This window comes from Pteronotus mesoamericanus, unplaced genomic scaffold, assembly GCF_021234165.1.
Source record: "Pteronotus mesoamericanus isolate MK-2021 breed Mesoamerican mustached bat unplaced genomic scaffold, CSHL_Meso_final contig_73, whole genome shotgun sequence".
Taxonomy (NCBI): Eukaryota; Metazoa; Chordata; class Mammalia; order Chiroptera; family Mormoopidae; genus Pteronotus; species Pteronotus mesoamericanus.
In genome coordinates, this window is record NW_026555245.1 from 13,334,978 (window position 1) to 13,623,335 (window position 288,358).

At 37.7% G+C, this 288,358-nt stretch overlaps 1 protein-coding gene across 1 annotated transcript; it reads right to left on the minus strand.

Moving 5' to 3' along the window:
- Positions 1-14,102: 14,102 nt before the first annotated feature.
- On the minus strand, positions 14,103-114,971 carry TMC1 (transmembrane channel like 1). The gene is made up of 19 exons (XM_054583307.1): positions 114,926-114,971; positions 111,563-111,734; positions 103,550-103,678; positions 85,216-85,306; positions 82,904-82,985; positions 69,264-69,370; positions 66,575-66,673; positions 58,696-58,838; positions 54,592-54,736; positions 53,624-53,818; positions 50,873-51,052; positions 50,586-50,747; positions 43,999-44,127; positions 35,066-35,133; positions 29,320-29,559; positions 24,854-24,979; positions 21,206-21,284; positions 21,054-21,105; positions 14,103-14,128 (listed from the first exon to the last, which is right to left on the minus strand). Exons 2-19 carry the CDS (start codon positions 111,685-111,687, stop codon positions 14,103-14,105), a joined length of 2,178 nt encoding a protein of 725 aa, XP_054439282.1. The 5' UTR covers positions 111,688-111,734; positions 114,926-114,971.
- Positions 114,972-288,358: the final 173,387 nt, after the last annotated feature.

Consider the following 288,358-nt stretch of genomic DNA (forward strand, 5'->3'; position numbering starts at 1 on the left):
AAGCACATCCCCCCTCACTGTTTGGACAGCCTGGAGCTGGCATGGTGACAACTGCCGGTCTCAGGCCTTCAAGACCTCAAACTCTGCTGGGTAAATAGGCACATGCATAAGTAGCTGTGAGATGATGATGAGCAGGAGGAGGAAGAGGAAAAAAAAGAGAAAGAAAAGGAGAAGGGGAAGGGAGAGTTAATAATGCTAAGATAAGGCCATGAAGCCTCTGCTGTACCATCTGGCCTAACCTAGCAGATGAAACTACCCAGCACTAGTGTTATTATCCTCATAGGTACAGGCTCTCTGTCTTCATGACATTAACTGCAAGGCAGGAGGCCCCTCACACCGCATCAAAGGATGGTGCAAGGACAGCAGAAGTGAATCCATGCGAGGTACTTAGAGCCCTCAGTTTGTACATTTACAATGAGGGGTGAGTTGGTTAGTAAAGCAGACAGATTTGGGAAGTTTTCTTGGATAGCTGTAGGTTCCAGCTGAGCCTTGAATGACAAAAACAAACAACTAAAGTCTAGATGCAGCCAACAAAGCACCTTTTAGACAGAAGAAGCAACTAGGAAATAAAACAACAAACAGATCATGTCCCAGCTCAGGGCATGTTGTGTGGACTAAGGTATTAAGACAGAGGTTCACAGAGATTCCAAGAAAGGTAGAGGAAATATAGTTGGAAACCTAAACATGACCTAGGTCCTTAGCTGGAGAGGCATCTTCAGGTACTTCAGATCATAGGGGCTAGCCACGGGTTTTCCATAACCTAAGTGAAAAGTTATTTCTTGTCTTAGATAACCTGTTTTTCTGTCTCTTTTAAATTTAAAATTTGAATTCTAAGCCTATAGGACCCCAGTGGTTCCAAACCCTATGTTCCTCTTTCTTCTTTACCTCTTTCTGGAACATATATCATGGTAAAAAAAAAAATCAACTTTAATTAAATGCATTACATAAAAACAATAAAATTTAATATACATAAAAATTATACTGATAGACTGTTATGCTGGATTTTAAGACATTTGCTGTCTGTTTTTACAGTTAGTGAAACAAGTCTTGAAAAAAATCAAGCCACGTAGGCCATCTCAGCAGGAAGAGATAAGCTAAAATGTCATTGGATAATGGTTTCAATTGTTCCATGGATTCATAGTAACTTTATATGAAACTTTAGAAAAAAAAAGTTTGAGCTCCCCCTAGAGGAAGTACATTTTGAGATCAGAACATAAACTCAAATTCTTTGTGCAGGAAAAGCATGAATATGTCTTAGTGACTCAGGAGAAAATTTTCTTTTTTTTTAAACAAAAAGAGAATGGAAGCCCTAAAAATATGGTTTCAGAATGTGCAAAAGAGGGCTGTTAATTGAAGGACTTTTAATATCAAATATCAGAGTGTACAATGATGGCCCTTGGACAGCATCCTGCCAACAAATGGAGTATGTTTTGTGTATGTGTGTGTGTGTGTGTGTGTGTGTTAATATGTACTGATTTCTAACATTTAAAATATTTTATATCATAATGTAAAAACCCAGGTTTCCAGCTTCTCTTTAAAAAATTAGAAGACCTGGGAGCCCCGGGTCTACAATAATTAGCCAGATCTGAGTATATCACGCTCCCTAAAGACAGGACAGCTGCCATTTCAACATAGTCCCACCAGACAACTTCACTTATTGCGCTATTTTCTTGGCTGCATTTGGTCTCAGTGTCTGTGTTAAAGCAGGAAGCACATAGCAAAAAAGCCTTCAATGTTGTTGCAAGAGCATAAACCATGGAAAAAGGACTCTTCTAGGTCCCAGCTTTGTCACCTCCTGACTGAGTCCCTTTGGACAAAAACAGCCTGTCTATTTAAGCTTCTGCATTCCTGACTTCTCATCATTTTTTAAATTTTAAATTATTTCTTATTGATTATGCTATTACAGTTGTCCCAAATTTGTCCCCTTTGCCCTCCTCCACACAACACCCCCTCCCCACAGGCCATCACCACGCCATTGTTCACGTCCATGAATCGTGTGTGTAAGTTCTGTGGCTACTCCATTTCCTTTACTGTACTCTACATCCCCGTGGCTATTCTGTAATGACCTATTTGTACTTCTTAATCCCCTCACCTCTTTACCCATTCCCCGACACCCCCTCCCATATGGCAATTATCAAAATGCTCTTTGTATCCATGATTCTTTCTTTGTTCTTCTTGTTTTCTTACTTTGTTTTTTTAGATTCAATTGCTGATAGATATGTATGTATTGCCATTTTATTATTCATAATTATGGTCTTCTTTTTCTTAAATAAATCCCTTTAACATTTCATATACAATGGTTTGGTGATGATGACCTTCTTTAGTTTTTTCTTGTCTGGGAAGCACTTTTTCTGCCCTTCCATTCTAAATGATAGCTTTGCTGGGTAGAGCAATCTTAGCTGTAGGTTCCTGCTTCTCATGACTTTGAATATTTCTTGCCAGTTCCCTCTAGCCTGCAAAGTTTCTTTGGAGAAAGCAGCTTGCAGTCTTACGGGGATTCCCCTGTAGGTAACCAACTGCTTTTCATTTGCTGCATTTAAGATTCTCTCTTTCTTTTTAACCTTTGGCATTTTCATCATAATGTGACCTGAATTGGTCCTCTGTGCATCCACCTTGTTTAGAACTCTCAGTGCTTCCTGGATGTGCATTTCTATTTCCTTCACCAAATTTGGGAAATTTTCTTTCATTATTTCTTCAAATAGATTTCCAACTTCTTGTTCTTTCTCTTCTCCTCTCACCTGTATTATGCGAATGTTGGAATACTTGAAGTTGTCCAAAGGATGCTTATATTATCCTCATTTTTTTAATTCCTTTTTCTTCTTGTTCTGATTGGTTGTTTTGATTCCTTATGTTCCAAATCATTGATTTGATTCTCAGCTTCATCCACTCTATTGTTGTTTCCCTGTAAATTGTTCTTCATTTCAATTAGTGTATCTCCTGTGTTTCTGCCTGCAACTTTTTTATGTTGTTGAAGTCCTCACTAAGTTGCTTGAGCATCCTCATAACCAGTGTTTTGAACTCTGCATTTGAGGGATTGTTTATCTCCATTTCGTTTAGTTCTTTTTCTGGAGTTTTGATCTGTTCTTTCATTTGGGCCATGTTTCTTGGTCTCCTTGTTTTGGCAGCCTCCCTGTGTTTGTTTCTATGTATTAAGCAAAGCTGCCTTGACTCCATGTGTTGGTAGTGTAGGACCTAGTATAGTAGGTGTCCTATAGGGTCCAGTAGCATAGCCTCCACTATCACTCAAGCTGGGTACTTGAGGTGTGCCTTCGTGTGGGCTTAGTTCACCCTCCTCTCATAGTTGAGCTTTGATTGATGTTGGCAGATCAATGGGAGGAATTTACCCAGGCCAGTCAGCTGAAAGGACTGGCTGTGACCACTGACCACCAACCTGTGCCCTCTGTGGAGGATCAGCTGTGCAGGGGCAGGGTGGTGGTGCTCTGATGTGGTCTGTAGCTGTCCATGGGGTATGTAGGCTCTGGGATTTCCTAGTGGTGCTGGCTAAGTTCAACCATACCTGGGCTCTGCCTGGGGCCACCCTGCATGAGTTATAAAGCAGTCTGAGATGTCTGCTATTTGTGCTGGGCTTGGAGATTCCCAGGCAAAGCCAAAGTGTGTATCTAAGCTGGCTGCTGCTGGTGCTGGGCCTGGAGCCACTCAGCAAGATATATGGAGGCTGGGGGCTCACTAAGACTGGCTATTATTTGTTTGATAAGATTTAGGAAGTTGTAAAGCATGAGCCAAGTCCAGCCATTCTTATGGAAAAGCAGCTTGGGTGGACCTATAAGTTAGGTGGGACAAATTTTTATCCACCACAGGTGGAAGTGAGATCAGCCTGCTCCATGTCTTCACCCCTCCTACCACTCTGCATGGATGTGGTTTCTTTAATTCTGTAGTTGTCAGACATCTATTCAACTCAGTTTCTGACAATTGTGAGTGATGGTTGTTTTGTATTGTAGGTGTAATTTTGATGTTGTGTGAGAAGGCAAGCCGTGTTTACCTATGCCACCATCTTGATCGTCATCATTTCTTATATTTATCCAATACTTCTATTTTGTTTGTTTGTTTGCTTGTTTTTTTATTTTTTGTTTTGTTTTGTTTTTTGTTTTTTACTAAGAGCATGTAGAGCGGTTATGGATTTTACTCAACAACACTTTCTTTTTAAAAAGTGATGTTTATTTCTCTAAATCAAGGAAATTATTATTGAGCCTCCAGCTGCCTAGTTCATAGTAATTTAAACAGTTTTTCTTAAAGTCCCTCCCACTCCCCGTGAGGTCTTAATTAATCAAAACCATTCAAAGAAGTGCCCTCTGTTTGTTCCTTTCTTTTTTTTTAAAAAAATTTAATTTATTTATTTTAGAGAGAGAGGGAAAGGGAGAGGGAAAGAGAAACGTCATGTGTGGTTGCCTCTTGCATGTCCCCTACTGGACCTGGCCCACAACCCAGGCATGTACCCTGACTGGGAATTGGACCAGCGACCCTTTGTTTTGCAGGCAGTGCTCAATCCACGGAGCCACTTCGGCCATGCCTGGTTGTCCATTTCTTATCAGTTATGTTTCAATTCCAGTGTTACTTTCCCAGACAAGCTTCCCTGATCACCTTGCTAAAGCAGCCCTCCAGCTCCTCTAACACACTTAACTCATTTTACCTTTTCTTTAGCCACTATCAGTAGCAAAAGTTGCTTTAAAAAAAAAGTTACTCATGCGTTTATTCTGTTTATTTGTTTTTGTAATGGTGTATTGTCTGTATCTTCTTTATTAAAAAAAAAATCTGTTTTGTTCAATGCTGGGTTCCAGAGTTTAGGACAGTGACTGGCACTAAATGCCCCACAAATATTTATGCACCTTGTAGGGTAGCGTTTCCCAACCTATGCTAAAGACTAGTTAGTTCTCTATAATCTTACTTGGTATCTCCAGGGAGAGTAGAAGTACAAGAACAAGTGAGATGAACAACCATTCACCATGAAGCTTGCTCTGTACTCTCATTTAGTTCCCTCAGTCCTTCAGATCAACACCTGAGGAGTGTCTGTCATTGATGTCTGTCATGAGGACACCACCATTTTTTCCAGTGGCCATCTGCCATGCTCTCCAAACTACCACTTGATGGTAGTGCTCCAGTGGTGTCATGTTCCATCTACAGGTGAACAGATGTCTCTATTCCCTTCTAAGTGTCAGGCCTTACTCCCTAACCACCAACAGAACTTCACATGTACCCCAATGTCTCAGCTCCTCTCTCCACCAGCTTGCCTCAACAGATTCCATCTATAGTCTCTATGCATCTCCACTGAACTCTAATATAGCCCATTCCATTTCCCCCACTTCCTCAGAGCAGCATCTTGGCCCTTTCCCATGCAAATCAACTGATTCCATCAGTTGGGTGGAAGCCACCAGTTCTATGAGCTTATCAGAAATTTCCTAGCAGATCTGAAACCCAGCTCTGTATATGATTTAATTGAAACCTTTATTCAAATTTATTTCATAAGTTCAGAGGGTTTTTAGAACAGCACTGTCCAATAGAAATGGAATGCAGTCACATGCAAACTACATATTATTTAAATTTTTCTAGCAAACACTTAAAAGGGGGGAAGTGAAAGTAATTTTACTGATTTATTTAATTTAACCAAATATGCAGGAAATAATGTTTTTATAATACTGAGTCAAAATAAAAAAATTATTGAGATATTTTGTGTTAGCTTTTGCGTATAAACTATTTGCAATCCAGTGTATATTTTGCATTAAAGTGAATCTCAATTTCTAGCCATGTTGTGAGTACTCAATGGTCACATGTGGCCCGTGGTTACCATACTGGGCAGCTCAGGTTTAGCTCATAGGAAAGAATTTTAGAAATCACATTTGGCAACCCCCTTATCTTGCAAATGAGACTTAGGAAGGTTACATGATTTCCAAGTAGTCAAACTGCTAATCAGTAGGAGAAATAGGAATAGAGCACTGAGACCCTAATGCTAACATGCATTAAAGGCTGCTTTTCTTAAGATTATCAAGCCATTCTGCTACTGAAATATTCCCATTTGAAAAATAACTAAGAATATGTCAGAATAATCTGGACAGTTATTTTTATAGGATCTATAAAGGATTAGGTTTTTCCAATTGAGTAAAACCTTCCTTGGAATTGATTTTTGATTATTATCCCTCTGAATCAGATCAATTAAAATCATTATAAATTTTTAACTGAAACATAACTAAATTTTTCAAATAAAAATATTTGATTAACAAAAAGGGAGAATCAAGGGTCATATTTATCTAGCTTTTAACTATGTGCCTGGTGCTCTGTGGTTTTCAGCACCATCCTATAATTTCTGCAGCAACTTGAGTGGAGAGAATTATAATCCTTTTTAGAGATAAGGTAATTGAACTTAGTGAGAGTAAATAATTAGCTCCCACCAAAAAAACAAATAATGATATAACAACAACAACAACTAACATGGCCAGTGGGTAACACCTTCAGTCAGGAACAACACTTGAACTCAAATTTTGACCCTGACTCCCAGGCCAATGCTCTCTCCCTCTACCACTCATCTCTCACTATTATCTAGTAGTCTGCTGAATTGAGATAAGTGGGGGCTTTTCTCTGATATAGGTCCCTGCAGCTATATCCACTGGGACTTACCTGTAGTTCCACTAAGGGCAATCATTCCCATAGAAGCAACTCACTCCATATTCAGTTACAACCATCTGGAATTCCAGCCCTGGCTCCTTTTGCAACAGACTGATTTTCATCTGCTGATGGGCTATTCTGGAGTCATTTATGCAATTCTGAATTCTATCTCAAATATATATTCTTTTGACTTGGAGGTCAATAACCCAAACACCTTCCACTTCAGACCTATCTCAATGATATTTTTCAGGGTTATTTTCATACCACGCATAACAATATGACATTTGCATACAATTTTTCTTAATGTCTCAGTTTGACCTGCCTTAACACATACATTCATTTGTAAAAATTTGTACTGAATTCATTCCCCCCATTTACTTCTATTATCAAATCTGAGTTATATTCATATGGGAGAAAAGTTTGCACCCCCAAAACAAAAGCATTTTATAATTTTAGCATTCATTCCAGTCACACTCTCTGCTCCTATTGATTCAGTCTTTATCACTTGGCCCTTTTATATAATTCCTGCAAGAGACTAGCCTTATACTCTCATAAATAGGCATATCAACATTTCATGACAGAACAAGTAAGCAGGCATTTAGAGAACCAACAAAGCAAGATATTTTTTCCAGACAGAAGCTTCTGACTTTAGCGTGCATGTAAGTTTAGTGTTTTAAAATTAATATTGTTTTTATTTAAAATTAGATATTGAAGATCGCCATATGCTCAGTGTTATATTCTTGTAAAAATCATTATCAGGTCAGGTTCTGGCTAATTCTCATTTCAAAGGCGTTCAGTTCAAAGAGTTTATATGTATGGTCAAGCAAAAAATTAATTATAGCATGAGTGTAAATATTTTCAACTGCATTAAAACAAGAATGACAACCATGATTATTGCTGATTACTAAGTACATCTTAGACCTGCATAGAACATAGCACTATGCAGGTTTTATCTCTTTCAATCCCAAATAGAGAAATTCCATGGAGGAAAACTTATTCTCCCCATTTTTAGAAATAAGAAACATGAGGTTTTGAGAAGTTGAACAATTTCCTTAAAGTCATGTGACATATATTCATTTTTGTTTGTTTTAAATGAGCATGAACATTCCTATGAAATTTTTGATTAACTAACAAAAAAAATCAAGGCATACCAGCTGAATAAAAGAACAAATGAATATCAAAATGAATAACATTTTGGTGCCTCCTAACCTGCAGGATTGAAGAAAAGCAAAAGATATCTTCTGTGGCTCCATTTGGACACATTCTTACTAACATTCCAAGCCACCACTGAGCCCGGAACCCAGATACGTAAGTATGGACCAGTGCAAGGTTTAGCAGACTATGTTTATACTGCACTACCTTATAGTTTTGTAAAAGTATCAGCAGTTTTATTAGCCAATTTTCTTTTTTAGTTGCAAATATTGTATTCTTGTTTTCAGTCAAAACAATACAGCCCAGAGAATAAAGCTGAGTTCTTTCTTTCTTTTGGTCAGGTGGTCTGTTGAGCACAGTCTCATCCTCCCCTCTAGAATCAGAGCTGCAAATTCTGACCCGTGGGGTTTCTACCTACAGCAATGGGTAGATCACCTAATTTGTGCTTGTCTTCATTTTTTCCTGTATAGAAGGAGCACGGTTATACTCTGTCTCAATGAAAATCATAAAGATAGAATTTTGCTTTTTCTTTGAAGATCAAGGCATCCAAATTAGCTACTACTAATTAGCAGGCATATTGGTGAATGTGTTTTCCTATCCAAAGTACTAAATGATCTTTAATTACTCTTTCCAGTTCTTTCCCAATACTAACTTAGCATAATGTGTTGGCTGATGCACAATATGTTTGTTTAAACGGAAAGCCAGTTCAGAAAATGAACTATAATAATGGAGTCTTATTAAAAAGGTCTATTTAGATAACAGGTAAAAAAGTCTGCTCCAAAAAATGGCTTTGGTGATAAGGAAGTAATTAATGAAATCCATTATTCTCAGGTGACTTATGGAAAGTTACAGTTTTACAGGGAGTGTAAGTTTTTTATCTACTTTTCAGGTGGTATTTTCCCCCTAAAGTTCTTGTTGAAGCATTCAGATGATCAGTTAGGACATTTCCAATGTAAATCATCCTCCAAATGCAAGCTGGATACATTTGGATATGTTATGATCCACTTGATATGGCCATTTATTAATTTTCTACATTATGGATTATTTTCTGACTGCTTTTGGTTTAGAGAGTTTCTATATATTTTGCAGAGTGATCCAGAAGGAATTTGACTGATATCCTGCCAGGAATGGATAAGGTCCCAAGACCACTCCTCCAGGCTCTTCTTTTGAATAGTGATGGAAACCTGAGAAACATGACTTTCATCAACATCAGCAACATAAAAACTAAACTTATAATGAAATATCAGAAATTCTTTAATGAACAAAATAGGAACAGAGGCATGGATGCATGGAACAGACTGACAGCTATCGGTGGGTGGGGGGGAAGGAAGGGACTGGATGAAAGAATGTGAAGGGATGAGCCAAAGAACATACGAGTATATGAGGATGACCCAAAGACACAGACAATGGTGCAGTGATGACGGACTGGGGGGGGGGTGGGCGTGAGGGCTGGGTGGAGGGCAAAGGGGGTGAAAATGGGAACATCTGTAATAGTGTAAACAATAAATGTTAAAAAAGAAAACAAACTAGGGATTCTACTTTTCTTCTTTGATTTGGAGAAATAATTTTGGACCAATTTTCATACTACAATCAAAATGTAAATTCAATAACTATGACCAAGGTTTTAGTAAATCAAATAAAACAGGAAAAACATGCTAACATTCTAAGGGGAACTTTAGATTATTATATGTATATCGTACTTAATTTAATATAGCATGTGCTATTTGGCTTCCAAAATAAGTTATTTTAAGAGTTTTCCTCAACCTTAAAATTCCTAAAAAAAAAAATGAGGTAGTTCCTGAAAAGAGCTTTTATATAGCCACAAGTAAAACAATATCAGGAGATAAATTTAGCGACATTTAAAGCTAATTATTTTAAATTAGGAAACACATTCTTGAGTATAAAAAATAATATGAGTTTACCTATAAGATGACCAAAACTGTCTTCAAATATACGTGTATATATATAATCAAGTTAATGCTTTTGTACAAGTATGTGTTCTAAAAGGATGCAAATTTAAAGTTAGCATTTAATCTTTAAATATTCAATCTACAACAGTAAAATAGTTCAACTAATTATACTGCATTAATATTAAGGAATATTTTATAGCCTTTAAAAATGTCCTGAGGTAATTTTTATAAGGTGAAAAAAATTAAATAAGAAAGGATAAAAAATAAATATATCTTATGATCCAAAATAGTTCATTGAATCTGTGTGTATGTGTGAATCTGGAAAAAATAAAACACCAAAATGCTAACAGAAGTTATTATGGGTGATAGAGTTATTTACTTTTTTATTCTATTAGTATTTTCTAAATTTGCTGTGAACATGTACTACTGTTATAAGTTCTTAAAATAACCTTTAGGATTTGTATGGGCACATCTAGATATGTATGAAGAAGGTGTGTTATGTAATACCTAAGATGTGTCACATAATATCTAAGCTCCCAGAAAAGGTAAAATATTTTATGTATACGTTTTTCTATTATTCATAATTATTGAATTATGACTCATAATTCACCAAGAGTCATTCTGGAAAAAGCAGCTGGATCATCCAAGGCCAAGTATCCAAGAGGATCCATTACAAGAGAACTTTCAGTAAAAGAATTCTCATACCAGGGCTTGAGAATACCTGTCACCATCATACAGTGGAATATCCTTCTTGCAGAAAGAATATGAAAATAAAGGCTATGATGATGGTTTATTTTTTGCTTTTAATTGTGCTTGGGTCTCAATGTCTCTTCCAAAAAATCAAGTGCCTATCTTCATTGAAATTGGGAGACAACTTGCCAACTTCATTAAGTCTGTTGTTTCTGAAGCCTGCGTACATATTCTTTTGGTATATGTTTCCTTACAAATAAATTTTACAGACATTCCTACCTTTGTAAACCAAACAAGGCAAAGAAAGTTATGACTGGAAATTATCCAGGTCAATATTTTTTGACTCAAGGGAGGCAATAAAAGTCATCAGATTACCAGCTCATCCTCCTCTCATCAGTTTCCCATCAGAAATACTCCCTAGGTTTTCCCTACAAGAACGTGGTTTGCAACCCATTCCCTAACCATGAGATGCCAATTCTGAGGTTCAGGATTATTTATCCATCAACAAGTCTCAACTTCAGAAGAGAGCTGGAAAAGGTGAAGATAATATCTGAATGTTGCTTGACACAGCCCTTGATAAATAGTAAGGGAGAGCAAATCTTTTTTCCAATTTCTATGTGATAGTGTACTGTAATATCTCTGCCTTTTTAAAGAAAGGAGCAGTTTTGCCCTTAATGGAAGGTATTAATGATTTTGCTCAATTTTAAAATAGCTGTGCAAGTTCTAATATCATTCTGGATGATGCTGGAAACCAAGGTGGTCAATATGGCAGGTGGGGTAAAACAGTGGGAGAAAATCTAGAGAGCATAGTACTTGTGATATATAATGTTTGATAAATGTTTGACATATAGTATTTGATAAATCTTTATCAAATGTATGAAGGTGCACTGGCCTCATCGGAGTTCCTATAGTCTGTACACCCACTATGATCGTAGTGTTTATTACCAGCCCACTCCCCCACAGTCTATACCTACCTTTTGGAAGGGGCTGGTAAAACAAAATGAAATAATCCAAGTTTCATCCAACTCATTGATTTAAAGGCAGAGCTCCAGTTCACAAAGGGCATTGGAAGGCTAGGCAGGAAAGCTGATGCAAAAATCTCTTCTTGTCAACTCACCTACTGAGGAATGAAGATAGCAAAGGCTGTACCTTTAAGGCAACTAGGGGAACCATATGACAAGACCTGAGTCACTGATAACATTTCCAGACCTGGTCAGTATGAACTCTGGCTCTGGTATTTGTAGGGATCCACCAGGATAAGTAAACAGGTCAAAGTTTACTTAATATAACCCCTTCAACCCTGGCTGGTGTGGCTGAGTGGATTGAGTGCTGGCCTGAAAACCAAAGAGTTGCTGGTTTGATTCCCAGTCAGGGTACATGCCTGGGTTGCAGGCAGATTCCTGGTAGGGGACACCAGAGAGGCAACCGCACATTGATGTTTCTCTCCCTTTCACCCTCCCTTTCCCTCTCTTTAAAAGTCATAAAATCTTTAAAAAAATAAATAAACCCTTCAAAATGTTTAAAATTGTGTGTTCTCAGAAGTCAAAGGAATAATTCAAAGAATGTGTTAAACTACAGTTTTTCAAATGAATGGTAAAGCTTTCCAGATAAGTAAATTTGGTATTTGCATATATTTGTCAGATTTTGTTTTTTATTCCTCTCAAAGAGTAAAAGGCGCAGTCTGGTTTGTTTGCCCTTTAAATTTTTCCTATAACTTTGATCATTAGATGTGGAAATAACGATATTGGAATAAACCATAGTAATCAGAGCCCTTTCAGTACAAGGCTGTTTTCTGAATAGTCAGTTGTAAAACTGCTTTGGAAGTAGCGTTCACTGTTTCAAATACATGTTCATACAGTAATGTAGAAATATTTTCAACAGCTGTCTGAAAACTGAAGGGGTAAACATTTTTAAAAATACTTAAATCAGATGGGTATTTAAGTGCAATAAAAATCAAATTTATCTTTTAATTTATAGAAAGATTGAAACTTATACCATAAAGATTTGTTCAAAAAAATACATTGCCTTTAGAAGATGAAGTCCTTGGGGGATACTTTGTCAACTCTCATCATCTTCCTTATAGAGTAGATCAAGATCAAGATCAAGGGAGTATAATTTACCTTGTAAACTTGGCAGCACATATAAACCAATTCTCTAATCTTATTATTACACAGTGCAAAAATGATCCAAGTAGAAATAAGCGCTAGCTTTATTTAATCATCTTCATTAATCAAATGAGACAATAAAGTCAGCATATCAACAGATAATTCCATTTCTTACATCATAGTAATATCTTCATGCAGATAACAGAAGTTTTTGTTTCACAATGCAACTGCTGTAAGTTAAATTGATTCAATTTAATTAACAAGCATTTATTCAGTGCCTACCTGTGCACAGCACTATACTAGGCATACAAAAGAGTTAGAAGATAAGATCCCTGCTCATAGGAAGCTTACAATCTGGATAGGAAAGATAATTCATGCATACAAGAAACAATGAAGAACCATTACAATTCACAGTAAAGCCAATAAATTAATAAGCTCTGAATTAAAGATACAAGAGTCCAAATGAAGACCATTAAGGAAGTGATACAATTGGGAATAAAGACTAGTCTGGATAATTTGTCCAGAAGAAGTAATCCTTGAATTTGGTATGATGGAAGTGATGAACACATGATAGGTAGAAAAACAGGGCAATCATTCTATAGCCAGTAGGAGATAGAAAAGAAGGAGAAATTCAAAGATAAAGTAATAAAAATCAACAAGTCAATTGCAGGGAATGGGAGGCAAATTGTATTACCTCTGGAAAAGGACAAGAGTTAGGAGATTAATTGAAGTCACAAAACAAGGCTGGCCAAGAGCATTGATGGGTACTATTCAAAGTCATTTTAAGCTTTAAATGAATAATAATGCTTAAACACAGCTAGAAACTGAAGTCCCTCCACAAAAGTGTGTTGTTTTCCTAACCTTAACAAAAGCAAAGAAAAATTTTACAGTATGAGAATCTACAGTCAGGAAATATGATCATTGGAGGTCAAATGATCAGACTGTAATGAAATAGCAATCACTTATGGTGTCATTTTTTTTTAACTCATAAAGAGATGGGTTGTCTAAGACCCATGTACATCCTCAATGCTGTGCCGATCTGGTCCCTAATTCACTTAGGATATTTATTCTAACACAACTATTTTATTTCATATTAAATCCAGCAGCAGATAAAAAGGCCTTAGGACATATTTGTGGAGGTCATAGATGGAGAGACAGGTAGAAAAAGAAGAGAAAACAAGGTGTTGGTTTCATAAAGTCAGTTAATGGATGCTTATTATGAGTACTTTAGGAACATAGAAATGGAAAAAGAGGGTTAAGTAGTCCTCTTCTCAGGCCAAGAAAACTAAGATAGAAGAAATGGATAAAATGAAAGTCTATAATGAACAACAGTTTTCTAAATTAACCTGTATTAAGGAATCACGCCTTCTTTTAAACGTGTCAAGAAGATAGGTCAGAGGAGAAAATGGTGGTGCAGGAACAAATCCTTATTTTGGATCAAGGTGGAGATCCTTCTTGTTGCATTAGGACTGGTGATGCCTTATTGACCAGTCTGATCTTGATTATCCATCAGGGTTAAAGCAGGAGAATAGCAATTCCATAATGCTTGTTCTCTGGGCCTTCACATAAAGCATTGCTTTTAAACAGCAAGGGGAGGCATACTTCTGGGTCTCCAAAATATCTTTGGAAGTTACTGGCCACCACCAGCAGCTGCAGCTGTTTAAAATAAATAAATTAATTAATAATAAGAGAGAATGAAGATAAAGAGAAAGCAAATAGAAATTTTGCTTTCACTGCGTTTAATGATTCTGAGCAAGATATCCTAAAATCCGTATCTTCAAAATGTGGCTGTACATTGAGTTTTTATATTCAAATATTTCTTTATTTCTTATTTTATAAAATCCTCACAAATTCTAAAGACAGGAGAGTGAAAGTTTTCTATTTGTAACATTTATTCATTATTGCTTATGTAATTAATATAAAAATTTATTCTTTTCAAATTTTCCCAATAAAATAATCTTCATTAAAAAAAGAATTTTTCATTGTTCAGTAGATATTAAGTAGACATATACTGAGTGACTGTTATGTATAAAGTTCTGTATTATCTCTTGAGTTAACAACTAATAATAAGATATAGTTCCTGCCTTCACAAAGATTATACCTAATTTTAAGGACAAATTATAGAAAAATGTCACACCATAACATTATATTATTTAAAATAATAAAGATAGCAATAAGCTCTAATTAGAAATCATATCAAGAATCCAGAACTTTTACTCACCACTCTAAACACTAATTGGATAATGTTTTGTTTTGTCTTTGGGCTGGATGGCAAGAGTGTAATTTATTTTTTATTTTTTATTTTTTAATTACAGTTTAGATTCAGTATTATTTTGTATTAGCTTCAGGTGTACAGCATAGTGGTTAGGGAACTCCATGCTTTATAAAATGTTCCCCACTATTTATGTAGAATATACCTAGCACCATACATAGTTATTACAATATTAATAGCTATATTCCTTATGCTATATATACTTCATATCCCTGTGACTATCTTGTAACTACCAATTTGTACTTTCTAATCCCTTAACCATTTTTTTAACCTAGTCTCCAAGCCTCCTCCACTCTGGTAGCCATCAGTCTGCTTTCTGTGTCTATGAGTCTGAATTTTGTTTGTTCATTTATTTTATTCTTTAGATTCCACATAAAACTGAAATCATATGGTATTTGTCTTTCCTACTGTTAGAGTAAAAATCTAGAGCCAATACAAAAGCATTGAATATCTGTGTGACATACCTGTCCCTAACTATTTGATACCTACAGGAGACTCAATTCAGCTTTAGAAACACACATAGACTAAAAGGTAAGGTATGGTAAAGGATATTCTATGCAAATGAAACCAAGAGCAGGAATAGCTTTATTTATATCAGACAAAATATATTTTAAGTGAAAACCTGTAACTCATATGTGGAATCTAATGAACAACCTGAACTAACAAGGAAAATGGGGACAGATTTATAGATGAGAGTAGGATGACAGCTCGTGGGGAAATGAAGGGGTGGAGGGATTGAGCAAAAAGGATAAAGGACTCATGGACATGGACAACAGTGTGGTAACTGCTGGGGCGTGCGTATAAGGGTACTAAATGGTAATAGAAAAAAATACAATAAAGATTGAATTTTAGAAAAGATAAAAAGCCCTGGCTGATGTAGCTCCGTGGATTGAGCGCCAGCCTGCGAACCAAAAGGTTGCAGGCCTGGTTCCCAGTCAGAGCACAGGCCTGGGTTGCAGGCCAGGTCCCCAGTGGGGGGCACACGAGAGGCAACCACACACTGATGTTTCCCTCCCTCTCTTTCTCCTCCCTTCCCCTCTGTCTAAAAATAAATAAATAAAATCTTTAAAAAAATAAAATATATTCTTAAAAAAAAATTAAAAGAACCTGTAACAAGAAACAGAGAAGGTCATTATATAATGATAAAGGAGACAATTCATCAAGAGGATATAGTAACTATAAATGTTTATATACCTGACATTAGAATATTTAAATATTTATATGAATATATAAAGCAAATATTAACATTTGAAGGGAGAAATAGACAGTAATACAATAAAAACAGGGGATTTCAATACTCCACTTTCGACAATGGATAGATCATCCAGAGAGAAAATCAATATGGAAACACTGAAGTTAACTCCACATTAAAGCAGATTGACTTTCAGACATACACAGAACATTCCTTCCAAGAGCAGAATATACATATTTCTCAAACATACATGAAACATTCTCCAAGATAGATTACATGTTAGGCCACAAAATAAATCCTTATAAATTTAAGAAGACTGAAATCATATTGAACATCTTTTCCAAACACAATAGTATAAAACTAGAAATCAATTACAAGAGGAAAAGTGGAAAATTCACAAATATGTAGAGAATAAACAACATGCTCCTGAACAACCAATGGGTAAAAGAAGACATGCAAAGGAAAATAAAAACTACCTTGAGACAAATGAGAATGGAAACACAACATATTAAAACTTATGGAATATAGCAAAAGCAGTTTTAAGAGGAAATTTATAATGATAAACACCCATATTATGAAAAAGGAAAAATCTCAAATAAACAACCTAACTTTATACCTCAGGAAAGTAGGAAGAAAAAAAAAAAGAACACTCTAAGCCCAAAGTTAGCAGAAGGAAGGGAAGGAAAAAGAGCAAATTGAAAATAAATAAAAACTAAAAATGCCTCCTCATAAAAAATAAATAAAATAACAGTAAAGAGAGCTGTGAAATGCCAAACACACGCGCGCGCGCACACACACACACACACACACACACACACACAGAGTAAAACAAAAACAGAACAAAACAAAAATCCAAAACCTAAAATGATAATAGAAAGGTCAATAAAACTGTGTTTTTGAAAATATAAACAAAATTGACAAAACTTTAGCTACACTAAGAAAAAAAGAGAAGCCTCTAATAAATCACATTTAAAAGATGAAGAAGAGACATTACAATTGATAATACAGACATTTTAATGATCATAATAAACTACTATGAACTACAAGCCAACAAAAAGGATAAGCTAGAAAAAATGAATAAATTCCTAGAATTATACAACCTAAGACTGAGTCATAACAAAACAGAAAATCTAAATAGATCAATTACTAATAAGGAGATTCAATCAACAATTAAAAACCTCCCAAAAAAGAAAAGTTCCAGACCAGATGGCTTTACTAGTGAATTCCACAAAATAAAGAAGAATTAACACCAGTCCTTCTTAAACTCTTCCAAAAAATTCAAGAGAAGACTAACTCTTCCTACACTCATTTGACAAGACAAGCATTACCCTGATACCAAAGCTAGACAAGGGCTCTACAAAGAAAGGAGATGACAGATCAGTATCCCTGATGAACACAGATGTAAGAATCCTCTACAAAATGTTAGCAAACTAAATTCAACAGTACATTGAAAGGGTCATCTACCATGATCAAAAGGGATTTATTCCTATGATGCATGGATGGCTCAACAAATGAATAAATGTTGCAAATCAATATGTGCTACATCACATTAACAACATGGTGAACAGAAATCATATAATCATCTCAATAAATGCAGAAAAAGCATTCAACATCCTTTCATGATAAAAACACTCAACAAATTGGGAATAGAAGGAACATACCTCAATATAATAAAAGTCACACAGGACAAGTCCACTGCTAACACCATACTCAATAGTAAAAGGTTGAAATCTTTCCCTGTAGATCAGGAATGAGATAAAGATCCCCACTCTTGCCACTTTTAGTCAACATAGTACTAGAAGTTCTAGCCAGAGCAATTTTTTAAAAATTTTTTATTCTATTTTTTCCATTACTATTTAGTTCCCTTATCCCCTTATCCTGCCAGCAATCACCACACCGTTGTTCATGTCCATGAGTCCTTTTCCCTTTTTGCTCAATCCCTCCACTGCCCTCCCAATATCTGTCATCCTGCTAGCTAGAGCAATTAAAACAGAAAAATAAATAAAAAGCATGGAGTACATAAAGAAAGAAAATTGTCCCTTTTTGCAGATGACATGATATTATATCTAGAAAACCCTAAAGACTCCACCAAAACACTGTTGGAACTAGTAAATAAGTTCAGTAAAGTTGCAGGATACAAAATCAGTATGCAATAATCACTTGCACTTTATACATTACCACAAACTATCATAAATAGAGAAATTAAGAAAACAATCCCATTTATAATAGCATCAAAACTAATAAAATGCTTAGGAATAAATTTAACCAAGGAGGTGAAATATCTGTACATTGTAAACTGTAAGACATTGATTAAAGCAATTTAGAAAGACACAAAAATAAATAAAAATATATTCCATGTTAATGAACAATTATATTGTGAAAATGTCTATACTACCCAAAGTTACCTACAAATTCAGTGCAGTCCCTATCAAAATTCCAAAGGCATTTTTTTTTACCAAAAATAAGACAACCCTAAAGTTTGCATGGTACCACAAAAGATTCCAAATAGCCAAAGCAATCTTGAGAAAGAACAAAGCTTGAGGCATCATACTTCCCAACTTGAAACAATATTACAATGCCATAGTAATCAAAACAGTATGGCATTGACATAAAAATGGACACAAAGATTAATGGGGCAGAATAGAGAGCCCAGAAATAAACACACACAGGTATGGTTAATTAATTTTTGACAAAATGCCAAGAATATAAAATAAGGAATGGGTAATCTCTTCAATAAATGGTGTTAGGAAAGCTGGATATACACATGCAAATTAATAACACTAAGCCAGTATATTACACTATACAAAAAATAAACTCAAAATGATTAAAGATTTGAATATAACATTTTAAACTGTAAAAATCTCAGAACAAAACATAGAGAGAAAGCTACTTGACATTGGTCTTGGAAATGATTTTTTGATTTGACACCAAAAGCCAAGTAAGCAAGAGAAAAAATTAAAATGTAGAACTACATTAAACTAAAAAGTTTCTGCACAGTAAAAGGCAACTTACAGAATGAAAAAACATACTTGCTAGCCCTATATCTGATAAGGGGTTAAACTTAAAATATACAAAGAACTCATATAAATCAATAGAAAAAACCAAATAACCCAACTTAAAAATGGCAAAAGACCTGAATAGACATTTTTTCCAAAGAGGACATAAATATGGTCAAAAGGTACATGAAAAGGTGTTCAACATCATTGATCAACATGGAAATGAAAATCAAAACCACAATGAGATACTACTTAGAATGTCTGTTATCAAAAAAGCAAGAGATAAATGCTGGTGAAGATGCTGAGAAAAGGGAAACCTTCTGCACTGTTGGTGGGAATATAAACTGAGGCAGCCGGAATGGAAAATAGTACTGAGGTTCCTCAAGAAAGTAAATATAGAACTACCATATGTCCAGCAATCTCACTTCTGGGTACATATCCAAAGGAAATGACATCATTAATCTGTATTCCCATATCCACTGTAGTATTATTCATTATTGCCAAGGTATGGAAACAACCTAAGTATCTATTTATGGATGAATTAATAAAATGCAATATATATATATACATGTATGTATATATACAGTTGTAATACAAATAATACAATGATTAATAAATAATAATACAAGATGTGTTTCATGCCCTCATACTGCGAACCTACTTTTCCTACCCTTTTGTATGGGTAACACACACACACACACACACACACACACACACATACACACACACAGTGGAATGGTATTCAGGCTTATAAAAGAAGGAAATTCTTCCATTTGTGACAATATAGACAATATAAAATTTTGGGGACATCGTGCTAAGTGAAGTAAGCCAGACAGAGAAAGACAAACACTGCATTGTATCCCTCATAAGTGGACTCTAACAACAACAAACTTGAACTCAGAGAAACACAGAGTAGAATGGTGGCTGTCAGCTGCAAGGGGGTGGGGGAATCAGGGAAAAAGTGGTAAAAGGGTGTGAATCTTCAGTTACAGTAAATAGGGTCTAAGGCTGTAATGTATAACATGGTAGCTATATATAACAATGCTGTATTGTATAATTATAATTTGCTAAGAGAGTAGAACTTAAGTGCTCTCATGAAAAAAATAAAAAGGTAAATATGCGAGGGATAGATGCTTTAATTCATTCGATGGTGGGAAACCCTTTCTCATGTATGTGCTTATCAAATCGTTACATGAATACTTTAAATGTATTACAATTTTACTTGTAAATTATACCTCAATAAAGCGGAAAAAATTAAATGCAGGTAATAAACAAGTGGCATAATAACAGAAAACAATAATCTGAGGATACAGCGGCCTTCATTCCTGGGCCCGCAAGGGTCAGCCACCATAAAAGGAGAGCAATGTTGAAAGAACCACAGGAAAATGCAGCTCAACCCTGATCACTTCTAATCTTAGGGTACAGCCTGGCCTGAAGCCATATATACATATCACTTTCTTGTTCATCAGTGTGAACTAATAAATTTCTTTTTTTTTTTCTGCTTAAAGCAATTTAGGAGTTAGGTAGGAGAGGAAAGGAGTTAGGAGTTAGGAATTAAGAGGGAAAGGTTAAAAAAAATTTCACAGAACTTCTTAGGCATCACTTTTCCACGTGGAAAGCCCAGTATATCAGTCATTTTGACACATAGATATATGCATGATTCTAATATTTTAAAAATTAATGAGATTAAAAAGACAGGTTAATGAATCAGAAAAAGCTTTGACAATCAATGGTGGTGAGCTCAGAGGACCCTCATGGGATCTTCCCAGTATATCCTTCTAGTTATAAAAATGGTACAAATGGGCAGGACAGAGCCTGCTTTTCTATCTACTATTTGTATATGACTATATAGTTTTTTTTCTATCTTCTCTCATTTTACAAAATCACTTTTCTATCAGCACTGCTAAGTTTACATTCCTGAATTTTTCTCTTTTCTTTTTCCCACTGGGAAAACAACCAAACCCCCTGGATGCCTGAGAAGGGCTGAAAAGGGGGATCGTGGTCATGTAGAATGGTTTGCTTAGGGTAATAATGCCACTCTGCATCAGATGCCCCGTTTGGAGAAAAGGAAGTGCATACTGTCTGCAGGGGGAAAAATTGCCAAATAAACATATCGCGAACCTGCTCGTGCAGCTGCCATTTTCTTGTTTCGCAATTTGTTCTCCAAAGCTTGCTACACAATGAAAAAAGAAGAAAAGATGAACATGAGATCTCCTGGTGTTTTCTACTACTTTAATAAAGGCAATTTCTCTATGAACTACATTGCATCCTACCTGTTTCATCTTCTTTTGTAGATCCAGGTTTGCGGCCTTCTGGCCCTTTGCAGTGGCATTAAGATAATAGATGGTCAAACTAAATGTAAAAAATAATAAAATTTATGGTATTTTTCAGTTCCTCAATATTCCTCTTAAACTTACATTAACGAAATCATAGACTGTTGGCAATGGAGTAGACTTTAAGATTAATTTTCTACTCTCACCTCTCATTTTATAGATAAAAGATGGGCTGAGGTACAGAGGGAAAAAATGCACTCAGTTATGCAGTGGCTGGGGATGGGCTCGGCGGGGGGGCGGGGGACCCCAAGTCCTTTCCTCCACTGCTGGTGGCTCTGTTCACTGTGCTTACTGCCTAATTTTAGACTCTTCTCAGAAATGTATTAACATCAGTTTAAATTATAATTAAAAGTAACATTTTAAATTGATGTCAATGGCCTTCAAGAGAATGGACTATCTACTGACGCTTCGGGAATGTGTTGAGTAAAAAGGAAACTGACTTTCTGCCTTAAATTCCTTCTTTTGGCTTTTACAACTAAGAATATAATCCTTCTTAGTCATAGTTAATTAGCACACTTTTTTCCCCCATAGGAAATATTGTTTGCATTTCTCTCTCGTTCAGAAAGAAAATGCTTTATGAAAGAATATTCTTGGCTTTTAAGTAATACATTTACATTTCTAGAAAGAGCAAATTCCAGCCAAACATTGCTGCAAAATGCAACATGCTCATCTTTACTTAAAGCAAAACAAATAAATAAAGAAAACAGTGCAGTAAAAAAAAAGGTAACTGATATTGCTCTTCGTTGCAAATAACTGATACTGAACACATTTCCTCTACTCACCAACATGCTGAATTATATCCTTTATGAGCCATCTGGTGCTAGCAACACAATTATTGACATGGTTTAGCAGGGTTTGTTTATCTCTTATGTGAGTGGCAGGAGTTTGAATGAAATTGCATACATGAAAGCATCAGGTTCAATATCTGTGATGAAGTAGGTGCTCAATGAATGTGTGTGTGTGTGAGTGTGTGTGTGTGTGTGTTATAGTCATATAAAGATTTTCTTAGAAAAGTGCCCAGAATTGGAAGGGGCACTCAAAGACCTCACACATCATTTACAATTCTGGAATTCTCTGTTTATTCCTCACTTTTTTCTGTTTTGTGATATACCTTAAATGTGTATTCCTTATAAATCATATTTAGTCTGCAAAGGAATAAAACTGGCTGCAGAGAACTAACCTAAACCCTACTCAGTTACTAAAGCACCTCTAAGCTGATATAACACAACCCTCAAAGAAATTCAAAATGCTTGTAACATGTAACATTCTCCAATTAAAGGTGGTAAAAAGACAAGCCAATTGTTTGGGCCCTGTAAAGTGGAACATGAGACCTCAGGATCTGAAAATTCAAATCAGCAATAAACTGAAGTTTGTGTTTTAGATTAGAACCTCAGAACTAAGGTTGGCCTTGCAGGACCTCTATCTGACCTTCTATCCTGCCAGCTTTACTCTAGACCTCACCACTGTTTGGTAAATAATGGTCTCCAGGGCTAATCCAGCTTCTGGCCTGTGTTGTATGGTCCATAAGCAAAGAATGGTTTTTATATTTTTAAGTGGTTATGTAAGAATTTACATAACATCCTCAATTTTACCTCTTGGTCCACAAACCCTAAATTATCTCTCTGGCTCTTAAGAAAAATTGTGCCCACCCTGGCTGCAGACCATCCCTGATAAGCGGTTTCCAGCCCTTCCGAACGTGCCCACTCACCCAAACTCAGTGCTTGGTGCTGTAAATGAGTGGAGGGAATAAGCTGTGGGAAATAAGACATGGGTTCAAATTCACTTATTAACCATTAGATTTGGGGAAGATCTTCCTGTGCAGCCAATAATACAATCAGTGAGGTCTACTTCTTAAGATTGTTGTGCAGAGTGAGCGAGTCAGTATATGGATAGTGCCTGGAGCCAAGGAAGTGTTAGCCCCCCTTCCACAACTTTTAAATATTTAATTAGTGATATTGGAACAATGTTGCTTCTTTGCTTAAAAATAAATCTGTCTCTCAACTAGTTAAGAATATAAAAATCTGACGTTAAGTTTAACATGTGTCTTTTTTACACACGATCTCATTTATAGCAGTAAAGGATTTTGTAAAAGCCACAGGATATTTAACATGCTCTCAGAAGCCTCCATATCATAAAAACGTGGAGAAGGAGAAACTACTTCAAGGGCCATCTGGTGAAACATACTGCATCCAGCTTGCCATTTTCTAACATGAGAGATTTAGTATCAGATTCTAAATGCCACCTCTTGATCAAGGTTCTAATATATAATAGTAATCTGTCCAATAAGAATAAAAAATATCTAAGCTATAGAAATTTATTAGCTTAAAAATTAGAATGGAATTTTGCAGGAAAATTTCATGTGTCAAAATGAAACAAGTTGAGCCCATTTTCATCTAATTGAAAAACATTAGTCTTCAAAAAAAAAAATAGCAATGTTTTACTGTTTAATTAGCCCCACAGGCTAGTTAGTAACTCTCCCCCAAAGAAGGTACCATGGTGTAAAGAGAAGAATGTTGGATTTACTGTCAAAGTCCTACTTTATTATTTTGCTATATTCTCACCTAGGGAAAATCACTTCACCCCTCCAAGTCAGTTTCTTAATGTATTCAATTGAGGAATATAATGCCTGCCTTCGCTAATGTGACTCATGACCACGACCATCGCAAAGATGGTGGTCACAACTTGGCCCAGACCCAGCGCACTTTTTTTTCAAACTATTGTGAGTTCTCTCACTAAGATTTCCTCATTTTCCTTTTATTTAAATAAATCCAACCCTGTGTCAGCTTTGTTTCTATAGTGGTGCTGAGGATGGATTCATACTTGTCCTCCTTGACTCAGAGCAGTGGCACTTCCAGACTTTCTACTCAGGAGGGACTTGGGGAATGGAAAGGGATGTCTAGGGCGCTGTTCTTAGCCCTTTCCTAGCAGCATATATTTTTACTTGGAATGTAAGTTTATCTGCAGTGGCCAAGAGTCAGAAGCCAGTGGAAGGAGTATGGGAACAAAAGCCCCCTCTCTTTATATATCACCCATGACATTGAAGGGTCAAACTGAGTGACCTTTCCTAGATTCTTCTGGCCTTCCAATTCTATTACCGCAGACCCACAGTTATTGATGGCCTCCTAGATACCAGGACAGGGTGCATTTTCAAAGACCCCTTAAGCCTGATCTCTAAAATATGCCACATAAAGACTCCCAACAGGAATATTAACTTAGAGGCTCATCATTTCTGTGTGTTCACAGCCATCTGCTTTATGGAACAAGAGATGGAGGCCAGGAGATAGAGCTCAATGTGCTGATTAGATTTAGCATTTAACATTTATGTTTCCCTTGCTTTAGCTGTTTACCAATAATTATTTTGGTTACTTGGGAACAAATCTTGTAATCCTAGGCAGGCAGAGCAGACGCAGATGGCTGTGAATTATGTCCAACAGGATCAGAATATGGCTCATAAATTTTAGCCTCTCACCACCATATAAGTCAGCACTGAACCCTTGGACGGACTGAGAGAGCAGAGAGAGCTGAAACTGCAAAGGAGCCAGGAAGAACATGACAAAGGCTCTTTCTATGAGGAGGGGAAGCACATACACCATAACCAAAACCACAGCAATGACCAGCCCGGGGTTAGAAAGCTGTCTCAAGATCTTTGCCATCCAGCTTGGGAAATCATGTTCCAGTGTCTCTCCAATGACTTCAAACATCCTATTTTTGCCACTGGGAGGAAAAAAAGAGAGAAGTTTATTTAAAACATATGGAAAACCATGGTTACAGAAAAAAAAGAAAAAACAACAACAACTACAGGTAATCTTTTGCAAACAATGCCTAAATACCCTTTCAGATTAGGGATCTGATGTTTTGCTCTAACTCCTGATACTTAGACCTCATATTATCAACATATGATTAAGACGTGATAGATTTTATCCCAACATAATACAATCAAAGCACATAGAAAATTCATGACAGTATTGGGAGACACACTTTAAAAGCTGTATTTCTAAGATTTTGTTTGAAATATGTTTTATAAATAGCTCGTCAGTCTACCCCTCGGCCAGTTCTTTTTGTAGGAGAATGCTCTTTGGGCTGAATAAACAGTGCACTCAATTTTTCAATTAGCCTTGAAATGAGCACCAGGAATAGCATAACAGAATCAAATCCATAAATAATCCAATACACCCTTCCATGCAAAATGCTTCTATCTCATTTTCTACCAAGCCTCTTTCATGAGAGCTACTAATAAGTATCAACTCTGAATGATGAGCTCTATCTCTCACAGTGTCTTTTCTGGACAGGTTTTAAAAGTACCAACTCAGTTCCACTGTTAAGAACATGAAATAAGAAGAAAAGGATAAACAAGGCTTAAAAGCAAAGGTTCTAAATGGGCTTGTTCTCAGGCTATTAAAATAAGACCCAAACCCTATAAACCAGAAAAATGAGAGTAATAGTATCTTAGTACTTAATATTTAGTTATAAAGTAATATCCATCCTACTAAGTTATTTATGGTATGCATATTGATTTTACTCTTAAAATATGTTATTTTCAGGAAAGATGCTAGGTTGTTTATCACCAAATTTTATGTATCATCAGAATAAAGCTTGGCATAACATTTAATGTAATATTTTGGTTTTACTTTTTTTTTATCTTTAAACATTCTCAGTTACTAAAGGAACATGATCCACAAAATCCAGATCAATTTTTTTCTCATGAACTAATAATATCTTTCAATAGACTAAGAATGACTCCAAGTATCTTCTCAGGAGAAGCTGGAATACAGGAGTATAAATTTTGCTTCACAAATTATAGATGTACACACTAATTAAAAAAACATATGTAAAGGAGAATGAAGTTTGTAGACAATTTAAGGTTATATCAACTTATTCCTCTTCGTTTATTCTAATTTACCATCCTCTCAGCCATATGAATACACCCAGTGTTAAAAGTTAAGCAAGGAAAAGAGAAGGTCAGACAATCTACCTTCTCTTCTACAACCTGTCCAGTTATGCTAATGAATGTGGTTAGAGTAGGGGGCTAGAATTTTACAAAATAATCTTTACCTACAAAAAGTCTTCTTTGCATCATAGCATGTCCCAAATGCAAAGTTATTAGCAACTCTTGGGATTCTCAGATAACTTTTCCAGATCAGGTCTCTAACCAAGAATCAAGATCTCTTAATTTTACACAAATTGTAGAAGCATCTATAAATCTTTGGCAATCCCTTTTGCTGACTGGTTAGCCAACACATGCCAGTTCACAATATTCCCAGACAGACTTTCTAGTCTACTGTAATGATACAGGCCTTACCTTGTAGTTTTCCTATGGCTATAGCTCCATCTACCCTAGATTAGAAGAGTCTATGAGCAGGCCTGTCTATCCAGCCTGACTGAAAGCTCCACAGGACCAAGATCTATGCCTAAATTAACCCCACATCTCACCAAGTGCTTAGTGTACAATAAGAAGTCATTATGCACTCATTAATTCATGTTATTTGCTAACACTCTACTCAGAGAAAGGAAAATACTTCCAACCTCTGGAAGTCAGCTACGCTATTAAGGAAAATAGACACATAGAGTAGAAGTGAAAATGAGTAATGTAATAACAGTGTCACAATGTAATATAAACCTAAACATATTATATGATCTCAGTTATTGTTTAAATCTGTATACAAAGAAAACCAGAATACAAAATGTCAAAACGTTGAGAGTTGTTATTTCAGGGCATTGCGGATTATGAGTAGTGTTTGTTTTCATGTGAAAATGTTTCTACAATTTCCAGGTTTTCTAGTACAAACACATATCACCTTTGCAGTAAGATGAAAATACATAAAAATATAATTACTATAATGCTAGAAGGGTGGGGTGTGAGAACCTAAAAACTAGAAATTGTTCAGATTATTAGTGAGGGGGCTGGGGAAGAAATATCAAGTGTCAGGAAATAAAGTGGAGCAATTAGAAGGATTTCCTTCATCTGAACACCAAGGAAATAGTTTTTAAATTACTGAACTGTTTAAGGTAAATTCACTTAATAGTGTATTGGAATAATGTGGGGGGAAATTCATTCTCCTTAACCAGCTCTTATGAAAACAGAGCAAGCTAAACTATCTTATCAAATTGCTTTGCAGAATGGCTCTTCTCAGGTATCGTAGCCACCGTGCCTGAAAACATACCTACACCTAGGATCAACTGGCCATCACCGTGGTGTCTCCATTAGCCTACTTCAAATGCGTGTTTGCCAGTTGGCTGCCCATGCAGTTGCCAGGAAGAGTCAGACACCTTTCACTCGGCAGGCTGGGCAAACTACCTCAAACTCAGGGTCCCTAGGATGGCTAGTCATGAAGCTTCTTCTAATACATGACTTTTCATTTAATTTTTAGGGCTGAATAACCCTTTTAAAATTCTAAGTCCAAATAAATAAAAAAGTACACATTCCTTTACCCCCAAAATGAGAAAACTGACAAGAAAAATAGAATAGAATAGAGATAACTCCTTCCCTAATACTCTATTGAAAATATTTAAATTTTCTTGATCTCAAAAGAGTGATATATAGTTAGTAATTTTGCCCAAGTTTGCCAATTAGAAAATACTTGGTCAAAATCATATATTATGCCTTAGACACAGACAAGTTTTTTCATTGCAGTCATAGTAACCATGATATAAAGAGAGGCAGAAGAGTTAGAGCTCAAAAATCTAAAATTGTGCAGTCACTGTACATGTGTAGTTCAATGATATTTTTAATGTGAATGTACTTGTATAAGTCCCTTTAATATGTTTTTCTGAAAAGGATCAATTTCCAATTAAAATGTTAAAAAGTACACCTAAATTTTATCCTGGATATTTAGTTGTTGATAATCAGAAGTTAACTGAAACTTTGCATGACTTATCTCTTGAACTTTTTGTACTCTGAATTTTATCTAGGATTTATTAAGATCAATTGCTCCTTCAAGACTGCAATTTCATATTTGGTCTCCAGATGTCAGTCTCTGCATTGTTTATTTCAGCCCCCTGGGGTGGGGGCGGGAGGAGAATGAACATCAGCTTCCTGAATTGGCAGAACTCCGGCTCTTCTTGCCCTCCCTGCTGGCTTAAGATTTTTTTTCTTGTCCAGTAAAGCAATAATAACTCAGACTATTATTAGAGTGAAAGTACCTCTTTTATACTTAAGTCAGTGGGCAACAAACCTTTTGACTTGAACTTAGTAACTTGGGTCTAACAGCATGACAGGTAAATTATATGTGGCCAATTTACACCATGGTTGTCATTCACATGGCTTTTCACATTTACATTTTCTCCACTGAAAAAAATAACTCAGATGTATGCTACCCAGTGACTCAACATGCAGAGATTTTGGAGGAGACTTGTGGTGTATTCACCCCTTTATGGAATGAAATCTCAATCTTACAGGTCCTGGGGACTCTGCCTTCTCACTAAGTGTCAGAGAGCACTGTAGAAAGCGCATTTCGAACTTGGATCAAAGAGGCTTCTTGACTCTTTATCACTGTGTGAGTGATTTATCCTTGTTATTTAGGGAGAATATACATGAGAAACAGCTTTAATATTTTACTGGCAGGTAGCATTTTGGATTATAAACTGTGAGATCCTCTTTATATTACTATCTAATAATGATTCCATGTCCTCGGTAGCATAGGAGTAGTCTACTATATTTATTTATTTTTATATTTTATTTTTTCAATTGGGTAGTCCACATGAAACACAGCAATGGCTTCAAATGACTGGATGTGAAGGCCTAGCATCAGGAAAACGTTCACATCTAGTCTAGCTCTTTGCTGTCTCCTTGTATGGAAATAGCTCAGATTAATTGTCCACATTTTCCCCAAGCAGAGCCTGGACCACTTAAATTATTTCCCCTTTTATGATTCCTAAATGAGAAAATAGATGGAATCTCCATGACATAGACTGAACTGAATACCCAAAGGAGCTCATTCCTACATACTAAAATGCCGCTGTTTGAAAAAACAGAAATAAGTCATGCACTGATTGACTATTCTTATTTCTGTGCCTGAAAGAAATCAATGCCCAAATGGAATTTCAAAGACAAAAACCTGAAAGGGCCACAGTCAAAAGATGGCGGGAGGGATACGATCATGTACAGGACGGGCATGGTGGACAGGAAGAGGATGAGCAAGAGCATGCCCAAGTAGAAATTATTCGATCTGGAAGCCTTGAAGACTCTGGCCTCGGGAACGTTGCAACACATCACCGCCCAGCCCTGGAAATACATAGATGTGTGGAGTCGAAGGATATTGATGCCTGGGAGGCTGGGAGCAAAGAAAGAGCCCATCCTAGAAAGGAAAACAGAACTCTGATCAATTCAAATCTTCACTCCCGAACAAGATCACAGAGTACCTGTTTATTTCACATCATGCTTATTTGCCAAATACAGACAATGTATCACCACTTTCAACCATACAAGCCCTTTTTATAAATAAATTTGTCTAATCTGTTTCCATTTGCTATACACACTTTATCACCTCCCCTTTTAGTATAGGTATTACATACATAATTCCTTCATAGAAATTATGTGGATCATGAATCATATCTACTATTATTAGTAAACTTAAATTACAACAAAGTAATCTATATTTGTATTACATTTGTGTTCCTTCTGTTTCCAACTTCTAAAATAAACAATTTTCCCTAACACTCATATTATTAATATAGCTCCAAAATTAACTTTTTAATAACTGACTCTTAAAACCATTAATTCTGTTCAAATGAACTGTACATTTGGATTAATTATTTTTGTTGTAGCTAATTAATTTTTATGTAATAAAAGAGAAAACATTAAGTTTTTCTTTTTTTGATGCTATTTTCCATTTGTGGCTGCTTTGGTGTTTTAGAGCTGATGGGAATGATATATTTGTGTCTAATATACTATGTTTTGTTGATATCCGATAGCAAGCTTTGTGTTTTTAAGATGAAAATTCAACACATTCACTTAACGTAGTTTACCTGTTCACATTTTTACTTTAGCTTGTCCTAGAAATCCACTGATTTGTACATCAGATTTAGGAAAAGTATTTTTAAATGCTATATTTAAACAAGAGCCACTTTGATGAAGTCTTTCTTACTTGAAGGCTTCACTGGTTTTTAGCAACAAAATAATTTTAAATTTTCTTTGATGAGAAAATCCATTAGCACCATAAAACCATATAAACAGCAATTAATTAGTCCAAACCAAAAAGAGGTTTCAGATATTACTTACTTTTGAAGTTTAAGCAGAGTCCTATTTTTAAAATGGTCCCAACTATAATAAAGCCCTCAACATTTCTAGTTAGGATTAGCATTTTAACCAATGCAATATAAATTTGATATATTATCTGAGCAAAGGGAGTTCAGTTAGATGAAGAAATTAGCTTTTGCTATAACTGAATTTTTGCAGCCCAACATTAAACCATTTCATTGAAAAGTGGAATCTTGTCACAGTTCAGATTGTCTTATTGATAAGATTCCACACAACAGATTGGAATGATATTTTAACATGCTGAATTGACCAGAGACTTCTTAGGAAGTTAAACTATTTTAAAATGGTATGGATTTTGGACGATAATGATATGTCCATGAAGGTTTACCAGTTGTTTGAGTTGTCAATAATGGGAGAGGCTGCGCATGCGTAACAGTAAAGAGCATGTAAGGACTTTGCACTTTCTGCTCAATTTTGCTGTGAATCTAAAACTTCTCTAAGGCATAAACTTTATTAATTTAAAAAAAGATGAGAGGATAAACTTTGTAACAACGCAGTATATCTTGGTTACAGAACAGCAAGAGAGAACCTGGAAGCCCCCAAAATGTGAGCAAGGGAGTGAAAGACAGTCCTAACTGAGGGATCAGAATTACAAACTCTAGATTATATCCTGAAACGCTAATATTCATAATGTAATGTGCTTTCGGGTGATGATGCTCTAGCCTTTCTAAAAGTCAGGGTTGGCCGTGCAATTTTCTTTTCTGGCAAATAAAATAGAAAAAAATGAGATATCTCACTGCTGGGTGGGAACTTTAAGAGCCCTGTATGTTTTTTGTTCTCTTTTGTCTCTGTTGCTCTGACCAGCAATATTCCAGGTGGATCCATTCTGCCTGTCTAGGACTCCAAGGTAATGGTAGCTTACAAGAGCAAAGCCTCTATCAACCCTTATTAGACTTGTAAACAAGAAGTAAACATTTCCTTTCGTATGATTTTAGGGCTGTGTTTCATTGCTGCATAACCCAGTCTATCCTAGGACACAATTTTGTACATAATTCAAGATCAAGACTTGCCTAAAGTCACCTATATTTGCACCTGTACATATCCATGCATCATTTGTATGCATATATATGTATACACATATGTATGTGCATCTAGAGATAAATTTAAAATTTTCAGAACAAATATTACATAGGCACACAGGACACAAAAGCTATAACCTAGAAAAACAGGTCCTGGCACAGTGACATCTGAACCTTAAAGCTCACCCTATCTTTGTCCATGACTCACTAATCAGCTTGGTTCGCTAAGTCTCCTACCCAGACTTGATCCTGTCATCTGTCAGGCAAAGATCATTGTAATACCCCAGCGTGATAAAATGCTTTTCTTCCAAGAAGATCAAAGCAAATGAAAGCTTCTTTTACTTAGCTCTTCTTACTCCAGTGACATGGCACATGTCAGATAAATTATTCACCTATGATCAACGGAGAAAAATGAGGTAGCAAAAGGTGACAAGATTGGCTGGATGGTATACAACGGGACAGTGTCGGAGCCATGCCCAAACCCATCTTCTATCTCACTGTGTGTGCTCTGCTGCCTCCACATCCTGCTATGACAATTTGTGCTTTCATCAATTAAAAATATGATTACCAAAGTCCTTGTTGTCTGTTTTAAAAATGAATGTGTAATATAAAGATTTGCTGATTATTTCAGCCAATTCATAACAAAATGGATTTTTACCTATAAGCGTTTGACTTTAATAACATCATTGTAAGTAACCTCCACTACTTAGACAGAAATAATTCTGATGGGCAAATGGCCCTGTGACGCAAGTTCCTGAAGCAGCAATGTCTCTGGTCACAAACTAATGGAAATGGATACAAATCTCCATACTCTTTTGATTGTTTCTGTAACAAATGGCCAAACTCAGTTATCAGATCCTCATGACCCCCAAAACAGCAGGTCGCCATGTGTGAGTATCCTTGTGCAAGAGAGCTTACTGAGGTTAGATTATACACTCCACACACCTCCCTCACCAACTTCCTGAGAGTTAGGAAAAGAGAATTTGTACAAAGTGTAGACCTGAAGGTGAATTATAGTTCTTTTGCTTTTGGAGCTCTGGTGAGTGTCTATCTTTGTACACTCAAAAAGCACAATCACTTTCTAAAGTCTTCTTCAGACTGATCAGAAGCCAGACTTGATCAATAGCACAAGGACAAATACATAGAATGTGATAGTGTAGTGATACTGCAGGGATTTTGCTAATGGATCTACCTAGGAGAGAACTGGAGGTTTTTAGGCATTTAAAAAAGTTAATATGAACAATAACAATATATAGAAACAGTTGGAAAATTGCAAGTGAAACCAATCAGGACAGCCATTGTAACAGCTTTTCTGATCATGAAAATGAATTTCTAGGCAAATCTGTGGTCTGAATTCTGAAAGAACAAAAAAGAGACATGTAACATATGGCCACGCAAATGGCACCCTCCAGGCCTGAGGGATTTATGGGACTCTGTAAGAGCCAGGGATTTTTAATGCTGAGATAACACAGTGGTTTCTCATTATCCCAGGAGCAATGCTAGCCATTTTTTTTTTTTTTGCCATGACAGCAGAATCCTCTCCAGGAAGTAAAAGATCCAGAACCCATAGAAGCTGCTCCTTTGACTTTCTGTTAGTGGTTATGTGTTGGGCCACTTTGACTTTCCTCCCTGTTTGGAGAGTTAAGGAAGCATTTCACTCCTGCATGACTCTCTGGACACATGACCCATAACTTGCAAATGTAGCCAAGAAGTACATTTTAAAATACATCTGACAATGGAGAAGTTAATCTGTTTATAGTGTTTTCTTCACGTTGATTGATCTAATGAGGCCCAGGAGTTTGACAAGCCCCATGTCAGGACGATGGGGCCTTTGACTATGGTCTTTATGTTCCTGAAGCAAATAATTTTAACATTTTCAGAGAGGTCCAGTCCCACAGAGGTTTAATAATTCAGGCCAGCTGTGATTGAAAGATTTGAGTAACATATGATGCTTTGTGCAAAAAACTGAACCTAGTAACTAGTACTCGTACTTAGGACAATGCTGGGGTCATATGTTAGACATACATCAACAGGATAAAGAAGCTCACTGTAACTGCTCGTGGGTTGAGCTGCTTTTCGTTAAGAGTGACAGATTTCCAAGACACATGGTCCCCAGATGAATTGCATGCTATGATTCAATTTTTTAACTCAAAAATGGTTTCTACTGTACTAATTCATTTTAACCTGTCAAGGTTCACAGGGAGAATGTTTTCATTTAATGAAAGATATGATCATTCTTTAAACATCAAAAGAAATAATTCTGATGGGCAAATGGCCCTGTGACGCAAGTTTCAAAATAAAAATCATATTTTTTACTTGACCTTTCTAAAACATGTGTTTCATCTCTATAAACTACCAGGTTTGGTAAGATACTATTTTTTTCTTTATTTTTAAATTAAATTTATTGGGGTGACATTGGTTAAGAAGATCATATAGGTTTCAAGTGTACATTTCTATGATACATGATCTGTATACTGCATGTGTGCTCACCACCCACAGTCAAATCATCTTCTGTCACCATATATTTGGGCCCTTTTAACCTTTACTACCCCACCCTACTCCCTTCCCTCTGGTAACCACCATACTGTTGTCTGTGTCTATGAGTTTCAATTTTATAGCCCACAACTGAGTAAGATCATATGGTTTACATCTTTTTCTAACTGACTTCTTTTGCTTAGCATGATATTCTCAAGGTCCGTCCATGTTGTCACAAATAGTATATTTCATTTTTTCTTATGGCTGAGTAGTATTCCCATAGTATATATGTACCACATCTTTACGCAATCCTCTATCGATGGACACATTGGCTGTCTCCATGTTTTGGCCACTGTGAATAATATTGCAATGGACACAGGGCTGCATATATCTTTGCAAATAAATGTTTTTGAGTTTTTTTGGGTAGATACCCAGAAGAGGGATTGCTGGGTCATATGGTAACTTTTTTTTTTTTATTGTTCAAATACATTTGTCTCCATTTTCTCACCACCACTTTCCCCTGCCCCACCCACCCCCACCTCCCACCCTAAATCCTTCCCCACTTTGGCTTTGTCCATCGGTCCTTTATACATGTTTCTTGATAAGATACTATTTTTAAAAGTATCTATAAGTTGTATTTTAAATACATTCAATGTTAATAACAAGATAAAATCAGTTTCTCAGAAAGACATTACATGAATTTATTTCATATTTAACATGTAGTAATGCAACCATTAATGTTTCACTGTAAGATTTCAGTGTCAGAGGATATAAAGTATAAAACGCCTTCAAATAACCTACCAGCCAGAACATAAATGTCCATCACTTGATGAAGAAGTGATGTACAAAACAGGCAGATGACTTTGAGAATCAAGATTGAAGATTTGAAAAAGAAAAAAATTAAACTACTTAGAGTCACCCATTCCGCAAAGGCGGATGTTGACTTGGACAGAGAGTGCAGTATCCTCTGACATTGGGCCACAGTGCTTTATGCAATAATTATCTTGGAGGCTTTTCAGAAAGTGGCAGACTATCCAATTGTGGGCCTACCAGATCATGCCTTGGTTGAAGATCAGAGCGAGGACATTGCCACTAATGTCAAATTCGGTGTATGAAGGCTAGAAGAGACACAGATGTTCATTGGATTAGTATTTCAAATGGTGAATATTGAAAGGCAAATGTTCCATATTTCTGCATAGGTATGGCTATGTTCTCAACCACTTTCCTACAGCAACAATAGCAGAATAATCAATGTAACAAATGACCGCAATGGATAAAATAATAAAGCACTCTTTTAACATAGGACGACTCATTTCAAAATCCTGTCAATTCTGTGCAAGTGTGATTAGGCAGGCCCTCATACATTGCTGGTGAAAGTAAATATCAGGACAGCCTTTCAGAAAAACAATTTGATGATACATATTAAAAGCTTTAAAAGCCTCATTCTTGTTGACCCTGTTAAGTCTACTTCTCAGAATTTGTTTTAACAAAGTAAGCTTAAATGCTGAAAATTTAAACAGAGATGAAACCATATAAATGTCTACCATTGGTTAAGTAAATACAGTATATACATTGATTAAGTATATACAGCCAGGGATGGAATTAGTATATACTCCTTCACTATGACATATTGCAGCTAATTACATTACTGTTGGAAGAATATTTACATACATAAGACAAAACTAAATATATTTATATATATTTTTTAATTTATCGATTTGAGAGAGAAAGAAACTTCAGTTTTTTCCTTCCACTTATTTATGCATTCATTGGTTGATTTTTGTATGTGCCCTGACCAGGAATTGAACCCACAACCTTGGCATACTGGGACAACACTGTAACCAACTGTGCTACCTGGCCAGGGCCAAAAAAATTATATTTTAACATTAAACAAAAAATACATAAATTATACATTCATTAATTTTATCAACTTATTGTGAAACTATGCATAAAGAAAACATTGAAAATACTCACCAAAATTAAGTTATTTTATGTCAGTGATAGGTTATGGCTTTTATTTTATTCAAGTTTTACATATTGTAAAATATTTTCAACAAAAATATGTAAATTTTTACAATAAAATATAGAGAAATACAACAAAAGTTAAAGAAGTTTTTTTTTTTACTGAATGCTCAGTGTATGTCTCCTACATACTACCATCCTGTTTATGGTACCAGGACCAGGATGTTCTTTGTGCAGAGGGGCCATCAGTAGGAACTGAGGTAGGTGTCTGTCCTAGGGTGGCCTATCCAAAGGCTTCCTGATCACATATTAGGCATTTTAGAAGGAAAGCATCTATTAATGGGATTAATGCTAATTAGCAAAGGCAATAAAGTTTGCTTCCACTTAATATAAAATAGAGAATAGTCAGGTAAGAGACTGAGTACATGGTACTAAGAGAAAAAGAGAACAGCAAGAAAATAGGAAGTGAAAATATCAAGAGACCAAGATAGTGGCAGGTCCTATCACTCTCCCAAATCCTGACATATGCGTGTGTGACTTCAGACCACACGTATCCTCACAATAACTCCCTCCCCAACACATACATGCACCACATACATACACACACACAGCCCAAAAGTGTCTCTGTTCTTCCCAAACCCAAGAACCCCAGCATATATTTGTAAGAAGAAAGAACCAGTCTTTGATTTGGAACTCCAACAAAACTATCACAACATTCAAATGCTTTGCTCAGGCATTCTTGAATCCAGGTCAACTTCATCACTTTCACAAAAGATGGTGTACTCTCCTAGTCAACTGAAAGATATGGGCAATGTGTGTTATTAACAGATTCAGGGAAGAAATTAGCAAGAATGGTTAAATAACATGATAAAATTATATACAATGAAATAATATGTGTCCTTATTATATTAGGTAGGACAAAGGCGATTTAGATTATTTCACTCAAGATATGGCCAAAATATACACAAAGTGTTTCATTCACTCGTCAGTTATTTAAAACCAAAACATTTATAAGAGACAAAAAAAAAGATTTTATTGATAGCTTTTATCCTAAAATCAACAATGAAAAAAAATGTAGCCCTCATGGAGAAAAATAAATGACTTCTAATCACGAGTAACATGAATTCAGAGTCTTTCTCCTTTCCTGGGACCACTTTGCTCTGGATCAACTATTCTCTCTGAAGCCCTGTGAGATCACAGAACACACTTGACAAATGCTCAGCTGGGTGGCCTGCCACGTCTGTGGACTTCGAACAGCCCTGCTCTCTGTCAGTTCCAAAATGAAACCTTCCACCTTGGCCTAAGAATAGTGTCATGATTCAGCCCTCCAAACTACAAGAAATGAAAAAAATCCAACCTTTTAGAAGTGCAGTCCCTTTATTCTTATGAGCACACAAACCTCTTAAAGGTCATTTGAGATATTTTTATTGCCAGGTGACTAAAAATGCTCAAAGGAAAGCCAGGGAACCCCTGCTTCTGTCTGCAGCAGGGCCATCTGGAGGGATGAAAGCTTTGAGGCATAAATCGAGCCGATGCAGATAAAGGGTGTAGGGCAGCCCTGCTGTATCAGGTGATTTTGTGACACAGATACTTGACAGGGATGCAGACCTGAGGATAAGACTGCCCTACCATTTCCTAGCTGGGTGAATTGGGCCAGTCCCTAATCTCTTCAGGCCTCGGTTTCCTCCCAGATAAGTTTATGAAACAAATTACATTAGGGGTTGGCAAGCTATGGCCCATGAGCTAAATCTGGACTGCCATCTGTTTTTGCAAATAAAGTTTTATTAGAATACAGCTATATTCATTCATTTATGTATTGACTATGTCTGTTTGGGACTAAAGCAAGATAGTTCAGCAGTTACAATAGAGACCATATGGCCTGCAGAAGGAAACAAAATAAAACCTACTTTTCTCTACTACTACATTCTATTGCAATACTTCTGACACAGATCTGTGGGTTCCCCCCATTCCCCACACCAAGTAATTCTCCAATTCTCTGTAGATATCAACTGGATGTCTGCAATTTAACTCAATTATGATACAAAGTGTCTAGATTTATGGCACAATCCACAGGTTCAGGTCTCAGTCCCATAAGACTGCCCCACTTCAGGTGCCAATCACAAGTTCAGCTTATCACCTACACTGACTGACTGGCTATAAACTGAAGATTCCCACAACTGCCTCCTAAGGTTTGCTAATTTGCTAGGATGGCTTAACGGAATTCAGGAAAAATCTAGGTCATTTACTAGATTTTTGGTATACTATATTAGGAGACAACTCAAGAATAGCCCAATGGAAGAGATGCACAGAGCAAGGCATGTGAAAGGAGGCACAGAGGTTCCATGCCTTCTCCTGGGGCACCTCCCTTCCAGCACCTCAATGTTTTCAGCAACCCGAAGCTCTCCAAACCTCACAGTTCCAGGCATTGTATGCAGGCTTCATCAGTAGGCACCATCAACTGTTAGCTCATTCTCCAGCCCCTCTGCCCTACTTGAAGGATGGGGGAGGAAACTTGAGAATTTCAAGCTTCTAATCATGGCTTGGACTTCCTGGTGACCAGGCCCTATCCTGAGGCTACCCAAGTCCATCAAGAGTTGCTTCATTACAACCAAAAACAACCTATCGCCCAAGTAATTCCAAGGAATTTAGGAGCTCTCTGTCAGGAACAAGTGTCAAAGAACAAATATTGTAACACAAGCTGTTATTGCTTAGGAAACTACAGAGGTGTTAAGAGCTCTGGCCAGGAGCTGGGAAAGAACACCAAAATAGATACTTCTCATTATATCACAGTAGCACACCTGCTAAAGCAAAAGCACAAGGCAGCCCCTCATAGAGAAAGCTTGCCAACTCTAAACTGAATAATTTCTAAAATTCCCTTCTAATCTAAAATATGTAATTGGTTGAAACTTAGACCCAGGTGTTAAAGAATTGCTTTTCTGTAAACATCTTAGAAATGGAATTTAACACTACAGACATGAACCTCAGAAACTCTCACTATAAAAATAAAATAAATGTAAGAAGTCAACCTCCCCCCTACCCCCGCAACACACACAGGATAAAATTCAATACTGATTCTTTTCGAGGTGGAGTTTTTTTAAACATGTGATTATATTATAGTTTAAAAATTTAAAACAATATTTTAATAACTGTGTAAATCAACTTACAATGTATTTGTTTAATTGCTTCTAAAATCTAAAAAGCTTAAAGGTAACTGATGCTTAGGAAAATAAGGTTTTCTTGAAATCTGAGGCAATAAAATGATTCAAATGGGATAAAATGTATAAACTTACTAATAAGATTTTTAAGGGTCAGCAATCGAGGAGCCCATTTGGTTTTGGGCTGAGGTCCACAATAGTCAAGGGATTGGAAATCATCTTGTTTTCTAGTTAGACCTTTGTTTGCAGTGGGCTAGAGTCAGTCATCTACCCAGAGGGAAGACATATGGTATTGTTGGACTAAAGAGCCTGGGAAAACCCATTCTCTCTCTGCAAGTTTGGCTATTTGAGGAAGATCATTAACCTATGAATATTGTGAAATGCAGTTCAGGATCTCAGAGAGAATTTTGTTATTGCAATGACCTGCCTGACTTTCCTCAAACAAATCTCATTTCCTGCAGTTGGAACCACTCTAGCCTGTGGGCTGGCGTGCCTGTGGCTCTAAGGCAGTGGTTCTCAAGTGTGGTCCCCAGACTGGAAGCAGCAGCTTTTCCTGGCAACTTGAGGGTAAATTCTCAGGCACAACCTAGGTCTCCTGAATCAGAGATCTTATGTTTTCACTTTCCTTCAGGGGGTTCTTGTGTATGCTCACATTTGAGAACCACGGATGTTGGATAAATCCTAGCTTCATCTACTAGGGTGATTTCAACACCTTCAGGCTTTGCACTTCAATCTTAGTTGCCTGTAGACAGATTCTGTCCAATATTCAAGTGGAACTTCAAATCCAGTGTGTGCTATCCCTTTTCCCTGTTCTCATCCCTTCATGGGATACCCATGGCTTCTTACTGATTCTTTATCATGCCATCTTCCTGGACTGCTAAATAATATCTCCTTCCTAGCTAGAGAACATCAGTTTATCTTCTCATTCGATATGCCAACCTCTTTGGCTAACTCCATTCTACTGCAAGTGACCTGGCTAAGCCTGGGAGCACCTTAAGTTACAAAAGCCATAGATTGGCTCATGAATTAGTATAATGTGGCAGAGCTCTTTAAATGTCTAGGGTTAAGTATTCCAGTGAAAATCAACATGATGGAAATCTATTTGATGGCTTTGAATTTGATCAGACATGGGTTTGAGTCTTAGATCCAAAACTAACCAGCTATGTGTATAATTATAGTATATTCATGTATAGAATATCACACAACCATTTAAAAATTATGTCATAAAAGAAGTATTGACAGCATAGGGAATTGGTCACTGTTAGGTGGCAAAGTCAGGCAACTGGTCATTAACTATATATTTTTTATAAAAAGGTATTTTTATATATTTAAGAATATATACATATAAAATATACATTTATAATAGGTACATTTTAAATATATGTTTATAAAAATCTATAATGAATCTACAGTACTTGTTTATCTACATACAAATAAATGCTACTACTACGTGATTCAAATAATGCAAATAAGTAATTTTGTGAGTAGTGGGATTACCTGCGATTTTTCTCTTCATATTTGACTCATACTGAATTTTCTAAATGTTCTGTTCTCTGCCTGCACTGCCCAAATTTTCCAGCTGCTGGGCCCTGTCTTAAACCTGTCCCTCCACTGACAATGCTTTTCTTCCATCTCAGTCTTCTGAATTTTCCGATCATCTTTCAAGGGTTGGCTCAAGGGACTCTTCTTCCATTATATCTGCAATTCTGTTGACCTCTCCCCTTCCCTTCCCAAAGTCTCATAGCAGTTGGTTTCTCCTGTGGCATTCACATTTTTTTGCTCTGCATTGACAGCAGGAGCTTGCAAGATTAAAGTGTAGTAAAGAGTGTGAGAAACTGCTGAATGAATAAAACTGAAGAGGGTAGTGGTTTTCCAGCTCCAGCCAATTTCTCCCAAGTGGGAATATGGGTCTAATATTTCCAGGCCTTCTAATATATTAAGGAAAGCAATAAATCCATATTTTTAAATGGAAACTTATCAGTTTTAAAATATTAGCTTATTAAAAACAAACAAAGAAACCACTCCATGGACCAAAGGAAGAAATATCTGTAAGTTGAATCTAGGTTGCAGGCCCAAGTGTGCAACCTCTCCTCAGGCTTACATGTACTTTCTCATCTCTGTAACCCCTTAACACCAACACAGAGGTTTGCTCATAATGTTTCTCACCTAGCAGGCACTCAATTGCATAGGCTGTTCACTTGGTGGGCCAGTGATTATCCAATCCATATCAAAGATTCATCATCCAACCTTGGAGTTTTAAAACTTGTAAAGCTGAACTCCTCTCTGAAGAGCTTTGGAAAGGTAGCATGGAAGAAAATTCTTTCTCTATGACCTAAAGCAGGAACTCGTCTTTTTTGCTGTACCTTGTACTAACTCCTGAGCACTGTCAGCACTCAATGAATAATAAATTAGCCATTTAATTACAGCTTTTATGCACCCAGCTCATGTTGTACTGACTTCATATTTGAAGCAAAATGTTCTAGCACTTAAGGAGAAAGTGGCAAGGGATAATAGGGTAAGCGTAAGCCAAGTGATATTCTAACAAAAAAAATGGCCATTTTTATGTCTGCTTCGGAAAAGCTGAATCAGACAAGCAAAACAGAAATGAAACCACGCCAACTGAATACCTCATAGCAGGGAATGGGGAAGCAACGTAACAGCCTCTTGGATCTATAGCATTACCTCACTGTTTCTACCAAAGAGCATTATCTAACTGCTCTTGGCTCATCCAAGAGCCATTTACACTGAGAATGATAGAGATGACCTCAGAAAAGGTATGATCTCAAAGTCAGATAGCTAGGCAGAGGATCTAGCCTGGAGTTTTCTGAATGTTGGACTTGTCCTGAGACTTAGGGCATCAGACAGGAAGGAGATCAGCAGTCAAGGATAAGCCTCCACTAGTGAGAAAAGAAAAACATCATTGGTTCAAGAAGACTAAGCCAGAGCTCACTCCATGGGCACATACCTGGAAGCAAGCAGAGTTCTGTCAATGGATGGTGGTGCCCTGATGGTGCTAGAATGCGGAAGTTCAACACTGAACTAGCCAGTCAACACCTATTGCTTGCCATGTGAGAAGCATAGTTCTAAGCACAGAGGTAAGACTTCTGTTTCATAGAGCTTTCATTCTAACAGAGGGAGTCAGCTAACAAGCACTTTTTTAAAAAAGGAAATAGCAATGAGTTATACACCATATGAAGAAGATAAAACAGTGTGTTAAGAGTGTCTGGTAGGCTACGTTAGAATGGACAGTCATAGAAGAGTCCTAAGAACGTGGTATATTGCCTGAGTCCTTAATGACAAGAAGGAGCGAGCCATGCCAAATTCTGGGAATCTGTACCCTTGGAGGGAGGAAGAGCTAGCAACAATGCAGAGACCACCTCGTGTTTGAGCATAAGAAAGGATCCCAATGCTGTGGACTTTATAAAGAAAGAGCAAAAGTAGTTAAGAGATGAGCTCAGAGGGAAAGAAAAGAAGCAGATCACATAGGGTATTGGAGGCCCAATATTGGAGGTATTGGAGGGATTTGGAATTCTTTGTAAGTAAGCAACTGGAGGATTTTAAGCAAATGAGTATGACCACCCTCCCCCAAACCAGGTCGTATTTCTCAAGATGACTGATTCACTTGCAAAAGGGGAGCAGTGGGCACCTGGCAGTGTGTTAGACCACTGAGTACTGATATGTGCTCCACTGCCACCTTCAGACTTTGTGGGGTGACCTGGGGTTGAGCGTAAAGGGTGCACTGGTGATAACGTCAACAGCAGTGGGGCTCAGAGAAACCTATGCTGTTGTCATGGGAAAGGCAGTCTACTTGCTGGAATTCCACTGCACCTCTTGCCAGAGCCCTGTCAGCACCCTGAGCCTTCCTCAGAACTTCCTCAAAAGCCCTGCTGGTGTCTCTGCTGAGTTTTTATTAGACTGTGAGCTTTATGAAGTAAACATCATATTTTTTAAATCCTTCTATCTCCCAATGTATTGCACAGCAACTAGCCAGGGTAAGTGTCTAGATTTTATTTAGTAGCATTCAAAGGAATTAATAGAATACACAGTTGACAGTACCCATCCTGCCCTGTTTCTAGAAATGCCAGCAAACTTCATGGGGAAGGAGGTAACTCTGGGTCTAAGGTTGACTGAGCTCACCACCACTTGTTTTAGCCATCCTGTGCTAATTTATGAGACTACCGTAAGCCGTGCTACTCAAGGCTGACCCGCTCTGAATCCAAACCATTCTCATTGGTTTTCATTTACAGTAGCCCCCCTTATCCACAGTTTTGCTTTCCACAGTTTCAGTTATCTAGGGTCAACTGTAGTTCAAAAATACGAAGAAAAGTTCCAGATATGAACAATTCATGTGTTTTAAATGGCCCGCTGTCTAAGTGGTGCGATGAAACTTTGCACCACCCGGCTCCGTCCTGCTCAGGGCATGAACCATCATGCTGCCCAGTGTGCTGCAGAGACTCCCTGCTCTTTAGTCCTTTAGCAGCTATCTTGGTTATCACATCGCTTGCGGTACTGCAGTGCTCGTGTTCAAATAACATTTTTACTTAATAATGGTCCCAAAACACAAGAGTAGTAATGCTCGCGATTCAGATGTGCCAAAAAGCAGCTGTAAACTGTTTCCATTAAGTAAAAAGGTATGTATGTAGAGGAAAAATAAGAGTACATATAGGGTTATGTATTATCCGTGGTTTCAGGCATCCAACAGGGGCCTTGGAATGTATTCTCTGAGGAGAAGGGGGGACGGCCGTATTGACATCTAAAAGGGAGATCCCACCCTCTAAATTCTGAGATTTTTTTCCTTGCATAATATGTATAAACAATAAGCCACAAAAAATAATCTGATAAGAGAAAAATGGTTATCATACTTACATATCCATATTCTAAATCCCAGCACCAGCAGTAATTGCAAAATCTTACAAAACATGCTCGAAGGAAGTCCCCAACAAGGATTGTGACATAGGTTGTCAAAACATCAGAAACGGTCAGCCGCACAAATTCCTGTTGAGATATTATCTGCATTAAAAATTACGTTTCTCTCTTTAAATGGCCCTAGTGTTGACCTCAAATCTGACGTGTTTCTAAATAGTAAGAGCATGGAAATGGCAAATAATGGTAAAGAAACTAATGCAACACATCTAGCAAATTAGGGATGTTTCATTATTTTATTTGTCTAAAAATAATTATATTCTGTTCTAAAATCACTGCATCAGAAGTCGTCTTACTGAGAAACTTTAATAGCCATGACATAAGAACCCAAAGTAGAGAAATGTTGGCCACACCGAAGTTTGAGATGTAACCTGGCAAACAGCAATATTTATAAAGTTAGAAGACAAACTTGGAAAAAGTACTTGCAGCCTAGACAATAGTACATTAGTTTTTCTAACACATTAAACACTTTTACAAGTCAGTATGACAATGGATGGGTGATCCAATTAGGGAAAAAATGGCAAATGTTGCAAATGAGAAATCCTCAGAAGAAACTACACAATTAAAACATTCAAAAAATGCTTAGACCCTATAATAATATAAATTAAAACAATGAGTTGTTGCCTCACAGAGTGATAAATATTTTAAAACAGTGTGGTGAAATAGGCACTGTCATAAACTGATGAGGAAGTTAGACTCGCACAATGTTTGGGGGAAATTTGCGAAGATCCATCACACTTTATAGTGTGTCAAATTTGATCAAGGAAATTCACTTTTATAAATGCATCCTATGATAATATTAACAGAATGCACAAATCTACATGTATAATTATGAAAGTATTACTTCTTCCAGTTCAAAATTAGAAACAAGTCAAGTATGCTCAGTAAGAGATTAATTAAAGCTGGGTGTGTATATAACAGAATACTGTGAGCTCTTAAAAGAAACTGTTATTGTGGTTATGAATGCACAACAATGTGAATATATGCTAGAATTCATTGAATTATGTACTTTAAGTTTGTGAAGTTTATGGTATATGAATTGTATCTCAATAAAGTTGTTTAAAGTGCTAAAAATGCTATGCTCTAATAAGAAGCAGGTTTTTAAAAAATTTACAAAACAAGGTGCATGGTGTGAACTCATTTGTTAACAAAAATCCTATGTATGTGTATGAATATATATATGTATATAAAGTATATATGTATGCATAGAAAAGGTATGGAAAATTAGAAACTGGTTAACTCAGTCATGTGAATTTGAATTTATGTGTGTTAAGGGTTAGAGAGTCAGTTCACTACTTCTTCATGAAACTCATATAACACTAGCAATAAATATAAGAGTATATATATAATTATATATTTTTATCTTTATCATTTACTTCTGCTCTTCTTTTTCTTTTCAGTCCTAATAATTTATGCCCTAAAAATGAAAACACTAAATATCTAATAAGACATAATGTTGCCAGAAATACTAGTGTTCTTCTATAATGTAAAAAGTTGTTTTTTATTAATAGCTACCTCTAAAATAACTAGTAAGAAAAAAATTTCTGATAGGGCAAACGGCCACTTGACTAGCAATCATTAGGTTAATTTCCAGCCTCACACTTCTGAGCAGTGGTTTCGAAACCCCTGGTGGTTGTGGGCCACTTTCGCAATTCTTGCCATATCCAAGTACCATCTGAAAATATTGTTTACCTAATATTTTAATATACTTTATTTTTAAAATAACTGCTTATACTATAAACAGATGCATATCACTGCCATAAATAGAATTTAACTGTAATATAAATACAATAAAAGTCAAAAATATCACATGGAAAACTTAAAAATATAAAGAAATTACCTTGGCATTAGTTTCTACCACAAATAGTGCCTACGACAAGGACAGATAAGCAGGTAGTATATTTTGGGAGGTGCTGTCAAAAAAACAGGAGTAAGGACTGAAAAAAAATGAAACATAAGAGGAAAGAAAGACTACTCAAGAGTGTGTTAACACTGTTACTACTGGGACAAGCGCCTCTTTCTGGGGACCCACTCTGTAGCCATATAGCATAAGCTTCAGAACTGTCCACTCAAGAGACAATCCACCAGCTCCCATTCCCATTAGTTTAGTATGGCCCTGTGCAGTATTATTACTCCACTTAGTGATGCAGAGAATCTCTGGGATAAAGGTAAGAATATGAGTGCAGTTCAGTTGAGATGCTGTCAGGTAACAGCTGTATGCAGTTGTTTGCTGCAGCAATGGCTGGAGCTAAAAGGTTGTTTGCTGCAGCACCAGCTGGAGTAAAAAGATGGGCCAGGACAGTATAAGACTACTTCATAACCCAAAAAGCTTCTGTATAAACTGGCTCCCGTCTAGTTCTCCCTATTTTTCTTGTATTGCTCTTCCCTCTATCTATTCTCCACTCCAGCTTTCTTTCATACCTAAAATTCCATACTTCTTCAGACTACACGACCTTTGCATGTGGTCTTGAATCAATTCTTCTTACCTCATCTCATGACTCAGTCTGTGCCAACAAATAGGCATCACTGCGTCATCACTAATTTAGGGAAGTATCTCTCATTTTGCTGACAAGGCAGGGCTTCCCTGTAAGAAGTTCTGGGATTCCGTGCATTTCATTCTTAGAGTGCTTTGTTGCCATTATAAATTTGCAACTTTTGCATAATTATTTAAATAGTGGCTTTATTTCCCCCAAGAGATTGTACTTTTCACAAGGGCAGAGACCTGGTCCACCGTTGTTCCCCACTGTACCTTTAGTATCCAGCAAAATACCTCGCACTTAGCATGCACTCAATATACATAGAATGAGTGACTGAATGATAGTAAATTTCTGCAGTTATTTCTGGCCATAACTTTTTTCTTCCCTATTTTTATTCTCTTTTCCATACTCCAGGCAATTTGAATTCATATTCTACTAACCAGCACCAATTTGAGGTAGACTATTTGGGATATTTTTAGGTTTCCATTGCCAGGTTGGGAAGAGTTCCTTAGGCAAGAGAAAAGTTCAGAATGTTTTTGACATCCTCCTAAGAATCTACAGTCCAATGGTTGAAACTCTTTTTTTTTCCTAAGCAGTTTCCCAACTTGGAATTAAATAGCATAAGAGGATTCAAACATTATATTAAAAGGTAAAAATATTTATTCATATGCCATAGAAGGAGTACACTGCTTTATAAGAAAGGGAATCTCAAAAATGGCGGCCCAGCACATTTCTGGGCAATTGTCCAGTCCTGGATCCAGCAGCCTGGGGAGGATGGAAGCATGGCCTCTTCACAGGCTTCCTGCTGAGCCCTGAGCTCCACAGCTAACAGCTTCACACTCACAACGTTGTTAAAATGTCTGGGCAGCTTTGATTGGTAAACCTTAAAGGATCATTAGCAGGTAAAGGGATGGTATTAGGCAAGGGACATCACAAAGGGCCTCAAACTGTAGAAATCCATGGCAGGAGTTTGGAGAGGATGTGTTGATGCTAATCATGTTTCTGGGGGACCGTTCAGCACTATGGACAAGGACACAAACTAATTCTACTCTGCAGGGCTCCAGTCATTGACTTATTTTGAGGTGTTGAGCAAATTACTTTACCTTTCTAAGTCACACCCTCCTCATCGATAAAATATCTAACTTATCTCAGAGGGTGATTTAATATTCAAAAAAGTAGTGCTTCACACACAAGAGGTATTCAATAAATTGTTGTTATCTTCACCTGTTGGCTGCTTTCTCTCCTGGCCTAAAATGCAGACCTCAATCCATAACTTCAAATAGCTGTTGCCCAAGAATGGTTCTGTGGCCTACCTATCACATGCCATTGGAGATGAGACTGATTTTACCTTGAGATTCCTTGGACTGATAAAAGAACCACCAAATTATCTTATATTCAAATTCAAAGGAAGCTTTGAGTCTCTCAGTATCCTTCAGGGGAAAAAAAGAGAAAAAAAGCAGAGGACATACAGGGAGGAAAGAGAGAACACCTGGAATGTTCTCTATAGGACAATGAACGAGTCCTTCGGAGTGCATCCTCAAAATTACATTTAAAACAGCTGCCTTTACTAATTCTCCTCAGAGTACTTTTTCTTTAAGTAGCTAAAAGAAATGTTTCATGGAACATGGATGTAGACGTTGCTGTCTTAAAGGCCAGAACTTGCCAGCACTCAGGGTTTCTATGTCCTCTGCGTTCTCTTTGTCCCTGTGGACTCCACCTCATCAACATTCCATTCAGAACCACAACCCCTCGCTTCCTGGTGGCACCTGCAGACTTTCTCAGGAATGTGGAAGGCTCCTTCAGAAAAATAAAAAGGGGAAGCCCAACTATTAATGGCAGTAAGGAAAGATGATGAAGCAAGGAAGAGAACTGAAAACAGGATATTTTTATAAAGGACAAGACAATGAGCTTGGTTTAAGGGCTCAAAAGAAAAATTAAATAAGTAACTTTTCCTTTATTTTAACTTAGTACATATAGGGATATCAAAGGTACCGCTGCATTCTCAGAGACATAAGTAATCTCCGAGACTGCATCTCTGATTCGTGTCTAATTAATCACTGCCTTCTCCCCAGAAGTGAGCAGCTCCACTCTTACTAATGCTGTTTAATAAGTGTTTCCTGGTAAAGGGTAGGTTTCTCAGCTCTCACAGCAGTCAGTATTCTGGGGTGTACATAACATCTCACACTCTTTGAGTTTGTGAAAACTATTTTTGCTTTCTTTTTTCATTTCTCTCAACTTCAGCTGAAGATTTGGGGAGCAGCCTAAATCTGATGAAACAGATGGGTGTTAACCACCATCATCAGACTTTGAAGAACCTTGATACACAGAAACCCATGTCTTTCTGTGTATTCATTTCCTATTGCTATTGTAACAAATTACCACAATCTTAGTGGCTTAAAGCAACACATTTATTTTCTTCCATTTCTGGAAGGCCAGAAGTCTAAAACCAAAGTGCAGGCAACAGGGAAGAATCTGAGTCCTGGTCTTTTCCAGCTTCTAGAGGCCTCCTGCGCTCCTTGGTCAATGTCTCCTTCCTCCACCTTCAGGCACATCTCTCCAACCTCTAGTTCCACTGTCAAATCTAGTCTTTCTGACTCTGGTTCTTTTGTCTCCCTTGTAATTTCATTCGGCTCACCCACATAACCCAAGATGATTTTCCTATCTCAAGACCTTTAACTTAATTACATCAGCAAACTTCTTTATAATATGTAAGGTAACCCATGAACAGGTTCCAGGGATTAGAATATGGACATGTTCAAGGGGCCATTAATCTGTCTAACACAGTGTGGATCTCAAGCACCTGTCTATTAAGTGCAAGCAGCTTTCATTTCACTTTTTTTCATTTATTATTTCATACATAACATGTTCCTATAAATATGTATCAAATGTGCACATCTGAAAATTAAGAATTTAATAATGTAAATAAAAAGAAAGGCGTCTGTCAGGTCCCTGGAAGCTGAAAAGAATAAAATAAAATAAAATCCCTATTGTACCATACTTATTGACTCAATCGTCAATGTTATGTTCTAGTGTTATATACATTTCCATATTTTTTCCACAATTGAAATCGCAGTTGATTGGCTTAAGTCTGATGAGCATCTGATTTAAGCTGAAGGCACCTGATAATATCTATATTTGTTTAAATTATTTTAGTTTTATGACTAATGATAACTTTCAACTTTCCTTTTATATTACAAAAAATAAATACACAGTAAAAATTATTCAAATAATTTTACAAAGACCACATTATTGTAGAAACTAAACTGTCATTTACCAGAGCACTATGACATATTTTGAAATATCTCTTCATCAATGATGAACCAAAGTCCAAAGTCATTTTTTAAAATGTACATTAGAAATGTCAATTCTAATAGGATAAAATTAAAGGCTTTTCAAAATATATATTGGAATTGGATCTATATAGAAATTAGATACCCAATGCAGATCCTTTTTTTTTGTTTGTTTGTTTTTCTTAGGTTTGGTTTCCCTAACTGGGCAGAAAGCCATCCGAAATATTATTTATTTTGTCTGGGAAAATATCACTAGTTTCAGGCTGGGGCCATATATATAATCATCATGAAAACAACTAACCTAAAATTGTATTTCCTTTAATGCTTGAGAGACAATTATTTGACAAAAATTAACATTACTGAAATTAGTGTGTACTTTCAAAGAACTTACTTTTTTATGGCAAACAGGTGACACTAAATAAAATTCTATTTAAATATTCTCTGTATCTAAATCTAGGTGCTTTTTAAGAATACAAATAGATAGTAAACATCTCACTTCATCTGAAAATAATTTTTCTTTTATACACTGGGGTTTAAGTGAGGTGTAAAAGTAAAACTTACCTCGATGGTTGGATGTGCAGAGTGCATGGTGCATGAGATACTATATATGAAATTCACTGCTTGCACATGGTAAGCATTTGATAAATTTTAGCTATTTTTTATGAGTAAGCAATAAAAAACTAGGCCACACTTATGGAAGAAATATTGACTCTGATCTTCTTTCAATCCATTAATTGTTGCACATTTCTGTTTGTGATATTACCTGTCCCACCATTGTTTCCCAGCAGGGCCCTCGAGGTACATCTGCAGGGTGCACAAAAAAGGGTGCCCCAGTGCTGTTTCCAGTGAGGGATGCATTGTAGGCCTTGATCATGTTGGCTTCCCAGATGGTAATATTGACCCTTACTAGCTTTTCCTCTTCAATCTAGAAACCAAAGGGATGTAGATGAAAATGAATATAACATAAATTTCAAAGTCATTTCTGGCAATCTTGAGACTGGGATTGTAACAATGTGCTAAGGGCAAGGACAATCCAGACACAAGATTTACCTTGTTGTTAATCTCATCCATCAAGGCAAGAATAAATACATACAAGTTGCCTAAAAGAAGAGCAAAAATGCGAAGCAGTAGCCATTTCAGAGCAATGAGGGGATGGTAGTCTTCCAATTCAGCAAACAAGTCAAACAATGTTGGACAGAACATCCCCAGAAGGGACATGACCATGTTCATCTATAAGGAGACACAAAGGATAAACTAGGTTAATGGTGTTTAGAAATTACCATTCCTTTCCTCCAGAATTTTGCAAAAAATGTAGCTAGATTCTTCTGATCTTTTATTAGATTAAAGAAGATTATCTGGTGCATTTAAAAAATTAAATCTTAATAAAACATCAAAGAAAATATCAACTCACGTTCTCAAGATATGATTGTATATGAGCTTGTGTATATGCCAGTAATGATAGCATTTCCTAGTATAAAGAAGGATGCAATTTACATCGCTCCTTATCCAAAGAACATGTATCATTCTACATGGTTACTCATTCTGGCATGGTGATACATTTCACAACAATATTTCTAAACGAAATGAAAAATGATCTGCTTGAAAAATGAGGTCCAAACTGGGAATATTAACTTGAAAATCAGCAGCATACAGGCTAGTTTAATAAGTTAGAATGGATGAATTACATGACAGATGCTCAGGACTAAATATTGAATTTAGGGAAATGCAAATTGTTAGGAGAAAAAAAAAGAATATGTTTTACCTAAGAAAACAGAGGGCATTCAGAGAAATAAAAGGAGAACGCATAGCACGATAGCATGATATTATTGAAGCCACTGAAGCCAAGGCAAGACAGTTTCAAAAAGATGAATTGTCTTATAATGCCAAAGGCAAGAGAATGATATGAGAGAGGGGGTAGAGAGAGAAAGAGAAACAGAGAGAGAGAGAGAGAAAGAAATCGGACAAGGAGGAAATGTATGGTCCTTCTCTCTTGATTGGCACTGTTATGATTATATTATTTGACTAAATTAAGTAAAAAAAAAAAATCCAGAGCAGGTACTACTTTTATGATGGGTAAAAACCCCTCCTTAAATTAAAAAAAAAAAAGATTTTCGGTAACTTTAGTAACTGTCTTTTCTAAATACCTGGCTCAAACTGTCACCACTAAACATTTTCTATTTCCCCCAGTGGACTCCATGTTTTGAATGATTAGAAGTATGAGACTAGAAAATAATTGTCAATACATTTTTCCACTTTTATTAAGAGCATTATATAAGCATAATCAGCAGGAGCTAAAAATCAGCATAACATAAAATCAGCATGATATAATTTCAATCTAAAGGAAAAACTTGGCAGATCCTGTTCAATCTTACATAAGGCAAATTTAATTCTGTTCACCAAATTTTATAAAGCTATGCATAAATCCCCATTATTAACTTTTTTGGTTCCTAGGACTCAGCGATCCCCTAAAATGGGTATTAAACAAGTTCTTACAAAGAGAAACTCTTAATGATACAACTACTCATCCTTTACTGTGGTTCAATTATACAAAAATTTGGTCTATATGAACCATGGACCAAAGGAGCATGATAATTTTGCCCATAAAGACTATCACAACTATAAGAAAGAATTCCAACAGTAAATTTAGTAAAGGCTTTGAAGTTTGTTTTAAGTAAATAAAGTCTCTCTACCAAATGACTCTATTTTATAGGTTTCTATGAAATGTCTATGTTGATTTAATCTCTTAAATGGGTGGTCTTCATCTCCAGTGTTACCACTTCGGAAATATCTAGAATGTTTTTGTTTGAAAGTTTTGTTGTAAGTAGTTATACCATTTTCTGCCCAAAATTTTTAAAGAAAATTCTATATTTATGAATAATTAATCTTTTTTGGTCTAAAGGCTTTACATAAATTTCAGTGTGGGAAGTCTATGCTTCCCACAGGCTAAATCTACCCAAACTTTGAAAAGGCCCAAGTTCAGAATGGTGCCGCATTGTACACTGGAACATTTTATTAAAGGGAACAGACCTTAACAACAATATATGATCAATGATTTCCTGATTCTAAATATCTCTCTCTAACCTCCCTTCTCTGACCTGCTCAATGGGCAGATACTCTGAAGGAAAATCACCATCGTAATATTTAATTTCTGGCAAAGAGCTAGCCTTCCTCATTTCAATAGCATTCAGAGAAAGAGGAAATAGGGCAAAGGAGGAGAAAACGGATATAGAGTTAGGCCACCAGGGAAAATGGAGAGAAGCCCAGACTTGCCCAAAGCAAGGGAAGCAATCGGAATGTGCCCATGACATAAAACAGCAACCACGCATTTCATCGGTGCTGCTTCAGAGACTTCAGGCAGCATTTTCATCTTTCATTGACAGAGGCAGGGTCAACAGAGAGATCAACATAAAGTCATGAAAAGAGCATGGGGCTTGAAATGAGGACTCCTGTTTTAATTCTCACTTTTTTCCATGGCTCTGTGACCCTGAACATATCACCTAATCTCCTGAGATTCATTATCCCATTTGTAAAATGTACTGGTTGGAATAAATGTGTGTTAATATCTCTTCCAACTACAACTTTCCAGAATGTCCCAAAATTGAAAACAGACAGATGGTACACAGATTTGCAAACAAGGCTGGAATGGAGTAAAAAAAATGTGAGACAGGGTTGGTTAACTCACAGGGCAGGGTGGAAGAGATAGGTAAAGAGTGGCCTTATTTAATGTTCCACCATAGAAGCATAACCCACAAAATCTCAAATGTCAGGTTCTAAGCACATAGAAAGCATGCAGAGACGAACTTCATTTTTTTCCCACCACCCAAGGGTGTCAGGATCTTGCTGTGCAAATTCCTGGGATCGCTTCACAGCCCAAAAGATGAGGTATCCACTCCCGGCAAGTGTTAAAAACACGAAGAAGTTAGCGAGGAACCTCAGGAATCTGATCAAGTGGATGTTTTCTTCTACTTGGGCCGCTCTTTCTTCTATGATAGCCTCCTGTAACCAGGAAAACCGGAAAAAAGAGAAATATCTGAGCTATAAAAGTATCATAAACTCAGGAATTAATTTTGCAAACATCAGAATATGAACAATAAAAATAAGCTAAATCTGGGATTCCACAAACCAGTGAATAATGCTGGCAAGTGAGAACAAGTGAGAGAAAGGAGGAATTCTTACAAAGTCTGATTGATCTTACAAATAGTTTCCAGCCTTCATTCTAAATTCTCTTCCAGTACACTTTTTTTTTAATCCTCACCCAAGAATATGTTTATTGATTTTAGAGAGAGGAGTAGAGAGACAGAGATAGAGGAACTTTGGCTGGTTGCCTCCTCCACATGCCCTGGCTGCAGATTGAACCTACAACCTTTTGGTGAATGAATGACAGTTCAACCAACTGAGTCACCTGGCCAAGGCCCGGTATAGTTTTTTTCTTTTTTTAAAACTTCAAAATAATATTTTAAAGTCATTTTAAATAGTGAGCATTGTTCTAGTATGTAAAATATCTGATCCTGATTACTAGCAGCTACCTATTTTAAGCCAATGCTATTATTTTATTAGCAAATTTAGAGAAGAAATAGTGCCGCCATGCGTCATCAGATATTTTCTAGTCACAATTAGAACGTTGCCCAGGTTTTGGTAGGCAAAAATGATAAATTGATCTTCTTTTTTTTTTGTAATTGTCAAGATACTTTGCTATCTAGAACATATGGAATTGCTCCAATTTTATTCTTAGAAATGCAAAGAAAGCCTCTTGAAGTTGATGTATTTACCCTAAAGTTCATTGTGATAGAATTGAATTTGTTGTCTGCTGTCTCAGGATTGCCAATCAAGTAGTCCCAGCTGCAGAACACCTTCCAGCTGAAGTTGAAAGTGTTGTCATCACCACCTCCATCGTCACCAATATTTTTGGTCATCCTATTAAAAACAAGGAGTTTAATTCAGCAAGCAAAATATGAAAAGAGAGAAAGGGAGAGGGTGGGGTGTCAAAACATCATACCTATAGGTAAATTGGAGAAACAATACTTAAAAGATATATTTCTAAACAAGTTTTTTTAATAACCAGGAAAGAGAAGTTTATTTTTAAATTTTGTTTCTGTTTAATTTTTAAACTGTGCATTTATAAAGCCTTCAAGATTAAAGGACTAGTAAGCATTAATGACTTTAACAATTAAGCAGGTCATATAAAAATACATATTTTTAAAATTTATTTTCCTAATCTGTTTTCTTGACCTCATATTCTTGGTTCTTAATCTTTTGTGGGTTAAGACTCTCTTTAGAAATCTGAAGAAAGTTATTGGGCCCCTCCCCAGGAAAAATTTCCTAGTAGACTCTGAAACTATTGTACACAAGTTTACTTGGTTACCAGATGCTCCAGGTCAGGTCAGGAAAGAACTGCATATGTTTCAATTCACCCTAGAATCTCCTCCCAAAGAGCAATTACACTGAATGCATGGAACTTCTCTATACTCTACAACTTTTGATCAAAATCAAGATTTTTATGCAATCTTAATGCCAAGTGATTATGTATATTCTAATTAGTGATTTAAAATTTTTGATTGAGTAGTTTAAAATGTGTTCACTCAAATTTTATTCCATTGGTCAGAGAACTATATTCTACTTACTCTACCTCAATTTTCCCTTATCACTATAAATAGCAAAACTGAAATTTCATGTGACACATATTATAAAATGGTCCCATAAAGATTTGGTTTTAAAAATATTACAGTTACATGAAACAGAAAAAGAAAGAAAGGAGCACAATAACATAAAGCTGACAAAAGGCTGGCAGACATGTCTAAGGTCATCTAAATTCCCCTAGTGTCCCCACCCCTTATGAAAGATTATGCATTTTAAATGGGCTAATGTGTTATAAAAAATAACCAAATATAATGATTTCTTCTATCAATCTATCACTTTACCTTTTGCAAATGGAGTTTATGAGTATTATCATTTATGTGTATTTGCTTTTAATGTGTATGTAACTTTTGACTATGAAGATCTCTAAGCTTCTTAGATGTTGTTACTAATGTACACTGCCCTGGAAGGAAGGAAGGAAGGAAGGAAGGAAGGAAGGAAGGAAGGAAGGAAGGAAGGAAGGAAGGAAAGAAAGGGAAAAAAAAAGGAGGGGACCTAAAAACATGGTCACCAGCCATCTTGGTTTGCCAGGAACTGAGTGGGTTTTCAAGACACAAGACTTTCAGTTCTAAAATGAGGAAAGTCCTGGGTCAACAAAGTTAATCACTCTGTCTTTAAACCTCAAAGTACTCTCTTGGGTGTCTATATCATATTACCTTCCAATTTCTGTATTAGGTAATTGAAAATAGATATTGGCCACCATTTTGTAGATGAGGCTGCTGAGACAAAGAATATGGGCAAGATGTCAAAGTCCATCTGTATCTAATTGATTTTAGAACCCAGATGTCTTTCTCCTTGTGGAGTCATCTATCCCATAAAGCCACTCATGTTTACTCCAAAAAGATAGTCTATTAGGGTGGGGAGGAAAGCAGGCAGATGGCAAATGATTCTGAGTAATCATTTATAGCTCATCAATTCTTTTCTACCAAGCTTTGTTCCCATGGCTAGGAGTGGGTGGGACTCATGAATTGTTTTGTAACTGTCTTGCTTACACGTCAGTGAGTTTAAACCACTGCCTAATCAGGTAACAAACGACCAAAGGTCCATACCGGAGGGAGGGATCAAAGTCAGGTGTGTTTAATTGGCATAACACACATGACTTTGAGGGAAAATGTGGATTTAGTGGCCTGCTGTTATCCTAAATGGCATCTCTAAGCTAGTTGGAAAAATTTGCCATTTTCCTGTAGGTCAGCATTATCCAAGAAAGTTATCACCAGCAACATGTGGTCACTGAGCACTTGAAATGTGAATGTATAAAATACACACAAGATTTCAAAGACTTAGTACCAAAATAATTTTTCAATAAAAATTTTATTTTAGTTATTTGTTAAAATAATTAGATATATTGAGTTAAGTAAAGTATACTACTAAAATTAATTTTACCTATATACTTATTTAATATGGCTACTAGAAAGTTTTAAGTGAAGTGTGTGGTTCATCTTTTATTTCCTTGCACAATGCTGCTCTATAACCTTTAAATTCACTTGCCAGAAAATTATTTTAATGAATACCAAATTCATTAATGTACTATTGCATAACCACATGTGACAGCCCTCCCACTGGGGCTCTCGGGTGACCTCAACTCCTACCATGTTGGCTTTGTTTGATTCTTTAATAATCCTATGGATTGTAATCCTAACAAAATCATTAACATTTATCAATTACTTCCTACCAGCCAAGCATGTTCTCAGTGCTTATAGGTATTAACTCATTTAGTCCTCATGGTCATCCTAAGACCAAGGTGTTATTACAACTCCATTAAGATGAGAAACAGAACACTTAAGAGAACAGAACACTTGTGCAATTTGTCAAAAGTCTTTTAGTACATGGGAGAACTGGGATTTGAATCCATGTAGACCAGCTGGGAAGCCCACCAGGCCACAAGGCTTCTGCAGAGTCACTGAAAGAGGTTGAATAACTGAACATACACAAACATGCTTCCCCAGTGACTGAAGGATCAACACAAAAATGATACTCATGAGAACTCTGTAATGTAAATGGCAATGTTGACTTTAGTCTTGACAAATCAAAATGGTTAAAGGCTAGAATAGCTTTATTTTGGAATGCGGTAGGACTATATCAGGTAGCTAGATACCTAATATTTAGGATCTCTGATTATACTTGGACAATAGATACATGTGGGACCTCCATGAAAACTTTTTTCATGATCTGAAAGGGCTTAAAATCTAAATATGACAGTGGTTCTTTGGTGGAACCAGTTAAGTGTGATAAGGACAAGACACAAAACATGTCACAGACTGGTCCAGAGAGCTCTACTCAGTGTGACTTGGACCCTCAGGCAGAGATTCTTCCCTGAAATGAAGCAAATGGCCCATTCAGCCTGGGCAGACTCAAATAAAGGTGTTGAAAGGAGTTGGGGCATTAACTGAGGTGTCTCAACTCTCCTCCTACGATAATTCAGAGAATTGGCTAAAGGATAGGTTATTCACAGCCCCACACAACTGGACTAGGTCTCTGCAGTGTCTTCAGGCAGAGTATTATGAATACAGCGTGGGGGAAAAAAAGTAGACTTACAGTTGTGTGTACCTAAAACAGAGCTTATTCCTGTATTGTTACTTATCAATTATTGTGTTATTTTCCATACAAACAACTGTAAACCTACTTTTTCCCACCCTGTATATTTCAGGCAGGGAGAAAAATGAACTACCATTTCATCAGTTCCCCAATAAAATTCTCCCTCATGCTGTTGTAAATCCTTTCCAAGACAAACCATGATTATACACTTGATCATGACAATCTCATAGGGGGCCATTTGTTTTTGCTGTCTTATGCAGCTGAAATTTTTTGGATGAGTGATTATTCTGGCTTTAAAACAAAAAGTGAACAGAGAACAACAGATTCTGCCTATTGAACTGGTTCTCTAAGTCACAGACTTCTCTGTACACAAAATGAGGGGTCAGCAGCTGTTTCCCTGTCTTGTTTGCAACACTGATTCACACTTTGAAGTACAAAAAGGCACATTTAAAAAATACGCTTGAACCCAGGATGGGCATGCAGCCATCGGTGCAGCGCAGTGAGATGAACCAAAGGCCTGTCCTTGCGTTCAACCCTTTTGTTTGGAGGATGTAATAGTCTAACATTAGTGCTGGTGTTAAAATGACGTCTTATCTCACAGACTCTGCAACCTCTAAATGTAAAACGACAAAAAAAATTATATCCATTCTCCTGTTTGATTCCAGAAATCATTGCTTGCTTCACAAGAGATGAATGAAACTTACGCTTTAAGGACAACCAGAAAGCTGTATCCAATGCACATGATCCCCACCAGAAAATAGGAGAGCGGCAACCTGAAATTCAGCCATCCAATTGTTCGCTTATTGTCGTAATAGCCATAAAAGAGAACGGAATATTGCGCCAAGCCCTAAAATCCAACAACAAAGCCACTTAGCAGATGTTATAGAGAGCAATTCAAAAAAAAAAATCGACTTTTAACAGGAATGACATTAATTTTCAAACTTGGGAGATGGCTCTGACAGGGGCCCTATTGTTTTGCTTCACAGGGTGAATGTTTCAGCTGCCACATTGATTGGCAGTCTCATAGTTTACTCAAAATTCAGGGACTTCTAAATAGACCCAATTTTTCATCAAATATAGGTTTGCTCAGCTGTGGAGCTATTACCATGATTGAAACATCAAAACAATAGAAATAGACTCATGGGTAGGGAACAGACTGACAGCTGTCAAAGGGGAGGGATTGGGGGTTGGATGAAAAGATGAAGGTTAAGCAAAAAAGAAAAAAGAAGAAAAGAAACAATTCATAGACTCAGACAACAGCCTGGTGGTAACCAGAGGGGAAGTGGAATGGAGGAGGTAGAAAAGGGTAAAAGTAGGGATAAACAGTGGTGGAAGGAGACTTGACTTTGGGGTGGTGAATGCAGAATAAAACATATAGATGCTATGTTATAGAATTGCACATCTGAAACCTATATGATTTTACTAACTAATGTTACCACGACAAATTCAGTTAAAAAAAAAACCCATATACTTCATAGTGTCATTAGATTTATAATTTTAAAAGCTTGCTTAACATGGGCGGAATATCTGAAACATGCTTCCTCCAATTGTTATGGCAAGTTTCCCCTTCCAGTCACAGCCACAGTTGGGTTGGTTCTCTTAAAACACAGAAGCTCTGTCTTCGTTCAGATGAGGAACAGGTGAGATGACATCGGAAACAATCTACGCAGACTTCTATTCATCAAGACTATTATAGCATTCTCCCATAACAAGCATGTTTATTCATGTAATCACATGCTTTTTCCTAAAAATCACCCACCACGATTGGAATCACCATTTCCCAAAGCTGCCTGAGTGGAACATACACACATTGGCATATTCCGATACAGCTTCCTTTATAGCATTTTCACCTTGCTTGCCTTCTCTTGCCCACTATGTTTTTCACTCTTGACGTAGAAGCATTGTTTCTGTATTACTATAAATCTGCTTCCAGAGCCTCTTTCTGATTTCATCTCTTTGCAATAACTTAAAATTGCTATGCTTTGTAAAGTGAGGAGACAATACCTGGCTAACGTGGGGTTTCCTCTTGAGGCCATGAATCTTAGAAAATCCAATTGTCTGATTTCAACATCATTCATACCAAGCCAGGGACTTTGAAGCCTACTGTTAAAGAAAGGAGGAGAGGAAGTGGGAGGAGGAAGGGTGGGAGAGAAGGAGGAAGAGTAAGAAGTGCTCTGGATGCTAATTTCCAGAGGAAGAATTAAGAGAGGTAACTTAGAAAATTGTCTTAAACACAGATTATGCCTAGTGAAAATCAGAGGTCCACAGAGATCTAGGAAAACTATTGCTTTCCAGATGTGCGGCAAATTTATTTTATAATACTCTGTAAGAATTAGCAAGGGAAACAAATCTCCAGAAAAATCTCAGAAGAGCTCATGGGCTTCAGTAGAGTCATGGTGGGATAGGAGGGTTATATATAAAAACCAAAGTGGTTCTTTGCAACTTATCTGCCTGTATCTTCAATTTCAGCTCAAGAAAAAATAAATCCAACTCTAAAAGACAATTTGTGGGTAAATAACTAGTAGAAACCTCAAATAGGAGAATTAAGTGGGTTAATCTTCTGTCCAAGATAGGAAACCAAATAGACCCGAACTGGCCAACAAGCTGAGACCCAGCAGTCATCCCAGGAGAATAATCACTGGCAGGATTTCCCTGCACTTGGTTCCATGACATCTTCTTTTTTCACATTTATCTAGGTAAGGTCTCTGCTTCTTCCCAGCTATTTTAAACCCAATTTCCTCCCATACTGTCTAGAACTTAAACTGACCTTCTTGTCCCCAGGGAACAATAACTAACAGAATCTGGAAAGTGTAGGGACTTGGCCCCTTGTCTAGTTTAGAGATATCCTGATCTATTTAATTTTTTCCCATAACTGTAAGGCATTCATTTTACACTCCTCTGTTCCCTGTAACTGACCCTTGCCTCCTTTCTTTGCTACTGCCTTGACACTTGGTGATAATGGTTGCAGTAATAAAATCAGTCAATAAATTTGGCTGAGCATTTAGCATTTGCTGAAAACCTGACTTCATCTCACAGAATCCTCACAAGAACTCAATGAAATTGCTACTGTCAGGAGAAACAGTTTTCCCCAACTCTTGATGTGTTCCTTCATATGCAGAAGGCCCATTAATGTGCCCCTCCCAGTTTCTCTCCATTGCCTCCTGCCCGCCTCAGGAAGGAGAAACCATCTAAGAGCAGAGCAGGGTGAACAAATGGGCACGATATGGGCCACCACTCTGCCTCTTTCTGAGAGAGGATGTGCTGTGCTCTGCCCTGCAGGGCAAGACCCGCCCCAGTCTAGAGCTGCTGGGTAGAAATGCCTGGCTGTGAGGCCCATTTGCCCATAAAGAGATACCACATTCTTTAATATCTGCTTTAACAATAATAAAGGTGACATGATGACCTCCATCTTTGCCTTATTTCTGGTTAGCACACAAGCTGTTTGGACAAGGAGGTGGTGTTATTTACCTTGTCTTCCCACGCACACACCTCTCCACTCAACTCAGATGGAGAAAATGAGCCTTAGAGACATGAAGTAACTTGTCCAAGTTCACATAGCTACTAAATGAACTGGGTCTGTCCAATTCAACTCCCATATACTTAACCATTGTGCTATATTGCTTCTTCTGTGTTTTCTTTGCCTATCAGGCCTTGTGTCATGCTAGTGCCATATCTTCCCAGTAAAACAAAGAGACAAGGAAACACCAACAACTCAGCAGGGACTTTTGACCTATATCCCTGGATCAGTCCCTGGTGCTCTTGGAAAAGACCCAGATACTCCTTTGAAAAGATCTCAGAGGACCTCATTTCCACATTTATAAACATTACAACCTGACATTTTTTCTAATTCATAGTGACTGCATTAGGATTAAAAGATACCTCCAAAATAACATGAAAGGATAAGTATAACACACATCTGGTGAACTTGTTAAGTCAGCACAATAGCTACTGGGTAGCTTCCTCATCTGGCGTATGTACCATTCAACATATGTTCAGTGGCTGGCACTTTATAAATGTTAGATCATATCCAAAGTGATAAGGGTCCTGCTTTTTTGGAATCCTGATTATTTAAGAGATGTTTCTTCAGTTTGCCTGTTAAGCATGTAAATGAAAGAGGCACTATTGAAGAGCACAATTTTAAAAAGCTTTATCCAATCCACCTTGAGGAGTGGTTTTAAACACTAGTTGAAAGGCTTAACAGAGGAACACCCCTCCCCCTCCACTCAGCTGGCCCACCACACTCCACACGTTTTTCTTCTTTCCTTAAAACTCCAACAGCAGAGATCTGGAAGTGACTAAAATAGCCATGAATCCCAGCCCAGCCAAGGTTCTATTTGGTTTCCATGTCAGCATGCATGACTTTCCACGTGGGAGCTCTCTCCCACCCCAAAATCTGTATCAGAGAAACCACAGTTGAGCCAAGTTTCAAATGAACACAGTAAAGTCCTGTCCAAGTCTGAGTTCCATGCTTCCACATCATCTGAAGACTCCCCCAACCTATTCTGATCGTTTCCCCCTTTCTCACTTATAGTCATCCCCCCCACCCCATTTCTTCTGGAACTAATTTTGTTTTAGTATCTGTTCCGAAGGATTCCTTGAAAATAAAAATGCATTTGAATGATGAACTATCCCTAAGAGCTGCATTATTTCATATATGAATCATAAAAATCTCTCTTCTAAATGTGGTCAGGACAATAGAGATGAAGGAATTTAAGATAACAAATATATCTGAGAGGAGATGCTCTAATTTGGGGAGATTGTTACTTTTAAAAAAATTGTTGATGCTGGTAAAATAAAGAACTAAACTGCTCTTGGATAACATTCGGAATGTCTGTGACAGTCTCCCTAGAGAACAGGCCTCAGGGAAGACACATGGCAAAAGTAGGCAGGGCAGAGGAATAGGCTTTGAATGACATGCTAGAGTAAAACAATTTGACATTAAAGTCAGCCACATTTTGGCTTGAATTTCAGTGTCTCCTCTAACTGTAAGTACTGTCTTTGGCATACTAACTTCTCTGAGTGCCAATTCTCTCAACTATACAATGATTATTGATCTTCATCTTGAAGGGTTGTTATAAAATGTAGCATATGGACTTGATTAACACATAATAGGTGTCAATTTTCCCCTCTTGCCCAAAAGAGCTTCCCCCACCTCCCACATCTATGAAGACAAGAAAAACAGGAGAAAAGGTGATATACCATTTACCCATATGCAATGTACAAGATGCCCTCAAGCTGGAAAGCTAAATGCATTTTCCTTTATTCACAACTCAAATCTTTACCTATATGATCTCACTATCTGATATCAGCTCAAGCTCCTTCCAAATTCCACCTCAGTTCCTTTCTCTCTCTCCCTGACAAGAATATCAAAACTATACAATCATATCCTCTGTATCATTTCTACATTGTCCTTGTGTCTCCAAGTATGTGGCTAACTCATGCATCTTCTTATTGACTTAAACACCCTCTTCTAATTCTACAGCTTCAAATGATACCATTTCTGCTAATTGGATTCATAACATACATGTTAGATAATCTCCCTATTTCATACTATTTTAATAAAATATATTTCCCCTTCATCAGTAAGATTAATCACTAGGTACTCAATAAAATGATTAAAAATATGGTGCTTTTTTTTAATGTAAATGGTGACTTTGAGAAGCCATAAGACTAACTGACTTGGCATATATCAAATAGTACTTGTCTACCATAAATTAAAGGGAATTTGGATGGGTTGTGATATGTGCTTATCAGTGACAGAACACTGAGCTTCCAAGGAGTTACTCCATGGAAGGAGGATTTCAGGAGGACGTTTCAGGCTTCCAAAATGAAGATCGACAGAGAAGCAGCTCTTTACAACCTCCGACACCTCCATCCTCCATCCTAAAGGTATTTCTGTCCCTTCCCATTTCATAGCCTCCTCTACCACAAGGGGTATCTTTAACTGTGTTCTATCATCCTTTCTGCTTCTCCTGCATTTATATGGCATTGCTTAGCTAAGGTGGCACATTAATCTTAGATGAAACAAATGAGTCTGTGGACTAATTAGACTGTTCAGGTACCAGTCACCTCTGTCCCGAGCCTGAAACATATCTTCCCCCCTGGCATCTCTGCAAATGCAGCAATCTGAGTTTTCAGGGCTCTCAAGGACATTTGGTCAATGGTTTCCTCCATGGTGTCATGATGGATGGAATCCTGGGCTGTCCACTTAGATCATCTTATAATAGCAGAACAGTCTCCTTTATGAGGTAACTGTTCAGATGATCAAGTAAAGAACTCAGACAGGAGTAAAAATCAAACAGGTCATTTTATTTGGGATGCTAATTTGGAAATTGCATATTTATTATAAAAGGTAAAAATGGGGTCCAACTGCTTTCACTCCTTCTCTTTTTGTTAGGAGGATATAGCATTACATGAAGTTAGTCTCTATGCCAGGAACATTCAGTGAGAAGATAATTGGAAATTCATGCAGAAAAAATACTCATAGGAACAGGACACAGAACACTAGATTAAGAGCCCCTCATTAGCCATGAAATCCTGAACATGCTTCTGCGACTCAGTTTCCCTAAGTTTATAATGTGGGACATGGGATGAAAGATCTCTAAGGATACTTCTATCTCTAAAACTCTCTTATTTTGTGACACATTGCCAACGATTGAGTGGTTAATTGAGTGTGCAGAAAAATTAAGAAAGCCTGTAAGTGAATAATATCACTTTTATTTTTTCTTGATCTTTTGACATTCCCTCATTGCCTTATAATCATTTTCAGGCAGGCTTAGAATTATAAAGGAATATTAATATCATAGAAGCCCTTCTTCCTCATCTTTCTCAGCTGATTAATATCTTTCAAATCTCAAATGGGCATTTTTTCCCAGACTTTTAATTTCACTCATTTGACAAATATACATGTGCTGAAACTTCAGAAACATGTTTAAAAATCAAAAAGCCTTCTACACATATTTTTAGTCCTTCCTTTCTCTGATATGTCAATGATATTACTAGTTCTTATTCCTATTAACCAGACTTGAAGTTTATTATCTTGCTAATCAGAGGAAGTGAATGAGAAATCGAAATAGTTTCAGGGGGAATAATTTGGGTTTTTTTGGAAATTTAAGTAAGGGAGGGCAGGCATGGAAGAAGAAGTAATAAGGGGAAATAAATGTTAAGAAGTAAAAGCTAACTCAGAAGCTGCCTACTCTAAAAACAAACAAACAAACAAACAAACCCAGATATTCCCAAGCAAAATATCAGCCACTTTCTCAGGGCTCTGCAGCATCGTTTTCTTCATTTTGCTAACCTAGTACATAATATATTGCATACTGGTTGCCTATGTATCTTTCTTCTGCTCTCATGAGTACCTTGAGGTCAAGAATCATTTCACACTTATCTTTGTAAAACCAGTGCATATTTATATTTTATAAATAAATGGTGAATTGAAACAAAAATTCCAACTGACAGGTGAGTTCAGATTCCAAATGCCACAGAGTGGGGGCTGCCACTCTGCTTATTCTGTATTTTGCCTTATTTATTCACAGACTGGGAACTTTCTTAAAGTTTACAATTTCTGGTACTGCTCACATAAATTAATTTCTATGAGTCTTACCTCGAGGCTGTACAAATCCTTCCCCTTACTCAGATTGCCACTCAGCAGGACTCAGTAAACCTCTAGTGGCTGAAGATATAAGGGTGTCAGAGGAGATAGAGCAGATGCGTCCCCTCTTTAGGAAGCTCACAATTTAGGGGGTTTAATAGAATTCAAAACATGTGAAAGAGATGTATTAACATTACAAACATGAAGACTGCTTATTGTTTTTCTCTTTTCTTCATTCCCCAGTCTACATAAAATTTTTTTCTCATTTGCTACTTTTCAAAAATTTCTTGAATCATTAATTCCCTGACCTCTACTTTGCTACTTTTTCATCCTCTATACTTTCAACCATCCCCAATCTTGACACTGTTTTAAAAAGATCATGTATCACAGGCCTGAATCACACTCCAAAATGATTTTTCAATGGGCAGGAATGAGTTTCTATCATAACAATAAAACCCACCCAGAGGAGTTCAAAGAGTAATACTCATTTTAGTACTACAGTGGAGTAAGCCTCATTTGGGTGCCACAATAGAGTGATCTTCATTTTAGTGTTCTTTAGAAGTTACAATTTAGTATTGTTTGGTATTTAATGTTTAGCTTTATTTGATAATGACTATTCAGTAATACTAAATAGATTTGTTTAGGAAGTGAAGAGGTTAATATGGGATGTAAAAGCTCTAACTTCCTCCAACCGAGATTTCCAAAAAGTACTTTTGCAAACTCTTCCTTTGTTCTTTTTCAAAGCTAGAGATAAGAATATTTGCTTGAAGTCTTTGAACTCTGAGCTCACCTTCATTCAGTAATCTCTATGTTCCCATTAATCATATTATCATATTACCAAACCCTATTCACTTTTTTGCTTTCTTTTTTTTTTAACAGGGCTGAAAACATCTCTCATAAGACCTTCACCCAGCTCAGCAGAGAAGGCCACGGGGTTTGAGAATAAGGAAAAATTCACTCTTCTATCAACACAGCCGTGTGGAGACACTTACGTTGAAGTCATACAATACACCGAAGTTCGCTGCAGACGCCTCTTCAGCTCTGGGAACTGTTTTTCTAGGTAAGCTGCCATATGGCAAACCCCAGAGGTACTATATGGAAAAGCAAAGAAAGCAGTTAACAATTGGAAACAAAGTCTGAACCACACATGTGATCACAAATTGTTTTGTTTAAAAGTAGTTCTGAAGCCTTTTCATGAGAATTGTGGATCTCCATGTGAGGTCGCATTTTCTGGGAATCTACTATTAAATTCAGAATTAAGAACAAAGGGAGTGCTAAGGACCCTGCATTTTGAGTTCAGTGGACCACCAGCAGCTGGGCCAACCACAGTGCCCAGAAGGCTACCCACCACCACCTTCAAACTGGTCTCATTTAGGAGAGGTCTGGAAAGAACAGAGTAGCCTTTGCAGGACTTCACTGTTCTAGAAAGTCATACTACCCACATCTTCATATGGGGTGGGAATAGTAGAAGAATCTCTCCTTCATGTCAAGGAAGAGAGATCTCAAAAGAATCACTCATAGAATTTGTGGGTGACAAGAGGAAGACTGACTGCACCCTGATTATGATACCTACCTCACCACTAATTCAGGTTTACTGCCCTGATCTTGTGCTATCAGACTAGAAGAGAAGTTACTAGGGGTGGAGCCAGCCAGTAAGGGGGCAAGAATAGTATCCTATCAGGAGCCTTGGGGAGAACTGGGCAAAGCACCCTTCTATCCTCAGGATATGCACATGGCTTGCCAAGCAGGTGCTGCTTCTTTTATGAGACGAAAACTTCCCTTCCCTGGACCTGGAGGTAGAGGATGAATGTGGCTGGAAATCCGGGTACAAAACCTGACTGGACAAGGCTAGAAATCAGCCCCTAATCCCTCCTTCCAGACATGCTCTGTTTTAATGGCAGCCCTGCAGCCCCTCTGTCTTCCTGACACTGAATGGAACGGAGGCTACTCTGGCTCACCCCAAAGCCAGGAGCCGCAGAGGACCAAGAGCATTAGGGTTTGCCCAGGGATACATGAACTTTGGGCAAAAAAGCATATGCATCACAGGAACACTGAGTGGGGCTACTGGGTGGAGGGATCTGAAAACATGGAGTCTTGTTAGCAGGAGTTGACCAGCTGTGGCCTCTGTGGTTCTGTCAGGTTAGCACAAAGGGTGCCCATCCCCTTTTGTTCTTTTGCCAAAGTTAGTAATTACTGCTCAGAAAACAGCGTCTTCCTCAGCATCTAAGAGCACCTATAAAAAATCATCCAAAGCCAATATGCTTCCTAGCTCTAGTAATATATTCAATCAAACACATATTAGTGCCCTCCACTACATGCTATTAGGAATTCTGCAATTTCATAGAATTGGAACGAATCAGCTACAACCTTTCATTTCCTCCACATGGAGGCAGCATGGGACGGGGGAAACAGTAAATGCTGCTGATACATCTCCATGGATATAGACCCTGAGTCTGACACTAAGGAGTGTCATAGTAGCCAGTGTTGAAGTTTCAAGTTTCCTTAGAGAGATGAGCAAAAATAAAGCTGGGGTTAATTTGAAATAGATAAAATACATACATTCTGCTGTATCACCTGAGAGTTTTTGCTTTGGAGTTGAACAATACAGGACTTCTAATCTATGTCCACTGTCTTCTATGAGCCAGATAGACATAAAATCCCCAGAGTTGTCGCAGGATTTATAAAACTAGTGAACTAGGGTGCAAAATCCAAAATAAAATTCGCGCTGGGATGCTGGCTAAATCCAATAAGCATTATGGACTCAATTTTCACATTTTTTTAATGGGGGAACAAAAACTCTATTATAGTCTACCTTGTTAATTTGTTGTGAGGCTCATTAAGTAAAAGAAATGAAAGTGTTTTGCACTTATAAAAAGCAAAAGTCTCTTTATGAGTGCAAGGCACTGTCGGTATTATTATGCTAATGGTAGGATGGATACAGAAACAGGCCCTGATTTGAAACCATGGAAATAAAAACTTATAATACCAACTTTGGCTGTATTCAGTGTTGTACTGATCAAACTGGCTTTGAAATACTATTAACTAAAAAGACCCTTTCCAGGTTAAATAAAGCCTAACTCAACTTTTGTGTGGTAAATATCCAAAGAGTTCTGAGTCATTTAATTTCACGTGGGTGAAGATCCCAACCTCTTGCTTCTTGGCCTTAGCTGATTCTTCCTACATCAGACACCCCATTGTATGTGTGCATGTCTGCATTATCTAACTTAATATCTGGGAAAAAATGTTCACTTTGTATTTTTTTAGTATACAAAATTTGGATGTCTTGAGTTGCATCAAGAAGCATTTCTTTCATAGAAAACTTGGCAAAACAAATACAACTCACAACATTTCAAAGCCTTCCTCTTGGGCAACTAACATTTAGGAAGAGGGACCACCTTAGGAATCTGACAGCAACCATGAACCTTTCCACATAATAATGTGCACATAAATAGATACATGAATTTTACATTTTGTATGATTTCAGGAAGTTCATGCACTCTTTGAAGCAAGGATTAGGACTTTTGGCCAATGCGCATGATTTTGAAGATTATTTTTCCACAAATACTATGACTCTAAGGGTGGATATAACCAGTTATTTATTATATTCTTAAAGGATAAAGAGCTTTGCTAAGAGAGTGACCATATAAGACATGTTTTATAAACTGGAAATCAGAGTCTTACCTCTGGCAACATGATGAGGCTAAATGTCAGGATGAAGAGAACCATATTTACTCCATACATCCATCTCATGAAAATGAAGTATGAAGCCACTGATGAGCCAAACTGACCTGATAAAAAGAAAATTAAGAAGTTGAGGACTTCTGGTCATGATGACAGCATAGGTAAATGTAGTACTCGAATCGTCCTATAACCACAATAAAATTACAACTAACCTACAGAAAACCATCATTCAGATCCACCTGAAATCTAGCTGAATGAAAGTCCTACAACTAGGGATTTATAGAAGAAGCCACATTGATACTGGTAGGAGGGGTGGAGCTGCAGAGTGAGCTAGTCCTACACCTGTGTGGTAGACAAAAATTGGCTGCAGAGGCTACCTCCCAAAGAGAGAGGGGACATAGCCCCATACCAAGCTTCCCAGCCCAGAGTTCCAGTGCCAAGAAGAAAAATCCCCATAACTTTTGGCTGTAAAAACCAGCAGGGATTGTGGCTGAGAGACACAGAAGATTTCTAGAATCCCAGGCAGTTCTACTTAAATGGCCCAAGTGAACTTACTCAGACTCACTACCTCTGAATTCCAGTGCTGGAAGAGAAGCTTGAAAGGAACCAGGGACATACACGGAGGAACATAATGGTCTGGCATCAGGGCCAGAGCTGGTAGTGTGGCAACTTTCTGCCAGATAAAAGTGCTAGCAGAGGCCATTGTTCTTTTTCTTAGACTCCACCTCAAAGAGCTGGCATGTTGATATATCAGTCTCTATCAACCTGGCTCATATTGTTCGTCTTGCCCTGGTGATTCCCTGAGGCCCCACCCCACCCAACTTGGGGGCCCACCCAAGCTGTCTCCAGTGGCTTTTGCATACTAATTGCTTGTCTTGGCTCGTGCTTCACAATTCTCTAAAATTTCTCAAACAAGCAGCACCTGGTCTTAGTGTTCCCCATGCCACTCACTAAGTGGCCTGAGACCTGACACTAGCAGCAGCTGGCCTTGGCTTGCAGGTTGGCCTCACCTCAGTACCTCCAAGCCCAGCACAAGTAGAAGCCATTGGCACATCACTTTGTAGCTCATGCCCAGTGTCCCTGGGCAGAACACGGTTGGCAGATGACCTTGGCCTGTACCTCCTGGGAGGCCTCAGAGCCAGTGCACCCAGTGGACAGCATCAGATCATATCAAAGCACTACCCAATCACCTCCACATGTGAAATGCTCAAGGGGCTGACTCAGTGGGTACCAAAGCCCTGCTGAGGTAAATTCTGCTCTGTGGAGTGGGCCCCTGCACAGCTGATCCTTCTCAGTGGTTGGAGGTCCATAGTCAGTGGTCATAGCCAGTCCTTACAGGTGATCTACCTGGGTAAATCCCTACCATTGATGTGTTAACAACAATCCAGGCTCAACTACAAGAGGAGGGTGTACACAGCCCACACTGTGGGTGCACCTTGAGTATCCAACTTGGGCTGTGCCACTGGACCCGACAGGATACCTACTTCATTAGGCCATGCTATGCAGACAGGGAAACAGAACAAAACTACAGAAAAAGAACAAACAAAATGAAGGCAAACAATCTACTAGATGCAGAGTTCAAAACACTGATTATAAGGATGCTGAATGAACTTAGGAGAAAAGTAGATAAACTTAGAACTTTGACAGCATAATAAAAGTCATGGAAATCATAAAAAAGGACAAGTCAGAAATAAAGGATACAGTAACTGAAATAAAGAATAATTTACAGAGTATCAAGAGTAGAGTAGATGAAGCTGAGAATCAAAACAGCTATTTGGGATGTAGGGAAGCAAAATATACCCAATTAGAACAGCAAATAGAAAAATAATCTTAAAAAAATGAGAATAGTGTATGAAGCCTCTAGGAAAACTTCAAGCATACCAACATTCATATCAGAAGAGAAAGAGAGCAAGAAATTGAAAACATATCTGAAAAACAGAAAATTCCCCTAACTTGGTTAGGGAAATAGACATACAAGTCCAGAAAGTGCAGAGAGTTCCAAACAAGATGAATCCAAAGAGGCCCACATCAAGACACATAATAATTAAAATGCCAAAGGTTAAAGACAAAGAGAGAATCTTAAAAGCCACACAAGAAAGACAGTTATCTACAAGGGAATTCCCATAAGACTGTCACCTGATTGCTCAACAGAAACCTTGCAATCCAGAAGGGAATAGCAAGAAAAATTTAAAGTGATGAAAAACAAGAATCTACAACCAAGATTACTGTACCCAGCAAAGCTATCACTTAGAATCAAAGGACAGCTAAAGAGCTTCCCAGACAAGAAAAAAACTAAAGAAGTTCATCACCACCAAGCCAGCATTACAAGAAATGTTAAAGCTTCTTCGTTAAGAAAAGGAAGAAGAAAAAAAGATTTCTAAAAAATAGGAGAATTAAATGGCAATAAATACATATCTATCGACAACTAAATCTGAAAGTCAAGAAGGTGAATAGGCAGAACAGAAGCTGACTAGTGAATGCGAAGAACACTTTGTCAGTTGCCAGATTCAGGGGCAGGAGGCTGGTTAGGGGGATGGGTGAAAAAGATGAAGGGATTGAGAAGTGCAGATTGGTTGTTGCAGAATGGTCATAGAGATGTGGAGTGCAGCATGGGGCGTATGGCTCACAGTGTTCTACTGGCTGAGTGTGGTGTCGGACGGGTGCGGGATGTGTTGAGATTATCACTTGGTAAATTATATAATGTTTGGTCACTGGGGTGTACACCTGAAGCTAGTATGGTATTGTGTTTTTTAAGAAAAAATGAAAATTAAACAGTTGAAAGGACAAAACAAAAGCTATGTCTTGATGACTTCCAAAACAAATATGCTCACTGTAATACATTTGTTCCTTTCACATTACAGTCTCTAGCATTCCTTTTCTATATAGTAAGAGGAAATGTTAATCATGATGGAAGTGTTCTCTATTATATAGCTGTAGTTGTATAAAATGATTATGACTTACACCTTAGAGTCCATCCAAGGAAAAACAGCCTTTTGCTTAGCAGCTAAGATTGCCATCCGAAAAGTCCATTTTATTCTTTGAGTTAATACAGGTAAGTGAGCAAATATATGTAAAGTGGTTGTGACAGTGCCCAGCTAGGAGTTAGCTATCATTATAATTATACATATTTATTGCATTTCTTCCTCCTTTTTCACAGGCAAACAATCCGCTTCTCAAAAAGTTAAACACATCCCTTATAAATGGTTGTCCTACAGGCCATCCTGTACTGTTTCCTCACATTACTAGCATTTTACTAGTATAGTGTAGAAGCTGATGCTCATTCACCCACTTCACACATTTTTACTAAGTATATTGTCAGGAATTATATTAGCTGTGAACCACAATGTCACACAAGGGTGACTGTCTTAATACAACATACATTTTAGTGAGGTGTAACAAAAACAAATATGTGGGAATTTAAATTTTAAAAAATAAAGAAATATATTTCTTATTATATATTATATATCATATATTTCATTTTACATCATGTATAATACATGTATGATATATAATATATACTGTATATTATATATTACATATTATATGCATGTATATGCTGATGAATGATACATATGAATGTATCATATATATCTCATCTATATTATGTAATATATAATATGACACAATTATATCACTATAAAATTATATATAATATGACATGATTTTATATATATATATATATATATTCATACACACACACACACATAATTATAGTTGTAGCTATAGCCAGATAGGTTCTACAAAGAGGAGAATAAGGTATTGGGAGTGGTTGCATTAGACAGGTTGGTCAGGAAGGTAAATCAGAGAAAGTAACATACGAGCAGAGATCTGAAGTTGGAGGAAGAGGAAGAAATACCCCCAGCTGAGTAAGAGGAGCTCAAGCAGAGGAAAAAATGGGAACAAATATGAAGATGCCAAGAGCTCATGACAATTGAGGAACAAACCCTAAGGCCTGTGATAGGACCACTATGACAAGCCAAACCACATTGTGTAGGGCATCCGAAGTCGCAGAAAAAAAGTGAGGATTTTCTTTTAAATGTGATGAGAAATCATCGACAGGTGTTAAGCAATGGTTTGGGGGTGAGACAATTATGACCTTTAAGAAATGACTTCAGTCCTTGGGAATAAATTGGGAGAGAATAGGCAAAAATGTTCTGTGAACTTGCACCTGCCCCAAACGGGAAAAAATGAAGTGATCTGTTCAATGCTTTTTGAGCGAGGAAACAAAATAAAAGCATTCTCTTAAATCAGAGAATGTCAAAGGAAGAACAAAAAGGAATTTGAAGTCTCAGGCTGAGATTCCATAGATTTATTAAAGCCAAAGCTTCTTTGATTATCACTTAAAGTTCAACATCCAGTTGCTAGTGTTCCCAGTCTTTCCAATTCTCATTTTCAGTTGCCCAAGGAGAACAATGAATAGCTTCAGCCAACTGCTGCATTAAACCCTTTGTTCTGGCTCATTGAGCTAAACACCTGTGGTAATCAGCGGTTTCCTTGGGCCCACTGCTTTGACACATTACAGGAGGAGGACGGTTCATGGGGAGCAAATTGCGGCCTCTGCTTACTAAGATGAGGCCACACTCACATGACAGTCATACCTCTATTTCTGGAACTCAGTCTGTTCTTTAGGTACCATCTTACTTATTCCCTTAACACAGAGGCAGTTTTTATAGAAACCTAAAAGTCAGTCAATGTCTAAATATACATTTCAAAAGAAATCAGTTATTTTGAAGTCTAATATTTAGATCCATTTCACTTTGTAGGGCAGTGCAGAGTTCTACAAGGTTTCTAAAAGCACGTGGTTTTATAAACACACTCCCCCCTCCCCATGTCCTGTAACCAGATGCACTGGCCCATGTGCAGAAAGACTAAAGCAGATCCGCCTCTCTCAGGACATCTGATCATTTGCCTGGCTCCCAGTGATTTCATATCATTTCATGGCTGTTATCTATGTTCTCTGGTAACGACTACCTGAGGACTGCCTCAGCTGGTTTCACTCATCATGTTTTATTGAAAGCAGTGGACTTCCAGCTTGTTAACTGTTACAGTTACTCATCAACTGGGGAAGAACCTTGCCTCTAGGTATGTAGGATAAGCTTGTCTGTGGAATCACACTGGAGATCCTCTGGTGTAGAGTCCCAAACCCAGGATACAGGCCCAGCCTTCCTCTCTCCCTCCCTTCTTTCCTTCTTTCCCTCCTTTCTTCCTTCCTTTTACAGTTTTGCTCTCCTAATTAGCATCACAGCCCACTCTCTCTCAGCCCCCAGTGTACAACTCTTGGAAAATGAGTTTCGTGAGTTGCATATAGAATATAAATATCCATAAAGAAAAAAAAAGAGCAAATCAAAATGTTTCAGAAAGTACCCTTTTCCCCTTTGTAATCCAAATATATTATAGTTTAAATATGCTTTGGACTCCAAAGATTCCAAAATTCAGTTTGAAATATTGCAAATGGCTTCACTACAATTTTATTTGGAAATACAGAAGTCACATCTATCGGTTTTCTTTACTGAACCCTACGTGTAGAGAAAATGAGTTGCAGAGAAATAGATTTCATTAAAACCAGAGTGACTGAAGGAAAGACCAAGACACAGGTCAAAAAGACAGAGGAATCCAGAAAACAAGGTTCCTTCCACATGGTACCTGTCAGTGGCAAAGGAACAAGAGCAATAATAGAACAAAGAGCTTAAAGGAGAAAAACAATCAACTGCTTGACATTAAGTATCCATAGGACCTTTCCCTGTCTCAACATAAAAATGAAAAAGAAAATCTTCCATCTCATGCCCATTTATCCTAGCCATTCTCTCCTACTGGAGGTCATTGAGTAAAACTGGCATTCACTATAACCAGAAATCTTAATATAGTATGGCTACAAGAGCATGATTAAAATAAAGAGTCATTTCCATGAACTTAGTCTCTCAGGTAAAATTTATTTATTCTTGTAATAAGAGTGAGTAATAATAATAAAAATAACAATTAAGGGCAAAAGAAGGTTTACAGTTGTGAGTATGCAAAACAGAATTTATTCTTACATTATTATTTATCAATTATTGTGTTATTTGCCCTATGAACAACTGTAAATCTACTTTTGCCCTACCCTGTATATTGATACTCAATTATGTATACTAAGAACTTTATCAGCATCAACTCATTTTACTGCCTCTGGAACCTGGTGAGGTTAAGTATTATTAGTCCCACTGTATGGATTAAAAAGAAACACAGACATCACTGAACCAAGACTTCATTAGTAATAATAATAGCTATCATTTAATGAATCTTTGTTTCAGATACCTATTGGATCTCTGCATATCATTCATTTAACCATCATTAAACTCCTACAAGAAAAGAATTATTATACACCCACTTTACAAAGACTTAAGCTCATAGGTTACTCAGCTAATAAGTGATGGATCCAGGGTTATATAGGTAGTTACATAGGTAGTAAATGATGGAGCCAAGTAGTCTTGATCTACATGTGCTTGATGCAAAATCAAGATCCCCCTTAACCATAGTGTTATATTTCACCTCAAATAGAATCATAGTTCAGTTTAAAAAACTATGCTATATTGAATAAATATGCAATGAAAGTGTGTCTGGAAGGATATGGATAATATCCATCAATCAGCTAAGGCCAGTCAAATTTACCCATTTGGATGGTACCCATAAATCACCAATTCTTTTCTTATTTAATCCTACTGAAATTCTGTTTCTATAGTGTTTTATTAAGACAATAAAACAGGGACTTTGGTATATATTAATGTGATGCCTTAAGCTTATGCAGTATTCTTGTTCCAGAATATTCTTGTGTTCTGTTTAAGTTAAGGTTAAAGTTTCACCTCTCCCTCTGGCTATTTATTATTAAGGCAAAGTAATTTGTAGTCTGTCATCATGTATAATTTCCTCTTGAACAGGTGGATAACAAGACAAGCAGATAAATGTGTTTCTAAATGAGAAAAGACCAATTAAATCACCTGCCGTATGAGTACAATATAAATGCCATCTTGTTAGGCTAGGACACAAAGCACTTTCTTTCAAACTGGTCTAGGAATAAAGAATTAAATGTGGCAAATTTGGTTTGTATTTTCTGGAACCCTTAAGCTAACACAAGAACATGAGGTTTAAACTCTGTACTTAGGGTTGCCTACCTGAAGATCCGAAAAACAGGTCAATGGCACCTTAATTTTGATGTTGTATTCTATTAGGAAGATGTACATGGAGATTGTAATATCCAGCTTGAAAGACATTCAGTGATTTTATCCATGGCTTTGACAATAATGTTAGGGTCATAATGGATATAAACTATATTTCCCAGGAGTACAAATATCCCACTTCTTCAGTAAAATAAACAATGCAATGTAGTTAGTGATGTGAATTACTTCGGGTAACCCTGGGATGTGGATGTGGTCTCTTTACAAGGATGGCATGACAGTGAAACACCATGGCATCCCCATGAGATATAGAATCTCATAGCATCCCTTTGTGGTAGGAATTATCAAATCTATTTTTTATGTGAAAAAAAAATTGGGAGTCATCAGGTGAGTACCTGGTCCACACTGGTAAAGGGGATCCAGGTTTCATGGGAATCAAGATGGAAACAGCATGAGTTTTAGAATTAATTTGAGTTCCCATCTAATTCTGTCAATTATTGTGCAGATCTTTATGGAAACTCAGTGAAGGCTGGTAATTGGGGACTCTCTTAAAACCACATTTAAAAAATATTTGTTCAGTATTTATGTAGCGATTGAGCAGAGTGAGAGTGAGTTGGATTCGAAAGACTGCTGGGAGTGGAGCTCAAAATCTCCTCTTTTGAACATGCTACATACCAAAAGTAATAATCATATTCATTATTTAATTGCTTATATTTTATGATCTGTCTACACACACACACACAAACACACACACATTAACTTATTTGCATGTAAAAATCAATGAGAACATAGTCTTTACTTGTGTTTATCAGAACAGCATCCCCTGTGCCTAGAAACATGCTTGATAATGGTAAACACTGAATGAGTATTTGCTCAATTAACCAATCAAGTCAAGCTTATTTTGAAGATTAAATGAGGTATTATACGTTAGATAATTTTGATTTCAATGGAAATTATTAATATGCCTCAATCTTTTGTAAGATTAAATGGTCATTTCTTTAAGGAAGAACTAATTTGTGTTAGTTTTATAGTATAACATATATGTTTCATAAATAGGGTGCTCATTTAACCTACATTTTTCTGAAAAGAATTTGCAGAAAACATAAATTATGCAGGCCTTTCTTAATATAAATGTTTTGCATTTAACAGTTTCAGTAATTCATACTCAAGAGTATAAAGATCATATGCTTACATATGCATCTTTCTTAAATTATAATTTATTGATTATGCTATTACAGTTGTCTTACTTTTGCCCCTTTACTCTCCTCCACTCAGCGCTCCCCATTCTCTCAGCAAGCCCCACACCATTGTTCATGTCCATGGGCCATGCGTGTAAGTTCTTTGGCTACTCCATTTCCTATACTGTACTTTATATCCCCATGGCTATTCTGTACTACCAATTTTTACTTCTTAATACTCTCACCTCTTTACCCATTCTCCTATACCTCTCTCCCATCTGGCAACCATTCAAGTACTCTCTGTGTCCATGATTCTGTCTCTGTTCTTCTTGTTTGTTTAGTTTTTTCTTTAGATTCAATTGTTGACAGATTTGTAGTTTTGCCATTTTATTGTTCATAGTTTTGATGTTCTTTTTCTTAAATAAGTCCCTTTAATATTTCATATAATAATAGTTTGGTAATGATGAAATCCTTTATTTTTTCCCTGTCTGGGAAGCACTTATTTGCCCTATGATTCTAAATGATAGCTTTGCTGGGTAGAGCAATCTTGGATGTAGGTCCCTGTTTTTCATGGCTTTGAATATTTCTTGCCAGTCCCTTCTATCCTGCAAAGTATCTTTTGAGAAATCAGCTGACAGTCTTATGGGAACTCCTTTGTAGTTAATTGTCTGCTTTTCTCTTGCTGCTTTTAAGATTCTCTCTTTATCTTTAACCTTTGGCAGTTTAATTATGTGTCTTGGAGTGGGCCTCTTTGCATCCATCTTGATTGGGACTGTGTGTGCTTCTTGGGCTTACGTGTCTATTTCCTTCATCAAATAAGGGATGTCTTCTTTCATTATTTTTTCAAATAAATTTCCAATTTCTTGTTCTTTCTCTTCTCCTTCTGGCACCTGTATGATGCGAATATTGGATCTCCTGAAGTTTTCCCAGAGGCTGCTTATACTACCCTCATTTTTTTTTTTTTTGATCCTTTTTTCTTCTTCTTCTTCTTTGTGGTTGTTTTTTGCTTCCTTATGTTCCAAATCACTGATTTGGTTCTTGGCTTCATCCATTCTACTGTAATTTCCTTCTAAATTGTTCAATTAGTGTATCCTCCATTTCTGACTGGGTCTTTTTATGCTGTTGAGGTTCTCACTAAGTTCCTTAGGCATCCTTATAAATAGTGCTTTGACCTCTGCATCTGATGGATTGCTTATCTCCATTTCATTTAGCTCTTTTTCTGGAGTTTTGATCTGTTCTTTCATTTGGGCCATGTTTCTTTGTCTCCTCATTTGGGCAACCTGCCTGTGTTTGTTTCTATGTATAAGGTAGAGCTGCTATGACTCTGTGTCTTGGTAGTGTGGCTTAATGTAATAGGTGTTCTATAGGATCTAGTGGCACAGCCTCTCCTATCACCCAAAGTAGGTACTTGAGGTGCACCATTCATGTGGGCTGAGTATACACTCCTCTTGTAATTGAGCCTTGGTTTCTGTTGTCAGATCAATGGGAGGGATTTACCCAGGCCAGTCAGCTGCAAGGATTGGCAGTGATCGCTGACCACCAATCTCTGTCCTCCATAGAGGATCAGCTGTGCAGGGGCAGGGTGGTAGTACTCCAATGTGGTCTGTAGCTGTCCACAGGGCACACTGGCCCTAGGTTTCCCAGGTGGTATAGGCCAAGGTCTTCCCCCACCTGTGTTTTGCCCAGGGCCACCCTGCCTAAGCTATAAGCAATCTGAGATGGCTGCTAACTGCTGGGCTTAGAGATTTCCAGGTGAAGACAAGCTGTGAATCCAGGTTGGCTGCTGCTAGTGCTGGGCCTGGGGCCACTTATCAAGAGGTACAGGGGTTAGGGGCTCACTGAGGCCAGCTGTTGCTTGTTTGATAGGATTTAGGAAGTTGTGAAGCATAAGCCAAAACAAGCCATTCAAAAGGAAAAGCCACTGTTAACAGTTCGGGTGGACCAGTAAGTTGGGTGGGACAGAGTCTCTGAGGATCTCCAAGGTGGGTCAAACAGTGTTAGCCAAGTTGACAAAGTCTCAGATATGGCACACCAGCTTGTGGACTTTGTCAGGGGAGGGTTTAGAAAAGGGACAATGGCCTCTGTTCACTTTTATCCCAGACACTTCAGTTTCGCCCTTTATGCCACTGCTGCCTTTCAAGTTGCTACCCCATTGCTACTGTAGGAGCTCAGAAGGAGTGAGTATGAGTAAATCCATGTGTGGGTTCTTTAAGGGAAACTGCTTGGAACTTCAGAAGTTTCCTCCACTGACTCAATCCTCATTGTTTTTTTCAGCCAGAAGTTATAGGAACTTCTCTTCCTGGCACTGGAACCCTGGGCTAGGGTGCCTGATGTGGGGCTGGGACTCCTCACTCCCAAGTTATCCCTCCTGAATTTTTACCCACCACACATGGGTGATGGACCAGCCTGATCCATGTCTGCACTCCTCCTAACAGTCTGGATGGATGTGGTTTCTATAATTCCGTAGTTGTTAAAGTTCCATTCAACTAGATTTCTGATAGTTTTTAGTGATGGTTGTCCTTTATTTTAGTTGTATTTTTGATGTGGTTGCATGAAGAGATGAGCCATGACTGCCTATGCTGCCATCTATGCTGCCTTTAGACCCCATAGACTTCTAAAACTGATGGTAACATAAATTACAGAACATTGGGTTGAAAATGGCCTTGTGTAGTAACTAGTTAAACTCTGAATTTTGTGCAAACTCCAGATGGCAAAACAGAGGGCCAGATATATAAAAGGAATACCCAAACTACAGAGTCAATAGGGGCAAAAAGACTTTAACTTTTAGAAAACCAGTTCCATGTCCCACTTTTTCCATATAGTACACCTTCAAAAACCATCACAGACACATGTTTTCCCTACCTTTTGTAGGCTATTTCTGATGAGATGATTAGTCCAACCCAATGACTATGCTAACATACTCCTAGAAAAGTTTCAACTGGGAGTATAGTTGAAAGACTTTTCAACTATTACAATAGCCTCAAAGCATATGGTCTACTTATGACTATCATTAAAATCATAGTACTTTAAGAATCTTATAAAATGTGAAGTGTATAAGTAAACAACTCACTTAAAAATAGATACATGATAATATTTATTATGGAAAATAATGCCCCAAATAGGATAATTATTTAAAACGAAAATTTGCAACTCTTCATCTTGCTATTGACTTGGTAGAATCCTCCTTAGGACCCGATTCAAAAGAAAAAAAAAATTTATCTTCCTCAGAGTAAAAATCAGCATGCCACATTGGGAAAAGCACAAACTTTGGGCCCAGGCTTCAACTTATATTTTAGCCCCTCTACTAACAAATTCTGGGACAGTTATTAAACCCCAACTCTAAAATAGAAAGGTTAACATGCACATTGCAGGCACATTAAAGATTCAATGAAATAATATTTGTGGAGTGTCTTGTGGTAATTGTGATAGAATAGAAATAGGGGTCAATACTCCACAGTTGGGCAAAGCACTATTAAAGGTGAAGAACAACCTAATCAAGTAATAAATTACATATAGAAAGGGGAGATAATTTACATTTGCTTGAATTGTCTAGTTTGACTGTTCCAAATTTTCTGGGGGAAGAGGGGATATGGAAAGGTAACTGAAAGTATTATTGAATAGCATTCAATTTGATCTTCCCACTTCAACACACATGATAGATGGGGGTCATAGGTGTAACTCATTTTTGAGTGCAATTTCTGGCAATAAAAATAATTCCATCAGTTTCTACCCCACTTTAGGCAGGCTACTGCCACACAAGCGAGCATGACATTATTATTTAGATAGGCTGGATCCTGCTGTAGTTTACCTTAAACATAAGTAATTTGCAAATGTACATTTTTAAATATCATTAATTATACACTTATTGGGATTAAGCTCATAATTCATCAAGAGTCAAATCTATCATTTTCAGAAATGAGTAGACTCTGGCCCAGAGAGATTCAATGACTGGCTCAGTTAGAGTCAACATCTAATCTATGGCAAAGCAAGAACAAAATTGTATCAGGATCTTAATGTTCCAAATGGCCTTTCATTCCTCAGTGCTTCTTAAGATACCATATTTCAGCAGCACATTGAAAACTTAAGGATTCTATGATGTCTAGAATTTCTTTTGATGTGTCTAAATTCCTTCTGTTTCTTAGAATCATAAATATTTGGAAGATTTGTCTATATTTAATTTGACTCAACAAATACTTATATGTTCAAATATGTTCTCTTATGCCAAATATGTTCTAGGTCTAGTGATCTAGGAGTGAACAAAACAGAATCTCTGCTTTCCTGTCTTTTAGAAGAAATGAACACAAATAGCATAAAATATTTAAAATTCAAATAGAATACAGTATTTTAGTTATAAGTGTGAAGGAGGAAAATAAAGCAGGAAAGGGATGGCACCAAAATATGTTGGAGGAAGTGCAATTAATGAGCTGATATGTTTTAGTTGATTGCCATTTGATAATGAGAGACAGAGGGCTGAAGAACAGTCACTCCTAAAGCATGAGCAATCATGGCAATGAAATATCCCCCAACTGTGATATCTCCCTATGGAGGCTCCATTTTAATTATGCAATGCCACATTTAACCAGCAGGAAAACCAAGGCATGCATGAAAGAAAATCAGATTCTAGTCAAAATATTTAGAAGCCAAAACATGGCAAGATCGTGTTCAATACTGTTTTAAAGAAAATGTTATCCCTTTCTTTATACTCTTTGTTTTTAAAAATGATTTATTATTATATTTATAAAATTTTAAAATTCTTGTTTGCCTTATTCTAAGCCTAAAACACTGTCTTAAATAGGCTTTTGAGTATATAGTCCTGCCATCCCTGTACACTGTGAAAATTGTATAAAATGGAGATACAATATGATATTCAAATAGCAAGTTCCTGGATGATTATTGTTTATTCCATTTCAGAGGTTTAAAAATGAAGCTTTTAGATTTCTTCATTATTTTTAGACTTTCATTTTGATTACTAACATGAGAGTGTATATAATTTCAATGTCATGTTCACTGCCAAAATAAAAGTTCTGTCTTCCCAATGATATGACTCAATGTCATTGGGCACAATACTCACTTCCCCATGTAGGAGAGATAACAATGTCAGAATGAGAATATTTTGGTCTAATACATAGGAAGGGAGAGTGGTTATTGGTAACTGCTAGCAAGTCTTCACAGTGAGCAAAAAAGATATAAAACTAGAGTTTTTTGTTTGTTTTCTTATTTTTAATCTTTCCCACTTTTAAAAAGTATACAATAAGCTTATAAGAAATTTATGTAGGACAACCTTCCCATCTGATGAGATCTGTTGAGCACTTACTTTCAATTGCCTTGATTTTATTCTCCCATGGGACACAAGCAGCTTTGAAGTTCTCAAAATCACGGAGAAATTTTACCCATTTCTGAAAAGGAAGCCAAGAACATCAGTAAAACCCAACCACTTATTTGTCAAGAAGTTTATCACCCATCCCAAAATATCACAAAACTTTGAGCTTGGGAAGTCACATATTGCTGTTTGTAAAAAGGGAAAACAGTGTTCATCTTTCTGTTTTCCACTCTGCCTCAGACCAATTTAGTTCAAAAATTTTTATGGATCCTTGTTTTACAAGAACTATGGTTAAAAAGATCTGTTTATTCTTCACATCATAACTGAGTAGGGACTGAGTTTGTACCTATTAAGTGATCAACAAATGATATAAATTAGTCAAGTAAATATTTATAGCATGACTAAATTAATGAAATATTAATAAGACATATTTCTTCTCTTGAAGGGCTTCTCTGTCTATTAGAATATACTGTACCTAAGCAGGAAATTTCAATCCAGGCTGGTAAGTGCTAAGACATGTGACAATTTTCAGTTTGGTAAAAGTAGAGAAGCCAACTACATGGAAAGGCATATGGTGTCATAGGAAAAGGAAGAAGAAAAGAATCATAAATTTGCTTTTATAAGAGGACTTCTTTCCATTTTACTCCACAATTGTTGATCCATCCATGGTCAAGAGGATGGAAGAATGAGAATGAGGCAGATAACTTCACATGTGTGTGCATTATGCCAGGATAAACTGTGAACTGCACAGGCACATAAAGCTGAAATAACAGTAGAAGACAGTCTGAAGTTCAAAAGATCACCTAAACTGGAAACATCCCAAATGTCATCTACAGTAGAGTGGATAAATATATTGTAGAATCTTCATACAATGGAATATAACACATCAATAAAAATGTCCTGTAAGTCCCACAATATGAATATATCTCATGAACATCACATTGCATCAAAAAAGCCAGGAACAAAAGCATAAATACTCTATGACTTCATTTACTTAAACTGTAAAAAACAACAAAACTAACCTAGGATATATCTCATAAAAATATAATAACACCCCTTTTTATTACAAACTCTTTTTATTACAAAATCATAAACATGAAATTCTGTAACATAACAATATCACACCAAGTACACCATATGCCATTTTAGGTGAAATATTCACATTAAAACTATAAATTATTGCATCCATATTATTACCCTACCAATCACATTCAAGCAGGCCTTGCTTCTGCTAGACCCTGTATAATTTATACTTAAGAGATATGACCCAGAACTCATTATCTACCAGGGAATGAAAATGAAAGGGGCACAGTCTTTTACATTTGGGGGTGATAAAATCACACAAGTCTTTTGTCATAAATCAATGTTTCTGACCTTATTTTTCATTTTAATTCCCCTAAGGAGCCTTTTTGGACTTTTTTTCCCTTGAATAATGCCCTCCCAATCCAAATTTTAATACCATAGATATACTGTATATGTACTGTATATGTATATGAGGTCTCTCCAGAAGGCATCCAGCCATGTAATATGAAAAATAGAGACATTTATTGAAGAAGATACAAGATACAAAGAACATTGTATAATGGACAATGACACCTCAGTCCCCTTCAAAATAGGCACCTTGAGACCTCACACAGTTCTCCCAATTGTCATCAGCTGCCCCATTGTGTTTTCCTGAATCTCACTGACAGTCTGAAATCTCTTCTCTTTCAAAGGTTATTTTAGTTTTAGGAAAAAACAGAAGTCGCAGGGTGCCTAATTGGGCTATAGGGGGCTGAGTCACCTGGGTGACTTGATGTATCACAAAAATTCTGCACTATACATGATGTATATGCAGACATTTTGTTGTGGTGATGTTGCCAGTCACCAGTTGCCCATAGCTGCAGCCTTCTGAATTATTTGAATAGTTTCTGCAGAAGAATGTTCAAGCTTAATGCAAAATTTGATGCAGATCCATTGCTCTACTCACTTAGTCATTTTGAATGCAAGGTCACACAGTACACATGCTTGCTCAATGGTGAGCTACCGCCCCCACTGACTAGTACAGTGAAGTCATCATGGTTCACACATGTGCATTCCAGTCCACTCTCTTTGGCTGCCAGGTTACCTTGATGCTGTGCAAACTGTTCTCATTATAGTAACAATAACTGGACATTTTCCAGACAGACTTTGTATGTGCTTTATACTTATACAGTGTAAGTTTTTTTTTATCTTTCTCAGAACACAACCAATTTTCTCCTCTTTAGGGATCAATATGGCCTCCATTGAGATTATATGGCATCAATCTGAGTTATGAAAATACTTACCTTGGCCATCATCATCTTAAATGCAAACCACCGTTTTCCTTTTCCTTTCCCAAGAGCTCCTTCATTTTCATTCACAAATTTTTTTGCTTCCCTGAAAAAAGAAAACAGAAAAAAAAAGAGGTAGGTGGGGGTGGGTGCAGAGTAATAGAATATAGAGGTAGTGAACATTTAATTTTATTCATTTTTCAGTCATTTCTTCTAGACCCTTAACAAGTGAATCTAAGCTATATTTCATAACCTAGCAACTGGTAATGGATGTTTAAGGTTTTGAATTTTGACCAGGAAGAATAAGGTATTTTAGTCTTGCTTATTTATCAGCTGAAGTCCTTGAAAAGCAAGGAATTTATGCTAAAATCAAACTAGAGAACCCCAGCCCTTCTCATTTCTACCACATATAAAGTTGAATCTGAAGTTTACTTCAGATTTTGGCAGATAGAATGTTTATTTTTAAATGCTTTATCTCTTTCTTTTTAAGGATTATTATTTTTAAAAAATAGAGCAGAGAGCTTAGGAAAAACTGACACCTAACACATTACTGACCTGGTATTTAATCTTGTAAAAGCAATTACATCTTAAAACAGAAAAATCATATTATGTAAAGCAAATGAAGTTGAGGGAAGAGGAAAAGAAAAGAAATCCTCTTTGGCTTTGCATTTAGAAAGGCCTTCAGGTTTAAACTTTAACATTATTTCCAAAAATTCATGCATTTACAGGAGTTACATAAGTGTCTTGCGTGCGTGCGTGTGTGTGTGTGTGTGTGTGTGTGTGTGTGTGAGAAAAAGCATTAATTTATCAAAATGGGTAATGTGAACATATGAAAAATGCTACACTACTTGCAAGTTCCTGGTCCATTTGGTTGTTGTTTGTTTTGTATATGGAAATATTTTATAAAACTGAGGCAGGTCAGGCTTGTCTTGACCTCTCAAGGGCCACAGCGAAGCTGAGAGATAACTCAGACCTGGACTGTGATCGTGCAGGTGCAACATCATTGTCAGCTGGATGGCCCCTGGAAGGTGCAGTTTTACAGATAAAACCATTCAAGACATGATGATTAATAAAGAAACCTTATTAATAAAATAAATCTTGGAAAAATGAAAAGTTGGTGAAGGATTTTTTGTGAGGTGTTCTTTAGTTCTGAACTCATGATTTTACAATACCCAGTGATCAAAATACAACACACACCTGCTGACCTAGTTGATACATAGGCAATGATATGCCTTACCACTCATCTACGCACGTGTACCCATCCATATTCTGCCATTAAACACACCAGCACAGTGAGAAGATTCTCTGCAGTCATCAAACAGAAGAACCCCTCTGCTCCATACTCCGCCCACCCCACCAAATCAGTTCCTTGATGGCAGGAACAATATCTTGTCCTGTATCTCCAAGAGCACTGACCACTACTTGGACGATAGGAGGTGCTAAATAAACCTAAACCTCCTGGAAGCAGAGCTGAACGGAATACCTCAGGGTAGATATAGATAGGGGAGTATATAATAACTGTGTTTTCCACATCAATGAATGCTTGAAGACAAAATCATTATAGACTTTGGGATTATATTCCTCCTCATTAGTCTTCTCAGAAACTGAATAAGGAAGCTTTCTGGAAATAGAGAAGAGTTACTGGACTGGCCTTGGTGTTGAACGCCCTGACATTTGACATGACCTCTGGGCAGTGGAAATTAATAAAAAAAGAAATGGTTTCTAAAACATTCTACACATTCTAAGATATTCAATAAAGCCACATCAAAAAGAATAAACTGAGTTCTCATGGCTGAGTTTTAGGTTCATGCAATGAAAAAACACGTCACATATAGGCATTGACTACGTATTATAGAGATGACAAGACAGGAGTGTGGCACTTAGCAAACAATTATAAAATGATGAACTTATCTAAACTGAAAATCACATAATGATTCTAACTCAGGCTCTGAGATTTGTCCCTGTGTTCTTGGCCACATTTTTTATGTTCTCTGTGTGCACATTCACAAGGGTCCCACTTCTCAAAAGAAAGCACAGTCACCCGAAACTCACACAGACCTGAGAACATTCTGACACAGGTGCTTTTATTTACTGCATGGCCTTTAATAGGTCCGTATTCTCCAACAAACAGACAAAATCTAGGCAATTGTTTCCCTCCCTGCCCTCTAGGATGGTGACAAAAATAAGGTGAGATCATAGATGTGCAAGTTTTGAAGGGATTATTACGCAGTCAATTCTACAGTAATGCTTGCTTTGAAGCTGCAAATTTGTTCTTGTATGATTGATAGATTATAGAACAATTTGAGCATAATACAAATTTTTGTTTGCTTATATGTGATTTTATCTTCAAAATACAAGAGGGAAATGGCAAAAACTGCCTCTAGCTAAATCTAGCAGTGTAAGAATACACATTTGCACACACCTCATCTACCAGCTCCCTGACTGTACCACCCCAGTGAGAAAAGCCATATCCACTCACAGCTGGTGTTACAATGACCCTCCTTCCATGCTTTACATTAACACAAGTTGCAACCCTGCTAAAGCACTTCCACAGCAACCTGCACGTTTTTTTCGAAGTAAACTGCCACATGTATTGTAGCATTTCTGTATTTAACATTTAGCATGTGTAAAATGTTGCTGTCATTTTACATCTATTTTTTTGTGTCACTGATGATATTTTTGAGTATTGTACCCCTATTCTCATTTTTCCTATAAATCCTATGGTTTATATTGCCCAAGTTTGCATGTGGCAGTGACTTTTAGTAACCCATACACCATGTTATACAGCACAACTGAGTATAATTCAATTACTTGGCATCAAAAATTTTGAAATCCATGAAATCAATTATACATAAGAATTATGACATTGCTCTCTATTATAATAAACACATAAAAACAGAAAAATAAAACTTCTCCTTAGTAGTAAAATTTGTTTTTCAAGTGTAAAATTGCTTACTTTATCAGTGTATTCACTATTCTAGATACTTAGCAGATAATTTAAAGGGTACACAGTTTGGCCTATTAGAGTTATATCAGTTACTACATGAGTAGCCAATAGAAAACAAGACTGCTCTAAGCAGTCAGAAGTATAAATAAATAGCTATTCTATTCTATATTCCTGAAAGATTTTTAATTTCATGAGCTGCTGATTATGGTACAGGAACAACTATCACAATTTAAGAGAAAGAAAAAAGTCAGAGTTATCACCAAATTAAAATCACCATGAAATTAATTTTAAATTCATTTAACAATATAAAAACTTACATGGAAATGATCGGTTTCTGTCATTTATTAAAAATATAATTTTCCTTCGAACAATCTAAACATTGTCTGTCTCTGATTGCCAAGTTGTCCTGACACAAGATATAGTTTCATCTTTCCCAATGATTACCCCCACAATACCCTCAATATACATATATAAAAGTTTAAACTTCACTCCACTCCACATAATCTCAAGGGTGAATTTCTTCTTTTCCCTAATGCCCTAACCCCTCTTCCATTGCCCAAGAGATCTGCCTTCAGGTTAACACAAAAAGGATCCCTGAATAGCCACTCTACCTTCTTCTGCTCCCCACTGCCACCCTGGCCAAAATAACCCCTAGACTCAATTCATCAGAAATCTCAAGATCGGCTTTAAAACAGTTGGCAGCCCAAGGGGTGGAGAGAGAATAACTGTTAAGCAAAAACAGATTCTTGATTCCTCTAATCTGATGTTCTTAGGATGTAAAGAAGCACTAGCAACTTGCAGGACTAGAAGTAGGAACACGAGACTGGATGTGGTCAATGAGTCAGGGAGAGAACATGCCTTAACACTATTTTCAGGGCTGACCTTTGCAGGGAGCTGGCATAATGTCAGAATGGAAGAAAACCAGTATCACCCAATTCCATCCTCCTTGATAACACATTTCTTAACTAGAAAACATTTTTTCACTGTGTTATTCAAAAAAAATATATAAAAAGAAATTATTCAATATGGAGATAAACACTGACTCATATTTATCACAATAGATTGCACGTGACAGATATCAGAATGCAAGAAAAGAGAGAGCAAAGTCTTTGAAAACTAAAAAACAAGAACATTTCTTCATATTTTTCTTTTAGCTAATTCATTTTTCTACCCACTTATATTTATCTGGATAACTTAAGAGGATTTTTCTACATGGCTAAAATGAAGTAGACTTTGGTGGATAAACTTTGAATATACATTGACCTCAAACCATCCAAATGTCTGACTGAAAAATGTGTGTCATCCCCTTGAATTGCATTCAACCAAAGCCGCCTGCCAAGACTGTAATCTGGTCTGCAGGTCTCAGAGGCTCACGCAAGCTCTGGCACAATGCGCACAGTTCTCTGAGATGTAACCCCAGACCCAGGGATAAATAATTTAGTGAGGTCTATTTAATGCGAATAATACCTGGCCTCATAATTCATTTATTAGCCCCTTGTGTTGGTAATTAGAATAATAAGCTTTCATAGGCTTTCAAGAATGCTTTCACACATAGTTGAAGGAGCACACTTTGGCCTAACTTATAAAATAGATAATTTACCCATAACACATGATACAACCCTGACTGCACCGGGAAGTAGTCAGGACATGCTATGTTGCCTTTGACACAATCTCATCCTAGGAAAACATGTTCTCTATTTGAGTTAGGATAAGTTGACTTCTCTTTCCTCTTGTTTTCAGTTTGATAGTATGATTGAGCAACTTATTTATTGCTCCAGTAAATGAAAGACATTTCAAAACTTGTCTTTAAAGCAACTGTAATCAAAACTTGCACTCATGAACACTTCCCAGTAAAAGGGTAAGAATGAGAAGCCTTTTCTTAGTAAGCACACTTTAAAAAAACTGACCACTTGAATTAACTTAAAGGTAAAACTCTGGCTTTTCCTAAAATATTGAGTAATTGTAAGAAATGTGCAGTTAAGAACTAGTTTAATGTGCAGAAAGTAAAAATAAGGACTATAAGCTTCCTAGATAATACATCTCCATAGTTAGACCAGTAGAATTATTTAAAATCATCCTCATACTGGAAGTGATGGTTCAAAACATCTTTTTATAAAGGGGATGCTGGTGTCAGTAATTGTCATGGTTAAGATGCTCTGTTGCTTCCTCTATAAGATAGATAATAATAGCTATGCCACTGGGTTTCAGCATGTTTTATAGGAAAATAATATGTATGAATGTACCTAATTAATAATAATATATGTAATGTGTTTATGACAAATAGTAAGAGCACTATAAATAGTAGTCTATATATTTGGAAATGATAAATTGACCTTGGTGAATAAATAAATTGGAAACAATCTGAAAACAAGCAACAAGTAAACAAAAACAGCAAAAATTTTGCCTGTGCATTCATGTAACCTCTTAGCCTATAAGTATGGCTTAGTTTGCTGTGCTTCCATTTAGATAGCACCACTTCACATATTATATTACACAGAATATGTGTGTGAGTGTGTGCGCGCGTACGCATGCAGAGAAAAGGAAAGAGAGAACCAAGATCTCTAAAATTTTTATCAGCAAAAAACTTTAGAGTGATCTGTGCACAAGGAGTTCTCACGGCAATTTTTTTAACTAGTTCTGACACTCATGGAAATGTGTGAAAGCCAGCTGTTGGAGTTGGTGAATAACTAAAGCAATACTTGGATAAGTCAAATTTATATTAAGTTCAAGGTTACTGGCCATAGAAATTCTTCAGACCTTGGAGGGCTTATTTTCTCCTTGGGACTATGAAACAATGTTAATTTTTGTGGCTGCCTTAAATGTTAAATAAAGACTCAAACACATTTTAGTTATACTCTAGAGAATAGTCAAGCATCTCAGAGTAATTTTAGATGAATCAAGGGAGAAATGACATCGTTGGGCTTTAGTGATTTAATTTCAAAAAATAAAAACACTAGACCTTCCTCTACTCACTGATTAAGTTTTTCCTAATTCTGCTCTATACCTGGTTAATTTAAAGTTGAATCCATGGTTTAAAATATATTCCTTGTATTATAATAACAGGGGAGTGGGGAGAGAGGACCACACAGATTTCCCCAGGAGCTAAAAGCTTGTGTTGACTTTTAGATATTGGTCACAGCAAAAACCGGTTTCTCCACATAGAAGACCACCAAAAAATTCTAAGACTGTAACGCTATCAGCAGAGATAATGCACTACAAATTTACTGTATAAGTTCTTTCTCAGTAGAAAGTAAACTATAATAGTAACTTTATAAACCTCTCCAGATCTTCTTATTAATTTCTACTTTAAGGATTTTATTTTGTTTTGTTTTTGTGTTTATTTTAATGAATCAACTGTGCATGCAATTAGCAACACTGATACCTGAAAGCAGGGGTGGTATTATGTGGACTGCAAAAAACTAGGCCATATCCCCAAGACATCTAAGTTCCAGCCTACAATTACTGCTTTGGTTTTAGAGCAGAAATGAGATTTGGGAAGAATGTGACTTGAAAGACACAAAAGAATCTTAAGATCAGGAGTACAAGAGTAGTGAGGAAAGCAAAATCTAAAGCCTTACCTCAACTTCTCTCCTCACGTAAGATTTGCAAAATGGTGGTGTTCCCTCCACCCCCAACCTTTGCTGTAGGAAACCTGTTCCCAGAAGTGGGTGAAAATAGCACTAAAAATATAGATTACTGTACATAGCTGCAAAAAGGACCCATTTAAAATTCTGATCAATAAGCAAATTCATTTCATTTTTATCATTCTTTTTTTCTCCCTTTTAGTTGAACATTTTTTCCTAAGTATTTATTCAGCATGTTTTATGTTCTTAGGAATGTGTTCAGTGCTTTGAAAGAAATAAGAGAAATGTGTAGACTCCTTTCTAAAGCTTAACTCTGTTAAGAAAAATGAGTTATAGACCCATAAAATTGTTATGTAACAGTGCCATGCAGCCTTGAAGGGAAAAAGCAGTAGACAATGAGGCTTGAGAGCTTGTTGAAGATACTGTAAATGAGATAAGAGTGAAGCTGGACACTAAAGGGCTGATAGAATTTGAATAGGCAGAGAAATGCATTCTTGGCATCGGTTTGCAGGAATTTCCCTAACAAAGGAAATATTTCCACCATGAATACATATACAAAATTATATTCTTAGATAGACATTCAGGTCTTCAGAAGGCCATTTACAGGACTGGGTAGGTAGACTGTGCTAATTCTGGTGGTTTGTGTGCACTCTGATCAAATGCATCCACTCAAAACATGTGAATACTGTGAAACAGGAGGATGCACAGGGTGCTGCCTCAGATTGAGAGAAAACGTTCTGCCTTGAAAGTTCAGGTAAAATATTTCTGCACAGCACTTACGTGTTCATATTTATACTTTGGGAGCATGTCTAAGTATTATGAAATATTTTTTCACATGTTGTGTGGTAATATTGAGGATTGCTAAAAAGCTTTAGTTTTCTGTTGAAACTGGTGTTCTGCCTTCTGATCCATGAGTGGGCAAGAAATTCAACATGATGGCAATTCAGTGAGTTCTGCAAACAATTGACTACCTGGCAAATTTCATTGCTGCTCCATGACAAACTTAGATCTGGAGGTCTGTCCGAAGCACTTGGCAACACAACTTAGATGAGGTCACCCGCAGAGCACACTATGCTCCTATGCCGCGTTGACCTGCATTCCTTCCATAGCTCTCCTCCAAACAATTCCTGATCCCTGTGACCGATCACTGGTCAAAAAGAACTATAATAGTGTATACATAAATATAAATATTAATTCGTCCAAGAAGTCACATATCTTTATGTAGATATCTGAATGTGTATGTGCAGGTGTATGTGTACATGTACACACATATACATGTAAGTTCATGCACATATATGATGCAAAAGCATAATTAACATATATTATTTTAAAATGTTTAATTTTCAGAACAGCAGTAGAGAAACTTAGCTACATTATATTTGGTATATAAAATTATTCTCCTTTATTTTATATAATTTGTTATAGTGTTCTAATATAATGTTCTCCAAACATTTTAAGAAGGCTTAACCATTTTTATTCTACAAAAACAAACTTATTGAAGTCCCTCGAAACAGCATTCCACTTGCTATTCATAGATCACATACATAAAGACAGCCTCAAAAATACTTTGGTTATTCTCTTATAATAAACCTAATAAAGTAAAGGTCTATCTTCACAATTAGTATCTTAACTGAGATCTCAATGACATTACCCCAAACAACAAGGAAACATTTCTCAAAATAATCCTACTTTGTGCTTATCAAGGGCACATTAGCTTTCTTTTTATTATTAATGTATTATGTCAACTATATTTGAAAATATTTTTTCCTAGATGATTTTTAAGTGATAAATAATGAATTTCTTCTTTCAATCATTTTTCAAAGATAAGGTACTTATAGTTTAATAATAAGTTGTGAAATTAACTATCACTGATAGCTAAATTCTAAAGAAGTGCAAGTTAGGTAAATGGCTATTTATCAAAATTTGGAGAGTAGGATGCTCTGGCAAGCTGTGAAAACTGATTCAATGTGTGTTACCACATATAGTACATTGACTGAGAAGACTAGGAAATAAGGTACAATAAAATGAAATTATGATGACAATAACCATAATTTATCTATATAGAATAAAACTTCAGGACTTTCCTATGTCTAATATTTATTTTTATTATAGTTATTATTAATTTAGAGTATACCATTTAAAAAAATCTCTGTTTATTTGAATTTGGAGGTTACTTGAATCCTGGATAAGTGGATGGTTGTAGAAAGTAGTGAATAAGATTGATTGCCAAGATTCTTGGAAAGCCTCTTCGAATATCAGCATTTTTTTAAAAAATCCATTTTACCAATATCCTACACCAGCTATCTGCTCAGACCTCCATCTTATTTAATTAGGCTTTGTGCTTGAGATATTGAAGTAGGTACATGCAGCATAAATGCCTTCCCAACTTCCCAAAAGAAATGGCAGGAGTGGACCAACTGAGAAGCCTTCCAAACCAAGATCGAGAATAGAACATCTGCTGGTAACCATGGTAAATGGTACAGTATAGATAAGAAAGATTAAATAAATCATGACACAAATAAAGGGGGAGAATTCTTGGTAGACAAAAGTATCCTATACATTTCAGAGCTGACTTCCTTAGCAATTAAAAATGTTTCCAAAATATTCATGTCACTAGAAAAAAAATAATTTTCTCATTTGTTTCTTTTGAGGGAGAATTTCAAAATATTATTTAAAAAGAATTATTAATTGCAACATTATTTACAATCACCAAGATATGGTAGCAGTCCATGAGTCCATCAGTAGATGAGTGGATAAAACAACTATGGGATATTTACACAATGGAATACCACTTGGCTGTGAAAAAGAAGAAAATTTTACCCTTTGCAACAGTATGGATAGACCTAGAGGACACTATGCTAAGTGAAATAAGCCAGTCAGAGAAAGACAAATACCGTATGATTTCACTCATATTTGGAATCTAATGAACAGACTGAACTAACAAGAAAAATGGGGAGACTCATAAATGGAGAACAGGATGACAGCTAAGGCAGGGGGAGGGTAGGGGGTGGAGGGATTGAGCAAAAAGAAAAAAAGGACTCAAGGACATGGACAACAGTGTGGGGATTGCAGAGGGCAGGGTGGGGTGAGTATAAGAGGACTAAATGGTAATGGAAGAAATACAATAAAAAAATAAAAAATAAAAAGCATTATTAAAATTAACCACAGTAATTTTTCTAAGCATTCACAATAATACAGCAAATAGTAACAGGCTAAATTCTTAGAAAAGAATTTTCAGGGACATTGTTCTTATTTAATACAAAAAAATTATTTCTAATGCAATGAAAATGGTGAAACAGGCAATTGTGGTAGGTGAACTCTAATGTGAATAATAGGTCAAACTAGAATTCTGATCTCAATCAAGAATTGTTTGCTCTTGAATAACATTGTTTTCTTCTTTAAGATAAATGTTTAAAATAAAAAAGAGAACAGAAGGAGGAGAAGAGAGGAATATTGAATCTCTGTGTGGTAATACATTTGGAAAGAAATTCTAAAATATAACATGAAAGACATTTAGCAGAGTGCTAAGATAAAAACTAGAAAAAGAGGTTATTAATTCACTTTGTACCTTTACCTGGAGTCCTGAAATTTTAGAATAATGCTTGTTCTCACAGGCAGCTCTAATTCAAGCATCCCATGGTCAATTACAGATTAAATATAGGAAATATGTTACAGTACAACAAACTTTTTTTTTCTTTAGCCTCTGCTTTCAATTGCTCCAGATTAAGTTTCCTCTAACACAAATTAGATTAATCAAAAGCATTAGTAGATCTCCCAATGAAGAGCTGAAGCTGACTCAGCTACTGGTTGTTTAATTTTCAGGAATTTTGTGACCTGGTTTTTAAACTCTTGGTAGCTTGAAATCAGTCATAGTAGGAATATTCACACCATGGAAATTGGCAAATAAAACAAATCAGTGCTTTTTACCAACACATTCCTGCCCTTTGTTCACATATCCATCCAGGACCTAAAAAGGCCCCTATCCTTTACTGGGAATGTTAATGATTCCCTTGCTTTCAGATTGAGTGTCCAACAACAAAATAAATCACCACTAATGTCCCCCACAGAAGAAAGAGTAATTAAATGCTTATGAAGAACAGAGCCCTATGCTAGGCCCTAAGAGAAAAGAGCTGTAAAATATCTTCATGTCCTAAGAAACTCAAAATCTATTCCAAAGGGAAGAAGACTTACATATAATTCTAAAAATGTGACACAATACAGCATAACGAGAGAGCCAAGTGGATAACAGTCTACCTGAGTCCCATTTTTATAGGAGCTGGCAAAGAAAGGTGCTCAGAGGACAGGAAACGTGGAGAGGAGACTGGAATCAAGTGAGAAAGCATACCCAGAATGTCTAGAGAAGATTAATCACATGTCACTGGAAAACATGATTCTAATGAAAGGCAGTGCAACACGTGAGAAAAAGCATGAGATTTTAGAGATGGGAAATCTAGACTTGAGTCTTCACCTTGACAGTTGTTCGCTGTGTGAGACGACTGTACCCCTGTGAATCTCATTTTTCTCACCTGTAAAATGGGGATAACTTTGTTTTCAAGGTTTCTATGAAAATTAAATAAGTTAGTCTGCGTAACATCCCCTAGCATACAAAATTTGATACATAGTAAACACTCAAAAAAATTTGGAGGTGGTTTTGTCCACCTCCAAACCCTCATGGTCACTACCATCAATAGCTAATGATTTGGAAAGGAAGCTGGAATTCAGCCTATGAATTCACATTGTGGAGCTCACTGATTTTTTTAAGCAAAAGCTTTTAAACTTTTTTAATTACTGGGAAGACATTAAAGGTTTTGAACATAGAAATGACATGTTTGAAGAGGTATTTGAAAAGAATATCCTGGCTATAATTCATGAATGTGTCTTTGGAGTTACATAGACCTGGATTCTGTAATATGAGTTTACTGGATTATGTAAGATTTTTGAACTCTGCTATTGGAATGGATGGAACTCATAGAAGTATTAAGCATAGATAATAAGAAAGCCCTTGGTTTATAATATTCAGGTGAAACTCATAGACAGTGTTAAATTATGGGCCTTTGACTGTGTGATCACACAGAGCCCCACACTCGGATGGTCCCAGTGCTTAATTAATGCTCTGACATTGCCATTTTGTAATTCTTAATAATTGAAATTTTTTATTGTTTTGACAAGAGGCCTTGACTTTTCGTTTTGTACTAGTTATGTTTCATTTCTACAAGTTTTGCAGCTGGTTCTGCACATAGGATGTTTTAAATATACTGATAAATAATCTTATAGCATGAGATACAGACATAACTTATGTGTTCTAATACAGATAGTAGGTTAGTAAAATGTAATACCTGCCAATGAAAGATAGAAAATAGATAGCAAATATGATGAACAAATAAAAATATTATAGTCAGAAAGGGATGGAAAGAACAAGTACAATCCTGTCACTTTGACACTGATATCTGTCGCTGCTAATATCAAAAGCTCATTGGTAGTATCCAATATAGTTATGTACCTTACACATGTGTTCTGCTCAAGAAAATCAGTTACAATTTATGACATTTCAACAGACTAATTGACAAAGTACTGCTATTGTCAGGTGTACTGACAATTCACCCTGTGCCATTCTGATAGGGTCTGAGTCATTTTCATTCCATGGGCCTCTTTGGGACCTCAGCCGTCTTAACCATACCATCAGTAGGGTGTGAGAGACAAGGGCATATGACCATTGTGAAGTCCAGGATTCAGGAAGTGTGTTTCTGTGGCCAACAATACCACTCCATTGCTAGGCTACCTCCAGTGTGTTAATTTATCCCATCTCTTTGCCTTCACTTCTTGCTGTGCTTTAAATATACTTAATAAGTCATCTGATTTGAGAATGTTAATTTGGTCTGTGAACATGTCAGTCCCATGACTTCTGGGAGAGCTTGCCTGGTAGTTTACTTAGAGATCATCACATCAAAATAATTTCCTAAACAAGATCAAATCACAGCTCTATCACTTGAGAAGTGGTTCAAACATAAACAATTATTTATCCTCTCTGAACTTTGTTTTCCTTATGTGAAAGCCAAAATAATAATATCTATTTTGAAGAATAGTTGCCAGTGATAAATAAAATTATGATAGGAAATTAATAACAGCTAACTTTTTAAAAATGACTACTATGTACCAGGCACCATTCTCAATGCTTTAAGTCTATTAACTGATTTAATCATTTCTATAATTCTGTGAAGTACTACTACTTTAATCTCAATTTATAGAGGAGGAAAACTCAAGGATACAGACGTTAAGAAACTTGCCCAAGATCACAGCTTAAAGCTTGATACCTAGTAGGCACTTGTTAAATAGTAGATAAACTGGATGTCAATGTTACATTTTGATCTATAAAATTCAAATGTACTGATTGCCTTAGATTCTCCATTCTCTGAATAGGAAAATCAATCTACCCAAGATACCTATAATGTACAAGTACTGAAGATCTATTCTTTGAGTTGTTGGTTAAAAAGAATCCCAAATGTTTAAAGTGTGTATTAGTATGTGTGTAGGTGTGCTTAAAAGTCTTCTTGTGTGGAATCCCCTGTTCCTTCACAATAATAGATGAAGGAAAGGCCTTTGTGAACTAAAGTAGAAATTATGTTTATTGCCTAATAAAAAAAATCTTAAGTTCCAAGGAAACTTTAAAAGTGGGGTAGTTTCCCAAATGACTTAGAGGAAATCAGCTCTGGTCTATACTCACTTTCCTAGAAATATGTTAGTTCCCCTAACCAAAAAATAAAACAAAGGTAAGTGTAGGAAAATGCAGGGAGATTGAGTAAGGAAGAATACTGTATCAATGACTAGCTGATGGTTTCAAACACCTGTTTAAATGTGAGTGACATCCAAAAGTAACATTCTTTGCTTCATTGTGTGCTTCATCAATAAATCCCCAGGCCTAGTCAGCAGATGGGCAACTCCTAAGAGTACTGGGTGAGTGTGCTGCAAAGCTCAGAAATTCAAGCAGTTAGTATCATAGCTAAATAAACATTTTTTATACAAATAAATATTTTTAAAATGGCTTCTACACAACAACCAGTCCCATGCAAAAGTATATTCAGAGTGCTCCTGTACCCTAACTTCTAGACTCAAAATTTGAGAACTGCTCCCTCCCAAATCAGCTTCTTTAAATATCCAGTTAAGTGTTATTTTTAAAACTGTTTTTCATGTTACTAGTCACAGAAGCATTTTTATTTCAAATGAATGCTGTATATAGAGTGCATTGTGTAGAAGTGAGAAACCATAGGTCTCCTCTGCTTGAAGCCGGCATTGTGGCGATGCCGCCTCCCTCACCTTTGCCGCCACTGCATTGAAGGGATTTCACCAAACCACTTGAACTCTGAGGACAGCAGTTTGAAAACCAAAACCATGGGCCACAATTCAATCCCTTCATTTTATAAATAAATGAACCAAGGCTCAGAGAAGCGAAGTTAGAGGTAGAGCTTAGATTTGAGTCCAAGTCTCTTTAATTTTCAATCCCAAGCCTGTTCTATTCTACTAAAACAAAATAAAGTGGTTATTTAGGTTTAGTCATGAGGGCTTTTAATCTACAACATGGAATGTTTTGATATAGGTAAAGGCTTTAGGTTTCAGGATGAGTAATAGGTAGACCTGTTATTTTCCACCCAGGTGTTTTATTTCACCTGTGGTGGCTGCTACCAGGTTAGGGTGACCACCTCTTGTAGGAGGAAACATCTAGTCATCCAACTTCTCAGTTAAACCCACATCCAACTTAAAAACAGTTTATATTTAAAACCTTCACTGTTGAATTTTTTTTTTTTTAGATAGCAACTGACCTTCAAATAATTGGAAAATGCGCAATTTCCCTTTCTCCAGCACCTCCTCCCTCGACACACACATAGTTTCGCCCATTCAATAGACCATCTGCAGTTCTGCTTAATGAAGTTTTCTGTTTATCAGAGTTAAAGACGGTCTCAACCTTTGCCTGTATATCAATGGCTTTTAGAGTAAAATATATATATATGCACACTCCTGGGCTAAGCTAGATGCACATACCCCTCTACCCAAAGATTTTTATTCGGTAGGTATAAGGCTACAAAAAGACATAAGGGAAAACTTGGAACCCAGACACAGGCCGAAACCTGTGATCAAAATATATGCTGCAGTTATATTGAGCCTAAAGCCTTGGTCCATAGATTTAGCCAGGAGTGGTGACCAGTTCTGGGAATAAGATAATCCTCAGAAAAACTCTCTCAGAGTTAGATGTCCTTGCAAGATATACAGGGAGGGAGGAAAGCTGCCCGGGTCCTATGTCTTAGTAACCCTGGGGTAGAGAAAGCTTTACCTTCATGTACTATGAACTACTGATTGCCACTTGCGTGAATAATATGAGTAACTGAAATCCATGGGGGAAAAGCTCAAAAAAGCATTCAAAAACCTACAGAGAGAGACAGGTCAGGCACCAGAGTACCAACAATTTCATCACAGAGGCTGAAACAAAAAGAGAATCAGGCTGACCATAGTAATTGGCACCTGTTGTGCTGAGAGTTGCGAAGCAACAAGGCAGGAGAATTGGTCATGGAGAATTGTCACAAGACAGTGAACATTGTTGACAGGAGAGAAGCTACAGCTGTTTCATCTCTGGGACTAAATTTGTGCTTCCATTCTGCAAAGCTGGCTTTGGTTTGATGTGCTGAATCACTGTCTTGATCACAAGCCTAACCTACTCCACAGCTGCACAGGTAGGAGAGAGCAAACTCCGATGTATACCAGGTCTGGCCAGTAGCATAAGCAATTGATGTGCATTGTTTAGGATCTATGCAAACTGAAGAGAGAATGACCTGTTAGTAGGGGACAGTGATTGCTCACCCCCAGCTCTAATTTTCATATAGGAATGTGTCATCAGACCTTTCACTTATCCAGCAGAAACTGGACATCTAGAATTTTTTAAAATATAAACTCTCCCACTTTTAAAAGTTTAACAAGAAAGAAAAAAATATTATTATAAAAATACCCCAAAATGGTTAAAATGGTGTCTTATGTTATATCTATATATCTTGCCACAATAACAAATAACAACAAAAGAAATGAAAAGCATGTGAACCAAATAAAAATCACCTGTAGTTTAGATGCAGCTGTGGACTTCCTGTTTTCAACTCCTGCCCTAGTAATAAGGCTTGGTGTTGGCCTTGCTTCCTTCCCAATCCCTATCTTTTCCTTCTTTTAAAGATGGCTTAATCCCTGGACTCAGGCTCAAGGACCCAAGGCATAGAATCTACCCCGAGACCACCCTGAGAGTACATTTTGAAAATCCTGAGAGTGATCTGGCCCTGAATTCTGCCAAATTGTCAAAATAACCTACTTCCTTTGTTGGGGCATCAAAACTTTATTGACCATTGAGACTGCAACCAGTGTTTTGCCATCCCCCAAGAGTTCTACTGCTGCCTGTGGCTAGGTCTACTCCTATATGATCCTACCAGGTCCACACTCTCTCCATCTCTCCTGCCACACTGTAGGGAACCGGGCACCATCAAGTCTGTCCTGAGATGAAAAAATTATTATAACTTGTATTTCCCAGCTATGTGCTATGTTCTGGCACCATGCTGAATGTGTTACATGGATTATCTCAGTTAATGAGTCCCATAACCCTGAAATTTGTATAATTTCATAAGGAACCTGGGGTCAGGGAACTACATAATTCATGTAAAATTGCATCGCTATTGAGTGGAAAGATCTGAAATTCAAGCATAAGTCTGAAGCCCCTGCCTGCTCCACTGCCCTACAAGGGAGATGCAAGCAAGGGAGAGTGGAGGGTATATTTCTATATCTCTGTGCAGGTATAAAGGGAAAAGATACTCTTTAGCATTCTTACTCAATTTCATACCATGTTTTGAAATATTATCACAATATTATCACTTTCCAGTTTTGTGAGTTTCTATGTATAGTTACCTATGGTTCCCAGGTTTGGGAATTTTATGGTCAGTAATATTTTAAAATATATTTTGGGAGCCAAAATAAGGTTGCCAAACTTCTATTTTGCCAAGTGTAGGGGAAGCCAGAAATGCGATATTGTTCTAGCAGTAAAGTAGTCTGGGAAATGTTGGACTCTGTTTAACCTTCTGTGGCTGTTTAACTCTCTGTAGCCTCAGGCTTGGCTGATTACCCAGAAAGCCCCTAATGTACCCAGAGATAAATATCATGGCCCTAGAAAGGAGGTTGATGAGTGTGTAGAGTGTGGGTAACTGCCTGATGCTATCTGTTAACTTAGAAATGCAATGCTCTTTCTGGTGGTCTACATGACTACCTACCATATGGTTTTACCATTAAACCCCTATAAAAAAGAGACGCTCTCCTGGGAGGGTGTGTGTGATTCTTCCCACAGGCCAACACTGGGAGCAAGCAGTTGCTTTGTCCATGAATGTAACTTTCTCTTATAAAGCTCTTATGAATTTGAATAAGGCTACATGTCAGTTTTCAGAATCAATCCTGAATTTCAATTTTAGGGGTTTCCCCCAACACCAAGTAAGGATATTTTTAAAGTTAACATTTAGCATCATTATCACATCATTGAATGAAAAAGTTTTCATATACACAAGTGCACATGTGCACACGCTTGCATGTGCATATGCACATGCACACACATGACTAGGTCCGTGGAACCAAGAATGCTGCTTTCCTTTGCCTTCCTTCATGGCAGGTGTGTACATGCACATACATGAGGGTTCCCAGCAACAACTGTGCAATGTAAAACTGTACTTGGAAAACCATTGTGTGAAACTTGGGAAACCTTACTCTATAAAACAAAACAATACTATTATAAATGGTGACTTGGTTCCCACCTCACAGACTAGATCTAGGAAAGGAGGTTAGTGAAGCAATTTCCTAAATGACACACAAGATTTCTCAGAGCCAAGACTAGAAGTGTAGCTACTTGTAGCTACTTAAGTTCTCCTTTCATCACCACAGTCAATAATACTACAGTTTTCACATTATTACATTTATACTATAATATTTAATATGATAAGTTAAATAAACTTAAGGAGGTACAGCTTTGGAAATGCACCAAATGCACTATTTTTAAAAATGGTTGTGTTGGAAAATGCAATTTGTAGCATGAACTTTCAAGCAAACATGACTATTATCACAGACACATTCTCTTTGTTCATGTCCTGCTTCCCTCAACCACCATGGCAAGGAAGTATAATGTGATCCTCAGAGATAAATTCATTTCTGTCCTCCAGAAAGGGATAATCATTTGACTCTTCATATCATAAGATTATAAATCTGTGTGCCTCTGAGTGTGTTTGTACCCTCATCAGTACTCAACACAGGAGTAAAACTGAGTCACTGACATGTAATCAGGTTATTAACATAACCTGTAATTAGAATAGTATTTACTGTTCTGTTGGCTTACCATCCTTCCTGAACTTTAAAGAGAGCTGTCACATGAAAATATCATTTGAGGCTGGGACTCTGTAGAGAAACAAGAGTGTTCAATTCACACAAACTTGTAAAATTCAAATATATCTTTTTAAGAGGGATAATATTAAATATATTAAACTAAGGAAACTCTTAGTTCAAGAAAAAAATAGTCAAAGGTGATATATATATATATATATATATATATATATATATAGTACATGGCCTATTATATAGATAGAGATATAAAGATATATATATATGTGACCATGAACATTATATATAATAAAATGAGTATTGTATATGATGTTATATGTTAAATACAGGTAACATACACAGGATTTAGGAGATCGGCATCAAGGAAAGCATTTCCAATTAGGAAAAGTAGCATCATTTCTAATCAGGAAAAGTAGCATCATACCTGAGAACTTCAATTTTCTTCTCCATTTTCCAAGGCTTGCATTTGACATTAGCAATCATTTGTCTTTGCTCATCTAACTCAGCCTTCAATCTCTCCAATTCCGCTTCATCAATTTCATCATCTTCGTCCCTTTAAAAGAAAAAGAAACACAAAAAATTATGTTTTATTTGACTTCCAGACTTAAAGAAAAATTATGTCAGACACTCAGTCATGTACCAGCATGGCAGTACATCATGGGTGCTGAGATCCATAAGCATTGGAGCTTGGACCTGAACACAGACTCAGGATTTCTGAGATTATTATAACTTTAAAGAATAGTATTTACACTCTGATGTCCTGAAACTAAGCTGTTCTTACACATACAGTCCACGAACTCCCAGAAGAGTTACAGATCTATCAAGACTATTTTCTTTCTCCTTTGTTCTCTTGTACGCTTCCCCCTGCCAATTCTACATTTCAGTTTTAAACTTCATTTTTCAGTAAGGATAGTAAATTAGAGGTGAAGATGTCTTTGAAGTACCCTTAAACTTTTTAAGTTAGCTCTGACTCAAGAAAAAGAGAGAAAAATTGAAATAGGAAAAAAAATGTATTTCTCAAAGCTAACTTAATCTTTTAATTAAGCTCACAACTTCAATTGATAAAATTTAACTCGAATTATATTTGGTGGAAGTAAATCCTTTGAAGAGCCTTCCAGGGAATTTAGTTTCTTACTGAGCAAATAAGATATGTCTTTTCTCTTCTGTGTTCCTAGTATTGCAAAAATATTACAGGGGACAGAACTCAAAGAAAATAAAATGAAAACATGAGCAATATAATTTTAAATCAAGGAATGTAATGCTACATTGTAGAGATAATTTTTTTTTGGTAACATTGTTTCAGTTATTAAGCTTTGTCACTCAAGTTCAAACTCACTTTTTTATATTTAATATTGCAATGCTGGGGCTGAGATTCTAGGGCACATTTTTGTTTTGTTAGCTGGCTCAAAATTAGATTGTCAACAGGTTGATACAAAGAAGGCACGTGGTTTTCCCTTTGGTTTTGTTTGCTTCTTGCTTCCTCCTTAGCAATGCTTCCTCACCCAGGAGCTTCAGGGCATTCCACAACTACAGAGGACTCTAGTTTGCCAGTTTTTCCAGAGCTAGCAGAAAGAGTTTTATCACCTGAGCATCATCCCTTCTGCAGTGGTTTCAACTCGGTAGGTCCCTTCTCCATGCTTCTAAGTTTTAATTTCAATATCTTTCCATTATTCCTCTAGCCCTTGGGTGGCAGCTGTTTCCTAAAATTGCTATCACCATGATACCTTAGTGTTCTCTTTTCACTTTTCCAGTAACCTGGTTAACAGTTATTTATTATTTATTAAGCAGTTCCTTGGTTAAATGCTCTTGGTTCAATTAATTGTTGAAATTTTTTTCTACTAACTAGACTCCACTGACATTGTGATCTGACTCAGAGTTAGTCAGAAATATGTTTTGTTGTTCACTAAGTTTATGACTAAACATACTAAGAATATGGCAAAAGCTGTTTTTGAAAATTGCAGGTGAGGAACAAGAGGATATAGTCATAGTTTTATAGCCCACCCTATTAAATGACTTTGCAACCTCCTTCCTTTCTCACCAATCCATAGGTTTAATAATATCATGATTGCTGAAACAAAAATTCATGTTAAACCTCCAGAATATTGAATAATATGTCCTGTCGACAGTTTGGCTTTTGACCAATTCAGATATTTTTGCTTAGAATAGTACTCCTGACTCAAGAGAACTATAAAAGTATACTTTGCTAAAATACAACTCTGGTCACCATTAGGTTGTTTCTGTTTTAATTACTTGATATTTATTATATAAAATCATTTTTTTAAATATATAATCTTTATTATATTTTTTCCATTACAATTTAGTCCCCTTATACTCCACTACCCCCAGCCATCAACACCCTGTTGTCCATGTTGATGAGTCCTTTTTATTTTTTGCTTAGTCTCTCCACCTTCTAATCTCCCTCCCACCACCAACTAGCTGTCATCTGTTCTCCATCTACAAGTCTGTCTCTGTTTTGCTTATTAGTTCAGCTTGTTCATTAGATTCCACATGTGAGTGAAATCACATGGTATTTGTCTTTCTCTGGCTGGCTTATTTCACTTAGCATAATGTTCTCCATGTCCATTCATGCTGTTACAAAGGGTAAAATTTTCTTCTTTTTTACAGCCAAGTAGAATTCCATTGTGTAAATGTCCCCTAGTTGTTTCATCTACTCATCTACTGATGGACACTTGGGTTGCTTCCATATCTTGGTGATTGTAAATAATGCTGCAATGAACATAGGGGTGTTAATGTTCTTTTGAGTTAGTGTTTCAGATATATTCCCAGAAGTGGGATTGCTGGGTCAAAAGGCAGATGCATTTTTAATGTTTTGAGGTATCTCCATACTGCTTTCCACAGTGGCTGCACCAGTTTGCATTCCCACAAGCAATGCGAAAGGGTTCCCTTTTCTCCACATCCTCACCACCACTTGTTGTTTTTAGGTTTACTGATGATAGCCATTCTGATGGGTGTAAGACGGTATTTCGTTGCAGTTTTAATTTGCATTTCTCTGATGATTAGTGATGTTGAGCACCTTTTCATGTGTCTATTGGCCACCTGTATATCCTCTTTGGAGAAGTGTCTATTCAAGTCCTTTGCCCATGTTTTAATTTGTTTCTATTTTTGTTGGTGTCGAGTTTTGTAAATACTTTATAAATTTTGGATATTAATCCCTTTCAGATGTATCGGCAAATATGTTCTCCCATTCTGTAGATTGTCTTTTTATTTTGTTGATGATTTCCTTTGATGTGCAAAATGTTTTTTTTCTTTGTATATACTTTTATTTTTTTTATTTTTTTTTATTTATTTACTTTTTAAATACATTTGTCTCTGCCTCCCCCCCACCTCTTTCCCTTCAAAATGTTTTTATTTTGATGTAGTCCCATTTGTTTATTTTTTTCTTTTGACTCCCTTGCCTGGGAAGATATATCCAATAAAAAATTGCTATAAGCAACATCCAAGATTTTGCTGCCTACATTTTCTTCTATGATTTTTATGGTTTCAGGTCTAACATTTAAGCATTTTTTAAAGATTTTATTTATTTACTTTTAGGGAGAGGGGAAAGGAGGGAGAAAGAAAGGGAGAGAAACATCAATGTGTGGTTGCCTCTCACACACTCCCTACTGGGGACCTGGCCTGCAACCCAGGCATGTGCCCTGACTGGGAATTGAACCAGCAACACTTTGGTTCACAGTGTCACTCAATCCACTGAGCCACATCAGCCAGGGCAATATTGATCCATTTTGAATTTATTCTTGTGTGTGGTTTAAGAAGGTGGTCTAATTTCATTTTTCTGCAATTATCTGTCCAATTTTCCCAACACCACTTACTGAATAAACTATCTTTACCCCTCATTTGTGCTTGCTTCCTCTGTTGAATATTGACAATAAAGGTGTGGGTTTATTTCTGGGCTCTCTATTCTGTTTCATTGATCTATGTGTCTGTTTTTATGTCAGTACCAGGCTGTTTTGATTACTATGGCCTAGTATAGTTTAATATTAGATAGCATGATTCCTCCAACTTTGTTCTTTTTCAGGATTGCTATTGCTATGGCTGGGCCTTCTGTGGTTCCATACAAATTTTTGAAATATTTGTTTTAGTTCTATGAAATGTGTCATTGGAATCTTGATAAGAATTGCATTGAATCTATAGATTGCTTTGGGTGGGATGACATTTTAATGTTAATTCATCATATCCATAAACTTGGTATGTGTTTCCACTTATTTGTAGCTTCTTCAATTTCTTTCTTCAGTGTCTTAGAATTTTCCAAGTATGGGTCTTCTACATCCTTGGTTATGTTTATCACTAGCTATTTTATTCTTTTTTGAAGCAATTGTGAATGAGATTGTTTTCTTAATTTCCCTTTCTGTTAATTTATTATTGGAATATAAAAATACAACTGATTTCTAAATATTAATTTTATATCCTGCTACTTAGCTGAATTCATTGATCAATTCTAGTAGTTTCTTGGTGGAATCTTATGGTGACATAAAATGCTTGAGGGTTTTTTTTTAATACATCTGTAGTCACAGTGTGTTTCTTTTAATTTGCCAATTAGAATAATATGTGTGTTGATTTGTCCTAGGGGGAAAATACATTTTAGTAAAAATGATTGCCTCACTGAAAATTACTCAAAAAAATTGTTGCCATGTCTACATAGACTAAATTTAAACTATATAGATAATTTTTTACTGAAATCTTTATGGAGACTATCAAAAAGAAAAAAAATATGTTAAGACACTGTCGAGAATGGATTCAGTTAGAAAACAAAAAAGAATTTAAGACTAATAATTCAATTGCTTGATATTTTAAGTCTAACTTTCCCATTCTTCCAATTCATGATATTTACATTTACATACCTTAAAATTTTATATTGCTGAGCACCTATTAAGAATCTTACATAAAACAGTATCTAATGTAACCTAGCATCATTAAGAATGAAAGAATGATCTATTTAATATGTAGATTTACTATGTAACTAAAACTTATTTCTTTATGTAAATTTTTAGATAGCACATAATGGAAATCTTCCTAATACTATATGATTTCCTTCTATCTTAAACCCAGTACTTTATATATTTAACCTATCCAAATTTTATGATTCCTTCCAAAATCATAATAAATGTTTTAAAACAATTTTTTCCTGTTTATCCCTACGAGAATAGTTTTCTCCAATATGCCAAATCACTTCTTCTGTGAAGAATTATACTTTATTGTTTTATAATAATTTGTATCTGAGTGGTCTCTCCCTTACCTATATTATGAACTGATAGAGAACGCAAGCAATTGCATATTCATAGTCCATGTATACCAAAGACATTAGCAAATTATCTTCCACAGAAGTAGAGCAGGATAAATATATATTGAATAAATGTTTATATACAGAATTTTTCTGGATAGGGTTACTATTATTAACCCAGTGCTTGAAGTATACTAAAATATAACAATGTCTTCCAAGGTAAGTATGGTATGGAAAGACATTCATTCCTACACTCAATGATCCAAAGCTGGTACATTTTTAAAGTCTTTATTGCTAATTGTTGATTGCTGCAGGTGGATCATGCCATGCTATAAGGTATAGTGGTTGTTGGATAAGTTACCTTCAAATATGTAGGTAATTAAAACTCACCAGTATTACAGGGAAACTATTTTTCTAGGAACCAAAGAAAGTGCTAATCATATCAAAAGGATATAACACAGACATGCTTCTTTTCCCAAAATTTAGAGCTAATTTGTGCAAGAATGATTTTCATTCTTAGGTTTGATTTATTTAAATAGCAGTTGTTAGGAAAAAAGGAAGCATAGTGTGCTGAATTTCTCACTGCTATGAACATATTATTTATTCACTTAAACTGGGTCATGAGAAGTCTGTAATATTATTAGAAATAACTCCAAAATGTCTAACAAGGCAATGTTTTTTAACTCTCTCCAAAGATAGCATTATAGCTTTGGTTTTAGTTGGTATCAAATGTTTTGTCAGCACAGGGAAATTCCCTAGAAACATTTTAATTTTAAAAGACTATGAATTAATTAACCTAAATAAATGTGCTCTGATTTGCCTACTAATCTTTCTCAAAATTTGTTAGTATTTTCCCTTTAAAAAAATGCTTATCTTCAAAATAAATAATATAAAATGGATCTTTACACAGAGATCAGAACTCTCAATCATCCCAAATAATTTATGATACTATTTAGAATAGTTGCACAAATTGTGACAGCAATAATATAATTTGCAAAACCTATGAAGACAAAGATCATTTTAGCCAGGTTTGGCTAGATGGAGGACTGGGCAGGTATGGAGGCAGGGGAGCTTGTGGGTTTCTCAGAATCAGGATGAGAGTGGGACCAGCTAAAGACCAGCACTGCCAAAGGGACAAGATTTTCGCAGGCATCAGGGGCCTACACCTGGCCGATTCATATCATCCAATGCCTAGAGGCTGAGCAGTTGACATGAGGACCTTAAGGACCTTAGGAGAAGAAAGAAATTCCTACCCAACTCATTTATTTATTTTTACTTTTTGAAAGATTTTATTTATTCATTTTTTAGAGAGAGGGGAAGGGAGGGAGATAGGGAGGGAGAGAATGTCCATGTACTAAATAAACATTGATCAGCTGCCTCTCACATGCCCCCAACAGGGGACCTGGCCTGCAACTCAGGCACATGCCCTGCCTGGGAATTGAACTGGTGACCTTTCCATTTGCAAGATGATATCCAACCTGCTGAGCCACACCAGTGAGGACCCAATTCACTTTTTTTAAAAGACCTCTCATAGGTAGAGAAGAAGGGCAAATTCTAGAATACAACCTGTGCCATGCCTATTTTTGGTGATGTTTTCTCAGTGAAATACTACTGTCAGATACATAAGCTTTGCTAATAGGAAATATTAATAATTAATAAATAATAAGACATGGAACTTAAAAACATGTTGCTATTTGTTTTTTAAAAGAAGAAAGCATAAAGGTACTTTTAAAAAGATACAAATTTTTTAAATGCCAGTCAAAATGTAAAACAGGTAGTATTGTGGTTATCAAAGAAAGAAGAAAAAGGAGGAGCTTGGGAAGGAGGAGAAGGGAAAAAAAGGAGGAGGAGGTGTAAGAAGAGGAGGGAGAAGATTTAAAACATAAATTAATAAAAATATAGTAAAGGAGGATTACTCTTTTATTTTAAAAAGAACCACTGTATTAATATGAAACTTCTTGATAAAAATTTTCATACAGTTATATTTAGTCACAATTATTTATGAGGAGGAAAGCAATAGCTAATTATTGAACACTATATAGTGTCATCTTGGAAGGATATCTTAGAAAGTTTCTCATCCCTTAAAGTCCTAGGAGTGTTTGGGAAGAGGTCTCATCACCTTGTGCTGATTCCATGGCCCTACCACCTGGGATTGGTAAGAGTAGGTTGGCTATTCACTTAAATCCTTTCCAAGAGGTGTGGGATTTCTATCATTAGATTTGTTTTACATGCACGCTTTCCCAATCTATCTACAAATTTCTGGAAAGTGAAGACCAGAAAATTATTTTCTTGGATTTTCCCTAAACTCCATTTAATATATTATTCTACACAAAGTTAGTACTAAGTAAAATGTTGGCCTGCTGGAACTAAAAATTAAAAGATGTATTAAATAGGAAATGACAGTTCCAATCTTCTGCAACAGGGGCCTATAAATATATTTTTTTTCTGTAAAGGGACAGATAGTTAATATTTTAGGCTTTGACTACTACATACAGCTCTGTCCCATATTTGTCTTTTTTTTTTTTATTAATAGCCCTTTAAAACTATAGGAACCATTCTTAGCTCTTGGGCTGAAATTAGCCATAGTTTTCCAACCCCTGCTCAGGAAAATAAAGAGATTTGAGCTCATTGTGTAGGAGTTTTCCATTTCAATAGTGATGCACACAATTAATGGGATAACTTAAAAAACATTTAATTATATATGTTAATAACTATGGGAATTTAAATCTCTCATAAGGGAATTTCTCATATCATTTTTTAAAAGATTTTATTTATTTATTTATTTTTAGAGATAGGGGAACTGAGGGAGAAAGAGAAGGAGAGAAACACCAATGTATAAGAGATACAGTGACAGGTTGCCTCTCTCAGGCCCGCAACTGGGGACCTGGCCTGCAACCCAGGAACATGCCCTGACTGAGAATCAAATCGGTGACTTTCAGTTCACAGGCTGGCATTCAATCCACTGAGCCACACCAGGCAGGGCTCACTAAGGCCATTTTTAATACACATTCATTTGTAAACTCTATTTTAATATTAAAATATTTTTAACTAATAATGGCAGCATCAGATTAAGCCTGTCTTTCTAAAAAATAGTTTTAATTACCAATCTCAAAGTCAAAGAACATCTAAAGGAATGGTTTTAGCATTAGGTGCTTTTGAATGAATATCAATTTCAGTTATAGGTGAGAACTAACTTACGCTCCTCTCCTCAACTTCTTCTTCCTCTCTTTTTCTCTGGCCTTCTTTGTTTCTTCATCCTCTGGTTCAGGTGGTGGGTCATCCTCACTAATAACATCTCTGTTCCGTTTCCTCTTAGGTCTCATGCTCTCTCTTCGAGGTAACTTATCCTCCTCTTCCTCTTCCTCCTCACCTAAACACAGCAGTTAATGCCTCAGTGAGCAATATCAGAAAGTACTCTTTTCTGCTACCAAGTGTATTCTTACTTTTTGATTACATCGTCACATATCTGAAACCACAATCCAGCAATTTTCCACACCACAATAAGATGTACCATGCCATATATATATATAAAATATTTATTTATTTATTTATTTCCTAGGACAAGGAATATATATATATTTCATAGCCTGCCACTTAAATACATTTATCTAGATCCTCATTTCTTTTGTGGTTCATCTACTGAAATATGTGAATGTGGAGCCATAAATTTTAATAATCTTTAGAATTCTAGTCTTCATTTATTTGGATAACTAGGTAACTTGGAGTTCAATATCACACAATGACCTCTAAGAACAAGTTTAGAGATTACCAATCCAAAGCATAAGGGTTGGTTGATTACCTACTATGTATTTACTACAACTTCTATCTTAGAACAAAGGACAGGAATGACAAGGAAAGGCTACAAACTAGAATAATTTTGAAGGTATTAATTTAGCCTTTGAGATTTCTTCCAATTCATATTATCCTCATTCTTGATTTGAAATATTTTGTTCTTTTTCCTAAATAGTTCTTTTCCTTTCTCAAATGAAATTGATAGTAAATACCATTGCTTGACCATTCCATTCTTATAAATAGAAATAATTTATAAATATAAATATAATATAAAACTGAAAAAATGATATTTTATTTTTTTCATCAACTAATAATGCCTCATTTGTTCATAACTTCTTAGGAAGCTTCCAAGTAAAAAACAGAAAGAGAAATCAGTTCCTTCCTTCACAATTGTGTACAATCCTACTTCATTTTCATCTTTTTAAAATTCTGATATTCTTAAGTTGATTCTAAAGTAGAATAAACTACTATAAAAATCAAATGTTGCTCATACTTATCATTATCTCATGTAGAAACTATATAAGGAAAAAAAGTACTTCAATAGAAAATTATAAATTGTCTGCAGCATACCCTTCTGTGTTATCTGATATGGATTCTTGAGAGCTGTTTTGTAACTCTCTAAATTATAGATAACTACATGGCAATGTATAATAATTCTTATTTGTCAACACACAAATAAACTCTGTTTAGTAGAAAAATGATCCTTCCCCACCAAAACACACACACACACACACACACACACGTTATGTCTCCATTTGCACATCATTTCAAAATTCCTGATCCACAAATATATATCTTCTATAGATTTGCCTTTGAACTGGTTGTAATGCCTCACCAGATTGCTCATTCATTAGTTAAATGTTCATTTTTGTATATGTATTTTATCTTTCAACATTACTTATTGAAACTTTTTTTAATCAATATTTCAAATCATTGCCTAGAGTACTAAAGTTTGGCTAGCAGAGGGAAACAGGAAGACAGCTTTACTAATTACATTTAGAAAACTACTCTGTTATCAAAACCAAGAACGAGTTTCCACTGGTTAAATATTGTGGCAAATGTTATGTGTTATCTGTCCATTCTGGCATTCTGAAAATTAACCCAGCCTTAATTAGGCACATTAGTCACTTATGACTTATAGAAAGAACAAAGCTTGATAGGGATTGATAAATAATTTCCCTCAATATAACTCAAGAACTCAAGCAGCCACTGCATTTTAGTATATTTGTATTAAAAATAAACTATTAAACTTGGAGAGTTTTACCATGGATGAAAGTGCGTGATTAGATTTATCTTTTTACCACTTAGGAATAAAAAGGCAGTTTTTAATGCTTTAACTTGTTTCCAAATGTTCAAATTCTTTAAAAAAAAATGTTTGCAGTTGCCCAATAAGTGCAGATTTGTATATAATGTTACCTTTTGGAATGGGCTTGAGTCAGTATTTAAGAGGCAGAATATGCTGCCTCAAAATATGACTGTTGGAGTGCAAAATATACCACCCCAAAATACGCCACGTTGATATATTGATTACTTCGAACAGTAGACAGTTGAAATATAGCAAATTCAGGAAGAGGCTTTCTCTGAACTCCTCTTATCTGCCTCATGACATATCCTCCAACAAGAATTCAATTGTCATAAATCTCCTGCCCGGAGTTTCATCCCCAGGGAAGGTGCACATCATAGGACTGAAGACTAGAAGTAGACACTACATTCAGACAAACTTTGTCACTAACTATCATAGTGCACATCTATTCTTTTAAAGACCCATTCATCTTTCCTAAAAATCATTTATTCTCTCTTAAGAGGCCTATATCCCCCTTCCTTTTCCCTATTAAGATGATACTTAAGTCCAAATTCTAAACCACATCAGAGAGTTACTTATTTTTCCTGGCTATCTCCCATATATACGTAAGCTATATGTGTTCATAAACTCGTTTGTTTTTTCTCTTGTTAGACTATCTTATATTACAAGGGTCTCGGAAGGGTAGAAGGAAAATTATTTTTCCACCTCTACAGCATTTAAGCCACAGTATCCAGAATCTTTGTGAGATTCTGGGCTGTTTTCACACAGGATACATCAAATTAATGAAGACAATTGGTATCGTGAACATTCACTGGTGGTTATATTGCACTCAAGTTATTAAATCAATGGTGTTGCTGTATCCTGTAATGTAACTTTTCTTGAGATGCTGCTTTTTCTTTCAGTTTTGGTAAATTTGAAGCTTTTGCTCACATAATCATTTTCCTCATGTTTCAGCCATCAGTGATCTGTGTGACTGGAAAGGGTTTTCAATCTAGGCTCTTGAGTTGAACATACACAAAATAAAAACAACAGAGCAATTTGGACAAAGTATCGATGAATTCAGTTCAAAAGAACTTATTTACTTTAATTGAACTACCTAATCAGTTTAGTCAAAATGGTCAATCTGTTCCATTGTAATAGATTCAGCTTTAGAGAAAAAATTTTAGGATGAAGAATTTAACAGGGAAAACAGTACAGAAATAAAAAAGCAAATTTTTCTAGACTACCAACTACTTTATCATGAGTAACTTATAATTTGGGTGGCATGTATGTATGCCAATTGAATGAATCCAGAGTGGAGAGTCTACTTGCTGGACTTGATCTCCCTTGTGAGACCATCAGAAGTCATCCACACGTGTTCCTGTGCTCACATATTGTAGCATAACACCACAAGATGAGAGAACGAATCTCCTGAACTCACTGCTCTTCCACAGGAAACACATCCCAGCTGGTCTATCCCCACTTACTTGAACTTTCCTCAGTATCATCATCTTCGTTTTCCTCCACTTGGATTTCTACTGTTGAAGGAAGAAAAAACATAGTGACTCATTTAATGATGGTATGATTGTCAGTAACTCTTTTTAACTGATATTATTTTCTTAATAAAGTTCTTTTGTGCAGTTAATAAAAACATTTTTCAGCAAACTTGTCTAAAAGAGCATTGTTTATTAAAGATCCACAGCTCCAGCTTCTAATACGGTGTTGTGCAAACACTTCTCTGCTTCATTGTCTGAGGATTTGCAAAATATATCAATTATAAGCCTATCAGCTCAATTTAAAATAACTTCAACCAAAATAGATTTGTATTACAATAAGTAGACTTGGGATTTGTTGAATTATTTCATTCTATGATAACTGAATTTTTAGTAAAGCTATATCTACACGCACAATTTAGTTATTATAACCAAATTAACTTATTAAAATAAAGAATATTTCATTCTAACCAACTAACCAACATCAAAGAGCCTCTCGAAAATGCTTAAAGGATGATATTTCGTATTTCAATTGTTTCTGTAAGTATCATATGGATACAGCCTACATTTTCTAATATTTCATTTACCTTGATAATGTGAAGATAAATTATATTACAGTTCTAAGACAAAGAACATTTCTTCTGTTTATCTCTCATGCCATACTGAAAGCATCTTGTTTTTAGTTTTGCTTTATTTTTGTAAAGGCATATAAAGATTTTATAAAATATTTAATGTAAAGTAATATGGAAGAGTATACTAATTGGTAGCTTTTTCCCCCTGTCAACTATTTTCCATTCATTATGAGTTTAGTCAGAGACAAAGCTCTGCAACTTGGCACAGTTAAATTACAGCAGATTATTTCTTTAAAATAATAGTAACTTGCTTATAAAATATTAATGTTGTCATATTTTTATTTAAGGTAGATGGGCACAAGTTAAAAAAAATCAAGATGACAATGTTGCTCTGCACACAGGAAACGACCTCCGGTTTTGTTTCTGTTCATGCACTGTCAACGGTTATTATTCAGAACTTGACAGGCATATTGAAAAGCAACACATGCCAAGAGTTGAAATTCCATTAACAAAGAAGATTATTGTAAAAGCACTTTTTGCCTTTAAAAAGCATCAGCATAAAAATTTTTAGAAAATGCAAAAATGTTATCACTCAACATCAGCCATGCAATGTGAAAATAAGTGTTCTTTTGTTGAGAATGGACATATGCCTTCTGTCACTAGCTGTAGCTGGATCTGCACAAAGATCTTTATGTCACCACTGAGAGCTCACCATAGTAAAGGCAGGCACTTCTAAAAAGATACTCTATACTCAACAATAGGTCATGGTCTTTTATTTCCAATTAATGCCACCTCCAAGCTTCTTCAGTCAAAGAAGAATTCCCTATGAAGGCATTAGATTAGCCTTGGAGCAAGGTCTGGTCAGCATGTATAATATAGGAACAGCTACGGACAAATAGCAAAGGCTGACAGCCTGTTCTGCAACATGCCAAAGCAAAAATTCACACAAAGTATTATACTGATTTGTGATAACCGACCTACTAGACATGATTAAATAAAGTTAATTAAATGAAACAGGAAAAAAATACTAAATGAACAAAAATTTAAGAAACTCTTTAGAAACTCTTTTAGAAAATCATATATTAAATAAAAACACCAGAATGAAATATCTCAGGCTAAGGAGATAAGCAACAAATCAAATTTGCTTAGATAACAAGGAAGAGAAAAAACAGAACTAAAATCATAAATCGTTTTTACAGGTGCAAGATGAATAGCCCTAAATGACCATTAAATGAAACCTAAAAGTCTATAACATGAGACATCTTGGTGGTTGCAAGTAAAGAACTAAAAAACGCCTATGGTTTCTAAGTGATGTGATGAGAGTATTGCAGAAACAGACCCTTCCTTCCTCTGAGTGACTTTCCTACAGTGATTCTCATCTGTGCATGATTATCTGCATATTCTTGTTAGATGACCATGTTAATCAGTTGCATTCTTTCATCTGGCAGTTGAGTCAGGGCCCATAAACAGTCAATCTGATAGTTATTGTGATCACAATTGGTTTGTTCTTAATTCAAAGGATCAGCAAAGATATCATCAGCATCAAGAACTAAACTGCAGCGCTATTACCAGGGGTCTTAAGATTCTATTATGAGCCTTAGACCAAACTTGATTTTAATAGAATACTATTTGGCCTGAAAAGCAACTGTGATGCCGATATGTATCTCCAGCACCACAAAGTGATGCTAAAAAGCGAAGCTAAGAAACCCCTCCAAGACAAAAAGCCCGTGAAAAAGAAATTCAGAACGCTTAAATGGGAACTACAGACTGTCTTTCCCTTCTCAGATAATTTTGGGCATGGCCTCTTGCCATTTCTTCTCTCAGCAATCCTAGTAGTTTATTTCCAATCATATGACCCCCTCATGCTTTGGCTGCTTCCCAAAGCCTATTGATTATGTACTTTAAAAATAACCTCTCTCCTGGGGAGTGATTTGGAGGACAGTGAATAAGAGAAAGGAGAGAACCTGTCAAAATGTCGGAGACAGCTAGCAAATCTACACTGAAGTGAGCTTATTTAAGGCAGGAATATGCAATAGGAGCAGATGAACTCCTAGGCAACCCAGATCCTCATTTCATGCAAGTAAACCCAGTAATTAAAAAAACAGTAAAAGGAAACAATAGCAAAATGCCACATTTCAGAGGCACTAGAATCATTCAAAAAAGTGAATGTTGTTCCAGGCTTTCTTTTTAAATCTGTAACACGGGAAGTTGTTTATGGTTCTTGAGGATCAGAGTAGCCAAGTAGCTGGAAGAGTTAAGTGATAATGTCTGGTCCTCTGACCCACATTTAACTGTGAAGTCATATTTGTAGCACTGGGTTATTACTTTAGAAACTAGAAATTTATTTACTCCATTAGCATTTATTGTAATGCTCACAAGAGACTACAGAGCAAAATGCTCTGGGATGGGAGTATGTACTTAGAAGAAAATACAACTGCCTTTAAGGCATCTTGCTATTTTATAGCAGTGAGATCTATGAGTTATGAGTATCTTCTTCAGCTTACTTGCATTATAGCAAGAATGTGTGTTATGTTTATTAGGGTTTTGGGGTGGTTTTTTTTTTTTGTTCTTTTTGGCCCCTACCATATAAATAGAGTACATTTCACCTCAGATTAAACTGCCCTGAGAGGGATATCATTCTATGCTGTAACAAATATATTTCCAAATCTGAGCTGAAAAACCCATGTTATCAGAATGGGGTGTGATGTGGGATGTGAGAAGAAAAGAAGAATCAAGGGCAACCCAAGGATTTTGGCCCAGGCAACCAGAAAGATAGAGTTGTAAGAAAAAGAGACGGTAAGGCTATAGGGAGAATAATATAAGCGGGAAGACCAGATTGAAGATCAGGAGTTTAATTTGACATGTTGAACTTGAGATGCCTATTAGACATACAAGTGTAAATTGAGTGAGCAGTAAATATTTGAGTCTGGAGTTCAGAAGAAAAGTCTGGGCTGTAAATATAAATTTGGAAATTATTAGCATTTTGATGGCATTTAAAGCCACAAGACCAGGTGAGATCACTGGGGAAATAGATGTAAACAAAGTAGACAGTCAAAAATTGAGAGGACAAGAAGAACCAACCAAAGAGACTGAAAATGAACAATCAGTGAAGTAGGAAGAAAACAGGAGATTATAGATGGCAAGTAATGTGCATCAAAGAAATGTCTTAGACTTCTTAGTCAAGAATTATGAGGACTGAAAATTGAACATTGGATTTTGTAATGTGGGGGTCAATGATGACTTTGGCAAGCATAGATTTAATGAATTGGTATAAACAAAAGCCTGAATTTTGAATGGCATTAAGAGAGAAAGGGCAGTGAGGAATAGGAGTGTGCTAGTTATGCTGGCTAAAATGTTGGGAAATATCCAATGAAAGTGAGAAACTGAAGATGTAGGTTATGAAATGAACCCTCTATAATGTTACTCAAACAACACAAATTATATATTTTTTTATTTTATTGATGTTGTTTTTGGTATTTCAGTGAAACTTTGATAAGAGACTGGGCAACTCACTAATATACCCCTTGTTTATATATACTCTCCACTGTATAGCAATTCAAAAGTAAGGAGAGAAAAAAAGGAATGGGGAAAAAAAAGAAGAGAAAGAAAACAATATAACAAAGAAAGGAAAGGAAAGGAAAGAAAAGGAGAAAAGGGGGGTGAGAATTGCAGTAAATGATAGGGAAAAATATAAACTTAAAGCTAAATGTAAAGTCAAAAGTTGCATGTTGTCTTTGCTACATATTATTTATGTGTATATTTATGTTTATGTAAATAAATATTAAAAATATTATAAATTATAAATTCATATACTAAGTAGTATTCCTAATTTAGAAATACTTCAAGTTTAAAACTAGGCCATCTTCAGCTATTTCTTCTATCAGTGCTTTTCTTTAACAACTTAAAGGATTAGGAGGTAGAAAATGTGAACAAAATAAAGGTACCATATCCCTAAGAGAGTATTCCAAAGTAAAATTTGTCTTGCTCTTTAAGGAAGGAGAGTGATAAGTCCCTTAACAGAAACATGAAATCTCTTCCTTCAAGGAAAAAAAAAAGAGAGAGAGAGAGGAGAGAAACTAATAAAACTATGAAAAATAAGCTACCATTTTTTAAAAATCTCTTTTAAATATAGCCTCCTTATGAATAGAAAGAGTATGACTTTTACTCTCTGAAAATTCTAGATCTGATGCCATCCAATAGCTGTTCAAATTGATAAGGCTGATTATAGCAATGATAATGATGATGGTGGTGCAGGTAATATGGAGAAAATATACATATATGGATATATATGGATTGATTGATTTACGAGCTGTATAAGCCATAGCCAAGAAGAGTACTTAGCTATTCTGCTTTTCTAAAACTAAAAGGAAGGCAAACCAATTCAAATTTTAAAAGGAATGAATAAACTTAGCCATAAAAAATTTTCCAACAATGAACCACTTGGATGCTAGATACAATCACCAAACCATATTTAGGTATCATCTCCCCTGTAGAGAATATCTAAGCATTCTGCTTTCATTAACTTATGGTAACACTATTATTGGTGGATGTTAAGTAAGGAACTGAAACCCCTGTCTGTAAAACTGAATAAAAACAATAGGGTGTGATTTTTCTTTCTCAAGAATAACACCTACCCAAGGCATTAAATGGGATTCAGTTTAACTCAGCAGCTACTTTTAGTTTTGCTATATGGGGGCTAAAAAAATAATAATAATACTTTTCCTCCCACCTTCTAAATTCTTCTACTGGGTTATAATTGAAATTAAAAGAGACAAATAAACCAGGAGAAAATCAAATTTTAATAGTGCACATGGGGAATTCCCCTAAACATGAAAATTCCAAAGACAGTGAGGCAACATTAGATATTTAGGACAATTTGGACAAAGGAAGAAAGGAGAAGTGAGGTCTTAGATTTTAGAGGTGAGAATGGGTGATTTACAGGTAGCTGAGGAAGAACAGAACATGCATGGCAGGCAAATTCTTGTCAGACAACTCAGAAACAATGGGACCTACGAGGGTTCTAGCTTACAGGCCCCTGCCTGAAGCCCTGCTATTTACCGTATTTCATTCAAATTCAGCCGAGGCCTATTATCTCCTTCCTGAAGTAAGTTTGTCTCTGAATCTTTTGGGCAGACAAGGGATGATGGTTAAAGGTTCTTTCTGGATCTTTTATTTCTTAATAAACATGTTAAAACCAATATCCTAAAAGGCAGCTTCAGGGGACAAAACTTTGGTCCCCTTTAGCTACTTATCGGTAAGGACAAGAAGATGCCCAAGACATTCGTGTATAATAATACAAGTCCTTCAAATGATGGAATTAAACATAATATTTTAGAAGCCTTGAATAAGAAGAATTATTTAGTTCTTAGAACAAGCAATTACCTTAATTAACTTATAAGCTACAGGACACTTAATAAACCTTCAGGAGCAGAAAACAGAATAAAATCATTAGTCTTTAATGTCATCAGGATATCCAGGAAAAGAGTTCGATTGTACAGACCTAGGCTGACAGTCTTTCTGGATGTGCCAACATCTTCCTTAAGACCATTGAAAAAACAAACCATGGGCACATACATTAAAAAATACCCCAATATAATAATAAATGTCAAAAGATTGGTCAAATTTTCAAATACCACAATATCTTGGAGATATTAAATAGTTCTTTTAAATTGCTGTGGTAATAAAACTACAAAGAAGAAGAATAATTTTGACTTTGGGTAAGACTCACCCACTCCAAGGAAGGGAGCAGGCAAGAAATACAACTGCTGTAGTAGCTATCATTCCACAGTGTTTTTCCAGTAGAAAATAAATTTCTAGGTTAATTTATTTTTTGAAGCTCTGAGACCCTTAAGAAGTAGAGAATAAATAGCTGCTGATGCCTGCTTTATTAAGAACACAACATAAAGTATTGTCGCTGCCAAGTGGAACAGGATGAATTCTGTAGAGAAACACACTATAGGGTCCCAGAGAGAGAATGGTTAACCCTGAAAAGAAAAGAGAGGAGGAGAGAGAAAAAGAAAAAGAAGATCCACTCAAAATAAAGTATCTCCTTCTATCCTTTTACAACAAAAAATAAATCTTTTTTTTACATGCATAAAAAGAAAGGAAAGGAGATGCACACCAACTTTTTTTGTACTCTTTTCCCTTCTGTTTTTTATTGTACATAAAATTAAAATTAAACACAGGCCGAGTGAAGTGGATAGCTGGTATATTTCCAAAGTCTACCACCCTTGAGTTGGAAGAGTAACTATAAAATGCTGAAACATAGTTCTTCAAACAGTGAATTATATACTGGAGTATTTGTGAGAAACTGCAATTAGATATTTTATGACACCGTTGGTCTACAGAAAGAATAAAAACAGCTTTTATTCTATGTGGTTTGGAGGGTTGATCTTTTTTTCTTTAACTATACATATTTAATAAATAAATAGCTATTTACAAGGGAATTTAAAGCTCTCTGAGGTTACAAAAAAGTAGTGGTAAGTCTTTCTTTTTCTTTGCATTTATATTATTTGGGGGGAGGGGATTTTTCCTATTTAACCATGCTGTCATATGTATTCAGGGTGTGTGCTCTTACATAAAGCAGTTACCACCATAAAGGGCAACCACGGTAAATAAGTGTGCTGAAATGAAAATACATTTGCTTGTGTGAGTTTTTGTGGCTAAAATCTTTTATAGTAATAGGATATCAAAATAACAACCAGATGAAAATAATGTGTTATAAAACCTTGGCGTCTATGCTTATATCCTTGGATTACTTAGAATAAAAAGGAATTTTTCTGTCCTCCAATGCCATTTCTGCATTTTTCCAAGTCATGAAGAATGGTTGTCAGGATTTATGGTTAAACAAACAAAGTGAAACAAACAAAGAAACACTGAAGAATTAAGAAATGACTGAAAGAAGACGATTGTTCCTGGAGCATAAAGAAGCAGGAAGCAAAGGCTGGCTGAACTCTGTACAGTCTTCACCCTCCTTCCTTACGCCACTTTTGTTCCCATTGAAGATGTTAATTACTGCTCATTAACATACATTAGCAAATGTTAATGGATGTCTTCTAAAGAACAAAAGGCAGTGAGGGCAGAGTAAAGTCTGGAAGAAGACTGAATGGTGAGAAAAAGGCTCCAACAGAAGACAGAGACAGAAAATGATAGTGGTTTAACAGACTTCAATTTGTAGTTTCCTGAAATTTGGGAGACCTGTCTCCCTGACAAAATAGTAATAGCACCAAGGATAAAATAGTTTAGTTCATTTTTTCTAGATAAAAAGACAAAGCAGTCCTTAACTTTAAAAAATCATTCTTTTTTTCCCTGCTCTTTAGCTGTTTGGGGAAAATTACACTGTAGGATTTGCCTCTCAACTGAACTACGAATATTAGTTAACATCATTGTCAGTTAATGAAAAAGAATTCTGAATTCTAAGTGTCCGCATGAATTGGTAATCATTATGACCACCCCTCTACCCACTCCAGTTTTTTGCCCCAAAGAACTTATCTTATTCAATAAGACTAAACCTATAATTTGAATATGGTCTGTAATTTTATCAAAATAGTTCACAAAGAATGTGGTGTTAATTTTTATCCTAAGGGCAGCTGGTTAACATTTGAGTACTCTAGCTAGTAATCCACAAAGTTAGAATGGATATTTAAAGCTGGAAGACTAGTCACAAGCACTTCAGCCATCTCTGTCTGAAATTAACACCAGATGGTTTCTTAATTGGAGTAATGCTCATTAGAAACAAATTTTGTGAAATTAAATGTGATTAAGTTATGTTGATTGGCTAGATATGTCCTGTCTGCACCCCGTCCTGGTGTTTGCAGGGTCAGAGAATATACTAGGCTCAATAATCATCTCCTTTTGGAATGATAGGCTCAGCAGTCCCAAATGGTCTTTTGTTTTGGCCCTAAATGAAAGATTTTGTTATCTGGCAAACCCATATAAAGTTGGCACTATTATTCCCATTTTTCCAGATAAAGTATCAGAGGACTAGAGATAAGGAGTGGGTAAAGAGCCTCAGCAAGCACAGCTAGCAATTTACAGAACTGAGATTTGGCTTGAAATCATCCCAAATCCAGCACCAAGCCCTGCTGATTTTACATCCCTGAACTTACCTGTTTGTCTCAGACACCACTGTCAACATCACAGGAATGCTATCACCGCCTCTTTCCGAGAATACTAAATTAGCCCCTCTTGCCCCATCCAATCTAGTACATTTTCTACAATCATGGATGTAATTTTACATTTAGTTATTAGATTTTGTTTATTTGTTTGGTAATATGTAAACTACAAATTTTCAAAGTTGCATTTTATTGCCTCTTCATAATGGCCAATAGGATACATCTTATCCTCTCTATTTTTTAGATGACTTAATAAAAATAAAAACACAATAAAAAACACGGTAAAACTTTGCTATTCTCAAGGAAATAGGAGTTAGATTCCACATGTGAGTGAGATCATGTGGCATTTGTCTTGAGTGTTCTGAGTTTTGATAAACGTATATAGTCATATACCCCAAGATAATCAAGATGTAGAATAACACTGTCCAACAGAAATCTAATGAGAGTTACATTTGTAATTTTAAATTTTCTAGTATAGACATATTTAAAAAACAAACAGGTGAAGTTAATTTTAATAGCATATTATATTTAACTTAATATATCCAAAATAGTATCATTTTAATATGAAACAAATTGATTAGATAGCTTTTTTTTTGTACTAAGTCTTTGAGATTTAGTGTGTATTTTATATTTACAATACATATTAATTCAGGTATTAAATTTTTATATGAAATATTTGAACTGTTTCATCAAATGTACAATTAAAAAGTAGATACAAATACTCAAGTTATTCCAAACATACTTAAAAATTTTCCAAAACTGAATCCATTATCAGTTTTTAAGTCAACATTTTGACTAATTAAAATTAAATAAGATTAAAAGTTTAGTTCAAAAAAAGAATAGCTGAAATTACCACTCATTGTAGAATATTAGAAGTTTTAATTAGTGTTTTTTCTAAAATATTATATATTGCATTTTGTACAAATAACAAACATTTTGGTTTCAGTAAAGCTAGGAGGGCAATAGGGAATTGAAGAATTGAAGAATGCAGATGGGATAGCGAGAGAGAGAGAGAGAGAAAGTCCTAGGAAAATCTTCCAGTCAGAAAATAGAGATCTAGAAAGAAAGAAGGTCTTGAGGGTGAAGGAGAAAGCAGATAGTTACATTTACCATTTTATATTGATCATAATGAGGACTCAAACACACGGTGGAAAAACGAACTCCTTTGCCCCAATCAGAAGATCATTTTAAATTAAAGACAAAATGGGAGTCATGCAGTGGCATAAGTATTCTAAGGAGCAGGGGCAAAACGAGAACTTTTTGGATCAAATATATTGGGAACTTGAAAATGGAAGAACATTATTTGAAATTTGGATTTTAGAGAAAACAAAAAGTAAAAAACTAGCATATGATGTGATATTTTATATAGAAAACCCTAAAGATTCCACAAAAAAAAACCTATTAGAACCAATCAATAAATTCAATAAAGTAATAAAATATAAAATAAATACCCAGAAATCAGTTGCATTTTTATACATCAATAATGAACTACCAGAAAGGAACACTAAGGAAACAATTTCATTCACAATTGCATTAAAAAAATAAAATAAAATACATAGGAATAAATTTAACTAAGGATATTAAAGGCCTGTACTCATAATATTATGACACTAAAGAAAAAAATTGAAGAATATACAAATAAGTAGAAGAACATATTGTGTTCATGGATAAGAAGAATTAACATCATTAAAATGTTCATACTTCCCAAAGAAACCTACAGATTAAACACAATTCCTATCAAGATACCAATGGCATATTTCACAAAACTGGAACAAATATTCCAAAAATGTATATGGAACCACAAAAGTCCCCGCATAGCAACAACAATTTGAGAAAAAAAGAACAAAGTTGGAGGACTCACATTACCTGATATAAAACAATACTACAGGCCATAGTAATCAAAACAGCATAAAAACAGATATATAGATCAATGGAACAGAATAGACAGCCTGGAAATAAACCTATGCCTTTATGGTCAATTAATATTTGACAAAAGAGGCAAGACTATACAATGGGGTGAATATAGTCTATTAAATAAATGGTGTTGGATAGATATGTGCAAAAAGATGAAACTAGACAAACTTCTTACACCATACACTCAAAGAATAAACTCAAAATGGATTAAAAACGTAAGTATTAGATTCAGAATCATAAAAATCCTAGAAGAAAACAAAGGCAGTAAAACCTTGGATATTTCTTGAACAATCTTTTTTCTGATACATCTCCTTGGACAAGGGAAACTAAAGGAAAAAAAATGGGACTACGTCAAACTAAAAAGTTTTTGCACAGCAAAGGGAAAAATCAAAAAAATGGAAAGACAACCCACTGAATGGGAGAATATATTCACCAATGATATATCTGATAACGGGTTAATGTCCAAAATTTATAAAGAACTTGTACAACTCAACACCAAAAAGACAAACAATCCAATTAAAAAGTGGGCAAAGGACCTGAATAGACAGTTCTCCAAAGAGGACATACAGATGACCAAAAGACTTATGAAAAGGTGCTCAAAGTCACTAATCATCAGGGAAATGCAAATTAAAACCACAATGAGCTATCACCTCACACATGTCAGAATGACTGTCATCTGTAAATCAACAAGCAAGTGTTAGGGTGGGAGAAAAGGAAATCCTTGTGCACTGTAGGTGGGAATGCAGATTGGTGCAGCCACTGTGTAAAGCTGTGTGATGTTGCCTAAGAAATTAAAAATGGAACTGCCTTATGACCCAGTGATTCCACTTCTGGGAATATGTCTGAAGAAACCCAAAACAGTAATTTGAAAGAATATATGCACCTCCGTGTTCATTACAACATTATTTACAATAGCCAAGATTTGGAAGCAGCCCAAGTGTTGTGGTACATTTACACAAAGGGATACCACTTAGATATTAAAAAAGAAAGGAAATCTTACTTTTTGCAACAGCATAGAATAAACTGGAGAGCATTATGCTAAGCAAAATAAACCAGTCAGAAAAAGACAAATACCATATAATTTCACTCATATGTGAAATCTAATGAACAAAATAAACAAACAAAATAGAAACGGGTACAAATATAGAGAACAGGCTGACAGCCGTCAGGAGAGTGGGTGGTGGGGCTGGGTGAAAAAGGGGAAGGGATTAATCAAAATAAAGAAAACAACCCCTCATAGACACAGACAACAGCATGGTAATTATCAGAAGGAAAGGAGGTAGCGGGAGGTAGATGAGGGCGATGGGGCCATAGGGGGATGGAAGGAGACTTGACTTGGGGTGCGGAACACACAATACAATATACAAATGACGTATTATGCAATTGTACACCTGAAACCTACATAATTTTATTAACCAATATCATCCCAGTACAAAATATATAAAAAATCAAAAAGGCAAAAAGGCTAAAAATTAGGTAATTATAGAATTTTCTTTAGATGGATGAATGTTGGGAGTTTACAAACAAATATATCAATAATTTTTTTCTTCCAACATGTAAGTATTGTATGTGTATAAGTTTTGGTGTCACTTTTTCTATTATTTTCCTGTTTTCTATTGATTTCAGTTCTGGTCTGTATTACCTGTTTTCTTCTGCTGGTTTGTGATTTTATCTCTTCTCCTTTTTTAATTACTAAAGGTAGAAACTGAGATCACTGATCTGAGAATTTTCTTTTTTTCTAATTCAAGTGTATGGTATGATAAATTTTCTTCTAAGTACTGTTTTAGCTACATCTCAAAATTTTGAAAGTTGTATGTTTATCTTAATTCAGTTCAAAACACTTTCAAATTTCTGACCTGGCCCATGAGTCATTTAGAAGTGTGATATTTAGATTCCAAAAATTTGGGGATTTTTCTTATTTTTTGCTTTTGATTTCTAAGTTAATTCCATTGTAGTTAGGAAAAATACTTTGTAAAATTTGAGTTGTTTTAAATTGACTGAAATTTGTGTTATGCCCTAAAGTATGGTGTCTCTTTTAAATGTTCTTGAAGAATATATGCATTCTTGTGTTATTAGGTGAAATTACATAAGTATCAATTAATTCAAGATGGTTGATAGTGCTGTGGAGCTTTTCTGTATGCTTGCTGGTTCTTTTTCTTTTTTTTGGCTTGTTCTATCAATTATTTGCAAAAAAAAGTTTCTATTAATTATTGTGATAATGTATTTGTCTATATTTCCTTGCAGTTCTATCAGTATTTGCTTTGTGTATTTGAAGTTGTTATTAGACATATAAATGTTTAAATTTGTTATTTCCTCTTAAAAAATTTACTCCTATCATTAGGAAATGACATTCTTTATGCCTAGTAATATTCTTTGCTCTGAAATCAAACTTATGCATATTCATATCGCTACTTCAGCTTTCTTTCTTTAGGTTAGTTTAACATAGTATGTGTTTTTCCATTTTTACCCTTGGCCTCTTTGCATCTTTATACTGAAATTGGGTTTCTTACAGGGAACAAGTAGCTGGATCTTGATCTTTTTATCCAATCTGACAATTTCTAATTTTTAATTTGGGTATTTAAACCATTTACATTTAGTATCTACGTTTAAACCTATGTTTTTTTGTTCTAGCTCTTCTTTGTTCTGACTTTCCTCTTTTTCAGCTTTCTTTGGAATGAACTGACTTTTCTAATGATCCTATTTTATCACCTTTTATGCTTTATTATCTGTAACTCTTTCTGTACTACATTCAGTGGTTGGTAGACGGGAAAGTGGTATTTAACTAGTCAGAGTCTACCTTCAAGAGATATTTTACCATTTCATTTACAGTGTAAAACCTTACAGCAGTATGTTTCCATTTCTTCTCTTCTTATGCTCCTATTGTTATACATATTTTCTTCTCGATGTCTAATCTGCTGTTAATACCATGAAGCCTATACTTCATCTCAGACACTGTGATTTCTATTTGAAGAATTTTAATTTTGCCTTTCTAATTTCATCTATATTCCCACTTAATTTTTAATTAGCCTCTTGAATATGTGTAATGCAGTTATAACAATTGTTTGTCTGCTATTCATGTCATTTATGGGGCAATTACGTTTAGTTAACTTTTCTCCAAATTATGGGTATTGTCAGGTTTCTTTGTAATATTTGATTGATAGATATTATTAATTTTTTCTTATTGGGAACTAGATGTTTTTAAATTACTGTAAATATACCTTAATTTTGTTCTGGTATGCGCTAAATTTACCTTACACAGTTTAGAGTACCAACTTTTAACTTTTGTTAGATGAGACCAGAATAGCAGTTAGTCTAGGGCTAATTTTTCCCTAATGCTGAAGCAAACCCTTCTAAATACTCCACTTGATCCCATGAAATATGAGGTTTTAGACTCTTGCTGGTGTAAAGGGGAGCTGCTTCTAGGCATATGTGAGCTCTAGGAATTGTTCTCTCTAATCCTTTTGGAGGTCCTTGCCCTGGCTACATGCATGCCTGGATCATTGTTCAGTTAAAGAATCAGCAAAAATACTCCGTTGATCTCCAGAACTCCCTCTCTCTGTTTAGCTTTTTCTTCTCTAGGAGTCTTCCCTGTGAATTTTAGTTACTTTCCTTTCCCCAGACCCTGAGCTCTATCTCTTGAAATCATACAGCTCACCAGTTCTTTGTTTATATTCCCCTCATCCACTATGTCCTGGAGACTCTCTCTAGTCAGCAGGAACAACGGTGGGGTCACCTCATTTGTTTCCCCTCTCTCAGAGGTCCCTATCCTTTAATGTCTGAGGTTTAATGTCTTAAAAACTGTTGCTTCATATATTTTGCCCAGTTTTCTTTATGTTTTAGATAAAAGCAAATTCAATATCTATACTCCATCTTAATTAAATGAAAAATCTATTCATGCTAAATGTTCTATAGGTCTCTTAAGTTTTCTCTTTTTTCAGTCACATGGGAAAAGACACATGAGTCAAGAGCCATGGCTGCTCCTCATTCCTTTTTTTTATTGTTTCACACTTGATCACCTCCAGAACTTACCAATTTTGAGGGAATGACTACATAAATTAACTACGAAGCCAATAAACAGAAATAATGTTTATAAATATTTTAATGACATGCAGAAATGTTTGCCATATATCATACAAAAAGTTTATTAAAATTCTATGTTATAAGATAGAAGATGTCTAAAATAAAAGTCTTAAGCAAATAAAGAAAGAGATACAGTGATATGAAATGTGCCAAAATGTTAAGTCATATCTAGATGATGAGATGGTGGGAAGTTCATTTCTTCTTCTTTAGACTTTTTCTGCATTTTCCAAATAATTATAATAAGCGTATATTGTCTTTAAAAAGGCAAAGTTGTGCTTTGTTTTTGTGTTAAAGAATGAGATTTAGGCAGACAAAAAGTGAGGAGAAACTTTTAGGAAAAGCTATAGAAAGTCAGAGTTTACTGTTTAGCTTTGTCTTCTACATTCTCACACAAACTCTTCTTTGCTTACCCTTACAGTTATAAAACATACCTCCATGTCTCTGTAAAGAAGGTCTGAATTATAAAACATCATGAAGAAAACAGGAATAGAGCTACCAATATTTAGCAAAAAAAAAAAAAATCCCAGTGTTAGGAAGAAAGAAGCCAACTCATAAAATGTCAATAGTGCTTTCTTTAATAAAGGCTAAAATGTTCTAGCTGGTAATAGAGTTCAGGAAAATGCCTCTGGAACATTCTGGAAGTTTAAGGAGAAGTGATGGGAGAGGGTGTTAGTCCATTAACTCCTACTTTCTTTTAGTTGCCAGATAAAGAGACCTCAATGGACTATTTTATTTTTAGATCAAGTTCCTGCCACAGTCTTTACAGAAAGCAGTAGAAAAGGTGGTACAGATACTTTGTCCATTAATTATTCAACCAACAAGAATAGACTTAGTGTCTATGGAGAAAAGGCACTAAAAATGACTGTATAGCTTGGTTGAAGGAGCATTGTCTTGTTGTTAGAATCAAACGAATCTGAGTTCAAATCCTAGCTCTGCCAGAAGCACCTTTTGACTACAAGCACCTTTTTAACCTTTCTGAGCATCAGCACCCTTTCAACAAACATGGAAAAAAAAAAAACCCTCATAGGAATGTTGTCATGATTAAATAAATAAAATATGGGTGGCAGTGTCTGGTATATAGAAGGCACTCAAATCTATATTAATCTAATGAAACCTGGGGAGCCATAAGGCGAACAAGATATTTCCTTTTCATTCCAAGAGGTCCCAGGTTTGCTAGAAGACAAGCTAGGCACATATAAAACATCTGATGTAAGGAAAAATATATTTAATTACTGTAACATTTAATGCCCAGAAGACGAACTGAGAGAAAGGAGATATCCCAGAGTTCAAATGATCAGAGTAAGCTGCATGAAAGAGGCAGACTTAAACTGAGTCTCCTGGCGTCAGAATCTTGGAACTCGTCCCTCTCATCCTAACACCGGGAATAAAGCTGAACAAACTGAAAATCAATAACTCTTCTTAGATCTGTCAGAGAATTGAAGTCACAGGGTGAACTGCAGCCCCTCAAACTGGAGAGGCAGGCAGGAAGATACAGAGTATCACAACTCACTAGGGCAGAAACCTCTGTGTAAACTGTTACTGGGTAGAAAAACCACAACTGTAATTGACAAGCTGCTGGAGACTTCTGTGGACAACACTGAGAATTACACTGAATCTCTAAAAACAGTAGAATTGGTAGAGGGGAAGGACAACTCCACTGGGGAAGATGGGGGTGAAGGCGGAATTTATAACAATAGGTGCTGTTACATGACCACATTATTCATATACAATTTAAAAACTGCAAGAATTAAAAATATCCAGGGCCCACAGAGAAAACACTTGTGATGTTTGTGTTACTAAATGAATAAATCCAGTTAAATATGATAAATTGTATATAGGTATTTGTCTTCAGTACTTCCCCAAATCCAAGTACACATGATGGTAAAGGAATTTTTTAAAGTATAAATCCACAAAGGGAAAGAAGGAACATCAGCAGATGAGAGCTCTGCATAAAACTGCAAAAATGAGAAAACAGAGAAGAGATTCCTGGTATATCTAGGCAAAGGAATGTAGTGCATGTACCTGTTTATAGAGAATGCAGGGGCAACTAAGGAGAAGGAGCCGACTTGCCGACTTACGCCGCAGGATCTAGACGTCAGATCTTAAAGGCCTGAAGGAGAGGGCACGAGGAGTCAGAGAGCAGGGGGAGGGAAGGGGTGGAAGAGAGCGGAAAACTGTCCTAACCTGAAAGTCAATGCCTCAAGTTTCTTTTGTCACTCCAGCCTCGCTGAGGATGCAATAGCAGCCAGATAGAAAAAATGAAAAACTACCAGCGACCATTAGTATTTCTACCCTTCTTTAATTTTCTTCATAGCGCTGTCACAACCTGACATTATGTTCTCTAGTTATTTGTTAATGGATCTACTGTTTATTTTTCCCACAAACAAGTAATCTCCAGGAAGGCAGGGGATTGGTTGAGCTTCTTTAACTCTTTTATCTTTAGGGCCTGGCAAATAATAAGAAATCAGTAATATTCGTGGCGTGAATAAGCGAATAAATAAATGAGCACATGAACAAATAAACCAATCCATTGATGAACAATAGCGATATTGCAAGTACCTTCCAGCCTCACACTTATTACATTTCCCCGAGCCTTTGGATTACTATAGAAAACTTCCAAGAAGAAGGGAGATCAGAAGCAAAGTCACTAAAAAGAAGGCACAGGTCATGGAAGAAATAGATACTTGCCAGAAAGATAGGACTCTTCCCTAATTTCCTTAGAGAAGATGCTGTATTTCCTCTAACTGCCTCTTTCATACCTTTCCATATCAAAGCACTTTTAAATGGAGCTATTATAAATCTTTCTTCCTGAAATGTCTGATATCTTAATTTGCCACCTTTTCACAACAGCATTCACATAGTCTGGCAGCTCTGCCCATTCCATAACCCAAGCCTCCTCCATTCAGAGGTGCGACTGCAGGCGATTGAGAAAGAACCACGGCAGGACCATGGACACCATTCACCAGTCATTCTTCTTCATAGGGGAAGCAAATGTCACTCACTCCTGAATGGGAAAGTATTTCCTCCTACCAGCTGGTGCTGATAGCTCACAGTCATGGAATGCCCTTATCTTCATCTAGACACGGACCAGGAGAAATTTATTGGGGAACAAAAAGCTAGGAAGCAAACTAACTGAAGTTTTGTTAGATTAATCCCCAAGTCTATAAACTAAGGTGGTGTCACAGTGCCAGACAAAACATTCAGGTCTCCTGACCCCACTACCCGAGTCACCAGTTGCCAGACTTGCGGATTCCAAAGAGAAGTTTGAGGTGGTTTATTTCAGTTTGCAGATGCTTCTACCCATCTCATCCCAGGTTATTTGAATGCAGTGTTAAAGCACCCTGGATGTGATATTCTATGCTTGAAATATTTTTGCACCACTTTCTACAGCAATCTATCTAAGTCACAAAGTCTAAAAATATACTTACTTCCTTAAGTTCTGCCTTTGATCCCATATAACCTACCAAGGAAAACAGTACTGAGGCCAACCTTCTTTCTACTATCCCCTGAAAGCAGGAATTAAGAAAAAGGACATAAGAGCTAGGCTTGCCTCTTCTTATGTCCACCAAAAAGCAGGTCTCAGGGGGTATCACTCCATTCATTATCCATGAACCTGTTCAGACAGTCCACCATTCCTTCAATATGTTTATTAAATCTTAACTTTCTTGTGGGGATATATGGTATTGAAAGTTAGCCATGCCCCTGCTCTCCCAGACCTTCTAGCATAACCAGGGATACAATGATATGTCCTGAAATTTCTAGAAGAGTCCTGATTACAAATATTTTCCTAGCTATTATGTGTTATTGCAAAATTTTCTATTGTTTCCTTATTTAAAAAGCAAAACATAGTTGAATATACAGTTTATTAAATGAATCACTTTCTTCTAATATCATTAAAACAAAAAAAAATTCTTTGAGCACTATTAAACATCAAAACATAAAAGATGAGCTGTGATACATGAAAAGCCTTGCTAAAGAGACAGCATGAATAAGTAGCCAAAATAGTAGTATTGATATACTTGAAAAACAAAGGCATCAAAAGAGAAGTGTTCAGAAAAGGAGGCACAGAAAATGGGAAGCCCAGTAAGTGATGTTAGTGTTTAATAAACATCATCCAGTTAAAGAGATCCAGATTCTGGGGAAGACAAGTTATTCCCATATTTTCTTCCTATTGGCAAACCTCAGCTGCTCCATCAGACCTGGCTGGAATATCTTTCAAGTCTATTAACCTATTTTAGCTCTGATTATGGGCTCTACTGGTAACATTTCCATTATAACCTGATTCCCCATGTAGACTTTCTCTAGGGCAATAATGTGCTAGCCATCACATTACCATTGGTGAACATAGCAACCAGCCAATTAATGACAACAAACTCACCTCATCCTTGGACTTTCCTATTTCTGTGAATTTGAAAACAAAAATGTTATGAAATAAAATTTAATTTTATAAAAAATGTTAATTATGTAAAGAAACCCACAAATTGGGAGAAAATAATTTATCCTAGTGTTTCAATATTTGGTCTGGAAAAAAATGGTCACTATCCATAGTAGGGACATCACATCTCCACTCCAAAGCACTGGGAGAAGAGTCGCACGTAAATGATGCAGAAGTAATGTCACAGAAAGTATGAAGGGGAAGAAATTAAGTCTTACTGAGGAAATCCGGGAAATCATCAGAGAGGATGTGGCAATGAACTGAGCCTGGAAGACAGGTGGAGTGAGAGCAAGCAAACATTGAGAGAGACTGAAGTGACTATTTCAATAAAATAGAATATAAAAGTTGGAACATGTACTGGGCATGCAGGGAATGAAGTAGATCAAACATTAGATATGAGTTCAGAGTAAGGCTAAGATCAAATGGCAGAAGACCATGACATACCAGTTTGGGGAGTCTAAATGTCACGTGGCAGCAATGCAAACCATCTCAGCTTTCTGATGAAGGAAGAAACACAATGGAATGATACTCTAGGAATTAGGAGAGATCTGAAATAATATGAGTTGTGGCTGAAAACTTAAAAGCACACTTTTAACTATCCATAATTTACATTCCACTGTAAAAATAACATTAATATTTTCCACCCAGGTACCTGGGTGAACACAAGCTAAAATAAAAAGTGGGAGACAGAGAGCTTTAGACTGCTGAATCCTAGATCACGATGGTATTATTACAACATGGGGAAGCCACAGGAGACCAAAAATTGAGCTACTTCATAATTTTGACTAGAACTTGCAAGCTTCTCCTGCAGAGTCCAGGAGATGTTTTTCAGGAAGAAGCTTAGCATGAAGATATTAAAAACTAGGATATATTCATTTTCTAAGTTCTCAGTGGAAGGTTAGTATTGCCAATATGTATCTATATGCAAATTTTTTGTGTGTGGAGTCAGAAAAACTCTGGAGCTCTGTACATCTGTCTGTGTGTTTGGGGAGTTGGGACAGAAGTGCAGAGGCAGGAAATATTTGTGATTTGAATACAAAACATATTTTCAAAGGCAGAAAGAGTGAGGGAAGGAGACACAGTGTACTGGTCATTGCCTCTCAACAACCAGATGTTTAAGAACTGAAGAACTGACCAGAATGTAATTCAGTAAGTTCAGTATATTTGAAATAGAGAATTCCATTTCATGAATTCACCATATGCAAAGGCTTGAGCTAGTTGCATGCTGAACTTGCATACAATATTGGCTGTGGGGTGAAAAAAAATAGCTACTATTGTTAGGAAGGCTGTTTAATTATTGATTACTTATGAAGTATCATAGTGTTGCATAAATGAGAAGCCCATTTTCAGTTTTGACTTTAAGCAAAAGACAACATTTACAGCAAGGGCGTAGAAAGGCATTTTCAATCTACACAGAAAGGTTATAGACAATGTTCCCATCAAGAAGAAATAACAGACCTGAGAATTAAGACAGACCATTAGCCTTCAGGAGTAGAAAAATACTTGTAGCATCATGAAGTCATTCTGAGTTAGACAGCAAACACCATGAACTCTCTGTCATAGGTAATTAAGGCTCTGTAATCACAAATAGAGATGGCAGCTAAGATTAGACCAGGAGCAGAATGGAGCACACAGATGGTGGATGAGCCATACCACCCCATAAGAAATTTCTTGGCTGTCTTGCTTTAAGGTTCTAATTAGTTCTCTTAAGAGGAAGAACTGGATATTTATATCAAAATATACTATATGCCCCACTAACCATAATTACAGTTCACTTCAATAAGTGATCTCTGTTGAAAGGGTAAATAAATGTTACCTTTAATCAGGCTCTGTCAGATTTCACTTTCCCAGCCCCAGATAACATTTTAGGCCAATCCTATAGCTTTCTCATCATTTACAGTCATAAGAACCATATCACTATGATAATTCATATTCATTTTCTAGTATTAAGATATTAAAATATTCAGTCCAGTCTAAATTAAAACTTAAATCTCATATCCTATTCACAGCGTCTCTCCCTTTTCACTCTTATCAAGAACCTAGGTGTGGAGACTGAAGTGGAGGAGGGAATGGAGGCATCTCTTTGATCATTTCTCCTAACTTTTGCCTCCATTCACTATGTGGTTTCCAGTTCTTACATGGCATGGAAGAGTAAAATGAGTATTGGAAGGTCAAAAAGTTAAGCATTTTTGTTCACGCTGGAAGACTACCATGCCTTATTGTGGTCCTTCTATGACTATTCCATGGGAAAATTTGTGGATTCTTCAGAATCATCCCTTTCACCCTGCAGAAACTCCCACACTGGCTTTTTGACTTGATTAACGCATTCCACTGAGGGCCTTTTGCTAAACTCCCATAGGTACTACCCCACAGGTAGCCTCTGTAGCTATACAATCCTTACCTCCAAAAACAACCTTCTTAGGTAAAGAATCATCAAAATCACTCAATTCCTATTACTTTCTACTGCATCCACTTAGCCTAGGAGGAATGTATGGATGGATACCTGCCTTGATAAATTATGAAAATGTAAGCCATTTTCAATAATGCAATATTTCAATAATTTCAAATCAATGCATATTCCTCTTTGTAGGTAATACACATTATATAAAAAATTTATTAGCAAAAAATTGTCTATTGCAGAGAGTAAAAAATGACTGGAAAGAAAGGGAGAAGAGAATTAGTATTAATGGAGGATTTTGTGCATATATGTTAAGTCAGACTAAAAGAGAGGAAATGATTAGTTATAGTGAACAACCATCATTGTATTATCCCAGTTACTCTGCTTTTACAGGAGTTCTTCCACCAGCTTCCCAACATTTTCTGTGAACTGTACCCTGACACAAATACACATGTTTATTCACCCACATAGCTTAGAAAATGAAAGCTTTAGGTACTCCTAGCTTCTCCCTAACCTATAATGTCTACTATGAAAGAGAGGAGATCATATGTAGCCAGAAGGAAAAATGAAGCAGATTTGCAGAAATAAGAAAGATAATGTTCTGAGTTTCTTATAGCACTTTAGTCTCTGGTTCTAATTGAGTCTGAGACTCAACTTTATTCTTGCCTCTGGGGTCCATGAGTAGCCTCTGTGTGCCAGCTGTCTCAGGCTAGCTAAGCTGGAATACGTTATCTTTAACCAAATTGCCCTTAACTAACATACCCAATCAAGATCTAAAGCCTGCAAGAAGGGAAGAAAGAATTCAAACCTGGATCTGCAAGACTCAAACATTTTTTCCATTACTTACCTTGTCAAGAGATAATGACATGGCATAGTGATAAGAGCAAAAACAGGTTTGGGATGCGTAAACAGAACTGTAGCAGTCAGAAATTTGATGTAATCATCCAAACATACTCATAACTATTCATATTTATGACGGCTGAATGTTTTAGTTCTGCATCTAAGGAATGATCTGGGTAAACTGAAGAATGTTCACAGAGAACCATAGAAAATGATTAAAGAGCTGAAAAAGAAAGAAGTGCATAGTGTACGTTGCCTCAGCAATTTAATATGCACTTCACATCCTGCACTCTACCATCTTTCTCATTATGGTCTTATACTACTTTTTAAAGCTTTCAGTGTGTTTGTCTCATTTCCCCAAATAGGTCATGGGCTTTTTAAAGTCAAGGAGTGCCTGTTATACCTTATCCTATATTTGATAATCAATAAATATTGTGTTAAATGAACTAAAATGAAAGCAACATAGCTTGTTCAAACACAAGGGGATAAGAAGATAATTTAATAATGGCACTTGTAAATATGAATCTCTACATTGGTGGGAACTGACTTTTTCCCATACCACAACCAGAAAAGGAGGAAAAATTCTCATATACTAATGTAAGATATTTAAGTTCATCTTAAAAATAAATTTCTAAATTGAAAGGATTGTTGTAGAATGTGTCAGAGGATGGAAAAAGCCTTAGAGATTCACGTTCTTCATTGGAGATTTTTTATTGTCTAGGACAATTTCAGTTTGAATCCTTTCAACGTTGTCCCATTTAATAAAGAGTTATGGACTTTGTGACCCTCCCTCATTCCTTCCAAACCATATGAATACATCAGAGAAGGGATATTTTTATCTTTCTTTGCCTATTATAATATTCTATATGGATATACTCAATATTTATGAATATTGGCATATAGAACTCAGATACTAAAAATCTCTATCATTGGTTGAAAGGCAGGTCTGTGAGAACTATGTCAAAGAAGAAAAAATATATTTGAAGATATTCTCATTTGCCTGCTTACATTACCTAAATGTTATGATAACTAAAAGGAATCCTTGAATAATTAAGCCCAAGCATACTATAAACGCAGTATTAGAATTTAGCTTTTAGCCAAAATAAAGTAACTAAGAATGCATTTACTCTCTTACTAGAAAGTCATATAAGATATATGAAATATCTATTTTTAGACATTGCTCAACAGAAAGCCCAAGACAGCGATCTCTGAAAGCAGGGAAGCAAATGCAATGAGCCCTGCCATTGCCTATTCATTTTGCCTGAGAGGGTCGCGGTTGCAACATGCGGAAGGGGAATCCAATAGACACTTGTGGTCTCAATGAGTTGAGGAGACATTGTTATGATTTTATTGAGTCCAATGCAGCCACGACTTGTACAGTGAAATAACCAGAAAGAAAAGAACTACAGAGAAAGAAAACTCTGGTGACCTGGACAAGTCCTCTCAAACTTTGGCTGAGTACTGATGTGTGCATACATGTATGGTGACTGCCACAACCAAGGAAAGAACCATGAGAGAAGAGTGGGCAAAATAGTTTCTGGAGCTTGAGTCATGAGTTCAAGTTTTCTACCAGCCAGAGAAGGGAGATCTCCTAATTCATGGACAATGGGTTATAGTCTTCAGAAAGTTATATCTTAGACCACATTAGCCCTGTGCTCAGCTCACCTTAATAGAGTTTAACATAATTCTCTGAAGCATCCAGCTAATTCAGAATAGCTTAACTGCATCCCACAAAATCATCTAACAATGTATAAAAATGACAAAAAATCCAGAACCCAGAAATGTAAAATTCAACATTACAAGTAATTAATCAAAAAATTACCAGGTAAGCAAAAAAGTAGAAAAACTAATGCATCATAACCAGGAGAACAATTAAATGAATCAATAGAAACAAATCTAGAAATGACAGATGATAGAATTATCATACAATAACAGTAAACAGCTATTATAAATATACTCCATATGTTTATAACATCATAAGAAAAGAAATATTTTAAAACTATTAATCAAATTCTGGGGATGAAAAATACAGTATCTGAAATGAAAAATATACTAGGTGGAATGAATAGTGAATTACACATTACTGAAGAAAAGAGCACCAAACTTGAAAACACAGATATTGTCCAGGAAAAAAAAAAGGATTACAACAAGGTTTGAGAAATGAAGACATCTGTGATGTGGGGGATGATATTAAAGAGTTTAAAATATATGTAGAGTCCCAGAAAATGACTCAGAAAAAAATGAGAAAGTAATGGCCAAATTTGTTTTAAATTTGATAGCAATTATAAACCCAAGATCCAGGAATCTCAGCAAATTCCAAACAGAAAAAGAGAATAAACCTATGTCAAGGCACAGCTTAATCATATTACAAAAATGAACAGTAATACTTAGAATATCTTAAAAGCAGCCAGAGCAAAGTGGCACAAAAACCGATCAGACTTCTCATCAGAAACTATGAAAATGAGAAAACTTTTAAAGCACTGAGAGGAAGAAAAATCAAATTAGGATTATATTTCCATCAAAAAATGTCTTTCAAAAATTAAGGTAAAGGTTCTCTCAGACATAGAAAATTTGAGTGAATTTCTCAATGTCAGCAGATTTGTACTATGAGAAATATTAAAGGAAATTATTCAGGCTGCAGGAAAATGATAACAGATAAAAATTTGATCTGAAATGGGGAAGAAAAAACACTGGAAGTGGTAATATATTCATAAATACAAAAGACTTTTCTCTTTATTTCACATTCTTTTAATGATGAATGTGAAAGCAAAAATAATAATGATAGATTATAAACTTTATAATATATATGGAATTAAAATATACAAAAACAGTAACACACAGGAGGAAGAAATACCATTGTAATGTTTCTAAAATATATACAAAGTAGTATATCATCACCTGAAGGTTGAGTATAATATGTTAAAGATGTATATTATAAACTCACTAAAATGAGATAACAACAACAAAAGATATAGCTAATCTAGCAATAGTGGAGATAGATTGAAATTTAAAGTTAGTTAAAGGAAGGTAAGAAAAGGGAATTAAAAAAAAAGAATGGAAGGGACAAAAGAAAGAAAATAGTATAAAAATATATTAAACCTCATTAGTCATTAGGGAAATGCACATTAAAACCACAATGAAATACTACTCTACACTTTCTCAAAAGGCTAAATTTAAAACAATTCACTTTCAATATCAACTTTTGGAGAGAATGTGGATCACTAGAACTCTCATATACTGCTGGTGAAAATACGAAATTATATAGCCACTTTAGCAAGTAATTAGGCAGATTCTTATAATGTTAATCAAACACTTATCTATAAGTTGGCATAACAGTTTGTACTTAGATATTCATAGCAGCTGTATTCCAATTGATTCCACATTGAAACCAACTATAATGTTCATCAACTGGTAAATGAATAAACAAATTGTGGTATACCCATGCAATGGGATACTGTTCAGAAATAAAAACAAACTACTTATACATCTAATAATGTAGATGAATCTTGGAAGCATTATGTTAAGTGAGAGAAGCCAGACACCAAAGAATACTTATTGTATGTTTCCCTGTACATGAAATTCTAGAAAATGCAAACTAATCTAGTGACAAAAACATTGTTTGGGGCCAGGTGTGGGGTATACAGGAAATAGCGGTGGAATGTGTAGGCCTATGCCAAAGGGGAATAAGGAACATTGGGGGGCAATGGAATTTTTATTGTGGTGTTTATTACAGTATACATACATTTGTTAAAACTTGTCAAGTTGTACATGTTAAATGTGTGGAGTTTATTGTGCGTACAATATACCTTACTAAAACTTTTTAAAAGTGGAATGAAAGAAATGGAAATAAAAGTGTCAACACTCTACCAGTCAGATGAATACCATCCCTTAATTACAACTGGTATGCATTTCAAACCCAACAAGTGCTACCCATGTCAGAGAAATCCTGAAAGCATAGGCCAAGTTAGAAACAAATGCATTATTGTTCCTCATTTTAAAGGCCCACTTGAGCTTGGAAAGCACTGTTTTGATTCTGGTTTTGTTTAGATAATTGCTTAGTACCATGCTGAACACATTAATCTATAAACTCTGTAAGAAAGCCATTATCACATCACATTCTTCCCAGATCTTTCAGATGAACTGTGAATTGAATGAAATCATAAGTAAGCAAATCAGTAAATGAATGAATGGTAAATTTCTGTGAGAATTTATAATCCCAACACACACATAGATATTTAATTTATCTCTTGTAAGAAATGCTATTTATTCATCTTTTAAGGTAGTAAAACTTCATTCATTTTAGCGAATTTATAACTTAAAATTCTGAAGAATTTATACAAGCAGGGCTCAGATTTATCTTTGCACTATTGAAAAAATTCACATGGGAAAACAATAGGTAGCAACATTGTGATGATTGCCATCTTTATTTTGTATGTCATTTCAGAGTTTGCAATAGCTTTCTCCTCTTATTCCTCTGAACCTTCCTTTCTTTCATGGGCTTATCCATCTTCACTTACCACTAAATGCTGAAATCGTCCAGATGCTATTATTGGCTATCTTCCCTTCTTTTTCTATGAATTCTTCCAGGAAAACCAAGTGATTCTAGTAATTTCACCTCCTAGATGATCACCACAAATTCTATCACCAATTCCCAACTCTCCCCTGAGCTCCACAAAATAGTTTGCAGATAATCAAGCCATACTCCAACCAAACTTTTCTGTTTTCTTGCTGCCTCTCTGTTTTCTTTATTGGAATTTCCTTCTATTCAGTTAAATGAGCCTAAAACTTGGGGAGTCATTTGTGACAATTTTTCCCCCATCTTCCTGCATTTGATCTCACTAAGTACTAGTATTTTTATGTTCCATGTTTTTGGAGTTCTTCCTTTCTATATCAGACACAAACCTCATGTGCTTCACTCATCAAATTCTCTCAAACACTTCCTTCCTTCCTGTGGCTCCAATAGCATTCCAGCTCCAAGTAATCGCCTGTTCTTCAAACGCCAAGAGGAGCTCGGAGTAGACTACTTGCAAGCCCAGAGTTTTAGGGTGTCTGTCATTTCCAGACTTGAATAGAACACCACACCATAGAGTGTGGTATCTGGCATCTTACAGAGATGCTCCATTGAAGAGGTTGGATAACACAGCTCAGAACAGCGTTAACTCTCCATGTGGTGAGACAGGAGAGATCCAGGCAGACAAATTTACCTACTTTGAATTTCTTCATGGGCTACCCCTAGAAATACTGTTTCCTTGTGTCCTCTCTGGAGGAGTTCAACATGCTGAGCAAAATACCAGATGACCTACCCTGTCCCTTCACAGCTTGTTGAAAGTGGTAGTTATCACTCATCACCACAAATTGTACGGAGCCTGGCATCTAATAGACATTCAATAATAGAAGCCACTATATGATACTATGATATTATGTAACCAAAGCAGGCAATGCTGTCATTTTTCTTTCTTATAATGTCCAAGCACTATCTAAAAAATGACATTTATTGTGTGTTAATTTGTATCCATTTTATTAAATAGAAATTAAACAGAGCTTTCATATAAAAAGTCTGAAAGAAAGCACCTGAATGTCAATGGTGATCTATTTGAGGTGGGATTCTATGTTTTTGCTGATGTCATCATTTAATATAATATTTTTCTAAAATTTACATACTTCCCACAACGTATTCTATTCATAATCAAAATAAGCCAATTAAACTTTAAAACATCTGTTGTTAAAGCAGTTAAGTTCAAATATGATAAATAATAAATATTAATAAACCGTAAGAATAATCAATTCCAATCTTCTTGTTTAATGAGATCATTGGTATTCAAATAGCCTGAGCCTCCTTACTGCAAGTTTTTAAAGAATTGTCAAAGATCTAAAAAGAGCCTGCCAATACCATCACTACCAAAATAGCCTGAGGAGCTTAAGGACCTCAGGATGAAAAATCCAAAAGTTGATGAAGTTTAATATCTTATATAAGATTTAAGCGCTAGCCTTGTTAGTGGAAAACCAACTCTAATGTACAACTCTAGGCTATTTCAAATAACTTCTTCGGAAAGTATGTAGCACCTCAAAAGAAGCGGTTGTTTTTGTTGTCTGTTTTGTTACCTTACTTCAATAATGACATTCCTAAGACTGTCTAGATGTTTGAAATCAATAATATCGTTGAGCATATTAAATAGGATACTTCTCAGATTCCCAAGACACAGAGCTGAAGCCAGATGACTTGCGTAGGTTATCTCTAAGTGTGGTCTCTGTCTCCACTTTCCATTCTAAGATTAAGTCAGTCAGATAAAGGAATGACGGCACCAGGACCACCTAGATTAGAAGTTCTCTGCTGAAAAGTAAACATGTTTTTCCAGGTGTTTTATATTTAAAAATTCCACCAGTTTGTTTTTGGGGGACTGAAATGAGGCTGACAGCAGATCCAAATGTAAGCTGCATAAGCATCACAGAATAACATCTGACCGTGTCACATATTATCTCTATGGTACTGAAATGTGCCCCTATGACAAGTCACAATAACCAAAAATGTGTTGTTCACCACTTCACGGTTTTTATGTCTCTTTCCTTCACTTGCTCTGTCTTAATCCTCTTTCCTTTCCTTTTCAACTTTACTTAATTGAGACTGTATCTAATTCACAAACTGAAGGAGAACAGGAATTCTTTACCAAGCTACCCTACACACCAGTCTCACAGGAGGTCACTGTTAAGGGCTGAAGCCTGCATTTGAGTGGCTGCACTGTAATAATGTCAGGGTATTTTGCTCTCCCCCACTGTCTTCCCACCTGAAAGAAAGGTAAGCCTGAGCATTACTAGCTGGTGAAATCATATGTCCATTAAAGAAAAATAGGTAAAGAAATATTGATCTCTTCCCAGTTTTGAAGAAACTTTACCCCCCCCCCCCCACACACACACTCTCTCTCTCTCTCTCTCTCTCCAAAGGGAAGAGCCCCAAAGAGAGAATGAAACTTATGAAAAAAATCTCTTCAGTGTCCAATCTCTAAGAAAGGTAGAGTATTCTACAATCAGGTCTTTATTTAAAATACCTTTCTTGGGCGGCATCCTGGAAGGGTCCTGTCAGAAATGTCGCAGCTACCGGCTGACGTGGAGAAGGATGACGAGTTGAAGAGACAAATGTTTCAGGTGTGGTCCAGCACATCCACACACTTCTGCTTGTTGCTGAAAGTGCTCCCTGGTGCCATTTCACAGTCTGAAACATAAGAAGGTACTAATTTCCTCACCATTAAATTTTCATGAATGTTTGGTTTGCCATTTAGGGAGGGAGTACACAGGTCAAAAGGGCTGTATTTGGGGCTCATGTCTGAAATTAAACTGATTGTGTAAGTTCTTTTCAAAGCAGATGTGTCTTCATCCCACTCTGCATGTGTTTGTCTGCCTCTTTTTAAATGCCTTTCATTCTACAGTTTTACCCTAATTACATTTACTGAGGGCAGCGTAAGTGAGTGCGCTCTTAGAAAGATGAGAAAGGCTGACCACTAAGTATACTTGGTAAATTAAATGAGTAAATAAAGAAGATGCTCCTACACCTGGAGTTCAGGCTGAAGCAGCAAAGCCACAGAGCAACTAACCTACCAGGTGGAGAAACCTGGAGACATTCTATTCATTTTCTCAATTTCTCTGAAAATAGAACTTGCTGTAAGACGAAATTTTTTTTTCTAAGCAAAATTAAAAAATTTTTTATATCTAAACTTCTCATAGAAAGATAGTAATCTTTTCTTATAATGATAAACAAAAATATATATATTTCCATCATTAAAAGACAGGGAGAGAAAGTACTGAAATTTAATGTTGCAAAATAGAAGGTCTTCTGGAGAGGGAGGACACTGGCGTTCTCTGGTTACTTCGGTGATAGTCACTGACCTTGGCAAGAGGAAGCAGTGTTTTGAAATGGATCCTGGTGGCACATTTACACCAGAGCAGCTTTTGGCTTCACAAATGGATTTGTGCACAGATCTGACCCTCCTCTAACATGAAGACAAATACGTAGATCTTAGCCGAAGTAGTTTGTAGCATACTTGGAATTATGACTTAAACCTAAGCTTAGTAAGGCTGATGTTCACAGAGTTTTCTCCTATTTGGACTCTAGCTCTAAACTCTAATGGTAAGATAAGATATAGTTGATACAAGTAGTTACTGGTATATTTACAGATACCCAGAGTGGTTCTTTAACTTGGAAATTTATAAAGAGATTAAGAAATTTAATTGCAAATCACCGGACCTGTCATCTAGAGTGAGAAAAATATGTAATTTAATTTATATTAACATATAGAAATACATAAAGTAACTAAATACTATTCTGACAAAAAAACATAATAAACATGAATAAATTAACAAAAGATGTTCTGCAAGCCTTGCATCCAGAAAATTATAAAAGCAATATTAACAAAATATTAAATACAGAAGCCATAAAAGGAAAATAGGTGAATTCAACTACATTAAAATAAGAAACTTTAAAAAGTAGAAGACATTTATAATCACATAGCACTTCATGAAAATAAAAAATAAAGAACTTCTACGTATCAACAAGAAGATAAGCACACCAAAAGAGAAAAAAAAAAAGGCATTTGAACAAATATTTCACAAGTAAAGATATAAAATGACCTGTAACCCAAGAAAAAAATGAACAAAACCATGAACAGTGATTTCATAGATGATAGAAACACAAAGCCAATAGACTTCTGAAGAAAGATCCAGCCTAATATAGAGAATCTCAAATCAAGACCCCTTAGCAGTATGCCTATGTTGGTCCAAAGCCTCTGGAGTTCTCTGGCTGTAATCTGAAACTGGGCCCCATACACAGAGAACAAGGAGAGATGGACAAAAGAGGCGAATCACTGCAAACTGGTAGGTGGTAGTCTTGACAAGCAAGGGAACTTACAAGGCTTGTCTTGGGCAGCCACAGTATGAGATAGCTCTCTGTACCTGCCCACCAGAATCTTAAAAGTTTTTATGGCAGCCTTAACATGTTCAGTCATGTATATTGTCCAGACAGTCTCAACAACATCTTCCTGTCTCAAGACGGTGTCCCTGAGAAAGCTTCTGACGTGGGAAAGACAAGCAGAACACACATTCCAAGGACAGGGGAGGGGGTGAGGAGTCTTTGATTGCTTAGGTGCCGCTGGAAGGTCATGTCCTCTTGATGACCTCCTCCAACACTACTCCTCAGGACTGGCTCTTACAATCTTACACACTCCCCCACCCCCACCTCCTTCCACAATGTACCTGGAGCAAGGGGTTTCATTAGCATGGAGCTGGCTCATTGGCAACTGGTTGCACTAGAGGCCTTATTGCTAGATACCATAGCAACAAGGTAGGCACATGCAAAAGAAAAAACAGATTAAGATAATGATTCACAAAGTAAGTAACAACTTTTTCTATCAAAAGCCCCATAATCCGACACCACTGATTTATTAAAGTCCCCAGCTTGGGAGTTGAATCACAGGGTGTTCACTTGTATCTTATCTACATGTGCTTTAAGTAAAGATGGTACATTAGCTGAGTCATCAGGTATTAAAAAAAAAAACCATTCTGCTTAGATAATGGCACAAGTGCCTTCTTGTGAGGCAGTAATAACGTCCAGGGCCATTCTATTTTGGAGTACAGCTTTTCTCAGTACAGAAATTTCAGTGTTCAGTATGGACAGGCTTCCTGGCTATCATTTAAGGCTGGTTGGGGGAATGTACTCAGGGCCTCTCGGAGTGCTATAACATCCTCCAGGCCAATGCAGGGAACAAAGACTGGCAGACAATCAACTGTACCAGTAGATAACAGAACATGTCCATGTAGCCTTGAGGAGAGGGAGGTAGGCAACTTTTGTTATTATGGATCAGATTCCCTCCTGTGCCCAGGGAAAACCCAAGGTGAAGCAGCCCAACAACCTAGATAAAAGCCATGGCCAAAGATTTATGCCACACAAACATTAGGTCCCATTTGGAGCTACCAATAAGTACATTGGCAATTCAACCAGTCTCTATGCTTTACTGTAATAGAATGACTGCACAATTCCAGTGATATCTGTCCTATATCTCTGGCACAATTGGGTTGGTTCCATTTAGAGTGGTTTTTTTGTTCCAAACACAGGAGTGAATGAATGCTGGTGGACAGGGTACTCCTCTGCTGCAAATAGGCATGCTGCTTAGTCAAAGTGGGAGTTTGAGCCATGGCAGAGATCATTTGATGGAAATACTCTCAATCCACACTGTGACAGGGAAAGGGAGGTTCTTAACATGATGTGCTGCTCCTTCACAAGAGGCTCTATCTGGAGGAACGCTGTGCACACAGTAGAAGCTGTTGCTCTTGGAGGGGACTATCAGGTTTCTGCCCTTCCAGAGTTGGGACCAAAGTCCCAAGGTACTTGCTCTCTGATGTTTCTGCCACAGAGTGCGACCGTTACCTTCGGAGTCACAGACACATCACACTCAAATGGTAGCCCTGCCTGGAAGAGACCCAGAGCTTAAATCTGCTTCACTAGCACTTTCCTTCTCAAAGGTGGTGCGTTGTTCTGATCCCCAGACCCACAAATGTCCTTTCTTTTCCAGGTGGTATAAGGATGGAGGCACTGTGCCCAATGGGGGATAAAAGTCCTCCAAAAACCCTAAATCCCTACAAAAGCTTGTGCTGCTTTCACATTCTCAGGAGCTGGATAAGCTTGCACCTTGTCAATAACCACTTCTGTGAAAGCATGCATCTTACCCTCTCAAACGACTCCCAGAAACTTTGGGGCCGTGCCTGTTTTGGATTTTCTGTGGATTCACTGTCCATCCTCTTGCTCACAGATGTTCCAGCAAAGCCTGCAGAGTGTCCTACGGCAGAGGCAAGTCTGCTCATGTCAACATTATGTCATTCATGTAATGGACTCATTTTTGCCGATATGGGGAAGGAGAACAGGGACAGATCTCCCGATACTGCACGGCTGTGCAGGCGGCTTTGAGGAAGCTTGAAAGGTTCATTGTTGCCCCTCCCATGTGTGGGAAAATTGATCTTGTGTTTCAGTGGCCTTGGTATGCTGAAAAAAGCATTTGCTGAGTCCAGGACAGCATGGCTCACTGCGAGAACTGTGGCCAAGATACCTAAGGTGATGGCAGTGTTGGGCACAGCTGCATGGATGTTTAATTCTCGATAGTCCCTGGTCATCGACCATGAGCCACATGGCTTTTTACCAGCCACACCAGGCTATCAGAGGCACTATGGGCAGGGTATACAATGCCCAGGTTGTGAAGTTCTTGGATAGTTTCTCTTATTTCTTTATGCTCCCTGTCCCAAGAAATTGTATATTGTTTGCGAGTTACCACTATTTGCGGGGATCCCCAGTTGGCATTTTTCCTCAACACTGGTTTGATCAATCTAATTCAGAGACAAAATTCACTAATAGAGTTTTGCAGGGTTTGACCTTGAAGAATGTCAATGCCCAACATGTTTGTACTTGTTAGTATTTTTTTAGACTTTCCCACTAGCTCATGGATTCCATGAGGGCAGGGACACTTCAACTCTGATCGCTAGATTCCACATTTATCCTTGTGCCTGGAAGAAAGCTCAGCAAGTAGTTCTCTGAATACGAAAAGTACTGGATAATAAACATAGTTGTCTTCCTACTAATACACTCAGTGTCATTTCCAGTAATTGTCATGACTTTGAAAAGCAGATTGTTTGGAAAAAAATACATAAGCTTCAGAGTCAACCAAACCTGGGCTCAAATTTCCAGCTCTGTCACTAACCAGCTCAGTGTCCTTGAAATAATTAATATCTTTGAAACAACATTAGAACAAATGGTGATCATAAAACACACCTTATAGGATTATTTGAATTTAAATAATGTAGTGAATATAAGTCAAGAACCTGACATATAGTAGCAGCTCAGTAAAGAGTAGACATTTTTTTCTAGTTATTGCTCTATATTCCCATTATATTTCCATTCTATTTATATTACCATTCCATGTATACTTCTATTCCATGCATCTTTATATTATAATAAATGTTAACACATTCAAAGGATTTGATTTTGTGTGTATTTTCCTTTGAATCATCAAGGCCAATAGATAAGATCTGTTGTACTGTCCATATTCCTGCTGCCTAGGCAAGATATTCCTGTTAAGTAAATCTTAGAAAAGAATTTGTTCTAATCATAGTTAAGAAAAGAAGGCCTATATATTCCAAAGGCAAGAGAAATAAGGTTCTTTGCAAAATAACACATGATCTAATTATCTACTGCCTAATATTTTTTTGTTTGTCCCATTATATAGCTGAAGGTATTTGGGGACCTGAAATTACTATACATAAAAGTCCCTCTATCCCTGATGGCAGAAGAAAGGAACTTTTAGAACACGCTCTACTTTTCATTTCTAAAAATATATTCACTTGGGCCACGTTAAATAAGCATGTGAAATCTTCCCAGTTGAAAATCCTATTTAAACTGGAGGGATGCTCGGCACGAGTGCAAGCACGCGCACACGCAGGATGCAAACGCTCGCAGACCTGAAGCCCTCTGCGGCTGGGCTTCTCCTATTTATCACACAGCCATGATTCATACGAGCCTTTTCTGTGCCTTTCCTGAAGCTGAAAGGCATTTGCATCCCTCTGCCAACCAGATGAACCAGACAAAAAGTCACAAAGACTACACAAATGAGGATGACACAAGTATTTTGTGCAGAATAAATTTGCCAAGATCTTTTCCCCTCTACCTTTACCCAAACCCCATCATAAACTGTTATTGAGCCCCACATGCTTCAGTTTCCCTTCTGATGACAGCTCAGACCATCTTCCCCAGGACTTTGTGTTCTCAGGCTTCATCCTGCAATTCTACATAATTAATTAAACATAGAATGTGAAGCCCACAGTACAGTGCTAAGCACAAAAGTGTGCTCAATACACAAGTATTTTGTTTCTACCTTTCCCAAATCTGTCTGGGCACTCACAGGATCATCCTCCACACCCCAACATTCCTTTCCCAAACAGCTGGAGTTTTTTGTCCCAGGCAGGGTTTCTTAGATGCTGAGAAATGCCCAAGAATTTTGCATTTTAGAAGTTTCTGGCATCCAAAAGCATGAAGAAATGCCCCAAAAAAGATTTGCAAAAATAATAGTATATTATAAACTTTTACATCTAACAAAATACACTCTGTGGTGATCTTTACAAGGTAAACATAGGATTTGTAAAAAGATGCTGTAGCTGAGGAATGCAACAGGAGTTTAAAATGCACGCCACATATTATCTTGCAAATCTATTAGTGTATTTTGTCTGTTTGTAAATCCTCATTTGGAAGTGACATTTGAAATATAGAGTTCAAGTCCTTTGAAACGTAAATACTTCATTTGAACGCCTCACTCTCCTCCTCATCTTAGTGCTTGCCTCCACACATCTATGAAGAAGAAACAAGCAAATAATAAAGGAACTGGGATAAGATTCCCCCTGAAAAGATGGGGGAAAGAGAAGCCTAGAGGAGCCTTTAGGGGCCATTATAGCAAGATCCACTTACAGGCTGAACTGAGAATTCCTCTCCACAAACCCCTGGCAACTCATTCACTGTCGCCAAGGAGGCTTCGACCCCCACTTGGATAAGCAGAGCCCCACACCAGCCTCCCAGGGGGCAGAACTGGAATGGGAGCCTTGGCAATCAGGTCAATGAATTAGCAGGCTAAGACTAGCATAATTTTCCCCAGATTTCTTTGGCAAAAGTAAGCTATTCCTCCTGCAGAGATGACACAAGAATTTATAAATTTTAAACTGAGATTGTTTTTCTGAAGTAATTACAAGGCACCAATGAACATTGAACACTATTTTAAATATTGAACTATTTTAATTGCAAGAGAAATAAACAATAAGAGATTTAAAGTGATTATAATGATGCACACACTGTTAATATATTTATAGCTGGAAACTGTAGTAAGTTACAGTATAACATTAAATCTATACCAGGATATGATCTATTTATTGTGGAATTACAAGGTTCAAGACATGATGTGATTTTTTTATGGGTTATTGAATTATAGAATAAGAATTATATACAGACAAATGCTATAGAGCTAGCCAATACAATGTAATAAAAGAGCACGGGCACTGGTACCCTCCTTCTCTCTCATCTTCTCTTCCTTTATTAACTCAGCAGCCTGTCTTCTGCCCCTTTCACTGACTAGCCCATGACGATTTCCCTGAAACCACTTTTGCCAACAATGTAAACTCATTGTTGCTAAATCCAAGAAGACTTTTCAGCCTTTGTCTTACTTGATCTCTCTCCATAGCAGTTAACTCGGGAAAGCAATCCTTCTTTCTGCACGCTCTCCTTCTTGACTTCCTTGACATCATCTTTCCTGATTATCATCTGATCACCGTGTCCACTCCTGCTCATTCTCCTTGCAAATGCTTCCTTCTTCTTGATCCATTCAGTGTTATGACTAAAAATGCCACTATAGGTTCTTTTTTTTCTCCTTTCTCAATGTACATTCTCTCCCTGGTGACTTCATCCATTAAAATGACCTCAATGACTTTCTCGTTACTAAAGAACTTCCTAATCTATACCTCCAAGCCAGATCTCTCTCCTAAGCTCCAGACCTATAGAGCCAACTGCCTACCAGACACCTATATTACTTACCTATTATTGCACAACAAACCACCCCCAAATAGTAACGCAAACAATGACAATTACTTATTTTATGTATGAATCTGGAGGTCAATTGAGCTCAGCTAGGCAGTTCTCCCTGCATAAAGAGCTCTCATGCAGTTGTGGTGAGACAATGGCAGGAAATGAGATCATCTCCAAGTCTTCTTAATTCAAATATATGTCACCCAGGTTGGGAGACTTGAATAGCTGGAGATCTGAACTCTGGGCCATCTTTCTACATAGGTATGTATGTGGCCAGTTACGTGATGGCCTCCAGGTAACCATGTGTCTTCCATGATAACTGAAAACTCTAAAAGAGAACTCATGTTCAGAACTGATGTTTACATGTCTAGACCTGCTACAAAATTCACAACTAGGCCATGATATTCTCCTATTGAACACACATAGTCTCATAGAATACCATCCTCAGACAAGGGCACACTGAGACCATGATGAGAGAAATAATAGAAGAACATTTCATAATTTTTTATAAGCACAGATAAAAAACAAGGTCAGTATGGCATTCACAAACTATTCAACCAGAGAATTAGTCCCACTTTCTGACAACATCCAATCTAGACCATATCTCTGTTTTCTTAAACCTTTGCCTAAATTACCCAACCAAAGCCCAAACCCCTAGGTTCTTTCTAACACCTTTTTTACTGAAATACCCCATGGTGCCCCATGATGTATGTTCTCCCCTGCTACAAGTAATAAATTCAAGTTGTTTAACTACAAGTGTGTTCCTGTTGCATTTTCACTGAAGGATACTAACAGATCCCAGAACAAGTGTCTCCACAGACACTAGCATGGCCTCCTCCAAACTAGTCTTATACATCATGTAGCATCATATCTGCCACATTCCATTTGTTAAGATTGTTGCAAAGCCCCACCCAGTTTCAAGGGGAAGAGATGAAGCCTCCACCTCTTGATAGAAGGAATGTCATAGAATTTGCAAGCCCATTTTAAGATCACCACAACCTCTACATTGAGATGCCCCACAGGTATTCAATAGTCCTCATTTCCAAAATCAAACTCATCCTCTTACATGCCTCACCAATATCTGCTCAGTCCCACCTGCCCCCAGGATTTAACCACCTCCTCTCCAGAGCATCATCAACACTGTCCACTTATCTCATCCCTCACCAGGAGAACATGGCTATGTGAAATATAAGCAGACTCTAGTAGTTCTAGGAGGCTGATGTGCTGGAACAAATCCTTAGACAGTGAGTGATCTTAACTGACCGCCCAGCTTAGCCAGTGCCTGTTCTCTACTCATTTTTTATGGAGTCTTTCTCTTAGGTGATTCTGATTTCTTTGTTTACTGTAATGACTATCAAAACAGAGATAAAAGTAAAGCCAAAATAGTTGGGGGAAACTATTTTGAAATTTTTAATGAGACATGAGAATATCCACAAGTAATATCTGATTCTTGAAATAAATGCAATGCAGGAAAGCCAAATAGCTTTGTGCATATTTTGGAACTAAAGACAAAGCATTCAAGCTCTCCCTTCACTAATGTCAAAATTCTCCTCTGCTACACTAACAGGGGTTTGTCGTTATGATCAGTAATACCATTTGTAAGGCACATAGGAGTAAATTAATAGTAGTTTATTTCCTGAGAACATTGTTGTTAAATAGCTAAGAATTGAAATGTATATATTTTTTCATTTTGCCAAATTTTTTTTTCATTAAGGATGTAAAGCCCTGGCTGGTGTGGCCCAGTGGCCTGAGCACCAGCTTGCTAACCAAAAGTTCTCCTGATCGATTCCCAGTCCGGGCACATGTCTGGGTTGCGGACCAGGTTCCCAGTTGGGGGTGTGCAAGAGGTAATGGATCAATGTATCTCTTGCACATCAATGTTTATCTCCCTCTCTTTCTCCCTTCCTTCCCTTCTCTCTAAAAATAAATAAATGAAATCTTTTTTTTTAAAAAAAAAGGATGTAAATACACTCCTCATGCCCAAGCAAAAATATGTTGTAATAAAGTGTTATGCTCTGATGATATTAGTTACAGACTTGATTGCATTTTTTCCCCAGCTTCTTAACAAATACCATTTGTCTTCTTTAACTGTTTTCACTACAATAAAATCTCAAAGCAAAGAGCAGAAGTGGAAGTGAACAGATATTATATGATCTTTACATTTGTCTTTATTCTCAATCCACTTAATTTGTATTACTGTTGGGGTACTTGTCCTACCTATGTTGTAATAAGATATTTGCATTGTTTATTCACTCTAAGAAGACTCTGTAAAGCAAGAGCCCATTTAGAGTAAACTATATCAAGCATTGTGCTCTCTGAATATAGGTTCTTAAAAATCAGGGGTTGCAAACACAAATGCTTTCATGGGCTAGGCACATATTATAAATTAATGAAGCAGGAACAATTTAAAGTAATAGGGATCCATGGGGAGACATACAAAATTGGAGGAAGCGTGGAGGTGGAAGAGTATATGGGGGGATAAATGGTAATGGGAAAGATACAATAAAAAAATAATGTAAAGACAATTTTGAAAAACAGGAAGAAGCATATCCCATCTGAAGACATTTATACATCATAAAATAAAATATAAACTAAACATAAATAATAAAATAAATGACCAGGAAAAAATCTAGAATCTAAGACAACTAGCTTATAACTTCTGTATAAACCTTGAGTGAACTGAATTAGAAGCTGAATTAATTCTAAAAAGAACTAAACATGGATTAACCAAAGAAAATCAGGACTCTCAGGGCTGAACCAGAAGCCCCACTGATTCTAGCTCAGCCTCCATGGCCCCTCACGCCCTTGTCCTCTCCCTTTGGTTTCCGTGATGCCTGCACCTCCCCATTCTACCTCATATCATTCTCCCCAATACACTACATTACATTCAAAAAACGTAAAATCTACCCTTTTAAACACTTTAGAGCATGAAGTTCAGTGGCATTTAGTACATTGACAAAGTTTGCAGCTATCACCCCACTCTAGTTTCAGAACATTTTTGTCACCCCAAAAGGAGACCTGACCCATTAAATGGTCATTCTTCATACTCCTCTCCCCAGTCCCCAGCAACCACTAGTTTACTTTCCATGAGGCCTTTATCTTTGCTTTTCCTTGCACCCTCAGTTCCACCAACATCCAAAGGAAATCAGATCAGAACTCAGCTCTCATAAGATAGGAAACAAGACGGTAGAATTAAGGTAGAATAAAGCTTTCTGTCATGCTCACTGAATTCAGAGTTAGGAGGGGGAAAACTAGGGACAAACCCCTTCACTTTCCTCAGTTTGACTAAAGAGCCCGTCATCCGACCCCAGAATCAACAGATATGACAGGTCTCCTATTCACTCAGTTTTTAACTTCATGTTACTTTATTCTATCTAGTTTTCTTGTGCAATTCCTTTTGAAACAAATGTGTTCTAAAATGCATCATTTTTTTTTTAACACAATACATGTGAAGATCCAAGCTGAATGAGATTATTTCCCTCTAGAGTTTTCTTTTCTGTTCTTCACTGGGTGCACCCAAAACTATGGCCAATTATACTCTGTTGCCCCAGCAAATACTTTTGCTTATTGCTTTGAGTCAGCTGAAAATGAGTTTAATATGCCTGGTGTAAACACTCACACATTCCCTCTTGTGCCAAAGCACACTCCTTGGCTGCATCAGGATTGTGGATTGATGGTGTCAGTTTCCTTGGGAATTACGTGGGGCACTTTGGAGAAGGATCTTCCTCCAAGGCCAAATTTCTCTAAAATGGTGAATTGCCTGCTCATTGCAACAACATACGGAAATATCTCGTGAGATGCACCGTAATCACTATAAATCTACACTGACCAGATTTAAGATTCTTAGAGAGCAATTTTTTAGATACTATCAGTCCATAATAAATTCACCTATACCAAACTTGGCCATTTTTCTCTAGGTTTAGGAAGTAAGTACAAAGCTTCCTGCACACAGATGGAGGATCCAGGTTAACTTCAAAATAATGCAGGTGTTATTTTAAAACTATAACTGTATTTCTACCTTTGATTTTTTTTTCTTTCTTTCTTTTTTTTTTTTTTTTTTTGCTTGGTAAAGATGACCTTGGCCTAGTCATTTCAATTTTTGGGGGGGTCTTCTTTGCTCATCTTTAAAATGAAAAAAGTTAAACCAGATCAGTAGTTTCCTACCCAGCATATCAAATCTCTGAATGCAGGCATTATCTATAGTTTGAAAAGCAATATATCTTTCCATTCAACTACTACCACTTCAAAAAATATTTGCATTTTTTTGCTAAATAAATATTTGGTAAACAGCATCCTCTCTATTAAAATATAAAATTATGCATGCTAACTATACAAAATTGGAAAATAAAGATAAGATAAAACTGCCTGTAATCCTACCACACAGATGCAGTGATCACTCATATTTCACTGTGTATTCATCCAGTTTTCTTTCTATGGATATTTATATATATGTTAATTTTAGTAAATGGAAATATACTATAACGTTATATTTCACAATTATTTTTTACTTAATATATTGTAAACATTTTCCTTAACCATAAACTATTTTTCTACAAGGTTTAAATGACATTCTTATGTATGAGACCATATGGCTATTGTAAAATATTTAGGTTGTTTCTAATATTTCATTATGTTTAACAATACTGCTGTGAATATTTGTGGTAAAATTATTATATTCATATTTATTGCGAATTAAGAATTGTTATTCTTCATAATGTTCAAATTATCGCTTTGCTGGATGATGGGGACCCCTTTTCAGTGGCTCCCATGTTCTTTTGATACAGCCCCTTGAGTCTTTTACAGCCTTCTGCTTTCCAGCGTGATCCGTTGTACACACGCCTTTTGTATGTGTTCTGCCCAATATCTGAAATCAGCCAATTCTCCAAGGAGCTCTCGTTCCTTTCAGTGGAAATGGTATTTTTGAGAGCACCATCTGAGCGCCTGGGGAGTTTATTGCTACTGCTTGCTTGGTAATTGTTGCTACGTCTTTTCAGGGAACCAAACTAGAAAATAATTAATTTTTAAGAGGAAAAGCATTATGAGCAATGTTTCAAATCTCAATTTATGATAATAAGGTTTTTACTAATTTCTCTAATTTCATATTTTTATCTCTTTTTGTTTACTCTGAAAAACTTGGTTCCTAATATTAATATAATTATTTTTATGCTTCATTCTAATATCTGTACATCCATAAGTTAAGATAAAGTAAAATATGATTACATTAATATATGTACATATATAATACTTTTAGAATAACAATATCAGTATTATTTTTAATTGTTCTTATTTTTCATTTATAGTTGATATTAAATATTATGTTAGTTTCAGTTGTACAGCATAGTCATTAGACATTTATATAACTTACGGTGTGACCCCCCTGGTAAGTCCGGTACCCATCTGACACCACACATAGTTATTAAAATATTATTGACTATATTCCCTGTGCTGTACTTTACATCCCTGTGACTATTCCTAAATGTCCATTTGTACCTCTTAATCCTTTCACTTCTTCCATCCAGCCCCCCAACTCCCCTGCCACCTGGCAACCATTAGTTTTTTCTCTGTATCTGAGTCTGTTTCTGTTTTTTAGTTTACTTATTTTGTTCTTTAGTTTCCCCATATAAGTGACATTATATAGTATTTGTATTTCTCTGACTGACTTATTTCCCTTCGCAAAATACCCTCTAGGTTCATCCATGTTATTGCAAATGATAAGATTTCATTCTTTTTCATGCTCTCGTAGTATTCCATTGTATATATGTACCACCTCTACTTTATCCGATTGTCTATTGATGGACATTTAGGTTGCTTTTATATCTTGGCTATTGTAAATAATGCTGCAGTGAACACAGGGGTGCATATATCTTTTTGAATTAGTGTTTTGTATGTCTTTGGATAAATACTCAGGAATGGAATCTCTGAGTCATAAGGTCATTCTATTTTTAATTTTTTGAGGAAACTTCATACTGTTTTCCACAGAAGTTGTACTGATTTGCCAACCTAGTAGCAGTGCATAAATGTTCCCTTTTCTCCACATCCTTGCCAACACTTGTTTATTGACTTCTTGATAACAGCCAATCTTATAGGTATGAGGTGATATCTCATTGTGGTTTTAATATGTATTTCTCTGATGATTGGTGACTTTGAGTGTCTCTTCATATGTCTTCTGGCTATCTTCAGTATTATTATTAACAATAATTGTGGGGAACTATGATTGCTGCAGTTCTTTTACCTTCATTTATATCTCACTAAGGATGTGCAATCAAATTACTGGGTTTTAAAGTCATTTGAAAATTCTTCTTGTATAGTTTTGACACCAACTCAATTTACAGTTAGGTTAATGTGTTTATTTTTACTCCTTTTTTAGAAATTGTTTTTTCTGTTTTCTTCTAATTATGGAAAATAATTTGGTTTCAAAGTCAAATCTACTAAAAAGCTGTGCCCAGAGAAGTTTTGCTTCTATTTCTGTCTTCTTCACCCTTTTCTTCTCCATTCAATACATATGAAGAAAAAGAGAAAGAGATTGATTTTAAGGAATTGGCTCACCCAGTTGTGGAGACTGGCAAATCCAAAATTTGTAGGACAGGCCACCAAGTTCAAATTCAGGGAAGAGTTGATGTTCCAGTCTTAAGGCAAAATTTCATCTTTTTGGAAAATCTCAGTCTTTGCTCTTAAGATTTTCAACTGATGAGATGAGGTCTGTGCCCATGATGGAGGGTAATCTGCTCTATTCAGGCTCCTGACTTAAATGTTGATTACTCCTAAAAAATACCTTCACAGTAACATCCAAGCTAGTGTTTGACCAAACAAATGGGCACCATACCCTAGCTAAGTTGACATAAATTAACTATCATGTGTACACATGTATATTTACATATATACATGTTTGTGTATACATATATGTACATACACAAAAACTCTTCTTGGGATAAGTAGTAGCTTACAATTTATGTTTTGTCTATGTTTCTGTTAAACTTAACAACCTACCCTGGATATTACTCCTGGCAGTGTATAGAAATAGAAATAGTCCTTGGTCTGTCTCTCAGCTGTGATGTACTCCATTATGTGGATACAACATCATGAGTTCACATAGTCCCTATTGGTTGACATTTAAGTTTTTTCCCACTCTTTTGTTCTTACAAATTATTCTGTAGTGAACAGCATTGCATGTATTTATTTTCATGTACTGTCATTTTATAAAATACACGTAAACACCTGTGTGATGCATGAAATTATTTTGCAACAATACTGAATTCTCAGTGGTCTTTTACCATTCAGTATTGCCTCAGTTGACACAATATTTAAAACATGAGACTGCCATCGTGTTCAGTTCTAAGAAAATCTGTAACATGTAAAAGGAGGCTTCATACCGGAGTATCAAGCATTTTTCATGCCCAGAGAAAATCTATGAATGCTTAAAGAAAAAAATCCTCTCTAATTTTTTACCTAATTTTTTATATTATAATGTTACTTAAATATGTAAGACAAAATAAGATGTAAACTACTTATGATTGTAGTTCTTATATAATAACAAGACTAAATGTCTTTACAAACTCAAAGCAACTAGACCTAAATACTAATAATGTTGAATTCAACAATGTTAATCTAACTCGACAGATGAAAATGGCTTTCAGAACTGGAGCCATTCCTTTCATTGTGAACATTGTACTCATTTGGCAAGAGGGGAGGACCAGTTCTTTGGAATTTGGTTCACCCATCTTTCGGTGCCCTTTCCATGATTTGATTCTCTCATCACTTAACTCAGTTAAAATGGCAGTGAAAATCAGCCCCATTTCACCATTTGGTCTCAATTACAAATTAGGTTGACCTCTGTTCCCACATGTTTGTATTCAACAATTACAGACATATGACTTAGTACTAACACAATCCCCATTATATGTCAGTACTGGGCTCTGAGGTTCAGTCTGATGATCATAAACATTATACATAAATTCTGATCAATCCATATGAATATATAATATATATGCACACATACATACTTATTTTCATTTTAACTGTCCCCAGTGCTTCACATCTAGTAAGAATAGAGCTAAGATTCAAACCCAGGTCTTTCTGTCCCCCTACTCTACCCAGACTAAAGTGGGGCAGCAGTTTTTCACAACTTAGGGAAGTGAAGGTGGAAGTGGGTGTTGAATCACTGGGAGAGCCCTGGGATCTGTACCCAGATCATTGTAGCCCAGCTAGGAATTAGTTTTATGAATTTGGACATGCCTCTGGGCCTCTCTGTATGTCAGATGAGGAAGCTATAAAGGGATCTAGCCGTGGTCTATGTCAGCCCTCTCACATTACAGAGGGCTGAATTACATCATGGCTAGCACCCTTGACAGTTTTAAAATTCTGTGAATTTTCTATAAGCAAAACATCCCTTTTATGACAAAGGAATGACTTAAGCAATGTTCTCTGTGTGCACTGAGGAGTTTCTGATTCCATTTAAGCATCAACAAATAGGGGCTGGGAAAGGAGGACTGGGAAATTATTTTGTGAATTCAGGAAGTGTCTATTTCAAATGATTTAATAACATAAATATTTGATCAAACAAATACAGTTTTAAAAATCTATACACTATTTTGGAATCACCATGTTAGAGTAGAAAAGATATTTTAGAAATCACTCAGTACAACCTCTCATTTCACTGATACAAGTTATGTGATTTTCCCAAGACCATACAGTTTTGCTTGTATTATAAATAGTTTTATTACCTGGGTTATTAAGATCTAACATACCAGAATGTTCTCAAAATTATTTTCTCCTTTTCACCACCAAAAATACATAAAAGGAAAGCAGTAAGAGATAGTGGTTAAGTGTAGGCTGTGAAATTAAGTTACCTACTGCAAAGTCTAACGGTACCACTTACTGTGTAATTTTGAGCCAATTATGTAAACCCTTCATGCCTGAGTTTTTTCCATCTGTAAAATGAGGGTGACAATAATTGCACATACCTCTAGTTTATCACCAGAATTAAAATAATATTCCATGTACACTGTTTAGTGTATTGCCTGGCACATAGGAAATAATTATTAGCAAGGCTTAAAATTCAATTGTATATTTACTACATTAGCTAAATTTGGTTCAATTGCACTTCTTTCACTGGTATTCAGGATTAGAACTATTCTAAATGATCTGTCAAGAATTTTTCATCTATAGGTTAAGAGTATGATGAAAGTAACCACTAGAAAAAAATAAACTCCAAAATTAATTTTGAGGTGGGTGGACCTAGGTAGAGAGCTGTTTTCCACTACAGTGCACTAAGGTCAAATTATTCCCTTGAAAGCCCTGCAAAAATGACTCTAAAATGTAATGTAAGTCCCATTTTATCCTCTGTCCTCCAAATTTTTGTCCCCATTAAAGAGTCGATGATTTGAATTTTGCAAGTGTATGGACATTGCTTTATCATCACCATATTTAACTGACAACAATTAAATCCATTTAACATACTGTGTATGAGTTTCAAAAGGCCTTTATGTCTGTTTATCTTATCTTTATGGACCTTTAAACTTAATAGCCTTGGTTGCAATAAAGATGTGATTCCCAAAAGTTAAGCATCTCTTCAAGGCCACTGTCAGGCTGTTCAATTGATTGGATTATGATGTTATCCAGACACAGACTTCCATGTGCCCTTGCCTTTCAACTTGCCGACTAATTAACAGTATGTGTGCAGGAATGGAGCTTGCAGGAAAAGGGAGGAGGTAAGACATGGTCCCCTGTCATTAAACAAAACCATTAGTCAAAAGAAATACCAGTTCAGTTCAGGGAATATAAATGTTGCAGTTTTCCTCTGGTTCATAGTACACAGGCTCATTTAAAACTCACAGTACAATAGCCCATGTATGAGCTATCCATTTCTCTCCTTCCCCTTCTGAAATGTTAAGGTAGCCGGTCTTAAACACAGAACCCCCAAAGATTAAAATCAAAAGTACTAGCTCAGGGGCACATTCCGCAACACACTTTTCTAACCATTGATTTTCCCAGCTGTCATTCTTTCTCCTTCTTGCCATTAATAAACTGACTGTCCTTCCCAATGCCTGAGACCTTCATTAATCCCATCTGACTGCACGATGCCACACCACCCACACACAAAGAAAATATACTGCCTTTCAGTATCCTAATGTTTCTCCGGTCCGGCTATTCATCCTCCAGTCCCCCAGCCCAACCACCCACTCCTGCTCCATATTCATATGTATTCCATTGGACCAAATGTAATTCTTCCACTAGGTAGTCCTTTATCTTAACTTGCAAGCTGAGAAAATCCAGGAAGACACATCTTCAGGATGCTAGACAGGCACAACTTTGCTAAAAGAGGCACACACACTTTCTTTATCCATCAAAAAGATACTTAGGAAGCCAAAAGAATAAGTTAAGGCAGGTTAATATGAATAATGAGTTGAGAGGTGAAAAAAGTAGTTGAGGAAGACATCACAGTTCTTAATAAATGCATCATACCCCACTTTTCTAAGAAGTACTGTAAAATGAGCTAGAAAAAAAAAACAACTTAATTTTGTGATTTTTTTCACTAAAGTTACAGTGACACAATGAACAAACTGACAGCTTCCTTAACCTCTTTACGACCAGGATTTCTTGACCTTGGCACTATTGGTATTTTAGGCAGGATAATTCTTTGTTGTAGGGAAGGCAGATTGCCTTGTACAATATAGAACGTTTAGCAGTATCCCTGGCCTCTAACCCACTGGATACCAGAAATGCTCCTCCTCAAGTTGTGACAAACAAACAAAACATGTCTCCAGGCATTGCCAAACATCCGCTGGAGGGAAAAATATTCCCAGATTGAGTACAGCACTCATAGATTAAACAGAAGAGTGCTTGACCTAGATCAAGGGTCAGTAAACTATAACCCATAGGCCAAAAGAAAAACCTACTGCTGTCTTCTTAAATAAAGCTTTACTGGACCACAGCCACACTCATTCATTTACTTGTCTATGGCTGTGTTCTCACTCAAACAGCAGAGTCAAATAGTGATGACAGAGATTGTATGACCCATAAAACCAAAAATATTTACTATCTGGCTCTTCAGGAAACAAGTGTGCCAACCCATGTCCTGGTCTATTGGTTTCAAACATGTTTTTAGTGTTGACAGGTTTTTATAATGAAATCTTACATGACACTGTGTCAGACAGCGTCCAGATGGAACATTCAATTTGGGTAATTTGAGTAAGTAAAGCATATGCAGAATAATTTCTGTAGCCATTTTTAAAGGTAGGGCAGAGTACAGAGAAATCAAAGAAAGCTGAGCGTTTTGACCATCACTAAGTCTGAATGGAAGAGAACCAAGACAACCTTGTAGGAAGGGAAGCAGAGGAGTGAACACTTTCCTCTCAGTCCCCTTTCTTCCAATCCCATGTTAGAACTCTTCAATGGCCAGGTCCAAATAGAAGAAAGAGGGCAAGCTAACCCATTGTCTTTCTAGGTCAGCCTCCCCAGGCACAGAGCAGAGGGTAGAAAATTTGGGAGCGGACCTGGGGAGCAAGCACGACCTCCCCAGCATAGAGCCCTAATATCTGAAACTGATCAAAGCCGAGCTCCTGTGATGTTTAATTGGAGAAGGTATTGAGATCAGCACAGGCTTAGGCATTTATCTCAGACCCACTGATCCAAACTGAAACAAAAAACACTTTGAAAATCCTGTCCTAAACCCTGTTGTAAGTCCTCTTCTGGCCTTCTGACTTCATTTGTCTCCCTTCTAAAAAAAAATCTCATAGGTAGATAGATCGGGGTTCTCTTTTCTAACAAACTACAACCCTTAAACCCATTTCCACAACTGAAACCTTCAACCCCCTGTACAATCATGTCCCCCAACTCTCCCTGCCCTCTACTTCTCTGCTTACCTCCTCAAGCTGATAAACATTGTTTGAAAATGTTTAGGTACCTTGGTTACTAAATCTATCATAATGTCACACTCTCAGATAACAATAGGGGCCAAACTGCTTGCTCAGCTTCCCGTGAGTTTTAGCCCTTAACTAAAACTGCCTGGTGTATTTTGATCACCAAATCTGATAAACTTTTCCCACAACCTCATCAATCTTATCCTCTCTGCAGCAAAAGATCTTGCCATCGTTCCTTTCTTCTTGACTTACTTCTTTCTCTGACTTCAATAGCATCATATATTCTAGGACTATACATTTGGATGGAGGCATATTGGCCACCAATGTCTCTTCCTTGATAATGAGATTATAATCGCAGAAAATTGTATCACCAAGTGATGATTGCCCTTTTATTATATTCTAAGAAAATCACAGCTTTAAAACTAAACAGGGCATTGCCTTAATCAGAGGAAAGGCATTATGCTTAGCTTCAGAACATAAAAATTTTTCTGTACTAACTTATTAATGAAAGATGGAATGTCTGTGAGAGAGAGAAAGAAAGAGAGGAGGAGAGAATGCATTTGCTGGGCATTACATATGCATGGTTATGGGTAAAAAGAGAAGAATAGGCAAAGAGCCAGGAAAATAAGCAATAAAAAAAGTCCTGTTGCGTGGTCAAGCATGAAGTTGTGGCTTCAGCCTTCAGTGACTCCAGCAATGAGTTAATAAGCCAGTAAAATATGTATCCATTTCAGATGTATAAAGGCCAAAGCACTTGAAACAAAGTGATGCACATAACCGAGTTCCCCTGAGCCAGGATCATACTCTTGTTCCCCAAGGTACCTGACATATTTAGCAGAGCTATCTGTACTATTGAAAAAATATCCTTAACGCTCTCAAAACCACCTCCATACACAGTACTGTAAATGCCATTGAATAAAATGAAAATAAAATGATCTTTAGTGGATGGCAATTTATTCTTCCTCCCACCACCTCCCCAAACCAAAAGCCAGAACTAAACAGTAGATGCTCTTTACTTTGGTCATGCGTCAGCAGGTTTGGCAATTTCTTTACAGTCAGAAATGTTCATTGGGAGATGAAGTAAATTTCTACCTCAAACTATGAATGTTTTCACAAAGCATGTCGTTTGTATCCGAGCAAGGCAATATTAGTGCCAAAACTATGAACAAAATGTTCCCAGGGTTCCAAAGTTTCTGGATTGGTGACATGCTTGGGACATAGGAATTCACCAAAAGGAAAATCATGGCAATTCACTAGCATATATAATCCTGAATTCAATCCTCACCCATCGTATACTGGCTGAGTTACTTTAAGTGAGTTAACTTACTTTCTCAAATCTTAGTTTTGTTTGTAATATTGTTGTAAAAGAGGAAAAATAGTTTTTCCTCTACCCTTCTGACTTCTAGCTGAGACCCTTGTAGTAGAAGACAGATTAATAAGAGAAAAACAAACAGAGAAAATGAGTGGCCCTCCCGGAGGCTTAAAACTCCCACTTAAATACCATCTTCAGTTAAAAAAAAAAGACTGACAAGTAAGAGGTGGCCAGTTATGGGGAGGTTGCCAGGAAAAATTTAGTAAACAAGGTTGTTTTGCAGATTGAAGCCTGGTGCCTTCTCCAGTGATAAGAGTTTTTTTGTCATCTAGTCACCCTTCTCTTCCTGGTACAGAGAGGGAAACACCCTTACAAATGGAGAATTCCTTTGTAAATGTATAGTTTTCCTCACAAAAATGTACTTTCTACTGTTCTCAGAGGTTCTCTTATGTCTGCTGTTTCTCAAGATAACCTTATGGCCATGAGGCATATTTTGGGGTGACACATTCTATAACCCTTCAATGTGATACCTGCATCTTAGGGTTACCGTGAGAACTAAATGAACTAATGCAAGATACTCAGAACACTGTTGGAACACAGAAAGGGCCTGATAAAAGTTAGCCATTGTTATTTCAGAGCAGGTTTTCTGCAAGTGTGGTCCCTGGTCCAGCAGCCACAGGATCACCTGGGAACTTGTCATCAAGGTGCCTCAGGCCTCATTCCAGACCAACTGAATCAGAAGCTGAGGGGGTAGGACCCAGCATTCAGTTTTAATAAGCCCTGCAGGTGATTCTGATACACGCTGAAATTTGAGAACCATGCTTAAAGAATAGAGAGGATGAGGATTAGGTTGAAGAAATAAAATTGGAGTCACTCTAATCAAGCTGCTAAATTATGAAAATCAAGCAAGTTGAGGTATGAGGAAAAGAGTCTATTCTTGTTTTAACTAGCCTAAGAACTTACACTTTTGAATTCTCTAGTCCTGCATTATTGCCTATATATACATCAAACCTCAAGGTAACCCTCTCATTACTTCCTGAAGAACTAAGGACGCTCACCTTGCCAGACAACCTGACATCCATTATCTACACCATTGCTCATCTACAGAATCACCATCCTGGATCCATCCAGAGGCTAGGAACGCAGGACTGATTCTTCTCAAGAATGTATTTCTTACTATAAGAACTCTTAGTTTTTCTTTGTTCTTCAGAACACTCTGGGTATTGCCTGGTTGGGCTTACAGATCACAAACTCTAAGACCCTAAATAAAACTTTATCATTTAGTTCTAGCCAAAGCCTTCAGACTCTTTTGGATTTGTTCAAAGGGGGTAAAGCAGTAAATAAGTTCTTATTGGATGTATTACTAAGGACTTCTGGTTTTTTGTGACTATTTACGTGCACGAGAATCCTTGGCTTTATTTTTTCTAAATAACTAGAGAAAGACTTTTAGCAATGGCTTGAGAATTGTACGATTTCTGTAGGATAACTCTTACTATTGTAATTTTGACTTTTCTGGATAGAATACTTCATACTGCATAACCATGTTCCAAGAGACCTATTATCAAATTCTGTTAATGTATTTTATAAAGACAAAGATACAAATGAAAAACTTATTTAAAAGAGAGCTCACAGTGATAATTGTGAGACTGTACATTTAAACACAGACTATTATTCATTAGCCTTAAGCATTTTTTGTAAACAATCCTGTACAACTGTAAATTGGAACAAATCCATATATATGCTGAATCAGTAACAAAACTAAATATAGGCATGTAACCTGGGATATTTATTCCCGTGCACTTTGTTACTTGAGTATAGTCAATAAGGAGTGGACACAGTTAAAGGCAAAACTGCTATTCAGATGAAAGTAAACTAAAGTACATATTATTGTCACTTCATCCTCCCTCCATACTGCTCCCATAGAGATTTTTCTACACTACACATCTAATCATGTCACCATACAGCTTAAAAAGACTTACCCCTCTCCCTTAAGTCTGGCGTACAAGAGGCTTTGTAATCTGGCACCTGCTGCCCTAGTAAATGGGCCCCAGTCCTCTCATTACACTTCCTCCATGGCACCTTCCCGACAGCCCACCCCCCACCACGGGGAAGGTGGTCCCTCCTAACTCAAAGCTTCCTGATTACCATGGGCGGAACCTTCGTGCTCATGTTTGCATTGCATACAATGGTTGTTTGAATGTCGTCCCCAAGACTTTCACTTAAATTTTACTGACAGCAAGAAACTCATTTTCACTTTCGTATCCCCAGCAATTAGCATAAAGCTCCGCACCCAAGCGAAACTTAGTAAATAAAGGCTTTTTTCATGGGTTTAAAATGTGAGATCTATGCAGGATCCAGGAAAACACAGGGTTTATCTCGAGCCTCTCTCTAGCCACTGAAGACCAAATCTTTAAATTTGAGAAAAAGCTCCACCTCCAAGATTCCAGTGTCCTTCCCACTCCAAGAGACACACTCTCTTAGGACTGATCGTACTATCTGTGGCCACCATTTTCTGACAGACACTAAGAATCTCATTTGAGTTATGATATCCTGCCCCCAAAGTTACCACATCGACTGATATTGGCTTGAAACCCCCAATTTTTATCCCAGGCCCTAAGTCATAAGCTTCAAAATTTAATGCAAAGCTGCAAAATAAGCTGGGCATAGTAGTTTAGAAGCAGCTGACTCCACACATGTTGGCCTTCGGAGGTGTCCCCCTGGCTGCAGAATCGTGGTAGTTACTTGGTCATCGACACCCAACCACAGCCCTGCTACCATTTCACTGTTCCTCAGACTGGCGTTTTAGAATACTTGGCTCTGTTCTGTGCCCCTGGTATTTTATTCTTGCTAAATCATTCAGCTTGATGCATTTGGCCCAGGGTAACTGGAATATCCAGCCAGATATCTAAGCCTATTCCTTCCCTGGAGAGAGTATTCCCTGGAGCACTCAGTGCTTAAAAGTGACATCTCACATTAATTGCAGATTGTTTGAGAATACCCTATTTGTATGCTTGCTCATGATCACGTCCCTGTCTACTGCCATGTCCCCAGGCCAAAAGATACATTTCCATTCTTCAGGTGAATTGGAACAATGGATGGGGTCTGGATGGAATGAACATAACTGTCCCCCAGAGTACTCAGCTCTTCATAGTCTGGATTGAGAAATCTATTGATAGTTCCCTGTTGATTCTGAGATGTTTGAGTCTCCTTCTTCCCCTGGAGTTTCTGTGATGTTCTTGTGTAATGGTCACTGGAAGCTTTAGTTTTATCATCTTTACAGGACTTCTGTAAATAACTAATTTAGGTGATGTAAATAAAACAAGGTGCTGGCATATACCACACATATTGTAAATAATCAATAATGGTAGTTATTGCAACTGAATTTTGGAGACTGTATTAGTTTTCTAGGGTTTCTATACAATAAGCACCAAAAAATTGGTCTAAAAAAAATAGAAATTTCATGTGTCACAGCTCTGGAGGCTAAAAGTCCAAATTCAAGGTGTTGGCAAGACCATGCTTTTTCTGATAGCTGTAGGAAAGATTCTCTCCTTGTCTCTTCTAGCTTCTGGTGTTTGCCAGCAATCCTTGCTTTCTTGGCTTGTAGACACCTAATTTTGGTCATACGACCATCCTCTCCCTATGTGTCTTCATATCATCTTTCCTCTGCATGTGTCTGTCTCTGCCCAAATGCCCCCTTTTCATAAAGATACCAGTCATATTAAATTAGAGCCTCATGACCTCATTTTAACTTCATTACCTCTGTAAAGATTGTATTTCAAAATAAGGTCACATTCTGAAGTACCAGGTGTTATGACTTCAACATCTTTTGGAGGAGGAGAACACAATTCAGCCTGTAACACAAGTAAAGGTTAGCAGATTATTTTACCCCAAAATGTGACTGTAGAAGTTTAGGACATGTCATCCCAAAATATGCTCCTTTGGTATATTGATTATTTTGAGTGCTAGGCATTTTAGAAACAGCAAATGCAAGGAGAGGTTTTCTCTGAACTCTCTTTATCTGCCTAAAGACAGAGCCTCCAAAAGGGATTCAAAAGTCATAAATGACTTCCCTGGAAGTTTCATCCCAGAGAAGATTGACTTTTATCCCAGGAGAGGAGACTAGTAGTTGACACTGCACAAAGAGAAGCTTCGTCACAATCACCCCTCCACCCTAAGGGCCCATTTTTCTAAGGATACATTCACCTTTCCTAAAAATAATTAACTCACCTAAAAGGTCTACATCCTCCCTCTCCTTTCCCTATTAAGATACTATGTAAGACTGAACTCTAAGCTACTTCATGGACTTACTCATTTTTTCCTGGGTGTCACCAATGTATACATGAGATATACATGTTAACAAATTTCTGTTTGGTTTTCTCTTGTTAATTAATCTGTTATTGCAGATGTCTCAGCTAGAACTCAGAGGAGTAGAGAGGAAATTATTTTTCCTTCCTTACAGAGGCATAGTGGTAAAAATATAGACTGATATTTTGTTGTTTTTAATAACTGGCACAATTCTGTTTTGTTGATTGCCCTTTTCTTGCTGGGTAGCAGGATTTTTAATTATATTTCAGTCTAGCATTAAAATTTTTCAATCCACTTTGGTTATTAAAGAAGTCTGACAAGTTAGCACCTCAGGCCGTGGCTGTCCCCTGAGTGTACCTGCTTGGTGGTGGGGTGGGGGCGGGGACGTGAGTAGGATCATACTGGTAAACCATCTCTCCAAGAGAAGAGAAAATTAAAAGGCTCCGATTTGTAGCATTTTCTGATTTCCAGCGTGTACTGAATGACATATTGAGTATTTCTACCATGGCTGACTCAAGCTACCAATGAACGACAAGCAAAATTTCTGGAATTTAACACAAGGCTCATAAGCATGTATGAACTGTTTCTAGCATGTCACTGAAGGCATGGTCTACATTCTCATGACTGCCTTCTCTCTTCCTCCTCTCCAATTCTCTAGCTTGTGCCACCCCACATCTTCAGGGACAGGATGAGAGAGGGGACAATTGACTTACCTGAGAAACTGCAAGCTGTTGATGGCAACCCTGCCATCCCTTTCAGGTGGTCACTGCTGCTGCTCCCCACCAACATGGCACGGCCATCGGTCTCCTAGATAGGCATCTGTTCATTCACTGTGGGGCCCTGAGGAGGCCTTCCTCTGCACAGTCTCTGGTTTGGAAAATCCAGCTTTAACTCAGCCCCCTGCTCCCATCTCACCAGCCCTTCCCTTTGGAAAATTCAACCAACACACTTTTTGAAACCGGGATCTACTCACCCACTGGTCAGCCCTTTTTGGAGATATCTGCAAGAAGGCCTTTGCCCCATCCACCTTCTTTGGCACCCACTTGATAGAGGGAGACCCAAATATCTTTGCAAATAAAATGGTGGGAAATGCAGATGCCCCCTGGTATTCCCTCTCCTATTTAAGCCATGTCTCTCCTACCGCTTTCTCCTTGCCTAATTAGTATCTAACAGGCTGCTGGTTCAATAGGAAGCAACTTTAAGACAAAAGTGGACCTAACCAAGTGGAGAGGAGGAAACATGGCTCTGACATCCCCAAACGTACAAGAAAAGGAAAGAAACAAGCCCAAGGTCCTTCGCCCCCATGTAAAAGAAGAGTTGGAAGAAATAGTTTCCACAGTCTTACTTCTCTTTTCTCCCAAAGGACGTCCTCTTCCCAGTCCCCTTTCAGTGTGGTTCACTGTTAAAAACTGTGGAACCAGTTTGGTCTTTCCACCAGTAAGAAGGCAAGGATTAGGAATTTCATAGCCTAAAACCAGACTCTTGACCCTGGACAGTTTAGTAACTTTATTATCAAGGTTCTATGTCCACTGTATTTGCTACACTTTTTGTCAACTTCTAGGGGTGGAAAAAGATATTAGTAATAATAGATAACACTATGACACAGGGAACAATCACCACCTTACGATGCTCTGTTACACTATTATTCTAGTATTGGAGGGGAAAATAAACCTGGTTTTTAACCAAAACTCACCATAAATCAAATCTGCCTTCCGAGTTAGAAGAACAGGGAGAAGGAATAATTCATGTTACTGGGAAAATAAATCTCTATGCTGCCCTCTCAGTGGCACAGCATGGTGGGCAATGAGGACGGAGACCTAAAGAAAATGGCTTGGCAGAGCAAGGGCGCATTGGTTTGTCTTTGGAGAGACGGGGAGATCCCCAGAGCTAAGACTGAGGATGGGCTCTATTTCCATTTCTGAGGGGGAGGCTACCGAAGTAAAAGAGGGAGCAAAGGAGATAATTAAAAAAACCACACTACGGTGGCTGATAATTTTTTTTTCCATTTAAGATGTTTGCTCTACTATAAACCCCCATCTATGTGCTCAAATATGCAGTAAAGACTGTTACACATATATGTCCCAGGAGGGTATTTTTTTTTTTCATGTACTTCCAAGAAAAGGCAATGAGTTTGGCATTTGGTTCAGCATGGGGGAGAAAGAAAGGAGCTTGCATGAGGGTGAGAGGCGGGGACTATGGAAGAACGAGCTGTCCCAGCAGGAGGAAGTAAGAGCAGCCCTGAAATGGCATTAATCCCTGGGATGATATAGAAATCTTGCAAAAGACAGAGAACAGAAGGTCTGCATTGACATCTGGGTTTTATTATTAGTAGTGTTGTTATTGTTGCTTTTCTGCATTAAGGGAGCCAAACAGAACACATGCGACACATGTCCCAATAACATTAAAGGCACAGTGGAGCCTGTGTCTGAGCCAGGGACTTGTGAGAGGTATCATTCTCAGCTCTCTATCTGCCCCTAGTAAACACTAACTTTTATTTATACTCAAAGACACATGGTGAAAAGCTTGGAAAATGAGGCCATCTCCTGGGGCTGACGTGTGAGTAGCCAGGATCACCCATGCCACTTGTCAACACGTCACTGCTACGGTTCTACAGTCTTAATCTATTATACAGTGAACAGCAGGTGCCCTCAAGACGGCCCTTCGTTTTCCAGAAATGGAAATCTATCATGGAGCACTGTGGCTCCACAGAGATGAGTAAATCTGAGCCAGCCTGCACTGTTGTGAGGCCAGCAGTCCCCATGTCCCGCTGGACAAGAAAATTTTCCCTTCCCCATATGAACAGCACCTGTGTAATTCTTTCTTCTCTGTGCAGGAAGAAAACTCAGTGGAAGGCACTTTGGTCTGTCACAATGTAAGTGTACTTCTCTGAAGAGGCAGCATTAGGAAGTCTTCCCTAGTAAACCCGTCTTAGGAGCTCCACATCTCGTCATCTGAGAAGCCTCCCACGTGGCGATTTCATGATAGTTGCCAGAGTTCAGCTGTAACATTAGCAGCAAAGCCCTCAGCAGACTGTATTTCAATTTGTGAAATTCAAATCTGCAAATATTTACAAGGTTCTTGGTGGCCAGTGTGGCTTCCACGCTGTCATAAAATGAACTAGGAACGTGATATTTTCCTGGTGCTTGTATATAAGCCACTGACAGTCAAGGATCTCACATATTTTTTTCCAGAGACTCTTGTGTTTTGTTTTTCTTTGTTTTTTTCCTACTTTTTAAACTTTCATTTCTCTTGTTAGTTACGTATTTCCTTCAAGGTGAAATGAAAGTCTTTAACCTTTGAAATCCAATAAAGAGGCCTGTGGACACACAACTCTAATTACTTTAAGCTGCCTAAAGCTTAAATACATAGCATAGCAATTTCCAGAGGAGAAAATGTATGCAATTTCTTATCAGGTGTGCTTTGGTGTAGATTTACACTATGTACCTTTGACTGACTTTCTACTTGGAAAAGTCCCTGCTGCTGGTCAGAAGGTGTGGTACTGGGTACTTTTAATAAAGAAGTTTTTTATTATTGTGGTCTGTCATTGTGTAAACTTGAGTAAGTAACAAGGTTTTTGTATATCTCAGTTTTCTCTTTCACAAAGTTAGGTTGTTGTATGATCTGCTATCCAGCTATCTCCACCATGATTTGCCACGGCATAAAAACAACAATAATTTAGGGCACAACGCCTCTGACACTAGTCCTCAATATAATTGACACATTATGAGGGCAAGGTAATTGGAAAATGGAAGACAGGAGGAAAAAGGAATGGAATGAGGAAGAGGCTAAGGAAGAAAAGGTATAGGATTAATTAGACATTAGAGAACCTCCAAGCTCCCATTGTATTTTCCATTCATATCTTTCCCTGGCTAGAAAATCTACTTCAAAAATAGAAACCTCAAATTTTGGAGGGTATGATCTTAGGCTGAGAATGCATGAACAGTCTTTATATTTATCAGCAAATGGTTTTTCTTGCCCAGCATCTTGCATATAAAATGTATTCAATAGAGCTCTGATGAATATTTGTAGAATAAATGTTCAAAGTTAATGTGGTAACCATTAGATGAAAGGTTGATAAGGAAATGGGAAGATCAGGTGGTGAGTACTTGAATTCAAGAATCAATATCTATGTCATTAAAGTGGAGCAGCCAGATCTGATATGCTGCCTAAAGTGATGCAATGGGAAGTACACATCATATTCTTGCAAAACTTGGACTGGATCAAGCCTTTAGAGCTGACTTCCAGTGGACAAAGAAAATGGCAGTTGGAGGAACAAGTTAAACACCACCTCAAGGAAACAGGCAAATCCAGAATGTGGGACATTCTACAGGTGAGCTTACTAATATCTTCAACAAGGTAATGACAAAAAGAGAAAGAGGGAGGAGAGAGAGAGCTAGAGAGAGCTACTTAGGAACTTGACTGAATCCCAACTTGAACAAATAAATTATACAAAGACAATTGGGGAGACTGGAATGTGTAATGCGTTCCACATTTATTGTTTAGTCATGGATAATAGTGACGCTAAGGTTATGTAAGAAAATCTCCATGTTTTTAGTTATGCATATTGGAATAGAATAATGTGATATTTGGGATTTCGTTAAAATGTTTAACACACATGTAAAGGGAAGGGGAATGATGAATCTTGTGTGGCAAAATCTTTTTAATCACTGGGCTTGGGTGAGAGGTGTAAGGATGATACATCTATGAGACTGTTTTGCTGTTCTCTATGCTTTATGATGAAATATTTATAGTACAAGTTTCTTCAAAAGTAAATACCTTGGGGGACATTCTGACCAAGAAGGGACAAAGGAACATTTTAAGTGTTAGAAATGCTGTCTGATCTGGGTGGTGGTTACACAGATGGGCACATATGCAAAACTCATCAAACTATACACCCAAGATTTGTGCTCTTTATTGCATTTAAGTTATGTTACATTAAAACAAACAAACAAGTCTCCATTTTTAGAGGCAAAATTAAATTAAATTAATATCTGCATGGGTAATTAAATGCAAAATATATCTGCTTCTGTGGTCCCTTCAGCCACCTCCATTTAAGAAATTCCTGAGAATTTCTGCATCCACCCTTTAACTCATCTCCTATGTGCCAAAAAAGCAACAACACTCAGTCACTAGAAACAATATCTCCATGTTTTAGAGGCTGGAAAAATGATCACCCAGTGTCTGGGGTGATGGGATTTGAAAAAGAGACAATGATAAGCATTGGCCTTGAGCAATCAGCATCTCAGAGCCCTGCAAAGAAGAAATGGAATAATTGCTGTCCTCAGGCAAAAAGATAGGAGGAGAGCAGCCTGAGGAATGGGTCAGAGGGAGGGTATTGGTAGGGAGACAGTGACTCTATGGAGCTGGCCCCCCAAGGGCTGTGGCTCAAAAAAAGTGTGTGAACACAGACAATCCCACCCTCACCAGAAGGCCCTGAGAATAACGTTGGAAGCACAGAGGCTGATGTTGCTCCTGGCTAGGGAAAAGAAAGGAAGAGAAGGCTAGCTTAGTAAGCAGCTATCCAAGGGTCTTTTCCATGCTAGACCATAGAATGAAGAGTGGTAGACAGGCAGAGTACTCACACCGTAGTGTAGTTAGTTTACTATAGTGACTGAATCTGATCCCTTTCATGTGTGTAGTGGAGAATATTACAGAGGAGGAAAGATGATACCTGAAAGGAAGAGAACTGAGGAGGCAGGCAGCCCTGATGATCTCTGAATAGTCTTTGGGGTTATACTTCCCTTGCCTTTCACACTTGAGCACTACACAGCTGAATAGCTTTATGGCCCAGTCCTGTAAGATCTAAGGACTTTGACAGCCATCCCCTTGAGTTCAAACAGTCAGTGTTTCTGCCGGGGTGACTGATTAGCTCTATGGTTCACCATACTAATCTCCTAACAAGCACTGTTCTACCACACCCTTGATTCTCCCTGCAACACAGATATGCTGAGAATTTACCAAGTATTTAAATTCTGGTTATTTGTTGCTTAACAATCCTTTTTACAATCTGTTTTTCTCTTCTTGCATTTTACTATAAGACAGAAGGAACCAACACTTTGCTGAGAAATCTCCTCAATTAAATATCCAACTTCATTACTCACAAGTCATATCTTCCATGAAACTCTAGAATGTGAACACAATTTAGTCAAATGTTTTGGCACTTTATAACATACTGCTTTTTTTCTCCATTGTTCAGTAACACGTTCCTCATTTCTGTCCAAGACTTTATCAGAACGGCCTTTGCCATCCATATTTCTACCAACATTCTTTTGTTGATGACTATTTAGTTATTTTAGGTATTTTAGGTATTTCTCGACAGTTCTCCTCTTTTCCTTCTGAGTTATCACCAGAATTCCCTTTAACAGTCCCTTCATAGCAATCTTGGCTTTTCTAGCATGTGCCTCAAAACTCTTTGATTTTCTACCTACTCCCCAGTTCCAAAGCTACTCCCACATTTTTAGGTATTTATTACAGCCGCCCCCCCCCCCACCACCACCACTGCGCCACCACTTCTAGGCCCTGCTTAGGCTGCCAGAACAAAATACCATAGCTGGATGGTTTAAAAATTAAGTTCTGGAGGCTGGGAAATCCAAGATTGGCTACCGACAGACTCAGGGTCTTGTGAGAAGCCCCTTTTCAGGTTTGCAGGTGGCCAACTCCTTGCTGTGAGCAGGGAGAGGAAGCTCTGGAATCTCCTCCTCTTCCCATAAGGGCACTAATCCTATCATGAGGCTCTAACTTCATGACCTCATCTAACCCTAGTTACTTCCCAAAGGCTCCACTTCCTAATATCATCCCATTGGGGGTTAGGGCTTCAATATATGAACTGGGGGTAGGGGACAAGCATTTAGTCCATAATATTACCACAGCATAACCTAGTTTATCCTCAAGGAAATAAATGCTACAATAAGAGAGAATAACATTAGGCTAAAGCCAACACTGTAGAGCAAAGTGCAAAAACAAACAAGGTTCTTGATGTCACTGAACCACTGTATCAACCTTCATCTGAAGGCCATTTTAATGGTAAACTTTCCAGTTATATTAGAAGTAAATTCCTTTATTATTTAAGCCTATTTGAATCAAAACCACTCAACTGGTACTGATGGTGTTCTGTGTTATGTGACCCTCTACAATGGTCATATCTGAATGGAATAAGAGACAGCACCTGATCTCTGAGCAAATAATATGCAGGCTGGGGCCATGGTCTATGAAGTGGCCAAATACAAAAAAAGCTCTGTCCAACAGGGATATTATATCCAGGGACATGACAGACCAGCATCAACCCTTTTGGTTTCAAATTCTTCAGTAAGTCTACTGGTAGCTGCAAGAGTGATTTAATTGGAAGCAGAGGAAGATTTCAGTGTGTGTGCCGGGGGAAGAGGGGTGGTGGGGAACAGGGGAGCATCAACGAGTATGCCCATCTCCGACCGGCAATGTAGCACATCTCCAACGCATTTAAAATTTCCCTGGCGTTTGAGGGAAATGAGTATGAGTTAGAAAAATGTGATAGAATACGAAATAGACATGAAAGCATGTGAAATCAATTACATAAATTGTGAGATACGTAGTCACAGTTTTAATTTTCTGTCACAGAATTAAAAAAGTCACATTTCTTCTCCATAATAAGAGAAATTAAAAACAAACAAAAAAAAATTATGAGTATGCTCTCATATCATGACTCCATCAGATTAGGAAGCCCTGTTATCATCAGTTTAGTGACACCATGCCCTGCAGCAGGAAGGCCCAAAATGGTGGAGCAGCAATGGAGACACTAAGAGGGTTAAAGGACAAGAAGCTAGAGATGAGAGACGTCCTCACTCACCGGTCTGTTCCAAAATGCAAATCAGTCTGAGAAGCCCAGCTATGTATCTCTTCCTGTTTTCCTGTGATGCTGGTTCTCGGTGGAGATCTCTAACTTCCTTATTTCCATATGTCCTTCCAATAAACCCCTCTTAATTACAATAGCTCTCTTTGAAAACGCAATACTATTTTCAATAAGTATTCATTTTTTTCAACTAGCTCTATCCAAAGAGTCTATCTACCCTATGACACGTTTTTAGTATTTTTAAGTATTAAAAAAAAAAAAAGCCTTTTCGCCCAGAGAACATTTGCTTGAACAACCCTAAGCCTAATCAGAACTCATAGCTATTGCTTCATTTGTTTCCAGCAGATGGCGCTGTTGCTGATTCACACATCTGGAGTCCTACAAAGCTTAATTACCGAATAAACACCAACAACTGCTTCACAGAGATAACTGCTTCGTACCCTTCTTGAGATGTTACCACTGTCTTAACAACCACCATTTCTGTAACTGATCTGGACACTTAACAACTCTCTCAGAGGATTTGATATTGATCTAAGTCCCTTTCTTATATGCAAGGGTATTCTCTTATAATCTAGTATGGGAGATAGCCATTTTACAAATGATCACACAAATTACACATAATCACTGACTCTGATTTGTGGTACAGAAAGAAACAGATTGATGGAGTCTCAGACATGGCACCCATCTGCTGACTCTGTGGCTATGTAGGGGGCAGGTTCAGAAATGGAACAATGGCCTCTGCCTGTCTTTCAGTCCGGGAGGAAGCTGTCTCCCTGCTCTCACTTTGATGCCAGACATGTCAGTTCTTTTTTGTATGCAACTGGTGCCTTTTAAGCTACTACCCTGGTGCTGGAGGTCAGACAGAGTGAGTCTTAGTAAGTCTGTGTGTGGGTCCTTTAAAAGGAACTTGTTGGGACTCCAGAAGTTTCTTCCACTGGCTCAATCTTCACTTGTTCTTGCTGCCAGAAGTTATGGGGACTTATCTTCCTGTCACTGGAACCCTGGGCTGGGGGGCATTATATGGGGTTGGAATTCCTTACTCCCAAGATATCCTTCCCAAATATTCTCTATCACACATGGGTGTGGGACCAGCCCATTTAGGGTCTCTGTATTTCCACCTCTTTTCTCAGTCCAGTTGGATGAGGTTTCTTTAATTCCATAGTTGTGAAACTTCCATTCAACTCACTTTCTGATGATTCTGAGTGATGGTTGTTCTATAATTTAGTTCTAATTTTGATGTGGTTGTATGAGGAGGCGAGCCATGTTTACCTATGCCTCCATCTTGATTGGATATCTGTTCAATTGAGTCCTTGAATCTTCCTTCACCTGTAGCTGCATAGACAATCTACTACCAAATCCTATTGATTTCATCTACGAAATCTGACAGCTTTTCACTAGATCAATGATTCCCTGAGTGCAGTCTACAAATATTAACAACTCCAGGGATCTTGTGAAAAACACATATTGTAAGTCTCTGCTCCATGTCTACTGAATCAAGAGAGCTTTTCAACAAGCCGTCCAGGGTATTAGAAATTCCCTAAAGTTTGAGAACCATTGCCCTACACTTGTGGTACTATCAACATATTCCATCATTTCCTTTTTGGACTATGGTAGTGACTTTGCAATCATTCTTCCCCACATCCACTAAAGCCTTCTTCTGGGGTGGATCTTAAACCTGACAGATAGTATAATCTACTGGGATCCACTCTAAACCAACTAAACCCAAATTTCTGGGGGTGAGGTCAAGGCTTTGCTATTATTTAAAAGCTGCACTCTGAAGGCCAAGACAGAGAACTTAATGTTAATCCATTCTAACATGCAGCCAGACTGATTTTTTAAAAATACAAATCTGGTCTTGAAATTCTCCTAAAGTAAAACCAGCCTGGATCAAGCTCACATTCTTAACACTTACAGGGCAGGCAAGTGATCCAGTGCCTGTACTTCTGATCTTCTGTGTGGTAGAAACCACACACCCTTGGGCTTCTACCACATTGGTCTTCAATCTTTGCAGGCTCTTTTCTTTCTCTTCTTTCAGAGTTTTGCATATGCTACTTGTCCTCTTGGCCTATGTTGCTCTGCCTTACTTCTTGTGCCTAGTAATCCTCATTCATTCTGTAGGTTTCAGAAGTTCCATCTTCCCTTCCCCAGGGAGGTCTTTCTCAACCTTCTTTGTCATGGGAGTAGTAGGCTGGGGAGGATCCCAATATCCTAGTTTGCCCAAGAAGTCTTGATTTATGGACTTAATGGTTTTTGGATTTCTTAGTTGTAATTTTATATTTACTTGTCATTATTTAATTCTTGTTCATGTTCCCCACTGGAGTATAAACTACAAGAGTTTGACCAACAGGTTACATTAACACATTTTTTGAACTTTTTGAGGTGGGCACTCATTAGCATTCCCACTTAAATAAAGGACTACTGAGTGGAGAGAGTTTAAGCATCTTGCCAAGATCACACAGCTAGCAAATAGTGTGGCTGGAATTTGAATGTCAGTAAGGGTTTTCTAACAGCATAACCACAAAACTCTGCTTAAGGAAAGATTTCTACAACCTGATTGAGTGCCTGAGCTTCCACAGTAGACTAGGATTAAGTTTTGCTTGGTTCTTGTTAAAACTGAGCTCAGCTTGAAGGCTACACAGTTACTTCCTTTACACTGAAATTGCAATCTGTTCCAAGGAAATGAAGCTTATGGCTTTCAGATTATAAAGGGCAAGTGTGTGGGAGAAGCAAGAGATCAAACGGTCAACTATACTTGTTATAGAATTTTTCATGAGCTGAATTCAAATGCTATTCGTAGAGTAACTCTCCCTTGAATTTGAAAGAGTGAGAACAAAGGGTGAGGGGAAAGGCAGCTGCTGGTGCATAATCTGGAGCCAGATGGAATGGTCCAGGCCCGGGAGTAGATGCAGGCAAGGGCTAAGACACAGGTCACAGAGAAGCCTGTGCAGCAGAAGCTATGAAGCTGCCTCTCCCTCAGCACAAAACAGGGAAAAACATTTTTGTCCCTATAGTTCATCAGTAGGTCCCCTCTTCTTGTACCAGCTGCTCTTCCAGTTTCTTATGAGACCCAGTTAAAATTCCAAGAGGTCATTTTGACTCTTTGATTCTCAGTTTTCTCATAAACGATAATGAGAAAGTTCAATTTAAATGACCTTGAAAGATGCTCTCAGTTCTGAAATTCTATGGTTCTGAAAGAGTAGGCAGTTAGATAGGCGCAAGCAGAGCCAGAAAGATAGGCCAGGGGTATTATATCACCAAGGCAGAAAGCCCTAGGTGCCTAACAATGGGCAAAACTAGATAAAACAACTATTATAGGCTAGGACTTCGCCGCCAGGGTGACCTTTCCTTTCCTAGCATGTGGATAGTCATGTGGCTTAGACCCCCAGAACTTTCAAATCTCTAGTCATGTGATTTAGACCCCCTTAGAGGAGGAACAAGGGTGTAGAATAGTCTCATAGGACTTCCACACAAGCCCTTGCCCACCATTGCCTTCACCATTAATTAAGCCCTCAGGACAATGAGGTTTTGACTTGCATCAATCATTTTAGGAACAAAGCCTCAGGTCTGTTGACTACAAACACAGAGTTATGATCAAACTAGAGATAATATCTAGGCCTCAGTTGTGTTTCAGCTCCAGGCCCAGAAAAGTAGCAAAACCAGATGAAATGACATCATGACTAACATCAGGACCAGATTAAATGATTAATGACCCCCTGCCACAACCCAGAAAGGACACACCTGGAATATTCTGTTGAAACCTCTCCTAAAATCCCCACCTTTAGAGAACCCACAAAACCCCTTAAGACAAAGGGCCTGGTGTTCCCAATCTCTCTCTTTCTCTCTCTCTCTCTCTCTCTCTCTCTCACTGTGCGCCTTTCCCCTTCTTCTTCCCTTAGGTGCATTATCTTTGCTTCCTTTCTCCTCAACTACAAGGGCCCTTCTTTTTCCTTTGTAACTTGTTCACTAAATCACACAGCCTAGGTGGCTCACTTCTTCTACCTCTGTGACTTCCTAAATACACTTCTTGCGTCAGGGTTCTTGGCTTTAAATTCTTCTAAGCCAAACTCAAGAGCTGAGGATGCTGAACTGAGGTCTAACTCTGCCATTAGCAGTTCCATGACCCACAACCAATGCTATTAAGATTGACTCCAAAAGATAGGAATGCAAATGGATATTGGCAATAATCCCCTTCTAGAAATCAGGAAAAGGGTGGCCCATTTAGACTACTCCTGAACCCCTACTGCATCTGATTCCCGAAGAAAGTGCTTCAGGTCAAGTCCAGCAAACTTTGAAGTCTAAGTTAAACCGTGAAGTTCAAAGTAGAATGAACACAAAGCAGAGTGAATACCACTAATCTACAAATCCCCAAACAGGTAAACTAAACTATGGCAGAAATACACATTTAACAGAAAAAAAACATGGTAGCAGTTTTTAAAAAAAAAAAATAATTTCATCTGTTTGCATTTGAATGAATCATGTATAATTTTAGACAATTAAATCAAAATAAACCCAGATTGTGGCTCACTTTCATGAAAGTATATTTAATCTATATTTCATAATTGAATCAAAACGTTTTTATAAGTTTTATGTCAGCCCTAGGAGTGAGTACCTATGAGGCAGGACCAGCTAAAAACTAGGATGAATTCAGCTCAGTTGTGTCTTGGCTCATGCTGCTCACTTTTTCTAGAGTGCTCATTCCCTGAACTTCATGTAAAGAAATTTTGGCTCATTTCTTCTGCACTGCCACCAACCTACGAAACAATCTTAAAACATCCGCCCCAGATTCTTTAGCCTTTCTCCTTTCGAAACAGCTTATGTTCCCTCCCCCTAAATTTGGGTTCTATTTTTCTTGATGAATAGAATATGGTAGAAGCGATACTGTGCCAGTTGCCAGATTCAGGCTCTAAGAAACTGGCAGCATTTACTTTTTGCCTTGGAACCCAGCCACCATGCTGTGAGGAAGCCAAACAGCCACATGTAGAGGCCATGTGTAGGTGGGCCAACGGACGGCCACAGCTGAGGTCTCAGTCTATAGTTGGCATCAGCTGCCAGACATGTGAATGATTGAGCTCGCAGACGATTCTGTCCCCCAGTTTTCAGGCTGCCCCAGCTGATGCTACATGGTGTACAAATGCTATTAACAAGAGCTGTTCCCACCCAACTCAATCCAAATTTCAGCTTCTTGAGCCAATTAAATGATTGTTGCTATCTTTAGCCTCTAAGTTTGGGGTGAAAATCCACTGAGATTTTTTTAAAGCAATTTGTTATCTACATATGACCAAGTTTCTTAATGGCAGCTCAATTGACATTTTGGGCTAGAAGACTCTTTGTTGGGTTGTATTGTCCTGTGTATTGTAGAATGTTCAGCAGCATCCCTGGAATCCATCCACTAGATGCCAGTAGTACTACCACCCCCAACTGAGTCAACCAAAAATCTTTCTACTAGAAGGGGTCCCAGCTGAGAACCCAGACAACTCCAAATGATGTAACCATAACCTTGCAGAAGAAGTTGCTTCCTCTTTGCACTTTGAAATCCCCTCATAGACGCTTTTCTACACCACTCATATTACCTACGATATTGAATTACATTTAGTTCCTTGAATTCTGTCACCATGAACACTGTGAGGGCAGGTGGAAATGTAGGACAGGTGCAATACCTACCTAGAACTTGAGTTTTTTGTTAGTGATGCACCAAGTGAGGTGGCTACAACTCAGTCTCTCCCATCAAGGTGACCCAATTCAGGGCCACCACAAATATTTGTGCAGTGCACAGCTTGCACAACAGTACCCAAACACAGGGATGAGTGGTGACTGAAACCCATTCCACTCTGCCTACTATGCCACCTCCACACTGGGGAGGGAGTTTTTCTCAGTTATCTGTCTAGTGAAGAGCCTTTTATAAAGCTTCATGCCAAGACTAGCAGCTTCTCTAACCCAGGTTGCAGATATGTCCACATGGAACAGGACTTGAAAACTAAAGCTGCACTGTCAGATAGGAATCCCCCTTGTCCTGGAAAGCTAGTTCAAGGCACGAGTTAAGAGTTAGTAAAAGAAACACAAGTTAAGAAACACAGTGATGTCCTGGGTGAGTAGCTCAGTTGGTTAAAGCATCATCTCAATACACAAAAGTTGCAGGTTTGATTCAGGGTCAGGGCACATACAAGAACAACCAATGAATGCATAAATAAGTGGAACGACAAGTTGATGTTTCTCTCTCTCTCTCTCTCTCTCTCTCTCCCTCTCTCCTTTCCCCTCTCTGTCTCTAAAATCAATGTTTAAAAAAGTTATTGAAAGAGTAGATCTGAAAAGTTCTCATAATAAGAAAAAAATTGTAACTGTGGGGTGACATGTTAGCTAGATTTATTGTGGTGATCGTTTTGCAATATATATAAGAAACAGTGAAAAGTTAAGTCTTCTTCTTACTCCTGGTCTCTGATATTCCCTCCCAGGACCTTCCAGAGAAACACTAGGATGTATATACACTCTATATACTATATATACACAGAAAGAAAGAGATACAGTTATATGTATATATAGGGCTCTCTGTCTTTTTAAAACACCAATGTAAGTATACTTTGCACATTGGTCTGCATATTCTTTTTGAACTTAAACATACATCTTAGACACTGTGTCTTATTATTATATGGCTCACTATCTTAAAAGCACATATTTACTTTTAAGGATAGACACAATGTATCTCTTCCTTATGGATGGGCATCTAAATTGTTACCAATGTTTCGCTATCAAAATCATTGCTTATATAAATAACTTAGGACATTTAAAAAAAAACTGTCTAGTCTAGGTCAGGGAAACTTTATTAGGATTTTTAAAAACTGGTTATTTATCTAAATCAAACTGGCATCTGCATTAAATGATTCCAAATCCTTTAGCCATAATGCGTGGGCCCATAGAGCCCTCTAATCTATGTAAATTAAGTACCAATTAGAACCATTTATTAAAGTTTCCATATAAAATGCCAGCTGAACTGTATACATTAGTACATATCAAAATTAGCCCTTCTGTAAATTGTTTCCAAAAGCATATGGCCAGTAGGAATTTCTTGATGTTATAAATTAGCTTTCAAAGTCACACAGTTCAGGGGGTGACATGGTCAGTGAAGTCCAGCATCAACATGGGCAAGCCCCAGAGTACATCGTGATTCCTCTACTGGTCCACCTGTGTCCTGACCACTCCACACCTACCTCTCCATCCCTACAGAGCATACATCACAACGCTACTGGCTAAGGGTATCAAACTGTGCTTTTGTCAAATCACCACCATGTTCTACGTTGGCAGCAGATCAGTCCCACCCAGTACTTGCTGCACTGACATTTTTTCCAAGAACTTGCCATATGCTATATTTACTTCACCCTTCTTCATTTCAGTCAATTCCAATCCAGAGACAATCTCATCTTGAGGACTTCCATATGCTCTTAATCCTCATGCCCTCTCTTTACTTTAAGAAACAGTTAATATTTGACATCATTTTTTGCTTCACTTTTCTTCTTGTATTGTCTTCTCTTTTCCTCTTTTGCTTCTTCTCTTCATTATGACTATCAGTTCAGAAATAACCCCAATCATGATTGATAGGTATTGGAGAAGACCCAGTGATAATCCTCCATCAAGGGAGAACTACAATTTTTAAATTGAAAAGCATGTGATAGAGACTAGTGTGGTGAAATGCCTAGAAGCCCCCTATAAAAAAATTCTACTCCCCTCTATGAAAACCTCTCCTCCTCAAGGAGCCATATTAATGATAATCTACTATTTATTAATATTGCTCTGCAGCAATGCCTTGGCTGGTGTGGTTCAATGGATTGAGCATCGGCCTGTGAATCAAAAGATCACTGTTTGATTCCCAGCCAGGGCACATGCCTGGGTTGTGGGGTTGGTCCCTTGTTAGGGGAGTGCTGGAGGCAACCAGTCAATGTTTTTCTCCCTCTCCTTCTCCCTTCCTTTCTCTCTCTCTGAAAATAAACATATAAAATCTAAATAATAATAATAATAATGTTCTGCAGCAACATTGACAACAACGTTTTGTCATTTCTTACTGCAATTTAGTGGTAACTGCAATTCATGCAGCCTCCTTGGCTCAGAATGACCTGCCCTCAGTTGTTTGCCTTTGGAAGGCCTCTTCATCTTTGAAGCCTTTGAAGAGTGAATTATTCCTTCTCCTATATCCCTTCATCAAATTTCTTTTATTGCAATTTAACACTTATCTCATTTTGTTTCACATTATTTGTATTTCTCTCTTCTCCTTAGCCCCCAAAGCCCTTAAGAGACTGAGCCTGTTAACACCTGTAAACCCGTCTACTGGGAGCACAACTGTCTGGCACATACTAAATGAACATGAAATGTACACTGAACTGAAACTGGCTTCTCCGGTTGGGACTGGGAACCTAAAGACCACTCACAAAGTTATCTTTCTGCAACACTGCGTTGGTTTCTAAGAGTTGGCTTATTGGTTTATTTATAATCCTACTTCATTCTATAATACTTTCAGAAAGACTATAGACATTTACAGTGTTTTTATGGTGACATATATAATAAACTGAAATCAGGATTGAAGATCAATATAGGAAAAAAGGAAGAACCCAGATATGTGGTCCATAGACTCTTATATAACCAAATATAAGAATTGGGCTACAGTTTGGCTCTGAGCTTCCCAGCAGCCAAAGCACAAAGGAAAATGTGTTCCATTACATGCTTCTTATTGTCCAGAAGGAGAAACATACCATTACTTGGGGGGGTAAGGGGAGCAAAATTTTCCTGGCACTTAGTTCTGAAACAAAAGCTCTCATATAAGAATTCTAATAGGTGATGTTGAGTTGGCAAACAATTATTCTCAGTTAGAATTTTGATGCATAATGTGTTCCTGAGACTGCTCAAAAAAGGTCATGTGGCAAGAGGCAGAGCCAGAGAAGTTAAAGTGATAAAGTTATCTGCTCATAAATAACAAAGATTATTAGAAAATGTCTAATAATTAAACCCATGCAACTCCTAAAATAGCACCCCAGAATTAGGTGTAAAATTGTGTTGTTCCTTTCATTGTTTTTGTTTGAATAACAATGAAGACATTTATATTTATGCTTCGCAGAAATTTTGAATGGGAATTTGTCGATAATTGACAATATTTCTGAGGTTTAGCATGGGTTCAATGAGTAGGATATTTTTAAAGGTTATTGAATAACTTACATTTAATTATTAAACTGGGGAGATTATTAAAATAGAAATATATTAAAGTTATTTTCTCTCAAGAAATATAATATAAAAAACTCAAGATTTTCAAAATCAAGAGTTTCGTATAATTTTGTTTTCCCCATACACTGAAGTAGCCCCTCCAGAGAATAAAGATTCTGTGTGATAAATTAGCATACAACTAGGGAAGGGAGAGAGGCCGACAAGGAGGGGTAACGAGGGATCTGAAAAGATTAATCAGCTTCTTTGAAACTTCCACAGGGCTACTTGGGTCTCACTGTGAGAGGTAAATCAGTCCTTGGATAACAACTAAATCCCCAGTTAGTATAAATGCTACCCACCCACGCCAACATCATCTATGCTTTAAATTTCATTTTAAACATTTAGAAAAAAAACAGCAACAACAACAAATAAATCAGCTATATAGCCAGGACATTAAATCACAGCATAATTTTCTAAATGAGTTTTTCTTACAGGTGGCCAACTTTTATAAATCCCTGTATGCTTACCGCTAAGTATAAGATGCCTTCATTCCTTCTAAAGTTATTCAACATGAAAAGTTATTGCACTGTTTTACTAACTCTGTTTTCTGCCAATCATTTCTAGAACATTCTCTTGAACCCAAGAGAAAAAATTCAGACTTATTTACACTGCTCTAGAACATGAAAATGTAAAATGTTAAGTGTGCAGCTATAAAATAGTTTACTAACAAAAATAACCAGATTTTTTTAGTCTATCCACATTATGGAGTTTTACTTGTAGAGTCTGTACTGTAACTCTAGATAAACAGTGGTCATGAGAGGGCAAATAAACTGCTAAGCAAGATATATCAAGAAAAATATATTTGAATTTTTAGCAGAATTTGAAATTTAGCAGCCCTGATAGTTCTTGCAAGGTCAATTTTATGGTGAAACTGTAATTCTACTTTTAGTAATTAAGCTGACCCAAGAGTACTCATGGCTAGGAGCTCTAATCCAGTAAGAATCCATTTAGAAAGGAGAATGAAAGATATACATGCACCCAATGCATCTCAATACACCAACTGCAATTCCAGTTAGGTTACTATCTTGCAAGCAAACAGTGACCATTACAAACAGCCAGGGATAGAACCTAATATTTATTCATGGCATAATCTTGTAAAAGGCAGCATTGAAGAAACAATATGGGAAGCTAAAGGTAACTGAAGAAAAATAAACAACTAAGGACCTCTGTACTAAGTTTTCCTTGTCGACCTTCTATTTCCCCTTATCCTATTTAACCATGATGCCTGCCATCCAAGAAAACTTTATGTATTTTGAACTCCAAAATGCTAATCCTTCACCAATGTATTATTTATGAAGCTGAAGATATTGGAATAAATTCACTTTTCAAATGTAATCCAAATAGCATAAATATTTTTTGAAGTTAGGATCAAACTTTTGTACAATGTGCACAGACTTTTGTGGAGCAACCTAGACTTTCTGCACTCACAGAAAGAGGCAGAGTCCGAAAGAAGTGTTTACCACCCTGAAACCTCTGACTAAGGGCAAAGTTGCATGGGAGCATTTCTGGTTTGACTTGGACATCATCCAACCCTGAATAAGATTATAGTTTTGAGGAGGTGCCATGTTATCAGCAGATCCATGTTCAAAACTCTCCCCACTCTTGCTTTACTTTGAAGGAATACAGTTCAAGGCTAAATAAAACTTTCCAAGGCCACTGAACGTTTTCATTTCTTTGCCTGTGAATCCAAGCTTAAAGTAGACAACAAGTAGGGATTTGCCAGCTGTAGTGTATGTAAATTAACCAAGCAGCTAGCTGTGTGATAATCCTTAACTCTGTGTGTGTGTGGTTTGCCCACAAGAAAAGGTGCACCCTCAGATTTAGAAAGGGAGGTTGAAAGTCAGTGTCTTCCATGCCTTAGAATGTGCTGGGGAAGTTATTAAGAGACTGAAGCCAGGTTGGGTCCCCTTGCTTGCTCAGTCAGATACCATAAATGTTGTAAAGGAAATGAGAAGAGTGTGTGTAATAAAACTGCTGGTTAAGGAAGATATGAGTAAGGCTGCACAGTGAGCTGATAGTGGGGCTACTGGGAAAGAAACAAGGCAATTCTTACAAGCAAAGAAATAAGGAAAAGAAGACAAGACAATATAGTGGGAAAATAAATACATGGTACTCTAGGTTAGTGCTTCTCAAACTTTAGAGCATATCAGAATCATCTGTAGGGCTTAATAAAATGCAGATTTCTGGAACTCATTGCCACAGAAACTGACTTAGTAGGTCTGAGATGGCACCCAAGTATTTGCATTTCTAACAAAATTCCAGGTCATGCCTTTCTGCTGGTCCAGGGTCCATACTTTTTAAGTTACAGATGCTTACAGATCTGAGTCTGAAGCCCTGCTCCACCATTTTCTAATTATGTGCCTTTGGGAAAATTACCTAGACTCTCTGAATCTTGGTTTTGTTGTTCTTAAAATAAAGATGACATACATACCTCATAAAAGTGTTGTAAAGATTAAAGGGAATAACATATTTAACGTACCTGGGACATAGTAGAAATATTACAAATACTTTCATTTCCACCCCTCAGAGAGCAGAGGAAGAGAAATAGAATCATGTCCTTGGAGGAGATCTGGGAAAAAAGATAGAGGCTATATTTCTACAATCTAAAGCAGTGTCTCCCAGTCATGGGCAAGCATCAGAATCAACTGGAGTGCCATTTAGGAGTGGAGATTTCTGGGCCCCATCCTTGAGTTCAGGGGCCAAGTGGAGTTGTTAATGTAAAACAGTCAGTGGGAGCTTTGGGGAGTCTCCCCCATCAGCCAAGATGGCAGCAGAGGATGGTTCTTAGACTAAGTGGGCGAAAAGCTAGAAATATCAATGGATAAGGCCCAAGCATGCAAAAAGCTGCAAGATAATTAAATATTTTTAAAAAGCCCTCCCAAAAAAGACCATACTAAATTAGAAGTGGGACCAAGGGAAGGCAGGCACATGCATCACAGAAGTCAAAATGGCACAGAGGGGAGGTTCGGGACCAAAGAGGCCTGTCAGTCTAGCCTGAGGGAAGAAGGGATTGGTTGGGAGGTGACCCACCCAAAGTGCACGAAAGCTTGGGAAGTTGACTGGTCACTTTGAAAAAGCACCTGGTGCATCTCACACCCAAGCTAATATAATCCCAAGGGAACAAAGAAACACTGTCTTTCACTGGCTTGTGAGCTGAACTCACAGAGTGTGCTCAACTGCTCTCTTCATGGCCTCCAGGAAGGAGTCTCTCTCTCTTGATTGTTCACCGGGTAATGCTCTCACCCATGGGTTTGCTCGTTTTCTCCTGGGAGCACGTGGCCATGTGGTCCTAGCAGTTGCATGGTCCATGGCCATGTGGGCTCCACACATAGGCCCCAGGAAGGAGCCTGAAATGGACAGCAGCTGGGAACAAGCTAAGTTACCTGGATGAGGACTAAGACTGCTTAGTAGCCAACTGCAGGCTCCAAAGGACTGCACTGTAAAATGGAGCAGGAACTTGGATACTGGCTTTTGTCTTGGCCTTGCTGAGGATGTTTTGACTTTTTCCATGGCTGAAGATGGTCTTTGAGATGGGAGTCCACCATTCTCCCAGGTTGCTGCAACTGATGAAAACCTCTTTTCTTTTGCCCCTGAGGCTGTCTCACAAGTTTGGCTTTTGTGGAGATACGCAGCTGAACGTCTATTTTTGTTCAGTTACAGAGTCAATGGCACTGGCATGGAGACTGGGTGATTCTGAGGCCAGCCAGAGATGAGCTGAATGACAGAGAGAAATGTGAGTCTGAGATTTCTAAGGCAGAGTTCTGGACAGCAGAGGCCAGGCGGGTGATAACATTGTAGATTCAAGGGCAGCGATGAAATTAGGAGAAACTAGAGAAAGCAGTTTGCAGAGCAGAAAGGGGAGTGGTAAAAAGATCAGTTTGAGGATGTACTTAGGTTAACAAACTTTTACCTGTACTTTAAAACAGGCAGATGAACAAGTTATGAATAATGTCTAAATATATGAGTACATGTGATTACAACCCCTTGCTCTGGAGAAAGGCTCATCTCTGTTATCAAATGAATTATGTTGATTTGTAAAAGTGGACAAGGTAGGACAAAGAAGGGAAAAGGAACTGGGAAAATTCCAGAAGCCTCAGATCCTCAAACAGCAGTCCTCAATCCGGGTTTAGTCTCCTCAGATCAATTCCAATGATGAAAAGTAAAAAGTTATCCACCAACCAGCATCAACAGAAACTAAGGGAGTTTCTATTCTGGGAAGCCTCATTCATTCTATTCTTTCCCAAGGCCCTCAGGCACCTCTAAAGTGTGTTTATCAGAATACTAGGCTTGAGAAAGTCTGATAGGGGTGTGGTTTCAATGATAAATATGAAAAATGACATATATTATAACTCATCCTTGACTATGCCCCAAGCACATTAACATATTTAATACTTTAAGACTACTCCCTTATTGGAAATCTTTATTTTACTAATGGCTTTTGTACATCCCTCCTGCCACTAATTCCTGGGAACATGCCATTGGAAACACTGCCCTATGGCAAAGTGTATATTGACCACACCCTCTGTCTGTCCCATTGCTACGAGCAGGAACTGAGCCGCACTGTCTAAATGCAGATTCGTTCAAACTCCAAAACACTTCCTGTTTGAAAGAAAACTTCTCTCAGCTTTCAGATTCACTGCCTACAAAGGAAGAATGTATGTGCGTTGTTGGTTTGTCACTTGGCTTTTGTCACTGGAGTGGTTAATAAGCAGATAATACTTTTAATAACATGCACATATCTGCGTGGGATTCTCCACCCACTGTAAGGAGATCAAAACAAACACACGCACGCACACACAGCAGGGTGAAGAGAAATTATTAATGCGAAAGAAAAAAGTGACACAGCCAAAGTCCTTGAGAAGGAAAGTAACATTGCAAGAGGTAAAGATGAAAACACAGTAAGCTGACTGGATGAATGCCCATAACTCAGTTGGCCAGTTTGCCAGCAAGCTAATCCTTCCCTCCCTTGAAATCCCAATTTGTAAACATATTTATAGCTGCTCGGACACAATATGCTGGATACTAAAAAAAATCTGCTCAGTCATTGTTCCTGGTGAACCAGTTTTGCAAGAGTTAATCCTCGCATAAATCTGAAAAGAGTTTGTTAAAAGCTTTAGCAAGGAAGAGTCCTGAGCTTTGCCCACAGGTTAGCTGATCACAATCAGGCTGCTAACAGAAACTAAGATGTTATTTATTTACAGGGTGAGCTGTTTTTGATCTGACTAGAAAAGAAGGCATTACGCAGTGTCCTGGCCAGGAAGTGACGCCTCCCTCTTTTACACAATCACTGTGAGTTCCCTGAGAGTTTGAGGCTTCTATTTTTTTTTGCTCTATCCATGAGCCCCAGCATGGCTGTCTGTTAAAGTGAGAGCTTCTAAATAAGTTGTGCCAGGTTGTCATATCACCTCCCAGAATGATTAAAGAATTTTAAACCAACTAATCTAAATGTAAACCTGAGGGTAGGGACAATATGGTGGCACCAGAATCTCTAAGAGGAGGGACAAGGGGCTGAGATGTGACTGGAAAAGGAGCAGCTGAAGGCTGTACCCAGCAGACTTGACTGGAAATGGTGGTTACACATTAAGCCCATTAATTATCCTTAGATTATATGTTATTGGTCAATAAAAAATGGCAAGTTTTCTGTATACCTGAAACTAGCATAAAATAATATTGAATGTAATTTTTAAAAAATTTTAAAGAGAAAAAGAGCAGCAAGTTTTTCTGAGGATAATTTGATACAATTAAGGAAAGTCTGATTGTCAATATTGCAGAATAAGAAAGCCAAGGCTGGTGATTGAAGTATGTTCCAGGAGGCAAGAGTTGGGGAGGCGGGGGAGGTCAGGCACAGCCAATCAAACAGTCTCTTGGTGCTGGGCAGGAAACAGAATTGATTCATCTTGACACGTCAGCTCTTAACATGTAATTGGTACATTTGCTGATGTAAAGGTGTACTAAGCATTTGAAGGAGAGCAGGTAGGGAAGATTATGAAACCTAGAAGATAGAGGAAGGAAGTAGAAAGAACAAAAAAAAAGAGAGTCTAGAAACAGGGTTCAGACAGGAAAGAGAAAAGAGAAAGAAAGGCGAAAGGAGGTGAAGAGAAAAGGAGAAAGACCACAACACATTTTGAACATAAACTGAGATTATCCAAGATATTATGGGGCTTGTCAGAGTTCAAATTTATTTTTAGCTTCTTGGTCAACCACCGTAGTTGTTGGAGCTCACCATAATCACAGTTTGTGCTTCTATGAAATTGGACTTCTTTTTTTCCTTTTCACATTCGAGCTACTTTCTAGAAGTGATTCATAGTTTGTTTTCGTATCTTAAGCGTGATTCTACCACAGGGCTCTTCCTGAGTGGTGCCATCTCTTCGGGCACAAAGGAACCCTGCCTTACTTCCACAGCTTTAACACCAAAAACATTTTCTTGGGGACCTTCTCCTAACAAGTTTTTCTTGTATTTCCAAACACTTGTTTAGCCGATGAGAAGATAATGTGTGAGCCCAGTTTGAATCACCCCAGCCCTCTTGCCTGATTCAGAGGTACCAATCAGAAGCTAATCCTTTACAACTCTGTCATTTCCACTCTTGAGGGGGGAAATAATGTCAAAGCCCTGGATTGTGAAGTAACAAGATGAGCAATACAGAAAGGACCAGACAGAGAGAAAGAAAAAAAGAGACCAGAACCAGGAATTAGGGCCACCCTGAAAGCTGCTGTGACCCCACACCCTTCTGTAAAAAGGTTCTTTTGTTTCAGTTAGTTGCCTTCTGGGCAAGAATAGACCAATAAAAGGCAAACCATCTGTGCGTGTACTTCTCTCAGTTGTCTACAAAAATCCCCATAGCTATTACCTTCTGGGAAGCTCAGAATGTTGTCATTGTTCCCAGTTCTTGTTCTAGAGATTTGTAAATTTAAGAGCCTCACATTGAGTTTTAAAACCTTATTCACTATTGTGGAATAATAACACAAATGAGACAATACATGTAAACCCATTATACAAATACATTGTTCTATCTCTTTTTAAGGAACAAGATGGAGAAAGAAGTAAGATCAGGGTAGAGGTTGAGAGGGAAAGCCTGGCCAAAAGAAGTGCAATAGCTTCATGAAAATTGGCAGCCGGATCCTCTCCCCACATACACCCAACTCTAGCTGGGGAATCCAGTAGTGAGCACTAGTTATGACTTTCTAGGAGTCTAAATTTTATGTTGGAGATAGATAAGTGGAGATAGACAAGCGAGTAATTGCAACAATGGGGAGTAAGCACAATATGATAGTTAATTGTATGTGTCAACCTGACTGGGCTAAAGAATGCCCAGATAGCTGGTGAAATATTATTTTTTGGAGTGTCTGTGAGAGATTAACATTTGAATCAGCAGACTGAGTAAAGAAGATGTGCCTCAGCAATGCAGGTAGACATCATCCAACCTTTGAGGGCCTCCATAGAACAAAAAGGCAGAGGAAAGGTTGAATTTGCCCTCTCTGTTTGAGCTGGGACATCTATCTTCTCCCACCCTCATTTACTGGCTCATGCAATTCTTGGATCTTTGGAATCCAACTGAATTATACCATGAGCTGTTCTTGTTCTCCAGCTTGCAGACAACACATTGTGGGACCTCTTGGCCTCCATAATTGCGTGAGTCAATTCTTGTAATAAATCTCACATATCTGTGTGAGTATACATATATGTGTATGTGTATGTGTGTATGTGTGTGTATATCTCTAGAAAAATTCCAGCCATTGTTAATATAATGAGAATGGTTTCCACAAGGTCCATGTAACCTAGCGGCCAAGGAGAGTGGACTGGAATGCACAGGCATGAAAATGATGACTTCACTATACTAGTCAGTGGGGATGGTAGATGCCATTGAGTGAGCATGTATACTGTGTGGTCATCACATTCAAAATGACTGAGTGAGTAGAGCAATGAATCTGCATCAAATTTTGCTTTAAGCGTGAACATTCCTCCATGGAAACTATTTGGATAATTCAGAAGGCTTTTGGGGAGGAAGCAATAAGTGCAGTGCAAATAAAAGTAGGGCTCAGATACTTCAAAGTTGGTGGAGGATCTGTTGAAAGTGATTCGTGTTCTGGAAGAACGAGCAGAACACTGAGAATGTTGAACGTATACGGGCTGCAATCAGCAAAGATCGAAGACTGACAGTGTGAAAACTAGAAGCTGATGTGGGGATTTTAAAAACTACTGTGTCCGAGATTTTGATGGCAGGATTTGGCATGAAATGTGTCATGGCAAAATTTGTTCCACAGTTTCTGCTACCAGAGCAGAAGGAACATCATGCTGCAGTTGCTAGTGACTTGATTCAAACCGTTACCAATGAACCAGATTTTTTTAAGAAGGTCGTAACCTGAGCTATTTCATGGATCTATGACTGTGATCTGGAAACGAATGTGCGGTCATCCCAATGGAACTTGCCTGGTTCTCCATGACCAAAGAAGGTGCAGCAAAATCGCAATGAGATCAAGACCATGTTAACTGTGTCATTGAGAAGGTGTTGTCCATCAAGACTATGCCTCTCCAGGCCAAATAAGTAATAAGGAGTACTACCAATGTTCTTCATCGGTCGAGAGATGCAATGCGATGAAAACAGCCATAGCTATGGGCAACTGGTGATTGACAGCTTCATCACGACAATGTACCCACTCATGCATCAGGTATCGTGCAGAGTTTTTTGGTGAAACATCAAATCACCTGGGTGACTCAGTTCCCCTACAACCCAGATTTGGTGCCCTGTGACTTCTGGCTTTTCCCAAAACAAAAATCACCTTTGAAAGGGAAGAGATTTCAGACTGTCGATGAGATTCAGAAAAATGTGAGGGAGTAGCTGATGGCAATTAGAACTGTGTGAGGTCCCAAGGTGCCTACTTTGAAGAGGACTGAGATGTTGTCCTACGTACAATGTTTCTTGTATCTTGTATCTTCTTCAGTAAATGTCTCTATTTTTCATAGTGCATGGCTGGATACTTTGTGGACAGACCACACACACATACACACACACACACACACACACACACACTATTTCTCTGTAAAGTTTTGATTAGCACACAAGGAGATATGGGAGCATATGTGAGCACTGTAAAAGTGGTGAGTATTCTTGGTGAGTTGACTTGGAAAGATTCACCTTTGCCATGTGTTATTCTTTTCATGACTCATATTGCAATATATATATAGGAAGTGACAAAGTCAACTTAGTACCTTATATCAGTCCAGACTTCCTGTGGTTAGCAGGAGGACTTTTACAATCTCCCTGTAAATGGATAAATTTTCCAATCAAGTTTTAAGACTGATTCCACAGTATTGGAGGAAAGAATGATATAAATGCCTTTTTGTAAAAAGAGATAGTCTTTAAAATTGGATTATCAGCTTAATCTGGGTTGATTGGGACTCTAGCAAAGGAAAATTTTCAACTGGAGAGCAGTCTGAAGGAGTACAGCCTCTGCAGTGGAAGAAGTCTCTGCAGCAATGATCAGGTCTGTTTGGCATGCCAGATATTGCTATAGCAGTTCTTGAGCTGAGGGGTCAGTCAGGATGGCCACTTGTGCTGGAACACTGAATGGGTGGGGCACCCCATTAAATGAAAGTCACTCAGCACACACCGCTCTCTAAGTTCTTCAACCATATCCACTGGAGGAGAACTTGTTCATAGCTCTTCCTGTTCTTTTTTACTAGTCCCAATCCTGCCATCTCAAAAATTCTTGGTTTCCAAGAAACACTCACGTGGAGCAATGTTACAATCTAATCAAAACAGAAAAAAGACAGAAAAAGGGAAACATTCTGAAAAGTAAACATTTGGTATAAATACCACTAAAATGTTACAGAAACAGAAATCTTAATTAAAGAGGGTGAAATAAGTGAGATTTTTACCCCCAAGAATTATTTCGCATCATTATAAACCATTCAAAGGAGAACAAGACCAGCCACTTTGAAAATGATTATGTGCTTCCTTAATGGCTTAAAGTGAGGTAGGTTCTCTCTCAAGGTCAACACAGAACTTAGCAATAGCCTCTCTTCTCTCCTTCGTTGTGGGTCACATGGTGGGTAAAAATGCTGGCAGTGCATGTCAATGTCATTGTGTACTATGAGGCCATTCGTGGGTGGTGCGTTATGTAGCTGCACATTCATTCTACCTCCTCTTATTCTAAAACCTCTATTTACAGAAGTACACACTGTCCATCTGCCTGTAACACCCTTCTTTATTCTGATTTAGACTTTATGTTGTTTAATTAATTTATTTTTAAAAAATATTTTGTTTATTCCTAAGGAGTGGGAAGAGAGACAGAAAGAGAGGGAGAGAAACATCAATGTATGGTTGCCTCTCGCACACCCTTAACTGGGGACCTGGCCTTCAACCCAGGAATTGAACCAGCGACCCTTTGTTTCTCAGTCTGGCACTCAATCTCCTTAGCCACACCAGCAGGGAGAGTTGTTTAATTTATACTCAGAGATAACCTTAAATTTCTGGGTGTAGGGGGGTGAAGGCAGAAAGGTGTCCCTTAAGTGCAGTATATGAGAGAGAAAACAGTTGGACTGGCTATGACTAGACACATATGAACTGGGCAAAGTATATGAACTAAAAATTCATAAGAGAGAAAATCTAAATGGTTAATAAGTGTGGGAAAAAAATATTCAACCTTACAAAGGTTAAATGGAAATGTCCATTTAAACAATACTGAAATACTGTATTAGTCTGGGTTTTCCAGAGAAACAAAACCAATAAGAGATTTCTAGAGATAGAGATGGAGACAGAGACATAACTATAGTTATAGATACAGATATAGATGATATAGCTATTTTTTTTGATAAGAAATTGGCTCATGCCGCTATGCTGGCTGAGAAGTCTCAGGCTCTGCAGTTGATAAGCTAGAGACTGAGGAAAGCTAATGGTATAGTTCCTGAGTCAGAAGACCTGAAAACCAGGAGAGCCAATGGTGTAAGCTCTTCCAAGTCCTTTATGAAGGCAGAAGAAGACTCGTGACCCCACTTGAAGACAGCTGGTCAGGGAGAAAGAATTCTTTTCTCTTCCTTGTTGTCCTATTCAGGCCTTCAGTGGATTGGAGAAGGCCTACCCACACTGATGATGGTGGTTGGAGTAGGGGAGACCATTTACTCAGCCTATCAATTCAAATGTTAATCTCATCCAGAGACACCCTCACAGGCACACTCAGAATTATGTTTACTCAAATACAGGGGTACCTTGTGTCCCAGTCAAGTTGACGCATAAAATTAACTATCACAGATACCATTTCATAAATGACAAGATTTACAAAAAATTAAAATCTTAAAAAAGCAAATGTTGGCAAGAAATGAAAGGAATTCAGAAGGTGTACAAATTGCTCATGGGGATATGATCTGGTATCACCCCCTGTGGAAAGTCATTTGTCATTCTCTAGTAGAGTCTGACTACCTCCCATAGTCCAACTTCTATAAAATCTTTTACAGTTTTTTACAAGGAGAGATGTTCAAAATGCACTTTGTAGCACTGTTAATAATACCAAAAAAAGTGGAATTGTGTATCAGAGAGTAGATTTTCAAAAGTAAAAGGAAACTACATGAAGCAATGTAAGAATTTTCAAAATTACAGCATTGCATTTAAAGAAAAAAAGTTGAAAAAGGATATACAGTATAATACCATGAGTATAAACATGTAATATAAATAGTAGAAGAATAGACAATATTACTATATATTATTTTTGGATAGATACAAACATGCCGTAAGCTGATTTCATACCAACTTTAGGATAGTGCAAACTTCTGGGATGCAGAAAGGGAGAAAGAAGGACAGAGAGAAAGGAGTGATAAGAATTGAGTGGTTTAGCTCTAACTAAAGTTTTATTTACATAAAAGGTGATTTGGCAACATGTTGATTTCTTTTAAATCTCAATGCTGTGTATACCGATGTTATTTTCTCGACTTTTCTGTTGTTGTTGGATTTTTTTTTTACAGTAAAAATGGAATGAATTAATTAAAAAACAGTATTATAGCCCTGGCTGGTGTGGCTCAGTTGATTGGGCATCATCCAGCAAACAGAAAAGTCATGGCCTCTATTCTTGGTTGGGGCACATGCCTGGGCGGTAGGCTCCATCCCTAATGGGCACTTGTGGAAGGCAACTAGTCAATGTTTTTCTCTCACATTGATGTTTCCCTCCTTCCCTTCCCTTCTCTAAAATCAAAACTAAAAATAATTTTTTTAAAAAAATGGGATTGTAGTAAGATTCCATAAAATATAATGAGTGGTCAAGTAAAAGAATATACATTAAAAACAAAACAAAACCTAGAAGACTGTAGGCCAAATTGTTAGTAATATTTGTCTCTGAGAAAGACACTCGAGGGGTTTTACTCACTGCTTTCTACATTTTTGTTTTGTTTGAACTTTTACCATGATCTAGGATTACTTTTGTAAGAAGGACACCAGCCAAAATGTTAAAAAGGGACAGAGGAGGTAAAGAAAGATGTAAAGAAACTTACATTTAGGTCTTTACTCAGAAAATACCCTTTGAGCCCCACGCCTGGGTGTCATTTTTCAAAGAGTAGGCCAGAGAAAAAAAGAATGCGTTTATGTTCTTCGAAACCAATAACTAGCTAAGCCCCAATTTTGCAATTATGCAACACCAGCTGCCATTTCTGAACATTCACAAAGAGCTAAAAAAGGGCTCATTATGTTCCTCTGAAATCTGCTCTTTATCCTGTTTCTCTGTCTAGATGAATGTTGCTACTAGACTCACTGGGTCTGATCAATTCTACCACCTTAGCAACCTTTGTGCCCCCCACTCTCAAGCCAATGCCACCACTTCATTCAAGCCACCTCAGATGTTAGCCCTTCAAATCCATCTGGGAAACAGTGGTCAGGGCAATCAACCTGAAGCACATTTGAACATATAATCCCTTGCTCAATTAATCATCTCCACAAAACATGCCCTTGTTTGTCATTACTGACAAGATAAAATGTCAATTCTTTAGGATGGCTTTAAAAGCCTGGAGCCCTGTAGGAACTAGCTCCTGTCTTCCTCACCAGGCTGACCTCTTTCCATGCAGACTTCAGCCCTCTGATCTTTCTGCAGTTTCCTGGACTTCACTCTGTGTTTTGTTTATGTTGCTTCCTCTGCATAAAATGCCTGGCCCCATCCACCTGTACATCTAATTCACCAATCAGCTCAGCCCAGTCCTTCCTTTATGAAGATTTTCTTGGTTCTTACTTACTTATACTCAAACACACATGCACACACACACAGGCACTCACGTTATTTGATCACAGGCTCCAGCTTTTTTCACTGTGCCCTACTCTTATTTTATGGATTTAATAGATCCCCCAATCTTCTCTGAGTATACTAAATATAAACTGTTGGTTTTAATTATTTTCTTTTTAGTTCATGCCTGTTCTTCTCAAATTATTTCCATTTCAACAAGGTTCTATTTGTTTTTCTTGAAATGTCTTGTTCTTGCCATTGGTTTTCCAAACACAATTGATAATTCTATATCATATTATTCAATTTACCTTTAATTTTCTTAAATTTTTTTAATCTCTTATCTTCTGATAATATCTCTGTCTTTCCCTTTGTTATATAGTATATTTCACTTTGTACCTTCACAGTTTTTTTTTTAAATTAATTTATTTACTTTTTAAATACATTTGTCTCTGCCTTCCCCCCCCCTTTCCCTTGCCCCCTCCCACCTTCCCTCCCTCAGCTCTTCCCCTTTGGTTTTGTCCATGAGTCCTTGCTATATGTTCCTTGACTTTCCCCTTCCCTTCCCTTTCCCTGCCCCGCCCTTCCCTCTTGTCTCTGTTGATTTCTTTTCCTTTCAGTGTTGCTGGTCATATTTGCCTTGCTTCTTTGCATTGTTGGTTAGGTTCCGCTTATAGGTGAGATCATATGGTATTTGTCTTTCGCCCCCTGGCTTATTTCGCTTAGCATGATGCTCTCCAGTTTCATCCATGCTGTTGCGAAGTTTAGTACTTCTTTTTTTCTTTCTGCTGCGTAGTATTCCATTGTGTATATGTACCATAATTTTTTGATCCAATCATCTACTGATGGGCATTTAGGTTGCTTCCAACACTTGGCTATTGTAAATTGTGCTGCTATGAACATTGGGGTGCATAGGTTCTTTTGTATTGGCGTTTTGGTGTTCTCAGGGTATAGTCCCAGCAGGGGAATCGCTGGATCAAAAGGCAGTTCCATTTTCAGCTTTCTGAGGAAATTCCACACTGCTTTCCATAGTGGCTGCACCAGTCTGCATTCCCACCAACAGTGGACTAGAGTTCCCTTTTCTCCACAGCCTCGCCAGCACCTGTTGTTTGTGGATCTGTTTATGATGGCCATTCTGACCGGTGTGAGGTGGTACCTCATGGTGGTTTTGATCTGCATTTCTCTAATGGCTAGTGATGCAGAGCATCCTTTCAAATGCCTCTGGGCCCTCTGTATCTCCTCCTTAGAAAAGCGTCTGCCCAGGTCCTTTGCCCATTTTTTGATTGGATCGTTTGTCTTCTTGGAGTAAAGTCGAGTGAGTTCTTTGTATATCTTGGAGATCAAACCTCTATCTGATGTATCATTAGCAAATATATTTTCCCAAATGGTTGGCTCCCTTTTCATTTTGCTGATGTTTTCTTTAGCCGTGCAGAAGCTTCTTATTTTGATGAGGTCCCACTTGTTTATTCTTTCCTTTATGTCCCTTGCTTTAGGAGACATATCAGTGAAAAAATTGCTGCGTGGGATATCTGAGAGTTTCCTACCAATGTTCTCCTCTAGGACTTTGATGGTGTTGCTACTTATATTTAAGTCTTTTATCCATCTTGAGTTTATTTTTGTGTATGGTGTAAGCTGATGATCCAATTTCAATTTTTTGCATGTAGCCATCCAGCTCTCCCAACACCATTTGTTGAAGAGGCTGTTATTGCTCCATTTTATGCTTCTGCCCCCTTTGTCAAATATTAGATGTCCATAGAGACCTGGGCTTATTTCTGGGCTTTCTATTCTGTTCCACTGGTCTATGGGTCTGTTCTTGTGCCAGTACCAGATTGTTTTGAGTATAGTGGCTTTGTAGTAGAGTTTGATGTCCAGTATTGTGATCCCTCCTACTTTGTGTTTCTTTCTCAAAATTGCTGCAGCTATTCGAGATCGTTTATGGTTCCATATAAATTTTTGAAATGTCTGTTCTATTTCTGTGAAATACGTCATTGGTATTTTAATAGGGATTGCGTTGAATCTATAAATTGCTTTTGGTAGTATGGACATTTTAAGGATATTAATTCTTCCAATCCATGTGCACGGTATATGCTTCCATTTATTTGTGTCTTCCTTAATTTCTTTTTTTAATGTTGCATAGTTTTCTGCATACAGGTCTTTTGTGTCTTTGGTTAAATTTATCCCTAAGTACTTTATCTTTTTTCGTGCTATATCGAATGGTATATTTTTCCTGATTTCTTCTTCTTCTATTGCATTGCTGGTGTACAAAAACGCCTTTGATTTCTGAATGTTGACTTTGTATCCTGCTGTTTTGCCAAATTCACTTATTAGGTTGAGGAGTTTTTTGGTAGAGTCTACAGGGTTCTCTATGTACACTATCATGTCATCTGCAAACAATGATAGTTTTACTTCCTCCTTTCCTATTTGGATGCCTTTTATCTCTTTCTCTTGTCTGACCGCTGTGGCTAGGACTTCCAATACGATGTTGAAAAGAAGCGGTGAGAGCGGACATCCTTGTCGTGTTCCCGATCTTAGTGGGAAAGCTTTCAGTTTTTGCCCGTTGAGTATGATATTGGCTGTAGGTTTTTCATATATGGCCTTTATTACGTTGAGGAATGCCCCATTGATTCCCATTTTGCTGAGTGTTTTGATCATAAATGGGTGCTGTACCTTGTCAAATGCTTTTTCTGCATCTATCGAGATGATCATGTGGTTTTTGTCTTTTCTTTGATTTATGTGGTGTATCACGTTTACTGATTTGCGTATATTGAACCATCCCTGCATCCCTGGGATGAATCCCACTTGATCGTGATGGATAATCTTTTGAATGTATTGCTGGATGCGGTTTGCCAATATTTTGTTGAGGATTTTAGCATCTATGTTCATCAGCGAAATTGGCCTGTAGTTTTCTTTCTTTGGAGGGTCTTTATCTGGTTTTGGGATCAGGGTGATGCTGGCCTCATAGAAGGAGTCTGGGAGTCTTCCCTCCTCTTGGATTTTTTGGAATAGTCTGAGAAGGACAGGGGTTAGCTCTTCCTTAAATGTTTTGTAAAATTCTCCTGGGAAACCGTCTGGCCCTGGGCTTTTGTGTGCTGGGAGTTTCTTGATGACTGCTTCAATTTCCCCAACTGTTATCGGTCTGTTCAAGCTTTCTGTTTCTTCCTCCTTCAGTGTTGGAAGATTATACTTTTCTAAAAATTTGTCCATTTCATCCAGATTTTCAAATTTCTTGGCATATAATTGTTCATAATAGTTTCTGATGATCATTTGTATTTCTGTGGTATCAGTTGTTATTTCTCCTCTTTCATTTCTGATATTATTAATTTGGGTCCTCTCCCTTTTTTTCTTGATGAGTCTGCTCAAAGGTTTGTCCTCTTTATGAATCTTTTCAAAGAACCAGCTTCTGGATTGGTTGATCCTCTGAATTGTTCTTTTTGTCTCTATGTCATTCAGTTCTGCTCTAATCTTGACTATTTCCTTCCTTCTACTTGTTCTGGGATTTATTTGTTGTTGTTTCTCCAGTTCTTCAAGTTGTAGTGTTAGGTCTTTTATTTGAAATGTTTCTATCTTTTTAAGGTAAGCCTGTATTGCTATGAACTTCCCTCTCAGGACCGCCTTTGCTGTGTCCCATAGGTTTTGGACAGTTGTCTGTTCATTTTCATTTGTTTCCAGAAATTTTTTTTATTTCTTCTCTTATCTCATTATTGACCCATTCATTGTTTAAAAGTGTACTGTTCAGTCTCCATGAGTTTCCAAGTTTTTGAAGTTTCTCTTTGTGTACCTTCACAGTTTTATTTCAGGGAAGTATGGGGAAGCAAAATGAGTAAATACAAAAGTTCAGTCTACCATCTTAAATCAGACATTTTAGAATCCCCTGAGTTAGCAGACATTTCATAATAATAAAAGAAAATTTCTCAAGACCCAAATATTTAATAATGTAAGTCAAGAGTACTATAGTTAAGCAATAATTGTTTATAAACTGAAGCTTACAGTGTAAACTTTTTTGAGAAAGACCCTATATCCTCTACACCTTTGAACCCACTGTGCTTAACTGACAGCATGCCTCAGTACGTTGTTGCCTAATAAATGCAACAATAACAGAATTTCCTGAAGCAGTCCTATTGCTTTATTTTGTTTATATCATATTCATGCTAGAATATGGTTTTCATTTAGTTTCCATTTTAATTGAAAAGTGGAGAAATTAGCCCAAAACAAAAGTACAAGAAACATACGTAGAGTAGGAGTTCCTACCTCTGCAGTACATTTTCTCTATAGGTGAAGCTTCGTGACTGATGGTGGGACAGAGGGGAGCATGCTGGAGCAGGGAGGTCGGCTGTGGGGTTTGAGAAGAGGTGGAGAGGGAAGCAGTAAATTTGAGAAAAGGAGCTGAACACAAAATCTAAACCATTTTTATCTGGGAGATCCTCAGAATTTCTCCTTTTCCTCAAGAAACTCCCAAGGAAATAATCCGTAAGAGCCCCATATCCTCTTTTTCTCTTCCTACACTTTCACTTACTTACAGGATTTGTTTTTCTTTTTTTAATTGAATTGGTTGGGGTAACATTGATTAATAAAATTGTGTAGGTTTCAGGCATGCAATTCTACGATACATCATCTGTGCACTGTATTGTGTGTTCACCACCCCAAGTTTCCTTCCATCGCCATTTCTCCTCCCTTTACAACCTCCTACCTTCACCCATTCCCCTCGCTTTCTGATAATCACCATACTGTTGTCTGTCCATAAGGATTTTTGTTGTTGTCATTGTTGTTTTTGTTTTTTTATTAATCCCTTCTTCCCTTTCAGCCAGCCCTCCAGTCAGAGGAGAGGGGGTAGGGGAACTTACAGGTTTTCAGTTCTCACAAATTCAATACTCACAGGCCACAGATATGGAAATTTGGCCTAAAATGATAAGGAAAAAACTAACCATTTTTGGTTAGCTAACCAAAAGCTAACCTACGTGTACCTTTAATGTATGAATAAAACAGGTTCTAGGGCTTTGATTACAACGAAGTTGTAGAGCCCCAGGATTAAAGCTGTAGTTAATAAACAAAGATGCAAGAGGCAGAATTGTTTGTTTGAGTCAAAATAAGATGACATTAGTGTCTTAGCTCCCTTTAGCTGGAGAACTACACTGTAAATGGTACTAAATAGTCACTTACTACCTCCGTAGAGTGGACAAGAGGTACTACTTTTTGTTTAGTGTGAAATATTTGAAACTCTTCTTAGGAAAGAGGTCACAGTGATGAACAACTTTTTTCCTACCTGAAAAGTTTAAAGACTAGTGGGGAATACAGACAAGTATATAGGCAACTACAAGAAGGTATGATAAATCCTTCTATAGGATGATCACCAGATGCTATGGGAACATAAACAAGAACACATGTTTTCAGTTAAGGGTTAGGAAAGTGTTCCCAAGGGAAATGACATCTTCTCTGAAATCTGAAGGATTAATACATGTTATTCAGGGGAAAGTTCATAGGGAGTCTTCATGGAAAGAGGAGAGAGAATCACGCAGCAGAAAGAACAGCCTTGAAGACTGGGAAGAAAGGGCTACAAAGTCATTCTAAGAATGTATTATCATGGTTGGGACATCATCTGTGAGATGGAAGGTAGTGAGGCCTGAGGCAGGAAAATCATAGTGGGACTTATGCTCTGCACTAGAGAGCTTGAACTTGGCCATTGGGGCAAAGTAGAGGGCAATGACACTGTTGTTACTGGGATGTTGCATGGTATGATTCTCATTTTTGAAATATCTCTCTGGCTATATTATGTGGGATGTCTGAAAAGATTAAAATGACTGAGCGTCTGGCTTTGGGAGCTCAGGTAGGAGTCTGCAGCAGTAACCTCGGGAAAGAGGAGAATTACCTCAGACTAAATTAAGTAGGGGTAGATTAGAAAGAAGTGGATGGAATCCATTTGAAAGCTATGTCTATGGCAGAATCAACAGGTGCTGAGGAAAGAACCTAAAGCTGCATGCTAAATAAGCTTTTTATGAGTCCAAAGACTATAAAATGTTCAGCTATTCACCATGGAGTCTCCTTATGGGCTCCTCCTGTTTCCAGCCTGTTCTCCTGCCTTCACATCCTATCATTATTCAATCTTCTCTTTCCACAAAGGGACTGTTTTTTTTTAACATCTGTGGTCCACTTTCCATCTTTTCCTCAAACCTGGAGGATTGGTCTCTCCTCTTCCCCTTCCTACCCACCCCAATCCTATACACATCCCCAAACCTAAAATATTCCTTATGGATTTGCTTCATGGGGGCTTCCATTAAAAAAACAATGACAGTCCTTGACTTCGCAGGGCCTTTGGAAGAACTGATGGCAGATGAGGGAAGAGGAAAAGAACTTCCAGGCAACTTGGCTCTCTCTCTTTTTTTTTTAAATATATTTTTTAATCCTCACCCAAGGACATGCTCAGTAGTTTTAGAGAGAGAGAAGGAGAGACAGAGAGAGAGAAAAACATTGATTGACTGCCTCCTGCATGCACCCTTACTGGGGATGGATTCCACAACCTAGGCATGTGCCCTGACCAGGAATCAAACCAACGACCTTTTGGTGCATGGGATGACACTTCAACCAACTGAGCCACCTGGCCAGCAACTGGTCTCTTCTAAGATCTTACCTCCAGTAAGAGTCAGTGCCTTCTCTTGATTTATTCTAGATGGTCCATCAGTCACTGCTGAAACAATTGTGTATGCATAAAGACACACACAAGATGCTTAAATGCACACATGCCACTACAAAGGACAAATATTGATTCTCAAAGGTATATACTCTATAAAATGATAAGGAAAAAGCTAATCATTTTCATAATTTGCAAGGTACCTCTCATCTCTCTTATAAAATAGTTTCAGTGTTTTATTTCCTCCTCAGCTTTTGAATTGTTCTTCTTCAGTCTTGGTGGGAATAAGAAAGGGCCCTTTGCCAAGTTGTAACTGTTCTTCATGGTCACTTTCTCAATAACCAAACAACCGTTCAAAGCTTTGAGGTTATTTGAACTAAAGACTTCATTCAATTCTTAGTCAAAATTGTTCTGCCCAGGGCAAAAAATAATAGGTAATTTTATTGTTTCAGACATGTCTATCTGTCACAGTCTACTAGCTAAATAATAGAAATTATTTAGCAGCAGTGTAATACTGTGGAAAGGACACTGATTATAGTAAAACTGTGCCTCAGAAATGCTCACTAACTGCCTGATACCTAGTAAATGGTTTCATTTCTCCAAGCCTTAGTTTTCTCATCAGTAAATGATGGGTAACATGAGTTTGTTTGTTTTCATCGTTTATACTGAGTTCATATACAGCATATATGTTAAAGTAGCTGACATATAGTGGGTTTTCAAAAAAACACATTATACCTTTTTTTGGTTAAAGTTAGAAATCATCTAATACAACCATTAGTTTTTTGGAAAAAAAAAATGCTGAAGCACAGAGAGGAGTCAGATATGCTCACTTGTACAAAGTGACAGAGTCAGAAATAGATGCCAAGTCTCCTGATTCTTGCTCAATGTTCTTTCCATTACACCTTCTCGGGTGAGAATGGAGTGTGTGATTAAAGAGATGAAGCCTTTCACTACAGAACCTGTGCCCCAAGGTCATGTCGCCTTTCCCCAAAATGTCTAGGCTAATGCAGTTCTTTTTAATGTCCATGTGGTTTTTGCCTTGGATGGAAAAGATTTTTTCCAGTACCACCTATCCTATTATTCTGTTTTGAAAGGGTAATCTGTCAGGCACATCAAACATTAAAAGCAGTGGGAACATTCTGAGGTTTGTAGTGTGTATATTTTTCTCACCGATTAAATCTTCACTCCTCAGCTATCAGACAAAAGGGAGGGAAAACTGTACCCCCCTCCTCCCCTAAAAGGAGAACAGCTTTTAAAACAGTTGGCAGAATCCACTATTCAAAGTGGGAAAGTAAAATTTTCAAGCTACATCAGTTGAAAAAGGCCAAAGAACACATGTGTTCAGATAAAGTTTGTTTTCTCTTGGGCTACAATATTGTTGCTTCATGATTCTAAGCTATTATCAGTAGAGTCAGATTGTAGCCAGCAATTTTATCAACACAATTTAATGCTTTCTCTAGTTTACTATAATTAGGAAAATATAGAAGTTTTAAGCTGATCTCGTCTAATTAAAAAAATAACTGGCATTGGTAAAAATACAATTTTTCTAGGTGATATGGTAAATGAAGGATTGGTACACAAAACTCAAAGTTTCTTCTTTATTCACAGCTGATGTGTGATTGAGATTTTCACCCAGATTTGGAGACAAACACTTAAGAAATGACAATCAAGAAAGGCCTAGGCTTTTGGATGTCTCACCAGCATCTCAAACTCAACACATTTAAATTAAAATTCAATAGCTTTCTTTCTTCCCCCAATTTATTCTCCCTCCATTATTCCCAATCTCAGAAAAAGCACCATCAATCGTTGAGGGCATCAATTTATTCTTTCCCCCATTTTCTACCTTCTTCCCATCCTAAATGATCTCTTTTTTTAAAACTATATTTTATTGATTATGCTATTACAGTTGTCAAGGTTTTCTCCCTTTGCCTTCCTTCACCAACAGCTCCCTACTCCCTCAGGCAATCCTCACACCATTGTTGATGTACATGGGTCACACATAGCTTCTTTGTCTACTCAATTTCCTATACTATACTTTACATCTGTGTGTCAATTGTGTAGTTAATGATTTGTATTTCTTAACCCCTTACTTCTTCACCCATTCACTGCCTCCCCCTTCCATGTGGCAACTTTTCAGTGACTAACTTCTTCTCTCTTGCTTTTAAGAATTTCTCTTTAACTTTTGGCCTTTCAGTAATGATGTATCTTGGAGTGGGCCTCTTTGCAAACATGATAATTGGAACTCTGTGCTTTCTGTACTTGCATGTCTATTTCCTTCACCAAATTAGGAGTTTTCTTTCACTATCTTTTCAGATATACTTCCAATTTCTTGCTCTTTCTCTTCTCCTTCTGGCACCCCTATGAAGAAAATATAGGACCTCTTAAAGTTGTCCCAGAGGCTGCTTATACTATCCTCATTTTTTTGGATTCTTCTTTCTTCTTGTTGTTCTGATTGGTTCTTTTATGCTTGCTTATGTTCCAAACCATCAATTTGATTCTTGGCTTCATCTATTCTATTGCCATTTCCCTGTAAATTGTTCTTCGTTTCAATTAGCGTATCCTTCGTTTCTGACTGGGTCTTTTATACTCTACTGCGGTCCTCACTAAATTCTTTGAACATCCTTACAAACAGTGTTTTGAACACAGCATCTGAGACATTGCTTATCTGAATTTCTTCTACTTCTTTTTCTGGCATTTTGATCTGTTCTTTCATTAGGGCCATGTTTCTTTGTTTCCTCATTTGGTCAGTCTCCCTGTGTTAGTTTCTACATTGTGTCTTTGACTGTGTCTTGATAGTGTGGCCTAATTTCGTAGGTGTCCCGTAGGGTCCAGCAGCACAGCCTTTCTCTATTACCCAAGCTGGGTACTTGAGGTGTACCCTTTGTGAGGGCTGAATACATCCTCCTGTTGTAGTTGAGCCTTGGTTGCTGTTGGCAGATCAATGGGAGGGATTTATTCAGGCCAGTCAGCTGCAAGGACTGGCTGTGACCACTGACCGCTAACCTCTGCCCTCTGTGGAGGATCAGCTGTGCAGGGGCAGGGTGGTGGTGCTCCAATGTGGTCTGCAGCTGTCCACTGGTATGTTGGCCCCCTGGAGTTTTCCAGGTGATGCAGACCAAGTCCAGTCCCCATCTGTGTTTTGCCTGGGACACCCAGCCTCATCTGGAAAGCAATCTTCCAGAGATGGCTGCTACTTGTGCTGGCTTGGAGATTTCCAGCTGAAGCCAAGCTGTGACTCTACTCTGGCTGCCACTAGGGCTCACGGAAACCATCTGTGGCTTGTTTGATAGGATTTAGGAGCCCAGACCAGCCATTCTTGTGTAAAAGCAGCTTTGGTGGGCCTGCAAGTTGGGTGGGGTAGAGCCTCTGGGGATCTCCAAGGTGGGGGGCACACAGTGTTAGCCAAGTTGATGGAGCCTCAGATGTGGCACCAGCCTATGGGCTCTGTGGGGGGAGGACTCAGCAAAAGGACAATGGCCTCTGCTTGCCCCCATGCCAGGCACTTTGGTGTCTCCCTGTATACCGCTGGTGCCCTCCAAGCTGCCACCCTGGTGCTGGAGCTAGAGAAGTCCATGTGCTGGTTCCCCAAGAGGAATGGCTTAGGGCTCTAGCAGCCTCCTCCACTGACTCAATCCCCACTGGTTTTTGCAGCAGAAGTTCTGGGAACTTGTCTTCCTGACACAGGAATCCTGGGCTGAAGGCCCTGGAGTAGGTCAGGGACTCCTCGCTCCCAAGATATCTCACCTGAATTTTTGCCCTCCACGTGTGTGTATGGGGCCCGCTTGTTCCACATCTGTACTTCTCCTAGCAGTCTGGATGGATGTGGTTTCCTCACTTCCGTCATTGTCAGACTTCCAATCATCTCGATGTCTGATGTTCCTGAATGATGCTTGTTCTATTTTCCAGTTATGATTTTGGTGTGGTTGTGCGAAGAGGTGAACCATATCTGCCTACGTTGCCATCTCGACTGGAAACTCCCAAACGATCTCTTAAGTCCATTTCTTAAATCCCTGAAATGATTCTGGAATCCACTGCCACTGTGTTACTCATGAGTTTTTGGTCTCTTGAACTACTGGCACTTTGATTTGATGAATTGGCCCTTTGGAGTCTGCTTCTATAAACCTCCAATCCATACTGGCTCTGGCAAGCCAAATCACTACTGTAATGTATAAAGCTAATGATGGTTTACGTCTTCCTATGGTTCCCTGTTGTCTAAACAAGGCCACATTTTTCATCTGATCTGGAAGGCTTCTCGCAATCCCTTCTCAACCCATTTTCCGACCCCCCCTCAGCACCATGACCATGCAGCTGAAGCTTCAACTGTCTCCGAAGTACTCAGGGTCTCAAAGAAAGAAAATAATCCTCCTTAGACCATTCTCTCTCCTTGTTAGTCCTACATTTTATCCCCACATTGTCCACCTGGTAACTTTTTCCTTAATGTGAAAGACAGTGCAAATGCCACATCTCATTCAAGTTTTCATTGATAATCCCCAAAGACCTAGCTGAGTCTCTATTTCCATACCATAGTTAATAAACTCTTGTTTTATCAATTATCCCATTATATTATGATTGTTTTCTTACTATACAACTCTCTGATAGATTAGGCAGTATCTTCCTTGTACACACAGCTCCTTATACAATGTCTGACACGATAAATATTCAAATGTGAGTGAATCAAACAAATTATCTGTCCTTCTTGTAGTGGTAATACACATGATCAATTTTCGTGTATAATTTCACTTAAACTTCCAGCCATAGAAAAATAGACTGGTTCTCAAGCAATATACCATGTACTGTGTTCTCTCTCTCTCTATATATATAGATATAGATAATGTAAATTACATAAGATCATGTAAATTATGTAAGAGCACTATTTCTATATATCTGTCAGGTAGAAGGTTGAGCAGATCATGTAATAAAGCACTGGATGCAGACAATTTGGTGCATACTAGAGCTTTAAAAAGAATGTTATAATGTAAAGACAGTGACCAAAAAAAACAAAAGTTTTGTTGTTGTTGTTGTTGTTTTTAATTAGAACCATGTAAGACCTTTACCTTGGAGTATAAAAGAGAATATAGTCAGGGAATAAATATATTCAGAAGTAGAAGGTGGATTTTCTAATTACCACTATGAAGGCCCCACTCTCATGACCTAATTACCTTCCAAGGGCCCAACCTCTAAATACCACCTGTGTCGTGACCTCTCAAGGCCGGTCAGGTTCACAGGATTTGTGCAGGTAGAAGAAAAGTCACAGAGCCGTTGGTATATCTGACATGCCTTTATTCAAGGGTGGGTGATCCACACATGCTGCAAGCTGCGTGTGTCTGCGTGTCATACTGCATGTCACCTGTCTCCTGTCTCTGCTGTGGCCTCCATAGGAAGCCCCTAACTCTCTTATATACTGAAGACAGACAAAGCTGACAGAGAGCCAAAACAGGTTATATAAGATAATAAGATTCTGTTCAGGCAGGCCTACTCATGGCTATAGGAGTACTTATCAGGCCCAGTCTCAAGGCTATGAGAACATTACTTATCTTAGTTCCCTAGACACCTGGGAGAGGAAGCCAGATTGCCTCCATTTACCCTACTCCACCACATTGGGGATTTATGCATCAACGTACGAATTTGGCGTAGACACACAAACATTCCATTCACAGCACTCAGTCTGTGTGTACAGGGGACTGACTGTGTATCTGGGAGTTCTTTAAGTGAACTCTCATGTAGAATTTGGTGCGTGTTAAAGGATAAGTAATAGAAATGTACTACTTAGTTTACATTATTAAAACTCAACAGTAACTGCAGCAATTGTTTAGAACTTAGATCAGCAAAAGATTTTTTTTTCCAGGAAAAGTGTTTTGCCACAGACATTGTATAGACTTGCCAGTGCATGATGAAAATAAAAAGCAGACTGATTTTAGTCAGTTTTATTATTGCTTCTAAGCTTTCTAAAGACACAGCACTGTCCCAGCCCTGGGTACACACACGCTCCTGAGAGCAATGTTCCTCAGTTTCAGTACTTATGGCCTCTCCATTTAATCTTAATCTCCAAGTTCTCTGTCTCCCATGTAATATTTATAACACTTTGCAGTTATATATTTATTTGTTTGTTTATATGAATTACCTCTCTCCTCCACTAGATTGTAGTTTGTACTCTCTGTAAGGAGAGAAACTACATCCCTTCTATCTACCTTTAAATTTAATGCCTTCCACAGTGCCTAGTACATAGTGAATGGGCAATAGGTATTTGTGGAGTCAATGATGGAAGATTTTAGAATAGTTTAGAGCTCCAGAGTCTACTGTTTCAAAGAAGCAAATTTATTCACAAACATCTTCTCCAGGTTATATTACTGACTGAGTGTATTGCAAGGTCTCATACACTTCCGTGTATATCACTTTATACACTCATGTAGTCCCCTCATAGGTGATCATCACAAATTATATTTCATTAAAGACTTAATTATGCTTTGTCTTCTGTAGTGAGTCCACCATGTTACATTTTAAATGGAGGCATAATACCAGTTTGAAATCACTGAGAGGCCACAGGGCAATTAACCCTGATATCTCGACATAAAGGCAAAGTGTGACCTTTCTGTAATTTATTTGAAAGTGGATGTAGGGAGTAAGAAGGGTAGTGGGCATAGTAGACAGAATAATGTCCCCCTCCCCCCAAGGTATCCTCATCCTAATTCCTGGAACCTATAAATATGTTATGTGGCAAAAGGAACTTGGCAGATGTTATTAAATTAAAGATTTTAAGATGAGAAGATTATCCTGGTTTATCTGGTGGTCTTCAAGTAATCACAAGTGTCCTTTAAATAAAAGAGGAATGCAGGAAAATTAGACAAGGAGATAGATTGACAGAAATAGCGGTCAGAGGCAGATTTAAAGGTACAGAAAGATTTAAAGATGCTACTTGCTGCTGGCTTTGAAAGCAGAGGATGGGGCCATGAGCTAAGGAATGCAAGTGGCCTCTGGAAGATGGAAAAGCCAGGGAAACAGATTCTCCTCTGGAGGCTACAGAGAAATGAAGTTCTGCTGACATTTTAGTCCAATGAGAGTGATTTGGAACTTCTGACTCCTAGAACTGTGAGGTAATAAATTTGTGTTATTTTAAGTCACTAAATTTGTAGTAATTTTTGTAGTAGTTGGAAACTAATATAGTGAACCCTGGCACAAATCTGCCCATGTTGTTTTGTAGCTGTTCTGTACCTTATGATGTGGCTGTTTATCTCTTTACCTGAAACCAAAGAGCTAATGGGGTGGGCGGTGAGTAATGTTTTTTGCTTGGGCCTGGTAAGGGTACTGTAATCCCTTGACTCAGCAATAATTGGGAAATTATCTTTGCCTATTGAATTGTCAGAACCCATGGAAACAGACAGAGTAGGGTTTCCAGCCTTTGCCACTGCTTTCTTGACTAGACATTTAGGGAGAGCTTGGCTGAAGTGAACCAAGTTCTATGGCTTTCTAGACACTGTTTTGAAAAACTTCAACCATAAATGGCTATTGAAGGTTAAATTGTGTCCCCCCAAAGATAGATTGATGTCCTATTTCCAGTGCTTGTAATTGAGATCTTCTTTGGAGATAAGAGAGTTGCAGATATAATCAAATTAGAATGATTAGCGTAAGCCCCCATCCAGTATGGCTGCTGTCTTTATAAGAGAAGAGACGCGGGCACATAGGAAAGAGGCCATGTTTTGACAGAGGCGGAGATTAGAGTGAAGCACCAAAAGCCAAGGAATTACCAGCAACACAAGAAGCTAGGAGAAAGGCCTGAAGCTTAGTTGCTGCAATGATTCTGTGCTTTAGGTAGATTTGCACTTGTCTCCCCACACTGCAATCAGTGAACTTAGGCCCCAGCTGGGAAGAAGTTCCCCCAAAGAGACTTGTAATCACCAGGCACCTCTGGAAAACTAACAGGGAGGCAGTCAGAGCCTGGAAGAGAGCAATTAAACCTCTAAACTTCTTGTTATTGCTTAAATGTTGGGGGAGGGGTACTAGGATTATATTTGGGGGATGTATCATGATTCTTATTTGTACCTTGAACTGTGACCGGATAATGGTTATGGTACAACTTTGTTTACATGGCATGAAAAGACACCTGGAAAAACAATCTCTGTTAATCATATTAGAATTAGCTAACTTTTAAAGGGCCAGAGAATGCTTCACAAGCAAAGAAATAATAATTTATGTTGAATTACTTGCTATTTGAAAATCTAGCCACCTATCTAGTTGTTGGTGCCAAGGTATGATGATAACTAGATTTTAGTATATTGTGACAATTTCTGTTCCGATTTATACTGTTATTCTATTCATTATATTAAAAAAGATAGTTTCTGCAAACCTCAATGATCTCTTTTTTTTTAAAGGAGAAATTTTTTAAAAGATTTTATTTATTTATTTTTAGACAGAGGGGAAGGGAAGGAGAAGAAGAGGGAGAGGAACGTCATGTGTGGTTGCCTCTCACACGCACCCTACGGGAGACCTGACCTGCAACCCAGGGATGTGCCTTGACTGGGAATCGAATCAGCAACCCTTTGGTTCACAGGCCTGCACCCAATCCACTGAGCCACACCAGCCAGAGCTCTATCATTTTTTAGATGTGGTAATTATTTTAAAATTTAAATATTGTATATGTAAATTATACATGTATATATTTACTATGTGTATATTACACATATATTTACTATGTGTATATTTACACAAATGTATGTTTACACATATGTGTGTATACCTTCATGTGTATTACACAAATGTGTGTATATATACTCATGTAATTCTCAATATTGCATAAAATATGACTTAGATTTCAATTCTGCAATTTTAAAATATAAGTACAATGTTTCAAGATATAATGCATAAATACATATCAGTTATTATATTATTAATTTTTTTTTTTTAGAATTTTAACCACTCCAGGATGAAGATAACAATGTATAGTTAAACATCTCACTTAATTTTGATTTTATTTTAAAGGAAATCAACTTATTTATGAAATAACCCATTTACAGATTGTCTAATCTTTATTTCTAGATTTTGGAAGGACAAAAAAGGTATAAAATGAAGCATGAAATGAAATAGAAAGTAGAATTTATACCATAATAGCTTGTTCATATTTTCATCAGAACTTGTCTAGACTTCAGCTGCTACATTTTTCCCCCAGCCTGACATTTTAAAGGCTTATTTAAAATTTATCTCTCCTGTACTAACAGGTGAGCAGTGGCTGATGCAATGTATAGAAATGATTATGGTTACTTTTATCTTGTACTTTTTTTCTTAAAGGTCATTGAAATTCTGGTGCCCTAGACACAATGATTAGAAATTATGCTGTCCGTTCTATATGGAGCAATATCTATTCAATATATTTGTGAATATGTGTTGGTGTGTCTAAATACTGGTGTATCTCTATACCTATCTGAAAACAAATTCAGTTCTTAAGCTAACTGAATTTTATGCCTGAGTATACCTGTTAACTTTTACAAATTGAAGTCCTTTAAAAAATTTATGTACTGTTGTCCCACATTCTCAAAAAGGGCAGAAAACACCTAACTTAATGTTTCTTCACAGTCCATAGCACACACCCACACTTTTGATATTTGATTCTTTAAAGCCTTGATATTTTAAAAGCATTAGTCTTAGTTTATTTTCCATACAAGGAACTGACTTATACCTTTGTATTGGGTGTTACCTTTAGGTCTTTGGCTTTTCTTAGTTATGCTCATTTGTTGCTGAATAGTTCTGAGCAGTTATTTCCTACCAAAAAAATGAAAAATATTTTTTTCTTAATGCTTTGCCTCAGGCTACTTACTTCTGGATCCAGTGTTGCCCCAGCTTGCTGAGCATTCCAGAGGGCTGCTATCCAAGTTAGCCAGGGTTTGAAAATGTTGACTGAGTTGACCTGAATTCTTTCCAGATGCATTTTTGCATACATTCAGCAAGAGTGGTTATTTTTCTTCAAGAGACCAAAATCTAGAAATATTAAGACAAAACTATGTCTTGTTTCTTGGTGAGATTTTGGCCTTAACATTTTACTCTCCCCTCTTGGTTGGAGCTTGACCTTTGAAAGTTAGAGGAAAGTAACAGAATAAGGGCACATGAGAAGCAATAGAATATGACAGAACTATCCCCAGAGTGAAAGTAGGAGAAGCTGGCATTAGGTTGGCATCTGCTACTAATAAGCTTGAAGGATCTTGGTATATAACTTTGTTGGTATGGCTTTCTTATCATAAATGAAAGGGTTTGATCATCACAAATTCTCATAAAATGAAGGGGTTTGATCAGGTGATTTTATTGAGGGCCTTCTCACTCTCATATATTCTGTGGTCCATGACAACAGTTAAATGCTCCAGAGAGTAAATTCCTGAAGTTTATTCAGCTTCTTTTTTAAAAAAGCTTTATTTATTTTTAGAGAAAGAGGAAGGGAGGGAGAGAAGGAAAGAAATATTGATTGGTTGCCTCTTGCATGCACTCCAGCTGGGGAGTAGGCCCACAATCGAGGCTTGTGCCCTGACCAGGAACTGTACCCGTGACCTTTCACTTTGCAGTGTGACACCCAACCAACTGAGCCACAATGGTCAGGGCTCAGCTGCTTTATTCCTAAACATTCTTGAATTCGGAGCTGGAATCTCTTGGGTAAATGTCTTAAGCAGCTAGATTTCCCTTGACTTATGAGAAATGCACAGAAGTTGACCTACCTTAATGTAATTATCAGTAAAGGGCACATAAATGACACATTGTAGTGTCATAAAAATCAATAGCTTTATTTTTCCTGTGTATGAATATCTCTTATTAAGATTTAAATACTCCACAGATATTATCTCATATGTTCTCACAGCATCCGGATGAGGTAGTGGTAGCAGTAATCCCATGCAAATAAGCAGAATCCTCTTAGAAAGTCTTTTCCTAAGTCTTTTTCGTTTGGAACCTAACTATTAGATGATCTTACTCAGGTAAATGAATTCATGACTAAAGTTAAAATAAAAAGCAAGACTGTTAGCAACTTCTTGTAAAATTGGGAAAGTTTATAAAATGTAAATGATTTATTCAGAGTCAGATAAGTCATGGGTTATTAAATCAATGTCACCAAAGGAACACATCAATGCTTTGGGTGTGACTGTTTGCTATATTGTGTAGCGCAGTGAAGATGAAATAGGAAGTAGAGAGTAGATTTGAATAGGAGGGATGATGGTTATTAGAGAAGGATGTCAAAGGTCCTAAATTCTATTTGTCTAAGTATTCTGTAAGTTTGTCATTCATTCATTCAAAAACATTTATTGAGCACCTATGTATTATTGGCTGGGTATTGTGGGAAAACAGGGAAACAGTAGTAAGGATAACAGATTCTGGTGAGGGATAGGGGAAACAAAGGTAATAAAAAGTAAACTAATAAACATGATTATTTAAATTAAGATGTAAAAATAAATATTATCAAGGCCACAAAACTAAGTAATATGACCCAGAGTGATGGACGTGCAGGCAGAGGTGGCTATGTTAACAAGGTGGAACCCTCCCTGAAGAACTGACTTTGATGATGAAACCTAAATGATGAGAAGGGGCCAGTCACAGAAACATGGAGGAAGCACATTCTGGGCAGAGGAAAGGGCATGCACAAAGACCCTGAGGTGGGCAGAGTTTGGAATGTCTGAGAACAGCCACAAGGCCAGTGTGATTAAAGCGGAGGGGGTGGAGGGCTGGCAAGACGTACAGCCTTGTAGGCCTGGGCAAGGAATTTGTGTTTTAAAGTGTAATGGAAAGCCATGGGAAGATTTTAAGCAGAGGAATGACTTGGTCTGATTTGCATCTTAAAAAGATAGAGCGCTGGGAGGAATGGCTTATGGATTGCAGAGGCATAAGAGCAGAAGCAAGGAGACTGTTACCGTTAGTCCAGATGGAGGGTGTTGGGGGTTCGAATTTGAATATAAGCAGAGGCATTCCAAGAGAGAAATTTAGCACCGATGTTTAGAATAATGGATCAGAACAAAGAGGGAAGAAAAAAAAGTAACCTAAATCACTATCTTATTGCCCTATGAAGATAAAAACTAATAAAGAGCTGGAAAAGAGGGGCACTAGGTTTTGAAACATGAGAACTTCTGGAGCTTTCTTGAGTGTCCCTTAGCAGAAGGATTGTAAGTTTAAAAAAGCAAATTTCCTTTTAGTAAAATAGAGCCTGTTATCACCCAAGTAACTGGTCATAGTTGGCCAGGGAAGAATGTGAAGAGCAAGGAAGACTTACACCTCATCTTAGAAATGATAATTGGGTTGAAATTCAAGAGCAACAGACTAAGACACATTTGATTTTTTCCCACATATGTGATGATCAAGTAGGAATATAAGAGTCACTTGAGAGAAAAATAGGAAGATCCGCAGACCAGAAGCTAATTGGATCTGACCACTAATACACTGGGTGACTTTGTATAAGTCACTTCTTTGTGAACCTTTTCCCTTGTGAAATGAAAGCTTTAACTGAGTTCTCCCTAAAGAATTTCCTATAATTTCCCTATGTATAAATCTCAAGTTGACCCTCTTGCTTTCCAAAAATATACTGTCTAAAGCAGTTCTTAATTGGGGAACTTTTGTTCCCCAGGTGACATTTAACAATGTCTGGGGACATGTTTGATTATCACAATTGGAGGTAAAGGATGGAATGCTACTGGCATTTAGAGAGTAGAGGCCAGGGATGCTACAGTGCATACCAGAGACCCTCTCCCTCATACACACAACAAGGAATTAAATAGTCCAATATGTCAACACTGTTGAAGCTGAGAAACTCGGGTGTAAAAGAATGACAGTTGTTAACAGGTTGCTTCTGGAAGAAATTAAAGATTATTTTCTGGCTGTTTTAAAAAATGTTCTACCCTTTCCAAATGTTTAATATTGAGCACTTTGCATTTTTGTTTATTTAATGTTTTACAATCATTTAAAGAAACAAAAAAAATTAAGAACTGAAAAGTAAACAAAACCACCACAAAACAAATGTCTCTCCAGACCAAGGCCGTGAGTCTCCTGAGCAGACATCATTGGCAACAAGCCTGATGACCTCTTCGTGCTTAGTCAGGACTGGCTGAGGAAGGAGGGGCTTGGACTGTTTGATCTGCGATGCTGTGAAACCATACTTAGCAAACATTCAAGATTTCCAGTGAGTCATTTGCCTGTGGCTTTGCCCTGCTTGCTCAGGTCCTCCTGTGTTTTGGTTTGAGAGAATCTGGAGAGGAAAAACAAGCTGTGTTGTTTCGCTTTAATTTGCACTGTCATTGAGCAATATCTAGAACTCTGGCCGGGGTTCCTTGTTCTGCGGGCCTTCGCAGCTGGGCCTCTACAGCGTGGAGTGTGTCAGAACCTGGAGGAAGAGCTGCTTTGAGTAATAATTCTAATATTAAATGTAATCTTAAAGTTCAATATTAAATTATTTAAAAATTAAATATTAAATAACATTTCAGGTTATATTCAGAGAGAACACATATGCTCTCCTAACACCATAAGAAGCCAGAAGTTAAATAAGAATGCTTCTTTAGTGAGGAGAATCGTCCAAATGGAAGGCATAGGAAACATTTCTAACTGTCTGTTTATTTAGTGAGACTCTGTCTCTCCTTCTCTTTCTCTCAACAAAAGTCCCTTTCAGTCTCATTACTTTACCTCAGCCCAACCCAAAGAGAATTAAATCTCTTCTCTTTCCTGTGGAAAACTAGCAAGCTGGTGGCCCACCTCAGTAAAGCTAAACATAAAGTCAGGAGTTTGTTAAATCAGGTTGCATTGTTTTGGGGATTCCAAGGTCACAGGGAAATTCTGACATGAATTATCTGGATAAACTGTCACAGTCATGCATTGCTTTATCTGTTCAAATTTAGCAAATGCTGAGAAGCACTCATCCAGCAGGGAGACCTGGACCCCAGCTCACACAGCAAAATAGTATTTCAGGCCCAGTGATTTCTATGTTGTATTTCTATTGGAAGGGCAGTTTGCTTCACTGTTTTCTATTTCATCTTTTGAAAAATTGGAATGATAATAGTGATCTACTTACATGCTTGTCAGGAGGAGTTATTTTAAAGTGCTTTGCAAATATAAAAATGTTTGACAAAATTGTAGAGTCATACAGATGCTGTACCACCTGTCTCCTTTGGGAAAATTCATCAAAGCCCACATCCCTTCCAAATTAACTTTCCTGGTTCTTTTAATGATTTTTTAAAATTATATTTTATTGATTATGCTGTTTAGTTGTCCACATTTTTTACCCTTTGCTCCACTCCACCCAGCACTCCCCACTCCCTCAGGCAATCCCCACACTATTGTTCATGCCCACGGGTCATGTGTATAAGTTCTTTGGCTACTCCATGTCCTATACTGTACTTTACATCCCATGGTTATTCTGTAACTACCTATTTGTACTTCTTAATCCTCTCACCATTTCACTCATTCTCCCACACTTCTCCCATCTGGCAACCAACAAAACCCTCTCCATATCCATGATTCTGTCTCTGTTCTTCATGTTTACTTAGTTTGTTTTTTAGATTTAATTTGATAGATATGTATTTATCTGTCCATTTTTATTTGTTGTTGTTGCTGTTCATGGTTTTGATCTTTTTCTTAAATAAGTCCCTTTAACATGTCATACAATAATGGTTTGGTGATGATGAACTCCTTTATTTTTTCCTTGTCTGGGAAGCACTTATTTGCCCTATGATTCTAAAGGATAGCTTTGCTGGGTAGAGCAATCTTGGCTGTAGGTCTCTGCTTTTCATGACTTTGAATAATACTTCTTGCCAGTTCCTTCTAGCCTGTAAAGTTTCTTGAGAAATCAGCTGACAATCTTACGAGAACTCTCCTGTAGGAAATTAGCTTCCTTTCTCTTACTGCTTTTAAGATTCTCTCTTTACCTTTAACCTTTAGCATTTTAATTATGATATGCATTGGAGTGGGCCTCTTTGCATCCATCCATCTTGTTTGGAACTCTCTGTGCTCCCCAGACTTGCATATCTATTTCCTTCATCAAAGTAGGGACATTTTCTCTCATTAATTTTTCAAATAGATTTCCAATTTCTTGCTCTTTCTCTTCTCCTTCTGGCACCCATATGAGGCTAATATTGGAATACTTGAAGTTGTCCCAGAGGCTGCTTATACTGTCCTTATTACTTTTTTGGATTCTTCTTTCTTCTTGTTGTTCCTGGCTTCCTTATGTATCATAACATTGCTTTTATTCTCAGCTTCATCCACTCTACTGTTGTTTCCCTGTAAATTGTTCTTTATTTCAATTAGTGTATCCTTCATTTCTATCAGGGTCTTTTTTATGCTGCTGAGGTCCTCACTAAGTTCCTTGAGCATCCTTATAAATAGTGTTTTGAACTCTGCATCTGAGAGATTGCTTATCTCCATTTTGTTTAGCTTTTTCTCTGGAGTTTTGATCTGTTCTTTCATTAGGGCCATGTTTCTTTGTCTCCTTGTTTTGGCAGCCTCCCTGTGTTAGTTTCTATGTATTAGATAGAGCTGCTTTAACTCTGTGTCTTGGTAGCATGACCTAATGTAGCAGCTCTCTTATATGGTCCAGAGGCATAGCCTCCCCTATCACCCAGGCTGGGTACTTGAGGTGCACCCTTTGTGTGGGCTGAGTATACTCTCCTCTTATAGTTGAGCCTTGGTTGCTGTTGGCAGGTCAATGGGAGGGATTTACTCAGGCCAGTCAGCTGCCAGGATTGGCCATGACCTCTTACCACCAACCTCAGCCCTCCATGGTGGATTTGCTGAATAGGGGCAGGGTGGTGGTTCTCCAATGTATTCTGTAGCTATCCACTGGGTGTGTTGGCCCCATGGGGTTTTCCAGGTGGTGCAGGCCAAGTTCAGTTCCCACCTGTGTTTTATCTAGCCACCCTTCCTGAGCTATAAAGCAATCTGAGAAGGCTGCTACTTATGCTGGGCTTGGAGATTCCCAGGTGAAGCCAAGCTGTGAAACTTGGCTGGCTGCTGCTAGGGCCAGGCCTGGGGCTCACTGAGGCTAGTGCTAGCCAGGTTGATGGAGTCTCAGGTATGGCACCAACTTGTAGGCTCTGTGGGGGGAGGGCTTAGAAAAGGGACAATGGCCTCTTCTCACCTTTCTTCCAGACACTTTCATTTCTCCCTATATACCAGTGATGCCTTTCAAGCCGCTATCCTGGCGCTGGAGCTCAGAGGGAGTGAGTCTGAGTAGGGGAGTCCTTGTGCAGGTTCTTTAAGAGGAACTGCTTGGAGCTCTAGAAGTTCCTTCCACCAACTCAATCACCACTAGTTTTTGCAACCAGAAATTATGGGGATTTATCTTCCTGGCACTTGAACCCTTGGCTTGGGGGTCCTGGTATGGGTCTGGGACTCATCTCTCCCGAGATATTCCTCCCAAATTTTCATCTACCGCATTTGGGTGTGGGACCAGCCCATTCCATGTCTGTGCCCCTCCTACCAGTCTGGATGGATGTGATTTCTTCAATTCTGTAGTTGTCAGACTTCCATTCAGCTTGACTTCTGATGGCTCTGAGTGATGGTTGTTCTACATTTTAGTTGTAATTTTGATGTGGTTGTGTAAATAGGCAAGCCGTGTCTGCCTGCACCCCCATCTTGACCTGAATATGACTTTCCTGGTGCCTATATCCTCTCTCTCTTTTGTTGAATGATATTTAGATCTCCATTTAAAATGTTTACTGTATGTGTGTGATGCAAAAGAATTCTGTTAAAATATTAATATCTCAAAAATTGTGTTTGTAAGTTAAACTTGTCATTATGAAAAATTGGTTTCAACAGTTTTTTGAATATAACACATGAAAATAAAGTACACTTCTTTCTCCAAATGGAAGAGTCTATTTTATAATCACAAGAGTTTTTGTTTGAAGGAAACAAAATGGACTTCCTTATGGACTAAGGAAGCCACATAGCTTTTTAACTTGATGCCTCGTGAATTCAGATGAACACATTTTAGTGTAAGGAATGAGCTGAGCATCTGTTTTCCTTTAAGATGGACTTCATTTAGATTTAAGACACTAGAGTGAAAATTAACAAATTACCTTCAGAGGAAAACATTTCTTTTATAAAGAGTTAGTTGTAATAGGTAATAGAATAAGAGGTATAATTTTATACAAACATAACTTTAATTTTATACTAGAAATTTCATACAGCTCTTTCTTACAACATTCTTAAAGAATCAACTCAAATACCACTTATTATTCTAGAGCACCTCTTCTGTAATGACCAGGTCCTATTCTGAGCTCCTTCAGCACTCTGTGGTTCTCATATGAAATCACAGTAATGGGTGATACTGCTCAGCCACAGAGAGTCCAGAAAGCAAAGCATGGGGCCTAGGCAAGAAAACAAACAAACAAACAAACAAACATCCATGGGATGGACAAACAAAAAGGAACCTTCAAAGCAGACACCAAATCCAGAAAAATGCGATATCATTGTGGCCACCAAAAAAGAATCATTAAAATTTTGGGAAGTTGAGATGAAGAAAAGTAATTCATTTATAATCCTCTTATCGAAATAAAAACACATTTTTAAAAAGATTGGTTAAAGAAAGAGGGTAGTGGTCAACTGTGTCAAATTAAGAAGTATCTAGCTGGATATAGCAGAAAGGAGGCTATTGATAATGGGTGCAAAAACCAGACCTCCATGTGTTTAGGGAGGCATTAGTTATTTTGGAATATATTGATTTCAGTTTGAACTTAGGAAAGAATCCCATTTCCTGAAAGCTTTTATTTGGCTGAGGAATATCAATTTATTCTTAAGTAGGTATGTGAAAAGGAGCCACAGGGCCTATGTGACCTTGATTACCAGAAAAGTGAATAATAGTTGTTCTGATAACCATGACAGATCACCCTACATTTGTTTCTAGCTTTCTACAGCTCAAAACATCATTGAAAACACTAATTATCACAATGTCCCCCAAGAGTTAGGTGTTAATACTTGCCATATGTAATTGCCAAACTCTGATGATTGGGTGAAAACAATTATGTCATGAGTCATACTTTACTACTACTTATTTTCTGGGAGTCAAATTACACAAGTATCGGATTGCAGAAGCAAAGCAGGGATGTATCACAGAATTCCAGATGCATATAGTAAACATTTCTGGCCATTGATCTTTGCTTAACTTTGGTTAGATAAGTTAATGCTTTCCAGTTTCCTTTTATATCCTGAGTCAGCCTCATGGACGTGATCTTTGCCCTAATGTGCTCAATTGGTAAGTGTCTTTGATAGAATTGTCATTTTCTTTCTCTGTGTTTATCTCCTGTCTGCTTCTCCAGGTAATGTTTTGCAAGTTTCACCAGATCGCCTCAACTAAACTTCACTTTACCATCCAAACAAACATGATAATTATTATTTTATTTTATTTTTCGAATTGCATCAGGCCTCTGCAGGGACATCTATTAGACAGAGCTATTTAGATTTTATTTTTCCAGCAAATGAATATTTCCAATCAGATACAGGACAATGACAACAGCAAGACTCTGTTTCTGGAATTCTGGAGAGAGAAGAAAAATTCACTCAGCTGTGTTTAGGTTTCTGCTCCTTTACCCTGAACCATACAGTGGATTTTAATGGAAATGGAAGAACCCTGAACTAGTCAAGTTAAACTATCAATTGTAGGAGGTCACTGCAGTGGCAGGGATAGCTGATAAAATGGGCCATAATAATACAACCAATATCAACAAATAACAGCAGGTAGCATTTAATATGGGCTTACTCCAAGCCAGGCATTGTTTTCAGCTTGATTAACTCTCGCTGTCCTATCGTAGAGCAAAACAATCTGAGGGAAAGCAAGTTTCAAGTGATTTGCCAAAGATTCATAGAGGTCATGAGCTCAGAGCTGGGATTTAAATCCAGGCTGCAAACAATTTCAAAATGATATTCTACAATTATACCTCAATTACTTCTCTACCTTTTAAGCAGACTTTCAAACAGAGGGTGTTTTGGAACCTTTTAACATCTCCAGCCATTGAGCTGGAGATACTAAAAGGCCCCAAACAAATCAGCTATAATTACAACATCTACTATTTAACTATATCTGATGGTGCTATAAAACACTCACAGTTATCATTCTATCCACTTGGATGCCCTTGAACATTGACTTTTTGTTTAAGTTGGACTGTGTCTTTCCCTGACTATATTCTCTTATATACTCCAAGGTAAAGACCTTGCAGGTTCTAATTAAAAACAACAACAACAACAAAAAACTTTTGTTTTTTTGGTCACTGACTTTACATTATAACATTCCTTTTTAAGCTCTAGTATGCACCAAATTGTCTGCATCCTGTGCTTAGTTACATTATCTGCTCAACTTGCTACCTGACAGATACATAGAAACAGTGCTCTTATGTAATTTACATAATTTTATATAATTTACATTATATATATATATTTAGCAGTATATAGCATATTGCTTGAGAACCAGTCTATTTTTCTGTGTCTGGAAGTTTAAGTGAAATTATACATGAAAATTGATCATGTGTATTACCACTACAAGAAGGACAGATAATTTGTTTGATTCACTCACATTTGAATATTTATCGTGTCAGACATTGTATAAGGAACTGTGTGTACAAGGAAGATACTACCTAATCTATCAGAGAGTTGTATAGTAAGAAAGCAATCATAATATAATGGGATAATTGATAAAACAAGAGTTTATTAACTATGGTATGGAAATAGAGACTCAGCTAGGTCTTTGGGGATTATCAATGAAAACTTGAATGAGATGCGGCATTTGCACTGTCTTTCACATTAAGGAAAAAGTTACCAGGTGGACAATGTGGGGATAAAATGTAGGACTTACAAGGAGAGAGAATGGTCTAACGAGGATTTTTTTTCTTTCTTTGAGACCCTGAGTACTTCGGAGACAGTTGAAGCTTCAGCTGCATGGTCATGGTGCTGAGGGGGGGTCGGAAAATGGGTTGAGAAGGGATTGCGAGAAGCCTTCCAGATCAGATGAAAAATGTGGCCTTGTTTAGACAACAGGGAACCATAGGAAGACGTAAACCATCATTAGCTTTATACATTACAGTAGTGATTTGGCTTGCCAGAGCCAGTATGGATGGGAGGTTTATAGAAGCAGACTCCAAAGGGCCAATTCATCAAATCAAAGTGCCAGTAGTTCAAGAGACCAAAAACTCATGAGTAACACAGTGGCAGTGGATTCCAGAATCATTTCAGGGATTTAAGAAATGGACTGAAGAGATCGTTTGGGAGTTTCCAGTCGAGATGGCAACGGAGGCAGATATGGTCCACCTCTTCGCACAACCACACCAAAATCATAACTGGAAAATAGAACAAGCATCATTCAGGAACATCAGACATCGAGATGATTGGAAGTCTGACAATGACGGAAGTGAGGAAACCACATCCATCCAGACTGCTAGGAGAAGTACAGATGTGGAACAAGCTGACCCCATACACACACGTGGCGGGCAAAAATTCAGGTGAGATATCTTGGGAGCGAGGAGTCCCTGACCCACTCCAGGGCCTTCAGCCCAGGATTCCTGTGTCAGGAAGACAAGTTCCCAGAACTTCTGCTGCAAAAACCAGTGGGGATTGAGTCAGTGGAGGAGGCTGCTAGAGCCCTAAGCCATTCCTCTTGGGGAACCAGCACATGGACTTCTCTAGCTCCAGCACCAGGGTGGCAGCTTGGAGGGCACCAGCGGTATACAGGGAGACACCAAAGTGCCTGGCATGGGGGCAAGCAGAGGCCATTGTCCTCTTGCTGAGTCCTCCCCCCACAGAGCCCATAGGCTGGTGCCACATCTGAGGCTCCATCAACTTGGCTAACACTGTGTGCCCCCCCACCTTGGAGATCCCCAGAGGCTCTACCCCACCCAACTTGCAGGCCCACCAAAGCTGCTTTTACACAAGAATGGCTGGTCTGGGCTCCTAAATCCTATCAAACAAGCCACAGATGGTTTCCGTGAGCCCTAGTGGCAGCCAGAGTAGAGTCACAGCTTGGCTTCAGCTGGAAATCTCCAAGCCAGCACAAGTAGCAGCCATCTCAGATTGCTTTCCAGATGAGGCTGGGTGTCCCAGGCAAAACACAGATGGGGACTGGACTTGGTCTGCATCACCTGGAAAACTCCAGGGGGTCAACATACCAGTGGACAGCTGCAGACCACATTGGAACACCACCACCCTGCCCCTGCACAGCTGATCCTCCACAGAGGGCAGAGGTTAGCGGTCAGTGGTCACAGCCAGTCCTTGCAGCTGACTGGCCTGAATAAATCCCTCCCATTGATCTGCCAACAGCAACCAAGGCTCAACTACAACAGGAGGATGTATTCAGCCCTCACAAAGGGTACACCTCAAGTACCCAGCTTGGGTAATAGAGAAAGGCTGTGCTGCTGGACCCTACGGGACACCTACGAAATTAGGCCACACTATCAAGACACAGTCAAAGACACAATGTAGAAACTAACACAGGGAGACTGACCAAATGAGGAAACAAAGAAACATGGCCCAAATGAAAGAACAGATCAAAACACCAGAAAAAGAAGTAGAAGAAATTCAGATAAGCAATGTCTCAGATGCTGTGTTCAAAACACTGTTTGTAAGGATGCTCAAGGAATTCAGTGAGGACCGCAGCAGCGTATAAAAGACCCAGTCAGAAACGAAGGATACGCTAATTGAAACAAAGAACAATTTACAGGGAAATGGCAATAGAATGGATGAAGCCAAGAATCAAATTGATGGTTTGGAACATAAGCAAGCATAAAACAACCAATCAGAACAAGAAGAAAGAAGAATCCAAAAAAATGAGGATAGTATAAGCAGCCTCTGGGACAACTTTAAGAGGTCCTATATTTTCTTCATAGGGGTGCCAGAAGGAGAAGAGAAAGAGCAAGAAATTGGAAATCTATCTGAAAAAATAGTGAAAGAAACCTTCCCTAATTGGGTGAAGGAAATAGACATGCAAGTCTGGGAGTACAGAGTCCCAAACAAGAGGGATGCAATGAGGCCCACTCCTAGACACATCATTATTAAAATGCCAAGGGTTACAGAGAAAGAGAGACTCTGAAAAAACAAGAGAAAAGAAGTAGTTACCAGATGTTTGCAAGATGGGAGCAGGGTAGGAGAGAATAAGTGAAAAGGTGAGGGTTTTAAGAAATAAAGATAGTCCTGGCTGGTGTGACTCAGTGGATTGAGCGCTGGCCTGTGAACCAAAGGGTCATCGGTTCAAATCTCAGTCAGGCCACATGCCTGGTTTGCAGGCCAGGTATGGGGCGCATGAGAGGCAACCACACAGTGATGTTTCTCTCCTTCTCTTTCTCCTTCCTTTACCTTCTCTCTAAAAATAAATAAATAAAATCTTTAAAAAACAGAGGAAGAAGTTCAAATAGGTAGTTAGAGGATATCCATGGGGATGTAAAGTACAGTATAAGTGGAGTGGCCAAAGAATTTATAAGCATGACCCATGGACATGAACAATGATGGGGGGATTGCTTGAGGGAGTAGGGGACACTGTGTGGAAGAAGGGCAAAATGGGAAATATCAGGACAACTGTAGTAGCATAACCAATAAATATAAATAAATAATAAAATAAAATTAAGTTTTTCATTCAAGATCAGTGCACAGAAATTGTGGAGAAGGCCAATAAATATAGGACAACAAATGCAAAATAATAGACATTTACATAGAATAAAGTCAGATTCTGAAGAAGAGTGGCAACAACAATAAAATCAAAAGGACGTTTGAGTGTATCACTCATTTTTACCAGGAATAGGCTCTTGTTTTAAAGCAATGGATTAAATAATGTTTGCTATCATTTAGTGATTTTCTCTAACTTTTTGCAGAAGAACATCAGAGGTTTTTTTAGTAAATATGACAAATTTATGATGTATTTTTTTTTTAGTGAAGATACTTTAATGAAACATTTTTGAGTGAAGAGACATTTGAAAGCCACTAGAATCTACCTCAGAGATGTAGTGACATGGCCAATTTTACAATTTCTGGAAATTTTTGTGCAATAGGATTGTTATGATTCTGCCAAATGTATTAATTTGTTTAAGAATTTTTTTCAACTATATCTGCTGCTTGGTGTAAGAGATCTTTCAATATTAAATGATAAAATTATTCTTTGAATAACGATGAGTAAAGACAGATTTAAAAAATCTGTTTATAGTTTCTATTGAACCTGAATAATCAAAGATCTACTTTTAATAAAGTCACTGGAAAATTTGCCAATTTAAGGCTTCAAAACAGAAACTGTAATAATATTACACATTATTGTGACAAACCAATATATAGGTATAAGGGTTTGGTTATTTTTTTCTGGCTCAAAAAAACACATCAATGTAACTACAAGGTACTAAAACTGAAGAATGAGAAGCAACAGTCTGTTCAAAGGGTAGAGCTAAGATCGTTCCATGTAGAAAGAACATCCGGAAGCAAACACTGTGGATTATAAAAAACACAAAACCAAACCAAACCAGGGTGTATTTGAGGAATTAAAAGGAAAGAAATGTGGCCGGAAAAGAGTCTATAAAATAGAGGGTGCCTTGGGTTGTGCCTGGGTTAATAAGAAGGGCCAAATCATATAGCACCCTATCGGCTACGGAAATGAATTTAAATTTTATTTTAAGCACAGAAAGAAAATATTGAAATATTTTAAGTACGAAAGTAGAGTGATAAAATTCATTTTTACAAGATAACTCTGGCTACAGTGCTGAGAATAGATGATAGGAAAGCAAGAGTGAAAATGTGGAAACCAATAAGAAGATTATTTTGATAAGCTAAAGGAAAAGTTGTTACAGCTTGAATTAAGTTGATGGCAGAGAAGATGAAAAGTGGTGGAGAGGCCCGAGACCCAGCAGATAACTTTAGAGTCTATATTTGAAGGAGGCTTGATAAAATTTGCTCACAATATGAACGGCAATGGTGAGCAAAAGGTGGAAAGAAGAAGTCCTACATTTTTTATTTAAACAATTAGTGGATGGTGGGATCATTGGCTGAGATGGGGAAGAAACTGATTTAGTGAGGAAAATCCTTTCCCACAGCTCAAAGGTAACTTCACACACATGCAAAAAAGTATAACAGTGAAGATAAAATGTAAAGCGACACCCTCATTCAAAAAAAAAAATCATCGTGAAGTGAAAAGCAACACAAGAGTTAGCCCATATATTCATTCTACACATTAGAAAGCTGAGGTCTAAAGGTAAAAGATGACCTATTCTATGAGTCCGAGCTTGGATCAGAAGTCACGTTGTAAGTCAGAAGATTTTGTTTGTTTGTTTCATAATTCTTTTTCCTTTATCCCCTCATTCAGTTTTAGGCTATGTCTGCTGACGGAGCCTATGAACTCACTTCTTTCTAAAGTCACAAAACAGTGGTGCCAAGAAGGTTCTTCCTGCCTTCTGATCTCTCAGTCTACACCTCATTCAGAGGAATCACATGGAACACTGACAATCAGGACATTCTCATTCATCCAGCTTCATCTTTTAAAATTAATACCCTCAATACCATCCTGGAAGGCTTCTAGGCTATTTGAGGAAGTGTAGTCACTCAAACAATTCTTTCAGGCACTTATTCAGTATCGATTGTCCTATAGGTTATGAATGATTCAAAGAGATGATCTTTGATCCTTCTCCCTTAGTTTTAAATTTGGTTGGAGAGCTTAAGATAAAGAGGTAAGAATTGCTTAAGGGATAGTGCTTATTAATATAAAACTTAACATCAAAACTGATGCTAGCCCAATGAGGTACAGCTCAAGTGGACCCATAAATTGGGTGGGGCAGAGTCTCTGGGGATCTCCAAGGTAGACCAAACAGTGTTAGCCAGGTTGATAGAGTCTCAGATATGGTACCAGCTTTCAGGTTCTGTGTGGAGAGGGTTTAGAAAAGGACAATGGCCTCTGCTCACCTTGATGTGAGACATTTCAGTTCCTCCCTCTATGCCACTGGTGCCTTTCAAGCTGCTACCCCAGTGCCAGTGCTCAGAGGGAGTGGGTCTGAGTAGGTGAGTCTGTGTGGATTCTTTACAAGGAACTGCTTGGGGCTCCAGCAATTTCTTCTACCGACCTAATCTCTACTGGTTTTTGCAGCCAGAATTGTGGGGACTTACCTCCCTGGCACTAGAACCCTGCTGGGAGGCCTAGTGTGGGCTGGGACTCCTCACTCTTGAGATATCCCTCCCAAATTTTTATCCACCACATGTGGATGAGGGACCAGCCCATTCTATGTTTCTGCTCCTCCTACCAGTCTGGATGGATGTGGTTTCTTGAATTCTGTAGTTTTCAGTCTTCCATTCAACTTGATTTCTGATGGTTCTGAGTGATGGTTGTTCTATATTTTAGTTGTAATTTTGATGTGGTTATGTGAGGAGGTGAGCCATGTTTTCTTATGTCTCCATATTGGCTGGAAGTGCCACTATGTTTGTATTAACTCAGGTAAGCCATACAACAATCCTATGAGGAGGTACTGTTTAGGTCAATTTTACAGATAAGAAAACTGAGGCATGGGGTGAGTTTCAAGCTCAGATAGTTTGCTTATAGAGCCTGTGCTCTTAACTGATACAGCATGTGGACTCTCACATGAGTGCTAGTAGTTTGTAGCTATCAAAGAGAGAGGTGTGAAAATGAGCATGATGAAGTTTAGAAATAATGATTAGAGACAAGAAGAAATGATCACCAACATGTCCCTGCAGAGTGAGGGTCAGATAGCAAAGACAAAATGAGGCCTAAGTGCCAGCTTACAAACAATAAGGATGAGGATAAACATTGAGAACAAGTTTTAGAAGGACATGACTCCTAGCTTGGAGAAGGAGTGAAATTAAAAGAAAAAAAATGAAAGCCCTGGCTATGTAGCTAAGTTGGTTGGAGTGTCATGCTGTAAACAAAAATGTCGCAGGTTTGACTCCCGGTCAGGGCACATACCTAGGTTTCGGGTTAGGGCCCTGATGAGGTGCAATATGAGAGGCAACCAATTGATGTTTCTCTCTCATATCAATGTTTGTCTCCCTCTCTCTCTCTCTCCCAACCCTCTCTCTCTAAAATCAATAGGCATGTCCTCAGGTAAGAATTTAAAAATTTTTAAAAGAAAGAAAAAGTAGTCAGGAGCAAACATAGCCAACGATAAGCAAGCCTTGCTGAGGCAGGTTCCTGGCAGAAAGCTGTCTGGCTGCCCCTGATTTCACTACCTCTCCTTGCATTTTAAGGAAGAATCATGTCAGCCTCTAAAAGAAAGTAAATGGAATAAAATTTAGTAGTGGAGACCGAGCATGAAACGTTTAAGAAATACACTGAACCCCATCTTCTTATCTCCCTCATGAGGTAAAGAATGAATATTATAACGTATGAAGAAGGAAAGTCAACTAGATAGGTCGGACTTAGAATCCTGAAATTCAGGATAAGTGGCTAGAATTTAATTTTGGAGATAACCTGGATCTACTGAGGTTCTTGAGGCAGAACGTAAAAGGACACAATTGTCATTACAAGTACCCTCACTTCAGTGTGGTTTATAGGCTGGATTAGAGGGAGAAAGAAATTCAGTAAGTGGAAAAGTTTAAATGCAGCCAAGGTAAGAAGACATGCAATTTGTTATCAAGAGGATTTGGGAAGACAGTTAAAACAATGAAGGAAATATGAGCTCCCAGGAGAAATCCAAATTTTCAGAGATGAATTCTCACAACTCTGGGAGAGTTTCTCCCTGTAGTGCTAAAAGTTTAAAAGAGTATTTTTGTAGCACATTTGACAACATACTGAAAAGATGAGTTTCTCGGAACAGAGCCTGAACCATGTAATTTTAGGTAGACTTACAGTTTCCCTTGAAAACATTCTTTTACCCGTGACAAATATGGCCTTAAGCAATATCCCACATGATTCATGTGGCTGTAACACACCCAACTAGTTTTTCTTTCTAAGAGACCCATGAATCAACCGTTTTTGTCCAAGAATTGGGACAAATTGCAAGGATTGGCTTAACAGAAAATAGATATGCACCTGAAGCAAGAGTAGTGAAACTAGAAATAAACCATTTCTATTTTGGTATCAAAAAATTAGTAATAATCCTTTTCTTTCACCATGTCTTTGAGCATTCTGAATCTTCATAACAGGTTGACAGCTACATTATTGGTCTTTGGTCTTTTTTATTTCTTAACCACTATTTTCAGGGATATTTTTAAGAAAGCATTCAGAATGAAAACCTAGAAGTAGCTTTCAAGTTTTTTACAATCTTGTGAATTGAGCTCTCAGTTTTTTCATCAGTAAAGTTAGGAAGGTGAACTGGACATTCTCATAGGAACTAAATGTATATGATTCCATTAATGTTTTCCTAAATATTTTTCTGATGACTGTTTTGAAAATACCTGGGATTTTTTTCTGCATATGCCACAGTAACATATAGGCTCAAATAATCAACCACAAATTTAAGAAATTACATAATCCACAGCAATATTAGCTATTAACCAATCAATTATAGTGTCTTCCTGGATACAATCTTTTAATTAATTGTTTACCAGTTCTTGGTTGTGTGAGTGAAGAACTATTCCAGAATGTTTCTAAATACAACAATTAGATCATCTTAAAGAGCTTTCTTTGACGGAGCCCTTTTGTGTCTCTTAGCCCCTCCCTCCATGTCCCCTCCATCTTTCCTCTGAACTACTGTCCATCCAGATGGTTAAGAGGATGGATCTTAATGACTTATTTCTGTTTCAAGGCCCTACTCAATGACCACAGTTAGCTGGGCCAGGAGAAGACCCCTGACTCCACACTCTGGAACTAGAAAAGAGAAGGAAGAGACAGCTGTTTCTTTTGAGGTAGGTGGAGGTAGAACCTATAACATTGGTAACGTTCAGCAATTGTTTTTCCTTTTATGCAGGGAAAAGTAGATAAAGCTAGTCCACAAAGACAGAGGAAAAAACCCTGAAATCAGACACATAGAGGAAGAGGTATTCAAGTCTTTGATCCAGTTTATTCTCAAGGCTTACCTATTTCTCTTAGATTTTTCTGAGTGTCCTATACCCTTATTATAAATTCTCATTGTTTGCATTAGCTGCCTCAAATGGGTCTCTGCTCTGAGTTTGTCGTTTGTCTTGCCAGAGCAAGAACAGTCACATGATAAGCAGTGCAAGGCTGTGTGGCTGGCATCTCCCCAGACTTATCGGATTGCCTGGCTGCTCTCAGCCACAACTCCGGTGGTTGCTGGGAAACATCTCTAGTTGATCATGTTCAGGAGAACATAAGGGCGGGGGTCGGGGGGAACAGCAATCTGCTTACAGCGGCAACTCACACCCATGGATTGCCAAGCCATGTCCACTTCCTCCTTCAATTTATCTTCCAATCTCTGGAGCAGAGTTATCTGCCTGAGTAAAAGTAAATCATTCTGGCTGCCCAAGTTGTCCTTTTAGAGCCAGAGATCTCTCTTGGGTTCGTCAAGATCTCAAAAGCCTGTCTCAAGTTGTGCATTATGTGCTGCAGGACTTCACTTTATAAGTTCACTCCACAACAACATGCTCTGCTTTTGAGAGGCAAAGCAAGAAGAGGGGCACTTGAGCTGGTCCTAACAGCTATCTCATAAGCATCCCTTTCCAAGGCTAAGGAAGAATCAGGCCTTACTCTTGAATGCAGCTTTCTCCTACAAAGCACCCTCTTCCCCCCACTCCCACCCCAAGTCCTGCATGTATGTATACAGATTCAGGGATAAGCCGGTTCATCACAATAACAGGATCCCCCATGCCAAGTAAGCTCAACCCCAGACTAGCAGGCTGACTCCCATTTAGGAATTCTGAACCATAACGTCATTAAAAGTAGATTATTTGCCTTTTCCTTCTCAGGCATTCCTCAAGCACTCAGAAAATTCAGTCTCATCAGCAAGCTCTTACAAGAATACATTTGCATCTTTGTCTTCTTGAAGATTAATTTGAATCTGTCCAAGAAAATTAAAATATACAACAGTACTCTTTTTAAAGTCTCACCATAGTCTATGGTCTAAAATCAGCATGGCTCCTGAGAGTCTGCTTCATCTCACCTCACCATTTTTTTTTTTTCACAGAGTCATGGCCATAGCAGCCTCATGGTGACTTGGCTTTAAGTCCAATAAAGCATTTTTTAATCAAAATTTACTTCTGCTTCTCCTGGCAGACTAGGTATAATGTGAAACAATCCTCTCACAAAAGATGAATAAGAAAATTTGATGAAATATTAAGAGAAAAAATCTTGGAAGCATAAAGGGCTACAATGATATGATGGATTACCGGTCTCCAAAACAGAAGGGACAAGAATGCAAATAGGTAAGCTTGGTACTTGGGGCCACTTTTAAATTGGAAGTGTTTGCTAATTGGAGAGAGGCAGCCAAGAGGCTGAGTTGTACTTTTGGTACCTTCAGAGAACTGTTAAACAAAAATCAGTGTCTAGAGCCTGGCAACGTAGCAATTCCATAAACTATCCCTCATTTTAGACTGGTAGGCCAAAGAGCATCATCACCTTACAAGTAAAGATAAGCCAGAAGTAAACTATTCCTTTTATGAACTACACATATTCTGGGTGACCTGGAAAATATCACCTGAAACCTGAATTGTTTGTTTAGGATTATTAGTGTCCCCAGACACTTGGCTAAAGTCACTAAATATCTTCTTTGGTGGAAACAAACATCATTCAAATTATTTGTGCACTTTGTCTTTGGAAAATTGTTTGCCCAAAAAATGCCTAGGATACAAACAAAGTATCCAGGCATACATAGAAACCAGGTAATATGAATATAAAGCATGAAGAAAAAAAAATAAACTCCAGAACCTTTAGATATTGGAATTATTTTAAAAGGTTTTTATATAGCTGTTTTTGCTAAGTTGAAGGAGATAAAAGAAGAGCATTAAAATTCTGGCAGAAAACAGTAAAGAAATTAGATATCCTAGCACTGCAAAACTTAATTAAAATCAGGAATTCAGTAAGCAGACTTAACAGTATACAAGATACTACTGAAAAGAAAGAATTAGGGAACTGAAAGATAGGTCACAACAAATTATCTAGAATGAAACACAAAGATATAAAAATAAGAACTACAAGAGAGGAAATAAGAGGCATAGAAAACACATTGAGAAGACCTCCAAGGAGGACATACAGAGGAACCAGAGACATATTTAAGGATACTCAGCATCACTAGCCATCAGAGAGATGCAAATTAAAACCACAATGAGATACTACTTCATACCAATCAGAATAGTCATCATAAACAAATTAACAAACAACAAGTGCTGGCGAGGTTGTGGAGAAAAGGGAACCCTAGTGCACTGTTGGTAGGAATGCAGACTGATGCAGCCAATGTGGAAAACAGAATGAATTTCCTCAAGAAACTAAAAATTGAACTGCCTTTTGACCCAACAATTCCACTGCTGGGAATATACCCTAAGAATCCTGAAACACCAATTCAAAAGAACCTCTGCACCACAATGTTCATAGCAGCATTATTTACAATAGCCAAATGCTGGAAAGAGCCTAAGGGCCATCGGTAAATGAGTGGATCAAAAAACTGTGGTACATTTACACAATGGAACACTACACAGCAGAAAGAAAGAAGGAGCTCCTACCCTTTGCAATAACATGGATGGAACTGGAGAGCATTATGCTAAGTGCAATAAGTCAGGTGGTGAAAGACAAATACCAGATGATCTCACTTATAAATGGAACCTAATCAACAAAACAAACAAGTGAGCAAAACAGATCCAGAGACTTGGAAGTAAACACAAAACTGACAGAGACCAGAGAGGAGAGGGGAGAGGGATAATGGGGGGGAAAGGGAAAGGGTTATCAAGGAGCATGTTTAAAGGATCCATGGACAAAGACAATTCCAGGGGGAGGACTGATTGTGGGAGGTGGGGTTGGGTAGGGCAGGGGAGAGTAATTGGAGGGGTGGGCAATGGGGATAACTGTAATTGAACAACAATAAAAAATAAAATAAATAACAAATTAAAAATATATTCTAAGAAGAAAAAGAGAGAAGAACTTGCATGCATTTCATTGAAATCTCAGAAGAGAGATAGTGGGGCAGAGGCATTATTTGAAGTCACAATAGCTGAGATTATTCTGGAACTCATGAAGTATAGCATTTAATCAGCAATATAGCAAAAGTTTAGCAATTATCTGGCAGAATTACATACTGCAAGATAATTCATAAAAATCAAGGAAGAGAAAGACAAATACCATATGACTTCACTTACATGTGGAATCTAATGAACTGAACTAACAAGAAAAATAGACAGACTCATAGATACAAAGCAGGATGACAGCTAGTAGGGGAGAGGTTAAGAGCTGGAAGGATCGAGCAAAAAAAAAAAAGGACTCGTGGACATGGACAACAGTGTGGTGATTGCAGCGGGGAGGGGTGGTATAACGGGGTTAAATGGTAGTGGAAAAAATAAAATAAAAATTAAAGAAAAATAAAGTGTATGATACAAAAAGAATTTTGAGTGGCTATACAAAAACTCACACAGAAAAAAAAACTTAAGGAAGGTACATCATTTGTGGGCAATCATATATCTTGGCTGCATCTACTTATCCATTCTCATTTCCAATTGGTCTTCAATTGTTGCTCCACACAAAATCGATTGTCACGACTATATCCTTTATTTTCACTACAATATCACTTAGCTCTGAAGCTCTTAGCCATGTAAAATATTCTGCTGCTTTCCTGCTTCCCTGGGCTTTGAACAAACTCCATGTAGTTATCTCAGACACACCAGTTCAAAAACACCTCAAAGTTATTTTTTTTTATTCCCAATTCATGATGGTCACATAGGGCTTCTCAGTTCTGCCTTTTTTCCCAGGCCCTTTGTTATGAGATTCTATGACCTTCACTCTCAAAACCTATGGTCGGGGGGGGGGTTGGAGGAGTAGCTCTTACCCTCTACCCTCAGAACTTGGGCTAAGCTGTTACCTGGGTTCCAAGCTCTCACTCTCTCCTGATTCCCTCCTTTCTCCTGGAATTATCTAGTTGAAGGTGGTAAAAACTAGTTTCATCTGATAGTTTTATTCTAAATTTTCTCTCTTATGCCCAGACCAGTGGATTTATTATTCAAAGGAGAAACATTAGATTCTCCGTTAAGTGCTGAGTCACTTCTCAGAAGAAATAAATGTCACTGAATAAAACATAGTAAAGGCAAAGAAAGGAGAAAATTAACCTGGGAACAAACTTGAATGAATGTCTCAAAATATTATTTTAGAACATATGAAGCCCAAAATTTTGAAAAATACATTTATATTATATTAATCACATTTATATACATATATACTAAAGACAATGCACAGACATTATTTTATGATACACAAGTTTACCACAGTAGAATTTATTACTCACAAAGTTATAGAAATTTTTGTTCAATACATATATTCTAACTAATTTGTTAATGTTTTGGGCCCATATTTTGTCATATTTTTAAATAAATATATAATTATATAATTTTTCGCCTTCTCCAGTCTTCATGCTTCTCGTGGCTTTTATAAGTACACAAAAATAGTAAAGAGTGACATTGCAATTATTTATATAATCCCGTTAAGAAATCTATCATGTAGGACTTTGGTCAAAATGGAGGTGTAAGTAAACATGCCTCGCCTCTGCACACAACTAAAGCAAAAAACATAGCTATACTACAAAACAAATATCCCCAGAATTGTCAGAAAATCAAGCTATGTGGAAGTCTGACCACCAAGGGATACATTCATCCAGATGGGTAGGAGGAACAGAGACATGGAAAGGTGTATAAAGGCATGGAGACGGGAATGGGCAGTCCCAAAACCATGTGTGGTAGATAAAAAACTGAAGGAATACCTCAGGAATGAGGGTCCCAGAACCAAGAAGCTAAGTCCCCATAACTTCTGGCTATAAAAATCAGTGGAGGTTAGGGCAGTAGAAAAAACTGCACCCTCTTAAAAGGCCCAGAATGGACTTATGGGATTCAGAACCAGGGAAACAGGTGGAAGGGCACCAGTGGCATATGGGAAGTAAGTAGGGAAACAGCTTCCCTCCTGGGCAAAACTGCAGAGGCCAGGCAATGACATTGTACCCTCTGTGAGCCCCCGCCCACACAGAGCAACAGGGCGTTGACAGGGGTTGCCCTGTCCTCATTGGTTACTTCAAGGTCATAAAAAAGACCCAGGCAGAAACGAAGGTTGTATTAAATGAAATAAAGAAAAATCTACAGGGAACCAACAGGGAGAAGATGAAACCGAGAATCAAATCAACAATTTGGAATGCAAGGAAGGAAAAAGCATTCAATCAGACCAGCAGGAAGACAAAATAATTCAGAAAATGAGGATAGGCTTAGGAACTTCTGGGGGCATCTTTAAACATACCAACATCTGAATCATAGGGGTGCCAGAGGAAGAGCAAGAAATTGAAAAAATAATGAAAGAAAACTTCCCTAATTTGGTAAAGGAAATAGACATACAAGTCCAGAAAGCACAGAGAATCCCAAACAAGATGGACCCAAAGAGGACCACAAGACACATCATAATTAAAATGCCAAAGGTTAAACATAGAGAATCTTAAAAGCAGCAAGAGAAAAGCAGACAATTAACTACAAAGGAGTTCCCATAAGACAGTCAGCCGATTTCTCAAAAAAGAAACTTTTCAGGCAAGAAGGGGCTGGCAAGAAGTACTCAAAGTATGAAAAGCAAGGACCTACAACATATGTTACTCTATACAGCAAAGCTAAAATTTAGAATTGAAGGGCAGATAAAGTGCTTCCCCGACAAGGTAAAACTAAAGGAGTTCATCATCACCAAGCTATTATTACATTAAATGCTAAAGGGAATTACATAAGAAAAAGAAGAAGATCAAAATGATGAGCATTAAAATGGCAATAAATTCACAACTATCAGTGACTGAATCTAAATAACAAACTAAACAAACAAGCAAAACAGAAACAGAATCATTGATATGGAGATTATTTGGAGGTTATCAGTTGGGAGGGGGAAGGGAGAACTTGAGGGGGAAAGGTGCAGGGATTAAGAAGCACAAGTTTGTAGGTACAAAATAGATGGGAATATTAAGAAAAGTATAGGTAATGGAGTAGCCCAAGAATTTAAATGTATGACCCATGGATGTGAACTAAGAAGGAGGATTGCTGGAGGAAATAGGGGTACCAGATGGAGGGGGGTAAAGGGGAAAACTGGGGCAGCAATAATAGCATAATCAATAAAGTATATTTTTAAAAAAAGAAATCTATCCTGTAAATGTGACAAAGGTCATAGTGAAGTTCAATTTACAGGCCTACCTGCCTCAGAAATCCAGGAAATTTAGAAAGTAATGTGGACTCCCCAAAAACAAAAAGAATAAGGCTATCAGGGCTGAGAGCCAAGTCTGGGATACTCAGATTCAGAACATTTTGGGGTGATAGAATAGCTGCCCTAAGTTTCTGGGGGAAATGTCCCAAGGAAATGGAAATAATAAAGGGCATGTGCCCATTCTCAGGTCTCAGAGAACAGGAAGAAATACTATCTAGAGGAGTAGAAACAATGAGTCCATATTTGGAGGGGAGGGGTCCTACAGTACCACTGTCATTTAGTAAAAGAGCTCCTAAATCTAGTTGACAGGAGTGGAATCCCTTTCTTCTTGCAACAGAAACAGCCCAGTGATTGCAGCTTGATAACAGGGGCAACGGGAAAAATAACAAGTCCTCTTATGACAAGCAAAGGCCAGAACAAACCACAGCAGTGGCAGCAGGAAACAGAATCAGTGTGGACATATAGGGAGCAAGCCAGGTCTGCAAAAGGCACAGCAGGGGTGCTGGCAACCACAACAAAGGGAGTCCAGTCACCAGAGGAGTGTGAGTCACACAGGGCCTGGGGGAGAGCAGAGGAAAGAGGCCTGCCTCCTGATGGTAAACATCCCCACAAGGAACAGAGCCAAACAAGGAAGCACTAGAATATCCACTTCTGGTTGCACAGCACTTCTACGTCAGAATATCTAGAGGTAGAGTCTAAGAATTTGAATTTTAAACAAGTCTTAGGGTAATTTTTCTTAAAAAATACTGTCTAAAGATCTGAGCAACTGGGAATCCTGCCCTGGGCCCTAACTTTTAGAGAAACTTCTTCCAGCCAGGCTCCTTATGGGGCAAGGTGTTCTAGGGGTCAAGAGAAAATGCCCAACAAGATCCTATGCTCACCTAATACAGAAACACTTCCCACCCAGACCTGGTACCCAAGACCCTGAATTCTCTGTCCAAATGACATTAAGACCAATTCCAGAGCCCAAATGGATCTCTTTCCTTGGTTTATACTCCCATGGGTGGACCACACTACCTGGAGGGCACAGCACTAAAACTAGGTCTTTTCCAAGGGGGATTGTTGGGCATAGAGCTTGGACTTGCCTGCTGGATTGATCACATATACTGTCTGAGCCTCTCACACTAGGGCAAGAGCAGGAGTAGAAAAAGAATGGGGGCCTCCCCCTCTGCCTTGCCACCTGCACTTGTGCCCTGGCCCCAAGAGGTTAGGGACATCTACTGGTTTCGACTAGAGACATTACTTTTTGACACTTTCTTTGTTTTTGGTTTTTTTTTTTTAAGACATAGGATTTGTTTAGTTTTGTTTTGTTTTGTCTTGTTTTACTTTGTTTTTAAGAAACAGAGAAGGAAAAAAAGCTGTTAGAGTCAAAAAATGTCAATTAAAAATGAAAGAATGGTAAAATTCAATCCTCTGTGACTCTACAAGCTCTTGATTTTTCCCTTGGCAGGTGAAGTCTTAGAGACCAAGGCTTGCATGTTTAAAGGGCCTCCTGAAACTTTGAATTCACAGAATTAATTTAGTTTCAATACTATCTGTTGCACATTTTTCCTGTGCTCTCCATTGTCCTAGGAAGTGAGACGATCAGTAAGATAGGATGAATGTCCTCAAAGCAAAAACATGGGATAATTCAAGTTGCACACACAGAATACAAAAATAATAGTTGTGAAAGGGAGTATGTATGTTATCTTAAAAGCTACAGTGGGTGCCCCAAATGTGGTAACTTCAATAGGAATTTAATGCATCTTCAGCAAGCTCCTTCCCTTCTACTCTCAGGCTTGCCACCTTCTCAAGGACACACATTCACACTGTTACAGAATCCACCCTGCCCCCAGCCCCTGGGGGTCTTGTTACTCTTGGTTCTTTTTGCCAGTCTTGGTTAGGAATTGTGGCTCTCAATGCCAGAGTTTGGTAAAAAGGAAAAGAACTATTTATTCAAAAGTTATACAGGTTTAGAGTAATGGTGGAATGTTGCCATTAAATCCCAAAGTCCCTTTAAAACACCCACAAATACACACACAGTCCTGCCTCCTCTTGCCAAACCAGGCCAGTCTCTCAGGAAAAGAAATATAAGTCCGTAGCTCGGCTAGACTCCTGTTCTTAATCCAAAACCACATCCTCATGGCGGCCGGGGAGTCCTTCTGCATCCTTTCAAACCACCTGACCAAGAGGGAGAGCTCCACATGGCTACTACATCTTGCTTTCCTGCTTTCTAAGCCACAAGGTCAAGAGAGCCCCCTCTCTACCCCTAAACCATATGGTTAAACCCCAGCACGGCTGCTGCACCTGGATTTAAATTCTGGTGTAGATCTTCCTCCATAACCCCATTTCTGACTTCTCCCACACTGGGTTACATCCGCCAACAGTCTGGTTTCTTCTGCCTTTCTCTGCTGCCATTGTTAGTTTTGACAAGCGTGGCCCTGTGACACAGAAGCTGCCTCCAAGCTGCTCTCGCAGCTGAAGGAAACCCCTCCTGCTACACCGCATCACGCGTTAGGGTCAGGCCCATCTCCCTGGCCCTGAGCGCAGGCACAGCTTTTTAACATTATTAAAACACTGGCCAAGATCTTCAGATACGCAAAGTAGCTCTCAAAGACCCTGCTTCGCTTCCCTCATCCCCCAAGTGATAGCTATGGGGGTTTTCTCCATTTTGGTGGGCCTCCAACTCAACACCCTGTTACAACATACCTGCCTAAACGAAGGCCTAGTGATTTCAAGGTTCATGAACAAGCAAAACTAGTGGATGACACTTGGTGTGTCAACATTTATTTAGCTTTGGTTTTAAGGATTTTTTTTTTCATATGAGCAAGCAAAGAACCACAACAGCTCAAAGTGTTTTTCTTTCTTTCAGCGATGTTTTAGCCACTGAGCTTCGTCACCTATGACAAGCGTTGCATTTGTTCATCACAGCTGGCCTTTGATAGGTTGAGTGTGATCAGTGTTCCTTTCTGTGTGAAATATTGAGCAACAAATCTTGGGAAGAGATCCAATTATTCAATTGTTATTAAAGTTTGACATTTGCTTTGCCCTAAAGTTATCATACCACAAGCCGAACACATCTGAGCCAGTACGGGCAATTATCTGGGGAACTCTCTGTTTCCCTTTTTTGTCAAACAAGTTGTGCCACGGAGGATAAAGAGCAGCAGAGACAGGAAGCAGCAACCTAGGAGCAAGCTGGGAAATTCCAGCTGCCCTCCTGCCCTACTTCTTACGAATAGAGATGACTCATTGTTAGGAAGCACACAGATGTTGACTTGGCTAACAAAATCCTATGCAAAATTTAACCTCTCTGGACCCTTGCTTCCTCTTCTGGGAAAAATAAAACAGGTTATTCTATTTGGACACCTAAATAGTATTGTTCAATATTGGTATAAAAGAATAGGCATATACATAGTTTTGTGAATATGCTATTTCTTATGTCCTTGAAGCCAGCTTTCTGGAATGTACGTGTCTACAGGAGACACATTGTATGAGAGAAGCCTGCACAATCCAGGTTCTGCTACTTGAGAGACATGGGATTTTCAGGTAAGCACACCTATTAACGATCCTGATGTGTCCATCAGGACAGGTTTTAAATCTGGCTCTACTAAGTAGCCATGTGACCTCAGTTATTTCACCTGTGAAATGAAAAGATTTAACCCCCGAGGTTCCTGCTTCCTTTACTGTTTTATGATGCTAGGGCTTTTAAAAAGTTGAAAATATAACCTATAGGGCCTACTTTCTCAATTTTCTATCTGCCATAAGAATAAGCACTTACACAAGATACAAAATATTTCTGTTACAAGTTTTTCTGTCAGTGTAAGACGTAGAAGAACATGGCTTGGGGAATATGGGGTTAAGGATAAGACACAACTTGTAAATGGAGTTAAAAACAATTCCTTACTTACCTCATTGGGCTGTTGTAGTCATCAAATGAGATCACATCCTTAAGAAGTTAATCATGAACTGCGCCCTATAGAAACATGCTACAGACTGAATGTTTGTGTCTCTTGAAACTTTTACATTGAAACCTAATCCCCAATATGATGGTATTAGATGATGGGGCCTTTGGGAGGTGCTTAAGTCATGAGGGCAGAGTCCTCAGGAATGGGATTAGTGCCGTTATGGAAGAGACCCCTGAGACCCCTTGCCCCTTCTGTGATGTGAAGTTACAGCAAAAAGAGAGCTGCCTATGAACCAGAAAGTGGAATATAACCAGACACTGAATCCGCCAGCAACTTCATCTTGGACTACCCCGTCTTCAGAGCTGTGAAAAATAAATTTCTGATGTTTATAAACCACTCAGTCTATGATAGTTGGATATAGCAGCTCAAATAAACTAAAATAAAATGTTGTTACTATTACTAATAACATGTAAATATATTTTATCCAATAAATGTTGGTCAATCATCTTCTACATGTCAGGCACTAAAAAGACACTGATCTTGTTTTCCCAGGGCTTACAAAAAGTCAAAAAAAGAACTCAGTTAAAATGATGGCAATATTCTTAAAATTTTTTTAACCTTTATGAAAAGTTTGAGGTTGAATAAAGAAACAAGTTGCGAAAGCGATTTTCTTCTCTATTTTCAAGTATTACGCATTTTGTTTAATGTCCCTGCTCCAAACCTAAGGGAAAACATACCCTGAGATTTGGCAAAGGCTCAGCTGATTTCAGTGCTAGGTGAAGAAATAAAAGATGCTACAATCTATTAACTGTTGGGACCAAGTCCAATGGCAAGTATTTAATCGGCTCCCCAGCATTGACAGAGAAAAATGGATAATTATAACCTCACTGTAAAGGGTAATAGAAGACTGACCTTGGGCTATGAAAAATGTGCCTGTGGCCCTGGGGCTGCAAAGCCCACTATTCCCCCCTTGCACTTTACACTTAGGTAACATGGCACGTACCAGCTTCTAGGTCCCTTAATATAACACTCTGGTTCAAACTTCTGTGCATCTTCTCATTTTGTGCCCTCAGCTTGGAACAATTAATTCCCCATCACTCCTCGCTCTTCCTCCCTCCTTGATGCTCATCCTCCTCCCTTCTCCTTCCCTTCCCCAGCAGCCTGCTGCTCAGTTTTCAAGGTTCCACTCCACTATACTTCCTGCCCAGAGTCTTCCTAATTCCTCGCCACCTCCAATCCCTGTGAGATGCCCCTTCACTGCGCTCTTATCAGCCCTATGGCATCATGGCACTTAACACAGTGTGAGAAACTTCTGCCTTGTGTCTGTTTCTCTTGCTAGCCGAGCGGTTGCCAACTGGAAGAGATTTTGTCCCCTGGGAGCATTTGGCAATGTCTGGAGAAAATTTTGATTGTCACAGTTAAGGATATGGGTGATCATGGCATCTACTAGGTAGAGCCCAGAGATGTTGCTTAGCATCCTACAAGCACAGGACAGCCCCCATGCAAAGGATTATTTGTTCCCAAATACCAGCAGTGCCAAGGTTGAGAAACTGCCCTAGACTATGATATCCTTTAAAGCAGGAACTTGTTCAGTGCTGTTCCAGCAGCTCCAAGCAAGGTGCTCAGTGCTCAGTAGAAATCCAAACAACTTTAAAATTCAATTACGTTAAATTTGAAGATTTAGTTGAAAAAAATTTATTACAGCTGTATGCAATAACTAATTTGAGCATGAACAAAAAAGTCAAAGGAAATTCAATATTCAGGTTGAGAAGTATGTTACACCCATCAGTCTTGCCTGACATTCCTCCTATCTAGCTCTTGCCATACTTTTCCTCTTCTCATCTTTGTATCTTATGTGTATTTATTTGCTCCCTTTATTATAATGTTTGTTCTGCTCTAAAGTATGTATTTGAACACGTGGCCATAAATTGCCCCACATTTGCTTACCGTAGGTTTAATTTTTAAACATATCAATTAAACATGCAAGAAAAGCAAAGTTGAATAAGAAACTAGGTCAATCCTAACAGGGGAAATTTCTGTAGCAGTTTAATTTTCAATGTTGTTTAATTTTCATTAATGTAATCAGAGAATGCTTTATAGAGGAAAATACCTTTGATTTAGGTTTTCACACGTTTCAAAAGCGTTTTAAAGATGCCACTCATGTGTCACCATATTGTCTTTCCTTACCTGACACCTGATCAACAGAGTTGTAAGTGCCACCCCTTAGGATAGTCATTCTTAAATGTTTCCTGGACCCCACCCTCAGTTTCTGATTCAGTAGGTGTTGAGTGGAACCAGAGCCTTTGCATTTCTAACTAGTTCTTGGGTGCTGCTGCTGCTGCTGCTGCTGCTGCTGGTCTTCTAGCCATACTTTGAGAGCTTTGCTTCAGTGTAATCAGCCAGGTAACTCCTTGACTGAAAAATGTACATCCTCCACTTGGCTAAATCAGTCAATTTCCAGGGTTCACAAAGAAATCAGGTTGTGGATTTCTACAGGGAGGAGAGGAGACATGCTCTGATCTATTCCTATACTAAAGAAGGGGCCCACTTTCCAAAGGTGACAGACCCACTGCCATTATTCCCAGTGCCCTCTAGGAACATAATTATTTATTGGAAATACATCATAACAAACATACAGTCTTGAAAATCTTTATAATGAAGAATTAAATTGTATTTGTTGATATGTTAAACACAGGGCCCTAATATTAGAAATTATATTCCTCATAGTCATACACATATTTGAAGTACTTTCATCTTCTACTTTAATTATAGCTCTTCATTACTTGGATCCAATGTTTCCGTTTATTAATTCCTGTATTATTTTCCTTCCCCCTCTCACCCTGCTTTTAATCAGTCTTCTCCTTTTTTAAATGTCTTTATCTATATCATCTTAAAATTCTGATTTGGTCTCTTAGGCTATTTGCTTTCTCCTATAGTCTCTCACTGGTATATCTTAAATCATTTTTCAGACTTCTTACAGAAGGTTGAGCATTTTTAAAAAGATTTTATTTATTTATTTTAGAGAGGGGGAAGGGATGAAGAAAGAGAAGGAGAGAAACATGGATGTGAGAGAGAAACATCAATTGATCGCCTCTTGTATGCATTCTGTCTGAGGCGAACCCACAACCCAAGCATGTGCTCTGACCAGGAACTGAATGGGTGACCCTTTGCTTTATGGAACTACACCCAACTAACTGAGCCACACCGATCAGCACCAGAAAGTTAACCATTTTTGTGCATCTTAAAACCTTTCACCTTTGATCTCAAAATAAATGCTAAAAAAAATGCTTATGATTATATTAGGTACAATAAGTTCAAAATAGTATGTTTCATGTTGTATGCTATAGATATGCTAAATTTAATTTCAAGCAGATTAAATAAAACATATGGAAGTGCCTGCCTTTAATTGTACACAGCCTCTTTGTACCTGTTGTTTGTTATTGCCAGCAATTATAAGCTTTAGGTGTGGTTTTTAAATGCTCACTGGACATTTACACATGCCCATTGGTGGGGCCACTCATACCTAGTAAGTATTTGAGAAATGTACTTAAATGCAAAAAATCGTGCCTCTTACAGAAAGTGTAATAGTGTCTTCTCCCACATCCAAGAACAATAATTAACTTCATTAAGCTTCTTTCACAAAAGAATATATTAAAGAAAAGCAAATTGAGACCTTATAGAGAAATGCTTCTATTGGGAACACAAGCTAAAGGATAACTCTAAGAAAGCTTTCACAGACATTTTCCAACATTATAAAAACAAAAACAGCACATAAAATAAATTGCTGATACCATTTGACACCTTAAATTAATGACTGAATACTATATACTATATAATTGATTTCCTTTTTCCATCTCTGGCTCATTATGAGCTTTTCAGAAGACCACTTTTCCTAAGTTCAATAAGAAAATTATAAACCACAATTTTAAACTTATGAAATATAAATTATAAGACTATTTGTTCTATTGGAAATAGCTTACTTGCTGAAGGGACATGATTTAAATGTGTCGAGTCCTTTCTCTTTTATAACTCAGAGCTCTAATTCCTGTTATCTCAACTGACACCATGATCTCAGCGACATGGAAATTTAAAAGTGGATACTGAAATGACTTCATAATGTGGACTTATTTTGCACAATGGAGGAGCTGTTTTCCAAATCATTTCTGAAATATTCATGTTAATATATCGTGGGCTCTTTCCAGAAGGTACCATGGCCAAAGGACCCTCTGAAACATATCTGAGCTCTCATCATTCTAATAAAGAAAAGAATGTGGTGCTAAGGCTTGTCTCAGCCTTCTTTACTTCATCCTAAGTTTTCTGGAAAAAGCTTATTTTTTTCCTATATTTCTAAAGTAATCCCTAACATGTATCAGGTGGCAACAATGTGCTAAGTTTTATATGCATTTGTCCATTTAATTTAACATCACCTTATCAGATAGATATTAATATTATTTTCATTTTATGGATGAGAAATGGAAGTTCCCAGAGGTTTAGTGCCTCATCAAGGTCACAAAACTAATTAGCAGTGAGTGATTAGGGACGGATTTGAACTGGAGTCTGACACCAGTGCCAGACCTGTTAGCCACTAAACTGAACTACCATTTACGTTTTCTTACATCATTTTTCCTAATGCCTAGTTACTTCTGTTTTCTAAGTAGTCTCAATTAAAGCGACTTGCAATTTCCTAGTATGAAACTGGAATTCAGTATGCTAGAATTTTTTAAAGACATATCAGGGTAACATTGGTTAATAACATTACCTAAGTTTTAGGTGCATCAGTATACGCGAATTTGAATGACACAGGGGAAAAAAAAAGGAAGAAGATGAGAAAAAAATGAGCTCTGCTCTTGGATAATAGAGGACTCTGACTTACATATTATAAGCAACTGCGACCTATATGTACAGAACACTAAAACCAATACCAACAAATGTGTTCTTTACATATGTCTCAGTGCCTTACACAGAGTAGGAGCTGGATAAATGTCAAAATAACTGTGGAACAAAATGAGTTCTAGAAGCTAGAAGGGGATCTAATTATGGGTATGAACAGTGTCATATGTGAAATGAGTTTGTAAGAAAATATGGATATCTTCTTTACAATAGTAAACAATAACTCCCCACACTTCCCCATCATCGAAAAGTTACAAAAGTCTTGTAAATATTGTGAACCTAAAACAAAAATATCCAGCTGAAAAAAGCAATTTATTATAGTAAGAACTGCAATGATTCAACTAAATGTTTATTAAATGCTCACAATAGGCAGACACTGCACAACAGATAATTTGAAGTTTTAATTTGTTCACAATACTGGTAAAAATCCCTACACACGTATTCAAATTGTGGTCAGTATAAAAATGGTAATCAATGTAACCACATTTTAGAAGCTTATTTCTCTCTAAATCAGAAACATTCTGAATTAGGATAGGAGTTTGTGAATCTTGGCTCATTTATTTCAAGTGCCTATTTATTTCAACTATTTAGTGTTTCAAATATAAAACAAGCTATGTCTTCTTCAAAAACATAGTCTTTAACATTGTTTCTTGAATTTAGTATTTTTAAAACTAACTAAAACCAAAATGGGCTGTGGATTCCCACATGTGACAGTAAAATCACCCAGATCTAGAATCTTCCTCCCACAATGGGAAGCTCTAAAACCCTTCTCCTTTCAAATAGTCCTTGCTATATTTGAGAAACCAAGAGGTCACATTTATCACTACACCTATCAAGACACTTGATTCTACCAACAAACCTCATTTCCACTGTTTCAAAAATGATCTTAGACATTAAAATCTATGCACAACTTCAAAGCATTTTTATCTTGCAAAAATCATTGTTACAATATAATAACAGAATGGACTTATGAAATGAAATACACTTTCAGCAATCAACATTTATAATATCAAAGGGCCAAGATGAACACAAATTTTAGAAAAGACAATCATGTGCCATGCAAAGAAACATACAAGAAAGAGCTCCACAAAGAAAAGGGACCGAGGTGGGCAAGGGAGTCACTTATAAGGGTGCCAGGTAGTGTTCTTCTGTATTTTTTAATTCATGAATCTGAATGTGTCATTTTATTTAAACATCTCACTGCTTTTCCATTGCCTACAGTATAAAATTTAAGTCCCTTACCACAGCTCTCAATAACTGGATTAGAGCTCACTTCTCCAGTTTTATCCCTCAGCACTCTAAAATGCTCCCTCAGTTCTTGCTACACTAGCTTTCTTGTGGCTCTCTGAATAGCCCATGGGAAAAACTGCAGAAACTTCCACCCAGAGAATAAAATTCTGTTTGGTTAATCCTTGTTTCTACACATAGAATTTCCCCTAGCTGCAACGGCCTTCCTTACCTGATTCACCTTCCAAACCCAGGCTAACAGAGCCTTGTGCTGAGAAGCTATCCCAAACCACTTTCCCAAAAGCAGTTACTCACTCTCCCTGTGTCACATAGCATTAGTAGTACATATGTTATGTATTGCAATTATTTGTTCCCTTTTAGGTTGGAAACTCCTTCATGGCAGTTGCGTCTTAATTATCTTTGTATCTAAGATGCTAGCACTTTCAGTCATATAATGATATTTGATAAATGTTAAATGTTATATTGATATTGTTGAATGCTGAGTAGGCATATGATATACCCTTGAAAATCTTCCCTGTATTTTAATAACTATAATTTTTATTAAATATGATCTTCTAACAATGTCTATGTATATGTTCCTTCTATTGTATCTTGCCTCACATCAAAATTCCTTGCTCTTTTACCAGGTACTGTCTATCTCTTATTTTATGTTTTCAACTGACATCATTGTATGGCAACATGACGGCTAAAAAAAGAACACAATCCATGGAAACATCTCCCCTCTTAAGAAGTAAAGCTGTCCAGAAACTATGGAATCAGAAAGTGTGTATATATGTGTGTTTTATACAATTGCTGTTACATAATTTGGAATGGAGGCATCAACAGAAGTTTCATTTCAATCGGTTTGTTGTTGTTATCAAGACCCATCCTACAAAGATTCTCAGAAAACCACTAATAAAATGATAATAAATAATATTACCCAAATGACTCTTGGCTTTTTTAACTGTGAGTGCAAATAATGTCACATTGTCAGTTACACTCAGACTTGATCTTGACGGAATTGCAGGCCCTTTCAGAGTTCTTCTCCCTCCCCATCGCCTGGTGTGTCAGAATTGCTCAAGGAGGGCTTCCCAGTCATTTCTGGTCATTCCCCACTGATGCCAACATTGGTGGCACCGTGAGCCACACCAGAACTCTGCAGACCATGCTCCTCCCACTATTTTTTGTCAGCCCGAGTTTCTTCCGGTCCAGTAATGCATATAGAGAGTGGCAGGTGGAAGGATAGCCATGTCTGCTACGCCCTCCTCAGAGACTCTCGGGAATGCTGGGCAGCAGCAGGAGAAGGTGAAATACAGCAGGTTTTGGGGCCCAGGGTTGCAAAGATAGTGAGACATCTTGGTTTTCCTTTCTTCTTGAACTGACACACAAGGTGGTTTTATTAGGACTGATTTTTAGCATCAGCTGCCACACTTGAACACCTTTTTCATTTCATTTTCACAGATCCTCTGACCTTTGGCCTGTACTTGAGTCTGACTTGTTTCACATGTCATTGCCTTATGGTGAATTCAGTTTCAGGAAACTCCACCCGGCTTCACAAAATGTGCCCACAAGTGCACACTCCAACCTCAAATCTTCCAGGCATACCAGTCAACATCTGACTCCCAGTGTGAACTACACTTTTTTTGTTTATTTTTTCTTTCAGGTAAGTTTCTCAACACCCTCTTGAAATCAGCAATTACAAAGATATATGCCTAGGAAGCGCAGTGTTCTCTAACTCCATGTAACAGCATACAAAGCTCAGCCTTGAATCTGAGACAACTCCCTCCATAGTAACAGCTATCATTATAAACACTGTTGTAATTACCGATATTTCCAGGATCACTCAGTTTGAACTGACAGTGAAGACTGCTGAAAAGGATGCCCACAAAAAAATAGCTGGAATTTGAATTAGACAGTCATTGAACAATTAAGTGGTAGGCAAGTCATGCCACCAAATACATTTTTTTCTCCATATACTAAAACACATCCTCTTCTTCTTATACTTGACAAGTCTTATTGATAAAATATAATTACGGGTACCTCCCTTTCTTTGATGGATGACTTTGGTTTAAGCAATTGCCTTCCACAAAAGTACCACATGTAAACATTGACTAGGATGCAACATGTTCCACAAATTAAGGTTTTAAATTCAAGAGCTAATTTTGATGTGGGTTACATCAATGATGCATTTTTATAAGTCAATAGGTCAGAAATAGTAGAGTATGTGCAGTTCCCAAATTAGAGAGAGGCTATTTACCACTCTGCTTTGAATTCTCTGGCCTTGCAATGTAACAGTAGCTCCTCTTTGAACAAAATATCGGACAAAGGTCAGCTATTTCAGATGACTGAATGGAAACAAAGCACTAAAGTAATTTCCTAGTGAATGTACCTAAAATATTATTAATTATGTAGTCTGGGTATCTACAATGGTTGAACTTACTTAATCATTTATTTTGTATGGTTACACTTTGACATTATAGGTCAGATCAAAATGACACACAAGAGCAGAAGACCAGTTGCCCTAGGTGCGTATATATATATTATACATACATAATATATATTATGCTTATATATATACTTTTTCAGATATTACAGTTGAATGAGGTAGAGTTGGTTCAAGTTTGTTGTTTGTTTAATCTTTTTTGACCTTCATGGAGTCACTTAAGTGAACCTCTCAGGTAAAAGAACAAAACAAACAAGCAAAAAACTGATATAGAACAAGCATCTACCTCTTGTCTTGACAGAAGAGTATGAAGCCTTTGGTTTTGTTCCAGCCCTGAGTAAATCAGGCAATATCCTCACATGCAGAGGTTTTATTTGAGATGGAGGTGGCCCAGTTTGCATACGGAGCCCAGCCCCTGAAACCTAGTCAATAATTAAAATGAAAAAATTCTAATTATGAAAAATAAGGTTAAAAATTAGAGACATCTGTGGGGGCTGGTTATGCAGAGCCAACACTATTATCTGAATGTTTATGAGAGAGAACCAGTTTGAGCAGTATGACTAATGTTGGAAGTTCCTCCAATCTAGGCACACAAGCACAGCAGCTGCACTTTGAAGAACAGTCACTGAGCACTAAAATGTGTGATTCTTTGTGTGATATTGTGATTTATAATAAGAAATAGATATTTGGCCTGCATCCCCTTTTTAGTATAGAACTTTTAAAATTCTTAGAACTTCTAAGTGGTGAGAATGATGTGACTTTTGGAATACCCTCCTGTCACCTAAGGATGGGGACCGGTTGCCAAGGGAGCCAACCCTTTACAGTCCTGTGCAACATATTCGTCAACAATAGACCAGTCGCATGTATAACAACGGTCCGATAAGATTATAATGCGCTGAAAGATTCCTATCGCCTAGTGACACTGTACCAGCAGTAACATCATAACATGACACATTACACAAATACTTCCCACTGCATTACAATTGCCTACTGTATTCAGTACAGTAACATGCTGTACAGGTTCAAAGTCTAGGGGTTGTGGAGGAACAGAATTTGTCACCCCAAAATATGTTCTTTTGACATGAGGGTAATTTTAGGCTGGTTAATTTTTTATTAAATTTATTGGGGTGACATTGGTTAATAATTACACAGGTTTCAGATGTACAATTCTACAATACATCATCTGCATATTGCACTGTGTACTCGCCACCTCAAGTTAGGTCTCCTGCCGTCACCATTTACCCCCCCTTTACCCTCTTCTACTTCCTCCCACCCCCCTTCCCTCTGGCAATCACTTTACTGCTGTCTGTGTCCAGAAGTCTTTTTCTTTTTTCCTTTGCTTAATCCTTTCACCCTTTTTGCCTAATTTTAAGAAACTGCAGACCTGGGAGAAACTCTGAAAGTCAAGTAGAAGTCACCTGTTGCAAAAGGCACTAACATTTCTAAGGAAAATCTCCATTTGTAATGGTATATCCCTGTCTTTTCCAGGAAGAAGAAGAATGACCTTATGTCTAGGAACTCTTTTAAGAAGTGAAGATGCTTCTTAAAGCTGCGTACCAGCCTTACCCTTGTTTACCGGGCTTTTCCTGGTAACCTCCCATAACTCACTCCCCACCACCGCTGCCCCACACACTTACCATCTTTCGTCTTTAGCTGAAGATGTTATTTAAGGTAGTGGCTTCAGCCATTTTAGGCAAGTTACTCACTTTTCCTGGGTCTCTATCCGTGTATAGAGGAGATATGCATATTATCAAACTTGTGTTTCTCCTATTAATCTGTCTTTTTTTTAACAAGGATTCTTCAGCCAAGAGGGGAAATTATATTTTCTCCCATACAGAGTAATAAGTCACACCATACAGCTTAAGTGTGTAGTAGACTACCTAGGTTTGCCCAAGTACACTTCTATGATGTTTGCACAACAAAACTGTTCAATGACATCTGTCAGAACTTATCCTCACTATTAATCACTGGAGGACTATAATTGGAGGGTTAGAACTTTCAATCTGGCCCCTACCCCAACCGCTTCTCCAGGAGGGGGTTGGCAAAGAGGGGTTAGAGGTTGAGTCAGATCGCCAATGGCTGATGATTTAATCAATCATACACATGTAATGAAGCCTCCATAAAAAAACAAAAGGACAGTAGTATCCAGAGAGCTACTTGGCCTCTGAACACACAGAGATATGGGGAGGATGGGGCACTCTGGAGAGGGCATGGAAGCGCTGAACGCTTTTCCAATGAGACAGCCTAGGAACTTAGGTCTGGGAATAAAAAATACTGAGTGGCCAGGAAGCCAAGTTAAGGGGTGGCCAGGGGCGCCAACCCTTTAGAGTCCTGTGCAGCATATTGGTCAACAACAGACCAGCTGTATATATAGTGTGGTCCCATAAGATTATAATGCGCTGAAAGATTCCTATTGCAGATCAGAAGAAATAAAGGATAAACTGCAAAAATATCATCACCCCTCCACTCCCTACTCAAAAACACAGAGATAAAGATTTTATCTCTCTTTCAACTGCTGATGTTGAAACCACTGTTTTGCATGAGCAGTTTATCAAGGTTTGACTGCTATCCCACATTTTAGAATTGCCGATAATAAGCAGCACCACCATCTTGCCCCCACAGCACAGGTGGGAGATAGTTGCAAAGCAATGCAGCCAAAGAAGGAAATAGCCCCACCCATGAAAAATTCCACTCCCAGAATCTGTCACAATCCCATCTTTTCTTTCAAGCCCACTTTGTCCCCAGCCTATGAAAGCAAGCCCAAGCCCAGAGCCAGCTCCCAGACTGTCCCAAAGACTTCCTTTTCTTTGTGCTGCCTCCCTTGTGCTTGAACATTAGCTTAATAAAATATGCCTGGAAATTTCTCTGGGGTTTTCTTGTGATTTCTATCTTGGGGAATCCAAGAACCCTAATTCAAGTAACACATCTTGCCAATTGCATTTCTTCTATCTGGCTGTCCCTGAGCTATATCCTTTTATAATAAACCATAATCTAATAAGTAAATTTCTCTGATTTCTGTGAATTGCTCTAGCAAATTAAGTGAACCCAAGGAGGGGGGTCCTAGGCACCTCTGATTTATAGCTAGTTGGTCAGAAATATAAGTGACAACATGGCCTTGTAACTGACATCTGAAGTCGTGGTGGTGGGTAGGGGCAGTCTTGTGGGACTGGGTCCTTAACTTGTATAATTTGATGTGTCAGAATCAAGCTGAATTATAAGATATCCACTTGGTGTCAGAGAATTGCTTGGTGATGTGGGGAAACCTCCCCCTCCTCCCCACACACACACTGCAATTGGAAAAAGAATTCTTTTAACTCTAGAACCCAATATGAGCCATCAAACACCCAGACCAACTAGACCATCCCAGCAACAGTGGAGCATCTATCAGACTGTGCAGGACCAATTGTCATCCATAATACTAAGTGGTAGCAAGAAGCAACAGCAGCGTGGTCAGATCTTACAACACCATAGCTATCACCATTACCATCTTTGAAGTGGGATTCTTATACTATTTGGGGGAGAGGACTCACAAGAAGAAATATTAGAATTCTTAATAGTCTTATGGGGTTTATTCATAAAAAAGCTCCAGTGTTTCACACATAAGGTTAACTACTCCAATGCCCGTGGTAAGTAAAAGAGCCATATTTACATTACAATTCAGAGTATAAATATCTGCTCCAACAACTTTTAATTAAACTTTTGTGATGTTTGACTTATGCTTGCTATGTAAATAAAATCCAGTCAGTAACTAATCAAGTAGAAAATTCAAAAACAGGGACAGAACACAAAAACAAAAACAAAGAAAACCTTTTTTTTTAGCTTTACTTCTCTTAACAAGACTAAAAAAATAGTCTTCATTCAGACTGAAATGTTTCAAGAATGGGAACCAACAAAAACACAGCCTCAACCCATATAACTACATACTCTCTCTCTCTCTTTCTCTCTCTTTCTCTTAAAAAACACAAGGCATTAAAAATCTAGAGACTTTTTATATACGTCATGTTTAAGAATTGACTCCACAGAAATGACATCTTAAATTCTAACTAGTGGCTAGGGCCTTTATTATATGACTCAGACTTTCCATTCTTGTTAGGAGCGTGGAAGGAGAACAGTACATCTTGGTTTATTTAGTTTTTCTCCAAACCTACTTATCAGCTAAAGTTACTTACTCTGAACTCTGAAGGTTGAAGTTATGGGATGGTTGAATTCTCTATTTCAAGCAACATAAGATATACTGTGGTTGTCTATTCATGATTAAATTTCCTTTCCAGGGACCAGCCATTAAAACGTTTTTTATCAGTTCTTTTTCAAATCCACCAGGATCATTCAGTGTCTTCGCTTGCTTTGGAGATAATTTGGAGAAATTTATTACAAGCATGTCATGAACTATGGATAAAAAAATTCAGTTATTCCCTTCAAAACCCTTTAGTCCACTGCACTTATTTTCTATTACAAATTTCACATATTCAGCTTGGACTTTCCTCTAGCTCTTCTGTCTCCTTTTACTCTCACATTCATCTGGAAGATAAAAATATATGAATGCTATCTATGTCTGCTCAGACTTTGAGCATTAACGACAGCTTTGAAAACCTTCCAGTATAATTAATCTGACCTGTGACATCATTTAATTTCTGTGACTCATATTTGAGTAGCACTTCAGGACTTAAAATATTTTCTCCTTTGAGCCTTACCCAACCCAGTGAGATAGATAGGAGAGGAATTGTTGTGACTCCCATTACACCACAGAGAAAACTAAGTTCCTCCGAGGCCAAGTGATGTCTGAAGCCAGCTAGCTAGAGAGTGGAAGGGCTGGCTTGCCTGAGTCCCAAGCCTGTGTGCCTCCTTCCAGCTCTAATGTGACCCTCCACCTACCATGTTTCCAACACATTCAGCATTTACGTGTTTCACATGGAACATAAGGCCAGTGAGCAAAAGCAAAATAAAGAAGGGAATTTAAAGAATTCTCTAGATTGGTTGCTCGAAATATAAGTACCCATTTAAATCTCTATGAAGATTGCACATAGTCTTTACATGAAATATCATATATATCTTGCAGCCAAAACTCAAGTGTCAATTAATCTTTCAAGTAAAAAAAAATGAGTAGCCCAAGGAATTTTTCTTAGAGTCTATGGCGAAGTTCTGTCCATTTTTATAACTCTTAGTTTTATTGATGGTATTGGTACTGAAGATTAATCAAAAATATGCCTGTAATTCCACAAATATATTTAGATCGTATGTTTTTTCATTGCAGGAGCTCCTTAAAGCTTGAGCCCAGGCCTTTTTTGCCTTTGTGTTGTTGTAGATATCTAGAGTGCCTTGAATTTACTAAGCATTTAGTAAATAATTGGTTTTGTTGTCAAAGCACTTGACAGGTATCTAGAAGCCACTGCAGGGTCTAACTTAAAGTGCCTAGTAATCATGTCTGAACAGAATACTAAGCAAAACTTTATTGTTGTTATTGTTATGTACATAGATACAGTTTATTATTTAATTGATTCACTAACAAAGGTTATTATGTTTACAGTCATATTTGCAACCAGAGCTTTTGTTGATTAAACTGAGTTTCTAACTTATTCATCATTATAAGTTGGTAATAAACCTCTGGGTTTCTCTGTGTGTGTGAAGAGCTGAAGAAAACTAACAATAGGCTTGGATTTTACAAGCGTGTGGGCATTTCCGTATTATTACTTAGCATGGCATGCCTCATTTCATTTTACTATAAAACAACAATTCTGAGTCAAGTTGTTTTAACTTAAGATAAAAATGTGTGTTATAGATTTTAATATATATTTGTAATATATTATGCGCAACCCATTTATATAATCTTGTACATATAAGTGAAATTTTAAGAAAGAAACTTATTTAAGGAATTGGCTCATGTGACTGTGGAGGCTTGGCAAGTCTAAAATCTGATCAGGAAGTTGGGCAGGCTGGAGACTTAGGAAAAGAGTTATAGTTTGAGTCCAAAGGCAGTCTGCTGGTGAATTAGGCAGAGCCAATGTTGCAGATAAAATCTGAAGGGAGCCTGTTGGCAGAATTCCCCTTGGCTTGGAGGATGTCAACCTTTTCTTCTATTCAAGCCTTCACCTGATTAGATGAGGCTCACCCATATTACAGCGAGCAACCTGCTTTACTCAAAGATTTAAATGTAAATATCATTTAAAAAAAACACTCTTACAAAAGGAGGCAGAATAATTTTGACCAAATACCCTGGCACCTTATGGTCTAGTTCAGTTGACACATAAAATTAATCATCATACATGGTCTTTCCTCTGTGTGTACATCCCTAGTCTCTCTCTGTATCCAAATTTCTTCTTATAAGGACACCAGTCAGATGGGTTAGGACCCACCCTGACAGCTTTATTTTAACTTAATCACCGCCTTAAAGGCCTCATCTCAAAATACAGGAACATTCTGAGGTACTAGAGTATAGGCTTTAACATATGAGTTTGTAGGTGAGGGCGGGGTAGGGACACATCATCTACCCCACAACACCGCGCCTACTGTTACACTACACTACAATGCCACTACTGCTACTACTAACACTTCCATAAAGCTCCTTCCAGTTTCAATTTCCTGTGTTTCTGTAAAACAGATTGTATACACATGGTGCTGTGAAACTCAGAATTTCTACCGAGACTCATACAAGTTCAGGTAGAGTTGGTTCATAGGACACAGTTTAGAGAGCTACTGGAGAATATTTAAGGATATGAGAATGTTTGTCAAGGAGGAAATGCCAACCTCTAAAGAGGTTAGGCCAGGACAATGGGAAAAACCAAGAGAGCCCACCCCAGGGGAGTTTGAACCTGTCAGTGCTCACCAACAGGAGAGTTGTCCTGTTTAGGACACCCGGACATTTTGGCACTAATGACTCATCAGCAATTGTTTGTTAGATGTCACAGGGTTTATCACATAAATGGCCTGTTGGGCTCAGTAGTAAGTGCCTAAGGAATGTTTACCCTTTATTACTCTTACAAACATTAATATATAATTGTATTTATCAATTCTATGATAATTCCTAAACACAAATTTAGAAACATTGTCAATGAAGGACTAGGCAGTAAATCCAAGTGGAAAATACTCCAAAATCACATATACATTTATACCTCACAGTCATTTTATTTTTAATATGTATTTTATTGATTACACTATTATAGTTGTCCCATTTTTTCTTCCCTTTATTCTCCTCCACCCTGCACCCCCTCACTCCATCCCACTGGCATTCTCCCCCGCCTAGTTCACGTCCATGGGTCGTACATATGTTATTTGGCTTCTCCATTTCCTATACTATTCTTAACCTCCCCGTGTCTATTTTGTGCCTACTATTTAAACTTCTTATTCCCTGTAACTTTTCCCCCATTTCCCCCCTCCCCTTCCCTCTGATCTCCATTTCTGTGATTCTGTTCCTGTTCTACTTGTTTGCTTAGTTTGTTTTTATTTTTGTTCTTTACTTTCAGTTGTTGAGTTCTGAGTTTGTTATCATTTCACTGTTCATAGTTTCTGATCCTCATCTTTTTCTTAGGTAAGTCCCTTTAACATTTCGTACAATAAGGGCTTGGTAATGATGAACTCCTTTAACTTGACCTTATCTGGGAAGCACTTTATCTGTCCTTCCATTCTAAATGATAGCTTTGCTGGAGAGAGTAATCTTGGATGTAGGCCCTTGTCTTTCATGACTTTGAATACTTCTTTCTAGCCCCTTCTCGCCTGCAAGGTTTCTTTTGAAAAATCAGCTGATAGTTTTATGGGAACTTCTTTGTAGGTAATTGTCTGCTTTCAAGATTCTCCCCTTATCTTTAATCTTGGGGAATGTAATTATGATGAGCCTTGGTGTGTGCTTCCTTGGGTCCTACTTCTTTGGGACTCTCTGAGCTTCCTGGATCTCCTGGACGTCTATTTCCTTGGCCATATTGGGGAAATTCTCCTTTATTATATTTTCAAATAAGTTTCCAATTTCTTGCTCTTCCTCTTCTCCTTCTGGCATCCCTATGATTCAGATGTTGGAACGTTTAAAGTTGTCCCAGAGTTCCTAAGCCTCTCCTCATTTTTTTGAATTCTTATTTCTTCATTATATTCTGGATGACAGTTTATCTTTCTTCTTCTCCAAATCGTTGATTTGAGTCCCAGTTTCCTTCCCTTCACTGTTGGTTCCCTGTATATTTTTCTTTATTTCGTTTTGCATAGCCTTCACTTTTTCTTCCATTGTGTGGAACTATATAGAACTATATAGTTCTATATAGTGTGACTATATAGAACTATAGTCAACCAATTCTATGAGCAAGCTGATTACCAGTGTTTTGAACTGTGCATCTAATAGGTTGGCTATCATGGCTTAGCTCTAATTTTGGAGCTTTGATCTGTTCTTTCATTTGGGCCATATTTCTTTGTCTTGGCCTGCTATTATGTCGGAAGGGGTGGAGCCTTAGGTATTTACCAGGGTGGGGCAACACAGGTCACTGTGTTGTGATGCCATATGTGGGGTAACAGTCAGAAAGGGAACAATGCCACTTGCTCAGTTCTCGCTACCTCTGCTTCCCACCCCCAAACTGGGCCCTTCTGGTGCTGATTCCCAGCTGAGTGGGGTTTTTTTATGTTCTAGACCCTGAGGGTCTCTCCAATGGACTCTCCTGTGAGGCTGGGAGTTTCTCCCGCCACTGCAACCCCCACAAGTATTTACAGCCAGAGGTTTCGAGGCTTTTGTTTCCCTCTCTTGAGCCCTGGACTTCATGGTCTGCCTCACTCCCCAGCTGTTCCTCTTGGAGTATCCACATGCAAATGTGGGACCACCTGGTCCTTCAGTCGCCACCTTGTCGAGCATCCTCTCTGCCCCTCCTACCAGTCTGGATAAATGCTCCTTCTTTAGCTCCTTGGTTGTCAGACTCCCATACAGTTCAATTTTCTGGTAGTCTGGTTATTTTTTGTTTTTAAATTTGTTGTTGCCCTTCTTTTGGTTGTACTAGGAGGCAGAGTGTATCTACCTACACTTCCATCTTGGCTGAATGTCTATATCACACAGACATTTTAACAGGCAAGAAAAAAATGACTTCCTGTTTCATCTGATATTCCGTATAAACTAAGTTGTGCACACAAAGACAATAAGTTTCCCAAAGATGAACACTGAGTCATTCTTAAGTTTGTGTCTCCCATTAGGCTTCAGTCAGTATCTTTTACATTATCTTCACTCAGAAACATTTCCTGAGTTTAGTTGAAAGATGACTCTCGAAATTCTGATAATGTAGGTCTACTATGGCTCCATTTGTCATTCAAAAATATGCACCACATTAAGCCACCCTGCTAGCAATCAAGCAAAACAAGGCCACAGTGTGAATTTACCCTTAAGTTTGAGTCTGTAACACAGTAAATAGTTCAAGTCAGCACAACAGTCATTTATTCAGGCTTTTCTATGTGTCAGATGCTACAGAGCTTATCATCCATTAAGGCAGACTGTGTGTACATGAATATACATAATTCAAAGTAATTTGCTCTATTAATAGAGATATAAATCATGTACTGGGCATGGGGAACATGACTAGGACAAGACAGGAATTGAAAGTGGTGCCAGATTGTGGAGCAGTTTGAAGGCTGAGCACTACTCTAATCACCACTGATAAATTTTATTATTACCATTCTTAAAAGCTGAAAAAATATGGAGACACAAAGCCTAGACAGCCTTATTACCCTAATAGGTACAGAATGGAATAGTTTGATAGTGCTAACACCACATCAGAGAATACCATTTTAATGATAAAAAGTCCAATCTCATCCTCTCCAGAGCATTCTCTTATGAACAGTTAGTTATATAATAACGTCTTTGTATTTAAATCAATATTATTAAAGCAAGTAAGATTTAAAACTTTTTAATGTCATATGCAATAAGACAAAAATTAGTAAAGGAAGAATATTTACATAGTATCCCCCAGACCACCATTTGGTAATTACAAGACTAATTCAGGCCACCCTGTTCCCTCCCTTCTCTTGAACTGACATGAAAGAAGGAAGGAAAAGAATTGGTTAGAGGTAAAGGTGAAACACCAAAAAGAGCTGTGGGAGAGGGAAGAGGGAGGATAGAGAGTAAAAGCCATACAGACTGGGAAGGGAGAGAGTTTAGGTGGGAGGAGAGATGGAAATGGGAAAGGAGGCAGTTAGTTATGAATAAGAAAATGTGAAAGAATTGGGAAAGGAGGAGAGAAGGATATGGTTATTATAATTTGGATCCTTGAAAGATAAAGAACATATTTCCTTTTCAATTTGGGGAAAGAGACCAGATTGCCTTTTTTTTTTTTTTTTAATTTATTTATTTATTTATTTTTTAAGTACATTTGTCTCTGCCTTCCCCCGACCACTTTCCCTTGCCCCCTTCCTCCCTCCCTCCCACTCTCCCTCAACTCTTCCCCTTTGGTTTTGTCCATGAGTCTTTCCTTGACTTTCCCTCTTCCCTTCCTTTTCCCCCAACCTCCCTCCCTCCTTCCCTCTTGTCTCTGTTGATTTCTTTTCCTTTCAGTGTTGCTGGTCTTCTTTTCCTTGCATCTTTGTATTGTTGGTTTGGTTCTCCTTATAGGTGAGATCATATGGTATTTGTCTTTCGCCCCCTGGCTTATTTCGCTTAGCATAATGCTCTCCAGTTCCATCCATGCTGTCGTGAAGTTTAGTAGTTCTTTTTTTCTTTCTGCTGCATAGTATTCCATTGTGTAAATGTACCCTAAGTTTTGATCCAATCATCTACTGATGGGCATTTAGGTTGCTTCCAACACTTGGCTATTGTAAATTGTGCTGCTATGAACATTGGGGTGCATAGGTTCTTTTGAATTGGAGTTTGGAGATTCTTAGGGTGTAGTCCCAGCAGGGGAATCACTGGATCAAAAGGCAGTTCCATTTTCAGCTTTTTGAGGAAATTTCACACTGCTTTCCACAGTGGCTGCACCAGTCTGCATTCCCACCAACAGTGGACTAGGGTTCCCTTTTCTCCACAGCCTCGCCAGCACCTGTTGTTTGTTGATCTGTTTATGATGGCCATTCTGACCGGTGTGAGGTGGTACCTCATGGTGGTTTTGATCTGCATTTCTCTGATGGCTAGTGATGCCGAGCATCCTTTCAAATGGCTCTGGGCCCTCTGTATCTCTTCCTTGGAAAAGCGTCTGCCCAGGTCCTTTGCCCATTTTTTGATTGGATGGTTTGTCTTTTTGGAGTGGAGTCGAGTGAGTTCGTTATATATCTTGGAGATCAAACCTCTATCTAATGTATAATTAGTGAGTATATTTTCCCATTAGGTTGGCTCCCTTTTCATTTTGCTGATGTTTTCTTTAGCCATGCAGAAGCTTCTTATTTTGATGAGGTCCCACTTGTTTATTCTTTCCTTTATGTCCCTTGCTTTAGGAGACATATCGGTGAAAAAATTGCTGCATGGGACATCTGAGAGTTTCCTGCCAATGTTCTCCTCTAGGACTTTGATGGTGTTGCGACTTATATTTAAGTCTTTTCTCCGTCTTGAGTTTATTTTTGTGTATGGTGTCAGCTGATGATCCAATTTCAATTTTTTGCATGTAGCCGTCCAGTTCTCCCAACACCATTTGTTGAAGAGGCTATTATTGCTCCATTTTATGCTTCTGCCCCCTTTGTCAAATATTAGATGCCCATATAGATCTAGGCTTATTTCTGGGTTTTCTATTCTGTTCCACTGGTCTCTGGGTCTGTTCTTGTGCCAGTACCAGATTGTTTTGAGTATAGTGGCTTTGTAGTATAGTTTGATGTCCGGTATTGTGATCCCTCCTACTTTGTATTTCCTTCTCAATATTGCTGCGGCTCTTCGGGGTCATTTATGGTTCCATATAAATTTTTGAAATGTCTGTTCTATTTCTGTGAAATATGTCATTGGTATCTTAATAAGGATTGCGTTGAATCTATAAATTGCTTTGGGTAGTATGGACATTTTAATGATATTAATTCTTCCAAACCATGAGCATGGTATATGCTTCCATTTATTTGTGTCTTCCTTAATTTATTTCTTCAATGTTGTAGAGTTTTCTGCATACAGGTCTTTTACCTCTTTGGTTAAATTTATTCCTAGGTACTTTATTTTTCTTCTTGCTATATCGAATGGTATTTTTTTTTTTCTGATTTCTTCTTCTTCTATTTCATTGCTGGTGTATAAAATTGCCTTGGATTTCTGAATATTGACTTTGTATCCTACTGTTTTGACAAATTCACTTATTAGGTTGAAGAGTTTTTTGGTAGAGTCTACAGGGTTTTTTATGTACGCTATCATGTCATCTGCAAACAATGATAGCTTTACTTCCTCCTTTCCTATTTGGATGCCTTTTATTTCTTTTTCTTGTCTGACTGTTGTGGCTAGGACTTCCAATATGATGTTGAAAAGAAGCGGTGAAAGCAGACATCCTTGTCGTGTTCCCGATCTTAGTGGGAAAGCTTTCAGTTTTTGCCCATTGAGTATAATGTTGGCTGTAGGTCTTTCATATATGGCCTTTATTACATTGCAGAATGCCCCATTTATTCCCATTTTGCTGAGTATTTTGATCATAAATGGGTGCTGGACCTTATCAAATGCTTTTTCTGCGTCTATCAAGATGATCATGTGGTTTTTGTCTTTTCTTTGATTTATGTGATGTATCATGTTTATTGACTTGCATATATTGAACCATCCCTGCATCCCTGGGATGAATCCCACTTGATCGTGGTGGATAATCTTTTTAATGTATTGCTGGATGCAGTTTGCCAATATTTTGTTGAGGATTTTAGCATCTATGTTCATCAGCGAAATTGGCCTGTAGTTTTCTTTCTTTGTAGGGTCTTTATCTGGTTTTGGGATTAGGGTAATTCTGGCCTCATAAAAAGAGTCTGGGAGTCTTCCTTCCTCTTGGATTTTTTGGAATAGTCTGAGAAGGACAGGGGTTAGCTCTTCCTTAAATGTTTTGTAAAATTCTCCTGCGAAACCGTCCGGCGCCTGGGCTTTTGTGTGCCGGGAGTTTCTTGATTACTGCTTCAATTTCCTCAGCTGTTATCAGTCTATTCAAGCTTTCTATTTCTTCCTCCTTCAGTGTTGGAAGATTATACTTTTCTAGAAATTTGTCCATTTCATCAAGGTTTTCAAATTTCTTGGCATTTAATTGTTCGTAGTAGTTTCTGACAATCCTTTGTATTTCTGTGGTATCAGTTGTTATTTCTCCTCTTTCATTTCTTATATTATTAATTTGGGTCCTCTCCCTTTTTTTCTTGATGAGTCTGCTTAAAGGCTTGTCAATTTTATTTATCTTTTCAAAGAACCAGCTCCTGGATTGGTTAATCCTTTGAATTGTTCTTTTTGTCTCTATGTCATTCAGTTCTGCTCTAATCTTGACTATTTCCTTCCTTCTACTTGCTCTGGGATTTATTTGTTGTTGATTCTCCAGTTCTTGAAGTTGTAGTGTTAGGTCTTTTATTTGAAATGTTTCTATCTTTTTTAGGTAAGCCTGTATTGCTATGAACTTCCCTCTCAGGACCGCCTTTGCTGTGTCCCATAGGTTTTGGACTGTTGTCTGTTCATTTTCATTTGTTTCCAGAAATTTTTGGATTTCTTCTCTTATCTCATTATTGACCCATTCATTGTTTAATAGTCTACTGTTCAGTCTCCATGAGTTTGCAAGTTTTTGAAGTTTCTCTTTGGGGTTGATTTCCAGTTTCAAGCCCTTGTGGTCCGAGAAAAAGTTTGGTATTATTTCAATTTTCTTGAATTTGCTGAGGTTTGCTTTGTGTCCTATCATGTGGTCTATCTTTGAAAAACTTCCATGAGCATTTGAAAAGAATGTGTATTTTTCTTCTTTGGGATGTAAGGTTCTATATATGTCAGTTAAGTCTATTTGATTCAATGCGTCATTCAGTTCCACAATATTCTTATTGATGTTTTGTTTGGAAGATCTGTCCATTTTTGACAGTGGGGTGTTGAAATCCCCTACTATCAGTGTGTTGCTGTCTATATCTTTTTTGAAGTCATCCAACAATTTCCTTATATACTTGGGGGCTCCTGCATTGGGAGCATATAAGTTTACAATGTTTATGTCTCCTTGATAGATTCTACCTTTAAGTATTATAACGTACCCCTATGGGTCTCTTTTTATGGCCTTTGTTTTGAAATCTACTTTGTCTGATACAAGTATGGCAACCCCTGCTTTTTTCTCTTGCCCATTTGCTTGGAATATTTTTTTCCCTCCCTTTACTTTCAATCTGTGTAGGTCTCTTGCTCTGAGGTGGGTCTCTTGTAGGCAGCATATGTGTGGGTCATGTTTTCTTATCCATTCAGTTGTACTGTGTCTTTTGATTGGGGCATTTAGTACATTTACATTGAGAGTTATTACTGATAGAATCTTATTCATTTTTTCTCTTTGTACCTGTGTTTTTCTCTTTCTCTTTTCCTTCATCTTCTTAAACCAGTGCCTTGAGCATACCTTGGAGTGCTGGTTTGGTAGAGATGTATTCTTTTAGCCTTCTCTTGTCTGGGAAACTTCTTATTTCCCCTTCTATTTTAATTGAGAGCCTTGCTGGGTAGAGCAGCCTTGGCTGTAGGCCCTTGCTTTTCATGACTTGGAATATTTGTTGCCATTCCCTTCTGGCTTGGAGTGTTTCTGTTGAGAAGTCAGCTCCTAGCCGTATCGGGGCCCCCTTGTATGTTACTTTCTCCTTCTCCCTTGCTGCCTTGAGGATTCTCTTTGTCTCTGATAGTTGCCATTTTAATGATGATGTGTCTTAGAGTGGACCTCCTTGGGTCCCTCTTCAGTGGGGTCCTCTGTGCCTCCTGGATCCATGAGAGCCTTTCTCTCCTCAAATTAGGGAAATTTTCCATCATTACTTTTTCGAGGAGGTTATCCCTTGCTCCTTTTCTCCTGGTATCCCTATTATACGGATATTATTGCATTTCAGGTTGCCCTGCATTTCCCTAAATGCCTCTTCATTCTTTTGAGTCTTTTTTCCATTTCTTGTTCTTTCTGGGAGCTTTTTTCTACCTTATCCTCCATCTCACTGATTCGATCCTCGGCTTCATCCAGCCTACTTTGGATTCCTTCTACTGTGTTCTTCGATTCAGAAATGGTATTCTTCATATCCTCTTGTGTCTTCTTGATAGTTTCTATGTCCTTTCCTAGGTTGCTATAGTTTGCTGTAAGATCCTGATAGTTTCTCTGCAGTTTCTCATAGTTATCTTTGAGCTGACTGAGTTCACTGAGCTTACTTAGAACCATTGTTTTGAATTCCATATCTGATAGTTCCCTTGCCTCTATTTCATTTAGCTCTCTCTGTGGGGATTCCCCTTTTCCACTCATTTGGGGGGAACTTCTTTTTCTTCCCATTTTTGTGAGAGTCTGTTAAGTAATTTATTTATTTTTGCTTCTGCTTCAGTTGGGCCGTCTAGATTTCCTAACTTTGTGAATCAATCTTCTATGGTAGTAGGCAGGTGTTTTTATTTATTTATTTATTTATTTATTTTCTTTAGTTTTCTTTCTGGGCCTACATCTGATGATGTCAGTTGTTGACACTATATGACCTTGGGTCATTTGTTTGAGCCTTCCATGAGTCTATTGTCTGTGTCTGACTCCTGCTCTGGGCAGCTCTGTGACCCCTTCAGCCAGGGATCCACTATTTCTGCGGATCGCTTTGCACTCTCGCCCGGGCTCCTTGAGCATGTTCCCAGGCCCAACAGGATCCTCAGCCCGACAGGATCTCCAGCCTGCCTGGGCGCTTATTCGTCCAACCTTGCACACTAGTCTAGCGCCGGTGCCCAGTGGGCGTCCCGGGACTGGTCAGTTTAGAGTCTTCTATTGTGTGCTTTCCCTGCTTTTGGCTCTTTGGGGGCATCGCCTGCCTTCGCCAAATGGAGACTATGGAAATGGGAGGAAGTCAGCTCCAGGATTCTCCAGTTAATCCTGTCTCCAGTCTCTCCTCCAGGGACTCTGGGCAGCTCTGTGACCCTTTCTGCCGGGGATCCACTATTTCTGTGGACCGCTCTGCACTCGCAGGCCCGCGCGGGTTGATTTACGCCTGCCCTCGCTGATCTGCACACTCCCTCGCAGGCCCCACCGGCGCCCACCCTGCGGGAGGCCTTGCCAGCCTGCAGGAGCCCTCACCAGCCCGCGTGGGTCCACACACACGCTGGCCAACCCTCGCTGGCCACTCAGCACGAGTGTGAGCGCCTGCACTGGGTGGTTTTGGGCTGTCTATTGTGTGCTTTCCAGCTTTTGGCTCTTTGGGGGTGTGGCCTGTTCCCACACAATGGAGACTAAGGAAAAACGAAGGAGTTGGGACTCCTGGGTTCCTCCTCCTGTTCTTTCCCCAACGCCTCAGTCTCCAGTCTCTCCTCAAGGCTCTCAATGCAGCTGTGTGACCTTTTCGGCCAGGGATCCTCTATTTCTTCCAGCTTGTAATCACTTAGCCCCCTAGCTCACACGCGCACAAGCTGAGTGCGGAGCACACAAAAGGCAGGTTAATTGATTCCCTTATGCCTGAGCGGGATGGCAGCTGCAGAGTGGGAGGTGAGTTATCACCAGGGCTCCACCAGCCACTGTCTTAGTTCTCTTCACAAAGTTTTCCTCGCCAGCCTTTTCCTAGGCAGCAGCCCACCCTGCTGCCGCCTCTACCCAGAGATCAAGGAGGGCGGCTGCCACTGCAATTTTTGCGTTGGCCCTTTAAATGTCTCTTTGCATCCCCAGCCACCTGTCTCTGGCAGAGAGCGCCCCTAAGCTTTTCGAGGTTGCGTTTTATCTGTGTTTTCCTGGTTTTAGCTGCTGTAGTCTAGAGGTCCCTGTTTATGATTCATACCCCATTCTTCTCAGGGGGAGCTAACTGGCCATTTCAATGTCCCTCTGGTGCTAGTGCCTGTGGGCACCCAGCCCACCCTCTTGAACCTCCACCGCACTTCTCACCCATTGGGATGTGTGAGAGTTGAATCCACTGTCTGTCCGCGACTCCAAGGCTCCTCTCCCTCTATCGTTCCATTATTTTTCAGGTGATTTCTCCACTATTTAGTCACAATTCCAGTTTGGTCTTGGGAGGAGTTCAGCGTGACTCCCATTCACTCCTCCACCATCTACCTCTCCCCAGATTGCCTATTGATCTGTGCTTTCTTAAATGCCACATTCTTCAGAGACTGACACCTTGGGGTCCCCAATTTATTAGATTTGCAATAGAACCTAAAAGATTTTGGTTGAGGTGAAATATTATATATATATATATACACACACACACACCAGGCATTTCCTAACTAGCTATTAAACTCAAATTTAACCCAGAAAACTATTTTCTTAACCTAGTGATACAATTTCAAAACAGTGGATATAAAAATGAAACATCTTAGGGATTTTAATTAAGACAAGGGTTTTTGTTATTGTTGACTAAACACCTATTATTTTTCCCAGAAGAAAGCTTCTTGAAGTATCTAGGTCAGAAATTCAAACCTCCCCCCACCAACTGAACCATAAATGCTAGTAATTAATGAAAGCTTTATTTCTTTACAATCTATGGAATACATTAACCAGTTAATGTTGATCCTTTAAAGTGCTGTGCCTTTTATTTATAATAAAAAAGATATATATGTGTGTGTTCATGCCACATAAGTGACATACACTGACATATTTATCACATTAATTTAAGCATGTAACAATAACAATGCCACCAAAATAAATAGTCTGGTATTTGTTTAATTGTTAATGTCTGACATCAAATTTCCTGGAACCTCAAAGCTGTGGCCCTAATACTTAAAAAACAAAAAAACAAAAACTATTTATTGCTCAGTGCTTCAGAGAACCCATACCTTCCCCAGAGTAGGATAAGAGATTCAACATAGGTTAAAGTTTCTGAATACTTGCTCTCAGACCAAAGACAGCACTGAAACAAGCAACTGGGTAAGTGGGAGAATCACACAACTTGCAGCAGGTAAATTCACGTCCAGAGCCCTTGACATCCCTAGGATCAGCGTGGGAATAGTGATCTAAATCAGAGGAAGAATGGCTCTTAAAGAAATATCTGTGTCACAAACTGCTTATCTTCATGGCTTGTAACATGTCATCATTTAATGGCCACTATCATGACAACCAGCAACTGCTCGCTCAGAAAATGAGTACTTGTCAGAGGTGCATGCACAATAATAAGGTGTGGCTGTGTATATATGATAAATGTAAGACTGTGGCGGGAACCCTCGGTAGTCTCACTTAAAGGAAGTATTTCATCCTTCAATTAAATAAAAGCCGAACATAGTTCTAAATACCAGCTCTCCTATCCTCCACGGAGGAAATGGGAAAATGGGGCGTGCCTCTCTCCTTTTGATAAAGACTGACAGAAGGGAGTACGGCTGCAGGACAATGCTCGCCTCAGGCCCCAACCTCCAGAGTCCCTTCCAGGCCCCTGCCGAGTCACACCCCAAGGGCAGCAGGGAAGAAATGAGGAGGAAGAAAATGGCTCCAGCATCAACCTAGGGCAGAGGCCAATCCTGGCAACCTGCAGACATGTTACTTGGCCAACACTGTGTTTTCAAATGGAAAAAATTTACACTTAAAATAAATCCAGGTTTCCAGTATTTTTGGAAAAAATAGATGATCAAGAATCTCTGAGTTCATGTGCTCACTTCAGCTACTTGAGTAGTTTTTTGACATTTAGATGGGCCAAGTGTTCTCTAGTTTACACAATCCTCATCTCTCCCTATCATCTTTCCCCTGAGCCACTTTCCTCACATGTGCTACCTGCCTGACCCTATAAGCATAAGGGTGTACCACTCTGTATTCATATATCTCCTGTCCTCCATATATCTTCATAACTGTCTGGAATTTCAAGCACTCGTAAAAGATTCTGCAAGTCCCAGAGCTCTCCTGAGTCTCAGATCTGCCTTAGGGTGGGTTGCAAGACATGGAACTTTGCCTTATTTATATTTGGCTCTTTTATAGTCCACACAGTGTCACATAAAAGACACTCAGTAAATGGACCATAATAACCCTTACAAAGCTCCAAAGGAACATATTTGGTTCACTCGAATCCAAACCCATGGATTCTGTGTTGGCCTTAAACTGAAATGGTCCTGGATTGATAGGGGACCACAAGGGTTGTGTTAACATGAAGGTCAGAAGCCAGACAGCCTGCATGGCTGGGGGTAAGTTGGTGTACAGTGGTAAAAGGGCTTGCCCAGTGCAGAGGAGGAAAAACTTCCCTCTACCCTCTTAGATTCTGCAGCTGAGCCTAAGAATCAAACTGATATAAGACAAATTAACAAAATAAAAACAAGCAAATTTTGTTTAACAATTTCATGTGTATGTGGGAGTCACTAAAAGGAAAATAATGATTTGAAGAAGCCATTACCCAAAAGCTTATATACCTTTTCAAACAAAGAACAACTAATTGTGAGGATGTGACAAGACAAAGGGGATTGGGCTAAGGACAGTAAAGTGTGGGACAGTGACTAGAAAGTGGATGGGGGAAACCAATGGGAGAAATGGGAGGTTATTTTAGTAGGTTTGTTTTTACAGATCCATTTCAGCATCGACTCCCAATATCTAGCAATGAGAATGTTCATCTCTTCTTGCTACAGGGAGGGTAAGGTCAAAGAGCCCTTTCTGAATCAGCTGTTTCTCAACCACCTCTGGCTCAAGATAATCAATATGCCAAAGTGGTATATTTTGGGGTGGCCAGTTCTGAACTCTTCTACTAGGTATTAGAAGTTCTGGATATATTGGTTCCATAAATAAACACCTGTGTATCGCCTACTATACCCTAAGTGATAGGACACAAATATGAATACAATAATATCCTTGGAAGAGTTCAGCTCAGGGAGGGTTCAAATAGTTTCAGTGAAAGCCATGTGAACCTGGTCATGCCATTTAACCTTTCCAAACTCTGTTTTTCACCAGCAAAAAGGGGGTGGTATGTCTGTTTCTTGGGGCTTGTTTCTTGCTGCAGCGAGAAACAGCTGAACACATAAGATTGCGTGCACACCTTGCAAACTATGAAACACGAGTAAAAAGATGATAGGATGGGATTATTCTTGTCTTTGTTTCTCAGGACTCCGTAATAGAAGAACCTGTCCATGTCAATTGGACTCTTAAAGCAGATAGATGATACAAAAAGGAATCTTAAGCAGCAAGGAGAGGGGTGCTGGCATGATCTAAGTCTCCCGCCTTCACATATCAATCTCCCCATCTCCCTCTCACCTCAAGCACTATGGAGGAAAGCATACCCCAGCTACCCAGGGACTGAGCAAGGAGTTGCTAGTGAATACCTGGGTTACAGATGCATCCATGGAGGTAAAACGCATTATAGGAGAGAGGAGCTCAGCAAGGAACAAGTCCATGAGATTGCCACACAGGAGAAAGCGTCATTTCTGTTCCAAGCTCATGCTAGCTAGGATTTCTGAGAGGCCAGCTTTAACCATCTGCCACGTCAGAGAGCGAAAGCCACTAGCCAAGAAACCATGCTCTTCCTCTTTTTTCTCTCCCTTCTCCCATGCGCATTTGACACTGGAAAGGAGGTGAGCAGGGAGCAGGAAGAAGAAAGAGGAAGCAAACTTGCTCCCTCTCCTATGTAAGCTTCAGCCTGGAACAGGATAGACCTTAGGATTTCAGATTTCAGACAGGAGAGCTTCAGTATTTGGAGTTTTGACTTTGCATGGATACGAAATTAAAGGTATGCTTATGTCTTAAAATGACCACAGGACTGTAGTTTACTTTACTGAGCAGAAAAGACATGGGAGTAGCCCAGACCTTCCTCTAGGATCAGATGAAGATTATTCCACATGAATAAAAATAAAGGTAAAGTAGAAAACATAAAGATATAAAGATGCATTTAATCAAAATCCACATGTGCACCACATATATGTACCATATAACCAAGAATAATTCCGATAGATAGCAGTGTTATTTCCTCTTCTTGAAAAGCAGCTTTGAATAGTGAACTATTGCCAAAGTTGCCATAAAAAGTTGGCTTTTTCTACTTCCTTCTTCTTAAGACAAAATATAGATAAAGCCTATTGATAGAATAAAAATGGTTATAGGTTATGGCACAGATCTGAGACTGAAAGTCAACTGAAGAGCCTTGGCAACAATTTTATTAGGGGTTTGTACACCCCCCTAATAATGTTAATTCAATCATTTCCCCCTCCCTTGAAATTTAAGGCTTTCTTCAAATTTTGGAAGCACGAGCAGTCACTGTATTATGCCTCATGCCTCAGTGCTCAAGTTTCTGTGATCTGTCAGTCAAGTGGAATCCTTAGAAGCACCAACTGGCCTCACCTGGCAATGAAATTGAATGTAGATGGAACAATTATGCTATGCACCTGTGCCTCCATGCCACCCTAATAAAACTTTCAGGAGAGAGTCCCCTGCCAACCTTCCCCGTTATCCTACTCAGGAAATTTGAATTTCTTATAAAGGAAATTTAAAAGAAAAGCTCTGTGAATCAAATAAGGATTACGTTCAAGAGCCTGCCACTTGGAGAATTCCCAAAAATTTATAATCTGCCAATAAGTCATCCTGTGGTTAACAGAGTGGTTTAAATAGAAATCTGCCAAAGAAATTAGGTTTACTCCTTTACTTTTTAGCCTTGAAAAACATAGCCCCAGGGAAACTTACACATATATTGTGTATAAGAAGCAGGCACTTTTTTTTTAAGTTGAGGATTATAAGAGTGGAAACAGAGAGGAAAGGTCCTCCTCCCTCCAAAGGCACTCTTCTAGACTTACAACCCTGATTTCTTCTTTTAGTTCCCTCCTTCTCACCCCTCGTCTGCCTGTTTCCTCTAGAACAGTTTCAACATTGATAAAGCACCTTACTCTCTCTGCTGTGTTGTTGCCTTGAAGCCATAATGCTTATCTTTTAGATATTTATTGGCACTGTCGCCTCCTTCACCCCAGCCAATTATCAGTGACAACTATGTTTTAAAAGCAATCACTTTAATGTCATGAAGATCACAGCTAATTAAAATCAACCAGAGTATTTGCTGAGTGTTTGGTGTCTATTCATTGTGTATTTTCCTAAGATCTTCTTATCCCAAAGTTAATTATACCAAAAGACAGCAGATTGTCTGAACCTCAGGGGGGATTATACCTCAGTTTGCACTTTACTGTTAGTCTTAGAGCATTCCTCTTGATCAGTCGTTGAAGAAAATATCTTGAAATAAAGATAAAATTTACAGTAGACATTTTTAGATTTTGAGAAGGATGAAAATTAATTAACATTTACTAAAGAGTATTAAGCAAATATATATACAGAAATTTGTTAATGCATCTTACCGTAGAGGCATACCAATAGGCTTAGAGGAAATTGGAGCTTTAAAAGAGAAAAAATGTATGCTACTCATATGATATTATATGATTAAAAGAAATATAAGGAATGGGCTATTCCCTCCCAGACTGTACAACCTAGTTGAATGTGGCTGAATATTTGAATTTCAGGGACTAATAACTTTTCTAGAGAAAAAAAAAACAAACAGGAGGGGCAGACAAGATAGAGGTCTCAACTTTTTCTTCTGTTCAGCTACTAAGCAATGAAAATTACTAACATTTACATAGTGTACTCTGCATTTCAGACATGAGTCTAAAGTCTTTATTTATTTATAGCAATCCTTCTGACACGTTATAAATATATAAAACATGATTAATTGTTAATGTCATCAATATATTATAACAATGTTTTTAATATACATACAACTATATATAGTACAATTTATATGTATGGGCATGTGTGTTATCATCCCCAATTTTCAGGAAACTCAGGTCCACAGAAGCCGGTGACCTCAGCAGCGCTAGGATTTGAATACAACCAATGTGGCTCCCTCAAAACCCTTAATCACTACGCTATCTCACATCAGTTAATTCCTTTAGTTTATGAGATTTATCTTAATACTAAAAAAATAAAGAAGGCAACAAAGTACAAATAAAGATCTATTACATACAAAGTACTTAATTATCTTTATGATAAAAGCTACCTTGTCCCTTTTTTGTCATTTTTGTATACATCTCTAAAGACTGGTATTTTGGAGCCATGGAAGAATATTGAAGAGGTAAGACCTATACTTATAAAGTGTAATTAAAATATGAGTCTATACGTGAGGCAAACAATATAGATCATAATTGCTAAAGAAGTGGAGCTCCCTGTGGATTGAAAAGCTGAATGACAGAAAGGAGGAGGAAGAGAATTGCAGACAGGGGTAGAGGACAGTGGTAAAAGTAGTGACAGAGGTACATGGTGAATATATCAGCTTGGCTCAATCAGAAATTTGACCCGAGATAAATGGTGCAAACTGTAGTTCCATGAAATCTGCAAGACTTACAATTACGTTCGTATGACCTACACTGTATTTTTAAGTACTGTACTTTTTAAAAAGTATACTTTCTGTAAAATGTACAAATTGTATGTATACATGCAGCGTAATGAATTTTCACAAATTTTTTTCAGTTTTTTCCGTTTTATTTTTATTTTTATTTTTATTAATTTTATTTTTAAATCATATTTATTCCATTATAGTTGTCTCAATTTTTTCCCCCTTTGCCCTCCTCCATCCATCCCACCCTGCCCCCCTGCTCCCACAGTCAGTTCCCACTCTGTTGTCCATGTCCATGGATCATTCATACATGTTCTTTGTCTAGTCCCTTCCCCTTCTTTCCACTTTTGTCCTCTTTCCCCATCCCCTCTGGTCATTTTCAGTCGGCTCCATGTTTCCTTGCCTGTGGTTTATTTTGTTCATTAGTTTATTTTGTTGAATAGATTCCACTCATAGGTGAGATCATATGGCATTTGTCTTTCACCAACTGGCTTCTTTCATTTAGCATAATATTCTCCAGTTCCGTCCATGGTGTCACAAAAAGTAGGAGCTCCATCTCTCTCTCTCTCTTTTTTTCTTTCTTTCTTAAATGCAGATTAATTTTATCTATTTTTTTAAATGTTAGAGTTAATTATAAAATATTTAAAAATTTAAAACCATTATAAAGTCTCAGTAATTAAACCAACATGACACCAGCACAGAAATAATCAAGTAGATTAACGAAATACAATCAGCATTCTAAAGACAAATGTATATATCTGTCTAACAATGTAATATATGATTAAATTGATATTTCAAATCAATGGGTAAAATAAGGCTTATTTAACAAATAAGGTGCATGGACCACTATTACTTGAAATAAAACAAATATAGAGCACTATTTCACACATTACACAAGAAATATTCAGGTGAGTTAAAAATCAATATGTAGAATCTCAGGAGTTTTAGAAGAATATACAACATTATATTTTTCTTACCCTGAAGTAAAATATTCAAACCCTGAAGCTATAAAGTAAAATATTGATAATGTGACTATATTAAACATTTAAGACTGTACAGTAATATATGTATAAAAAAGTGAAAAGGACAATATAATAGGAAAGTATTTGCAACACATCTAAAAAAGGGTTAATGGTTTCTTTGGAGTTTTTTGGGGAAAAAATTCTACAAACATTTAATCAAAAAATACCAAAGAATACCAAAAAGTCATTTAAGGCTTTTTAAAAATAATAAAAATAGACAAGAAATATACAAAAACAGGTTTAGTTTCAATAAATAATAAAGGAACAATTAAAATAACACATCATTGTCACAATCAGATTAATACGTACTAAAAAATATTGGTAATATCAAGTACTGGCAACTGTGAAAGAAACTGGGTATTCAAAGACCCTTTTCTTCATTTTCTTAAAGCAGTCTCTTTAGCATATTTTGCAGTGCTGGTTTGGTGGAAGTGTATTCTTTTAGCCTTCTTTTGTCTGGGAAACGCCTTACTTTGCCTTCCATTTTAATTGAGAGCCTTGCTGGGTAGAGCAGTCTGGTTGCAGACCTTTGCTTTTCATGACTTGGAATATTTCTTGCCAGTCCCTTCTGGCTTGCAGGGTTTCTGTTGAGAATTCAGCTGCTAGCCATATTGGGGCTCCCTTATATGTTACTACCTCTTTCTCTCTTGCTGCCTTTAGGATTCTCTCTTCATCTTTGCTATTTGCCATTTTAATGATGATGTGTCTTGGAGTGGCCCTCCTTGGCTTCCTCTTGAATGGGACTCTCTGTGCTTCCTGGACTTGTGTGACTTTTTCTCTCCCCCAATTAAGGAAGTTTTTCATCATGACTTTTTCAAACAGGTTCTCTATCCCTTCCTCATCCTCTTCTTCTGGTATCCCTATTATATGGATATTATTATGTTTCAGGTTGTCCTGCATTTCCCTAAATTCCTCTTTATTCTTTTTGAGTCTTTTTTCATTTTCTTGCTCTTTCTGGGAGCTTTATTCTACCTTGTCCTCCAGCTTGCTGATTCGATCCTCTGCTTCATTTAGCCTGCTTTTGATTTCTTCTACTGTGTTCTTCAACTCAGAAATTGTATTCTTCATTTCCTCTTGTCTATTGATAGTCTCTATGTCCTTTTTCATGCTGATATAGTTTGCAGTAAGTTCCTCATAGTTTCCCTGTACTTTTTGGTGATTCTCTCTGAGCTCACTGAGCTCATTGAGCTTTCTTAGAACCGTTGTTTGGAACTCAATATCTGATAGTTCACTTGCCTCTATTTCATTTCATTCTCTTTCTTGGGATTCCTCCTTTCCCTTCAAGTGGGGGGTATTTCTTTGCCTTCCCATTATTTGTGAGACTCTTCTTTCTGGCTTTTGCTTCGTAAGTTGATTTGTCTTGATTTCCTGACTTTGTGGTGTGAACTTCTATGGTAGGAAACCAGTTTTTACTTTCTGGATCTGCCTCTGATGATGTCAGCTGTTGACCCTGTCTGACCTTTGGCAGTCTGTTAGAGACTTCCAGTAAATCTACTATCTGGCTGCCTTCTTCAGCTGTTAATCTAGTCACTCTGCACTCAGCAGGCCACCTTAGACAGCTCAGGGCGGGGCAGAGTCCCTTCTGGGGGCAGCATTATTTGGTCCTCTCTTGCAGTTAGATTGCACTAAAGCCAATTCTTCTGTCTCCAAGGTTACAAGGCTCCTGTCTCACTATTGTTCAGTTGTTTGTTCCAGGTGATTTCTCCACAATTTAGTTGTTATTCCAGGTTGTTCCTGGGAGCAGGTCAGTGTGACTTCCACTCACTCTTCCACCATCCTGATTCCCAATTTTCACAAATTTTGAACACACTCATAAGTCCTCGCAGATCAGGGAATGGAACACTACTGGCACCCATAGGTCTTCCCATGCCCTCTTCCAGTCACTAACCCACAAGGAACCACCATCCTGACTCTGTCACCATTTATTGGTTTTGTTTGTTTTTGAAACTTTTATAAATGAAATCACATAATGTATGTAATCTTGTGTCATCTACATTGTTTTGTGTGGCAGCCATGGATTCCTTCTTACTGCTGTATAGTATCCATTTGTAAATATACCACATTTATTTATAGACTCTATTTTTTTATTTAATCTTTATTGTATTTTTTCTATTACCATTTAGTCCCCTTATACCCCCCTCCCCCAACAATCACCACATTGTTGTCCATGTCCATGAGTCCCTTTTCCTTTTTGCTCAGTCCCTCCTCCCCCTAACCTCCCCTCCCCAAGCTGTGGTCCTGCTCTCTATCTATGAGTCTGTCCTCGTTTTCCTTGTTAGTTCAGTTTGTTCATTAGATTCCACATATGAGCATATACTCTATTGTTGATGGACCCTTCTGTTGCTACCAGTTTGGGGGTATTATAAATGAAGCTTCTCCAAACATTTTGGTACATGTCTATGGTTCACATATGTGTCCATTGCTTATGGGAATGGAAGTGCTGGATCACAGTGTAGGTATATACTCAGTTTTATTGGATACTACCAAGCAGTTTTCCAAGGTGGTTTTGCCTACCTATGCTCCTACCAACAGTATCTCATTGTAGTTTTAAAGTGCATTCCACTCATAATCATTTAAATGACCACTTATTTTCAGATATTTAGTGTACATCTTTCATGAAGTTCAAGTCTTCAGCCTATTTTCTATTGGGTTGTATGTCTTTTTCTTATGGATATGTAAATGTTTTATATATTCTGCATATGAGTCATTCATAAAATATGTGTTTTATGTAGATATGCATTTTATATAGCAATTCTTTTCCCTTTCTTTTTGGTGTCTTTAAATAAATAGAAGTTTTTTACTTTTAACCTACTGGCTAGTATTTGTTGTTTTCTGCTTAAGAAATCTTTGCCTTCCTCAAGGTTATGAAAGATATTCTTCTATGTTCTCTTCTTTTAGTACAATTGCTTTACTTTTCACATTATATATACAATCTATTTGGAAGAGATTAATGTATATTGTGTAAGGTAGAGATCAAGATTTATCTTTTCCCATGTGGATACCCAATTTTTTCAGAACTAGTTAAATGATTATCCTTCAGCTAAGTGAAATAAGTAAGATAGAGAAAGACAAATACCAAGTGATTTTACTTATATGTGAAATCTAAAAAGCAAAAAAATGAACAAATAAAACAGAAACAAACTTGTGGAACAGAACAAACTGATGATGGTCATGTGGGAGGGGGTTTGGGGGGAGATGAAAAAGTTGAAAGGATTAAAAAGTACAAATTGACAACTTACAAACTAGTCACAGGGAAAGACAAAAAAACACATGATTTCAGTTATATGTGGAATCTAAAGAACAAAATAAATGAACAAACATAATTGAAACAGACTCATAGACACAGGGAACAGACTGATCATTGCCAGAGGGGAAAGCAAGTGAAGGGATTAGAAAGTACAAATTGGTAGTTACAAAATAGTCACAGGGAGGTAAATTACGGCACAGGGAATATAGTCAATAATATTATAATAACTGTGTGTGGTATCAGGTGGGTACTAGACTTATTGGGGAATCACTTCATAAGTTATATAAATGTCTAACTATGCCATACACCTGAAACTACTATAATATTGAATTTTAACTATAGTTGAAAAATTAAAAATTTTTAAGAAATTAAAGAGAAAACTAAATACGGTAAATAAATACATAAATAAATAAATACAAGACTATGCTTTACCCACTGTAGTACAAGGTCACTTTTGGAATAAGTCAAGTGAACAGTCTACGTGCTTTTTATTTCAAGTGATTGCTTTGACTATTCTTGACCCTTTTATTTTCAGATAAATTTTAGAATTGACATCAATTCTTACAGTACAATAACAGAATTGTATTGAATCTACAAGTAAATTTAGGGAGAATTTACACTTTTATAATATTTAGTCCTCTAATCCATGGACCTGGTACACCTCTCTGTTTATTTAACATTAATATTGTACAATACACTTTCAAAATTTTGAGTCACTATTTGAAAAGCTGAAGATTTTGTATACAAATAAAAATTTTCAACTTCTCTTGAAAAATAAGAATATCTGGCAGGAACAGCCAATACTCTTACAATAGGCAGGAGCTACCCACTGTGACTGAGGAATGTGTTCTCTCATTTATCACAGTTCCTACCACAAACGCAATTCATGAATCTGACTCACAGCTCGGACTTCGCACAGTTATTGTATAAATGTGGCGAGAGAGAGAGAGAGGAAAAAAAGAAATAATGAGAAATAATGTTCACTTACTCATTCTTTAAGTATTATTTAATGCTGACTAAGTATCAAGCACTATGCTACATATTGGGATATATGAATGAGCAAAAAAGTACACAGCTATTTTTATGTTTTAACTCTGCGGACAATTATTTTAATTTGAATTATAGCAACATTAAAATCTTTTAACAAGAACATACGGAGTCTGGCACAAAGAATTACTATTTTTAATTTCAAAATCTTTCATTACAAAATCATAAGCATGTAATTCTGTAACACAACAATATCATACTCAAGCACACCATGTGACATTTTAGGTGAAATGTTCAAATTAAAACTATAAATTATTACACCCGTATCATTACCATACCAACCACACTCAAGCGGGCCTTACTTCCACCAGACCCTGTATTTTGCATGGCAGCCTTTGCTCAGCCAATTTAAGGAAGCGGCGGGGGCGGGACGGTGATAGAAGAGTGAACATACAGAATGAGGACACAGGGAAAAACCTTGAGGGATATGGCAAAAGAGGATATAGCTGTGCTGTCACATTAACAGGTAAGTTCTCAAGTACAACAGGACATCAGGCCACTCTTACTTCACGACCTCCTCAGGTTCAAAATGACAGGTACAAAATGCCCTGCTATAATAAACAATGTGGACAAAGTCTTTGCTCAGAGGCAGCTTCCATTCTACTAAAGAACAAAATAAATGAATAAGTTTATTCATTGCTTAAGAAAGCAGACCAAGAAGTTCCTTGACTTTCAACATCTGGAATTTTGACATTATCCTCCTACTAATGTGCAATCACCAGAGTTGTACTGTCTGTTATTCTAGGAAAAACTGCAAACCTGTTTTTTCACTGGATCCCACGGCTGAAATAAGCCAAACATGACCCTCAGGTGAGTAACTGGGCTTCTGTGACTAGGAGGAGAAAAGAAAAAAATAATATTCCCCCATCCAATGAACTTTTAGACTATAAATGGGCAGTCTAAGATGACATGTATTTATTTCTTGCACCAAGAATTCAAAGCATCTTTTCAGCACAGCTCAGTTTTATTTTCCCATTCCAGTTAGTAGCGTAATAGCAAAATGTGTGTGTGTGCGTGTGCATGTGCGTGTGTGTGTGTGTGTGTGTGTGTGTGGAAGTGATCGAGCAGGGGAGGGAGGAAAGAAAGGGAAGTACAATTCAGTTATTACTAATGGATTGCTAAATTTTCCCCCACATAGAGACTTTTTAGCTCTCTCTCCTGCGTCTTCTATCACGTCAGGGTATGCAATCAATCTTACCCGAGGCAAGCCCATGAACTCTTTCGGGCCTCAAGGGTACCATTCACACCATCAGAGCATTTTTGGTGCTCTGTTCTATAAGTAGACCAACCATACAATGCTTTTTAGTCCATTACACTAGTGATACATAAAACAATTCCCTGAAGTCTTGAAAGATAACCTGTATTCCTCCTCCAACATTTGGCTTAATGCAAAGCATTTACTGAGAAACTGGAGAGAATAGAGCCCAATATCTCATTAACTGGCACAAAATTATGGTGACATAAGCAAAGACAGACAATATTATCTTTAGTCTACAAATGGAAAAACTGAGAAGCCCAAGATTTTGCCCACAGTCACACAATGAGCTGGTCTCAGAGCCAAAACTGTTTCCAGGTTTCCAAATGTTCCATCTGGAGCTCTGCCTTTGGTTTCCTCTAAATTCAAACTCATGTAGGGAAGAGGGTGGATGGAAGTGTGTGAGAGGGCAGAGGTTAACACAAGAGTCTCTGTGGTCCCTTCTAATTCCAAACTTCTATGTCTACCCCCACCCCATTTCTCTGAAATGCAAATGTTGGTCTGTTCCACTGTAAATCCTGCATAAGATGAAACAGAATTTTAAGCAAAATCTATGGAACCATCCCTTCCAAATTTCCTTCCTGGACAGTAGTTACAGTCACCTCTGACCACACCAAACCCAGCAGCCTTTCCACATTTTACCTCAGTTCCCATCAACATGTTTGCAACTTCCCATGGTTTATTTTCATCTCTTCCTAGCAAACAAGACCTCTTGTGAAGTGAGAGAAGACAGGGTCAGCATACTCCCTCACCTGCTGGCTTGACAGAAAACATTGCACAAACCCAGGGAAGCCTGGAGGCCACACAGCTAATTTGCAAGCTGGCACCACCCACCCTTTGGATTCCGTATGGGACAGAAGTCTCAAGTTTCAATAACTGTGGTCGGAGGAAGGGCTGGGAATAAAGAAGCTGAGCGGATTGCCCTGACTGCAATCAGGCTGTAACCAACCCCTCCACATGAAAGTTCAGGATAATAAACTGTGGAGCTCGGAATGAACTTAGACATCATCTGGTCCAACTCACATCTTACCGATGATGAGAAAACAAATAGGGAAGTGACCTTTCCCAGGCCACACAGCTCATGAGTGGCACGGTCAGTGGGTGGGGGCATTTCAAGTCAAAAGAACAGAAAGAGAGAAGCTCACATTACCTCAGATAGCAGGGACTTGTTTTAAGGATGCACAGGCTGGGGACCTCCCATGGTAGCACAGCCAAACTTGACTGAGCGCTGAATGCTGCGTAACTCTAGTAAATACAGTTAACCCTTGAACAACATGGGTTTGAATTGAGTAGTTCCATTTGCACACAAATTCCTTTCGATAAGTAGGATTGGCTGCTTGTATCCTGGGGTTCTGCATCTGCAGATTGCGCATTTACAGATTGAACCAATTGCAGATAGAAAAGAGTATTTTTACATTCCCAACTGCAGTTCACCACTGCAGATCGAATATATTGTTTTCTATCTGGATTTGGTTGAATCCACGAGTGAGAAGAGCCAACTGTAGTTAAATCTGGGAGGAGTCAAAAGTTACACACAGATTTTCCACCCGCTGGCACTTTGTTCAAGGGTCAACTGTATATGCTCAGTTTGCTACATTCACTCTGGTAAACACTCCTTACATGTACGTATCTGCCTGTTCTAGTTCTTTGCTATTATGGACAATAACTACTCTCTGCATTTGCTTTTACTGCTCCTATTCATACAGACACGTATCTCTCGGTTCTCCTCTGTGCTTCTTAATTCCTGTTTCCCAGGGCTTCTGCTTCCTGTGGAATCTTTCTGACTTATTTCGTGTTATCTCCAGCATTCTGCTCCTCCTTGCTCAGCTGACTATCTTTGGATAGACATACATTCAAGCTCCGGGAAGGAGGATCTGAAGGGTTCATTTAGTAACTTTGCCATAGTTGAACAGAGCTCTCCCGCCAGACCTTAGAGCTATTACACAGGGAGATGTTTTTCTATGGTTAATAAGGATAGGATAAAAAGACAAAACTGAGTATTCACCTTTCCTCAGACAGGGGCTTTGGGTATGGAAAACACTTAAAGCATAATAGATTCCTTTCACAAATTAGTACTGTGGACTTAGATCCAATGTCTCCTCAGTGCTAGTGTAGTACCCAGTAGCAAATAGGGAACTATTCATGGAGCCAGGCTACCTGGGTTTTAATCCCATGACTCTTACTTTCTAGCAAGTTTTGCTTTTAAAATATTTATGCAAATTCTTTGACATTTTCCCCACAAAAGATGGAGCCTAATTCTTCTTCTTTAAATACGGTCCACTTTAGTGACTTGTTTCTAATAGTCAGAGATCAACAGTAGTAATGCTGCATGATTTCTCAAGCTAGGTGGGAGAAGGAAATAATAGTCACTGCCTTTTGGAGATTCTTGCTCTTATAACTCAGCCATCTTGTCATGAGGAATCACAAGACCTGTAGAAAGGCCACATAGAGGTGTTCCAGCAGGCAGCCTGAGCTAAGGAACATCTTAGTCGACAACCAGCATCAACTACCAGATGTATTCGTGAATAACCTGCGCTAATCCCAGCCCTCAGTTTTCAAGTCTTCCACCCAAAGCCCCAGAAGTGGGTCAGAGTAAGTAATACACATCCAGCCTTGTTTGAATTCCTGCCCCACGGCATCTATGAGCATCATTAACAGTTGATTTATACCATTTAGTTTGGAGGTAATTTAGGTAGCCATGGTGAGTGGAACAGCCCTTTTATTTATTTATTTTTTTAATCTCTATGACTGTACTATTCATAGGCATCTTCACAGGAATCAGGTAATTTTAGATTATCTCTAAAGCTTGGCTTCTACACTGCAGTCTTTCTTCACCAGAAGGTAGATGATAATAGTATAGGAGCTTTATTTTAAAAATGCATAATTCAGGCTCTATCCCAAATGTGCTGACCAGTGGATATGGGACTTAATTATATATAACTTGAAAATGTTCCGTATTTAACTTCAACAAGTCTCCACAAGAAGAGATCATGGACATACTTAGTCCCTACCTACAGTTTAGAGGGCAATAGCTGAAAACCCTCATCCATACTCATTAGGAGTTTACTAAGAATTTCTATGTGCCCAGCTTTGCTGCCTGAGTACCTTATAGGAAGACCACACTCCCATTCTGGGAATGAATTATAAGTATATTAGATATTTCTGCTCTGAAAGCTTCTCTTGACAGAATTTAGGTCAGGAATAGAAGACATCGAACTATAGTCTTCAATAGCAAATTTCTAATATATCACCATCATTCCATCAATTCTTTCCTTCAAAATGTGGAGTGCTAGGTACAAGGTGAGGATGTCTTCTCTCACCACCTCTATTCTACATTGTACTGGAAGTTTCTGCCAGAGCTATTAGGCAAGAAAAAGGAATAAAATTCTTCCATATTGGAAAGGAAGAAGGAAAACTATCTCTATTTACAGGTCACATGTTCTTACTTACAAATAGTGTGTCTTTCTGGATCCTGAAGACCAAATGGAGTTGTTCTTCATCTCCCTCCCCAACTCCCCAGATCAGTGATTCTCAAACTTTAGTGTACAAAGAGAGTTGTTAGGCACATATTCTTAGTCCCAAGTCCCAGAGATTCTGAAACACAAAACTTAAGAAGCACACCAGGAAAGTCTGATGCAGCTGAATTTCAGACCATACTTTGTAAAACACAGAACTAAATCTTTGAGAAGTCTTCAGCACAATGTTTAAGAGTGCAGTGTCTAGAACTCACATGCCTGGATTTAATTTTTGGCTCTTTTACTTGTTAGCTCTGACCTGGCTCATGACATTTAACCTCACTGTGTCTCTCTTTCCCCACCTGTAAAATGGGATGTATGCCTACCTCACAGGCTTGATGCAAGCATTAAATGCCAGAATTTATTTATAAAACTGATTTTATTTATAAAACTAGAATTCATTTATAAAAATTATGTATCTATTCTCACAGGTTTAAACTTCAGTCACCTTCAAAGTACTCTCCATTTGATACAATATATCTATTGAGACATTTTTTCCATTGCTCAAAATAGTTTTTGATCTTGATTTTGAAGCCTTTTAGTGCTTCTGCCTTTTTTGTTTCACCTCTTCCACATCAGCAAAACATTTCCCTTTGGGGACTTTTTTCAGGGAAACAAAAAAACGTTGTGCAGGGTGAAATTGGGTAAATAGGGTTGGTAGGGCACGGGGATCATGCCATTTTTGGTGAAATACTACTGAACATTCAGCACAGTGTGAGTAAATCACCCATCATGAAATGGGTGAATGCATTGAAAGAGTCTTCAAAAAGAATTCACTGCAGCCAAACACAGCTTCTCACAACACCAGCAGGCACACTGATACAGATGGGTTCCTAGGACACTCACCTAGCCGGGGAAGCCTGTACTACAAGGGGCCTGCCCTCAGAAGATAATTCCAGCTTTTTGAGGAGACACCCTTGTGTAAAGCAGTTAGAATAATAAGTGTACTTATTGTCAACTTTTTACAGTAGGGTAACTACTGGGTGTTCCTGGAAGCTAGACCTTGCCTGCGGACTACTATAGTAAGATGCAATGATACCAATAAGTATAGGAAAAAGACATTAAATGCTAGTTCTCTTTTCTTTCTCACTCTCCTCTGCCCCCCAAAAAACCTATGGTCAATAAACACATTTGTTAGAAATCAAATTAGGGCACGAGTCAGCTTACTCTTTTACTGTTTGTCTTTCTCTTCATTAAGGACTATTTCTAATTTCCCCTTTGATCATCACCTTTGGCCTATTACCATTGTTTGGGGTCCCCCTCATTTTCATGTATGCTGCTAGTGAATTTGGGTTTCCATGGGTGTTTTTTTACAGTGCATTTCACCAAGAGTTTATTTCTAAATGCAAGCATGAGTACTAATGTTCCTAAAGCCATATGACTCATAAGATGTATTTCGCCTCCCACCCACCTCATTCTCTAGCATGACAGCAAATCTTTAACATATTGCCTTGCATCTAGGGAGGTGACTCCCAATGCTCACATAAATAATTTATGCTTATCAACACTTGCTCAAATTAGTGGAAATGATAATGTTGTAAAGAACAAATATTACTTTGTTTCCAAGTCTATTCACCAGAGGGACAATATTGGTATTCCTAGATATACAGGAAACCTGATAGCTGAAAGTTCAAAAATCACAGATAGGCCTTTTAAAAAAATTCACACTAGGCAGCCTTACAGGGCAAAGCCTATTACACACTATATAATGTTACTGCTTCACTGACAAGGGGGCAGAAATAGCTCTCTTATTGTATAGTGCTGCTGTAAATTTTCTATCAGCCAACAACCATGGTTTCCTGAAGTAGCAAAAACCAAAAAAAAAAAAAAAAGTAGAGCAGTTCAGAGAGAAGGAATCAGAAAAGGCCAGTGATTCATGCATCCTCGGGAAGAGGGTTGGGCATGGCCTTTGAGACACCTTTCAACCCAGTTTTGTGTTTTTCTACCACTCTACTTAAACTCTAATTTATACTCAAGTATTAATTGCACCTCTAAAACAGTCAATCTGTTTTCACTTCTCCTCCCCATCCCCCCATGCTTTGGCTTTAAACTTTCCCCCAGAAAACTGATCAGACATTAATACAAATTAAAGTCCCTTTATTCATGCAATTCTTTAA

Bases quoted from the DNA above. Each gene is read 5' to 3' on its own strand.
- TMC1 (XM_054583307.1), bottom strand. From the start codon at position 111,687: ATGAGACCTAAGAGGAAACGGAACAGAGATGTTATTAGTGAGGATGAC. The intron at 66,674-69,263 runs GTAAGACTCTGA...TTTTCCATATAG, and splicing joins GCCTCATCATGTTGCCAGAG to TACCTCTGGGGTTTGCCATA. The intron at 54,737-58,695 runs GTAAGTTTCATT...TGTTTTTAATAG, and splicing joins TTTCTGGTTGTCCTTAAAGC to GATGACCAAAAATATTGGTG.